Source organism: Pongo abelii, chromosome 11 (genome assembly GCF_028885655.2).
Source record: "Pongo abelii isolate AG06213 chromosome 11, NHGRI_mPonAbe1-v2.0_pri, whole genome shotgun sequence".
Classification (NCBI taxonomy): domain Eukaryota; kingdom Metazoa; phylum Chordata; class Mammalia; order Primates; family Hominidae; genus Pongo; species Pongo abelii.
The window spans coordinates 93,360,538-93,609,244 of record NC_071996.2 but is presented as its reverse complement, the minus strand read 5'-3'; the positions used below and the strand labels follow the sequence as shown (position 1 = coordinate 93,609,244).

The window sequence follows — 248,707 nt, the reverse complement described above, 5'->3', positions numbered from 1 at the left end:
ACTGTTGAAAAGGATAAAAGAAGCAGGTAAGATAAAAATGAATCCAAAGCAAAGGGGCTAGCAACCTTCTATTATGCTCAAGTGGGTATTATTTATGCTATGTTTAGAAAATTCCACAATGAAATATGCATAGACGGGTTGATTATACATTAGCATGATCTTAAACTGTTCAAAACATATTATAAAATGGTCACTTCCATCCAAAACACAGCTTTGCATTTAAAGGTAAATTTTACAAAGATTTCATTTCCAAAAATGTACATAAATAGCACTCACAAAAAACAGCTCCAGGCTTGTTATAATAGAATAAATGAACCCTAAGTCTTAGGCCAATGAAACCTGACAGAACTTCGGAGGCTAAGGCGGGATAATCCCTTGGCCCCGGGAGTTTGAGGCCAACCTGGGCAACATAGCGAGACCCCATGGCTATATTTTCTTTAGAAACTGACATACTTCTGTTTTCATCCAACCTGAACTTTAAATATTTAAAGTTCATTAACAAATTCATCAAAGATGTCCCCCACTTTATAATTTCTTCTTTCAAAGAAGCATCCACAGTGCAAACCCCCAAAATCTTTAATAAACCAATAGGTTCTTAGCTATACCGTGATGAAAATACCTAATGCTTTCAGTGTTTCTCTAACAAGGAGAATAAACATCTATTAACTTTCTCATACGACAGTGGATGTTATTTGCCACTTACAAAAAAGAGACTACTCAACTGAATTAATAATTTTCAAATAAGATGAGATAAAGTATTTTTTAGATAGATCAAGTTATTTACTAGACACATAAGCTTACTAAATGTCCTTGTAACAACCATAGTAATCCTAAGAATTTCTGTCATTTGAATTACATCCATAATTAGCAGGCAGAATAAAATAAAAATCTACAGTGCCTCAATGTTGTCATTATTACATTATTATTGATACCTTCACAAGTAACAAGAGACCATCAGAGCCAGGAAAAAAAAAACATTTTTAATATCGAAATGGCATATTAACTTTAGTGCAAAATGGTAAAAATAATAAAATTGAAACAAGAAAGCTTCTTCCAGAAGCTCCTTGAAATTTTCTTTCAAGACCCAATGTTCCAATATTTAATACCCAAATCAGGGATAAAAAAGCCTGACCTAGCCAGTCATCTACAAAGTCTCAAGAAAACCCTTATTTGTATGTTAATACCGATGACAAAATATAATCTTTTAAACTTAAAGAAAAGATAATATTATATGTCTTAAATGACACAAATATGGAGGAGAAAAAGCCTTTCATCTAAGAGCCACTTTTACTGGCACTCAGATTAGATCAGAAGCAGCTCTTTCATGTCTTCAGGAAAAGCTCAATCTCCACCCAAAACAGAAAAAGCAAATCCTATGCATCCTCTCTTCTCATACTTCTTATAACCCACACACAAATTATGAAATATCATAATTCAGTATGTTGTTCAGGGAAAAATTTTCAAAAAAGTGAAAACCTAAGAAGGTAAGTCATTGCGTGAACACTTTAACAGCTAAGCATTTCCTACGTGACTAATCTATTTTAAATTCGGTTCCTCTGTTCCTATGCAATCTCATATTATCTATTAAAACTGCCAAAATATTTTTAAACAAGATCTGAGAATTCCTCTTTCAGCTTCTGATCTTTGCACTCTTTGAGTTGGCAGACACGTCACTGGCAAACCAACTGGTAGTGACAAGTTACTCCAAATCGACTCTTTCAGATGAAATTTTAAATTAACAGCCATCCCAAAATTTTCCGTGCCTCCCGAATCTCAGGGAGCGAGGCGTAAGTACAGGCAAGTCTACGATTCCTCCCGATCACTTGCTGCAAAACTTGGTCTGCAGAATCTACAAATGCATATTCCATCTCAACTATCCCTTTCCCCGAGATCCTGCAACATTCAGGCTTATCAGAAGTGTCATTTCCTATCTCAAGCTTTGGAAACTCTGAACTTGCAGACCACAAAGATTGATAGTATTTTCAGTGTTTCTCCATGATAAGGTCACACACACACCTCTGCATCCAAGGCTTGTATGTCCCACATGTGTTTGCAAATTCCTCATCGGCCTTAGAGACACAAAGAGTTTCTGGCTTCCCTGCACCTCAGTGCCAAGTTTCTGTAAGCCACTTCCATGCAAAACTCTCCTTCCGCTTTTAAAAAGAAAACTACAATCGGAAAGGGAAGATACCCAAGAAGAAAATCGAGATGGTAAGTGCAGCACTTTCATAAAGTAAACAAACAAAAAGACTGCCCTGACGAAGGTGGCTGCAAAACTCTGGGGCCGGCACGCACAACCCACATCGCACACCCACACAGCGCCCCGCGGTTCCTCAGAGCGCCGTGTGACGCCCCCAGCCCCGTTAGCAGAACGGACTCGGCACCCCAACCTTTCTCGGAGGAAAAATGCACGAGTCAGGGCCGCGCTCCCCGGTCCCCGCGGCCCTGGCACACCGAATGTCTCCGGGAATCACCCACACGAGCCCGGGGCCGCCCTCTCCTTCCGGCGGCGGCCGCGCGGACCCCGCTCCCCCGGACACCGCCCCCAAAGTGCCCGCGCGGCCCCGCGACTCAGCCGCCCCAAGTTCGCCCGCAGCCGCTCCGCCGCGAAAGTGTCCCGCACTTGGCGGACCGGGAGTGGCTACCGTCCGCTCCGGTACGTACTCAGCCAGCGGCTGCAGCGGTCTTGGCGCGCTCTCCCCGAGGACTGCTCAGCCCCAACTCCGAAGCGACGGCCCCCGGCTCTCCCTCCTCTGGCGGCTGCGGGAGCCGGGACGCCCCCGCTCCCATCGAGGGGGGAAGGGAAGGTGGTGGGCGCGCTCTCTCTGCTCCCCCCCAGCTCTGGCCCGCCGCTTCTTCCCGCCCACCCGCCCCGACGGCGCTCGCTTGGCAGCGGCGGCGGCGGCTCCTCCGGGCTGCGGCGCGCGGGCGGCGGCGGCGGCGGCAGCGGCAGCGCCTCCCCCGCCGCGCCCTGCCCTCCCCTCCCCTGCCTTCCCCGCGCGCGCTGCACCCTCCTCCCCCTCCCCCGCCCGCCTCCACCGCCTCCACTCCCCCACCCCGCGCTATCACATCGGGAGATTCCGCTCTTGCTACATTCGCCGCTCCGGCTCCCGCCCACGCGCGGCCGAGTGACGCAGATCCCGGCGTGGGCCGCCGCCGGGCGGGGGCGGGGGCGGCCGCTGGGTCCGGGGCTCGGCCCCTTCGCGCCGCCCACTCCGCGGAATCCGGAGGACGGCCCATTCACACGGCAGCTGGGAGGAACCAAGTGGGCGCTGGGAGTGGGCGGCTCCCGCGAGTCCCGCTCCGGGCGCGGGGAGGGGACGACCAGGAGGGAGACCGGTGGAGGACGCCGCCCCGGGCCTGCTCTCCAGCTGCGGAGTGAACTGGGAAGGTTTGCAATTAAAAAAAAAAAAATTATGTGTGAGGTTCCCGATATAGTATTTCAAAGAGCACACCCGCCAAATCCAACATCCTCTAGGAGGCTGACTTAAAAAAAAAAACAAAAACAAACAAACAAAAAACGCGCGCCGGGCTCCCCTGGCCCCCGCAGGCTCGGGGCAGAGGCGGGGAAGCAGGTGGTCCAGGTGCGCCCCTGCCCGGGGGGCGAGGCGTCCGGCGGGAAGGCGGCAGCGACCGCATGGAGGAAGGGGCGGCAGGTGCGCGGAGCTGCAAGAACCGGCGGCTGGGAGAGCATCTCTGCCTTGCACATATTGCCCCCTCCCCACCTCCGCTCTGGCGTGGGGACGGGAGGAGGAGGGAGGAATGGAACCAGGGAGTCCGAAGTACAGCTTTGACAACTGTCGCGCTGGCCGGGTAATTTAATTCCAACCTTTTTAACCTCCTGAAAATCTGCCTTTTATTTTACTGTTTAATGTTTTCTGTGTCCATGGTGTAGAAAAACTACGGCGCTAGTATAGTGCTGGTGTGTGTTAAATTAGAGTTCCCAAGGCACAATATAGAATTTTTTGGTTTGCATAAACTTTGCTAACCAAAGTGTTAAAGCACCTTCAAAAATGTACTTAGGCTGGCCAGGGCTCACGCCTGTAATCCCAGCACTTTGGGAGGCCGAGGCGGGCGGATCACCTGAGGTCAGGAGTTGGACACCAGCCTGGCTAACGTGGTGAAATCCCGTCTCTACAAAAAATACAAAATTAGCCGGGCGTGGTGGCGCATGCCTGACATCCCAGCTGCTTGGGAGGCTGAGGCGGGAGAATAGCTTGAACCCGGGAGGCGGAGGTTGCAGTGAGCCAAGATCGTGCCATTGCACTCCAGCTTGGGCAACAAGAGCGAAACTCCGTCTCAAAAAAAAAAAAAAAAAAAAAAGTACTTAAGCTATTGCCAAAAAAATTTTGAAAGTCTGTTTTTTAAATCTATATTTCAATTCTTTGCAAAAAATGGAAAAATTAAAGAACTTTAGCATTGTGTTCTTGAAGATTAGAGAGCATTCATTAATATAAAACTACTGCAAAGACAGGTAGAATCCCATTTTAACATACACATAAAAATCCAGTTTTATAGGAGGCCATTCCCACACCCTGGCTGGCCTCCCAGAGTGTGCCTACTTCGCTGATGGGGATACAAGGCATTCTTTGAGATGGGAAATTCTTCAAACCACATCTTTATGTTGCAGCAATGGATAGGATGATGATGATGATATTGAAAGACAAAGACTTTAATAAAGTACAGAACCTTTTTTTTTTCTTTTTGCGAAATCATGTTATAGAAATGAGTAATGCCACAATGGAATACATATAATTAAAGTTAAATCTTTTTCTTCAGTATTAGTGACAGGTTTTGTCTGGAGTAGTTGAGTTGATATTTCAAATGAGTAAGTCTGCTTAATTCCTGAAATTCTTCAACTGCAGAAATCACTGCTGGAAGTTTTTCTTAGTCTCCCTAATTGTCACGGTTTTTGCAGCTGTGGATCCTATTCTACTAAAGAGAAAGTTAGATGGTTATGTTAAAGACGATTTAGGCAATTTCTTGGCTGGTGGGGAAGGTAATGTTCAGGCAACGAAATCTGCAAAATTCTCTTCTAATTCCTCTGTGGAAACTTGATGTTTTGCAAACACTCTTGGTTCTGAACAGCTAGAAAAAAAGAACTTTTTTCCGTAAAGATATATAATCACTGATTCATGAGTCACGAAATTAGTGGTCTTACCTGAACTATTGAGCCTTCAAGTGGAATTGTTTCTAGAGTTGGAAGAAACAACATTAAATCCTCTTCCCAAGCTTGTCTGTGTCTGGCTGAACATGATGCTGAAAAGGAAATGTGTTAGGACAGATACTTTTTCTTCTGAGTTGTATCTGGTTTCTACAGTTAAACAGTGGAATCTATCCTTGTTTGTTTTCTGGGCACATTTAGATAGTGTATTCTTCCCACATTAAGAATGGCATTTTTGGCCCACTTTACTTTGCCTTAAATGCCCTATGGTGCTGGGGGAAGTGGTGGGAGGAAGGAAAATGAAGGAAAGATAAAATTTTAAGCTTTTAAGCATCCAATTCTGTATGTCTGTATGACAACACTGTAGTCAATATGGTAGCTCAAAAAGAACTGAAGCATTCGCCTGTATCTGAGACAAGTCAGATGATGGATTCTTTTTTTCCACCTTACCAGGTTTTGTCACTCATGCCATCCCTAATACCTCCTCCTGACTCCAGCACACACGCAGTCTTCTCCCACTCCCACGCCCTGAGGATTTGTTAGAGGAAAGCAAAGAGATTCACATTCCATCCTGGAAGGTAACAATTATGGTGCCTGATTATCCTCTGAAGGCCCTCTGAAAGAGATCAAACAGTTTCAAGGCTTTAGAGTGTTCTTGGAGGCATCCCAGACAGGTGTAAGAATGTGGTAACACAAATAGTTCCCATTCAGACCACTTTGGATATCTTTTGTTAAACGTCCATGCAATAGTTTTGGTTTCTCCTGGTGTGATTTTATTATAAATACCTGTATATTGAAATTATTCATTTATTCAGTACAGCTTGTTGAGCACCAAGAATGTGCCAGGTTTAGGGCTGGATGCTTGGAACACAAAGACAAGTAAGTCATGGATGGTTCCCTGCCCCCAGGGCTTTGCTATAAAACAGTGAAAATAAGGAGAACAGAAGGAAGTCTGAAAGACAAAGGAAAATGTTTTGTTTCTGTTTATAGTTTTGATTGTCTTTTCATGCACTCTAAAAGATGAATATAAAAACTACTAAGGAATGAGACTATATTCTTTTTGTAATACTTCGTCAAATGCAAATAGTAAAATAAAAATAATTTTCTTATAAATGGAAAATCACATTTCATGTTACATTTCATTAAGAGCCTAAAGGACACGAATGTAATTTTCAGGAGGGCAGAATTTTTTATCCACTGCTGTATATTCAGTGGCTAGAACATTGGCTGATGCATACTAGTCACTTAATAAATATTTGCTGAATAAATGAAATGGAAAATATGACTAACAGAATTTTGTATTTTGTAGATGTTATTAGTATGAATTGTATTTCCTAATAGAAGTGTCTAAAATATGTGATGCCTACTTCTGATTAAATATATAACATTTTCAATAAAATATTAAGAGTTAGAATATGTTTTGAAGCAGTGTGTAAATTGTGAAGTAATTTTAGAATGTTGCTAAAGTAATTCATATTAGATTTTCAGGCACAATATTTATTTTTAAATAAATTACAAAGGGTTAATAAATACACCAGATTCTGAATTTTTAACACCATTTGGAAAGTGGTCTGAGAAATATATCAAATTCTGTTTTTTATCTATTATTCATGTGTTTATTCTTAACTCTGTCTCTTGCAAATATCATCCCAGGCTTATTCCTCATCTATAAAAGTAAGGGCAAGACAGAGCTACTTCTGATGTCTTAAATAAATATCACTTGTATGGTTTTAAATTTTGAAAACACTTTTTAAAAAATTTGAAAGCCTTCTTTCAGGTTGTTGACTTAGTTTTTGTTTTTACCTGTTAGGAGTAGATTTGGGAGAAGCTTATTTTACAGGCCTGTTCATAATTTTAATCCGTGTTGTAGAGTGTGTCACAGTATACAGCCAAATCACCAGGTGTATTTCCCCTCTCAGAAAACCAGATTTCCTCTCTCAAGTTGTGGTTTTGTTTTTTTTTTAACTTTTATTTTAGGTTCTGGGGCACATGTGGTTTGTTACATAGGTAAACTTGTGTCACTGGGGTTCATTGTACAGATTAATTCATAACCCAGGTATTAAGCCCACTACCCAATAGTTGTCTTTTCTGCCTTTCTCCCTCCTCCCACCCCTCACCCTCAAGTAGACACCCCGGTGTCTGTTGTTTCCTTCTTCATGTCCATGAGTTCTTATAATTTAGCTCCCACTTGTAAGTGAGAGCATGAGGTATTTGATTTTCTGTTCCTGTGTTAGTTTGCTAAGGATAACAGCCTCCAGCTCCATCCATGTTCCCACAAAAGACATGAACCTGTTCTTTTTTATGGCTGCTCTCAGATTTAAAAATTGGAGAAAGAGAATAATTTTTTCTGCTTCTTAACGGAAGTTGTAATTCATGGAAAATAGAATATAATGTATGCCACTGACAATATACAGTCAGTATATATGACACACCTTTGAACACAAGACCAGTCAATGGTAAACGAACACTGCTCCTTCACATTGTCTTCTGATGGCTGTGTCAAAGTACGGAAGCATGCTGAGATGATTCGAGATGGAAGATGCACGTTGGCATTAAATAGCAGTAAACCACATACTGAACAAGTTATTCCCTTTTCAATTCTTTCAGTCCTTCGAAGGAGGAAATTTAAATTGGTGCCAGTATGTCTGTAATCCTTCTAATACTTGCTGAATTCTGTTTTTTGTTTTTTGTTTTTTTTTACAATGAGGAAACAGGCTTCAGCTCAGAGCCTTGGCAGGCCTCAGTATATAGCTAGAATTTAATAGCACTGTTTTCCTTGTATTTGTTTTTATGGTTATCTTCTGTTGAGGCAAATGAGATTCATAATGCATTTAGAATAATGATCTCAAAATACCTTTTAAATAGATTTCCTTGAGCAAAACCCCTTGATTTTAAAATGAGAACTATTAAACTCTGGAGTACAGTGGCACAGGCTGGAGTACAGTGGCATAATCATGGCTTTCACTGCAGCCTCAACCTCCCAGGCTCCAGTGATCTTCCCACCTCAGTCTACTAAGTAGCTGAAACTGTAGGTGTGCCACCACGCCCGGCCAATTTTTCTATTTTTTGTAGAAACGGGATTTCACCATGTTGGCCAGACTGGTCTCGAACTCCTGGGCTGAAGCTCACCTCCCAAGGATAAATGCTATTTTAGTGGTGCAAGAAAATAATAACTAACATGTATCGAGTACCTAATAAGTGCTGTAGCAAACATGTATCGAGTACCTAATAAGTGCTGTAGCACTTTATCAGTATTAATTCATCTGATCCTCGCAACAGCGCTATAAAGTATGCACTATTATTCACTTCATTCTCTGGTAGAACTGAGGAAACTGAAATATGGGGTACTAAAATTACCTGTTTAGGTAACATGGGAGAGCCAGGCTTTGAGGCCAAGATCTCTGTCCCACAGCCCATGTCTGGACCATTAAGCAGATAGCTCTAAGCAGCCAAGTCAGTGCTGGAGGTTTCACAAATACTGACACAAGTGTTTCTCCCATCTTTGAAGGTCCAGTTTAACTTCCTTGAAGATCACCGTGAGCTCCATCTCCCTCTGTAGCTTCTGCTTTCCCTAACTCCCATTCCACTTCTGTTTGGTACCACATGGAAGGCTTATAGTTATTTATGCATCTTTAGTTACTTAATTATGTTCATCCTAAGTATACAGTAAGCCCCCTTGGAAGGAGCAACTATGTGTTATACTTCTCTTGAATTCAGTAAATATATGTTTAAAAGGGGTTTTAAGAAATTGTTGTTAAAACTGCTTCAATGATTAGTGCATTATTTTAGCATTTGCAAAAATAGGGGATTCTTTTGACAAAAAAAAAAAAAAAAACCCAAAACCATTTCCACTTTGTGAAACTAAAAAAAAGTTTTCAGTGAAAAAAAAATGTAGGAAGTTGGTAGTGATTTTGACATTTGAATGAAAATTTCACTGAAAGAGCATTAATTTATTATTTTCGGAAAGATTTCTTACTTTAAAATGCTTCAGTAATTCCAAACAAAAGAATAGATTTAAAATGTTCTTAGAGGAGAGGAAGAATAACATTATGGCTTATGACCTACAAGATCTAAGATACAATATAATTCTCGCCTATTATTGCCTCAGAACAATTCTATACTTAACAAATTTTCCACTCTGTGTGGTGGTAGCCCTACAATTAACTGAGTCATGTACAATATTCATATTACCAGAATATAATTAAAATTTCCCTTATTTTGCGATATGAAATGCAAAGCTTTGGAAGTGTATTGTAGACTAAAGAAACTTTTAAATGCATGGAAATTTGAATATTTTTAAATATATAGAGATTATAAACAAGTTTCTTAAAGACAAGTTAATAGGAATATATAATAACTCATAATTTCAAGAGCCACAACTTTAAAAATAGCTGCTCTTCTGAAAAATAAGCAGACCTTTATCCATTGTATTTTATTACAAGATACTATAGAATTTTAAGGTATAAAGGATTATAAAGTTTACCTAGTTCATCCTCTTTTGTATATTCAAAATATATTCAAATACCTTGCAGAAATTCATCATAAAACTAGTTTAGTTTCCAATTGCTTACTTCTTTATAAGTTGGTTATTTTGAACTTATAATGCAATCTCTGTTGTAAGAAAAAACAAACAACAACAACAAAAAAACCCGAGATGGTTAGATTCCCAGGATGGGCTACCAGTGCTTATAAAATACAAGTGAAAATACAAGTATTACAAACTTTGGGGGGATTAGGTGGGATCCTAGAAATTATCTAATCCAATTGACTTCTACAGATAAGCAAATTTATACTACACATTGCTTATAGAAAGAGCAGAAAAGTATAATATTAGGCAGTAAGTACAACCAAACATTTAATTGACTGAATAGTAATTGTGGTTAAAATTTGTGTTTAAGACAGAAGAAATGTAAATGGAAACTTTTGAAAAGACTTTCTTAAGAGAATTTCAGGAAATTTTTTAAAGATTAGAGCCTTGTTTTTCTTTCTCTTCTATCCCCTATCTTTGGCAACAGTGGTTAAAACTCCGCAACTCTTATCTTCTCTTCCCACTCCTTCCCTTTTCTCCCAGCATCCACCGTGCAGGACTTGTATAGTTAACTGATCTGTAACGCTGTTTTAGGTCTCAGCCACACTGGCTACTGTCAGCTCATTCCTGGCCATTAATAATTGTCTGTTAACAACACAAGCCAGGGTGGAGAGTAGGTTAAAGTGCTCTGTTTCCCATGTCTGGAATGTATTCAAACCGTCTTCCACTGCACACTGCATTCTTGGCCACCTTGTTCCTCACAGTCCCAGCTTTGGCTTTACCCTTCTCCACCCTGTTTGCTGAGATGAATGTCAAGTCTGTGCCCACTCTTCCAGCTCAGTCTCTGGGCTTCTCTCTTCCTCTAGGTCTACACTGCAGCCAAAGGACCCAGCAGCTGGAGTACCCCTGTGAAGCACTCCTCATGAGGGTGGATGGAGGATTTTGTTTGTTTCCTTGACAAAGGTGTGTGACTTGTCAGCCAAGATGTTGGCTTTTTCATGAAAAGAGCAAGGAAATAGGAAGAGAGCATGTTAAGGAAGAGAGCCCTTCTTGAAGAAATGGGCAAGAATTGGAAGGAAGTGGGGAAAGAGGATGGAGATTACAGAAGATGTGTCTGTACTTATGAGAAGTGACTAAAGTAGACATAACTATTTTGGGAGAAGTGAAAAGCCAAAGAAAAAGTACCAAGTACAGGGCTCCCCTGAAAAAAAATGGAAAGAAAAGGCAGAGGGGGCAAAGAAGAGATCATCCTCACATAAACTCCTCTAAACCAGCCTCTTGACGTGGGACAGATGGGAGTGTTGGGATGGAGTAGTTGGGACGGATCTGCAGGGAGAAGGGGCAGAGAAACAGCAGCCAGTCTTCTCTCTTCACTAGGATTGCAAGAGGTAAGTGTCAGGAAAAGGAAAGAAAAGCAGAGTGGGTTCAAAAAACTACCCCAGCACACCAAATACTTCACCATGCTGATTCAGATAGAATCCTGAGTTGCCATATCACCCATCTAGCTAAAAAAAAAAAAAAAGAAAAAAAATTGAATGTGTTAATATTGATGAGTTGGCAAATTGTCACAACAAATTACCACAACAAATTACTCAACACTGCCTTCTAGGAGCGGATACTTTGAAAGGACAATGCATATATCCTACAATGAGAGACTTTTAAACTACTGAAATACAGATAAACGTAGTTGTGTTTGCATATAACTGCAAAGTTACATCTTTACAGTTTGAATTATATTGTGTGTACCTGGACTTATACATCATGACTCAGCTTACCCAGGACTGGCAATAATATGTGGTAGTTAAAAACTTTAAAGTTTTCTATCTATTATTGTAGTTTTTCATTCCTTACTATAACAATTTCTCATAGTGGCAGAGTAAGGGTTTTTTCCAACTATAAATTATATTCCTTAAATAAACTGTTCCAAATAATCACAGTGTTGCAGAGGTTAGGGGCTCATCATTGCTGGTAAAAAAAAATAAACAACCTTTAGAACAGCAGTTTGGCAAGTCAAACCAAGAGTTTCAACATGTCCATATGATTTCAGCCAACAAATTCACTTCTAAGATATTATGCTAAGTTTATACACATTTAAGTTTATGCATTTTTATTACAACATTATTTGTGAAATGGAAAAAAAAGAAAAAATAATGTATTAGTTAAATAAGTTATATCTATATGATGGAATATATTCAATTAATATTTAATAATATTGGGAAATGCTCATAATGTTATGGGTAAAAATAGAACAGAGCAAAACAACCTGTAATCTACCTAAATAAACATGGAAGGAAATTTACTAAATGTTAGCAGTAATTATCTCTGGGTGATGGTATTATAGTTTTTATTTTCTTCTTTATGCTTTTCTTCAATTTTCAAAAATTTTAGCCAGGCACAGTGGCTCACGCCTGTAATCAATCCCAGCACTATGGGAGGCCGAGGTGGGCGGATCACGAGGTCAGGAGATTGAGACCATCCTGGCTAACATGGTGAAGCCATGTCTCTACTAAAAATACAAAAAATTAGATGGGCATGGTGGCATGCGCCTGTAGTCCCAGCTACTCAGGAGGCTGAAGCAGGAGAATCACTTAAACCCGGTAGGCAGAGGTTGCAGTGAGCTGAGATCGTGCCACTGCACTCCAGCCTGGGTGACAGAGTGAGACTCTGTCAAAAAAAAAAAAACAAAAAACAAAAACAAAAAAAACAACAACTCAGCAATAAACATGCATTACTTTGAAAATCAGGAAAAAAATAAATGTTACTTAACAAAGATCCTGCTTCAAAAGCAGTTTACAAATAAAAATGAAAACCAAATTGTATGTATTTATCCACTTGTTTGCAGAGGGCAACAAAAACCAGGAGGTCAACAAAAACTGCGAGCTAAAAAGTATGTGTCAAACACTTAATGTCATCTGTCCCAAAATTGTTTTTATCCACTTGTTTGCAGAGGGCAACAAAAACCAGGAGGTCAACAAAATCTGGGAGCTAAAAAGTATGTGTCAAGCACTTTAATGTCATCTGTCCTGTATAACTACATGTCTTGAGGGTCTGCCGTCTGACACATGGTAGACCCTCAAGGCATAGATACCCCACCACACCAAATTCTTTCACCATGCTGATTCAGACGCCATCCTGAGTTGCCTTATCACCCAACTAGCTACAAAAAAAATTGAATGTGTTAATATTGATTTTATATATATTTATAGATATAGAGCTGGCTTGAACTGCTTTAATCTGATGTCACAAATAGTCTCTTTTCCTTATTAATCGTTCAAGCATGTATCTCTTTATATCTTCTTAAGGATCCTCCTGTTTCAGGGACCTATGCAGTCCCAGAGCTTTTGCAGTTCAAAATGTGACATTCACTGGGCTTTCACACCCAGTGACAGAACTGTCATCTGGGCCACATCTGATGCCCTGTTTGTTTGTTCCCGTCCCTGTTTAGCTGCAGAAAACTGGCCCACTGGGTGCCGAACTGGTCCAGTGCTGCTTGAGACCCATCTGCTGCTGTGGTTCCTTAGGGGAGGATAACAGAGCCCACTTTCTCTGAGACTGCAGTTCTTTCTTCATTTTGCAGATGCAAGCATCTCCCAAGTGTGGGCTCCAGACCTGCCTTGATCATCTCCACTCAAAGCTGCCCTCACCCCTTCCCCAGGTATCAAACCACCAGTGATGGCTGTCTTTCAGACCCATACAGTAGAAGGGGCCTAAATTTATTAACTACTTTTTGATTTTAAATTTTGCTTTACAATATCTTTTCCAGCATCAGTAGATTTCAAGTGATGCTCATTCCTGTCCTTCCACCCTCTCAGTTTGCCCAACAGTCAAGGTTCGTTTTCGTCAGGACTATTGACATTGCTGTGAAGTTTCCTGTGGCAGGCTGCCCAGATGCTTCTGTCCAGATCCTCTGAGCACCAAGCAGTTACACAGGGCCCCTCTGTGTGGCTTATTGTCGCCTTCCTCTCCCACTCACATACTGTGGATGGATAGGAGTTTTGATGCTAAGGTCAAAAACAGGCAGGTTACTTACTTAAAAAGTGGCATTTTGCAAGCAGAATGGATACTCAGAGAAGAAGATGGACAATGTGAGGACAATCAGAGGCAGGAAAAGATGTAAGGAATTTGGAACAGTCCAGGCTCCCCATGCAGCACAGTGGTCTGACAACTGGGAGTCCTCTCTGAGAAAGAAGGGAAGGCTCAGTGCTGGCGGGAGCACTCTGATTGCTCCTTGCTCTGTAGGCTCTGGCAGCCCTTCAGACAACATCACTAGCTCCCCCGCTCCCGCTCCTGCAGTGCTGCATCCCTCTTTCTTCACTTACTTTCACCTCCCTCTCGGGCACCCAGAGTGTTTCTGATGTCTGCATTTGTTCCTGACAAGGAAGAACGTGATCTGATCCAAATATACCCAGAAGTATTAAGGTTGCAGTGTACTACTTTTCCAAAGATGTTTATACCTGGAGACTATTTGCTTGTTCAACAATTAAGCACTGACTGAGGGATACACACTAAGCCTATATGCACAAGAAAATTAAATCTCTGCCCTATTTCCTGGTCTAGAAAGCAGAATACACGTGTAAACAAGCACTTGCACACATTATAAGATGTTCTTAGTCACACAAAGAAAGAGTGATGGTTCTGGTTTGGGTAGGGCAGGGGGGTGAAAGTCAGTAGGCCTTGTAAGCAAGCAACAATTGGACAGGTCTGGAAGGATGAAATTAATAGGCTCAGGAAGTGCAGGCACTCCCCAGCAAGTACAGAAGCACAGAGGCAGTGAGGCAGCATGAACATGAGCAGTAACTTAGGGAAATTATTGTAAAATGAAGCATAACTGATTCCAAATAACTTGAGAATTACATGTGAAGAGGGCAGAGGCAGAAGATGAAATTGTAGAGACCAAATGGTGCAGGAGCCACCTCTGACACACTAAGCAGTGTGGACTTTATCTTGTAGTTGTAGTTCTCACCACCAGTGAGTGCAGGAATCAAGCTGGAGTGTCAGACATGAGAATAGTAGATACAACTAAGAGAAGAGAGAAATGATTGAAAGGGGAACAAAGGGGCTTCTGAAGTGCTGGCAAGCAAGGCCCTCTTTCTTGTTCTCGACCATGGTTATGTGGATGTTCACTTTGTAATCACTGAACTGCACATTTATGCTTTCCGTACTTACTGTACACTATACTTCTCAATTGTGAAAAAGTCTTTTTAAGAAAATGAAGCCGGATTATTTATTGAAAACAGATTCCAGGATCTCCCTGTCAGACATACTGATTAAGTAGGCCTGGGCTGGCACTTGGGAAATCTGTACTTTTTAAATGATTACCTTAGTGAAGGATCTGAAGCCAGAAGGGACCCCTAGACCACACTTGGAGAATACTGCTAGCTAGCCCTTTTGGGGAGCCATCCAAAAGATTTAAGCAAGATGCTAAGAACAGAGATTTGTCTGTCTGAATGTTCTGGATAAAGGGGGAGGAAGAAGTTGAGAGTGGCCTCCACCTTCTGCCTTATTAGCACTTGCAGGTTCTGTGTCCCATTCCTTTTGTGTTTTTAAGAGATGTGACAAATAAGGTGCTAATGACTTATAAGTACTAAATATGATTTTTGAGATGTGTTTTCTTTTGGAGTTTTCTTAAATATGAAAATTTTGGACTTCAGTACTTTAGTAGCTGAATTTGAGACATGGAACAAGCCCCTGGGGTAGATATTCTGGGGTAGGGAGCAACTTTGTAGAATTTCTTAAATGAGGGCATTCTCAGCCTGTGAGTCATAGTTGTTCCACTACTGACCTACCGTCATTACGACATATGCTTAGTGATGATTGATTTGCATGGATGCAGTTAAATTCATGTTCTTATGCCCCTGTATAATCAGAGGGATATTTTTGAGACTTAAAGCCTCCAATATGGTATTCTTCCAAACCTTAATCCTTCTGAAAAAAATATAACAAGTTTTGTTGCAAAGTTTTTCCTTTGGTGCTGACAGTGATGGAAATAGAAAGAGGAAACCTTACTTGGCCTTAAGCAGAGAATGAGAAAATCCAAAAATCTGACACAAAATTTGCACAGATTTTTTTTTCCTCATAATTAAAGTACTGAGGAAATGCCATAAGATGAGTCTTTGTGAGCAGAGCTCATCCATTCATCAGATCAGTAAAAATTTTAAAGTCTGACAGCACAAAGTGTTGGCTAGGATTAAGAACATAGGAACTGCCTTTCATTCCAATATTTTGGGAGGCCAAGGCAGGAGGATCACCTGAGTCCAGGAGTTAGCAACTAGCCTGAGCAATATAGTGAGATCCCGTCTCTACAAAAAATAAAAACCAGGCGTGATGACCCACGCCTGTGGTTCCACCTAGTGGGGAGGCTGAAGTAGGAGGATTGCTTAAGTCTGGAGTCCAAGGCTGCCGTGAGCTATAATCATGCCTCTGCACTCCAGCCTGGGCCACAGAGTGAGAGCCTGTCTCAAAAAACAAACAACATAGGAACTTACTTCTGTTAAGAGTATAAATTGGTACAAATCCTTTGGAGAGCAATTTGGCAGTATTTAGTCAAGTTAAAGGTGTGCATACTCTGTGACCCAGAAATTGCACTCCTAGGTATAGTCTCTGAGAAGCTCTCTTACCTGTGCCCAAGGAGATACATACAAGAATATTCACAGCAGCATAGAAAAAAAATTGGAAATGATGTATATTAGATCAACAGAAGAATTTATGGGTAAATTGTGAAATATTCAATGAATATAACTATGAAAATGAATGAAATAGATATGCGTATCTCCCATGGAAGAATCTCACAAACAAGATGTTGATCAAGTTGACCAAAAATCAGGTTGCAAGACCAGACACAGTGGCTCATGCCTGTAAATTGGGAGCACTTTGGGAGGCCAAGGCAGGAAGACTTCTTGAGGCCAAGAGTTTGAGACCAGCCTGGGCAACATAGCAAGGCCCTGCTCTACAAAAAATAAAATTAGCCAGGCTTGGTGGCACGTGCCCATGGTCCTAGCTACTCAGGAGGCTGAGGTGGGAGGATTCCTTGAGCTCAAGAGTTGTAGGCTGCAGTGAGCTATGACTGCACCAATGCACTCCATTCTGGGTGACAGAGCAAGACTCTTGTCTCTTAAAAAAAATTGCAGATGAATGTGTAGAATATATTTTTATCTAGGTTAAAAACTTGCAAATGCTATTGTTGTGTGGGAAACAACAACCATTATTGCTGCAATGGTAGCCTGTAAGTACACTAACAGGCAAGCTATTCAAGGGATCACAGAACAAGAAAGGCTCATGGAACAAAACAAAATCCTCAAATCACGTGGCTTATTAAATGAATTTAAAACATACCATAAGAAGCTAGGTGAAAGACATGGAGGGGGTTAACACATTTAAGATGTGTCACAGGAGGCAGGGTGGAAAGATGACAACACCTGAATCCTCAGTCCTGTCTCTCCCTGCCACATCAGCCTTCCTAACCAAGGGTTTGCTTGCAAAGATCAGAGTTGAGATTTAACCAAAGCAGCCTAACAGACAGGGGTGTTTGGGGTCAAAACACACACTTGTTCTAAAGTCTTGGGAGCAAAGTGGGTCTGGCTGATAGCAGTAGCTCATCAGTTAACTTCATGAACAGCTATGGATTTTATTTATATTTCTTTTGCGGAGGATATGAGGAGCCAATGGTTGGCCAAATTAAAACCTTTTGAATAGGAAATGCCTGATATGCCTTAAGTATCTTCAGTGCGTCATGAAAATTGGATGATTCAGGGTCTCACATGTATCATGACTATTAGGTGTTTCTTGTTCTTTCCATCTCTTTCTAATTATTTTCATTACGCAAATGCACTACTACATTTTGTAGGAATTTTGCTTGTTTCATAAGCTATTTGCTTCAATTCTTAGTTTCATTTTTTCTCCCTATGTGTTTATTTCTCTTATTTTGTATAGCAGAATTGAATATTCTTAAATAATTCAACAAACACACATTATAAATACATGTGTAATATGGTTAAAATAAAAATAAATGCTTAGAAAGATTAATCCCCAAGTTCAGGATTTGCCTAATTATGGTAGAAGCATAAAGGGGTGCATTAAGGATGGAATTTACAGGACTTCAGTTATATTGGTAATGTTTTGTTTCTCAATATGGATGCTGGGTATGTGGGTGTTTATTATATTATTATTTATAATTTTGTGCATCTGAACTTTTTAAAAATAAATTCAAGAAAAGTTTGAAATAGTAAATACCTGGAGTCTTACGTCTTACAACAGACATTTGATACTTCTCTTTTTTTTTTTTTTTTTTTTTTGAGACGGAGTCTCGCTCTGTTGCCCAGGCTGGAGTGCAGTGGTGCCATCTCGGCTCACTGCAAGCTCCGCCTCCCGGGTTCACGCCATTCTCCTGCCTCAGCCTCCTGAGTACCTCGGACTATAGGCACCCGCCACCGCACCCAGCTAATTTTCTTTTTTTGTATTTTTAGTAGAGACAGGGTTTCACTGTGGTCTCGATCTCCTGACCTCGTGATCCGCCCGCCTCGGCCTCCCAAAGTGCTGGGATTACAGGCGTGAGCCACCGCGCCCAGCCGATACCTTTTTTTAAGACACAGAATCTTGCTCTGTTGCCCAGGCTCTAGTGAAGTGGCACAATCATAGATCACTGTAACCTCAAACTCCTGGGTTCAAGCGATCTTCCTGCCTCAGCCTCCCAAATAGCTACAACTATAGGCATGTGACCACCATGCCTGGCTAATTCTTAAATTTGTTGTGGAGACAGGGTCTTGCTTTGTTGTTTAGGCTGGTCTTGAATTCCAGGCCTCAGGTGATCCTCCTGTATCAGTCTCCTGAGTCACTGGGATTACAGGTGTGAACCACAGTACCTGGCCCTATCATTTTTTATTTTAGTAAAGTTAAAGAATTTGACCAGGCCAACTTAATTGATATGTTATCTCTCTATTGCTAGGTACACACATGTATTTTTTAACAAACATTTGCTGAGTACATACTATTTGCAAGAAAGGCATTGTATCAGTTGACATGGAAGATGAAAAGTTGAATACAGGCTGGGCGCAGTGGCTCATGCCTGTAATCCCAGCACTTTGGGTGGCTGAGGCAGGTGGATCACCTGAGGTCAGCAGTTCGAGACCAGCCTGGCCAACATGGTGAAACCCCGTCTCTACTAAAAATACAAAAATTAGCTGGGCATGGTGGTGGGTGCCTGTAATCCCAGCTACTCAGGAGGCTGAGGCGAGAGAATCACTTGAATCCGAGACACAGAGGCTGCAGTGAGCCAAGATCGCACCATTGCACTCCAGCCTGGGCAACAAGAGCGAAACCCTGTCTCCAAAGAAAAGAAAAAAAAAAAAAAGGAAAAGTTGAATGTAACAAAATTCCAAAATTCTTACACTCAAGTTGGAATTACTCTCAAACCTTCAATTTAGTCATGGAGTTGACACTACTGCAAAAATTAGTACAGTTCAAAGGAATGATATATGTGCCTCAAGTAAAGTACAAATTGTGAGTGGTCCGAGTAGTTGGAGCTTAATTCAGAGGGTGTGATCAGAATGCATTTAAGAGGAAGGTGACATTCGATCTGGACCTTAAAAGAAGTAGATTTCAACAGGCAAAAATAGAAAGGAATGCGTTGCAGGACAAGGAAATACAATGCAGAAAGAAGTAAAGAATGGAGTGTTCAGAGCAGCAACGTGTCTATAAATTGTTGGATGGGTGGGAAGGCGAGTTAGGACAAGAGTCTTCTACAGCATTAGCAGGTTATCTGTGGATGGGATTATGAGGGATTTTTATTTTCTTCTTTGTAATATTCTGTATATTCTACGATGACCACATATTACTGCTTGGTCATGGATTTTTTTTTTTAATTGACATAAGAGGATTTCATTTGTAGCCTGCCAAGTCATTCCAGTTGCCCCCTTAGTTATGAAAATGTCGGGAGTAGAGTTTACCCATCCTTCTGGTATTATGCCATTCTCTGAAACCCAGGGTAAACAAAATTGGTCCCTGATGAAGTGGTTGGATAATATGAGAATGGAGCCCTGACCATCTGGAAAGGCAAGGACACATATTCTACCTTGCTCTTTTCAGGATTGATCAGGGTCACCTGGCCAAGGCCCATTATCAGAGAACAGTAATGAGGACATGAAATAAAATTATCATTAGGAATCAGCGAACCTAAGTTGACATCCTGGGATAAATTTAAGGGCCTAGGCATTCTTGGAGGAAGCACAGCTTGTGGCTAAGTTAGAAGCTTCTTGGGATCCAGCTACTCTGGTCCTATGCTGAGAATACAGGAAATCTGGTCCTATGCTGAGACTATCATTGACTGAGAGGGACTCCAAGAGAGCTATAATTGTAGGACCCCAGGTTGGGGCCCCACCATGGCTAGGCAGGGCCAGATGCAGCAAGGGCATTTGCCACAGCATGGACCCTGCAGGACCATACTTCCACAGAGCCCTGTGAGGCTGCAAGGAAGCAGAGCACTAGTGAAATGGTCAAGCTTCCCACTTCCCTCTAGACCTAGCAATGCAAACACAACTCACCCTTGTCACTCTTTGGATCCAGTAAGACCATAGTGTCTTTTTCTTTTTTTTTCTTTTTTTTTTTTTTTGGAGACAGGGTCTTACTCCAGTTGCCCAGGTGAGAGTGCAGTGGCGTTATCTCAGTTCACTGCAGCCTCTACCTCCTGAGCTCAGGTGATTCTCCCACCTCAGCCTCCAGAGTAGCTGGAACTACAGATGCGTGCCACCATACCCAGCTAATTTTTGTATTTTTAGTAGAGATGGGGTTTTGTCATGTTGCCCAGGCTGCTCTCGAACTCCTGGACTCAAGCAAGCTGCCTGCCTGGGCTTCCCAAAGTGTTGGGATTACAGGCGTGAGCCACCACGCCCAGCCCATAGTGTCTTTGGACAATTTGGGAAAAGTCTATATTGGACTTTCTCCTGATAGGGTAAGTGAGGATTTGAGAAATTAATTACAAAAATAAAAGTCATGACTGTAACAATAAAGTGGTTTTGTGGATTAGGTTATACAGTATTGATCTATATTATCCAAATATTCTGCAATCAACATGTGTTAATATATAATCTGAAAGAAGTTGCTTTTATAAGTCTTATTCTAAATTACGAAATTAGCTTTAAAATATAACGTATGCTCTTTGGTACATATTCAAAATAAAAGTAGTAAAATATTAATATAAAGTTTTTTTACATGAATCTTATAAAACCACTTGATCTTGTAACTGGTCTCTGACAATGTCTAAGGTTTGTTTCCTTGACCAAAAGGGCTTTGCTGTATTGTCAACACTGAGAGCCTAGTTAAAAATGCAACACGATTGTAGCAAAGTTGATGGTGTCCTGTAAGGCCCATTCCACACACCGGCAAAGTGAAGCTATGTTGTGCGATCGTTCTGCTGTTTTCTAATCTACTTCCTTTGGTTGGATATGTAAGCATCTTGGAAACAGTTTCTTCCCCATCTAGAACTCTGAAAGTCTCATACAACATCTTCAAATAATTTAAGTTTGTCATATCTTTAAAATTCTTGAGATTTTTGTAGCTGATACTCATGCTTGGCCTGTTGAAATATTAAACAGATAAAATCTGCAAAGTAGTATTATCATTTTTTATATATTTTTTCTGCTGTGTAACTCAGATCTTTTTTTTTTTTTTTTTTAATTAGAAACAGAGTCTCACTATGTTGGCCAGGCTGGTCTCAAACTCCTGGCCTCAAGCAATCCTCCTGCCTCAGCCTCCCAAAGCACTACGACTACAGACATGAGCCACTGTGCCTGGCCAATATTATGATTTCTTGAACAACACTGAGATTTAAACTTGAGTGAAGTTAAATTAGAAAATTCTCTTATTAGTTCAAAAGGTTCATGTAAAAACAGAATTAAAAGATAAAAAGAAAGTATATAAACTTCATTTCTCAACATAAGCTCCAACAGGTTCAAGACATTTTTATAAGTGGTAATAGCCATTTAGTCCATCCCTAAAGAACTGAGGGTTCTGGGAAATTAACCAGGTCAATGTAGTCTTTTTCACATTATTAACTGAAAAAAAAGATTGAAGGATTTTTTTAGGAAACAAAAAGTCAGAAGGAGCCATATCAGGACTGTAAGGTGGATGCCTAATCATTTCGCATCAAAACTCAAAGTATTGCCCTTGTCTGGCCGGGCACGGTGTAATCCCAGCACTTTGGGAGGCTGAGGCGAGCGGATCACAAGGTCAGGAGTTTGAGACTAGCCTGGCCAACATGGTGAAACCCGGTCTCTACTAAAAATACAAAAATTAGCTGGGCGTGGTGGTGCTGGCCTGTAATCCCAGCTACTCGGGAGGCTGAGGCAAGAGAATGACTTGAACCCAGGAGACAGAAGTTGCAGTGAGACGAGATTGCTCTGGGCAACAGAGCGAGACTCCGTCTTAAAAATAAAAACAAAAATTGCCGTTGTCTGATGAGAGGAATGAATGAGCAGGAGCATTGTTGTGGTGGAGGACTCTTTGGTGAAGCTTTCCTGGGCATTTTTCTGCTAAAGCTTTGGCTTTCTCAAAACATGCTCATAATAAGCAAATGTTACTGTTCTTTGGCCCTCCAGAAAGTCAACAAGCAAAGTGCCTTGAGCATCTGAAAAAATCCTTCACTGCGACCTTGGTTCTTGATGGTCTGCTTGTGCTTTGACTGAAGCACATCCCCCTCTTGGTAGCTATTGCTGTGATTGTGTTTTGTCTTTAGGATTGTACTGGCAAAGCCATGTTTTATTTCCTGTTACAGTTCTTTGAAGAAATGCTCTGAGATTGTTGATCCCACTTGTTTTAAAATTTCTGTCAAAAGCTTTCCTTTTGTCTGCAGCTGATCTGGGCACAACGGTTTTGACACCCATCAAGTGGAGAGTTTGCTCAACTTTAATTTTTCAGTCAGAATTGTGTAAGTGGAACCAACTGAGATGTCTATGGTGTTGGCTATTGTTTCTGCTGTTAATCATTGGTCCTGTTCAATTAGGGCTCAAACAAGATGAGTTTTAACTCACAAATTGATGTGAATGGTCTGCTGCTCTAGACTTCAGCTTTAACATTGTCTCATCCCTTCTTAAAATGAATTATTCTATTTATAAACTGCTTAGTTTTGGGGGGGCGTTGTCCCAATAAACTTTTCATTAGAAGTTAATGATTTCATCATTCTTCCAACCAAGCTTCACCAAAAATTTAATGTTTGTTCTTGCTTCAATTTTAGCAGAATTCACGTTGCTCTGATAAGGGACTCCTTACAAACTGATATCTTAGTGCCTCGAACTAGATCCTTTTCAGACATGTTATAACAAGTTAGTACAAGTTTATTTTGGTACAAAAAATTTTTGACATCTATGCATAGTTTTTTCATAATATGTATTTCAATGAACTTTTTAAAGACCCCTTGTGTAATGTGTTTTACTTGTCTAAGTTCCCTACTAAATCGAGAGCTCATGGGAATCGGGCTGTGTCATGATGGCTTCCAAAACTTCAGCATTTGACCTGGTGCAGAGCATATAGCAGCTGCAAGATAAATTTGATGAATTGTTTTTTGAGGAGGAGTTAGTGAGCAGGGCCAGGCGCAGCTAGGACTGACGCTCTGCACAATTCTGGACCAAAAACAGCTTTCACTATTTGGATATGTCATCTGTCTAATTCTGGGTTCTTAATTGAGTTTGAGATTCTTGAGATTTTGGATAATTAAACTCAATGAAAGAATTATGATTGTGCTTTGTGGTCAGAAGCCTTGTGGAGTCAACATCTTAGGAGAGGATTTTTGTTGCATGGAAGAGAAACTAACTTCAGGCCAGGCGAGGAAGTAGCCCAGTCTCCTGGGGGACTAGAACCAAGAGCCAGGAAGCTTCTGGGAAGCCGGGAAGCTGGCTTTTTCTCATGTCTATTTTTCTCACTGTAGATTTATTTTTCTTTCTCTCTCTCTTTCACTGCCTGCAGGATCAGCAGATCTGTTTTCACTACCTCAAGGTACATAGCCCCAAACACTGCCCATCCCCAGTTCCCCATGCACATCTTTCCTGTTGGAGAAACCAGGAGAGAGATGAGCATTTCTGTCCCAGTTCCAGACTCCCCAGAGAGATTCTGATGGGCCCAGCTTAGGTCAGGGGATAGTCTTCACTCAAGAGTTCCTGAGATAAGAGAGACTGGAGTAGCAGGCATTGCAGAACTGATTTTATAAAGGAAGAATGTGTACCATATATATATTGCTAGTTAAACGCATGTATACTGTTGAGTTCTACCTCCTCAGAAGTCTAGAAGGTTTCCTTCCTTTGAGGGTGAAGAAGCAGTAACAGGCATCCTCCATCTGTGGAGGTGCCCCTCGCTGTGGGCACCTAGAACACTTACCATTAACGTCTGCTTCAAGAGGAGGTCACTAAAAGTGCCCCACATGACGCAGCAGACACTTTGCTGGTCCCAGTGCCCTCTCCAAGACCTTCCAGATGGTGAAGTGTTAAGAGTCTAAAATGGAGTAAACGATCTGCACAAATTCAGTGGTGTCAGAGGAGCCAGTCCAAAGTCACTCGGCTCTAAAACGCTGCGATTCTATTATTTTAATGATGCCCAGGAACACAACGCGGCACGACGGACCCAGAGGCGAGTGTGCAACTGCCAGGGGAGCAGCTGGAGGGGCTGCGGGGGGCTGCTGGCCGGCCAGTTCCCAGTGGGAGGAGGGACGCGGTAGGCGCGGGAGGAGGAAGAGCGCAGTGCGAGGGCGGAGCCGCGGTGGCCTGCGCGGTGCAGTCTGTTGCGCTCTGCTTATTAGCTTGGCACACGGATAGAAAAATGTACGTTTGAATCTATTTCTGGCTTTCAAATGTGTGAAGAAAACACATAACTTTATTATTTTATTTTTGTAAAGTTAGAGACAGATGCCCCTAAAGCGTATGCATTCTATAAGAAATTCCTATTCTTTGGTAGCACATCTTTGGAAGCAAAAATCAAGGACAAATAGGTCATCTGTAAGTTTTCTGCAGGAATATTGCCAATAAAAAGAATAGAGTCAACACTGGTAACTAACGGAGATGAGGGAAATACAATCTGGGAAGATGTTAAGGTTTTTTTTTTTCTAAGAACTTTTAAAGGAAAAACAATGAAGTAAGTGTTGATGTAATATGAATATGTTATTACTTGTTAAGTGCCAAAAACACTGCAGATATAAATAACCTTTTAAAATGTAGTCAAGAAACATTTGAACACTTATAGAAATTCCCTTACCAGAGGTGTCTGGAAATCTTCAGATCTTAATATCCTTTTGTGAATGGTCAGAGTAAATCAGAAATGAAAGAAATCTGGAAAAATAAAAACACATTATCTGTGCAACAAAAGCATTGCTAGAAGGGGTTGTTATGATAAATAGAACTCCAACTGGAGTGTCATATAGTCAAACAAAAGTCTTATAAAGCAAAATACTGCAAGATTTATTTATTCAAAAACTGTTGTTGAGCACATGCTATGTGCCAGGCACAGTGCTAAGCTTGGGACGACACGGGAAAATAAAACGGACGTTGTCCCTGCATGCATGTCCCTCCCCAGGCTTTTGGCTGTGTAGAGAAAGTACCATAACTGTCAAATAAGTAAATAGTTGAATGGGGCCTAAGAGATCAGTGTGACAAAACAAGTGTAGATGTTAATCCATTTCAAAATACTCTTCACAGACTTTCAGTATTCCTATGATTTCCTGAAAATGAGACAGGAAATCAAATAATATTTTTTTGAAGAGCTGAGGTCCAATTTTCAATATGTAATCCAGTTCTTTTCAGGAAGTGTTAATCATGTGATTCCTATTACCATTAAAAACAGTCACCATCCTGTAATACTGACCATCTGTTTCAGATATGGCACGCACACTTGGGAAACCCAGAATAATGGGAACTCAAAACTGTTATTCATTCGAGAGCTTATCAGTCCAAGAAGATGCCACCTTGGTCAGATGTGGATGAGGCATGACTGGACCCACCCTATGGGCTTGGCACCCACCTGTGCTATAAACTGTTCATGTGAAAACTGTGTGTCCCTGGGTTGTCTGACCTGCAGCTGTACTGCACTTTTAGTACAATGCCTGCCACCCACAGGAGTGTTGTCACAATTGAAGTGAATGCTATAAAGCATTGTGAGCAACTCAGAAGAAGGATGCTGCTTAACTACCCAAAATTATTATACACCCACAGGTAAAGCTCTCTCTCTTTCTCTCGACACTCTTAATATGGTAATATAAAAGGGCATTCCTCAGGGTACATTTAAATGTCTGTGTGTGTTTCATTCCATTTGTTATTCATTTTAACTTTTAAATTAATTATTATTTTCAGGAGTTATCCTTGCACTAAAGGAAACCTATTAATTTAATGATTCTATGTCACTACTGTGGACTGAATATTTGTGTCCCCCCAAAATTCATATGTTGAAATCCTAACCCTCAATGTGCTGCATTGGGAGGTGTGGCTTTGGGGAGGTGATTAGGTCATGATGACAGAGCCCTCATGAATAAGATTAGTGCCCTTATAAAAGAGACCCAGAGAGCTCTCTCACCCCTTTCTGCCATGTAAGGACATAGTCAGAAGACCACAGTCTATAAACTGGTAAGCTGGTCCCTACCAGACACTGAATCTGCATCTTAATCTCGGACTTCCCAGCCTCCAGAACTGTGAGAAGTAAGTGTAGTTTAAGCCACCCAGTCTATAGTGTTTTTGTTACAGCTGCCTGAATGGAGTAAGACAGTCACCATGTTTGAAAAAGAGACATATTTGGGTCTCTAGAAGCCGCCTGTCTGTTAATTTATGACTAAAATTAATTTGGTCATGATTTCCTCTCTAAATCTAGATTATTTGGCCATGTGTCAGCAACACATGTTTGGGAATTTATTTGGCTAGATGGCTTGGATTGAAGCCTCAAATTTTAAAAAGAAAAGAAAAAAAGCACAACTAAACAGAAGCTAATCAATGTAAATACCTGACAGCATTGAAGCAGCCAGGGACGATGGTGGCCTAAAGCATCACTGATAGCTGTATAGCTATCTTTTTCTGTATAGCTCGCTTTTACTTTTCCTTTCTTTCTTTTATAAAATAACAGCTTTATTGAGATGTAATTCACATATCAAAAATGCATCCTTTCAACATGTGCAATTCAGTGTTCTTAGTACATTCACAAAGTTGTGCAACCATTGACACCAGTTCCAGAATATTTTCATTACCCGAAAAAGAAGCCGTATGCTTATTTGCAGTTACCCCATGCCCCCTTTCTGGAGCCCCTGGAAACCATTAATCTACTTTCTGTCTCTACAGACTTGCCTATTCTGGACAGTTTATATAAATGGAATCATACATTATGTGGATTCTTTCATTCAGCATAATACTTTCAAGGTTCATCTATCTTTATTCCTTTTTATGGCCAAATAATATTCCATTGTATGGCTATAACACACTCTGTCTATTCATCAGCTGATGGACATTTGGGTTGTTTCCACATTTTAGCTACTATTAATCATGTTCTATGAACATGAGTGTACAAGTTTTTGTGTAGACATGTTTTCAGTGCTCTTGGGTTTATACCTAGCGCTGGCATTGCTAGGCCATATGGCAACTCAATGGTTAACTTTTTGAGAAACTGCCAAGCTATTTTCCAAAGCGACTGCATTATTTACATTCTCACCAACGATAAATGAGGATTCAGATTTCCCTACATCCTTGTCAACACTTTTTATTGTCTATCTTTTTGATGATAGATGATTTAATGGATGTGAAGTGGTATCTTGTAGTTTGGGTTTGCATTACCCTAATAACTAATACTGTTGAGAATCTTCTCATGTGATTACTAACCAACCTTTCTTTGTCTCTCCTTCACCCCTACTATTCCCAGCCTCTGGTAACCATGAATCCACTCTCTACCTCCATGAGATCCACATTTAGCTCCCACATATGAATGACAGCATGTGGTATTTGTCTTTCTGTGCTCAGCTTATTTCACTCAACATAATGACCTCCAGGTCCATCCAATTTGCTGTAAATGAAAGCATTGTATTTTTTATGGCTGAATAATATTCCACCGTGTATGTGTACCACATTTTCTTTATCCATTTATCCATTGATGGACACATAGGTTGATTCCATATCTTGGCTATTGTGAATAGAGTAATAAATATGAAAATGTGGATACATCTTCCATATACTGATTTCCTTTCTTTTGGATAAAATGGATTAAAGACTTAAGTCTTTAGCAGTAGGATTGCTAGATTATATGGCAGCTCTATTTATAATTTTTTTGAGGAACTTCTATACTGTTTTATAGTGACTATACTAACATTCCCATCAACAATGTATGGGCATTCCCATTTCTCCACATCCTCACCACCATCTGTTGTTTTTTGTCTTTTTGATAAAAGCCATTTTAATTAGGGTAAGATGATATCTCATTGTGGTTTTGCTTTGCATTTCCCTGATGATTACTGATGTTGACCATTTTTTTTTTATACCTTTTGGTCATTTGTATGTCTTCTTTTGAGAAATATCTATTTGGGTCTTTTGCCCTCCACTCCTTTTTGGAGACAGGGTCTCACTATGTTGCTCAGGCTTGTCTCCAACTCCCTGGCTCAAGCAATCCTCCTGCTTCAGCCTCCTAAGTAGCTAGGATTACAGATGAGTATCATGTGCCTGGCTCTGCCCATTCTTTAATCAGATTGTTTTTTGCTATAGAGTTGAATCTTTATATATTCTGATTATTAATTCCTTGTGAGATGGATAGTTTGCAAATATTTTCTCCCATTCTGTAGGTTGTATCTTCACTTTGCTGATTGTTTCCTTTGCTCTGCAGAGGTTTTGTGTTTTTTTAAAACTTGATATAACCCCATTTGTCTATTTTTGCTTTGGCTGCCTGTGCTTTTGAGGTCTTTTCCAAAAAATCTTTGCCTAGACCAATGTCCTGAAGCATTTCCCCCAATGTTTTCTTCTAGTTGTTTCATAGTTTTAGGTCTTAGATTTGTCTTTAATCTACTTTGATTTGATTTTTGATATGATGAGACATAGAGGTTAGCTTCATTCTTCTGCATCTGGTTATTGTTTTCCCACCACCATTTATTGAAGAGACCGTCTTGTCTCTGATATATGTTCTTGGCACCTATGTTGAAAATGGGTTAGCTGTAAATGCATGGATTTATTTCTGAGTCTCTACTCTGTGCCATTGGTCAGTGTGTCTGTTTTTATGCCAGTAGCCTTTCTTTTGGCTACTATAACTTTGTAGTATATTTCAAAGTCAGGTAGTGTGATGCCTCCAGCTTTGTTCTTTTTGCTCAGGAATGGTTTGGCTATTTGGGGTCTTGAGTGGGTTCCATTAGAATTTTAGGGTTTTTTTTTCTATTTCTGTGATGAATGTCATTGGTATTTTGATAGAGATTGCATTGAATCTGTAGATTGCTTTGGGCAGTATGGTCATTTTAATGATATTAATTCTTCCAATCCATGAGCATGGAACATTTTTCCCTTTTTTTTGTCCTCTTCAATTTTTTCATAAGTACTTTATAATTTTCATTGCATAAATCTTTCACTTCTTTGGTTAAATTTATTCATAGGTATTTTGTGTAGTAAATAGGATTGCTTTCTTGATTTATTTTTTAGACTGTTCACTGTTGGCATATATAAATGCTACTGGTTTTTGTATGTTGATTTTATATCCTGAAACTTTATTGAATTGGTTTATCAGTTCTAGTTTTTTGGTGGACTCTTTAGATTTTTCTAAATCTAATATATTGTTTGCAAATATTATAATTTGACATCTTTATTTTTAATTTGGATATTCTTTATTTTTTTCTTGCATAATTGCTCTACTTAGGACTTCCAGTATTATGTTGAATAAAATTCTTTGGCCATTTAAATTTTTTTTTAAATTTTTGATCTTATTTTGATTTTAAAGAATTCTTTATATATTCTGATACAAATTGCTTATTAGATAAGGGTCCATGGTGTGTCTTTCCCTTTATTGAAGCACAAAAGTTTTTTATGGTGATGATGTCCGATTTTTGTTGTCGTGCTTTGGTGTCATATCTAAGAAACCACTGCCCAATCCCACGTCACAAAGGTTTACTCTAATGTTTTCTTCCAAGAGTTTTATAATTTTTACCCTTACATTTAGGTCTTTGATTTATTTTGAGCTAATTATTCTATAAGATGAAAGGTCAGAATCCAACTTCTTTCTTTTGCATGCAAATATCTAGATGTCTTAGCCTTTAATTTTTTTTTTTTTAAGAGACTGCACTCCAGCCTTGGTTTTTCTCTGTCACCCAGGGTGGAGTGCTGTGGCATGACTATAGCTCACTGCAACCTCGGCCTCCTGGGCTCAGGAGATCCTCCCACCTCAGCCTCCTGAGTAGCTGAGACTATGAGGTCACACCACCACACCCAGTTAATTTTTAAAATTTTTATTTTCTTGGAGACAGGATCTTGCTATGTTGCCCAGCTGGTCTTGAATTCCTGGCTTCAAGTGATCCCCCAACCTCAGCCTTCTGAGTAGCTGAGATTACATGTATGGGCCACCACACCCAGCTTCTCAGCACTTTATTTATTTATTTTTGAGACAGAGTCTCACTCCCCAGGCTGGAGTACAGTGGCATGCTCACTACAACCTCTGCCTCCCAGGCTCAAGTGATTCTCCTGCCTCAGCCTCCCAAGTAACTGGGACTACAGGTGAATGCTACCCCGCCCAGCTAATTTTTATTTTTAGTAGAGACGGGGTTTCACCCATGTTGGCCAGGGTGGTCTTGAACCCCTGACCTCAGGTGAGTCACCAGCCTCGGCCTCCCAAAGTGCTGGGATTACAGGCATGAGCCACCATGCCCAGCCCTCAGAATTATTTATTAAAAAGAATAGTCTTTCTCCTTGAATTGTCTTGACAGGTTCCCTTGTAGAAAATTAATTGACCATCATGTGAAGGTTTATTTCTAGACTCTCAATTCTATTTCATTGATATTTATGTCTATACTTATGCCACTACTGCACTGTCTTGATTATTGTAGCTTTGTAGTAAGTTTTTTTTTTTTTTTTTTTTTTTTAATTTTTTTTTTATAAGTTTTTTTTTTTTTTTCTTTTATTATTATTATTATTATACTTTAGGTTTTATGGTACATGTGCACAATGTGCAGGTAAGTTACATATGTATACATGTGCCATGCTGGTGCGCTGCACCCACCAACTCGTCATCTAGCATTAGGTATATCTCCCAGTGCTATCCCTCCCCCCTCCCCCCACCCCACAACAGTCCCCAGAGTGTGATGTTCCCCTTCCTGTGTCCATGTGTTCTCATTGTTTAATTCCCACCTATGAGTGAGAATATGCGGTGTTTGGTTTTTTGTTCTTGCGATAGTTTACTGAGAATGATGATTTCCAATTTCATCCATGTCCCTACAAAGGACGTGAACTCATCATTTTTTATGGCTGCATAGTATTCCATGGTGTATATGTGCCACATTTTCTTAATCCAGTCTATCATTGTTGGACATTTGGGTTGGTTCCAAGTCTTTGCTATTGTGAATAATGCGGCAATAAACATACGTGTGCATGTGTCTTTATAGCAGCATGATTTATAGTCCTTTGGGTATATACCCAGTAATGGGATGGCTGGGTCGAATGGAATTTCTAGTTCTAGATCCCTGAGGAATCGCCACACTGACTTCCACAAGGGTTGAACTAGTTTACAGTCCCACCAACAGTGTAAAAGTGTTCCTATTTCTCCACATCCTCTCCAGCACCTGTTGTTTCCTGACTTTTTAATGATTGCCATTCTAACTGGTGTGAGATGGTATCTCATTGTGGTTTTGATTTGCATTTCTCTGATGGCCAGTGATGGTGAGCATTTTTTCATGTGTTTTTTGGCTGCATAAATGTCTTCTTTTGAGAAGTGTCTGTTCATGTCCTTCGCCCACTTTTTGATGGGGTTGTTTGTTTTTTTCTTGTAAATTTGTTGGAGTTCATTGTAGATTCTGGATATTAGCCCTTTGTCAGATGAGTAGGTTGCGAAAATTTTCTCCCATTTTGTAGGTTGCCTGTTCACTCTGATGGTAGTTTCTTTTGCTGTGCAGAAGCTCTTTAGTTTAATTAGATCCCATTTGTCAATTTTGGCTTTTGTTGCCATTGCTTTTGGTGTTTTAGACATGAAGTCCTTGCCCATGCCTATGTCCTGAATGGTAATGCCTAGGTTTTCTTCTAGGGTTTTTATGGTTTTAGGTCTAACATTTAAGTCTTTAATCCATCTTGAATTGATTTTTGTATAAGGTGTAAGGAAGGGATCCAGTTTCAGCTTTCTACATATGGCTAGCCAGTTTTCCCAGCACCATTTATTAAATAGGGAATCCTTTCCCCATTTCTTGTTTTTGTCAGGTTTGTCAAAGATCAGATACTTGTAGATATGTGGCATTATTTCTGACGGCTCTGTTCTGTTCCATTGATCTATATCTCTGTTTTGGTACCAGTACCATGCTGTTTTGGTTACTGTAGCCTTGTAGTATAGTTTGAAGTCAGGTAGTGTGATGCCTCCAGCTTTGTTCTTTTGGCTTAGGATTGACTTGGCGATGCGGGCTCTTTTTTGGTTCCATATGAACTTTAAAGTAGTTTTTTCCAATTCTGTGAAGAAAGTCATTGGTAGCTTGATGGGGATGGCATTGAATCTGTAAATTACCTTGGGAAGGATGGCCATTTTCATGATATTGATTCTTCCTACCCATGAGCATGGAATGTTCTTCCATTTGTTTGTATCCTCTTTTATTTCCCTGAGCAGTGGTTTGTAGTTCTCCTTGAAGAGGTCTTTCACATCCCTTGTAAGTTGGATTCCTAGGTATTTGATTCTCTTTGAAGCAATTGTGAATGGGAGTTCACTCATGATTTGGCTCTCTGTTTGTCTATTATTGATGTATAAGAATGCTTGTGATTTTTGCACATTGATTTTGTATCCTGAGACTTTGCTGAAGTTGCTTATCAGCTTAAGGAGATTTTGGGCTGAGACAATGGGGTTTTCTAGATATACTATCATGTCATCTGCAAACAGGGACAATTTGACTTCCTCTTTTCCTAATTGAATACCCTTGATTTCCTTCTCCTGCCTAATTGCCCTGGCCAGAACTTCCAACACTATGTTGAATAGAAGTGGTGAGAGAGGGCATCCCTGTCTTGTGCCAGTTTTCAAAGGGAATGCTTCCAGTTTTTGCCCATTCAGTATGATATTGGCTGTGGGTTTGTCATAAATAGCTCTTATTATTTTGAGATACGTCCCATCAATTCCTAATTTATTGAGAGTTTTTAGCATGAAGGGTTGTTGAATTTTGTCAAAGGCCTTTTCTGCATCTATTGAGATAATCATGTGGTTTTTGTCTTTGGTTCTGTTTATATGCTGGATTACATTTATTGATTTGCGTATATTGAACCAGCCTTGCATCCCAGGGATGAAGCCCACTTGATCATGGTGGATAAGCTTTTTGATGTGCTGCTGGATTCTGTTTGCCAGTATTTTATTGAGGATTTTTGCATCAATGTTCATCAAGGATATTGGTCTAAAATTCTCTTTTTTTGTTGTGTCTCTGCCAGGCTTTGGTATCAGGATGATGCTGGCCTCATAAAATGAGTTAGGGAGGATTCCCTCTTTTTCTATTGATTGGAATAGTTTCAGAAGGAATGGTAGCAGCTCCTCCTTGTACCTCTGGTAGAATTCGGCTGTGAATCCATCTGGTCCTGGACTTTTTTTGGTTGGTAAGCTATTGATTATTGCCACAATTTCAGATCCTGTTATTGGTCTATTCAGAGATTCAACTTCTTCCTGGTTTAGTCTTGGGAGGGTGTATGTGTTGAGGAATTTATCCATTTCTTCTAGATTTTCTAGTTTATTTGCATAGAGGTGTTTGTAATATTCTCTGATGGTAGTTTGTATTTCTGTGGGATCGGTGGTGATATCCCCTTTATCATTTTTTATTGCATCTATTTGATTCTTCTCTCTTTTTTTCTTTATTAATCTTGCTAGCGGTCTATCAATTTTGTTGATCCTTTCAAAAAACCAGCTCCTGGATTCATTGATTTTTTGAAGGGTTTTTTGTGTCTCTATTTCCTTCAGTTCTGCTCTGATTTTAGTTATTTCTTGCCTTCTGCTAGCTTTTGAATGTGTTTGCTCTTGCTTTTCTAGTTCTTTTAATTGTGATGTTAGGGTGTCAATTTTGGATCTTTCCTGCTTTCTCTTGTGGGCATTTAGTGCTATAAATTTCCCTCTACACACTGCTTTGAATGCATCCCAGAGATTCTGGTATGTTGTGTCTTGGTTCTCGTTGGTTTCAAAGAACATCTTTATTTCTGCCTTCATTTCGTTATGTACCCAGTAGTCATTCAGGAGCAGGTTGTTCAGTTTCCACGTAGTTGAGCGGTTTTGAGTGAGATTCTTAATCCTGAGTTCTAGCTTGATTGCACTGTGATCTGAGAGACAGTGTGTTACAATTTCTGTTCTTTTACATTTATTGAGGAGAGCTTTACTTCCAAGTATATGGTCAATTTTGGAATAGGTGTGGTGTGGTGCTGAAAAAAATGTATATTCTGTTGATTTGGGGTGGAGAGTTCTGTAGAGGTCTATTAGGTCCGCTTGGTGCAGAGCTGAGTTCAATTCCTGGGTATCCTTGTTGACTTTCTGTCTCGTTGATCTGTCTAATGTTGATAGTGGGGTGTTAAAGTCTCCCATTATTAATGTGTGGGAGTCTAAGTCTCTTTGTAGGTCACTCAGGACTTGCTTTATGAATCTGGGTGCTCCTGTATTGGGTGCATATATATTTAGGATAGTTAGCTCTTCTTGTTGAATTAATCCCTTTACCATTATGTAATGGCCTTCTTTGTCTCTTTTGATCTTTGTTGGTTTAAAGTCTGTTTTATCAGAGACTAGGATTGCAACCCCTGCCTTTTTTTGTTTTCCATTTGCTTGGTAGATCTTCCTCCATCCTTTTATTTTGAGCCTATGTGTGTCTCTGCACGTGAGATGGGTTTCCTGAATACAGCACACTGATGGGTCTTGAGTCTTTATCCAGTTTGCCAGTCTGTGTCTTTTAATTGGAGCATTTAGTCCATTTACATTTAAAGTTAATATTGTTATGTGTGAATTTGATCCTGTCATTATGATGTTAGCTGGATATTTTGCTCGTTAGTTGATGCAGTCTCTTCCTAGTCTCGATGTTCTTTACATTTCGGTATGATTTTGCAGTGGCTGGTACCGGTTGTGCCTTTCCATGTTTAGCGCTTCCTTCAGGAGCTCTTTTAGGGCAGGCCTGGTGGTGACAAAATCTCTCAGCATTTGCTTGTCTGTAAAGTATTTTATTTCTCCTTCACTTATGAAGCTTAGTTTGGCAGGATATGAAATTCTGGGTTGAAAATTCTTTTCTTTAAGAATGTTGAATATTGGCCCCCACTCTCTTCTGGCTTGTAGGGTTTCTGCCGAGAGATCCGCTGTTAGTCTGATGGGCTTCCCTTTGATGGTAACCCGACCTTTCTCTCTGGCTGCCCTTAATATTTTTTCCTTCATTTCAACTTTGGTGAATCTGACAATTATGTGTCTTGGAGTTGCTCTTCTCGAGGAGTATCTTTGTGGCGTTCTCTGTATTTCCTGAATCTGAATGTTGGCCTGCCTTGCTAGATTGGGGAAGTTCTCCTGGATAATATCCTGCAGAGTGTTTTCCAACTTGTTTCCATTCTCCCCGTCACTTTCAGGTACACCAATCAGACGTAGATTTGGTCTTTTCACATAGTCCCACATTTCTTGGAGGCTTTGCTCGTTTCTTTTTATTCTTTTTTCTCTAAACTTCCCTTCTCGCTTCATTTCATTCATTTCACCTTCCAGGGCTGATACCCTTTCTTCCATTTGATCGCATCGGCTCCTGAGGCTTCTGCATTCTTCACGTAGTTCTCGAGCCTTGGTTTTCAGCTCCATCAGCTCCTTTAAGCACTTCTCTGTATTGGTTATTCTAGTTATACATTCTTCTAAATTTTTTTCAAAGTTTTCAACTTCTTTGCCTTTGGTTTGAATATCCTCCCGTAGCTCGGAGTAATTTGATCGTCTGAAGCCTTCTTCTCTCAGCTCGTCAAAGTCATTCTCCGTCCAGCTTTGTTCCGTTGCTGGTGAGGAACTGCGTTCCTTTGGAGGAGGAGAGGTACTCTGGTTTTTAGAGTTTCCAGTTTTTCTGCTCTGTTTTTTCCCCATCTTTGTGGTTTTATCTACTTTTGGTCTTTGATGATGGTGATGTACAGATGGGTTTTTGGTGTGGATGTCCTTTCTGTTAGTTTTCCTTCTAACAGACAGAACCCTCAGCTGCAGGTCTGTTGGAGTACCTGGCCGGCCGTGTGAGGTGTCAGTCTGCCCCTGCTGGGGGGTGCCTCCCAGTTAGGCTGCTCGGGGGTCAGGGGTCAGGGACCCACTTGAGGAGGCAGTCAGCCCGTTCTCAGATCTCCAGCTGCGTGCTGGGAGAACCACTGCTCTCCTCACAGCTGTCAGACAGGGACATTTAAGTCTGCAGAGGTTACTGCTGTCTTTTTGTTTGTCTGTGTCCTGCCCCCAGAGGTGGAGCCTACAGAGGCAGGCAGGCCTCCTTGAGCTGTGGTGGGCTCCACCCAGTTCAAGCTTCCAGGCTGCTTTGTTTACCTAAGCGAGCCTGGGCAATGGCGGGCGCCCCTCCCCCAGCCTCGCTGCCGACTTGCTGTTTGATCTCAGACTGCTGTGCTAGCAATCAGCGAGACTCCGTGGGCGTAGGACCCTCTGAGTCAGGTGCAGGCTATACTCTCCTGGGGCACCGTTTCCTAAGCCCGTCGGAAAAGCACAGTATTCGGGTGGGAGTGGCCCGATTTTCCAGGTGCTGTCTGTCACCCCTGGAAGGGGAACTCCCTGACCCCTTGTGCTTCCCGAGTGAGGCAATGCCTCGCCCCTGCTTCGGCTGGCGCACGGTGCGCTCACCCACTGACCTGCGCCCACTGTCTGGCACTCCCTAGTGAGATGAACACGGTACCTCAGATGGAAATGCAGAAATCACCCGTCTTCTGCGTCGCTCGCGCTGGGAGCTGTAGACCGGAGCTGTTCCTATTCGGCCATCTTGGCTCCTCCCCTCGCTTTGTAGTAAGTTTTGAAATAGGGACATATGAGCCAATTTCTGCAAAAAAAAAAAAAAACCCAAAGACAGATGGAGTTTTTTATATGTATTGCATTGAATATACAGGTCAATTTGGGGAGTACTATAATCTTAACAATATTAAGTCTTCCAACCCATCAACATAGGATGTCTTCCCATTTACAGTCATGTGCCACCATAATGGCATTTTGGTCAATGACAGACCACATATATAATGGTGATCCCATAAGATTATAATACCACATTTTTACTGTACCTTTTCTATGTTTTGATATGTTGAGATGCACAAATGTTTACCATTATGCTATGGTTGCCTACAGTATTCAATGCAGTAACATGCTGTACAAGTTTGTAGCCTAGGAGCAATAGGCTATGCCATATATCTGCAGAGTGTATAGTAGGCTATATACAATCTAGGTTTGTATAAGTACACTCTGTGATGTTCGCATGACAAAATCACCTACAGCTAACAACACATTTCTCAGAATATAATCCCATCATTAAACAACTTATGACTGTATGTAGATCTTCTTTAATTTCTTTCAATGGTATTTTGTATTTTTTGGTGTAGATCTTTTAGATCTTTTACTCATTTTGTTAAATTTATTATTTTATTGTTTTTGGTGCTACTATGAATGAATTTTTGAAATTTCATTTTCATATTGTTCATTGCTAGTATACAGAAGTATATTGATAGTTGCATTTTGATCTTATATCTTGCAACCTTTCTGAATTTAATACTTCTAATAGTTTTTTAATGGATTCCTTAGGATTTTCTGTATACAATATTATGCCATCTGTAAATAAGGATGATTTCATTTTTTACTCTCCAATATGGATGCTTTTTATTTCTTTTTCTTGCCTAAGTGCCTTGTCTAGAGCTTCTTGTACAGTGTTGAATAAAAGTAACAAGAGTGGGCCTTCTTGTCTTTTTCTGGACAAGGAAAATCATCTAGTCTTTCACTATTGTGTGTGATGCTAGTTGTGAGGTTTCTGTAGATGATCTTAATCAGTTCATTAAATTCCCTTCTATAACTCTCTTTAAATGCCATTGGTGGTCAGGGCTGAATTGTTAAAACAAATGAGATCTGAAAGTTCATTTGGGATTTTATGTCCTTTTCATTATTTGTAATAAGGTATGGAAACAATGCCCACTACAGACAGATTCTCTTTTTTTTTTGGTTTTGTTTTGTTTTGTTTTGTTTTGTTTTTTGTTTTTTGCTTTTCCTGGAAAAGGCTGGATGTTGCAGAAGAAACTTTTCGCTCTCTTTTCCTTTCCCCTGAGCATTCTTCCGTATCTCCCACCACATGAGAGCAAACAATTGATTGGGGTGGGTAAATATAAGAGCTTCTTTTCATTCTATCCTTATGCTTGTAGCATGCAATATGTTTGTGCATGAATTTTGATAGTGCATATGCCATGCCTGTTACATAAAATAGACAGCAGGAAGTCAGTAAAGGTGTCAACTCTAGAAAACTGTCTTGACAAACTTCTAAGAAGAAAAGACATTATCACATCCAACTGACAGCTTAGTTCTCCAGGGAAAATTAAGCAAATTAGGACATGGTCCGCATCCTGGAAAAGAATTGCTGATTTGATGACAATTATGATACAGTATCGATTTACAGAATAAGAACCACCAGGTGCTAAGTGGTACCTTTAAGAAGCTGAGACCCAAGAGCCAATGCAGGGCTGGCCACTGAGGTAAAAACAGTCTGAGCCAAGGAAAACACAGTATGGTAGGATTCATTGAATGGCTTTGGTGATTGTTCTCCAACTTTCTATTGCTTCATAGCTTGCCGTTTTCCTCAGTGGCCTATATTCATCTCCTACTCTCAATTTTTGGCACTTTGCCTTTAGTGCTATATAATGTCTAGGGGCCAATAAGTTCTGCCCCTGGCTGCCCCATTAGCCTCTCCCTTAGATAGCAGAATGAAAAATCATGTCTCCTGATTTTTGGAACTTACCATGCACATACCCCAGATTCGACTCTGCTCAGCCTTGCATTATTTGTATATAACAATCACAACTGGAAGAGCAAAGCATAACATTTTAAAAAAATCTTTTAACTTCATCTTGTGATTTCAGAGCCAAGTAACAAATGGGTTGGTACGAGGTTTTTTTTGTTTTGTTTTGTTTTGTTTTGTTTTGTTTTGAGACAGGGTCTTACTCTGTCACCCAGGCTGGGGCACATTGATGCAATCATAACCCACTGCAACCTCAAACTCCTGGACTCAAGGGATGCTCCCACCTCAGCCTCCCAGGTAGCTGGGACTACAGGCTCACACCACCACATCTGGCTTTTTTTTTTTTTTTTTTTTTTTTGTGGAGACAGGTGTCTCCCTATGTTGCCCAGGCTGGTCTCAAGTGATCCTTCTGCCTCAGCCCCCAAGCATCTGGGACTACAGGTGTGCACCACCACGCCCAGCTAATTTTTTATTTTTAGTAGACACAAAATCTCACTATGTTGTCCAGGCTAGTCTCAAATTCCTGGGCTCAAGCAATCCTTCCGCCTTGGCCTCCCAAGTATTGGGATTATAGGTGTGAGCCACCACATCTGTCCTACTATGAGTCTTAATAGCAAGTCCAATTCTGCTGTATGAATTGAGAAGTAGCTTTGCTCTCTCTGATAGAAGAGAGATTATTCTCTGCTTATTTCCATTTCACCAACTTCAGCATTTTGGGCAAGAACTACAAGTTTAAAAAAACAATTTTAAAAGAGCAAATAATCTTTCATTTCAGATGACACAATAATGCAATCACAGAGTATGTAAAAAGTTAGATAGGCTGGGTGCTGTGGCTCACACCTGTAATCCCAGCACTTTGGGAGGCCAAGGCAGGGAGATCGCTTGAGTCCAGGAGTTCAAGATCAGCCTGGGCAACATAGTGAGATCTTGTGCCTATTAAAAATCAAAAACTAGTTGGGCGTGGTGGCACGCGCCAGTAGTCCTAGCTACTTGAGGGGCTGAGGCAGAAGGAATGCTCAAGCCCGGGAGATCGAGGCTGCAGTAAGCTATAATCGTGCCACTGTACTCCAGCCTGAAGAACAGAGTGAGACTTGTCTCAATTAAAAATAAAAAAAGGTAGATAATTGGGAATTATCTCCTTGGTCCAAAGATAATATCATCTATCCTTAGCTAATAATTTATCTTTGGTCAAAGAGCGGGAAGGAGGGATGGGAGAAGCAGAAGGAATTGAGATACATGAAAAGTCACAATAGTGCTCTACCTTTTTTAAGTTTTGGTGGGAGAGTTTAGGTGTTTCCATAAAGTGTCATTGATCCTTGTGAGAGATATACTGTAGTGCTCCATGCTGACCTTGAGAGTCCAGGAACTGCTAGAAACTGACAGTGAGAGGCAAGAAACTGCTTAGAACCCCTGGCAAAGGGGAAGAACTGATTGACAAAGGAAGATAAGACTTGATTTGTAACTCGGTCTACACTAAACAAACAATGAGGCAAACAGCCAAAAGGCAGGATGATTTTGCTAAGGCCTTGATGAGTTACCACACTGACAAGCTGCAAGCAAAGTAGAGAACCTGCTCAGGTCCTGGGCTTCTGAGCCAGCTCTGTAATGAGATAGAATACGTTCAGAGGTCTCTCCTGCGCCCCTCTAAGAATCCTGGGAGACTGATTTTCCATTTAGCTACTTGATAATAAAATTCAAGTCCTCATTTTCAGGCAGTTTAAAGAATGGGCAGTAGCTAATGTCATAGTAAAAGCCTGAAAAATGGAAACAATTAAGGAAATAATCATGAAACTGTAAAAACCATTTCCAAGATTGAATCATAAAAATGTAGGCTAAATACTTAATAGCAGTAGTCGTGGTGATGAGGTTAAGAGTGACTACTGCAACCAAAGAAATTTCAATTCCTACACGGATACCCTAAGCGAAATGAGGCTTTAGCCCAAAGGGAATATCAAAACTTGTTTTTAAAATATATAATCTTGTGAAGTTATTTTCTAGAAAATTTGCATTTGTGGGTTTATTCTGAGTAAATTTCCCCAGAGAAACGTCTGAGGATTTAGAGAGTATAAATAGGATTGGAGCGAGAAATGAAAATGACACTCAGAAATTAAATAGGGGTCAAATGGAAACTCTCTGCAGGTGAAATGTTTTTCATTCCATTGGATATTCCTAGTTTCTCTGAAAGGAGTAATTTAATTTTGGGCAGGGATAATGTGGAAAGTGGAAGGGTAGGGGTGGGAGAAATCCTGGTATTCTTTAATGAGGAGACTAGAAAGGGAAAGGAAGAATATAAAATCCAACTTTTGTTCCTCCATTTTGATTGTCCTAAAGCATTTCCAAATAGATAAGACCTTTTCAAGAATACTTCTCAGAAAAAAAGTCACTCAGCCTCCAAATAGACCTTGACTTCAGATGACACAAAAGCTTTGGGAAGACTCTTGGGTAGTGGACTTTAATGAAAACTGAAGTGTAGTAAGTTACCTGTGGGGTAGGAATAGAAATGTTCATAAATTCAATGATGTAAGTATTTTTTAGGAAAATTAAAAATTCAATATTTCAAATATATATATATATATATATTTTTTTTTTGAGACAGAGTCCTGCTCTGTTGCTGAGGCTGGAGTGCGGTGGTGCCATCAGGGCTCACTCCAGCCTCGACCTCCCAGGCTCAGGAGATCCAACCCCGTCAGTCCTGCCAAGTAGCTGGGACTACAGGTACGAGCCACCACACCTGGCTTTTTTTTTCTTTTTAATTTTAGTAGAGATGCTATGTTGCTCTGTTACCCAGGCCAGTCTCAAACTCCTGGGCTCAAGTGATCCTCCTACCTCGGCCTCCCAAAGTACTGGGATTATAGACATCAGCCACCACACCTGACCTACATATTCTTTTTTTGGGGGGAAAAAAATAGGAAAAAATGTTATGAAACATTACTACAGTATAGCAAGAAGTCTATTAAAGAGAAATTTTTATGAGAAACAAGTCTTAGAGTTTAGGTTAGGAACTCAGCATGAGTCCTGTATCTGTGAGCCCCAAGGGAAGAGAGGGATCCAAAGGTATAGTTTCCTTCTATTCAAAAGAGGATACATTGTAGTGAGCATGCCCTCTTATGTTCTGGGGTGTGAGCACATCTCCATGCTGTGTAAGCCACTGTTTATAAAGCTTATTATTTGTTATGTCAGAGTTTACTGTTCTAACAACTTGAGAAAAATTTAGTTTTAATACATTTGTTTTATTAACACATTATATATAGAAATATACTGCATAATAATTAGACATAAATATTAACTCTATTAATTTTTCTATTCATTTTGTCATTTCTTCAACATCTGAAACCGAGGTCAATTTTTATGATGTCCCTAATTCCAGTACCATTTTACTGTCATCCTTTTTTTTTCTTAACTTTCTCATCATGTAGGTGCTTCTGGTTCAGGTTTTGCCCCTCAGTATTTGGGCCCATGCCCCTGGGCTGGGGTTTTTCTCTAAGTATTTTATTCCAGCATCCCTCCTCACTCCATCCACACATACTGGAGGATTTGAGCAGCTGCTTTCTCCCCTTGCTCCTGCTCATTGTCTCAGGTGGTGAAGTCTTGAAGTGGCAGGAACTCGGGCCTGAAATTAAACTGCAGACTTTAACAGAAGGGCAACAGTTAACATGACAAAGTTGTAGGTAAGGAAGAGAGCAGCTAGGGAGGCAGAAAGGAAGATGAGGAGGGAAGGAGGGAATGGGCCTGGTGAGAATAGGCTGGAGCTTCCTGGAGACCTTAGATTCTGCTCTAAATTATATTAAAGTGGCAGTGACAGCCCAGCACCAGGAGACCAAAGCAAGCAAGAGATGTGCCATAATAAGAAACAGATACATTTGGTCTCTCCTCCTGTTTCCTGGCTCGAGGCTTCTAAAATGCTTGGACTCTCCTACGTGACAGGTGTCTTTTTGTGTGCTAATGAGATCGCTGGGGGTCCTGGAAAGCTTCAGGATGCTAGCTGGTTGCCACAGGAACTAACCTAGTGATTACAGGTTTGGAACTTTCAACCTCATCCCCTCATCTCTCCGGAGGGGAGAGGATAGGGGCTGAAGGTTGACTCAGTCACTGATGGCCAGTGATTTATCAATCATGCCTGTGTAGTGAAGCCTCCATAAAACCTCCAAGGACAGGTTTGGAAGATTTCCAGGTTGCTGAACATGTGGAGGTGCAGGGAGGCCGGCACACCAGAGAAGGTGTGGAACCTCCGTGCCCTTCACACATGCCCTGCTCTGGGCATCTCTTCCATCTGGCTGTTCATCTGTATCCTTTGAAATATCCTTTATAATAGACCAGTAAATGCAAGTAAATATCTCCCTGGTAAACTGGTAAACATAAGTCAATTTTTCCCTGAATTCTGTGAGCCACTGTAGCAAATGATCAAACCTGAGGAAGGAGTCGTGTGAACCTCCGATCCGTAGCTGCTTGGTCAGGAGCACAGGTGCCAACCTGGAGCTTATGATTGGCATCTGAAGTTGGGGGAAGTCTTGTGGGACTGAGTCCTTAACCTGTAGGACCCAAACTAACTCCAGTTAATGTCAGAATTGAGTTAAATTGTAGGACACCTAATTGGTGTCAGACAATTGGTCAGTGTGGAGAAAACCCCACACACATTTTGGTGACTGAAAATGTCCCGTGTGTTGAGAGCATAGTAAGAGAAAACAGTTTGCTTTCCTATTGTACAAGAGACCTCTTTGGAACTGTAATGGATGATGTTATATGTCACCCAGATCTCCTTCACGGCTTAAACCCCATTCCCTCCAGATGCCAGGAGTGCCGCTGGCTGGCAGCCCTGAGCTGGCAGCCCTCTTCGGAAATGCCTTGCCCATGGTCACACTCCATTTTTGTAGCACCTTGTATACAATGACCTGTCAAATATAAAGACCATCACCTCACCCCAGGAAAGGACATCTCTGAAAGTTCATCTCAGCTTCAGAGTTTGCTGTGGGGTCAGCTGAGTCTTTCGTTGAGACTTCATCACAGCCCAACTTCTCCCTCTGCCCATCCTTTCTTTCTTTCCCTTCCACAGGTGGTGATGCTGTGACAGGCCAGGTCTCACTAATGCAGGCCTCCATTACAACTGTCCCAGCACTGACTGAGTAGCTAGATTAAACATTAAAAACTGTGCCAGTACCCTTATACAAAGGCTGAAATGTAACAAAGAGTGCATCAAGAGTTTTGCCTAGGCTTTTCCTGGGCCTTGAATTTGACAAGATAACGAAGGAATTCTTGACAGGACCCTTTTAGGATTAAACAAGTCTTACTGGGGGTCTGAAGAAACTCCCCAAGCCTCCACAAACAAGTTTATTGGGGTCTAAAAAGCTCCCCAAACCTCCATGATTTAGCAGGAGACAAGATAAGGGTAATCATCCCAGTACCTAGACCCATTTAGATTAAAACTACACTTACTGAGGCTCCAGAAAAAGGTCTTCAGGACTCAGACCTTAGTTATAGGTTAAAAGAAGTTAATCACTTATGTCTTGGATGAATGCACACTTAGACATATAGCTTAGAAGGTATATAAGCTCTGGAAAACTTTGTAATTTTGAGTTGGTCTGGTGATAATTTTGAAGCCTTCTCCCTATAACCAGTTACAGAAATAAAAACTCTCTTTCTCCCCAGTTCATCTGCATCTCATTATTGGGCCACAAGAAATAGCAGCCAGACCAGGACGGTGCTGTGTTGAGTGGCCAACGGCTTGTGATGAGACAGTCTTTAGGAGAATTCTAGCAGATGCTGGTGAGATTTTTCCCGTGGACCCTCCTGAAGGCTGTACCATGCACAAAAGTGCATATCCTTTTCACTATTGAGGAAGAATGGAGATCAGGAGCAGACTCACTCAAAGGGTGAGTTAACTGGGTTGTATGCCGTGAGCCTATTGTTTTCCTATCTGGCCTTGTTAAGCCATTTGTCTGGTACCGCTAAGGGAAGCCATAGGGCTTGCTCATACACTTGCTTTGCATTTTGGTTAAGATCATGTTTTGAGTTGGTTTTAAGTCTGTTTTGCCTAAATGCGCTCCCCCTTGTGTTGTTCAAAATTTTCCTCCACTTATTTGTGTATCTGTCTTATTCCCTTTCATATCACGTAAACTTGAAAATGGGAGGTATTGGGTCCATTCCTGTTGAGAGGCCTCTGGGAAGGGAAAATATTTTTTAGAAGCTCAATGATTGAGAGTCAGCTTAACTAAAAGCTAACATCCAAGATGTCTTTATGTATGTGTGCATGTGTGCATGTTTGTATTTAAAAGGCCTTCATGTTTTTGTTTTTGTTTTTATTTTTATTTCTCTCCTAGGATCTTGTCGTTTTGAGCAAAAGTTTTTATTTTTCTTTTCAGTTGACTGAATTGTGTTTTCTTCATTAATAGCTATTACAACAGAAGCTACTCTGGGGTTTTTAAGAAAAAGTGTAATTTAGACACTTAGAAATGTCTTTGGAAAAAAAGGTTTTTTTAAGTGCACTGTAAAGGCACCACATGGTCTAGCCCCATAATAATTCTCCCTTTTTGAAAACCCAGGATTCAGTGTTGGCTCTGCCCAGAGCTCAAGGATCCAGCTAAAGGACAGGGAAAAGGAGGTCTTATGAATCTATAAAATGTACTTCTATTGGCATGCCTAATATGTGTATGTATTTATATCTTGTGTACACCATGCTTCACTACTGAAAATATATAAAAGAGTTCTAATTAATTGGCTCAAAGAAAAATAAAAGTGCTTAAATACTTCAACAGAAAAAGGAAAGACTAGTCAAATGCTTTCTCAAGTTTATATGACTTAAGTAAAATCTTTAATAAATAAGCTAGCTTTAAAAATTATTGGTGAAATAATGGCTGGGCACGGTGGCTCACGTCTGTAATCCCAACACTTTAGGAGGCTGAGGTGGGCAGATCACCTGAAGTCAGGAGTTCAAGAGCAGCCTGGCCAACTTGGTGAAATCCTGTCTCTACTAAAAATATTTTAAAAATTAGCCAGGCATGGTGGTGGGCACCTGTAATCCCAGCTACTTTGGAGGCTGAGTAGGAGAATTGCTTGAACCCAGGAGGCAGAGGTTGCAGTGAGCCAAGATCTTGCCACTTGCACTCCAGCCTGGGCGACAGAGTGAGACTCCATCTCAGAAAAAATAAATTATTGGTGAAGTAATATTAGAAATGTCTTAAGAGTTGCCAGCATACATTTTTGTTTGCATTTATTGATCAAGCAACTTCGTACTTAGCTCTGTCAAATACTATAAGGTGTCAAAATTTGGTGTAGAGGATACAAAACTATAACTCAGCCCAAAACAGAATGATCTTTGCTTGTTTTTAATAAATAAAATGTTTTTTTAAATAAATAAAACACTATTTTATTTATTTATAGCTTGTTTTTAATAAATATAATGTTTTTAATAAATAAAACATTAATATTGGTTTAATGAAGATAGCTACATCTTGAATTATTTAGTAAAATACCCTAATCCTGTGGCCTTAGGCAGTCTATTCCACAGACATAAAGAAAGTTCATCCTGGGAAAGGACTGTTATCATCTCTGTTTCAAAACTAAACTATAACCTTAGTTAATGAATAAGAATAGCTTGGAGGTAAGAAGCAAGATGGAGTCAGTTAGGTCAGATCATTTTCACTCTCTCAGTTATAATTTTGCATTGGTGATTTCATAACTTTAAATGATGACTATCACAGTTTTCATAAATAACATAGGTAAATGATTAAAATAAATAATTAGATAAATGTAATGGGACAAATATTTGCAGAATCCAAAGTTATATTAAATTAAACAACAGATATTTCATTATTTAGGTATTTTCCAATAAAAATATATTGTAGGAAAACGTTCGTTCTAAAAATTGTGTCCTTTTTAAAGGGTAAATAATTTTTATCTAATTCAAAGCTTATTTAAAGGTTTTATATATATAAAACAAGGTAAAAGAAACCAGGAAATAAGAGAGATATAAAGTAAGTTGTAAAAATAAAGAGAGTTTTAAAGTCTATTGGTAAAATAAAAATATCTTAAAAAATGTAAACATTTGGTCTAAATTATGCAGGTCAAATATTAGGTTTCCTAAATGCTTTAGGTCATAAACTTTTTTTTTACTTAAAAAATTGTTCAATTTATTTTGGAGTGTTAAATTCTAGATAAGCCCTCAGGACACATGAAATTAGCCATGCCCCTAGCTATGCAAAAAGGTATTAAAGAAAATATATTTTATATAATGAAGGATCTCGTGTGGTAAATTCTTATCCTAAAGTAAAATAACTGGTTGTTTAAAAAGAGGGATGTGTCCGGGAGCAGTGGCTCACGCCTGTAATCCCAGCACTTTGGAAGGCTGAGGAGGGCGGATCACGAAGTCAGGAGTTTGAGACCAGCCTGGCCAATATGGTGAAACCCCATCTCTACTAAAAATACCAAAATTAGCTGGGCGTGGTGGCACGCACCTGTAGTCCCAGCTACTCAGGAAGCTGAGGCAGAAGAATCGCTTGAACCTGAGAGGCAGAGGTTACAGTGAGCCGAGATTGCGCCACTGCACTCCAGCCTGGGTGGCAGAGCGAGACTCCATCTCAAAAAAAAAAAAAAAAAAAAAAAAAAAAAGAGGGATGTTTAGGACAAGTCAGAAAGTCAAGTCAAGGCATGTCATAGCTTGTCTGTGTAGTCATGAAAGAATTTATTAAAGGGAATTTATGAAAGGAAAGAAATGTACAATTTAAAGGTGATTAGGCCTCCTGAATGTTTTATAAAAATGCCACTAAGACTCTTAGCTGTACAACTTGCCTGGTTTACAGCTAGGTAAGGCCTGGGACACATGGAGTTTGAAACTGGAATAAGTCAGACCTTAACTGCATTTCTGCCTAGGTCCACGGCTCCACACCCAGTACATAATTAAAATCCCAAACTTACCAAGGTTTTCACCAAAAGTAAAGGTTGCTAAAAGTTAACAGTGTAACATATATTTAAAACTATTGAAGAAACAGTTTACATGCAAGGTGTGTAAGGAAAGCAAAATATACTTCTAGTAAAAAGATTATAAGCAGTCATGAGAATGTGGATTTTTGCCTAGATTAAAAGGTTAAAGGACTGTTTTAAGTTGGATAAAATAAAGAGGAAGGTTTAAACAAGTTGTGGAAGGTTGATTATAAAGGAAATTTTGTGTGTAAACATATTGGCTAAAGTTAAAGGGGTATCATCCAGTTTTTCTGTAAATTGAACATTAAAATAAAAGCACAGTGGGTTTCTCTTAAGGCACTAACCTGCTCTTTAACAAAAATTGTAAAGGGTTATAAAAGGTCTATACAAAATCTTACCTTATGATCAAACATTAAAATTGGGTAAATCTGTCTATAAGGATTTGTTAAGAATTGGGTTTAACATTAATAGCACACTAACGTAAAGGTGAAATTTGGTTTATTTGGTATAAATATTATACAGAAAGCATTGTCAAATATGAAATGGTGTTTGGCTTTCTTTGGGCTATATTTGTATACGTATGTTATTTGTATGTGTTCCAAAGTTATGGGAGACTCCTATAATTCTGATACATCTTAGTGTATGTTATGAGTAATAATTATAATTGTTGTGTTAAATTATTTTGTGCCACAGAGGTAACAGATATCCTTGTCAATTGTGTCTTTAACTATGGCTACCCTAAAACTTTTTGTCATCCATAATCAATTGTTGTCTTGTTTTGGTCCTCTTTAGAAGGTGGTTTTATAATCAGCTATAAAGCTCTAACAGGTGCTCTTGAATGCAGGTTTCTGATAACTTTGGAGATGTGACATCAGAATAGAGGAAAAATGTTCAGGACTCTTGAAGAGTTAAAATGTTCATTAGTGTCAAGCAGGACAGGAACTAACTGCATGAACTGAACTAATAGGAGACTGAAGTGATCTTTTTGACCTTTTGCTTAAAATGTTGCTGATCATTTGTTTTGCTTTTCAGAGTCAAGGAGACTTTTGAGCTATTGACAGCTTTTAACAATTAAGTAAAGTATACTCCTATGAACAAAATTTGGAGCATATTTGTTTCTCTCTACCTGATTCCAAAATTTGGAAACTATTTGGGAGTATTTTTAATTTATGGCAACATAGTTATTTGCATAAGTGCAATAAGAATCTGTTTTCTTTTGTAAGAGGACACAGTTGGAAAAACGGGTTATTTTACCAAGGGCTTTGACTGGAATGGTATGCTCTCCTTTAAGGAATCAAACTTGACTTATGGAGCCAATAAAGCCCTTGGAAAACTGGCCTCATATTTTGCATACACAGTCCCTGTACAGGGTTTCTGATCTGTGGTAAGTAAACAATGTCACTTTCCAAGAGGCCAGGAACCCCAAGTTATCTTGGAACCTCAAGAGGAGAGGAATTCACCCAACTCATAGGTATTTGATGGTACAAATCCATGGCTTGGGCTTGGCTTTAAAAAGGTCTCATCTTAGATTCCTTCTATGGAACAAAGTTCCATCAAAGCCAATTTAAAAGACCTATGTGAAAGTAATTATTCTTGCTGCACTTTATACAAATAATCTGGCCAAATATAATAAAGCAAACCAGTCCTACCATGATTTGTCTTTTAATAAAAATGGGAAACTGAAGAGAGAAAAATTGTGTTTCAAAACTATAGTATACTTGTTAAATTCTAGTCTTGCCTGATGTTTTTCAGTTTTTATTGTTTTCTACAGTATGGATTAAATTCTAATTTTTTGGCTACAGGTCTCCAAAATAATGTTTTCAATTTTTCCCTTTTTCTTTTCCTTTTCCCCCATTCTTCCTAATTGGAAATCACTGAAACCTGAGCTGTGCTTTCTTAAAGCCCTGCAAACTGAAGACTAGACAACTTAAACTTCAGAAGAAAACAGCAGCAACCTCTTTATATGTGTTGCTGTTGCATACTATTCTAAGCCCCCAAAATAGAGCCAATAGAGGGAACAAATCAACCACCTCCACTGCAGCACTGCATTCAGTCCCTATAATGATGACCCTCTCTCAGCAGGAAGTAGCCAGAAAGATTATGATGCCCCATATCCCTATGATCTTGTGATAAATAAATATACAAGCATGATAGAAATCATGCACAAATTGACAGTGGTGATTGTGGCAGGCCAGGTCTCACTAATGCAGGCCTTCATTACAACAACTGTTCCAGCTCTGACTGAGTAGCTAGGTTAAACATTAAAAGCTGATTGAGCCAGTGCCCTTATACAAAGGCTGGAATGTAGCAAAGAGCCCACCAAGAGTTTTGCCTAGGCTTTTCATGGGCCTTGAAGTTTGACAAGATAATGAAGGAATTCTTAACAGGACCCTTTTAGGATTAAACAAGTTTTATTGGGGGTCTGAAGAAACTCCCCAGGCCTCCACAGACAAGTTTATTGAGGTCTAAAGGAACTCCCCAAACCTCCATGATTTAGCAGGAGACAAGATAAGGGTAATCACCCCAGCACCTAGACCCATTTAGATTAACTAAACTTACTAAGGCTCTAGAAGAAGGTCTTCAGGACTCAGACCTTAGTCACAGATTAAAAGAAGTTAATTACTTATGTCTTTAGATGAATTCACTCACTTACACATAGACATATAGCTCAGAAGGTATATAAGTTCCAGAAAACTTTGTAATTTTGAGTTGGTCTGGCAATAATTTCCAGGCCTTCTCCCTGTAACTGGTTACAGAAATACTCTCTTCGTCCCCAGTTCATCTGCATCTCATTATTGGGCCACGAGAAATAGCAGCCCGACCCCCACATTGGTTCAGGAACAATGCCAAGAGCATGCTGTAATCCCCTCTATGCAGTAGTCCCCGTTATCTTCATAGAATACATTCCAAGAACTTCAGTGGAGCCTAAAGCGGCAGATAGTACCAGACCCTATATATATTTTCTTTTTATACACATACATACTTCTGATAAAATTTTTTTAATAAGGTTCAGCTAACAGATTAACAATAATAACTAATAATAAAATAGAACAATTATAATAACATACTACAATAAAATCATATGCATGTGGTCTGTCTCGCTCTGTCTTTCAAAATATCCCATTGTTCTGTATTCCTGTGGCAACAGCTTCTTCATTAGCAGACACAGCCTCTCTAGTAATCTATATATTTTTCAGTCCAAACCTATTCCTGAATCTGTGTAACTATCCCTTACTTGCAATAAATGGCTTGGTGTCACTCGTTTCACGGGATCCCTTGCCGTAGGGATCAATGCTTGTCTTCATACAGGCTCAATGCTTTCTGGTGCAACATGTTGCCAATCAAAACACATTTCTTTTAGTGTCTCCCACCCGCAAACTGAATGCCTTTTTCATCTTAACTAAGCACTTATCAAACTCTGTGGCCATGACGTTTACAGTTTGAGGTGCAGTAGCAAAACCAGCACAAATGTATTTTTCTTTCTTTATAAATTCATGGGTAAAAGATTTGTTCTTATAAATTTTGTTAATTTCAGCAATTTTTTTTCTTTCCTTGTTAAGTCAAGAACTTTCACCTTTTCACTTAAGTGAAGCACTTTATAGCTTCTCTTTGGCATATGCAAATTGCCAGCATCACTACCCTTGCACATTGGGACCATTATTAAGTAAAATAAGGATTACTCGAACACAAGCACTGCGATACTGTAACAATCTGATAGCCAAGATGGCTACAAAGTGACTAACGGATGGGGAACGTGTACAGTGCGGGTACGTGGGACAAAGGGATGATTCATATCCTGGGTGGGACAGAGCAGGGCAGCTCGAAAGTTTATACCCTACTGAGAACGTCACACAATTTAAAACTTATTATTTATTTCTGGTGTTTTCTATTTAATATTTTTGGACTGCAGTTTACCATAGATAACTAAAACTGCAGAAAGCAAAAGTACCAATAAGGAGGGACTACTGTACACCAGTCTTCATCTCAGAGTTTGTTTCCAGGGAAGCCCACCCTGAGGGAATGAGTGTGCACATCTATAAAATACAGGGGTTATGCTATCAGAAGCATGAGCAACAAAATAAAAATAGGTTGTACTTCAAAATGAAAAGCCTTTGAAATTTTACCTGGAAATGGCTGGAGGTGATGATTGCACAGCAAGTCAGTGTACTTAATGCCGCTGAACTGTGCTCTTGAAAATGGATAAAATAGTAAATTTATGTTATGTGTAATTTTACCACAATAAAAATTAATTAATTTTAAAAATACAGGAGTAAGGTTGGATGTGCTTTTGGTTTCCTGCCCATGCTAAAGGTCCACGATTACTCTGAGTTACTTGGCAGCCAAATCTGGGTTGGTGTGATTTCAGGGGCTAGACTGTAGCATTTCTCAATCTTGGCTGTGTATTAGAATCACTTTGGATTTAAAAAAAAATGATGCTTCAGTTCTGCCCATAGTAGTTCCTGTGTAATAGCCTAGGGTCATGGCTTCGGTATTTTTAAAAGCTCCCAGTGATTCCAGTATGCAAACGCAGCTGAGCCTTACTGGGCTAGAAGAACCGCAGCCCACTCCTTCCCACCCACTTTCTGTTGCCCCTGAGATTTGGCCACCTGCTTATCTTTCCAGCCTCATCTTTCTGACTCCCTCCTACACATACCCAAGCTGCAGCTGAACCAAATGACTTGTCATTTATCCTCTCCTGTCAAACCCTGACTCCTATACCCTTGCTCATGTTTCCGCTGACAAGATTACCCTCCTCTGACTGATTCCAGCCCTCATGGACCCCTTCTTGGGAAATTTGCCTTCAACATCCGCCATGGGCTGTTCAGATGCCTCCACTCTGAACCCTGGAAGTACCTCACATGTCAGCGCCTATACCAAGGACTCTGGATCAGCACACTTACCAGAGCAGGGATCAAGTCTTCCTCCCTGCATTCCCGGTACAAGGTAGGAAGCCAGGCACCAAGGAAGCTGCCAGTAGGTCTTAGTTGAATAAGATTTCTTTAATAAGAGATCATTTGCTCCACAATTAAATAGAAATTCTTAAAGTAAATTCATTGGGAAAAATTAGCATATCAGTATAAATAAGGCATCTTTTAAAAAAACATTAATTGAGCTATTATTATATGCCTGGGATTGTGCTAATGCTTTACTTGGAGTTTCTTGTTGAATTTTCTTTTCCTTTTTATTTTGTTGAGTCAGAGTCTCACTGTGTCGCCAGGCTGGAGTGCAGTGGCACGATCTTGCTCACTGCAACCTCTGCCTCCCAGGTTCAAGCAATTCTCCTGCCTCAGCCTCCCAGGTAGCTGGGATTACAGTCCCGTGCCACCACACCCAGCTAATTTTTGTGTTTTTAGTAGAGACAGGGTTTCGCCATGTTGGCCAGGCTGGTGTTGAACTCCTGACCTCAGGTGATCTGCCTGCCTTGGCCTCCCAAAGTGCTGGGATTACAGGCATGAGCCACCATGCCTGGCCTCTTGTTGAATTTTCACAGCAACCTTAGGAGGCAGATACTATACTCTTCATGTTAGAAATGAGGAACTAATTTCAGACAAGTGAACTTGGCCAGGATCACAGCTAGTGTGCAGCAGAGCTGGGAGTTTCAGTTGGTACACAAGTGATGTTTCCAGAGCCTTCCTGATTTGGGGAAGAGGACAGGAAAAATTTAGGTCACTGGGAATCTAATAGGAGGAGAGGGGCTGTAACTAGTAGGAAAAAGGAAGTTAGAAAAAAAGGCCACCGATAGAAAAGACAAACTGTAATCTTCCCTATTTTGGTCCGGCCTCAGCTTAACTGTGAGTGAGTATTTAAATCACAAGCGCAAGACTGGAAGGTGGACACTGTGAAACTCTTGTTCCTCAGATACATTCCATTGAATTCAACCCAACAACATTTATTCAGGATCTATGGTGTGCCAGAAACAGTGTAAGATGTCTGAATTCCAAGTACAGATAATATAGATCTTTGCCCATAAGGAGTTCTCACTTTAGTGGGGCCAAGAGGTACACTGTCAACAGACACTCCAAGCACAACGGTATGTGTTCTATAATCTAGGTATGTGTTAAGAGCTGTGAAAGTGCAGAGAAGCTAAGTTTCCCAGAGAAATCTGAGAGGGTTTTACAGGAGAACTGACATTTGAATTTGGCTTTGGCACATAGAAGATGGCCATGTGGAACAAGAAATGAAAAGTTGAGCAGCTGCAAAAGCATAGACTCAAAAGACATGGTAGGGCTGGGTGCGATGGCTACACCTGTAATCCCAGCACTTTGGGAGGCCGAGGCGGGCAGATCACCTGAGGTCAGGAGTTCAAGACCAACCTGGCCAACATGGTGAAACCCCATCTCTACTAAAAATACAAGAAAATTAGCCAGGTGTGGTGGCGTGCGCCTGTAGTCCCAGCTACTCCAGAGGCTGAGGCAGGAGAATTGCTTGAACCCGGTGACCTGAGATCGCACCACTGCACTCCAGCCCAGGTGACAGAGCGAGCGAGACTCCGTCTCAAAAAAATAAAATAAAATAAAAAATAAAAATAAAAAAATTTAAAAAAGACGTGGTAGATTGGGAACAAGCAAAGGAGTTGGGGTCATGGCAGGGAATAGTGGGGTGGGTGGGGGGGGGCGGGGCGGGACAAGATTGTGAGGGGTTGGTCCTCTATACCATGCCAAGGAATTCTGGCCTTATTCTGTGAATTTATAAGAAAGAGAATGACATAATTAAATGTGTATTTTAGAAAAAATTACTTTAATGGCAACATGGGGGTTTCAGTGAGAGAAAAGTTAGGATTCTTACAAAATGAAAAATGAGAGTTCAGGGGTAGACGTGCACTGTATATGTATGTGTTTATGTTTATGGATATGTATGTGTGAGAAATAATCTGTAGGACTTGGTGACCAACTGAAACAGGAGAGCATGAAAAAGGGAAAAGTCAAGGGTCCCAGGCTTCTGGTTTAAGCAACTGGGTGACTTAATTGAATTAACAAAAACTGGGAACACAGTTTTACGTTCGGTTTTGGTCACAAGGCATGTGAAGTGCTAAAGGGACATTTTTGTGGAGGCAGAAATGATAAGAAATGATATAGGAGGCATGACAATGTGACCCAAGAAGTCAGGTTTGGGAGAGAGCTGAATAAGAATATTATCATTTTAAAAAAAATGAATGCTGGACTGCTGGACAACATTAAAACACATCTGGGAGGCAGAGTGGTGCAGTGGACATGAGCTTTGGAGCTGAAGAAACCCAAGCTTCTTGGCTTTGCTACTTAGTGCTGTGACCTTGAGAATGTGATCTACCCTCTCTGAATCTCACATGTGAAATGAAGGCAGTATTAATCTGTTTTCAAGGTTGTGTTCAGACTAGCAATAATGTATGCAAACTCCCAACGGCGCTGGGCTGAGTAGGCACATTGTGGTTTCTGTTGTTCAAGCACACAGATGGAAAGGGTTGGGTTAAAGGTGAGGAAGCCGACTCACCTGTGTTCAATAGAAAGAAGGGAAGAGACTATTTGCTAGAAGTGCCTGTAGTAAGGCAAGGTGCTGTTACTATCCCTAGAGAAAGGGATCTTCAGGTCCCAGAAGTAGGTGTTGGGGTAGGAAAAAGTCCATACCACCTTTTCCATTTGATCCCTCTAGTCACCCTCAAAGGAATGAAATCATTGTACTGTTCGGGTTGGTTTTCAGGGTAACCCTGTCTATGCCCTTTTCCCACTCACTCTCCAAGAAAGAATAAAGTGGGGGAGAGAAGGAAGGAGGCACCTATCGATGGACACATAGACCATCCCTAGCTGCTTATTCACAACTGGATTCCCTTCCAGGTGCGACACATTCTTTCATTTTATAATAGAGAAAGAAGTAAATGACATTCATTGATTTCAAATTATAATCAGTTCATTAAGTAAAAACGATTAAAATGAGGTCCTTTCCTACTTTGATTAAAAGAAAGAATGAAAATGGTAGGGGAGATTTGAATATGGAAAATGTATGGACAGTTGGGAGGGTTGTTTAAAAAAGGTGGGGAGTGTAAAGAGTAGGAACACAGAAAACGTACTCCAGAGTTTGCCCAGTGTTGGTTTCCAATATTTGACAGACATTAGCTGCATGTAAGATTTTTGTTGTACAAAGCTGCCAACAATGGCAACTGTGCATCTAGAAATTTGTGAAGCTGTTGTTATAATTGTTGTTGACTTTGTTCTAAAAGGCTTTCTTCTCTGAGAATCTACAGAACTATCATAGCGCTCTCTACTTTCCTAAATGCCAGAGCTCCCCGGGTTCCAACGTTCAGTGCAATTCAGCACACTCTGATGCATTGCATACTAGATGCCAGACACTGCCCCAGGAGTAGGATGGATAAAAGGGAGCCACTGTCTCAGGGAGCTTCCAGTGTGGAGAGAGTGGAAGCAGCTGTGGGGATAGGAGAAGATGAGGATGAGGGAGGCAGATGAACAATGGCTATGGAAACAAATATATTTATTATTTCCCACAAATGACCTGGGCCTTGACCCATTTGCAACCATTACGTAATCACTGAAACAAGTTCAGCTAAATTATTTAAAAATCTCTGAATGTCAATTCCATTTAATTTTAAATAACAAGCATCTCTGAGAGGGATGATTTTTGGAACAATGACTAAGGGAAAATATTTTTCCAGCAGGGTTTTTGCACAGGAAAAAATTCATTGCTTCCATCCCCACATCCCACACCCCACATTCCACACCCCTTGGTGTAAAAATATTTGTATTTAAATAATTTTAAATGTCATACATTTATAATTAAAAGCAATTCTGTGCTCAGAGGAACAGAAATTACTGACTTTAAATCAATGAGAAAAACTAAATTTTCCTCAAAGGAAAATTTCATGAGATTCAAAGTGGTTTAAATCAAGCTAATGGATATAAGCCCATCAGTTAACATATGTTCTCTGGTGACCACTGGTGTCACTGCCTACCTCCAGCAGCAGGAGTATATAAGGCATTCCAGCATGGACTGTTCATTTCTCCCAGTCTCTCCTTTCTCCCTCTTCCTTCCCACCTTTCAGTATCCCAGGGCTGGTTTTGCACAAAATGTTTTTGTTTCCTTCAAAACTATACTTGCCTACAGCTCCTGATTTTGCCTGCCTGACATCCCTTCTTCTAACACAACTGCCTCTCTCCCCACTCTCTGCCCCAGCCAGAAAACTGCACTCCCTTGGCCACAATGACTGGTTCAGGCATGGGCATGTACAGGAAGACAGGGCGGTCACAGCCTTCACCGAGGAAGAAGTAGAGTGGAAAGATGGGGAGGGGTAGATTCCTGGTGACTGAAGGGCACTCCATGGGTTCCACTCAACCTGTTGTGGTTAACTCTGAGTGTCAACTTGCATAGGCTGTGAAGCCCAGTTGTTTGGTCAAACACCAGTCTAGATGTTATTGTGAAGGTATTTTTAAAAGATGTGATTAACATTTAAATTAGTAGATGTTGGGTACCCGCCATAATGTGTGTGGGCGTCATCCAATCAGTTGAAGGCGTTAAGTACAAAGACTGATGTTTCCCAAAGAAGAAGGAATTCTCTTTCAGTCTGCAATACAGAAATGCTGGCTGCGTTTCCAGCCTGATGCCCTGCAGAATTTGGAGTCATGACTGTAACGTTAACTCTTACCTGAATTTCCAGCCTGCCAGCCTGCCCTACAAATTGCCCCCACAATCATATGAGCAAATTCCTTAAAATAAATCTTTCTTTCTGTCTCTCTCTCCTTCCTTCTCTGCCTCTCTCCCATCTCCCTATCTCAGTCTCTCCTTCCCTCACTGTCTCCTACTGGTTCTATTTCTCCAGAGAACCCTGACTAATACATTAATAAAATCATATTTTCATCCTCAAATTAGTCAGGGTTTTATCTGTGTGTTCATTTTAGCCAGCTTGAGTTGTATTTCCATCACCTGTAACTAAGAGTCTTCAACAGTCCTCGGTCTACGTGGATGGAATTCCCTATAGGCTAATAAGTGAAAGATTCTTCCAAAATTCTACCTTTCTTATTATTTACTATGCAGCAAGCTACTTAATGGCAGGGATTGTGTCTGATTTTTTTTATTTCTACTGCCATTGCTCAGAATTCTTAGCACTTGGTCAGGTTAGTAAACATTGGTTGAGCTGAGTTATAGAAGGAGATGGCCTGGAGTGCTTAGCTCCTGGGATTGCCCTGGTACCTGGAGGAACAGATTCTTTGGCATGTAAGAAGCCCAACAGTGACCACAGGTTTTTATCATTCACATTAAGTATCATAACAAGTAGTTTCAGCAATCATCATTTTCATGGAGTTGCTCGGAAATTGTATTTTTATTTCCTTATATGTATATGTCTATTATCAACTTACATAGGTTTCATTCTAGATGTTTGGATTTGGACAGTACACATTTCTTAGCACCATCAAACCAGCACCCTTCCAGGAGCTTTGAGTCAAGACCAACGTAGGCCTGCCATTGCCACATTGTTACATAGCATTAGTTTTCTAGGGTGGCCATAACAAGGCACCACAAAGCGAGCGGCTTAAACAACAGAAAGCTATTGTCTCACAGCTCTGGATGCCAGAAATCTGAGATCAGGGTGCAGACAGGGCATGCTTCCGAAGGCACTATGGAAGGATCGTTCTGGGCCTTTCTCTTAGCTTCTGGTGGTTCCTTGGCTTGTGGCAGCATAACTCCAATCTTCACACAGTGTTCTCTCTGTATATGTGACTGTCTCCAAATGTTGCTTTTTATAAGGACACCTGTCATATTGGATGACGGGCCCACCTGACTCCAGTATTACCTCATCTTAAACTAATTACACTTGCCATGACCCTATTTCCACATAGGGTCACATTTTGAGGTACTAGGGGTTAGGACTTCAACATGAATTTTAGGGAGATACAATTCAACCCACATCAATTGTTTGTACTTGCTCAGCTTTCTGAGCAGCCTTCTCAGGAAGGTACTAGCACTGTGTGACAAGTGGGCAGGGATGCTGGCCGCCAGGGCTGGGGAACACACCACTAAGACCCGACCACATGTTGGGCCATGGCTGCCACCGCACATTCCTGCACCGTCTGAGTCTGTTTTGTGTTGCTATAACATAATACCTGAGGCTAGGTAATTTATAAAGAAAAGAGGCTTATATGGCTCACAATTTTGATGGCTGGAAGGTTCAAGACTGGGCATCTGCGTCTGATGAGGGCCTCAGGCTGCTTCAACTCATGGCAAAAGGTGAAAAGGGGGCTGGCACGTGCAAAGAAATCATATGGCAAGAGAGGAAGCAAGAGAGAAACCAAGGAAGCCAGACTCTCTTTAACAACCCAGTCTCCCAGAAACTAATCCATTCTCCAGGAAAGCAAGGATTCACCCACCCCAAGGAGGGCATTCTTTCTGCATAAAGAATCCACACCCATGACCCAAACACCTCACACTATGCCACACCTCCCAACAGGGCCACACTGGGGGTTAAATTTCAACATGAGTTTTGGTGAAGACAAATGACATTCAAACAATAGCACACGCCAGACAAATAATTTCTAGTCTGGCAGCACTAGCCTCATTCTAAGACTAACACTGATAACCCTCCCCTTGTACTCTATTCTAGTGAGTCACCTTTCCTCCCCCAGTATCTTCTAGTTGGCTTTTAATCTATTTCTTCCTTCTCCTTGAAGAGCCAATCATCAAGCAATGAGAGTTAGAAACAACAGAAAAAGGAATGAGAGGAAGAGCAAGAGGGAATGTTTGTAAAATACCACTTTTAAGATGGCAAGTGTGTTGTGTACTGTGACATACAGAACTAAGATAAGAAACCTTCAAAAAGTAATTTTCTAAGGTTCTAGTTGCTCTGTACTGCTCAGACCAGTGAGAGATGTAGGAAGTGACACACACAGGGGCAGCTAGGATGGCGCTGTACAGCAGGAGAGTGTGTGTGAAGGCTGCTGTGCTCCCATAAACTCTTCACAGCAGTGCGGGAAGAGGCCATTGAATCTGACTCGTGCCAAGGATGGTCCTCCCAGGTGAGGGAGAGGGAACATGATTGGGATGGGGGGATGGGGCACTGCAAGGTTGGTGAGTTTGTGAAGATGACTTGCCTAAGGGACAGTGAAAATAGGCCCACGTGCCATCTTTGTCATCCCTGCTATAGGTAACAGACACCTACTCTTGGAAAGCTTCCAGTGTAGTCTCGATGCGTAGCGAGCTGTGAACACCTGGCTTATATCATTTGGAAATTTTTACGTAACTCCTACACAGCCAAGTAAACTGATTCCTGACTAGGGCCACAGCACCTAAAGTAAAAGACACAGAATCAAAAAGCAAGTAAAAATTATAGTTAAAATTAAAATTTTTAAATGCATTGGCAATATTAATACTATTCCTACTGACTGATACTTAATATATTACTAATCAGTAGCAAATATGGAAAAATACAGTGAACAAATTATAGACCAGAAAGTATATATTTTGTCCATAACTCATCTGAAGTTATAGACATTTCAAGAGTTTTACCTGTGATGCTCCTCGAGGCCTGCCATCTATCCAGATGAAAATAAAAGTTTAGCCCAAAAGCTTCAGCTTTTTTTTCATCTACTTGATGCCAAGTAGTAAAGTGACAGGAAACAGAATTCTCACCACATCTTTGAGTCATATAAGCTAGATGTTTAGTTTTGTACAAATCTAGCCTGCCTTTTATAGCTTCTCTCTTCTATTTCCTGATTTCTGTCCTCTGTTTATAGGTGGAGAAACTGATAACTTTTGCAGTAGGTAACCTTCACTAATATCAAAATAATGGAGAATAAATTACAGCATGATTTTAGAAGAAACACATCTGATTTTATGACTAAAATCTGCTTAAAGTTAGCACAAGTCCTGGCCCATATTCCTTGTTTGATAAATGTTGGTTGAAACAAATTGAGAAAAAGGGGCCTAGAGAGCCACTAAAAACAAAACAAAACACCATTTGCAGTGTTTTCCTATTATTTGGAGAAAAATATAAATCAAGATAAGATGTAAATGCTGAATAAGGGAGTACTCTTAAACTTCAGATTAAGGTATATTAACTTTAGTCACTCAAGATATGAGGTTTGGTCATAAGGTTATTTGGCAAGGTTAGTATTATATGCAAAGTACAATTTCGCTGGTAGTAAAATATTTTAAGTCTGTGCAGCAACATGGCAACATGGATCTAGGTAACTATTACATTCCAATTTAAAATGGTTGCTTTGCTAGCTAGTAGATAAAATGGGTTCTTAAATTTGAGAATTGCAGTAAAGCCTAACTTATTCCACTAAAATGTATTTTCAGCAATGCCTCAAAGTAGTTTGCAAAGTTTTGGGGATGAAAGCAAAACATGACTTGATGCCATTCCAAGTGGAAGGCTGGCAGCACCACAAGTTATGAAAACAATGAATGAATCAATAGCATTCTTTAAGACAAAGGCTTACATCCATTAAGACATGTAGAAAAGCAGTTATGAGTTACAGTTTAAAATAATATTTGTAATATTGGCTTGCCTTGGAATAAGATCAATTTCCTAAAAACACTTGTAAGCATCTTTGAGTAACTTCCGTAAGTAGAAGAATTTGGAGAATAAATATCTGAATTCTGGAGGAAGCCCTCATTTTCCTTATTCTCCCAAGAGTCTTCTCTTCCCTCTCACTAAAGGTCTTCATCTCGGCTTTAAACAGTGGTTTTCAACCAGGGGTGATTTTGCTCTCCCCTCCCCAGGAAACATTTGGCAATGTCTGGAAACGTTTTTGTTTGTCATATGGGGGTTGTGGGTAGGGAGAGAGGGAAGGTGCTACCGGCATCTAGTTGGTGGAGCCAGGGATGCTGCTGAACATCCTACAATGCACAGGACGGCCCCACAACGAAGAAGACAATGAAGAGGAATCTGTCCCCAAATATCAATAGTTCAGAGATTGAGAAACACTAGCCTAGAGGTATAAATTGGATGGGTGTATGTATGGTATTGGAACATAAACAAGTAGAATATTTTCATAACTGAACTCTTAAAGCCCTTTGAAACCCATGTAAACTGGTGGCCTTACAAATCAGCAGTTTCAGTAGAGAAATTCCACTTTCAAATTGGATGAGCAAAGAACGCTCAGAGTTGTTTTTTTTTTTTAATTCCTTGCTCACCCCATCTCCTCAAATAAAAGTTCTGAAGAAAGCATCGTGATAAATAATCAGAGGCACTGTTTCTTTTATTCCAAGGTTTTAGAACTGTGGCCGTGCCTTAGCCTGGGATTCGTGACTACTGTGTTGGGCACCTGCATCAGTTTGGTTTTTATTCTGTCCTGGAAGTTTTTACTGTACATTTTAACACTGATTGCTACATGGATATTCTTTCTACCACCCCTTTCAGTTAGATGCTCTTTTTGTCTTCTCATTCTCCAGGACCTCATCAACACAGCAGGTAATTTTCAGGTAACATTTTTTTTCCAAGAAAGTTATTTTGTGGATAGTAATGTAGTCTTTATTATTCACAAGCTCTAAGAGACTTCAGCCAAAAGTACAAAAACTATATTTACACTCAGACTTTTCCAATTCTTTTCCCAGGGCTTTTTTTTTCTCCCCTTTATCTCTTAGCCCAAATTCCTAACTCCTCACACAGTCTATTTTAGAAATTAGAAAGCTTTTTTTTTTTTTGGAGACAGAGTCTTGCTGTTTCCCAGGCTGACGTGCAGTGACATGATCATGGCTCACTGCAACCTCAACTCCCCAGGGCCCAAGTGATCCTCTTACTTCAGCCTGCTCAGTAGCTAGGACCACAGGAGCACATCACCACACCCAACTAATTAGAAAAATTTTTTTGTAGAGGTGGGGTCTCCCTATGTTGCCCGGGCTAGTCTTAGACTCCTGGGCTCAAGCTATCTCCCTGCCTCAGCTTCCCAAATTGCTGGGATACAGGCGTGAGCCACTGTGCCTGTCCAGAAAACTTTAAAGAAAATGCAAATAATCCCTTTTTAAAAAGTTGTAAACACCCACAACATTTTTATGCTTAGTGACTTGATGCCAAATATATATATTCATGGGTGAATGAGTGTGTTGGGATCTATAAATGTCATTTCTATATTTATATGCATTTGTATACCAGATTTCCAAATCTAGTTGTTTTCTCTTACTACCCAGAGACAGCAGCACCCCTGACATCACCATACAATTTCATCAGAAGGGTTGAATTATACACAAATTTATAGTAAAGGTAAAAATATGTATCTTGATAGTTTCCTTCCAATAATATTCACCAACCTTTGCTAGAAGAGATGAAAAGACAAGCAACCAATGTTTTTCTATGGGAAGGAAGAAGATTTAGATCTAAATAAAAATAGGTAGCATCACAGGCTTGATAAACTTTTCTAGAGAATTATTTTTCCCCCTGCTCTGCAGAGGGCCCCTGACATGGGGCACAGGTCCAGCTGCTGATAGATATGTCCATGCAAACCTTATTCTGTGCTTTCTATAATCACCACCTAAAATATGTAAGTGGTGGTGCAGACAACCTAATTTTTAAATTATTATTATACTTTAAGTTCTGGGATGCATGTGCAGAAGATGCAGATTTGTTACATAGGTATACACGTGCCATGGTGGTTTGCTGCACCCGTCAACCTGTCATCTACATTAGGTATTTCTCCTAATGCTATCCCTCCCCTAGCCCCCGACTCCCTGACAGGCCGCAATGTGTGATGTTCCCTTCCCTGTGTCCATGTGTTCTCACTGTTCAACTCCCACTTATGAGTGATAACATGCAGTGTTTGGTTTTCTTGTCCTGTGTTAGTTTGCTGAGAATGATGGTTTCCAGCTTCATTCATGTCCCTGCAAAAGACATGAACTCATCCTTTTTTATGGCTGCATAGTATTCCATGGTGTATATGTGCTACATTTTCTTTATCTAGTCTATCATTGATGGACATTTGGGTTGGTTCCAAGTATTTGCTATCGTGAACAGTGCTGCAGTAAACATATGTGTGCATGTGTCTTTATAGTAGAATGATTTATAATCCTTTGGGTTTATACCCAGTAATGGGATTGCTGGTTCAAATGGTATTTCTGGTTATAGATCCTTGAGGAATCACCACACTGTCTTCCACAGTGGTTGAACTAATTTACACTTCCACCAACAGTGTAAAAGCATTCCTATTTCTCCACATCCTCTCCAGCATCTGTTGTTTCCTGACTTTTTAATGATCACCATTCTAACTGGTGTGAGATGGTATCTCGTTGTGGTTTTGATTTGCATTTCTCTAATGACCAGTGATGATGAGCTTTTTTTCATGTTTGTTGGCCACATAAATGTCTTCTTTTGAGAAGTATCTGTTTATATCCTTCGCCCACTTTTTGATGGGGTTTTTTTTCTTGTAAATTTGTTTAAGTTCTTTTTAGATTCTGGATATTAGCCCTTTGTCAGATGGATAGATTAAAAAAAATTTTTCCCACTCTGTAGGTTGCCTGTTCACTCTGATGATAGTTTCTTTTGCTGTGCAGAAGCTCTTTAGTTTAATTAGATCCCATTTGTCAATTTTGGCTTCTGTTGCCATTGCTTTTAGTGTTTTAGTCATGAAGTCTTTGCCCACGCCTATGTCCTGAATGGTATTGCCTAGGTTTTCTTCTAGGGTTTTTATGGTTTTCGGTTTTACATTTAAGTCTTTAATCCATCTTGAGTTAATTTTTGTATAGGATATAAGGAAGGGGTCCATTTTCAGTTTTCTGCATATGGCTAGCCAGTGTTCCCAACACCATTTATTAAATAGGGAATCCTTTCCCCATTTCTTGTTTTTGTCAGGTTTGTCAAAGATCAGATGACAACCTAATTTATTTTAATGTACATCTCCATACTTTAAAATAAGCATTATTTCTTGGCGAGTGTACTCGGCAAGCTTTCTGTTTAAACTGCATATATGATATGATACCAATTTTTAAAAATTGTATGTGTGGATGCATATAGGAAATAAGTCTATATAAATACTTACCAAGATGTTAATACATGTGTATTTTTATTTAGAAGTGGAACTTTTCTTTATACCTCTCTGTATTTTTTACACAGCTTATTTACTTTAATATTCAGAAAAAGTAGTAATTAAGTGCCAAATGTTTATGTAAAGACTTCTCACATGGCACTCCTTGTCTCTCTGATTCACGGGATTTGCAGCTAGCTCTATTCATTCAATAAACGTTTATTAGCCGGATGTACTGGCACACGCCTATAGTCCTTCCTAGCTACTCAGGAGTCTGAGGCTGGAAGCTCTCCTGAGCCCAGGAGTTCAAGGAGCTGTGATCACACCACTGCCCTCCAGCCTGAGCAATAGAGAAAGATCCTATCTCTAAAAAGAAAAAAAACATAAAAATATAAATATTTTTTGAATACCTACCATGTGCAAGGCCCTGTGCTAATGGCTGTTAGATAAATAGTTTTGCCATTTTACAGAGATGAAACCTTTCCATTAACAGATATTCACCAAGTGCCTATAATGTGTTTAGAGTTGCTGGGAGCTCTAGATACAGGGTCAAACAAGACATGTTTCTATACTATAAACATGTAAACCAAATAATAAGTAATAATGATCATGATGTATGTTTTAAAGGAGATACTTTTGGGTAACATCATGGATGGTGATGGGGGTGGGTGTGTGGCTGCTTTAGTTATGGTAGCTATGAGAAGTCCTTGCTGAAGAGGTTACCTTTGGGTTGAGGCCTGAATATTAGAAGGAGGCAACTTTATGAAGATAGGACCTCGAGTAAAAGGAATAGCAAGAGAGAAAGACCCAAGATGAGATCAAGCTCACTATATTCAGGGAACAAAAGCAATGACAAACAAACAAAAGACAGTGGCAGAGAGCAGAGAAGGAAGAGAAGTAAGCAGAGCCAATAGGGCAGCCTTCAGGCCATGGCAACAAGTTTAGTTTGATTCTCATCACATGAGAAGTCACTGGTGAGTTATAGGTGGAGAAGTGATGTTGCCTAGTTTACATTTAATAAAGATCCCACTGGTTTCTGAGTTAACAGTAGATTTTGGGGAAACAAGAGTATAGGCAGGATGCCAGTTGGGATGCTGTTGAGGACACAGCTAGAAGCTACCATGTAAGAAGGATGACAGTGGGAGAGAAATATTAAAAACTTTAAAATTGGAAAAATACCTCCCAACTGGGAACAAAAAAGCAAGGGTGGGGGAAGTTCCAATCTTCCATTATATAGCAACAGTTCTGTTTCAACTTTTGTCTTAGAGGGAGTGGCTGAGATTACTATCTCTCAGTGTCCATTCTTTCCTGACTTTTGTACTAGAACTCTCTGAGTTCTAGCTAGACACATGGCCATTTGGTTATAAAGGAATGATCTTATGCCTAAGCACAGACCATTGGGAAATAAAGACAAGTAATGTATGCAGCTTCTTGGTCATCTCCTGAGGGACACAACCACAAGAGAGAAGACTTTTCACTCTTCCCTCAGGCTGGAACTCAGCCTGCCATCAACCCAACTTTGACCAGAAAAATACCTTGGGGCATGGTGAAGAAGACAGAGGCACCTGCTTTCCTGAATGACCACATGGGACAGAGCCCTCTGGCTGGCCTCCATTGCTCACCTTCAATCTATATCACATGATAAAATGAACTTTCTTTTTCAAGTCATGCTGTATTCTGGGATCTTTTGGTTAGAACCAATTCTTCTGTACACTAGTAATATGGGAAAGCCAACAGAAGCATCTAAGCAGAGAAGCTAGGGCATGGCAGATGCCTTTGTGGCTGATCAGGAGTTTTACAGAGATAAGCGAAAAAGTCTTCTTTTCAATGTCCTCTTGCCTGAGATAGCAGAAGACATAGCCAACTGAGAAAAACTATTTTGATACTAATTTTGTCAGGAGCCTTATGGCCATACTCAAGCCTTGGGAGGGTTGTGACCCTCAGCTAAGACTCAGGATGAGTAATAAAGGAACAGTCTGATCATGAACTCTGAATAACATTAAGTTTGTGAAAAAGAAACTAAAAGATAACAGATTTATTTTCTATACCAGTTATTTTTAAGAAATTTTACATTTTGAATTAATTACTCTTAATACAGAAGTATGTCTTCACTATACAAATATGGAAAATATACCAAGCTCTAAATCAATCAAGCACATTTATGCTAGGCTTTATTGCTCCATCTGTATTGGGTGGATACAGCCAACTATTCTCATCTGGTTGCAGTATACCGAAATTTGGGAGCCTTTCTAACAAAAAAGAGCCTGTCGCTAGGTTTTGGAGGGTAACATACACAACATAAAATGAATTAAGCCATACTAAATATTACAGTAGGTAAGGAAATTATCATCAAATATGGGGAAAACACTATCTCCCTTATGAAGTTTTTGTGAAGATAAAAAAAGAGAATATATGTAAAGCCCCCAGCAAAAAGTATTGTTGTTGATACTCTTAGTTTCTCTATTTCCTATACTCAGTCAATTATTTGGCTTTCACATTCCAAAATACTCGAGATCTGCCTTGAATCCCCTTAAAGAGCAATCAGGTGATTATTCCCAGTAAACAGATAACTTGACTTTTCTACATCACTCAATGTAGGGATGAGAGTGAAGCGTAGAGAAGGGAGAACAACATTTATGGAACTACTATACATACACTTTAGATTGGTTATCTCCTTTGATTTCCATAACTCAATGAGGTGATACCATTTCAATGGTGAAACTGGATTTCAACAGAGGTTAAACTTGGCAGTTACATAACCAAGTCATTGTTAATGGCAGAGCTGAAATTCAAGCCCAGAGCTATGTGTCTCCAAAGCTTACTTTTCCCCCCTGCACCTCTGGGGGAGGGGTCTGAGCCTCACAGTGCATAGAATACAGGGCTATATGCAACACTCTTAAACATAGTAGAGGACCCCAAAAGCATTTTGCATTCTCAATTTTCTTTTTTAATTGCAAGAAGAATTAATCATTTCCTCCTCCATATTCCCATTTAAGATTTTGTAGTTATTGGTTTATAGGCCTATTTATGGTTGCCCCCACTATCCTGCTAGCTTTTCATGGGCAAACATTTAGCATCTGTGTATCTCAGTGTCCAGTAAAATACCTGCAAATAGTAGACACTCAACAAATGCTTATTGAATCATCCACAAATTCCCTAACAACAATAATGTGTTATGTCCAGTAGCTGGGCTGCTGGCCATGGCAATTTTCAGGTCTGTCTGTGGGCTCTCTTTAGTCTCCAGGCCCTAATCCTCACAAGGTTTCCATGAGCAGTAGCTATCGCATGTGTGTGAAGACATGTGAAAAACTGTATATCAGAACTGTCACATATTGACTAGTATAAATAATCACTTTTGGAAGACATGCTAGTAACCACAGAAACCTTGTTAACAAATGAGAAAACAGCTCTTTTACTTTACCTGAGTTTGCATGAAAAGGTTCTGAAGGGCAGCGCACACACACACACACACACACACACACACACACACACATATGCAGAGCAAGCTAGCATTGTCCCTACAGTACTAGGAACCTTCTGAACTGTAATCTCACTGCATGGAGGTGGAATCACAATAGGAAACATGAGAGGCACTTTCACAACAAATTCTTTGAACCTATTCATAGCTATCAGCAATGATATTAGACTCAATTAGGCAACTCTGATTTGAGCTGCAGACAATCTTTACTGTAATTAGTTTCTTTGTTGTACACATTGTCACCACTGAGGAAGGGTCATTAAGTGGCACACTCTCCTATAAGTCATCACACTCTGGACCCTCTAAGTATGATGGCAACTGGCAAAGAAAACACAAAATTTCTCCCCCTGCATGACAATACAAGGGGGAACAAATAGTGCCTGAATCCTACTTATTTCCATTTTTTGTCAAAATGTTCTTAGTATGATCTTGCTGATAAGAGCATATGTCACAAAGTTATCACTGTCAGTTTGGGCAGCACTAGGCAGAAAGGTAAAATAAAAAGCAAACCTCCTTCTGTACAGCTCTGTGCTGTACATGTTTTATAATCCAGGCTGTTCTTCAATGTGGGAATATAGCCAAGAACTATGAAGATCTGATATTTTACCCTACTTGCAAGCTAACAAGTTAGCCCACCATAGTTTTATGAATTCTGGTAGAAGAAATAAGAAAATAAGAATAAGAATCTGGTTAAGACCAAAGGCTTTATTATTCACAACAGTTAGCAGATGAACCAACCAGACTGGCTTGGAGTTGCCATTAGAAGAAAAATAAAAACATCATGCCCAGGAATGATTTGGGCAGAGTCCTGAATTTTTAAAATAAGTCTATATAACTCTCTACCTCTTTGCTCCTAATTATTACCCAGGAAGCAACTGAGAGTAAATGATCCCTTCCCAGTAAGAGTGGCATTGAATGATCAATTGTCTTACTAAGGTGTGTGGATCAGGAGAAGGTGAGGGAAGAAGACTAGGATATGTTAATAAGGAGACCATTCCAATGTTCCACAATACCAGATGCCCACAGATGGCTCAATTGACGAGCATGGAAGGTTCATCAAATAACTTGAACATCAGCACACTGTTGAATGACTTTTGTGATAAAAGGCACACTAGTGTCAGACTTCAGATCATTTAGACAGCCCAAAACATGGCATGGATTAGTTTCAAAGGCCATAATGGTGTGGCCAGAATTGGATGATCAACTGGAACAAAAACACCATAATCTGGAAAAGAGCCCACAGCAGTGAGGTCCCATGGACAGCCCTGAGAGGGAATCAAAAGTCAAATGTCAATCTGCCATCGCAGGTGGGTCAATGCCCAATGTGATGTGTCCTCCCTTTGTTGCAACTTTTGGCAGAAGTTCCAAGTCTGGCATGCAGTCATAGCATCTGCATCAGGAACATAGAGACCTTTACTTTGTGCCCAGTCTGTGACTGTGGATGTGTTTCCTTGTCCATTATGGTGATGGACCCAGGCAGCAATGATGGCAATGTGGGCAGAACAGGCTTAATCAGCAACCTGAGTCCTGGCACTCTCATCAGAGACTGGATTCTTGTCATAGGCTTCATCCAGACAATTCCTTCAGCAGCCACAATTTAACTCCACAGTTTGCAGCCCTAAATAGGGGTATTTGAATCGGCCAGTCTTTAGTTTCTAAGTGGCAGACCAAACAGGTAGGCCATTGGCAATGGCTTGAATCAGTAAAAAATATAACAGGGTTCTTCAAGGATAGCATTGGCCAGAGCCATGAGAACAGCTTGAGTTCTGTCCATGGAGTGGAGCAACCTCCTTCATTTTTGGTTTTGTGTTGCTGACACTGAGGTTGAGCAGCCACAGCAGCCCAGTGAATACCACCGGGTTTCGGCTTAATTGAACCAACCAGGCCCAGGATTCTAGGGAAACTGCTGTGAATTGAAGACCTTATAGAACCAGTGACTTTGCTTCAGTTGGCAGTGTGGATAGAGTATTCCCCCAAAGCAATAGGTACCAATCTTACTGGTAAAGCCTAGATGCTACTGAAGTCATGCTGGTTGTGTTCTTGAATGTGACATTTTCATCACATTTGACTAGTGAAGCTTATTGGGTCCTTCCCCACTTGTCAGTCATTGAATCCAAAAGACTCACCCCAAAATAGGAATATCACCTCATAAAGGCACAAGGCTTCCAAGGGCCAGGCACTCAGTGTTGACAAGAGCACATGGCAAGCTAATAGCCACTTTTTCAAAAGGGGCGTTCCTGGTAGCTGCATCAGGGAGGTGATGAGTCTAAAATCTCAAGGGGGAATCTCTGGGTAGAAATGACTTCCTTTTGCTAGAGGCTCCAGTCAACAAAATAATCAGTCAGAGAGACTTGTAGTCCAGAAGGGTCATTAGGGTGATGGGGCCCCAAAGTAGAGAGTGTGTTATAACTTGCAGGATAGCTTCCAACGCAGCTTATTCATTTGTGTCCCAGTCAGAGGATGCTGATTTGGGAGTTAGCCCATATATTCAAATAGAATTCTCTAGTGAGGTACATACTGTCTCTAATACTTGGTAGTAGGGATAAAAGACAGCAGTTTTTCCTTGACTACGAAAGAAATTGAGTGATATGTATCCAACCACATAGTACTGAGAAACTTTTCTTGGTCAACAGGCCCGTGAATTTTGTCAGAGTTTATCAGCCACCTCTGATAAGGGTGACTAAACTGAGGCTTCTGACTTGCCAGTCAGCAAACTGTCATCTATATAATGAGGGCTTTGGACAGCTCTTCTCAATTAGGATAATCTCTTTTCTGGCAGTTATGGGACAGGCAAATACAAGCATCAATTCCTACTTACATTGTGATGTAGAAGCAGCAGCAACAGCACATTGAATTGGCCCAAAGGACCCCATCCACAAGGTCAGGCTAGCCTTCTTTCCCCACTGTGAACCCTGCCTAACCCCACTAACTGAATTTGCATGCCTTTTCCTCCCACAGGTCTAGGTAGGTTCTGTATCCAACAGTCATAAAAGTTTGATTCTCTCTCCAAGATTCCCCGCCATACTGGGACGAATGTGTATGGTCTTTCATTCCCCTTGAGGACAGGAAGACCTTGGCCCCATCTCTAATCATTTTTCCTTAACCTGGCTTAGGTCAGGGGAAGAAAGAGAAAGAGACAGAAAGATTGAGAGATTATTTTCTCATTATCATACACTAACATTATAAAACCAATCTAGGCCTTTAAAAGCCTGGATCCTAGTCAATGCCTCATCTATGGTTCCCCACAGGAGTTTTTCTTTTTCAGGAAAATCTTCCAAAGAAGGCCAAAGTTCCCTTTTAGCCACCAGGACCCACTGCAAAAATGTCTGAGACTTTCTCCTGCCATCTCCAACTGGATTTAAGATCTGCGTTAGAGATTACAGGAGGTTTTGAGCTATAAAAAAGCCCAACTTTTGCCATTTTTTTTTAATAAGCTTTACTTACCCAACGCCTCATTTGCTAAGCTAACCAGCCAAAGTTCCAATGATTTGTCTGGGTTTTGCCCACACTGGTAGGTAGATTTTCCTCCTTTCATGCTCAGTGTAGATGTGTGTCTCTAACTTGTCTGAAAGAGAGGAATCTTAGTGCTGGCTGTTACAGTGGGAGAGATTTGAGGTTGACCCCTCGGTTGGAGAGGAAGTTCCCTCACCCAGAGGAAAGTTAGCAACAAGCAGCGCACTATTTGAACAACTATTTCGGAGCCTACTTCCTGATACTCAACCTGCAGTTCCTACAATTACCTTCTCAATTCCTTCTCACTAGCAATAGCAGTAAAGTAGAGGACAATTTATTCCCCAGCTGGCCACACAATTTGGTCAATTCACTACTAAGTCCTATGACCTTCCCCAAATCCTATTAATAGGCTTGTGGACTACTCATCTTTCCTCTTCCAGAAAGCCATGTCTTTGTCAGCATCTCACCATCATTACCAAAACTGTGAAGAACTGTGAAGAGTCTGACCTTTGCCCTACTTGCAGACCAATAAATTAGCCTGCCATAGTTTCATGGAAAACCCAAGATTCCAAGATCAGCGATGAAGAATGGCTTATTATTCACATCAATAGCAATAGCCAGAGTATCCGTGTTTTTGCCTTTATTCCTCAAGTCCCAATTCCAACAGGTGGCACAGAGGGTCAGGTGACATCATCCCTTGCAGCAGCTCGGGTTACAGGAGGAGAACCTGAGCTTAGGGAAACTGAATCTTTTATAATGGTCAGTAAGTACACCTGCCCTTTGCTCCAGAGAGAGACACTAGCTCCAGCTTTCAAGGCTCTTCACTATACAAACATCCTTTTACAGGAAGAAAGAACAAGTTGGTGCTTTGCTCACAAGGTGTGCAGAAATGTGAGAGATCCACAGAAAAGTGTCTCGATCAGAACAGAGAACTATCTAGCAGCAATGTGGGAATAGCACTTGAACAGCCGGTGACTGGGAATTGAATTAGCATCTCATATCATTGTGTGTACGATGTACATGAAAGCGGTGGGAGCTTATGTGATTACATAAATAAATTTTCAACCTTCCACAAGAGATGAAAATGAAAATTCTCACAAGAGGAGAAAGAACCTGAAAATTTCCACCTCAGGAGGGACAATAGAAGTCAAGGCACATATTTTTTAAATAGATTAAATTCAAGTGCTATTGATAATTGTTGAATCAGGATGATAGGTATCTGTTAGTTCCTTTTACTATTTTAACTCTATTTTTATGTGTTTAAAATTTTTTGTAATAAAATTTTAAAACATTTTTAACTAAACAATTTGAAGTAGCAGAATACTTCATTGAAGAGAAGGTGCTTAGGATAAAAACCTCTTAGTTGGGGTTGGTATTGAATGTTTCTCTCCCCGAAAATCTCTACTATAGTAGAAGGAAGAAAAATATGTAAACATTTTATCTACTGATATAATCAAAACTGAAAGTTTTGTTTTAGAAATACTTGATATATTTTAAATATGGGGACAAAGATCTGAGATGAAAGAATGTTAGACAATCAAGTTCCAGTGATCACTGAGAGAACAAGGAGAATGCAGGTCTTGCAAATGTTTACAACAGACTGTTTATATATAAACAACAAACAAAACCAAAATGAAACTGACTTTGAGGGTACTTAGCCATTCATTCATCACTGAGTATCAATCATGTGTCAGATACTGTGCTAGGTGAGTGAATCTAAAAAGAATAGGGTTAGACTTTATTAAAAAAAAAGATCTTCAGTAATTTTTAAAAGTTGTATTGTCCTTATATTATTGCTAGTTATTGTATGATTTAGGCGTTGAATATGTTTTTGAAAGGGGAATACAGAACGAATTCTGATAGATGGCAGTTGGTACAGTTCTGAACTGATGGAAAGAAAATGAAGAAAAACCTCACCAAGCTTAGACAAGGGATAGAAAAGTTTCTGACAACTCTCTGTGTGGGCAATAAGCAAATGGTGTGTCTAGGGGACATTAACCTAAGCTATTATTTTAAGATGATCCTCTCTGGGTTATTTGTTTGAAGCTCTACAAATGGAATCCATTATTGACTGGTTCCTCTGGCCCCTGTTTTGTAACTGCCCTAGAGCCCAACAGCCTGGTGACGGCCCCTGGATCCAGAGGGTCCCAAGGAGAGTGCAGAGTGCCTGGACTGCCCCTCAGCCTGAGCCCCATATCTCGAGGAAGGCAGAGAAGGATCAATAGGATCGATATTAGGAATCAACAGAAAGACTATGATCCTTTAGGGAGATGACACCTGAGAGAGGATATGACCAAAATCTGTACTCTTTGTAGGACCTCTATGGTGAGGCCTGGCTGCTGTATATGGCTGTACCAGTTGTACTTTGCAAGGGCACCTAGCCAAGGGCATGACATGGGGGTGGGGGACTAGACTGGGGTTGAAATCTAGCCCATGCTCCACTCACTGAGCCATGCATCTGGCATAAGGCTGTATCTGTCCGAAAGAGGGAGCACCCATTCTAAATTAAGCACCCAGAGTGGGTGCTGTTTCTTATCTGCATAGAGGCCTGTATGGGCTAGAGGCAGCCCTAAAGTGAGAACATATTCAAATCCTGGAATGCTAAAATTCAGGGGCACCCATTGAAATTCTATGAAAGTAGTTTAAAGATAAATAAAAGATGGCATTACTTTATACAGTGGGTAGTAAACATATGGAACTCATTATCCTCAAGATGTTGCATAGTCCACAAATATAAATAGGATAAAGAAAGATTTAGATACATTCATCCTTGTTAGATTCATATGAGCTGCTAGAGCATTGTTAGAAACACACAGGGAACATTTCCAAATGCTTTCAGGGAAAATACCATGTTTGTCTTTAAAATGTCCTGCAGTGCCTGTGCCATGGACTGAACACAGCAAGTCTCTGGTTATCCAGGTTTCTCAGGGATATCAACATCTACAGTAACCAAGCTTTCCAACTGACTGGAAGTTAAGCTACTACATTATGTCTTTCTTCTTTCTTTCTTTCTTCCTTTTTTTTGTTGTTGTTTTTTGTTTGTTTGTTGGATTGAGTCTTACTCTGTCACTTAGGCTGGAGAGCAGTGGTGTAATCATAGCTCACTGTAACCTTGAACTACTGGGCTCAAGCTATTCTCCCACCTCAGCCTCCCAAGTAGCTGAGACCACAGGTGTGTGCCACCACGCTCAGCTAATTTTTAAAATTTTTTGCAAAGATAGGGCCTTGCTATGTTTCCCAGTCTGGTCTTAAATTCCTGGCCTCAAGTAATCCTCCTGCCTGGGCCTCCCAAAGTGCTGGTATTATAAGCATGAGCTACCATGCCTGGCCATATTTTCTTTATATTAACAAATTGTGTAAAAGTCTTTCTCAGTGGTGGCATGAATTTTTATGTGCTCTTACACAAGTTTGACAAACTTAACATTTTCTTGAGGACTTGGAGCTGTCATGATGAACACCCATAATTGTACTGAGTATGATTTCTTAGGAGAAAGTGATTTCTTAGGACCCAGGACATCAGCTGAGATTTGCAGCACTATTTGACCATGACCTGGTTCCAGGGAGCTATGGTGGATTTTTCCTTTCATTTCTTTCAGTGTTTATGCTTGCTTCAAAGAAAATTTTTGGTCTTCCAAGTTCTTCAGGCTTCCATATTCCCTATTGTGAATGTGATTGCAGAAAAAAACCTTTCACTCCTAATTTGCCACTCCTACCTCTTTTACCTCAGAGGAAAGCATTCTACTTTCCACTTTGTCATGTCATCTCAGTGTGAAACAGACCTTCGCTTACTTCATTCTAGCCCCCAGAGACAAAGTTGCACTTTTAACAAGTTTAACTGAAGGCTGGGGAATAACAGAGGAGAAGCACATTTTGGTACTACCACTGCTAGCTTACTCCTGAACCCAGAGAGGCTGGAACCCACTCTCAGTCCTCAAAAGGGATATGCCTGTTTAGTTCCCATCCCTATCAACCCAACCTTGGAGGCAGGCCAAAGATATCCATAACTCCAAGCACAGATCCATGGCCAGGCTCTAAAGAGGGAACGGCCTACTTCTTCACTTATCATTTATTGGCACCAGCATCTTAGTACTTTTCCTAAAATTACAAGACCAGTAAAATCATGAACATGTTCCATGGCACCCATTAGGACAATGCATGAAAACACAACAGTCCAACATCAATACACTGTAGATGATTCAACCTGATGTGGCTCTCAGACATTGACAGTCCAGGCCTGGTTGAGCTCTACCAAGTCCAGTTCTGCTCTTCTGTGTGGTCTGTCTGATAGCATGAGATGCAAATCTTGCCTGCACATCCTACATGAAATCGCCAGATTTTGCTTCTAAGTAAGAATATACACAAATCTCCAAATCAATATGTGATACTTTAAGTCCCAGTATAATCCAAATTTACACTTTGAAGACAATCAGTATTTATCTAAGGAAGATGCAACGTGCAGAGATACATTCCTGTAGATCACAAAACAGGCATTTAAAATCTGTTGAGTTAAAATACAGATATTAGCCACTCAGAGTCACCCTGGCTGAAAATCACCAATTCAGAACAAGGCTTTCACTTATGTTTGAATACCTAAATGACTCATTCTGATTGTTTTCTCAAAATGAAAGAACAATCTTCCCTAAAAGTGATTGCCAGCTGTCATCTCTAGGGATAAAAAAAAAAAGACCTGTGACTTTCAAATCACAGAGGTTGCCCTCTCTCTTTCTGCCCATCAAGTTTTTAAAAATCGTTAAGGCTGCATTTCAGTTCAAGCTCCTCTTAGGTAAGTATGACATTTAATGGATTCCAAAACACACTCTATTTATTTTTACATTTCAACATCTCTGACTTCAGGATAGGTCTTATAATCTATGACTTTTCACAATCACATTTAGCCAAGCAGCATTCATGAGATAGTTGCCTCTTAGTTATATGAGAACTTGGTCCATTAAATAACAAGCTTGCTGAAAACGTAGTGACTTGGCTGTTAGTGTCAGGGCCTGACCAGACAGCTGCAAAGCTCTCAACAATGGAACTTTTGAGGCCAATTGAAGAAAAAGTGAGGATCTGTTATTGTTAGAAAACCTCCATGAACATCTTCATAGGATCGATAAAGCTCCAGAATTAAAACTTGCATACTGTGTGACCATGGTTTAGACAAAAGTCTTAGAGACTATCACAGAGCACTCTTTTAAGAAATGCTTCCTCACCCCTACTCTTGCTCGTACAGAGTCTGATGCTCTGTAGAAAAGCACATACCAGTGACTCTGAATCAGAAGTCAACCTTCTTCAAATGTGCAGAAGTTTTAAAGAACACTTCAACCAATTTATTTTGATTGATTTACCTTCTTTGGTATGCAAAAAAGAGATAAATGATTTTTTTAAGGTCTATGTCCAAATATCTAATTCTAAGAAAGCCTTACGTCATAGTTTAATTGATAGTGGGTTTTTATTCCTTAGAGGCATATAAAATAATGGTGTATATGTAAAAGGAGTATCATTGGTCTCCCAATAGTCCATCTGTTCCCTTAGGTGTCCCAGCGCTCTTATAGGTATGCTGAGCTATGTGATGAGTTCTGGCCAGAGGGATATGGGTGGAAAATGAATTATGTTATTTGTGGGTCAAAGCATAGAAAAACTAGCTCTTGATTCCAGATGTCTTTGCTCACACCACAGTAAACCCTGAAGCCTCTTATAGAGATAATGGAGCCTCTATCAGCTTACGGTTCCCGAGTGACTAAGTAGAGCAGAGGCCTCAATTGACCCTCATTGCAGCATGAAATAAACTTTTGTTGTGTAAGCCACTGGTGTTTGGAGGTTGTTTTTATTATAACACAAGTCTAGCATATCCTTACTATGATACAGTCCATCCAGCAAACTGTGACCTCTTACGTTTGATAAAATAAAGTATAGGAACACTCAGGGGAATGCTGGTAAATGCCTTACTACCAGCTTTCATGGAGTTGGAGGGAATCCCCGATTTATAGCATTTGCCTATTTTTGTGGTGTAAATACTCCCATCGTGGTCAATTTCAAGTTACCAATATGACTTTTTAGGAATTGCAAAATTCCTAAAACTTTAACAGTCATCTCTTGGGAACCAATATAGATGGGCTCCAGCACGGCACTAGACATGTACTGCAAATATCTTCCTAGTTAACATTTTTCCCATAGAATATTTATTGGTTTTTAATACCCAACTTCATAGAGCATATATATCTCTCAATATATCATTTTTGGCTATGTTTTTATAGGAAAAAATGTATACTTGCATATTTATAACTCAACAGAACATTTTTAACAAAGCAATACATAAGAAAAGAAATATAATTAGTAGAATGTCAGAATCATGTGCACACACTTTAAAAAGTGTTCATTATCAACAAAGGTAAGTTTCTCTGTCACTGGTACTAACAGAGACATCACAGCATATAAAGGAGCTATTAACTGTATCAATCCTTAGATGATCAGCAAACATGGTTTGATCATTTTACATATTAATATGGTAGTTTGTTACTTACATATACACACTTTTCTGTGTTTTAGTTACTTTTTAAGAAATTTGTTGGTTTAAAGCTGATGTGTAACACATTATATTTTTTTCCATTCCAAATAATGGGAAATAGGTTTCTAGTCAGCTTTTAAAATGTAGAACATCTGATTTTCAGTAATGGATTACTGCCATTAAGTGGGAAATGTTGATTATATAAATACTAAAACCTTGAGCTCTTATGAGCTTTAGTGCATGAATTTAAAATGACATCTATTTTGCCTACTCAGGGAACTTTTTGCATAATTCCTGGTTTTTAGTTATGTTCCAGATGGACAACACTGCTGGTGAGCTAAGTTGTGGATGGTTGAAGCAAGTAATTCTTATATTCTTAGTATAGTTTAAAATATACGGTACAACATTAGTTACTATCTGTTCTGAGAAGAGAAACAGGGTGGAATCCAATTATTTCTGATTCATTGAAGTAAAATAAATAAGCGTTTGGAGAATGGTTAACAACCTTAGCTACTCCATGTCCTCAAATGTCTTTACTTTGCACCAATATTTTAATCCTGCAACCTTCTCAATTCTAATCAGTTAGAATGAGATGGAGACCCTTCTTACAATCCTTCCCAACACTGACACTTCTCCCCACTCCTGTTATCCTGGGTAATGTCAGTCTGTGGAGGAATCAGAAGGCTATTTAAGCAAACCCGCCCATCACAATATTTTTCTACTTGTCACAGTTTGGCATTTTGCTGATAGAGCTTTATCCTGTAGTGTCTTGAAAATTTGGAGTCTTAAAGACTTCCACGGGAAAGGCCACACCTTAAATTCCTTCCCATCTGATTCCGTAGAGGAAATTAAGGCAATTTGTTGAGGTCTGTCCTAAAGAAAAGATCACAGTTTTCTCTTAGGAAAAGTCATGTTTTAAGAAGTGTGAGACCAGCAGGGAAGACGGGACCAAAACAAACTTTATCTACTTGACTGCAGAACTTGGAATTTCCAAGAAGTCCCTGTACCCTAACAGACCATATTATCACCACCCTAAGGAGACTCCAATCCAGCCCACGCAGTGCTCTTATATTCGCCACTAAAGAGCCAAATGATGGTTTTTAGATGGCATCACAAGGCTTCTCTCCTTTTATACTCTTAATTTTGTGATTCTGTGGATGGGGTAGTATTGATCTCATTCCCCTGACGCATTGTCTGCCCTTGCCCAGGGTACCTAGAGTTTCCTATCTGCTTTCACCTACAGCCTTGCTTCTGTGAGTGGCCTGTGGACACGCATCATCAGCATCTCTTAGAAGTGCAGAATCTTAGGCCTCGCCCCAGGCGTACTGAATCAGAATCACTTTTTAATAGATCCTCACGTGATTTTAAGTACATTAGACTGAATGAGAACACTAAGACTCAACAAGACTGTTGAGAAGTCTTAACAGCTTTTGGAAAGCTAAGGAAGTTCTGAGGACTCCTCTACCATCTCTCAAACGGAGACCTGGGATATGTCTGAATTGGGTGGTCAACAAACATCTGAAAGTTTTTAATCACTGAAGAAAACACTTCTAGCATTCTTTCAGTACTCCACTAAGTTGGACTGGATCTCTCATAGAAACAGATAGAGGCTATTCAGGAACGACTGATAAGAGTTTCAGCCTGTTTTTATTGAATACTTCTCCCTGCTGCACAACATAGCCTTCTTTCTCTATATTTAGTTTGTTTTGGGGTTACTGTGGAAGACTTGGGCCCCAAGTTCTGTCTGCATTTATATGCCATACATCTTGGTTGCCCAATAAAGGTGCTAATCATGCAGTGGACATTTTGTTCCTTGGTCATTTTGTGTATTGATTATTTCATATTTATAACACTTAAATATTCAAGATAATTCTGTATTGCTTAAGCACACTATAGTCCTAGAATCATAACATCTCAAGAGTTTTTGCATAATTCTTCAGGCATCTTAAGTATACTGTTATTTGCTGCTGGAATTCCCCCTAAACACCCTACAACTGGTCATCTTCGCTCCACTTGAATATGTAGAATAATATGACACATATCACATTTTATGCTAACCTCTCCTAGTTTTGAACAATTCTAATTAGTAGAAGTTATTTCTCATATTAGATTAAAATCTGTCACCCATGTGTCTTTAAAATTATGTATTCATTGCAGTTATTAATTCTACACTATATTTCCTTATCTAGCTGATGTTTTCTTTCTTGTTACTAGAAAAATTGGGAACCAAGGCACAGAAGTACTATCGTAGGGTTTCAACGGCCATCAAAAAGGACACAAACACACACACACACACACACACACACACACAAACCAAGACTGGAAAGTATTTCTAACTTACAGTTCTATTCACTAGACTGTCTGCCAAACAATGCTGCCCTGTGACCAACACTATGATAATATATAAGCAAACACATCAGTCTCTGGGAAAGAGCATGGATCAGGGTGTGGTAAAAATCCAGAAACTGTGTCCCTCCCTTCAGGGGTCAAATATCTGGCAAACATCCTGGGGTCAGATCAGAGGCCAGAATCCACTGTGGGGAGCTGATCCGTTCCCACAAAGGAGATTTGACTTGCTGGCAGCTGGCAATTTTCCTTTGTGAAATGGGTGTTCCTGGCACTCCATAAAAGTCCTCCCTCCCTCTGCTTTTTTTTTCCCTCCACCCCTGCACTCCACACCCTGCAGTACACACCCTCCCACTCCTATACCAATAAAACCCCTCCCTAACATACATTCTGCACACACACATGCCCCCACAACTTCCTCTGCAAACACACCCACATATCTCTCAGATACACGCCCAGGCAGTACAGGGCTTTCTGTCTCATGCCCTCAGTCTTCTCCTAGCATCTTAACACTATATATACTACCCCACACTTCCTCTTCTTTTCATTATCACCCGTACTTATTTTATTTCATTTTAATTTTCCTTCACCTCATCCCGGCCCACCTGCCTTTGCTCCCTGGGCCTGGGAATGCTGGCACTGTAATCTTGTTCTGCACATTTGTAATCTGGAGCTGTCACAAGCAGGAAAGTCATCAGCCTGCATGTGCCTGCCTGTTCTTCTCCTGCAGCTAGGCTAAGAGGGAGGATGGAAGGAAGCTGGCAGGCAGTTCTATTTCTGGAAACTACAGAAACTCTTGTTTTCCCTCCTTAAATTCCCAAGGGAACCATTCCAGGCTTTGCAATAGTCACCATCATTTCTTCTTTCCTCTAATTCTGTTTTAAGTTTTCCTCTGTCCATTCTTCAGATTTACAATATGGTGTCTGTCTGTCGTAGCATCCCTCACATCCTGTCCATTATGACAAGTTACACAAGCCCAGGAGACCCCACAGAAGATATAAAGGACAATGAAAGAGAAGGATAAGATTGTTTATGTCCAACTGGAAAGTTAGGTAATTTAAATATATGTTAATCCCCTGGGATCTGTCTGTAGACAAAACATTGAAAAAATGCTGAATCAATAAAATATGGAATGTATTGGTTTATAGCATTTCCATGCTCTCCAATACCTGATAGCTTCACTAAGTTTTTTTTTTTTTTTTTTTTTTTTTTTTTTTTTAAGATGGAGTCTCACTCTGTCACCCAGGCTGGAGTGCAGTGGTGCAATCTCGGGTTACTGCAACCTCCACTTCCTAGGCTCAAGCGATTCTCCCGCCTCAGCCTCCCGAGTAGCTGGGACTAAAGGCGTGCGCCACCACGCCTGGCTTTTTGTATTTTAGTAGAGGTGGGGTTTCACTATGTTGGCCAGGCTAGTCTTGAACTCCTGACCTCAGGTGATCTGCCCACCTCAGCCTCCCAAAGTGCTGGGATTACAGGCGTGAGCCACTGCTCCCAGCTTCACTAGGGTTTAAAAGTGATCCTCTTGGGCAAATAATTTGCCACAGTTGCCTAGGTTTCTTGTTATTCCTTGGTGAGGAGGATGATAGTTTAGCTAAATAAATATTAAGAAAAATGAGGGTCCTTTATTCATTCCATAATAAGAACGTGAATTTTTAAGAACAGCCATTATTTACGTGAACCTAAATATTACATATAATCTATGACATTACACTGGACATTAAGCAAAATAGATACTATTTTTGTTCACTGAAAATTTACCAACTAAAAAAAGATACCAATGGGACCAAAAAAATGTGAATAGCCAGAAACAGATTTGATTATTTTCTTTTAATGTTAAAAAAAATTTGAGTAAGTCCCCACTTTCCAAATAATAGCATCCTAACATATAAATTTTGCATTCAAAAACCTAACAATCTGGGTCCAATACACCTTTCAACTCTGTATTCCATTTTTCCCCACTAACGCTGTCATCTACACACTGGACTTACTGATTCCCGAACACAATCTTGTGCTTTTCAATGGCATCTTAAGACCAGGGGCCCTGTCATTTCTATATTGTATCCCTCACAGTTCTCAGCCCAGTGTATTATGCATAATATTGTACCTGGTGAATAAACAGTTGCTGACAGTGAACTTCATGAGAACAAGGCAGTTATAAGTAGGGTGGAGTTAGAATTTGCAAAGCTCGTTGCATACAGAAAAGGCATGTCTTCTTTGCCCATAAAGTGCCTACTTACTCCCTATATTAACACTGTTTTTCCGTTGCCATAACTGCCCCACAATGTTAATGTATTTTGTGGCTCTAGGACATCCTTATTCTGCCTCACATGTCCAGGCTTCACCTATCTTTGGACTGGGTTTTACCAGAGACTAACAGGTTGCTATCACCACATGTATCCAAAACACATACGAAACAAGTGAGCACAGCACAAGTGGAGAAAAGAACCAGACACCCCCCACCCCCATAAACTAGTAAATTCACCCTCAATTCAGTATGTTGCAGAAATACCATCTTCAGGGATACATTAAGATACACATTTCATTAATTTCTTCTCTCCTAGGGAACTTTTTCTCTCTTTCATTTTCTTAATGCTTAGCTGCATTTTGATGTTTCCCGTTTCATTTAACAAGTTATATTTATTAGCTTAAGTACTCTCTTCCATCAACAAACCTTGAAAGCTGGTGCTAGTTCTAGAAATCATTGTTTCCAACCATATGGTTCAGATAATTTAAGAGTCTCATAGTAACAAATACAACCTGATTCAAGTTGTCAGTAATTTTCCACGGCAATAAACATTACAAAAAGTAATGCAGGCAGGGCATGCTGGCTCACTTTTGCAATCCCAGCACTTTGGGAGGCTAAGGCAGAAGGATTGCTTGAGACCAGAAATTCAAGACCAGCCTGGCCAACATGGCGAACTGACCTCATGAACTCCTGACCTCAAGTGATCTGCCTGCCTCGGCCTCCTGCCTTTCCTGCAAGCAATATTCTTTAAAACCCAGAGTTGTATGTGAGAGCAAATTTAATTTAATCTCATCTATTTGACTACTTTATATTATCAGAAGTACTAACAAGCTGTGAAATGGCTCAAAAGAGAAAATGAAAGAGAGGAAAAGATTTTTTTAAAATGCCACAAACTGGCTAATCAGATCATGAACAGATGAGAGCTTTAAAAAGAAGACACTTTTTTTTTAACCTTTAGTATTATACTACAAGGAATTTCTAAGTTTAGCAAAGTAAAAAAAAAAAAAAAAAAAGAAAAAAATAGTCTATTATATCAGATACTTTAGAATTTGAGCTTTGAATTAAAAATAATTGAGCAAAGCTTTGCAGAGTTAGGAGTGGGACTGCAGTGGGAGGGAGGAAGAACCACTTGTTGGGGATGGTGGGAAACTGGCATTCTGGGAGCTCCTGTAAAAAGAAACAGAGTCGGCTGGGCACGGTGGCTCACACCTGTAATCCCAGCACTTTGGGAGGGCGAGGCGGGCAGATCACAAGGTCAGGAGTTCGAGACCAGCCTGGCCAACACAGTGAAACCCCATCTCCACTAAAAATACAAAAAAAGTAGCTGGGCATGGTGGTGGGCACCTGTAATCCCAGCTACTCGGGAGGCTGAGGCAGGAGAATCGCTTGAACCCAGGAGGTGGAGATTGTAGTGAGCCGAGATCGCACCACTGTACTCCAGCCTGGGCGACAGTGTGAGACTCTGTGAAAGCAAAGCAAAGCAAAGCAAAGCAAAGTAAAGCAAAGAAAAGAAAAGAAAAGAAAAAGAAGGAAGGAAAGAAAGGGGGAAGGGAGGGAAGGGAGGGAAGGGGGGAAGGGAGGGAAGGAAGGAAGGAAATAGAAAGAAAAGAAAGGAAGAGAAAGAAAGAAAGAAAAGAGAGAAAGAAAGGAAAGAAAGAAAGAAAGAAAAAGAAAGAAAGAAAGAAAGTAATTAGCTACCTAGGGTTGGGGGACGGGTCAGGTGATGAGAAGGTTTGGAAGTGTTGGCTGAGGGATATAGGCTTTTTTTTGAGATAATGAAAATATTCTATAATCAATTGTGATGGTGGATACACAACTCTGTGAATATATTAAAAGTCATTAAATTACATACTTTAAATGGGTGACATATGGTATATGAATTATATCTCAATAAATCCATTAAAAAGAAAGAATATGTAAATGTTAGGGTTTGAGAATTTATGGAATCTAGCTCATTCTGACCTGACTCACTCCACTCCAATTGTGAAACACTTTTTTTTTTTCTGTTCATAAGCACATATCTCTTAACTGCTTTCAGGCATATTCAAGCCAAGAAAAATGAAAAAGGTGCTTGAGTTCATGAGCTTTCTGGAGCAAGGGATTGAATTGTAAGCTACTGTACCTTTGACTCAATTTATTTCTGTTCATCTTGCAATAAATTTAAGAAAATAGAGGTTTTGTTGCAAGAATAAGTGTGAATTTCATAAACAAATGTTTCAAAGGAATTCACACAATGATGTAAATAGCAATAAAATAAAATAATGACATAAACTTCCAAAGACAAGGAAAAAAGAGAAAGAGGGGAGAAATGCATGAGGTTTGAAAGCCAGCTCTGCAGCTTCCTAGCTGGATGACATTTGGCAGAATGCTAACCATTCCAAGCTTTGTTTTTTCTCCCTTATAAAATGGGGTTTTTATAATATTTCAAATTTATTCTGAAGATTAGCGATAATGTACACAAATGCCTGGCATATGGAAGGCATTGAATGAATAAATGGTATTAATAATAACTCTGAAACTAATGGCAAAAACCACAATTACTTTTGCACCAACCTAATATTATTGCAAAAGGACCCATATAAATGTTCTACCATTAGTCCAATATCTTATGCATATTATCTCATTAATCTTGAGAAAACCTGCAGCAGTCAGGGTAGGCTAGGTTATGTTGCAATAACAGACAACCTCAAAGTCTCAGGTGCTTCAAAACACCCAAAGATTTATTTCTTGGTCTATTTACATATCTGTCACACGTTGTCTTGGGGCTCCACTCTGCCATCTTTACTCTAGGACTCAGGTTTAAAGAGCTGGTACTATCTGGAACATTTCCAGTCTATCAAAAGGAAGAAGTGGGAGAAGGGGAGGGAAAAGACACAAACCAGGCATACGGCAAAGGGAGAAAAGTAGCAAATTACACACAGACTTTTAAAACATATACCTGGAAATTACAGGTTACTTCTGCTTCCATTCCACTGGCTAAAGCAAGTCCCAAGGTCATATCTGTCTTCAAAGAGACAGGAGATTACATTTCTAACATGTGCATAGAAGATGGGAAAACAGAGTATTTGTCAACAGCCTTAATGATTAACACACAACTTTATGAGGGAATTACTTGTTTCCTCAACTTTAAAATAAGAAATCAGAGGCATAGTGAGAGTAAGTACTTGCCTGCAGCTATATAGCTAGGAAGTGACAGAGCAAGGGATTCAGACTCAAGTCCTGTGCTGCCTTGTGCTGTTTCTAGCCAGATCCTGAAAACTGAAAACAACCTACCTATAAGGATGTGTGAATGTGTCTTCCACCCACATTTATAAGAAAATGTCCACATTTTCTTTTGGGAACAAATTGGTAACTGCCTTCTCAGAAACCAATTTGGAACAAAAACATTAAGACTCATAAAATGTTTACACACCCTTTGACCTAGTAATCCCAGTTCTGGGAATTCATCCTAAGGGAATTATTCCCAAAACATAAAATACATACATATATATATATAAACTCATGAAAAGATCTATTGTGACATTGTTTGTAATAGTGAAGAACTGGAAAGAATCTATACTTTTGACAACAGGAAGAATTAAATAATTATTGATTACACACTCAACACATCATTACAAAGCCACTACTTTATAATTCTGAAGACCATGTAGTAACATGGGAAAAAAGCTCTTGATATAATGTTAAGTAAAAAGCAAAATAAAATTATCTTACTATATTGCAACTGTGTGATACATTTGTGTGGCAAAAACTGCTAACATGCTCCATATTTGCTCTCCCTTCCTCCTCTTAGTAATAGAGTTCCTACCTCCCAGGGATGCCCAGCTATGGACTACATTTTCCAGCCTCCCTTGAATCTAGTTATTGCCATATGACTAAGTTCTTGTCAATAGAATATGAGCAGAAGGAATGTGTGTAACTTCCCAGTTTTGCCCAGAAAAAAACATGTTGAGGCACATGTACTATAGGCCTTATTTACCCCTACCTCCTAGAAAGGAAAGAGCAATAACTGAAGCAGTTGCCTTAGGTCCAAAGATGAAAGTCACAAGTTAATGGAAAGATACATTTTTTCCTTTTTTTCCTGAGATTTCTTTATTCTAACTTTTATTATGTAAAAAAGCTGAGAAAGTATATTAGCTATAGTTTAAATGCAACTAATCATCAAAATTTATCTTAAATATTGCTTTTCTGGAAGGAAAACAGACCTTCTCTATTTCTGGGAACATTTGAGGAAACTTAAAAAAAACCCTAGAAAATAATAAAGCAGCACATAGAAATGGCTTTTTGAATGGCCTCAATTTGGGCAATTTCATCATTTTGAACAGCCAGAAATGATTAGGGAGCAAAACTGAGAAGGGCTCCAGGCAAGGCACGCTGTAGTGCAGAGGATGGGTAGGGGAGAGGTGGAGAGGGTAGAGAGACCAAGAATCTATGCAGCCCTGGGGCAACAGGAAACTTAGACTGTGTGTGTGGAGGGCAGGGAGGTGATCTCATTAGTACAGTCTATTAAAAAGAAGTGGGAGAAGGGGAGGGAAAAGAGACAAACCAGTTATTGTTCAATTTTGCCAATGCCAACTCCTTTCCCTTTCATAATGCTACTATGGGATACAACATTTATTAGCTCAAGTAAAACCCTGTGGTTTGACTCTAGGGATCAGCATATCTATAAATGCAAAGCCAAGAAAATACTGCATACCTGGAAATTCTTAAGAGAGTGAATCTGATTGTCACAGCTACTTATGAGTCTAAAGGAAAAGGTTTATTATTATTATTATTATTTTATTTTTTGAGACAGAGTCTCACTCTTTCGCCCAGGCTGAAGTGCAGTGGCGGGATCATGGCTCACTGCAACCTCCATCTCCTGAGTTCGAGCGATTCTCCTGCCTCGGCCTCCAGAGTAGCTGGGATGACAGGCGCCCACCACCACGCCCGGCTAATTTTTGTATTTTTAGTAGAGACAGTGTTTCACCATGTTGGCCAGGCTCATCTCAAACTCCTGACCTCAGGTGATCCACCTGCCTCAGCCTCCCAAAGTGCTGGGATTACAGGCGTGAGCCACCGTGCCTGGCCAAGGAAAAGGTTTTAATTCAAGAGAAAGATGTATTAGTAGCTAAGTCTATTTTAAGTACTTTACATGTATTGTATTAACTTATGTAATCCTCCAAAATTCTATTAGATGGGTACAATTACTATTATCTCCATCTCACAGAAAATAAAACTAAGGCACAGAGCATTCAAGCAACTTTCCCAAGGTCACACAGCTAATTAATGGAAGCTAGGCAATCAGCTTCAGAATCTGACTTTTTACCCTCTATCCACAGTGCCTAAATCATTAATAAATCCAACAAAAATATGTAATTGGGACTCCAAACAATAAATTTGCTAACTGGTCTTCCTTAATGCTTATGTTAACCTTTCTAGCAGTATATATAAAATGACTAATGGACAGATTGTTTTTGTTTGAAGTGAATTACATGGCAGTTACTAAAACATGTAAAGACATGGGTGCCTACTAAATATCCCTTTTCCCTCTTCTCTCTCAAACTAATAGTACTGCTATTTTAAGCTGGACATAGCACTACCCCGCTAAAAGAACACATTTTGCATCCATGCTTACAGCTTTGTGTGGTCATGTGACTAGGGAGACCCAAATGGAAATAGAATGGTGATTTCTGGGAACTCCCCCCTGGAAAAGGGTGCACTGTTCTTCTCCTCCTCCATCCTGTTGCTCCATCCTGCTGCTCCATCCTGTTTTTGGGGTGTGGACATACTGGCTCCCAGCTCCCTGAGGAGGAGGCTTAGCTTCCTGCTAAGAAGATTACCTTGGCCATGTAAGAGCAAAAGCTGAAAGGAACCAGGATCCCTGAAGACAATGAGGCCACCACGCTACCCTTGGGCTGGCTTTCTCCAGAGTTCTTTTTACAGGAAGGAATAATGATATAAATTGTTTCAGCTACTATATTGGGGTCTCTATTAAGTTACTTGTAGTTGAACTTTATTCAAACTCATTCATAAACCTAATGTTACATGTTTCCACTCAGATTTAGAAACATCAAAAACTCATTTAAAGATATGCAAATTTTCTTATACATTTTGTAAGTAAACAAATGAACAAGACTTTACCTAAATGACTATCAGACTATCAGTCCTTATAAGGGATTTTTATGGCAACTGTTCAAGGCAGTGCTTCTCAACCTTTTTTGTGATATGGCAACCAAAGACAATCATAATTGTACAACACTGGGTAAAACAATTTGGTTGCTCTTGTCCAGAGGCTACTGATCCAGGAGGGCTGCCTACCCCAAGAGCTGTGGGGATCAATTTCTCAACTCCCTACTCCTAACCCATTCACCACAGCCCAGCTCTGATGGCATTCCACAATGAGTGGATTGGTTCTAATTACTGTTAAATAAAAATGGAATCTGCTGTAAATAAAAATGGAATCTGGGACTCATTCAAAAATCATTAAAGCTTGAGAAAAGTCATGTGAGTAAATTATTTATTGCACTTTATTGTTGGAGAAAGGGTCTCATTGCAAGACTAGTTGAATTACACAGAGGTCATTTCTTATTTCACATAGGGCATTTAAAAAAATGACTTAATTATTCACATGTACACTAAGTATTCCTTTTATATCCAAGATGTCATGGAAGCACCCTTGTGAGTCTAGGGAAAGAGGTGGGTTTTTCAAAGATTGAGTTTATACTATTGAAAACCAAGTTTTATCTGTAAGAGGAAAGAAGGGAACCTCCCTTAGTTATTTTCAGTCTACCAAGAGCTTTCAAATGTGTTCTCATTTACTGCTTATCTCCTGGTATGGAAGATGTTAAAGATTTTTAAAATTGGGAAAATACAAGCAACAAAGCTAAAATTCAAAGTTCTTAAATGTCCTCATGCCTGAATTCCTTCCTGGACTTTCCTTTTTTTATTTTTTATTTAAAATTTGTCTCCAGGTAATGTCCTCACAACTCTATAAAATCAATGGCTTAGTAATAATTACAGAGAAAATCAACTCCTGTCCTGCTCCCCAAAAGAAACCACTCTCAAGCTTTTCTCTTTTTAGCGTTTAGAATGTGTGCCTCCATATCTCAAAAATACATATATTGTCATTTTTCTTTCTAAAATTGTTTATATTTTCCATCTAAGTTATAAATGCACAGAGCTTTAAAAGCCAAATAGCTCCTCAAAGTCTAAAAGACAAAGAGCAGCCCTTTTCCCTGTACAACCTGCACGTTCTAATTCCATTTCCATTCCCAAAAGCAAACATGCTCAAGTCTTTCAGTGTGAGCCACCACACCTGGCCTCAGCTGTTTCTTTTGGTGTTTACCTCCACATTTTAAACTGCTGTTTCTTGATTTTTTTTTTCAGTTCCAGGTATTATTATCTATGACTCCCTTCTGTGGGAGATACGGATTTAGTCTCTTACATTCTCTTCTTATTCTTTCAATATAGTTATATTACAGTGTTTTTCTCTGATAATTATTGAGTTTTTTGTTGTTTTGTTTTGTTTTGTTTTGAGATGGAGTTTTGCTCTTGTTGCTCAGGTTGGAGTGCAATGGTGCGATCTTGGCTCACAGCAACCTCCACCTTCTGGGTTCAAGCGATTCTCCTGCCCCAGCCTCCAGAGTAGCTGGGATTACAGGCATGCGCCACCACGCCCAGCTAATTTTGTATTTTTAGTACAGACGGGGTTTCTCCATGCTGGTCAGGCTGGTCTCGAACTCCTAACCTCAGGTGATCCACCTGCCTCGGCCTCCCAAAGTGCTGGGATTACAAGCGTGAGCCACTGTGCCCGGCCGATAATTATTCAGTTTTTACATAATTAAAATGACAAATATTATTCAAAACTGAGGCATATATATATGATTATATTGATACTTTTGGTACAAATTCCTATTTTCCCAGGAGTTGATTATTATTTTATTTGTTTGCACAATTTTCTACATGCCTATCACAAATTCATTCCCTATTCTTCACCAGAAGTGTAAACCTCCTCTTACTGCATTCAGATTCATAAAGTATTCTACAACAAATGATTTTAATTTCCTTGGTGACATCCTTACTAGAGCTGTGTGTCCTGTATTAATCTCGCTTGTTGCTCTCCAGGTTTCCTGCAGAGTTGCTATGCTCAAATCACCTTCACAAAGATCATGTAGATTCCCTTTTCATCTGTAAGGTGATAGATCCCCCATTTCTTGGATCCAATGTCTTCCTCTTTCTTGTTTTCTTCCCCTTATTTTCTTAGATCATATCCTGCAGTAGCTTCCTATAAAAGGATACATGAGACATAAGTTTTCTGAATTCCTCTGAAATTATTCTGCTCTCATACTTCATTGATAGCTTAGCTGGGTATTGCATTCTAGGTTTAAAAGAAATTATCCTGGCTGGGTGCAGTGGCTCACACCTGTAATCCCAGCACTTTGGGGAACCAAGGCGGGTGAATCAAAAGGTCAAGAGATTGAGACTATCCTGGCCAACATGGTGAAACCCTGTCTCTACTAAAAATACAAAAATTAGCTGGGCATGGTGGTGCATGCCTGTAGTCCCAGCTACTTGGAAGGCTGAGGCAGGAGAATAACTTGAACCCAGGAGGCAGAGGTTGCAGTGAGTCGAGATCACGCCACCGCACTGTAGCCTGGCGACAGAGCGAGACTCCATCTCAATAAATAAATAAATAAATAAATGAAATTATCCCTCATAATTCTTAAGGCATTGTTCATTGCTTTCCCTAGTCCAATATTGTAGTTGAGCAAGCAGTCTGATGCATTCTGATACCTACTCTTAGCATAAGACTAATTATTTTTTCTTCTTCTGAAAGCTTTTGGGATTCTCTCATTATTCCCAATGGTCTGACACATCTCAGTGATGTACCTTGGTGTGGGCCGTTTTTTATTTATTGTGTTGAGTACTTTGATTTTTAGACATAGCCTTCAGTTCTGGGAACTTTTCTTGTACACTTTTTCCTCCAGTTCTTCTCTTTCTTGAGCTCCTTGTAGTCAGATATTGTTCCTACTGGATGGATAGTCTTAAGTCTCATACCTTTCCTTTCTTATTGTTAATCTACTCATCTTTTGGTTCTATTTTCAGCAGCCTTCCTCAACTTTATCTCCTACTCCTTCTACTGAAGTTTTTAAAATTATATTTTTAGTTTCCAAGAGCTCCTTCCTTTTTTATCTAATTGTTCTTTTATCATCGCATTCTGCTTTTATTTTATAGATACAAATCTCATAATTTTTGAGGCTATAAATTAGCATTTAAACAGTATTTTTCTATTTTCTATAGTTTCCCTTTGTATTCCATTTTCTGTTTTTCATGTTTCCTCCTCTCTTTTAGGTTAGAGGTATGATTTACATGCCTCATGGTATTTTTTTGCCAACTTCCATTTAAGAATAGAGCACTCAAAAGCTGATGAAGAGCTCTGTGTGGGTAGATGGCGTTTGTAGAGTGATGGGTTTCACTTTTGTATGGTATAGAAAACATGTTATCTGTTGTATATTTAACTTTTTTGGGAAAAAAACCCCCTCTAATTTATTTCCTAGGTGAGTGACTTCTGAACCTTTCTTTCCTTCCTTCCTTTCCCTTTCTTTCTTTCCTTCTCTTTATTTTCTTCCCTTCTTCCTCTCCTTCCTTCCTTCTTCCTCCCCTTCCCTTCCCTTCCCCTCCCCTCCGCTCCCCTCCCCTCCCTTCCCTTCCCTTCCCTTTCCTTTCTTTTTTATTTTCTTTCTTTTTCTTTCCCGTTTTAAGACAGAGTCTTAATCCTGTAGCCCAGGCTGGAGTCAGTGTTGCAATCACAGCTCACTGCAGTCTCGACCTCCTGTGTTCAGGTGATCTCACACCTCAGCCAACACACCCAGCTAACTTTTTGTACTTCTAGTACAGACAGGGTTTTGCCATGCTGCCCAGGCTGGTCTCAAACTCCTGGGCTCAAGTGATCCTCCCGCCTCAGCCTCCCAAATTGCTGGGATTACAGGCATGATCCACTGTGCCCAGCAAACCTATCTGACAGTAAGAAATTCTTTTTCATCAAGTCCCTGTCAACACACTCACATATATTTATAAAGACAAAAATGTTTTGTGAAACAATATTTACTTTCTCTTCATAGAATGCTCTCTGACATTCTCTACTAGTCTACTGAATTTTATTTTCTTTCATGTTTGTGATGGACCATTATATATCCATTAGATACACTGCAATGAAGGGACTAGTTGCTCCAGACTGTGAGACCGCTGCTGGTGGGAACTCTTCAGTTGTTGGCCTTTTCAGGGATTGCTTCAGTGCAGAGCTGCCTTGCCCAAGGTCATACTTCCTGTGGCCACATCCAGTAAGGGTTGGGGGGCGGAGGGGGATATTAGTTTTCTAGGGCTGCCATAACAAAATGCCACAGATTTAGTGGCTTAAACAACAGAAATTAATTTTCTCACAGTTCCGGTGGCTGGAAGTCTCACTGTTCTTTGTACATGTGGGGTGTCCCTGTGTGTCTTTCTCTTCTTATAAGGACACAAATACTCCTGGATTACTGCCATATCCTAATGGCTTTGTTTTAACTTAATCATCCTTTCAAAGAGCGTATTTCCAAATAAGGCTACATTCTGAGGTTCTCTGTGTTGGGACTTCAACATATGAATCTTGGGGAGATGCAATTCAGCCTATGACAGAGAATAAAGTCCTGGACATCTTGGCCTGGTGTGGGACAACTCTGAAAAGCCATTCTAGCTTCAGTGCTCCTTGTGGGGTTGGGTGAAATAGTCATTGGGTCTTGCATCACAGCTCACATTCTCTTTTTGTCCAATTCTATATCCTTCCACAGATATTGGTCCCAAGGACAAACCCTAATAAATGTTCTGAACTCTCACCTCCACCTCAAAGTCTGCTTCTCAAGGAACCCAACCCAAGAAAATGTTGGTTATGACCCATTAAACAGATTTTATACTCCACTAATCATAACTGAGTTCATAACCCACAATTTAGAAACATTGGCCTAGGGGTTAGTTGCCTGATTAATAGTGCTTTCATTGTGTAGCAGGGGAGAGAGCACAGATAATCCAACCATTCCCAGTGCAGACTTGCAATTCATTTGACTGTTTAGGTCCTCATGCCTTCTTTCTTCTATCAGGCTTGGTTTTTCTGATGCTCAGGCCATTCCTACTGGGTGTCTCTTGATTAAAAAAAAAAAATTCTTATTTCCTCCTGGAGCAGGAGGGAGTAGCTTGGCTGCTGATATTCTGTATCTGGGGCGCAAGAGTAGTTGACTGTTCCATACATAAGCTTTGAACTTATCTCAAACTTTGCACTCCATACCTCACCCCCACTCTCTGCCAAGACTGATGACTCCAAGTCTTGAGCTTCCTTCAGGTCTTCAAGGTGAAATGCCTTATTTATCTTCAGTACACCCCACTGCACACACTTCAGACTATGGCTTTCTCTCCTTTTACATCAGTTAACCTTCCTCCATTCTCTTTCCAACAAATATTTATGAAATGTCTCATCTACTCATCACCCCTCTCCTGTTCTCTATTGAGAGAAGAGATATAAGAGATATGCCTGTGTTCATTCTGCCATCTTTAGCGAGAATCCAGCAACTAGAAACTTAGTGGCAGTTCTATCACCATGTGGCAGTTGAATGAGCCAAGAGGTACTTACTTGTCTCTTGCTTTTGCACCCAGCTTGCACCTTTTTATATGTGGAGATTTTTACGTGAGAAGCTTTGCTTTAGGTGGGGATACAAAGTTAAATCATATAGATCTGCCTTAAAAGTCCTTATGAGCCATTAAGAGCTTTAGGATTAAATATGATTCAAGAGAGAAAGTGATAAAGTACATAAGAGGGCATAGCAAATTTTTGTGGAAATTTAAAGTAAAGAGTAGTTGTATTCAAAATCAAGAGTAAAAGACTGGTACATATAAAGTTGAATAAAATTGGCCCTAAAGCTTAGTGCTGACAAGATAAAATGCCAGGGATCTGAAGCAAGTTTCCAGCCACAGATTGAGTGCTACTACATGTCAGGCACTGTGCTACACCTTGGAGAGATAAAAGAGGAGGACAAATGGTTCCTGGAGTTCACATTAGCTATGATATTTAAAAAGCCAAAAATAAATAAATAAACACAAATTCAGTAGTCCACTTCTTAAAATCCACTATTATACACATATTTCCTCTTCAAGACTGGATTCATAATATTGCAGAATAGATTCTGTTCACACCATGTGGCATATGATCTGAGCTCCTTGAAAGGATAAAAATAGTTGCCATGAATGGGAAGAAACTGCAGCAATATCTTTCTAATTCTTCTTACTCTAAATACTCAGAAGACTCAGGAGTGACTTTAATTCTGGAACATTAGGATAGCAACATTAGGGTGATTCAGGGAAGCCTTTCTAGTAGCCTTAAAAACACAAACAAGTAGCAGAGGTTGGCCTCCCCACCTACCCTGGGGCGAGCCCCACAGAGTAGGGAGGCCTTGGCAGGGCTTTGATGAGTGGGCTGGCCCTTGTTTCTGGTATTGGCTCTGGAATTGCTCCAGCATAATTCACAGCCAATTAATCTTGTCAGGCAGCCTATTGATTCCAGCTATAGCTCAGACACCATCATTACAAATAACCATCCCAATAAGCCATTATCTCATTGGTGCACCCGTTCACGTCAAAATGTGAGTGAAATATTTCAATTTAGACAAAAGATGGGGCGTGTGTTTTCACTGAAACAAGTTGCAATGCTCAAAGTGTATACATATACATTGTGGTTGAGTTTTCAAAAATAGAGAATCCAATTACTGAGTAGAGGAAGTATTGAAAAAATAATCTAAGCATAAAAATGAGTGTTTATCAACTACTCATTTGTGGATAAGCTTGTTGATCAAGGAAAAAAACATAATGGTCATTAGAAAAAAATTATTCTCCCTTGCCCCGCCACTACTGCCCAAAGCACATTCTTGAGCTTTGTCTGCTGAGCAGTGGGAGTGTGAAAACGTCTACCTGTGTGAAGGAGAGAAGATGAGTGGGTGTGTTTGTGGGAGAACAAACAAGAAGGTGGTTGAGTGGGTGCCGGGTCACTGGGCCTGTGTGGGAGGAGGCTGGGCCGCTGAGTCAGTGGGGAGCAGGAGGGCAGGTGCGTGTGGGTGATGAGTGGGTGGGAGGAGAACACAGCACAAAGCCACCTTGCATATGTGAATGTCTCAAGGAAATATTCCACAGGGCTGTACAAAAGAGCATTAGAAAACAATTAATTAGCAATTCTAGTTAGAAGAGGAAGAGCGAAGCTTTGCTGATAATGCTATCATATAGATAGTCATTTTGCATTTATACAATTTTGCTTTTCAGAATTATATTTGTGTTTTATAGCCCGATCACTGGAGGAGAACCTGCCACTGACATTGATAATGAATATTTCAGCTTATACATAGTTTTAGGGTGATCTTAGATTTACCTCTATAAACAAGAGTGGCCCAAAAGAGAGCAGGGGAATGAGTTGAAAACTCAAAGTTGAGGTAAACTCAAATTTCCCATCTAAAATAAGCCTTAAGACCCTAGGAAGAAAAGGGTACTTTTCTTTCCCTATGTGTTAGTCGATGGCATTTATAGTTCCTTTTGTAGCTATACATGATATTTAAAAAAATATGCCTTAAAATCTGAAATTGTAGCATAGATTTATATAAAGTTAGGGCAAAAAAGAGTCATAGAGACCATCTTCCCATATTTTACATATTTTCCCATATTTTGCAGAATGAATTAACTGATACTTAGCTTAAAAGGACTTGTCCAAAGGGTGGGATAGGAAATCTGTAAAGTCTGATCAATCAATTGATTCATCAATAAGCAAACATGGATGGAATGCAAAGGTGCCAGCCCCAACCCGTGACAGCCTCCAGGGAGAGATGTAATGTGGGAAACTTGGAGGAAGAAGCTAGGGAGTGGTTAATGCTCCATGGAGAAGTGAAGCACTCTATGGGCTGGCACAGTTGGTTGCAGAATAGAAAGAGCCCCACTGTGGTGCTGCTGTACATATCTAAGGGCAGATGGGAGGGACTGGGAACACTTAGCTCACTGTGTAACAGTGTGAGCTTCCTGGCTGGGAAGTCACTTTATCAGACCAGAGCTTAGCTATGGAGTTCACACCCCATTTCTACTGGTCTGTTTTCCCTTTGAGCTAATTCAGATGCTGAGCTTGCTTCTTGGTCGACTACCCAGAGGGAAAAAACTATTTGGATTTTCTCTTTTCAGTCATCCAAGTCATCCTAAATCAAATATTTCTTGTCGCTCTCTTCCTTTTTACCAAAGTCCTTTAATTACCCTTTGAAAACTAGCTTTTCATTTACATTTCTATGTATTAAGAATATCCAGTCAAGGGCAAGATGAAACAGATGGGCAACAGTAACTATATAGTAAAATAAAAATTAAGATCCTCTTATTTAAAAAAATTTTAAAAGTTGGTAGCCTCTGAGACTCTTCTAGGGGCCATTAAAATAGAAAATCCACCTTTCCACCATGCAATTAAGCAACTGAGCTCATTATGTTATGAGAATAACTGTGACATTAATTGCAGTACTGGTATTTTGGCATTTATTTTGCAGAATACATAAATGCCTGTATTTGATTTTTAAAAAGATAGACATATATGGTGTTACGGACTGAACTCTTCCTACCTCTCCCGCCAACCCCCCTCTCCCATCCCCTCTGCTAAAAAGTGTATGTTGAAATCCAAACCCTAGGACTTCTGAATGGGACTATATTTGGAGTCGGCTTTTATAGAGGTAAAATGAGGTCATTAGGGGTGGGCCCTAGTCCAAACTGACTGGTTTCCTTATAATTAGGACATAGACTTGCATAGAAAAAGACCACGTGAAGACAGAAGGGGAAGACAAGTCAAGGAGAGAGGTCTCAGAAGAAAAACCTGCTGACACCCTGATCTTGGACTTCTAGGCTCTGGAAGTGTGAGAAAATAAATTTCCTGTTGTTTAAGCCACCCTTGCTTGAGCAGGCCAATACATATAGTTTTCATTATTTGCTACACATTGTCCCCAGGTGTTCCCTATCTGAGACAGGGTTAAGGTCCAAGACAGGGGTTTCTCTCTCCCACTTCCTGACTCTTCTCAAGTAGGATGATTGGAGAAGAAGGACCTGTTTGAAATAAATTACTCTAGGAGAGGAGGGCAGGTCAGAGAGAATGAGTGGTCCTGATGGGAGCAGACAGCATCAAGCCCCAGCATGGGAAGGTAGTAATGGGGCCTAGGAACCTCCTTCCCACTGCTCCATATCTCTCCTAGTCCTCGAGGAAGAAGCACTGGGCACACCTCTGCTCCACGTGAAATATTAACATAGTGTATAAATTCTCTGAGTATTTCTCAAAACATAAATGGTTTTTATTTCTGTTATGTTAGATATACTAATCTAATGATATTGTACCAACAAATACAGTATTTTGGTATTTAAAAGTAACCTGAGATATAAAAACTGGTATTTGTATTTCTAATTCTACCCAGAGCTCAGCTCATTAAAGCTTACAGTTTACAGGATTGAGTCAAAGTGGCTAATCTTCCTACACACCTTGAGGATTAGTTATATGAATGAACCAAATGCACAATAAGTCGATGGCACTTCAAACAACAGACTAATTAAAATTTTTTGGTTAGAAGTTAATAAATTCCTTATCCAGAGTAGGCTCTCAATAAATATTTGTTGAGGTAAAAAGAAGATATCACCTAAGATCAAGTGGCATATTGGTTCAGATGTTCAAAAGTTTAATCCAGATGCTCAGTTTGTTTTTAAAAGGTGATCCAAAATAATTAGGACAAATGTCATATTTTCTTTAATTTTACATTATGTATGCTGTTAGAGTATAATTTTAAAAAAGATAAAATGACTAACATGCAAGTAGAAATGAGTAGATATAAAAATTGTATTTAACACACTGAGATGAGAGAACAATGAGATGTTAAAACCGATGAGCATTTGAGAAGCTAGTCATATAGGCAGTTGAATAAAGAAAAAAAGAAGTGTGATCCAGTGGTGAACACCAGCCTGGAGACCACTGCATTCGTGATTTGCCTCTGCCTACTGCTTTCAACCCTCTGAAGCATTCCTATCCCAGTAGCAAAACTGCTTGACTCCCACCCGCGGGCCCCCACCTTAAATCAGTCCTCTTTCCAGGCTGAAGAAATGGAAGTAGTTTTTATCTCTAACACAGCAACTAACTCACCTGGCTTCTCATTTTTGCCCTGAACTTCTGCATCAGTACTTACAAGTGGTCTTCTGCTTTATGTCCTGAGTCTGGCCCACACATTGCACACCAGAGCTGATACCAGCCTAAATCCCTGTGCATCAACTGCAGGCTTGGAGACCTGACCAGAACTGCTACCCTTTCAGGACTGAGCTTCTGCCTCACTCACATCCTCTTTTTAGATACTGACTATCTGCATCTGAATCCCAGAGCAAGGCTTGCAACTCTGCAATGGCTGACAGATGTCCCGGGTGCCAGCTACCTCCCTGGAGCAGCCAAACCTCACCTACTTCTGGACCTGCTGCCAGGGGCCAGGATACTCCTCTCCACTCACCTCCCAGGACATACCTGTTATGTTTACCACCCTTCTCCTCACAACTGCATGCCTAAACCACCACCTCTTTTTGTTGCTAACTCTGAGAATATAATAGCTTCCTAATTGCTAAACCTTGTCTTACCAGACCTTCCTCCAGCATTGGACACTGCTGACTGTTCCCTCCTTGAAACGTCCTCTTCTTTGGCTTATGTGCCACTCTACTCTCCTGGTTTGCTTCCCCATTTCTGTTGCAGGCTCTTCTTCTTCATCCTCTGAAGTGAAGGTGTTCTTCAGGATTCTCTCTGTTCTCTCCTTGGCCGTCTCATTTGACTCTCTACACTCACCCTGACAACCTCATCTCTATTCCCTTGGCTTCCATCAGAACTCATACTCTCAAGGGTCCTGAATCTTTCATCTTTCTCTCCCACTCACATCTTCTTCCTGAGCTGCAACTCTCCTATCCAGTCACCTATTAGAAGTTTTCCATATACTTCAAAATCACTTCCAAATGGAAGTCAATTATCTTTCTTTCCAAACTTACATTTTCTGCTTTCCTAGTATCAGTAAATAGAATGGCCATTCAATCAAGCCAGAAACCCAACATTATCTTCATGGATAATTGGTAACCAATTCCGGTGGATTTTAGCTCCATCCCACTGCCACTGTCTTGCTTTATATTCTATTATTCTGGCCTATCTTCACTTTGAATGTTCTTGCTATTTCCCTTCTACCATCCTTCTTACATACTGCCACCAAAGTAAGAAAACATTGTGAGGTGCAACCAATTTAGTGAATCACATTAACTTTTCTAGATGAAATAGATTAAAATGGAAAATACGAGGGTAAAAAAAGTTTCATCATATTTTCTTTACATATAATATTCATATATACACATATATATATGCTATCCATAATCTGTGTATGAATTAGCATGCAAAGTGTCTTCCTTATTAATAGATGATGGTGATCAAAGAAGTTCAAAAGCCATTCATCTAAAACACAAATCCTATCAGTTTACTTTATTTTTTAAAATACTTCATCGGCTCCTCTTTTTCCACATAATAAAGCCCAAATGTTTAGCAGAATCTTCAAACTCCCATGATGAGTCTGCAGCCTACTTCTCTTCACTCCTCTTGCTTTCAAACTTAGCAACACTTTAGGGTTACGTGGTGGTATGCCAGAAGGAACTAAGAGCCACTGGATAAACCTTCTGTATTTTATCTTCTGTATTATTACCAGCTATAACAATTTTACCTGCTGGCAAGTAGTGCAAAATATTCTTTTAGTATCTAAATAGCACAGATATATTACAAAATAGAATTTAAAGTTGGCATGAATTTTTTTTATTATCCTTTAAGTTCTGGGGTACATGTGAACAACGTGCAGGTTTGTTACATAGGTATACATGTGCCATGGTGGTTTGCTGCACCCATCAACCCGTCATCTACATTAGGTATTTCTCCTAATGCTATCCCTCCCCTAGCCCCCGACCCCGAACAGGTCCCGGTGTGTGATGTTCCCCTCCCTGTGTCCATGTGTTCTCATTGTTCAACTTCCACTTATGAGTGAGAACATGCAGTGTTTGGTTTTCTGTTCTTGTGTTAGTTTGCTGAGAATGATGGTTTCCAGTGTCATCCATATCCCTGCAAAGGACATAAACTCATCCTTTTTATGGCGTTATAGTATTCCATGGTGTATATGTGCCACATTTTCTTTATCCAGTCTATCATTGATGGGCATTTGTGTTGGTTCCAAGTCTTTGCTATTGTGAACAGTGCTGCAATAAACATATGTGTGCATGTATCTTTATAGTAGAATGATTTATAATCCTTTGGGTATATACCCAGGAATGGGATTGTTAGGTCACATGGTATTTCTAGTTCTAGGTCCTTCAGGAATCACCACACTGTCTTCCGCAATGGTTGAACTAATTTACACTCCCACCAACAGTGTAAAAGCATTCCTATTTCTCCACAACCTCTCCAGCATCTGTTGTTTCCTGACTTTTTAATGATCACCATTCTAACTGGTGTGAGATGGTATTTCATTGTGGTTTTGATTTGCATTTCTCTAATGACCAGTGATGATGAGCATTTTTTCATATGTTTGTTGGCCACATAGATGTCTTCTTTTGAGAAGCGTCCGTTCATATCCTTTGCCCACTTTTTGATGGGGTTGTTTTTTCCTTGTAAATTTGTTTAAGTTCTTTTTAGATTCTGGATATTAGCCCTTTGTCAGATGGATACATTGCAAAAATTGTCTCCCATTTTGTAGGTTGCCTGTTCACTCTGATGATAGTTTCTTTTGCTGTGCAGAAGCTCTTTAGTTTAATTAATCCCATTTGTCAATTTTGGCTTTTGTTGCCGTTGCTTTTGGTGTTTTAGTCATGAAGTCTTTGCCCATGCCTATGTCCTGAATGGTATTGGCTAGGTTTTCTTCTAGGGTTTTTATAGCTTTAGGTCTTACGTTTAAGCCTTTAATTCATCTTGTATTAATTTTTTTATAAGGTGTAAGGAAGGGATCCAGTTTCAGCTTTCTGCATATGGCTAGCCAGTTTTCCCAACACCATTTATTAAATAGGGAATCGTTTCCCCACTGCTTGTTTTTTGTCAGGTTTGTCAAACATCAGATGGTTGTAGATGTGTGGCATTATTTCTGGGGCCTCTGTTCTGTTCCATTGGTTTATGTATCTGTTTTGGTACCAGTACCATGCTGTTTTTATTGCTATAGCCTTGTGGTATAGTCTGAAGACAGGTAGCATTATGCCTCCAGCTTTGTTCTTTTTGCTTAGGATTGTCTTGACTGTGGGCTCTTTTTTGGTTCCATATGAAATTTAAAGTAGTTTTTTCTAGATCTGTGAAGAAAGTCAATGGTAGCTTGATGGGGATAGCATTGAATCTATAAATTACTTTGGGCAGTATGGCCATTTTCATGATATTGATTTTTCCTATCCATGATCCTGGAATGTTTTTCCATTTGTTTGTGTCCTCTCTTATTTCCCTGAGGAGTGGTTTGTAGTTCTCCTTGCAGAGGTCCTTCACATCCCTTGTAAGTTGTATTCCTAGGTATTTTATTATCTTTGTAGCAATTGTGAACGGGAGTTCACTCATGATTTGGCTGTTTGTCTGCTATTGGTGTATAGGAATCCTTGTGATTTTTGCACATTCATTCTGTATCCTGAGACTTTGCTGAAGTTGCTTATCAGCCTAAGGAGATTTTGGGCTGAGACAATGGGGTTTTCTAAAGATACAATCATGTCATCAGCAAACAGAGACAATTTGACTTCCTCTCTTCCTAATCAAATATGCTTTATTTCTTTCTCTTGTCTGATTGCCCTGGCCAGAACTTCCAATACTGTGTTGAATAGGAGTGTTGAGAGAGGGCATCCATGTCTTGTGCCGGTTTTCAAAGGGAATGCTTCCAGTTTTTGCCCATTCAGTATGATGTTGGCTGTGGGTTTGTCATAAACGGCTCTTATTATTTTGAGATACATTCCATCAATGCCTAGTTTATTGAGACTTTTCAGCATGAAGAGCTGTTGAATTTTGTCAAAGGCCTTTTCTGAGTCTATTGAGATAATCATGTGGTTTTTGTCATTGGTTCTGTTTATGTGATGGATCACAATTATTGATTTGTGTTTGTTGAACCAGCCTTGCATCCCAGGGATGAAGCCAACTTGATCATGGTGGATAAGCTTCTTGATGTGCTACTGGATTTGGGTTGACAGTATTTTATGGAGGATTTTCGCATCAATGTTCATCAGGGATATTGGCCTGAAATTTTCTTTTTTTGTTGTGTCTCTGCCAGGTTTTGGTATCAGGGCGATGCTGGCCTCATAAAATGAGTTAGGGAGGATTCCCTCTTTTTCTATTGTTTAGAATAGTTTCAGAAGGAATGGTACCAGTTCCTCTTTGTACCTCTGGTAGAATTCAGCTGTGAATCCGTCTGGTCCTGGACTTTTTTTGGTTGGTGGGCTATTAATTGCTGCCTCAATTTCTCTGTATTTCCTGAATTTGAATGTTGGCCTGCCTTGCTAGGTTGGGGAAGTTCTCCTGGATAATATCCTGAAGAGTGTTTTCCAACTTGGTTCCAATCTCCCTGTCACTGTCAGGTACAATAATCTAATGTAGAGTTGATCTTTCACATAGTCCCATATTTCTTGGAGGCTTTGTTTGTTCCTTTTCATTCTTTTTTTTAGCATGTCTTCTCGCTTTATTTCATTAAGTTGATCTTCAATCTCTGATATCCTTTCTTCTGCTTGATCAATTTGGCTATTGATACTTATGTATGCTTCATGAAGTTCTTGTGCTGTGTTTTTCAGCTCCATCAGGTCATTTATGTTCTTCTCTAAACTGGTTATTTTAGTTAGCAATTCTTCTAACATTTTTTCAAGGTTATTAGCTTCCTTGCATTGGGTTAGAACATGCTCCTTTAGCTCAAAGGAGTTTGTTATTACCCACCTTCTGAAGCCTCCTTCTGTCAATTCGTCAAACTCATTCTCTGTCCAGTTTTGTTCTCTTGCTGGCAAGGAGTTGCGATCCTTTGGAGGAGAAGAGGCATTCTGGTTTTTTGGAATCTTCAGCTTTTTTGCGCTGGCTTTTCCCCATCTTTGTGGATTTATCTACCCTTGGTCTTTGAAGTCGGGGACCTTCAAATGGGGTCTCTGAGTGGATGTCCTTTTTGTTGATGTTGATACTATTTCTTTCTGTTTGTTAGTTTTCCTTCTGTCAGGCCCCTCTGCTGCAGGTCTGCTGGAGCTTGCTGGAGCTTGCTGGAGGTCCACTCCAGACCCTGTTTGCCTGGGTATCACCAGCAGAGGCTGCAGAACAGCAAAGATTGCTGCCTGTTCCTTCCTCTGGAAGCTTCGTCCCAGAGGAGCACCCACGAGTTGCCAGCCAGAGCTCTCCTGTATGAGGTGTCTGTCGGCCCCTGTTGGGAGGTGTCTCCCAGTCAGGATACACGGGTATCAGGGACCCACTTGAGGAGGCACACTGTCCCTTATCAGAGCCTGAACACTGTGCTGTGAGATCCACTGCTCTCTTCAGTGCTGCCAGGCAGGGACGTTTAAGTCTGCTGAAGCTGCCTCCACAACCGCCCCTTCCCCCAGGTGCTCTGTCCCAGGGAAGTGGGGGTTTTATATGTAAGTCCCTGACTGGGACTGTTGCCTTTTTTTCAGAGATGCCCTGCCCAGGGAGGAGGGAACCTAGAGAGGCAATCTGGCTGCAGAGGCCTTGCTGAGCTGCAGTGGGCTCCGCCCAGTTTGAAATTCCTGGTGGCTTTGTTTACACTGTGAGGGTAAAACTGCCTACTCAAGCCTCAGCAATGGTGGACACCCTTCCCTCCACCAAGCTCGAAGAGTCCCAGGTCGAGCTCAGACTGCTGTGCTGGCAGCGAGAATTTTAAGCCAGTGGATCTTAGCTTGCTAGGCTCTGTGTGGGTGGGACCTGCAGAGCCAGACCACTTGGCTCCCTGGCTTCAGTCCCCTTTCCAGGGGAGTCAATAGTTCTGTCTCCCTGGTGTTCCAGGCGCACTGAGGTATGAAAAAAAAAACTGCAGCTAGCTCAGTGTCTGCCCAAACAGCCGCCCAGTTTTTTGCTGGAAACCCAGGGCCCTGGTGACGTAGGCACTGGAGGGAATCTCCTGGTCTGTGGGTTGTGAGGACTGGGAAAAGTGCAGTATCTGGGCCGGAGTGCATGGTACAGTCCCTAATGACTTTCCTCGGCTAGGAGAGGGAGTTCCCCCAATCCCTTGTGCTTCCTGGATGAGGCGATGCCCCACCCTGCTTCAGCATGCCCTCCTTGGGCTGCACCCACTGTCCAACCAGTCCCAGTGAGATGAACTGGGTACCTCAGTTGGAAATGCAGATATCACCCGCCTTCTGCATTGATCTCGCTGGAAGATGTAGACCAGAGCTGTTGCTATTCAGCCATCTTGCCAGCAATCTCTCTCAGCATGAATTTTAAGGTAAAAATATTAGAATGTAATAAAAGAGTCCATGGAGATATAGGACAGGATCCTCCTCTCTGCCTCTCGGAGCACTCAGGAGTAAACGTTTGAGAAATGCTGCCACAATCACCAGAAATGTTCTGACATGGTCCTCTCATACCTACCATGAATCAAAGGTACTCATGTTCAGCAACACGCAGATTTTGTGATGCCACCTGGAGCTGCTCAAGCTACAGGCTCCACAGAGCTCTCTGCTGAAGTGGATGTTAGCTAGCAAGAAAAAACAAACCAGAGGATTTATAGTCAGAAAACCTCAATTCAAATGCCACTCCTGTCACTTACAGGCTTTAAGGTGCTAGACAAAGCTTTTAGCCAGACCATAAGAGGGATCTGCCTGCAGCACCTGTCACCCTGTGGGTCCTCTGGGAGTATATGACTGATAGAGCTGACTAGGCACGTTTCTACTTCTTTCCACATGCTACACAGGGATCTCACCAAAGCTGAGCCCTTGGTGGAAAAGTGAACACTTTGCAGGTAGAGGTGGTAAGAGTCCTTCTTGCTACAATCTTAAATCAAGTCATTTGAGTTCTCTAAGTTCAATTTTTTTTTCTGACGAAGAATGGAACGCATAATAACAATATCTCCCTAAGAGGACTATTTTGAGGATTAAATGAGGTAGTGTATGCGAAAACACTGTGTAAATAGACCTCTTCCTCTACGATAATAAGAATTGTTGTTTTTTAGTGTTAACAGCTCTTTTAGAATTTGTCTAGCAGCTTTTCCAGGAAAACCCCTCACAAAAAAAAAAAGAAATTGTTATTTTTGTAATATTCTGCTTACGAACTGCTTTGTACCAAAGTTTTGTGTAAATTTGGTTTCCATTAATACTTGGAACACTTAATTTTTTTAACTGGTTCTAGGACACAGATATTTTCTCTCTTTAATCATACCAGAAGTAGACTGAAAAAAAATACACTGCTATACAATTCTTAGAGGATTTTATAACATTGAGAACACATTCCCTAAACTGTTGAAGTTACAATTACATTATCAAAGCTTAGAAAGTTAATACCAATTTACCATTTCTGATTCTTGTGAAAATGGGGATTCTATGTAGCAAAGAGAATTTTTTTTTTTTGAGTTAGGTTCTCACTCTATTGCCCAAGCTGGAGTGCAGTGGTGGGATCATAGCTCACTGCAGCCTCGAACTCCTGGAATCAAGCAATCTTTCTGCCTCAGCCTCCCAAGTAGCTGGGATTATAGGTGTGTGCCACCACTCCTGGCTATTTTTTTTTTTACTGGTAGAGATGGGATCTTGGTATGTTACCCAGGCTCATCTTGAACTCCTGGCCGCCTGCCTCAGCCTCCCAAAGCACTGGGATTACAGCAGGAGCCACCTTGACCGGCCAAAGAAGAGAATATTTTTAATCTATTCAGTGGGTTCTGGGAAGATGACAGTGGCAGCAGTATATTTTAACATCCAAATCTCAATATAAAAACAGAGTAACTACTTAACAAAATAAAAAACTCAGAGACAATATTTATAATGACTAGTTACCAGGCATCCACACTGACGAATGAAGACAAACCACCAAACAGCCACAAGACCTGAATTATATCAGCATCTGAGCAGGAGGAAGCAAGGGGGGAAGCAATGAAACTTGACAGACTTTGACAGACTTGAGAATGAGGGAAGCCCAAAACAGCAACGGCTATTTACTGGGAAGCACGTGGGTAGGTCTTGCCCAACCCACAAGTTGTGAGTGCAAAAGGTCTGCTACAAAGACTGAGAGTGCTTAAGCAATCTAGACCTTATGATTTCTCTCTAGAAACATGACCTGCCCGGGCTCCCTTCCAGGATTCCCTTCCAGGACCCTCTTCCAGGACCACGTCACACTAAAGAGAAATGCCAAGTGGAATCAAAATTGAGCTGGACAGAGACATGGATAGTAGAACAACTGATAAAGGAAGCCCAAATAAAGGGAGAGGAGGGAACAGAACCAGGAAATCTTATAAGGCAAGCTGACTCTTTTTAATACATAAAAACAACAGAAGAGGGAGTTTGTGTGAAGTTAGAGAAGTTACCCAAAAATCACGAATCAGTCCTACTAACAGTTATGGAAAGCCACTTTCACGTAAAAATTTAAAACAGAAAAGTATTGAGGCAAAATCTCTTGCAGTTATTCCTAAGGGGAAAAAATGAGCAGAATAATCCCTACACAAGAAAGACATGCTCACAGAACAAATCCAAACTATAACTTTCTATTTCAAAAGAGGCTAAAATACATTAAGAAAATGATACAAGAAATGAAATGCAAACATTAATCCAAATTTTAAAAACTCAGAATTGAGGTGGCAGAACTCAGGGGACAATTAGAAATAAAATAAAAATTATTTCAGAAATGAAACTATACTAGGAGAAACAGAAGAGCAAAGAAAACAAAACAAACTTTGCCCTAGAAGAAATAGAAGATTGAAAAAAGAAGAAAAAAATTTAAATGAAAAAGAAATAAAGAAAAAGATTAAAACCATTAGAGAGAAATTGACAAATATTGAAGATGGATGAGAAGATTCAACCACAAATAACCAAAATCTATGAGGAAGAAAAGTAAAACAAGGGGACAAAACAAATATTTAAAACTATAGTTGGAGAAAATTTTCCCTAAACAATAATATGAAACTATATGTTGAAAAAGCACACTATGTAGCTGAGAATATTGACCTAGAACAACTAACCAAGATGTATTTCTAGTAAGATGGATGAACTTAAAAAAAAAAAAAAAAAAGAAAATATTCCATTGGCTATGAAGTCAAAACCAGCAAGTGATTTGTAAGGGTAAGAAGATTAGATTTCCATCATATTTTTTACAACAATACTTTATGCCAAAAGAAAACAGAATAACATACTAAAGAGACTCAAGGAATACAATATGAACCAGCATTAAAATGCTCAACTATAAAAGCCACTGAACAATATTTACAATGACTAGGTTACCAGGCATTCACACAAACGAGTGAGGACAAAAACTTTGAGAATACTGTTTTTTAGTTCTTCCTAAAGACTCTATAGTGAATGAGTTTCAGATCATTAAAAGATGTATCAACATGAGGACTGGTGGTATACATTAAAGACAGTTACCTGAAACTAATAATAAGTGTGAGTTAAGAGAGAGCATAACATGTAAAGGCTACATTTGTACATAATGCAGATATAGCACTGCTATTAAAAAACAGAGAAGGGAGAGCATATGAAAAAAGTATTTTAAGCTGTTTTTTGTTCTTATGCTGTTGGTAGTAGTATGTGTATTATTATTCTGATCCTGTTGTGTGTGTAACGTGGAATAAAGTTAATGAGTAATTATGAGATATTCTAATTTCATCTGCTATGGTTTGAATGTTTGTGTCCCCTCAAAATTTATATGTTGAAATCTTAACCCCCAAGGTGATAGTATTAGGAGGTAGGGCCTTGTGGGGGGTGATTAGGTCGCGAGAGCAGAGCCCTCATGAATGGGATTAGTGCCCTTACAAAAGATGCACCAGGTAGCTTGTTCACCCCTTCCACCAGGTGGGGACGTAGTAAGAAGGAGCCACCTATAAACTGGGAAACAGGCCCTCACCAGACATGAAATCTACTGGTATCTTGATCTTGGACTTCCCAACCTTCAGATTTGTCAAAAATAAATATCTGTTCTTTGTAAGCTATCCAGTTTATGGTATTTTGTTATAGCACCCCAAACAGACTAAGACACTGTCATCTACTGTATACTTGGGAACTAGGAATCTTGATGTGGGGAAAAGAGATGCAATGTAGTATAAATAAAGCTAAGTAAAAAACCCCATAGTCCTGAACTTTCATTAGAAATATCAGTGTAATCATTAGATATTTTATTTGTAGAGTTATATTAATATGTATACTTATCAGTAGACAGGTTTTCTAGTTCTGCTACTGAAAAGTTGCAGAAACAATAACCAACAAGGTAGAACCAAGCATTAATGCCTGGACTGTAGTCTTGAAATTTTATTTCCCAAAGGTTTTGCTTTGAAATCTAATTTCAAAGATATCAGGACTTTTTGGAGACATGACGGATTCCATGTCTAGGGAAGGAACCATAAAAATGAGCCTGGAACATCTGATATCAGATATCAAAGAAACTGGCAAAAATTTACTAGGATATGTCAAAAGGGCTCAGGAGCCAACTTGAAGAGAATCCTATTGGCTGAAGATAGGACAATTTGAGCTTCAGGAAAAAAAAATTGCTATTCATTGAAATCTTATTAAATATATAGAAATCCATGAGTTCATGATAATATTACTCAAACAAAGAATTGTTCAGCTTCAGAGGATGAAAAGGAACCAATTAATTACGTTGAAAACTGGTAAATTAGGGGAAAAGAACCAATCACTTATCCTGCCTTTTCTACATGAACTGTACCATTGGGTAGCCAAATAGTAGATGAGGAGATCCATTTCCTTATAAAAGTATTCCAACTAATACATGAAAAAGAAATGGAATTTGAGTGTCAACATTTTACAACCTCCAATGAATTAGTGGATCTAGATATCAATAGTTCCTAATGTCACAAAAAGAGAGTCAGTCAGACATTTTATGAAAGAACACACACAAAACCTATAGCCTCACTGAAAGGGATAAAACCCAAGTCTGCGGAAGCCTTTGAATGCAGTTGCCAGTTTTCAGGAACAGAGAACAGAGGCACATGCCAAACTGCACTGTAAGTATGAAAACAGTGATACTCAGCTGTGGGAAACTACATATCAAACAGCTCTAGTTTTTCAATAGATATATCATAAGGAAAAGAGAAAGTGGAGGGGTGAACAGGTAGATATGAGAGACTTAAGGGACAACCAAAACAATTATTAATGGGCAAAAATATAGTGTCTATGGATGTACACTTGGTTCATACAACTATAAACAAACACATGAAAGTGATTATTATGAAAATCAGGATGGTGGATATTTTTGCAGGAGGAAGAGGTTTGAAATTGGGACAAGGCACATGGAGAGCTGGAGTAGCTAGAAAATTCTACTTCTTGATTTGGGTGATGGCTACCAGAATGTCTGCTGTATAATAACCCACTAGAGCACACATTTATTTTTGTATAGCTTTCTAAATCTGTTTTACTTCATAACAGATATAAAGATTAAGAGTAACAAAAATCTGTTTAACATAAAAGATCGCTATCACAACAAAGAGAATTTTAACAAGATTCTCTCATTGGTATTACTCAAGATTGAAAAATAATGAAAAGTACCTATCATCTTTCAGTGCTTATTATATACAGCAAAAAGTAGAAAGAGGGAAAACTTGGAAAAGGCAAGAATCAGGTGAAACAGTGAAATGGAGGGGAAGGAGTAACCTCTAAATCTTAAAACAAATCCGAGAAAATTAGTATGTTTAGATGAGCTGTTTGCCCTAAAGTGGGCTTAGATTTTACACAGAGGAATACATATTTATGAAGCCCTCATTACTTAGGTCTGGCTCTTTGAAACTCAGGGTATAAGATTTTCCTTGGCCTATTCTAACCTTGCTTTAATTATTGCTGAAATAAGTTAAGAGGCATAAATTTTAAATGGATTGTTTCAAACATTAGTGTTAGGCAAATTATCTTTAAGTGAAAAGAAAAAAAAAAAGGAGTGCCATCAGAATCCTAATGCCAAGATATATGAACATGCAGTTCCAGGGACACACCCACAATGTGGTTAGGAGAGACAAATTCTAACCTGCAGAATGCATGCCTGAAAAAGGAGTCTACATCCTCCCTCTTTCCTTTTATTTGTTCCCCTGTCTTAATGGCTTATCCTGCCTGTCATTCCAAGCGGCAAGTGACCTAGTTAACCCAGCTTTCTCACACTGGACCATCTGGATTAGTCACTGCTCTTTCCACCTCACCTCTCCTTTTTTATCTCCTCTTTCTTTTTCTGCCATTCCTATTATCTATTGCTTACTTCCCTCATGATAACCCATCCTCCTTTGTCGAATTTTTCTTATTATAAGAATAAAAAGTATTTGTGGATGGGCACGGTGGCTCACACCTGTAATCCCAGCACTTTGGGAGGCCAAGGTGGGCGGATCACCTGAGGTCAGGAGTTTCAGACTAGCCTGGCCAACATGGTGAAACCCCATCACTACTAAAAAAATACAAAAAGAAAAAAAATTAACTGGGCGTGGTGGAGTGCACCTGTAGTCCCAGCTACTCAGGAGGCTGAAGCACGAGAATCGCTTGAACCCAGGAGGCGGAGGTTGCAATGAGCCAAGATGGCACCACTGCACTCCAGCCTGGGCGACAGAGCAAAACTCCATCTCAAAAACAAAAGAATAAAAAGTATTTGCAATTTTGCTATTTAGGAAATTGAATGATTTAAAATAAAGATGTTATCTCAATCTACTCAACAGGATTAATAGGGGAAAAATACATAATTGGTATAGAAGCAACTCCCATTTTGAGTCAGTGTGTATATTTCAAAATAGAAAACACATTTGTCAAAGTTTAGAATAATGAATAAAACTCATTTATTAAGTCACCATAAAGTTTCAGATTACCATTTTCACACATTTATGAAGGCTCTGGGGAGCTGTCAAAAATATCACCATAGTGATTTTCTCCACTGCCTATTACTATTCCAGTTTTTGTCTTCTATGAAACCACTTCCCACTATAAAGACTAAAAATACCAGACACTCGCTCCACCGCTTTTAGCAAGGGTATAGGCTACCAAAATACATGGGACCAGAAAGTCTGAGGAGTCTGATTAGAAGGTGAAGGTGAGAGCTTCCAAGAAAGTCTTTTCTTCCCTATTCAAGAGATGAAAAGGGAGATAGTCCTCCCTATATTTGGTTGTGATTGTGTGAGAACCCAGTGTCAGCAGCAAGGACAGCCTTTTTCAATTATGAAGGCAAAAGCTTAAGGACAAAGTCCAACAAGTAGAGAGTGGTGGAACAGAATGCTGAAAACAGCCTGGGTCCTTGGGAGCATGCTTAAGCTACTGAATCAACTGGCTTTGGGACTTCCGTGCACACAACATAATAAATGTTTTGTTTAAGACACTTTTAGTTATACATTTTGTTACTTGTAGTTGGAAATATCCTAGCTAATATATACCTCGACAATACAGGTAGATTTCTGGACTCTATTGCTGAGGACAGGACCTATAAATCACAGCAAACAGATGTAATAGAATGGGGGTGGGGGTAGGGGAAGTAACTGAAACGTACCAAATAATAATAATTATTCATTTCCATCTAACTTTAGAGACTTTGCATAGTGCAAGCAAAAATATATCTAATTTCAGGTAGATGGACTTTATTGGCAAAATATGATTAACGACATTAGCAAAACTTAGAAGTATAGTCGTCCCTCAGTATCTGTGGGAGACTTATTCCAGGACCTCCCATGATACAAAAATCCAGAGACAGTCAAATCTCTGATATAAAATGTTGCAGTAAGTACTTGTATATAGCCTACATTCATCTTCCCATACACTTTAAATTAGCTCTAGTTTACTTATAATATCTAATACAATGTAAATCCCAAGCAAATTGTTGTTATACTGTATTGTTTAGGGACTAACAAGGGAAAAAAGTCTGTATGTGTTCAGTATAGATGCAGCCATCTTTTCTTTTTTTTAAAAAAAAATATATTTTCTGTCTGTGGTTGAGTAAGGCCATGGATGCGGAACGCACAGATATGGAGGGGCTGACTGTATATTTGTTGAATTATTTATACATTCCACTTTCCACGGTCTCTTTTGAAATATGACTAATCTAGAAATTGTGATTTTGTTATAGAAACAGTGTAGAACAAATAGATTCTATTATGTCAGTTTTCTTTGTAAAATAAAATACTAGGAGTATCTAGATTATAAATTTCTTTCCCACACTGGGTTGCGTTTTCTTTGACATTCCACTCCTATGACCAGCAATAATGTGCTAGAAAAATAGGGAGTGAAAGATCTGTATAAAAACTCCATAACATACTTGAATGTAGCCAGATACGGAGTACAAAGAGACAGCAAAAATGAAAACAGAGGCTCTGGAGAACTGACTTTAAAAAAGAAAGACAGGGAGAGGGAAAGAGAGAGAGAGAGAGAACATACAAGCAGAACAAAATCTAAGACACTGTTATATTTATCTCTGTTCCCCAACCTCCACCCACCCCTTTTTAAAAATATTTGAGTTCTTTCCAAAAACACATGAAAGAAAATAGATTAAAGAGTTTTCTGCATAGATTGTGACTGCTGGGGATATTCTGAAGTGCATGATCAAGAACTGAAAGCTAGAAGAGACAATCCCGATGTCTTAACTGAATTGAAAGGCTCCTGAATCATACATAAATCTCTTTCATTATCAAAAAACGACTAAGAAAGGCAGTTAAGTAACTTAAACTAAAAGGATATCTGCTGTTTGTAGGTTTCCCTGAAAGAAAATAACCTTTGAAATATAATTCATCTTCTCTCACTGTAAATCATCTTAAAAGAAATTACCCCAGTGGGGGGGAAAAAAGAGAACGCTAGATTGTAGATAATGGCTGATCGAAAAAAATGTTTCCTAATGGTGTGTTAGTTGCAAAGAAAACTTTGGCAGAGGCTCCTTAGGAATCAAGTGAAGTGGAGTGGTGGGATCGGATGCTGTCAAAGAGACAAACTAGAGTCCCAATGCTGCGAAATTTTATTTATAGTATAATCCTAAACTTACTAACTGAAAAATAAATCTTTTTTTTTTTTTTACTTTTTTGTTTTATTTATTTACTTACTTTTGAGACAGGGTCTTGATCTGTTGCCCAGATTGGAATGCAGTGGCATAATCATAGCTCACTGTGACTTGAACTCCTGGCTCAAGTGATCCTCCCACATCAGCCTCCTGAGTAGCTGGGACTACTCAGTGGGTGTGTGTGCCACTACACCCAGCTATTTTTTTTTTTTTTTTTTTTTTTTTTTTTTTGCGGGGGTAGAGACAGTGTCTCACTATGGTGCCTAGGCTGGTCTCGAATTCCTGAGCTCAAGTGATCCTCCTGCCATGGCCTCCCAAAGTGCTGGTATTATAGGCATAAACCACCACACCTGGCTACTTTTTTAAAAAATAACAAATAACTGGTGACCAGTTTCCTGTATCTTAGTTACCTTCAGTGCACTCTTAGATGCACTGTATTTGTTCAACTTTGCTTTTTTCAGACTAACTGATTATACTATTTTTCCCATTAATACTATTTTCCAGCCATGATTCAGTAATCACCAATCACTTTTGAGTATTTTTCTCACCACTAATACAGTATAGTCAAAAGAATATTTGCTTCAGAATCATAAATGTAAATCCCCAAGCTATATATCAGATCTACTGAATAAGAATCTTTAGAGATGGGACTCTCATTCATACCAAAATTTGAGAACCATGACTTAAAAAAATTTCACATCTCTCAACTTACAGGAATTTAACCAATTTTTTTTTACCAAGAGCTTTGGCAATTTATTATAGAGGACATATTACCTTTTTCTTAATAAATTATATTTATTCTAATCCTATACAATATCATTTATTTTTATTGAAATAACCTATTTATTAGTTTTGACATGACTTATTAAAATTACTGAACTAGTATATGGCAAGTCAATTTCAAAATATTTTCTAAATGAAATATGCTAAGAAAAACGTGATACAACAAATCAACTTCTATTTTTATTCTTTTATGGAGAAGTCTCAGATACTCTGTCTTTTAATGAGTAAAATTCTAAAACTGGGGATTTTTGAAAGAAAGAAATGATGACACATAGCCTCTGTAATCTTTATGGCATTGGCTGGTATTACTGCAGTAACAGACTAAATTTTTCTTTATCAAAGAACCTAAAGTAGTAGAACTTTGCCTATTTTCTTTTAACTTAATTAAATGTTCTACCTAAAAGCTAAGTGAAAGCTCCTAAATAATTTCTCACCTGAGCTGAATTTTACTTCTGATTCATAGTGACTGATTATAGCCCATGACAGTTACTGAAAATTAATTAGTTATAAAGAGCAAGAACCATAGAAATAAAAAGGCAGAGGCTGAAAATTGAATTGTCATCTTGTTCATATCACATGGAAACAGTCTAATGGAATTAAAGAATTTATGAGACTTCTGGTTCCAAAATGGTGGGTTACAAGCAAGCTGGCTTCACTTTTTTGCTACAGAAACCCAAAAACAAATATACAGCCCTTAAGATTATCACCAGCAAAATTCCTGAACTCCAATAGGAGGATGAGACAGTTCCTAAAGCCACAGAGAAGTGAAAAAATTACAAGCAGGTGGTAAGAGAAGTGAACTTACATATTTACAATGCACCTCTCCTCAATCTGCCTGTCACCAAGTGTGTGGTATTTCAGACACTGCTGATGCTTCCCAAGGGTTGAGGCAGGAACAGGACTCCTGCCAGGGAACCCAAGATGGTGAGAAAGCTGATTGTCCACCTTAATCTCGCTTTTCCAGTATAAAAACTGTGAACCAGGGAGAAATGTCCTTGAGAACAGCCAGAGACAGGGGCAAAATGAGAGGACAACCATCCCAGCTAAAAACTCTGCTCAGTGACTTGGCCAAAAGAGATATCAGATGAGAGTGACTGTTCATCAGCACTGTGCTGTAGGAGGCTTGTTCCACAGGTCCCCTGGGCACAAACTCCTAGCCAGCCTTTTCACAGTAGCAAGCTACCCACTTTGGGACCTCCCTCATTTGGGACAGGTGGCACTCTGGTTATTTACTAGTGCCAGGCAAACTGGGCTTAAGGCACCATCCAGGGCTGAAAAGAAGATAGCAGCCTAGTCGGGGGCGGAGGGAAGACTATCAATAAATAAATTACAAAGTATCTGAGCAAACATGTACAGTAAAAACCCAAACAAGCCAGATACAGAAGACTGGAATAAGTAATTAATTCTTCAATACAAAGATATAGATATAGATTCACAAGAAACTATAGTAAACAGGGAACCATGATCTCTCCAGACACACAAAGCAAAGAACCAGTGACTAAACCTACAAAAACAGTGCTATGTGAACTTTCTGACCGAGAATTCAAAATAGCAGATTTAGGGAAACTTAGTGATCTCTAAGATAACACAGAATAGCAATTCAGAAATTTATCAGAGAAATTTAACAGAGATTAAAATAATTTTAAAAATCAAATAGAAATCTTAGAACTGAGAAACACATTTGCTAAACTGAAAAATTCATTAGTGGTTCTCAATAGCAGAATGGATTCAGCAGAGGAAAGAATCAGTGAGCCTGAAGACAGGCTATTTAAAAAGACACAGCCAGAAGAAAAAAAAATTAAAAAAACAATGAAAAGGAAGATCACCTACAAGATATAGAAAGTTACCTCAAAAATCAAATCGCAGGGCCGGGCACAGTGGCTCACACCTGTAATCCCAGCACTTTGGGAGGCCAAGGCGGGCAGATCACTTGAGGTCGGGAGTTCAAGACTAGCTGGGCCAACATGGCGAAATTTTGTCTCTACCAAAAATACAAAACTCAGCTGGGTGTGGTGGTGCACTCCTGTAGTCCCAGCTACTAGGGAGGCTGAGGCAAAAGAATCACTTGAACCCGGGAGGCAGAGGTTGCAGTGAGCCAAGATTGCACCACTGCACTCAAGCCTGGGCAACAGAGCAAGACTCCACCTCAAAAACACAAAACAAATCTAAGAATTACACGTGTTCAAGAGGGAGATGGGCAAGAGCAAGAGGTAGAAAGCTTATTCAGAGAAATAATAACAGAAAAATTTCCAAAACAGAAAGAGATAAATATCCAGGTACAGGAAGGTCAGAGAACACCAAACAGATTTGACCTTAGTAAGACTACCCCAAGGCATATAATAATCAAACTCTCAAAGGGCAAAGACAAAAAGAGGATCCCAAAAGCAGCAAAAAGAAACAAATAACATACGAAGGAGCTCCAATTTTTCTGGCAACAGACTTCTCAACAAAAACCATACAGGCCAGGAGGAAATGGGACATTTTCAAAGTCCTGTTAGAAAAAGAAAAAAAAAAAACTGCTATCCAAGAATACTGTATTCTGCAAAGCTATCTTTAAAATATAAAGAAGAGATAAAATCCTTCCCAGAAAAATGTTCACAGAATTCAGCACCAGCCCCATCTTACAAGAAATGCTAAAGGGAGTTCTTCAATCTGAGAGGTAAAAACACTAAGTTGCAATTAGAAAATATTTGAAAGTTTAAAACCCAGTGGTAAAATTAAGTATGTGGGCAAACCCGGAATACTCTAATACTTTAACTGTGGTGTGCAATCTACTAACAGCTTTAATATGAAGCCCAAAAGACATATCTATGAAAAACAATAATAGTTACATCAACCTGTTAAAATTAAACAACTTGCTTCCAAATGACCAATTAAGAAATTAAGAAATGAAGAAATTAATGAAAGAAGACATTAAGAAAGAAATGTAAGAATTTCTTGAAACAAATGAAAGTATAAATACAACATACCAAAATCTATAGGATACAGCAATAACAGTAGTAAGAGGGAAGTTTATAGCAATAAACACCTATATCAAAAAGTAGAAAGACTTCAAATAAACAACCTAACAATGCCCCTGAAGGAACTAGAAAAACAAGAACAAACCAAACCAAACTCCAAATTAGTAGAAGAAAAGAAGTAGTAAATATCAGAGCAGAACTAAATAAAATGGAGACCAAATATATACATATTATATAATGAAATTGTTTTTTTGAAAAGATAAAATCGACAAACTTTTTAGTCAGACAAATTCAGAAAAGAGAGAAGACCCAAATAAATAAAATCAGAAATGAAAAGGAGACATAACAACTGAGACCACAGAAATACACGGAATCATTAGAGACTATTGTGAACGAGTATTCACCAACAAATCAGAAAACCTAGAAGAAATGGAAAAATTCCTAGACACATAAAACATGCCAAGATTGAAGAAATTAAAAACCTCACCAAACCAATGATGAATAATGAGAGTGAAGCCATTATAAAAAATCTCCCATCAAAGAAAAGCCCAGGATCTAATGGATTCACTGCTGAATTCTACCAAACATTTAAAGAATAACATACCAATTCTACTCCAACTCTTTTTAAAAATTGAGGAGGGAATACTTCCAAACTCATTCTAAGAGGCCACCATTACCTTGACACCAAAACCAGATAAAGACCCACACAACAAAAAAGAAAACTACAGGCCAATATCCCTAATAAACCTCAAACCCAAAAATGCTCAACAAAATACTATCAAACTGAATTCAACAACATATAAAGATCATGCATGCTGGGTATGTATGCTGGCTCACGCCTGTAATCCCAGCATGTTGGGAGGCCAAGGCAGGAGGATTGCTTGAGCACAGGAGTTTAAGACCAGCCTGGGTAACATAGTGAGACCCTATCTCTACTAAACATAAAATAAAATATATTATCTGGGCTTGGTGGCATGTGCCTGTAGTCCCAGCTACTCAGGAGGCTGAGGCAGGAGGATCATTTGAGCCCGGGGGGTTGAGGCTGCAGTGACCCATGATCGTGCCACTGTACTCCAGTATGGGTGATAAAGTGAGGTTCTGCCTCAAAAAAAAAAAAATCATTCACTATGATCAAGTGGAATTAATCCCAGGGATGCAAGGATGGTTCAACATATGCAAATCAATGAATGTGATACATCACATTAACAGAACCCAGAACAAAAACCATATGATCATTCCAATACATGCTGGAAAAACATTCAATAAAATATTCATCCCTTTATGATAAAAACCTTCAACGAACTGAGTATAGAAAAAACATCTCAAAATAATAAGGGCCATAGATGAGAAACCCATAGTTAACATTATACTGAATAAGGAAAAACTGAAACCCTTTCCTCTAAGATCTGGAACAAGACAAGGATGCCCACTTTCACTACTTTTAGTCAACATAATACTGGAAGTCCTAGCAAGAGCAATTAGGCAAGAGAAAGAAATAAAGGGCTTCCGAATTGGAAAGGAAGAAGTCAAATTAGCCTTATTTGCAGATAACATGATCTTTTACTTAGAAAAACCTAAAGATTCCACAAAAAAACCAGTTAGAAGTAGTAAATGAATTCAGTAAAGTTGTAGGATACAAAATCAACATACAAAAATCAGTTGTGTTTATATATGCTAAAAGCAAACAATCTGAAAAAGAAATCAAGAAACCAATCCCATTTATAAGAGCTACAAAGAGTATAAAATACCTAGGAATCAGTTTAACCAATGAAGTGAAAAATCTATGTAAGTAAACTATAAAACACTGATGAAAGAAATTTAAGATTTCATGGATTGGAATAATTAATATTATTAAAATGTCCATACTGCCCAAAGTGATCTACAGATTCAATACAACCCCTATCAAAATACCAATGACATTCTTTACAGAAATTTTAAAAACCCCTAAAATTTGTATGAAGCCATTCAAGATTCAAAATAGCCAGAGCAATCCTGAGCAAAAAGAACAAAGCTGGAGACATCATATTACTTGATTTCAAAATATATTACAAAGCTATAGTAACCAAAACAGAAGGGTACTGGCATAACAAGAGACACATAGACCAATGGCACAGAATACAGAACCCAGAAATAAATCCACATGTTTAGAGCCAACTCATTTTCAACAAAAGTACCAAGGACATACAATGGGGAGAGGAGAGTCTCTTCAATAAAATGTGCTGGGAAAAATGGATAACCATATGCAGAAGGATGAAGCTAACCTCTATATCTTACCATATATAAACATCAACTCAAGATGAATTAAAGGCTTAAATCTAAGACCTGAAACTATGAAACTACTAGAAGAAAACGTTTCAGGACATTGATTTGGGCAAAGATTTTTTGGTAAGACCACAAAAGTACAGGCAACCAAAGAAAAAATAGGCAAACAGAATTACATCAAGCTAACAAGCTTCTACATAGCAAAGGAAACACTCAACAAATGGAAGAGACAACCCATAGAATGAGAGAAAATATTTGCAAACTACTTGTCTGACACGGGATTAATAACCAGAATATACCAGGAGCTCAAACAATTGAATAGCAAAAAAACCCAAATAATCCAATTTTAAAATGAGCAAAAGATCTGAATAGACATTTCTCAAAAGAAGACATACACATAGCTAACAGGTAGATGAAAAAATGTTCAACATCCAAAATCATCAGGAAAATACAAATCAAAATCACAATGAGGTATCTCACTTCAGTTAATTTTTTTTTAACCAAAAAGACAGGGAATAACATATGCTGGTAAGAATGTGGAGAAAGGGGAACACTTGTGCACTGTTGGTGGAAATGGAAATTAGCACAGCCTCTATGGGAACTATATGGAAGTTTCTCAAAACTAGACCTACCATATGATCCAGAAATTCCACTACTGGGTATATATCCAAAAGAAAGGAAATTAGTATATCAAAGAGATATTTGTATTCTCATGTTTATTGAAGCACTATTCACAATAGACAAAACATGGAATCAACCCAAGTGTCCATCAATGAGATGAATGGATTAAAAAATGTGGTATATATACACAATGGAATATTATTCAGCCATAAAAAAATGAAATCCTATCATTTGCAGCAACATGGATGGAACTGGAAGTCACTATGTTAAGTGAAATAAGCCAAGCACAGAAAAACAAATAACATGTTCTCATTTATATGTGGGAGCTTAAAAAAAAAAAGTGGATCTCATGAAGATAAAAAGTAGATTGGTGGTTACCAGAGGTAAGGGGAAGGTGGGAGAGGATGAAGAGAGATTCCCTTTTTTTCCCTTTCTGTTTTAGTTTGGAATGCTAGGTGGATTAGTCACTTTAGACCATCGTGAGACAGGTTAGCTTTACCCTACTGTTGATGTGTTGTTGCCATGGTAATCCTGCTCAGTATAAAAGGAACCACAGTTTCAGACATTTGTTGTATGTGCTTGGCTGAGGAGCCAATGGGGTGAAGTGCCCTAGGTGCAGCCCATGATACTATTTTTCCCTCCTAGGCCTCTGAGCCTGTGATGGGAGGGGCTGCCAAGCAGGTCTCCGACATGCCCTGGAGACATTTTCCCCATTGTTTTGTTGATTAACATTCAGCTCCTGGTGACTTCCGCAAATTTCTGCAGCTGCGTTGAATTTCTCTTCAGAAAATGGGTTTTTCTTTTCTATTGCATCATCAGGCTGCAAATTTTCCAAACTTTTATGCTCTGCTTCCTCTTAAATGCTTTGCTGCTTAGAAATTTCTTCCACCAGATACCCTAAATCATCTCTCTCAAGTTCAAAGTTCCACAGATCTCATAATTTATAAAGGAAAGAGGTTTAATTGACTTACAGTTCTGCATGGCTGCGGAGGCCTCAGGAAACTTAGAATCATGGTGGAAGGGGAAGCAAACATGTCCTTCTTCACAAGGTGGCAGGAGAGAAGTGCTGAGCGAAGGGGAAAAGCCCCTTATAAAACCATCAGATTTCATGAGAACTCACTCACTAGCATGAGAATAACAACCCCCATGATTCAGTTACCTCCCACTGGGTCCCTCACACAATGTGTGGGGATTATGGGAACTACAATTCAAATGAGATTTGGGTGGGGACACAGCCAAACCATATCGACCTATATTCAAATTCACTGGTTCTTTCCTCAGCTATGTCGTCTGCTGATAAGCCCATTGAAAGAATTCCTCATTTCTGATAAGGTGCTTTTAATTTCTAGTCTTTCCATTTCACTTTTTAAGTAATTTTCCTCTTTCTGCTGAGATTTTCTCTATATATTCATGCATGTTGTTCACCTTTTCCACTAGCTTTTTAAGCATATTAATTCTAGCCCAATATATGGGTCATTTCTGAATCTGGTTCTGTTTTACCTCTTGATTTTTTCTCCTGCTTTTTTGGGTGTCTTTTAATTTTTGATCAAATGATGGATATCACATGTAGAATAATAACGACTGAGGTAAATAGTATTAATGTCCAGAAATAAACATGCCTCTTCTGTCTGGTCAATAATGTGGGCAGTTGAGTCAATCTAGTCAGGAGTTGTGCTGAATTTGGGTTTTATTGTTGTTATCTTTGCCTTTACTCTGTACCACAGGCTTCATTCAGATTCCTCTAGCAGGGGGTTACTATTGCATTGTTTTAGTGTGGAACCCAGAGTGCTGGGGAGTTTTTCTCAGTGTCCCTCACTCAGCTTTTAGCAGTGTTTGCATGCCTGTGTTACAGAGAGGTCTCTCCCCACACTCTTTTTCCTCCTCACTAGTTGACTGGTGTTGTCACTGGTGCTTGGCTTGTGGTGGGGAAAAGGGGTTTTTCACACTCCTGGTCCTGCCTTGGTTTTAGGCAGGCCCTGTGCACCTGAACCTTAAATGTGGGGCTTTCCCAGTAGTCCTGACACTTTCCCATTGCAGCCAAATCCTTCCTCTGTGGTGAGTCTTGAGTGAGAGAGGGTTTCCCAGCAGTAGCCAACTTCTATTTTCTATCGGTTCAGGACACAGAGCCCTAGTGTTTCCTGCTCCTGCTGCTCCCCAAAGGGCAGAAGGTTTGTGCTTCTATCTCTTCTCCAGAAGCATGGGGTCTTTGCCAGGATCCTGTTGGTGGTAATGCTTCCTGCCCTTCCCCCAGTGGATAAGGTTTTCATACAGAAGAAAAGTTTGGAGAGGTTAAGTGGAATTTCATGATTGTCCCCCAGTGACAGAACTATCACCTCCTAACATTCTTGTTATCTCTGGAAAAATATTTATTGCTTATAGAGAGAAATGTAGTGTTTCATTGTAGCTTATTTACAGATATTTACTAAGGATCTGTGATATAAATAGCACTCTAAATGTTTAGTACATTGCTGCCTGCCCTTTTGTTTCTCCACCAGATATATCTGCAGGAAAATACATTCATCATTCAACAATCCACCTGTTTATTTTAGCTACTTTCCATAGTGCCATCCAAAATTAAACTAAATCAAAATGAATGTGGTTAGGTACAAAAGCTGTCCTGCAAGAACCAAGTGCACACCTCACCTGGGAATACAGGAAAGAATTGGATCAGGGCTCTGCTGTTTCTCTGAAGACAGGCTTCACTCAAGTAATGATGGTTTATTTTTAAAAACCATCCCTTTGAAGAGTCCCTTACAAGGAAATTTCTTAACTTTTTAAAAGCCATACATGGTGTACACATGGTGCCAAGTGCTTAAGGGCAGTTGGTTAAACCTTCCTTTGAGGGCAAGGAAAGCCTAGTACATCCTACTCAGACTTTTAGGAAAAATGAGGCTTATCTATTTTTAACAGGATAATTTCTGTTACTTTGGGTTCTCCAAGATATCTCACCAAAAGACCAGAATTAGAGAAGACTGTCCTAGTTAAGTATGGAATATTGAGTCAAATTAATGGGTCCCACGGCCTGTGGAGGGAATGTTCTTTAAAATATATATATATCTCCTAATTATCAGTATTAAGATCATTCGAGTTATATGTTAATTTAAAAATATATCTATTACATTAAGAAACTTTTTTTTTAACATAAGGTAATTTTAAGAGAACCCTGTCATATTGGTGAAAGAACATTTTACAAGGCCCTCTGCACTCTGAAATGTGGTGTCCGAGATTAGACATACAAGTCAGTGTTATTTAAGCGGCCAAATTTCCAATTTGTTATTGCTTGTTACCAAATGAAAGTAAAAAGGAAAACAGAAAGGTAAAATAAAGAAACTGGCTTTTATGTATTTTATTCACAAAAAGGGCGTTTGCCGAAGGACCTTCCCATTCACGGGCTGTCACTCACAGGTGCTCGGAGAATTCAGCCTCCAAATCCCGCAGGTCACAGGTCAGCCAAGTTTTAAGAAACAATCCGGGTTAGCGACTCTTCCTCTCTGCAACTCCCACCCCTGCGCCGGGGGCAGCGGGACTCTGCCGGGCGGTCCCCAGGGGAAGATGAGGCCCCTGGACGCCCCGCGTGCGCTGGAGGCCCGGAGGCCAAGGCCGAGGCCGGGAGCATGCCAGCGGGCTCACGCCACCGAAAGCCTCCGGCCTGGGCCAGCCGTGCCCCGAGGCCGCGGGCGGAAGCTGGAGCAACAGGCCCAACTCTCCCTCCGCCCCGGGGAGGCGGGGTCTCCGCCTTTCCCGCGTTCGGGCCTCACCGCCCCCTCCGCCTGCTCCGAGCCCCCGCGCCACTTCCGCTCCTCGCGGCGGAGCCAGTCCCCTAGGGCACGGGTCACACGGAGCTGACCCCTAACGAAATGTGGCCGCGCCAGGGGCGGTGGTGGCTGCTGCTCTGGCTGCCGCCCCTGGCCACACTGCCCGTGCGCGGGGAGGCGGCGGCGGCGGCGGCGGCGGCGTTGTCAGGTAACCCGCGCCCGGCGGCGGCGGCGGCGGTGGCGGCGGCGGCGCGCGCGTGCGTGCTCGCTCCCCGGCTTCGCGTCTGCCCCGAGGGCGCGCTCTTTGGCCCGGGCTGCACCGCGAGGCCGAGCCGGGCGGGCGCTCCCTTTTCTCGCTTTGGGGTCTCCCGGGCAGGGCCCGCCCGTCCTTCCTGTCTTCTTGGGCTTCCTTAGTCTCTCTCCTGGCAGTTGGACATTTTGTCATTTTAGAACTAGAAGCAACCGCGCGATCCAGTCGCCCAATTCCCTCGTTTTACAAAAGCAACCGAAACTCAGAGAGGTTTTGATTTGCCCAGGGTCACACAGCTTGTCACTGGCACAGCTGACCCTAGTCTCCAGACTTTCAGCACACGGCCTTTTGTACAGTACATCAATGCGTGTTGAAATCCTTGTTATTTCACTATCTCGCATTCCTTTGGTCTCAAGACTAGAGAAGGTAACAGCTTCAGCTTCAGAATCGGAGCGAAAATTCTCCTGCCCCTGACTGGCTGTTGTGACCTTGAGCGAGTAAACATAACGGTCCCACGTGAGCGGCAGGTAATGAGGCCTCACAAGGTTCTTGTGGTGTTCGTGTGCACAATGTCTGGCACACAGGAAGCAAGAACTGGTAGCGGCTGCTAGCTTTAGGGGCTCGCCACGGAGTGGGCTTAAGATGCTGGCACACTGGAGAAGGATCTGGGAAGGACACCTGGGGAAGTCAGAAACCTAGAGTTCCAACTCCAGACCTGCCGCTAACTTACCATGAGCTTCACATTTCTGTTTCTTTTTTTTTCCCTCATAAAATCTTTTAAAAGATTTCCTGGGTGCACTGTCTACCAACTTCCCTTCCTTGCTTTGGCTACCCTGGTTTCAAGGGAGGCTGCCAAGTGTATTCTTTTAGCTGGGCATGGCCTTCCCTCCAGTTATACCGCGGTTTTTTATTTAAGGATGAATGAGAGACTGGATGTTGATGAGGTCATTATCAGATTCTGCCACAGCTCCCAACTGAGGGAATGTTGCAGTGAGTTATATGTTGGGGAAGTGTTGGATTCCAGTTTTCATTGAACAGAAATTTTTTGAGTGTTCAATATGTGCTAGGCAGTGTTATAAGTGCTTTAACTGCAGTATCTATCATATTTAATACCCATAGAAGCCCTATGCGGGAAAGCACCATTTTATACCCATTTTACAGATGAGAAAACAAAGGCTTGGTAGTAAGAAATACAACAATTTTATGCTGGTGAAAAAATAAAACACAAATCTGTCTAAGCAGGAAGGTTTCTGGGCATGGCAACAGTGAGAAAATTAGAAGCAGCCTTAGACCAGCACCCAGCACCGTGGGTTCTAGACCACTCATTACCTTCAGCCACAACTTGTGGTATAACCTTGGTCCAGGCACAGAGTCTTTATGGACCGTAGTTTTCTCTTGAGTAAAATGAAGATGTTTTTACTGAAGAGTTTCTAATATTTTCCTCACCTCAGTGAACCTGGTGTTTTTAAAGTTTTTATGTTACCGCATTTAGTATAATAGTAACAGCCTGCTTCTCTGCTTTGTTAATCAAAGACACACATAAATACTTACTGGAGCTTCTGTTCTGCCTGAGACATGCAGGATGCCCACTGACTTGATAAAACTAGTCCACAGCTAAGAAGAATGGCAACTTTTGTAGCCTTAGAGGGATGCCTGCCATTCCAGTGGGCTTTCCAATACGGACTGTGAAGCGCCCAGCATCTGGTAGTGTGCCAGTGACACTGTGTTGGCAGCCCTGGATTAGACTAGGCTTGAGAACCATTGCTGCTCTTTAGAAGTCTATGGTTTCATGAGGACCCTGAGAGGAAACAGCTGGTACTTCCTTTAAGCGAGGGGCTTGGATTAGTGATACTTAAGGTGCCTTCCTGTTCTAAAATTTTGTCTTGAATAACACACACTTCAATGGAATGGAGAATATTCAGACCAACCCCAGCTTTCTGTCACTCTATTTGGAGGAAAGTCAGAGACAGTTGACACAGGAGGAGCAGGTAGTTGTCTGACTGAGAGGAGAAACTTCAAGAGTTTCCCATAATTTTCACCTAGTTATTGAGGTCCCTAGAAACCATGTGTTGTCCTGAGGTGAAGTTCAGGCCCTGTCAGTGGCTTTCCAGGCTTAAACAATGATAACAGTCCATTTGACACCACAGCTTTCAGATTCATCTGTGAAGATTTGGTCTTGAAGTTAAAGACCTGAGTGTGCATTAGTATATACTAATTCCAGTTTCATTCTCATATTCTTGGAGAAATAAAAAGATGAATATTCAGGTTAAAAAAAACTTGAGGTTAAGAGAATAGTTACCTTTATCACTTTGGTGCCTCATGTTAACGCCTTTGAAAATGTGTATTTACAAAAAACAAATAGTAAGAAAAATCCTGAGTCCATTTGACTTCTCACAAGTTAAGACTTGTTGGTTTTTTGCTTTTCGTGTTTCCTACTCTTCTCCCTCCCCTTCCTTGTCCCCAAAGAAAAACAGTTATAGGGAAAATGGGGAAATTTGTCATATAATTTAATAAGTGTTTATATTATGATTCCATTCTAGTTTCATCTGAAGATATTTTTTTTCCCCCATATGAGGGCCATGTCAGTTTTCAGGAGGAACATTGGTGAGATATTTTTGTGTTGGGAGTTAGGTTCTGCTAAGATTTGAGGTGTTTGTGCTTTTTATTTTTAGCATATTCTGTAAGTAGGTTTAAGTACTACCTGCTCTTTTCTGATGTTTTGACTGAGTTTTTTTTTTCTGTATATATGACTCAACTCTTTAACTTAAACATATACTTACATTTAGGAAAACTAATAAATGACAAAAGTACTACAAAGGAGATAATTGAGCTTATAATTAAAGTAAGTGATATGTAGCTGTCCTTTTTTTATACTAGATATGTAATTCTAAAATTAGATTAATTGAATATTTATAAATTGAGTAGTATTTAAAATGAACTAAGGAATCTATCTCATTGGTTAAGTGAACCCTGACTTTGTGAATCCTTTGGTAATGTAAATAATTAATGCCTCCTGTAGCGTCTTAGCAGTTTGGGCACAACTATCCAGAAATATACTGTTCTCTAGAAGTCAGGTTAATTGAAAGGATCAAAGAGCCTGCTGAGGATTGCAAGAAGTTAAGGAAAATGATGCCCTTCCAGGCTTAGAAACCTGTCTTTCCATAGTAAGGATGGCATTCAGGGTTGATCCCACAGATACTCCTCAGTCCTTGAGAGTTGAGGCAAACCTGGGATAGCCTACAATTCCAGATCTTTCTCCCGATCTGATTCAGGCTTGAGGAAGTGATTACCTAGGTTATGGAGCACCTTCCAGGGTACGGACATATTAAATACCTCAGCCTCAAGTAGAAGCAGTAGCTTTCCCTAGGCAGGTATTGTTCCCTTTTGACCAAATGAATGATTATTGTTAGATTTTTTAAAATTCCTAGAAATTCTGTTTCATTTCCTGGATTGCATTGTAAAGGGATTGTTGTTTTTGTTCTAATTTTTAAGTGTTTATTTATTTTTGAGACTGAATTATGATACTGGCCAATTTTTTATTTTTGGTAAAGACAGGGTTTCATCATGTTGCCCAGGCTGGTCTCAAATTCCTGGCCTTAAGTGATCTACCTGCCTTGGCCTCCGAAAGTGCTGGGATTACAGGCATGAGCCTCAGCACCCGGCCTGTTGTTGTTTTGATACGTTTGAGTTTGCCTACATCTGCTACCAGGAGGTTCTGTCCTAGTAGAATTAACCAGCAATAACTGGGGCCTCATGAATAAATGAAACCCGCAGACGTGCAGGCAGCTTCATAGCCTTCAGTGTCAGGGCGTAATCAGCCATAGAGTTCAAATAAGCAGTCAAACTGGCTGTTTCCTATTTCCATTGGACATGATTGAAACTGAGCAGTGAAATGGCTCTAGAAGAAGATTGCTAAAGGGAGGAGAGACCTAAGAAAGATACAGCCTTTATAATCAATCTAAGATTGGAAGATCTGTTCTCTCTAGGAAGGCAGTGGGCCAGCTGTGATAACAGTCTTGTGACAATCACTGTCTTTTGCCTAGTCCGAATAGCCCATGGCTTAATGAACTGACTTGAAGCTAGGCTTGTGGCTTCTTATGGCTGAATTTCTGGTCCCTTAGATATTTAGGAATTCCTGTGTGAGTTGTTTGAGACTCATTCACCTCGGAAGAGAGGTGATAAGAAAGAAGGGCAGCCAAAGGACACCATGAAGCACTGACGCTTTGTGGAATCTCATGGATTGTGTAAATTCCACATCAGCTTCACCTTAAAAGCCAGAGGCCACTCTGGAGAATTCGAGGGAAAACACTGTTTGCAACATGCTTTTACTAGCGTGTCTATAGGTATGAACAGTCAGGACAACTTCCTTCCTTCTATGCTGTCCTTAATCTGGTTGAAGACTGAGGGGAAATGCAGAACAAGTTCTTTTCCTCTAACTGGCAGATCCCTTACACAGAATACACTGATGTATCATATATGAGTCAAACAAAAGAAGCATAATGCCACCTGTTCTTTCTGACCTCCTCTATCCAGTGAGGGGCAAGAAGATGGTCCCCAGCCGAGAGGATGTTAAGGGTTACAGTACTCAACCCTCTAGCTATGGATGTATTGGCCATGGGGCAGGGCAAGGGGGACGTGCAGCCTGTGGCTTCCAGACTGGCCCTCATGCTTTGTCAGTTCTGTTAATGGGATGGCAGTGGCACAGGCTGGCAAGGGCATCCTACTACGTCAGGTGGTCTCAAGGGAGGGCCAGAGTGCACCTTCTTTTATGATGCTGACTATTCCTGGCCAGGCTCTTACAAAGATTGGCTGGACTTCCATCGGTAGGCCACACAGGCCCAAATAACCCACTAGTCCTCTCGAACCACAAGCTACACACAAAAGATAAATATTTAAGTTCTGGGGGTTACAGTAATAAACATGCAATGTCCCTGACTTCATGGAGAGACAGAGTATAAGCTAATAAATATATATGTAATATGAAGAAAGAATAAAGCAGGTGGAAGTGGTTGGGGTGTGTTTGTTTAGATAGTGGGGTCAAAGAAGGCCTTTCTGAGAAGGGAGTATTTGATAGAGTACATCAGTGATTGGAAGGGATGAGCTCTGCCAAGATCTGGGAGAAGAAGCTTGCAGACTGAGAAAACTTTATGTGGGGGCTGGCTGGCTGGCATCTTGAAGACAGGAGGGCCAGGTGTGGCTGGAGCAGTGGGCTGGGAGGGAAGGTGGAGGAGGGAAGGTCATAGAGGCACTCAGGTCCCTGGAAGGGAGGGGGATTTTATTAATGGTGTAAAGGGAAGCCATTGGAGGGTTTTAAGCAGGTGAATGATGGGTTCCCATTCATGTTTTTGTTTGTTTGTTTTTGTTTTTGTTTTTGCTTTTTTTTTTTGAGACAGAGTCTCACTCTGTCGCCCAGGCTGGAGTGCAGTGATGTGATCTCAGCTCACTGCAACCTCGCCTCCCAGGTTCAAGCGAAATTACAGGCATGAGCCATTGTACCCGGGCCTGATTCATGTTTTTAAAAAGATCTATTTGCTAATTGAAGAGTAGGTTGTAGGGGAAAACGTGGTGGTTGGGGGGGCAATTCTGGAAGCAGGGAGACCAGCTAGATAGAAGGCTGTTACAATCATCCTAGTGCAAGAGGAAGGCTTGGGTAAGAGAGAAGCATTTATTCCTATGTTGAAACTGCAGTATAGACTATACTTAAATTGCATCATCTTGCTCTTAAGAGCTCCAGGTTTGGAATGATTTAGGAGACAGTCTTAGCATCAAGTGGAAAGAACCTTATTTGAAGAGAGCATTTGATTGCAAAACTCAGGCCCCACCAAAAGGCTGTTTCCTCAGACCATTAACAAAAGGGAACTGTTCTATGGGAGTTGATTTAGCCCTTGAAGTAGCAGCACTCACTAGAAGAATTGCAGTGAGGGGCCTTTGGAGGCACCTACAAGAAAAGCCCCTCTAGCATTGAGCACATGGGTGGTGAAGAAAGACCTGTCTGGAAGTAAACATTCTTATCATAGTTTGGGCTGCTGGGTCTGTGTACCTGAGACTTCATGCTCTTCATCTGCCCTGCTGGAATGCACTCCCTTTCCAACAATGGGTAGGAATCACTTTTGCTTGAGGACTCCCAGTATAAAGTTATTAACTCTAGCCATGCTTAGAGACCCCCCCAGGAGGCTGTGCAAAGGCAGAACATGGCAAGGTGAATCCAGAGACCTGATCCCCACACCTCTGCTGCTTACTAACTGAGAGCATTTAATGTGTTCTCATGTCTTCTCATTGCAGTTGCTCAGGATCTTCCAGGTTATATACTACATTCCTTGACATTCATCTTTTCTATAGGTAGCTGCCAGCCCTTTGATATCCCTGGGACTGCACTTCCCCCTATGCTGCCCTTGGCCAGAAGTCATTTGCATCTCAGATATATCCAAAAATGTGCCTCAGCATTGGTTGCTTTGTGTGTTCATAGCCTTGGTTGTGAATTCTTCTTTTGGTTCTCGTGCATGGACACACCATGCAGAAGCAGGTTTTTCATTTTTAGTGTCCTGTAATTTAACAGAGAGCCTGTAGAACAGCGGTCTTCAACCTTTTAGCAACAGGGACTGGTTTCATGGAAGACAGTTTTTCCACAGGATAGGAATGGGGTTGGGGGTGGTTTTGGGATGAAACTGTTCCACCTTAGATCATCAGGCATTAGTTAGATTATCATAACAAGCATGCAACCTAGATCCCTAGGTTGCTCAGTTCACAGTAGGGCTCACGCTCCTACGATAATCTAATGCCACTGCTGATCTGACAGGAGGTGGAGCTCAGGTGGTAATGATCACTCGCCTCGCGCACCGCTCACCTGCTGCAGCCCTGTTCCTAACAGACCATGGACTGGTATTGGTCCTTGGCCCCAGGGTTGGGGACCTTTGCTCTAGAGGTTCCTTCTTGTGGTTTTTCCTGGCTTTTCACCTGGATTCTTGTATTTGCATCTTGGACTCTCAAACTCTGCAAATTTCTTGGTATATTTAGAAACATATGCATTTTGTCATAATGTGAAGAGTAAAGATGACTAATTTGACTGTCACAGTTGAATACATTGGGTCCTTGTGTAATTTTGCTGCTTCATGTGGCCACCGGAGAACCCTCCCTTTTATGGAGTTGTGTTTTGGGAGATGGCGAGCATTCCCAGGATCCTTTCCCTAAGTCTATCTTCACTTTTCTCCAACTTAATGCTAAGGATATTTCAGGCCAGGACCAGGGACTTGTGTGAGCATATTCAGTATTATTCCCTACATGGATGTGATTGTTTACTAGTAGTTACTGGTTACTCAGTCCTTCCCCAACTTTGGTGTAGCAAGTTGTTCTAGCTTCATTTCAGGTTTTTCAGGAGGAACAACTGACCACACTTCCCTTAAAGGAGTCAGGGGTTGGACGTAAAGCCCATTTCTTTGTGTACCCGTAAGTGTTCCTTGTTCCTGTTTCCTAAAGAACAGATGTGGAGGTGACACTCTATCTTGAGTCCAGAAGAACTTACGACTTTCATTCCACTTCATTTCAAATCCAAATACAGCAACGACCACAGAAGAAAATGAACATCATTACTTTCTAGTTTTCTTGTGGCATTTTACATTAACCCTCTGTAACACAGAGGGTTAATATATATCTCTCTTTCTCTCAGTTATGTTGAGTTGTATTATATATTATATATAACATACATATATATTTAGGTATCTACATCTGTCTCCAGCCAAATTTCTCCTTGCTGGAGATGTGAAGATTTGTCCATCTTCACAGAATCCCACCAATGAAAACTCAGTATATCCAAAATTGAACTCACCCCCACTTCCCTGTACAAACTTGCTTTTTTTCTAGTATTTCTTATCTGAGTAAAGGGCCTCACTGTCTCTCCGCTTACCAGAAACCTTTACATCATCTTCTTGTTTTCCTTGATAAAATGAATCTATAAAGCCTGTTGATTTAGTTTCCTAATCTGTTATTTCTCCTGCCTCTCTTAGTCCATTTCTTGTTTAGATTGCTTCAGTGGCCTCCTTAGTGATTCTTCTGCTTTCAGTTTTGTTCTTTAATATTGCACACTACTTACAGAATATTCTTTCTAAAATACAAATGTGTTTCTGTCACTTCCTTATTGAGCTGGTATTCCCTGTTTGTTGCTGTAGATCTATTCTCAGCCCTTCTCTTCCCCGCTTAGTGCCTAGAAGCTAACCTCTATGGGCTGCATTATATGGGCTTCATTGCCCTCTGTCTTCCTGTTGGGTTTGGCTGATTCAAGGCACTGAGGGGACAGCAGGAGAGACAGGGTGAGGTACCCATACCTTCACCCTGCATTCCACGGGAGTCCTGGCAGTGACTGCATTCCTTTAGACTACTGTCTTCCCAGTTCCAATGACTCCAGTAACATGGGATCCTCCTTGCCATTTTGGGACTTGGGCTGCTAAAAGCTTCCTGCTGTTGTTGGTGCCTAGGAACTTCTTAGTGCCTTATTGTTAGTGCCTTAACCCTGTCCATATCTTTACTGAACTATTTTCAGTTAAATCCTTTTGAGTGTCAATAGTTTCTTGCTGAGACTGATACTTACCTAAATCCTCCAATGCTCTGCTTTCAAGATGGAGTCCACATGGTATAGTAGTAGCCATGGTTTACCACTCCAGTTACAGGTGTTCAAATGTCTTCTTGTATCCCTATACCTTCCATCCATGCTCCCTTACCAATATAAGAATCCAATATCTCTAAACTGAATTAATTCCATAATTTATCTCATCTTCATGATTCTGTACATACTTGCTGGTTCTGCCCACCCCCACTCCCACCTCCTAATTTCTGTCTTATTGCCTCTACCTCACCCTTCAGCCCTTTACTCATATTTGTCTTTTCTGGGAAGGTGCCCATAATTCTGCCTTCTGCTTCAGAATTGAAGAAGTACTTGTTCTCTGTGCTCTTATAGTGCCCTCCAATGTCATAAATATTGACACTTGGGCTATAGTATTTTCTATCTGTCTCCTCCTTGGTTGGAAACACTGAAGGACTATAATTATCATATAGGAGAATTTATTGGCCATAGAACGTTAAAACTGCTACTGTTACCTCCCTGCAAACTTTTTTTAAAAAAGATTCTTGGCAATTAAACAGTTAGAAAATGTATTCCCTTTTCCATCTCTCAGCTCGTAGGTGTAAAGCTTTGAAGGAAAAAGATTTAATTAGAACGTCTGAGTCAGACTGTTACTGCTACAATCAAAATTCCCAAGTGGAGTGGAAATACATATGGTCAACTATGCAGGTAAGGGCCTACTTTTAAATTATGTCTTAGGGACAGATAATTACCATATCCTGGGGACAGGAAATGTACCATTTCAGGAAGAGAAAGTATTTTTGGTATGATACAGATCTGTGTATCACTATGAAAGCTGACTTGAGGATCACACACAGTGGTTCAATGGGTGAGCAGTGTGAGAAGAGGACACGAACTCCTTCATACTCTCCCTCAGCCCCTCCCAAGCCACTCCCAATGAATATACTATCTAAATGTATACAGCATGCCTGCTGTTCAGGCAGTCTTAAGACAACATGTTCCTCCTACTTTCCACAATTGCTAGCCAAAGCCCCTCCAAATAGAAATTCTGGAATAACCACTTATCCCAAATATGGCCAAGATAGCAGTTGCTCTTAATTGCCTAGTACTTTCCTTCATTCAGCGTTTAACAAATATTTATTGAGTACCTATCTTATAAGTGCCAGGAACTATTTCTAGGCGCCTAGGATACATCAGTGAACAAAATAGATCCCTGCCATTGTGGATATTTACATTATCTAGGGTGGGGAATAGTAAACAATAAATAAAATAGAGATGAAAATGGTAAAAGTAGTAAGTACTATGAAAAAAGAAAATGTAGAGTAATATCAGTGGGATGAGAGAAGTGGGAGCAAGTTGGCCAGGGCAGTTCTCGTTGAGAAGGTAACATTTGAGAAAGATTTCAGTGGAGTGAGTTAACCAAGAAAGTATTGGGGGGAAGGGTTTTTTAGGCTGAGAGAATAGCTGGAACATTGTATCAGCAAGCATTTGATGTCAATTGATACCATTGCTGATAATATGCACCACTTTGATCACATGGTTAAGGTAGTATTTGTCAGGTTCTTTCACTAAAATTACTATTTTCTTCCCTTTAATGAATATTTTGAGGTGATGATTTGAGACTGTGTAGATAACCTCTTCCTCATCAAACTTTCTTCCCTTAGTTTATCATTCATTGATGATGCTTTACTGAATCAATAATCATGATAATATTTATGAAATGTTGATTTTCTATATCCATTCTGTTTTTTTTTGAGACTGGGACTCACTCCAGTTGCCCAAGCTGAAGTGCACTGGTGTGATTTTGGTTCACTGCAGCCTCAACCTCCCGGGCTCAGGTGATTCTCCCACCTCAGCCTTTCAAGTAGCTGGGACTAATTGAAAGGTGTGCACCGTCACACCTGGCTATTTTTTTTTTTTTTTTTTTTAGTATTTTTAGTAGAGATGGGGTTTTGCCATGTTGCCCATGAGTCTACTGAACTCCTGGACTCAAGCAATCTGCCTGCCTCAGCCTCCCAGAATGCTGGGATTACAGGTGCAAGCCACTGCGCCTGGCACCATTATTCCATTTACATTTATTGGCATTCTACTATAAGGAAGAGATTTTCCTCCTCCCATGTATTTATTTATATCCATATAGTCTCACAAATTGCCAGTTATTTCAGGAAACTACAATCCATTACTCTCATTATTTATTTTGATACCCAAATTGTCCTAGATTTAACCAGTCAGAGCCCCTTCAAGCCAGCTCCTGTGTCCTTCTGCCATGTGCCTAGCATTTTTGAGCACTACTTTACTTTCTAACAAACAAGATGTTCTAGGCTTGTGTAATTTCATAGACTCAGCTCTGGAATCATACATTTTTTTTCCAAGGAACAGTCAACATTAGGTGTGTTCATTGCTACTGGCATATCGTCATGTGTGTACACACACATACACACCCATAGGCCTGCACATACATCTATAGCTACCTATTAGAAACCGTGAGTTCTGAGATCTCCAGTACCACAGGGTTCATGCTACTTTTCCAGTTTTCGTATTTGTAATTCCCTTCTCTGATAATGAGAAACTTGGTTCCCATTATCCTCAAATATATTTATTTATTTGCCTAATCTCCCAGAATACACTAAAAGTAGTTACAGAATTGGTAAGTCATACCATTACAAAAAACAAACCTAGTAATAGGCGTTCAATATTTATTTATAGTGTTTTTTTTAAATCTTTTTCGGAGGTTGCGTATTTTAGGTTAATTCATCCCAATCCACTCCCCCTTCAGTCTGGTTATATTATTCATTCAAAATATAGTTTGTTTTTAGTTGTTTCAATTTCAGGGTTTTCCCCCATCCTAGTCAAGTTTATTATCATTTTTATTTATTTTTTTTAGTTTGTTGACAAAAAGTCACTCTATAAAATATTTGAAGAGATTTATTCTGAGCCAAATATGAGTGACCAATGGCCTGTGACACATCCCTCAGATTCTGAGAACATGTGCCCAAGGTGGTCAGGGCACAGCTTGGTTTTACATATTTTAGGGAGACATGAGACATTAATCAAATACATTTAAGGTGTACATTAGTTAGGTCCAGAAAGGTGGGACAACTTGAAGCAGAGAGGGGTGCAGTGTTCCAGGTTGTAGGTAGATTTTTAAATTTCTTATTGGCAATTGGTTGAAAGAGTTATTATCAATAGAAAGGAATGTCTGGGTTATCATAAGTAATTGTGGAGACCAAAGTTTTATCATGGAGATGAAGCCTCCAGGTAGCAGGCTTTAGAGAGAATAGATTATAAATGCTTCTTATCAGACTTAAGGTCTGTATTGATATTAAATGCTGGTTGGTTTTTCCTGAATTCCAAAATGGAGGAGGGCATAATGAGGCATGTCCAACCCCTGCTTCCTGGCATAGCCTGAGCCAATTTTTCAGGTTAACTTTGGAGTGCCCTGGCCAAGAAGAGGGTTTCATTCAGATGGTTGGTAGGGTCGGGGGTGTTAGAATTTTATTTTTGGTTTACAAGTTTTGTTTACCTTTTTATTCTCAGAAAAGATCATAGTGGGTTTTTTAAATGAGATTTTGTTTTTTTAAAAAAATCTTTTTAATTTTTAATTTTTTAGATTTGGGGGTACGTGTGCAGGTTTGTCACATGGATATATTGTGTAATGCTGGGTTTGGGCTCTACTGAACCCATCCCCCAAATAGTGACCATAGTACCCAATCAGTAGATTTTCAACCCTTGCCCCTCTCCCTCCCAACCACCTTTTGAAGTCCCCAGTTGTCTGTTGTTTCCATCTTTATGTTTGTGTTATTATCATTATTTATGAGTATCTACAACATTAATATGGCTTAAAAGTTAAAACTCTATACAAAGGTATTTTCAGATAAGTGTCACTTTCCCTCCTCCCTCTATTAATTCCTATCCAACCCTTGTAGACAATCAGTTTAAGTAGTTTCTGGTATATCTTTCCTGTGTCTTTTTTTTAAAGTAATTAGCGATGCATATTTATATAGATGGTGCCTAAAGCCATGAAACTGAGTGAGTTTAGATGGAGAAGAGAAGAGGACCAATGGCTGTGCCTGGGTCAGTCTTATATTAAGAGTTCAGGGAGAAGGAAGGAGCGAGCAGAGGAGAAATAAAAGGAGCGACAATGAAGAAGATGTCCTGGAAGCCCTAGGGAGAAGTATAATAAGGAGAAGGGAATAATCAGCAGTGCCAAGTGCTGTTGACAGGTCAAATAAGATGACTGAGAATTAATTGGGCATTTGAGTTAGCAACAAGGAAGCACCAGTGACCTTGTCAGGGTGGCCTTTTAGGAATGAAATCCTGATTGAAATGGATTAAAAGGAGAATGGAAGGAGAGGAACTAGAGACTGCAGGCACAGGCAGCTTTTTAAAGGAATTTTATTGCAACAAGAAGCAAAGAAATGGGTGGTAGCTGGAGGGAAAAGTGGAGTCCACAGAAGGTTGTTTCTTCTTTTTTAAATGTTGTATGCTGAGAGAAATGATCTCGTAGAGAGGGAAGAAGTGCTGCTGGGATGTCCTTGAGTAGGCAAACATGGATAGGATCCCGTGCCCAAGTCGGGACTTACCTTTATGGAGCCTGTAAATTTCCTCTGTGGAAGAAATTTCCTCCCCACAGGCAGGAAGCAGAGAGCATGTGCCTGCAGGTGCTGACAGGTAGGTGCCTTTGCAGATAGGAGCTGGTGGACATTCACTTCTGATTTCTTCCATTTTCAGTGAAGTAGGAAGGATCAACAGCAGAGAAGAGGATGGGGAGGAGGTGTTGAGTATTGAGGAAGAAGTTGTGAAATCCTTTGTTGCAGAGGGTAGAAGAATGAATGAATACTAATATGTGGTATGAATGACTGCAACTTTCATGTCCCTCTCTTAAGTTCACAGTCATGGATTTGAAGTGAGACCAGTGTGCGTTTCTCTAGCACACTGGTGATGCAAATGCAGGAGTAGAATGATGGAGAGTTGGATTTTGCAAGTGAGCATGACAAAGCAAGAGGAGTGCAAAGGAGTCAAGGGTACGTGCCAGGGAATGGTGTATAATAATTGATCATGGGGTTTAGGTGGCTAAAAAGAGACTGAGGATATTAGGAGGGTAAGGAGCAGGAGAAGGATGTTCAGATCCTTGGTGGAATTGGGGCACTAGATGGGTACACTGGAAAGATAGGAGATGGTGGTCACACAGTGAGATGAATAAAACACAGCATATGGAGGGGCTGCAGTCTGGTACTGACAAGGTCCAGAGTATGGCCATGGAGTGATGAGCTGAGGTAAGGAGGACAAGAGCATAAGAGGAAAGGAGTCCCAGGAACTGAGAGGCCAGGATACTGGAAGGATTGGTGTATATATTGTATATACTGAAATACCTAAGAAGAATGACAGGAAGTGGTATTGAAGAGAGAGCCACAGTGAGCCAGAAGCCAAAGTCAAAGAGAAATGCGGGGGTTGGTAGATAGATAGTGAGTGATATTACCTGATGCCTGAGATTCAAAGCTGGTGCTCTTACTCCCCTTTTCAGGGTTGCCCTACTCTTAGAAAAAGAAGAGGAATAGAGAGAAGGACAGACAAAGGCAGCAGCGAAATTGTCATTTAATGACCACTGGGTTGTCACCATCGGCTTGTAGCTAGTGCTTTGTTGTATGATGTGAATAGGACCTGAGGTTGGGATCTGGTCCTTCAGCAGGCATGGTGAGAGAAGACTGAATTACAGATGTTCAGCTGATCCAGAGAAAGGAAGTGCTTTTTCTTAATCATAGTAGAAAATAGTGTAGATATAAACCCTATTTTCAAACTATGCCTACTCATATAGTTTGCCACTGATTACAGGCATACTTCAGAGATAATGTGACTGTGGGTTTGGTTCCAGAACACTGCAATAAAGCAAATACCCCATAATGCAAGTCACACCAATTTTTTGGTTTCCTAGTACCTATAAAAGTTATGTTTCTACTATACTGTTAGTCTATTAAGGGTGCAATAGCATTATATCTTTAAAAAAACCCTACATACCTTAATTTAAGAAATACTTTATTGCTAAAACATGCTGACACAAAGACATGAAGTGAGCACATGCTGTTGAAAAAATGGTGCCAGTAGACTTGCCTGACACAGAGTTGCCACAAACCTTCCATTTGTAAGAAATGCACTATCTGCAAAGCACAGTGAAGTAAAACAATAAAATGAGTTTACCTGTACATTCTTCTTATCCTTTTTAATGTCTCTTGGCCACAATAACTTGCTAGAAGAGGGACTTAAATTAGCCACAGCTCACTTTCAATAATGTCTGTGGTTCAGTGTGTGTTTGGACTAAATACAGATCTGTTGAGTCCACCTCTGGGATCAGAACATAGAACTCTACCCTGCGCATTTGAGTATTCTTTTTTCAGCTGACTTTGAGTTATCTTTACTCCTCTGCTCATGTTTTTAAGAAGCTTTTAAGAAGTTTTGGCTGGACGCAGTGGCTCATGCCTGTAATCCCAGCACTTTGGGAGGCCGAAGCAGGCAAACAGCTTGAGCCCAGGAGTTCGAGACCAGCCTGGGAAACATGGTGAAACCTCATCTCTACAAAAAATACAAAAATTAGCTGGGCAGGTGGCATGTGCCTGTGGTCCCAGCTACTTGGGAGGCTGAGGTGGGAGGGTCACCTGAGCCCTGGAGGCACAGGTTGCAGTGAGCGGAGATCCTGCCACTGCACTCCATTCTGGGCAACAGAGAGAGACCCTGTCTCCAAAACAACAGACAGAAGTTATTCTGTTTATGGATTTGCTTGTTCTTGTTTTACAGGTGAAAATTACCAGTCCAGGCCTGTTCAGAATTGTATATATCACAGAAAGACATAATTGCCAATATCCAGAAACCATTCTATCTTTTATCAAATGTGTGATTCATAACTTTTGGATACCAAAGGAATCTAACGAAATAACCATAATCATCAATCCATACAGGGAGACTGTGTGCTTCTCTGTGGAGCCTGTCAAGAAGATATTTAAATATATGATACATGTGAATCAAAACAGTAAGTCCGATTTTATTATACTTGACTTTCTGGATTCAGTTTTTCTGGAGTAACTTTTCAATAAATTGACTTTTTTCTTCTTTTACCAACATTACATTGATAAAAAATCTTTGTTGTGTGTTTGTGTGTCTTTTTTACTCCAGTCATAGATTTCAAACTCTTCCTTGTGTTTGTGGCAGGAGTTTTTCTTTTCTTTTATGCAAGGACCCTGAGTCAGTAAGTATTCCTTTTTTTATTTTTAACTTTGTGAATGAAAAGGGGTTTAGATCATTTTTGACCACATGCTAAGTATTTTCACACTATTGTGCATTTGTAGTTCTTACTTTAGGTTTTGCAAACAATAGGCCTGAAGATGGTATTGGAAAGGCCTTTGAAAACAGTAACAGTTACTTGTATAGTGTGATATGTATATGTTACAAAGTGCTTTCACATATTTTATGTATTAACATATTTTATTAGCTCTTGATAACTACGCAAGCTCTGTATTATTGTTCTCATTTTATAGATGAGAAAAGCAACATCCTTCATCACACTACTAGTTCTTATCAGGGCTGGAGATTTGTTCCCTGGTTTTCTGGTCCACACACCTTGCTCTATTACATTAGAGCCACCTACTAGATTTATGACCGTGATACAGAAGGCTGAATATAGCAAATATCTGACTCTCAGAGAAACATTATCATTTTCTTTTTTATTACTGACATGTTTTCATCTGAGAAACATATTATTCTGATGTTTTGCTTCTTGGAATTCTCTCATGAGAAAGAAATCTTTTTTTCAATATTTTACTTCTTAGCTTGTGGATTCTAGGTTAGTACCCAACACTCGTCAGCTATTCTTAACATTGTTCATTTTGAAGCTTTTCCTTATAGTATTACCAAGTGTGTTTAATGTCATCCATGAACTTTATAAACCAGATGATGCATACATAGCATGAAGAATAAAGCCTGGACTTTGAGGAGCTGGGCTGTAATCCCTAATCCTCCAGTGAGCAGATACTGACTTAGGGAAGATTTTTTAACTTTTTGGTGCCTTAATTTTCTCCTTTCTAAAACCTGGACAAGTGCCTGCTACATGATAGGTGTTCAGTAATTATTGTCTGATTAGATCCTGAATATGAAAAATAACTCAGACATTCTGTTTTGAGTTAGTGGCAAGAAACTTACCATAAATTTCAAGTACTCATTTTGGTTGTTAAGAGTATAGGATGTAATGAGAGCTGCCATCTGAGTTTTTTGTTCTTAGTATTATTTATGACTGATGTTGCCAGGTTAAACATGTTTTGCATACTCAAAGTGCTGTTTGGCATTTAAATGGCTTTTATCTGCTTATCTTGACAGAAGCCCTACTTTCTATTACTCCTCGGGAACTGTGCTAGGTGTTCTAATGACATTAGTCTTTGTCTTGCTGTTGGTGAAAAGATTCATTCCGAAGGTAGGCATACTATGTGAAAATGAGTAAAAAATGGAAATCATGATCTTACAGACATGAAAAATAAATCAAAATTAATTCACATTATGATAGGTTCTAATTTAAACTGTGTTTCTTCATTATGTAAACTGGCTCTAAAATGTATCTTTTTCTGGAGTTCCTGATTTTATTTATTACTATATGTAGGCTTAGCTGAGTATTAAGTTTTTGTGATACTTTTTTTGAGACCCCTTTGCTTTCTCGGTAATGTGTTTTTCTTGAGTGATAGGAAGCTATTTCTATATTGAGTGAAAATTTCTATTATCTTTATAGAGCTGAGAATCTCATGATGCTGAACCATTGGGGCCTTGAATAACAGCACTGCTACATCTGGGAATTTCTTTATTATTATTAGTTCCCTAACCCACCTTCTTTTTTTTTTTTTTCAGACACAGTCTTGCTCTGTTGCCCAGGCTGGAATTTAGTGGCATGATCTTGGCTCACTGCAACCTCTGCCTCCTGGGTTCAAGTGATCCTCCCGCCTCAGCCTGCCCAGTAGCTGGGACTACAGGCACACACCACCATGCTCAGCGAATTTTTGTATTTTTTGTAGAGACAGGATTTTACCATGTTGCCCAGGCTGGTCTTGAACTCCTGAGCTCCAGCCATCTGCCTGCCTTGGCCTCCCAAAGTGCTGCAAATACAGGCGTGAGCCACCGTGCCCAGCCACACCTTCAAGAAAATAACACACTGAACTTAGTTGAGGATAAATAAATAATTCATGATGGTGGTGTTGCAGTTACATTGATTAAAGTTGGCAACAGCAGCATTATTTTAAGATAAATTTATTCTTTATAACAGTGCTTATAACTCCAACTTCAGTGTACATGCAAGCCACATGGGAATCTTGTTGAAATGCAGGTTCTGATTTAGCAGTCTGCAGTGGGGCCTAGGACTCTGCCATCCCAGCAAGCTCCGTGTGATGTCCGTGTTGCTGATTTGTGGACCACACCTAAGACCCTAGGGAGTTTCTTAAATTGACTTCAGATCAGTTTGATGTAGGAGTTTCTAATACAAAAGCTTTATTTGTTTGCTTTTATTTTTATGAGAGTGAATGAACCAAAAAATGTGTCATTTATTTTCTTCCACACACAGTATAGCACCTTTTGGGCTCTAATGGTTGGTTGTTGGTTTGCCTCAGTTTATATTGTATGCCAGTTGATGGAAGATCTGAAGTGGCTGTGGTATGAAAACAGGATATATGTATTAGGTAGGTAAACAGAAAAACAATACACTCTGTGATTGGTAAAACTGAGATGTACAACTAGAGGCCTTCTTTTGATAGATGTTTCTCTCCAACATCTAAATTTTCATTTTGAACTAAGGAAAAGTGCTACTAAAAATAATATTTTGTTTATCTTATTCCCATTGTTGTTGATTTCAGTTCATTTAGATTTCATTTTAGATGATTTCCCTATGACATGTTTCTTAGTTTTCTGTAGTAATGATCAAAAGAGGAAAAAAAAGTGTTTGTCCCTTTTGAATGCACATGCTTCTCAATTGTGGTTAAGCTCTAACCACATCTAACTGGTAATGTAAAAGCTTCTCTGAAAAGTGGCTGCTTCTTTCTTTCCCTTAAGTATTCATTAGGAAAGGTGAGAAATCCTAACTATAAATTACTAATGAAAACTTGACTTTTCAGAAATACAGAGGCTAAGAAACCATTTATTTTCCTTGTTTTATGTTACAAAATAAATATTTTTATTGTTTATTTTAACTAGAAAATAATGGACAATGAGAGAATCAATTTTCTCCTAACCTTTAGCACCAAATTTCTCACATAAGTTCACTTCCCTCAAAACAAAAGCAATTAAGTTTTTTGTTTTACTTGAAAATTATATATTTTTAGCTCGTTCTTCTTTTTGTGCTACTTTTAAATTACAGATATCATGGTATGCTCCCCTGAATACTGCACTATTCATCTCTAAAAAACAAGAGCCTTTTCCTATATAATCAGTTAATTATTATCTGAAAAATAATTACATAAAATCATCTATTACCCAGGCCATGATAAAATTTCCCATTCTTGATGGCTTATATAAACTAGAATATGGTCCAGAACCACATTTAGTATCTGTTTTGTCCTGTAAATTGCTTTTAATCCGTAGCAGTTCTTTTTTCATCATAGTGATATGCTAAAGAAACCAAGCTTGTCCTATAGAATGTCCACCTTCTAGATTTATCTGATTACCCCTTTATGGTAGAATTTAACATATTCTTCTCTTCTGCGTATTTTCTGTAAACTGGAAATTAGACCTCAAGGCTTGGTTAGATATAAATTAAACACTCAAGATAGAATACCTAAGAGGTGATGGGCACTTCATCTTGGATCATACCCAGAGACACAGAATAGGTTATAGTCTCACCATTGTAATGATGAGACTGAACATTAGATTCAGAGGGTGACTCCTTCCACTGTAAAATTACCTTTTCCTTTTATGACAAGAAGGTAAAAATAAAAAATAGGGTTTGTAGCCGATGGTGACATACAACTATGACTTCTTCCTGACCAAAGTAACCATGATAACATTTTAGTGCAGCGAGGGTGCTGGACTAAAACACAGACATACTTATGTATCATCATAATAATGAGTGTACATCCCAAATTATTGCGAAAGTCAGCCTAGTATCTCATATGGAAGGGATAACACCCTACGTGCATTTTTCAACCTTACTTAATGGGGTAAAAAACACAAAAATTAAGGTTCTCTAATAGTTTTTACCTTTAAGTCAAGGCTCTGCCAGGTTTTTCACATAATGTCTCAAATTCAAATTTATATTATTTTACCTCTTCCACTTTTCCAGGCTATGTCTTGATAGTTGGATTTTTCAGCTTTGTTGTTTGTTACAAGCATGGGCCCCTTGCAGACGACAGGAGCAGAAGTCTTCTGATGTGGATGCTACGACTCCTCTCCCTGGTTCTGGTCTATGCTGGTGTGGCCGTGCCTCAGTTTGCCTATGCAGCCATAATCCTCCTCATGTCCTCCTGGAGTCTGCACTACCCACTGAGAGCACTCAGTTATATGAGGTGGTATGTATCATTTTTTCCCCCAGCAAATTTGACATTTTGAGCTCTAGTTTTATTATTTGGGAGAGTTTTTGCACACATCATGTTAATCTCATAATTACATTTGATCTGGAGATTTCATTCTGAGCAAGATTGGGGGTGTAGGGGAAGAGAGCTCCAAGCATCTGATCCCATCTTCATGGCTAGTCTTCATTAATCGTTCAGAGCTGTACTACCAATTACCAGGTAATTAGAGCTCACTCAGAATTCACTAGAGTCAGTGGCAGAAGTACTTGGACTCTGGGTTAACTAAAATATCTTCTTTTATTCAACACTTTCTTTAATTAGAGTCAAAGACTGCTTTAGTGGTATCAGCTGTGCTTATGAGATACGAATTAGGAAACAGAAATGAATCATAAATGATTGAAAGGTATTATTTGTATTTAGGACTTTCTTTTCTCTTAGATTTTAAGTTAAGGCTTACGGCCTTTGAAGTATAAAAAGAAAAATGAAGTAACCTCTATTGTGACAGCTTTGTTATGTTTCTCCTCAGTCATTGAGTCTGAGCAGCTGTTTTCACATCAGGTGCACAGATGGAAATGGTTCTTGCCCTTGAGGTATACTTGCTAGGCATAGGCATACATTTCTATCTCTTGTAAGTATTAAAATGGAGACTTGCCCAGGAACCAAGGGTATACAGAGAAAGCCAAGAGAGCTTTCCTGGAGGAGATATTACTACGCTGAATCTTAAAGAATGAATAAAAATAACCAGATGAATAAATGGAGAGGGCTTTCCTGATGGAGAGAAAGCCCAGTTTGGTACCATCAGGAGGTAGGCAGTGCTGTCAGTGCAGCAAGCATGGTGGGCATGGGCCAGATGCATGGCAGCCATGCTAAGCAACCTAGTCCAGTCCTGTACACAGTGGGGTTTAACCACGAGACATTTTAGTTGGTCCACTCTGACTTGTGCCTCTACAGCAGTTATCAAACCAGTTGCTTAGGACCCAGGCAGATACTATGGTGAGTGATGCTGAGCAGGGGTAAGGCAGCAGTAACCAGGAGGACTGTGGGAAACTCTGCAAAGCAACCTCATTGAAAATGGGGCTGTTACCACTCAGCTTGAGCTGATTGCTCTTGTGTGGGAATATGAGTCCTGTATTGCCAGATCTGCTGGTTTTCTAGAAAAATTGGAAATGGGAATTAGGATTAGAATGTGAAATCTCAGGATTTTTAAGTGTTGGCATTTAAAAATAAAAATAATTAAAAATAAAAATACATTGAACAAACAAAAAATCACACCAGAGACCATAAATACTCATTGGCCGGTGGGATGTGGCTCATCTGTCTTCTGGCACAGCAGATGGATATAAAGGGAAGGCCCCTGTGGCAGGAGAACAGTTATCAGACATCACAGTGGTCCAGGTGAGAGATGATAAGGGCCTAGGGTAGGACCATGAGACCAAGGCTAGAAGAGGGAGTGAATCAATGTTCAAGAGGTAAAATTGGCTGTGAGGAAGGATACTATGGTGACTGGTAGTTTATGGAACTGGTGACTGTGTGTGTGGGGGGCAATATCACAGGGTTAAAATTGCACCATTGACAGGACAGGGAGCCCACACAGAAGATGCTGGCGGGGCTGAAAGGCAGCAGGGCAGGGTTGGAGGGTTGATGCTGACTGGGTCTCTCTTTGCCCCATCTGCCCGAGGCAAACAGTGACTTGGAACACCAGAGGTCTTTTGTCAGTGAGGCTGGTCCCCCAACATCTTCCAGGTCCCTGGCCCTTTGCCAGGCTTGTGGCCTGAGGAACTCAGGATAGAGTTCCTTCTTCCTTCCCTTTAACCATCCAGCTCCCTGTCAAGAGCAAAGTGTGTTCTGCACAATGGTTCTTTTGTGCACTAGCTGTGTTCTATAATAATCAAAATGTACTCTAACTTCCTCAACTTAAAATTTTGCTAGTGAATAATTATATAAAGAACTAGGGAATGAAACAGGAACTTATAGGTTAAATAACACACCAGAGAAATAATACCTTGATTTTGTATCGTACTTTCTAGTTGCAAAGAGCTGTTTACTTATATTTTAATAGTATATGGTAACTACTCTTTTGATTATCCTTATTGAACACCTACTATAGGGCACTTACAGTGCTAAGAACCCTACACAAAATATCTCATTTAACCTGTACAGTGACCTATGAAGTAGATGAGGGAGATATTATTGCTTTCATTTTTATTTTTTTCATAGAGCAAAGTGAGGCTCTGAACTGTTAAGGAATTCCCCAAGTTCATATAGTGAATAAACCTTAAAGCCAGGACTGTGTCCAGGTCTTCTGACTCAGCATCCAGGGTTTTTCCTTCAGGGAAACCATGCACAGGTATTCAGAAAAGCAGAAGGAAATTATATCACTGTTTCCTTGATCTAGCTCATCAACTGTAAGATCTTTAAAAGATAATAGATTTATTCAGTCCCAACCCTCAAGAAAAAAAAATATATATATTTAAATATATATTATATAAATATAATATCATAATAATTCTGATGCTCATTTATATTTGGAAATCTCTGGTTAAATTTAAAACCACTGCAAAATATTTTTAAAAACTCATTATAAATAAAACAAATGTTTTATGCCGGGCGCAGTGGTTCATGCCTGTAATCCCAGCAGTTTGGGAGGCTGAGGTGGATGGATCATGAGGTCAAGAGTTTGAGACCAGCCTGACCAACATGGTGAAACCCCATCTCTACTAAAAAATACAAAAATTAGCCGGGCATGGTGGCGTGCATCTGTAATCCCAGCTACTCAGGAGGGTGAGGCAGGAGAATTGCTTGAATCCCAGAGGCAGAGGTTGCAGCGAGCTGAGATTGTGCCACGGCACTCCAGCCTGGGCAACAGAGCAAGACTCTGGCTCAAAAAAAAAAAAAAAAAAAATTAAATTAAAAAAATAAAATAAAACAAATGTTTTAAAAACCTTATTATTGTTACTATTTTTATGAGATTCTTAGATTCCTAAATTTTTAGATTCCTACATTTTATGAGATTTAGGATTTTCTTGGCTGGAAAAAGAAAGTTCTAATCATGATCCACTCATCATGTAATAAAGGAAAAATTACTATAAATTTTGTACAATATTTGCTCTTTCTCTCTAGGATTAGTCAGAATCACCACCACTAGGTGGAAGTGATACCCCACAAATCCTCCCAGGTTCTTGGTGTGGAGAGTAAATGGTCAATGTTCTAGAGGGTCTGCATAAAAGGACATCTCAAAAGCTTGCTTCTATTAGTGCCCAAGAAAATCAACAGGCCAAGCATAAAAAATAAAAAGCTTTTAATTGCCTCTGTGATTAGAAATCACCGAGAAAGAAAAATACAATTAACATCTGTATCAGAAATTGATTCTCAAATGCCTTAGGACATTATTTATGATAGTCCAGGAAATGGGGAAATACACTATTAGGCCCAAACTACATGTTCTCTATACCTCAGTCATGATAACAGCAATAAAAAAGTATAGATATGATATAGAGGAAGTTAAGAAGTATTATTACCTTTACCATCTAAGAAATGTATTTTTGTAAAACTTTTTTTTTTTTTTGAGACGGAGTCTCCCTCTGTCGCCCAGGCTGGAGTGCAGTGGCGCAATCTTGGCTTACTGCAACCTCTGCCTCCTGGGTTCACGCCATTCTCCTGCCTCAGCCTCCCAAGTACCTGGGACTACAGGTGCCCACCACCATGCTTGGCTAATTTTTTATATTTTTAGTAGAGACAGGGTTTCACCGTGTTAGCCAGGATCGTCTCAGTCTCCTGACCTCGTGATCTGCCTGCCTAGGCCTCCCAAAGTGCTTGGATTACAGGCGTGAGCCACCGAGCCCGGCCTATTTTTGTAAATCTTAAGGGTTGAATTAGACAGTAATCCTGCAACCACATGCCATGTTTTAGGAAAATGAAGCAGTGGTTTACATCAAAAGAGCTGGTGGTGAAGTATCTTACAGAAGACGAGTACAGGGAGCAAGCTGATGCTGAAACGAACAGCGCTCTGGAGGAGCTGCGCCGGGCCTGCAGAAAACCCGACTTCCCCTCATGGCTGGTCGTCTCCAGACTCCACACTCCTAGCAAGTAAGTCCCACTCTGCTGCTCGGACCATAGTTTAGTTCAGAATGATTTTAAAAATAATATGATGGTTTGGTACAGGCACTTCAGGGTAGAAATAGACTATTTCCCTGGATAACAGATGATGTGGAAGTTGTCAGAGGTCCCTTTTCTCAGTACTGACTTTGCACAGTAGAACTGCTGATGTCAGAATAAATATTTATCTGATGTTTTATAGGGAAGGCTATAAAGATAACTTCCCTATGTGAAGGGAAGGCGGAATAGGATGTGTGACCTTCTTCTCATCCTATTGGTGGGGAAAATCTTTTTTGTTTTGTTTTGTTTTAGACGGAGTCCTGCTCTGTCGCCCAGGCTGGTGTGCAATGGTGCAATCTCAGCTCACTGCAACCTCCGCCTCCCAGGTTCAAGCGATTCTCCTGCCTCAGCCATCTGAGTAGCTGGGATTACAAGGTGTGGGCGCCACCATGCCCAGCTAATTTTTGTATTTTCAGTAGAGATGGGGTTTCACCATGTTGGTCAGGCTGGTCTCTAACTCCTGACTTTGTGATCCACCTGCCTTGGCCTCCCAAAGTGCTGGGATTACAGGCATGAGCCACCGCACCCAGCTGGAAAATCATTTTTAAAGTTCACTAAAAAAGACGTCTGTCCCAACATTTTTCCTTATTGCTTTCTCTTCCTCATAACTTTATCCAAATAACAGTGCCCTCAAATTAAAGATGGAAGGGGGAAAGTATTTGACACAAAATAATGAATAATAATAAATTCAAACTAATAAAAAATAGAGACAAGAAGGAATTAGAAAACAGGAGTACATTCGGCTTACTTAGTGCTTATACATCTGCCCTAATTCTCTGCCCTTTCCATGAATAGCTGTCTTTAGAGGGATCATATAAGCCATTCACATTTTTACACCCACTGTGTAAATGCCACCCTGTATTGATGCAAAGTCAAATTTAATTAAAGAGGATAAATAGCAAGGGAACTTGTTATCTTTCAAATAAACCTTCCTGAGATAACATTAACTTTATTTAAAACAAAAAACTTATTAGATTTGCAGACTTTGTTCTTGGAGGAAGCCACTTGTCACCTGAAGAAATCAGTCTGCATGAAGAGCAGTATGGCCTTGGGGGTGCCTTCTTGGAAGAGCAGCTCTTTAACCCGAGTACTGCCTGACATGCGACCTTCAAGTTGACTTCATTCTGGACAAGGAAGTGGGCAAAGGGCAGGGATTCTATTAGAGTTAGGCAGAACTGTTCTAGTGAACAGTGGCAAAAACATTTGCTGTGGAGAAAAACAAGTCATTCTGGAAAGGAAAACCAACCCATTTTGAAGATAACTTAGCATTCTTGGTGAGTTCTGCTACTTATTGTAGTGTAGGTGGATACCAAAATTCTGTGACAGCCACTACCACTTTCCTTGAATGAAGACTTTCATTAGGAACAGGGGAATGTCATTGTTCTTCAAGGGGCTAGTAAGCATGAACAGGTGCTTTGTCGACACTGGGGCACTAAATCTGCTCTTAATCCCCTGAACCTGTGTCAGAAGACGCTGCAATACTCTTCCTATATTTCATCAGTATAAGTCCTTAAGGAGACCTGAGACATGCTGGACCAGTGTTTTCCAAAGTACAGCTCACAGGCTACTACCAAGTGTTGGTCAATAAAGGTATTCTGAGGTCAACTAAGATTGATATAAAGTTAAACTAATGTATTTCAGTACCTCTCGGAGGCATTCATAATGCTCATGTGCACTGTGAATTTCCCAAAGGGGAGAAATTGTGTGCTGCAGTTTCTCGCTTAATTTGACCACAGAACTCTTTTTCATGAGATTAATATTCCTTGGAACACATGTTTGGAAAATGCTAATGGTGGTGGAACTGAGCTCTGGAGAGGTTAAATAACTTGTGCAAGACCACATTGAGATGCAGCACTGGTAGAAATCCAGCCCTGATGTATCCTTTGACTCAGGTAGACAAGATCTTCAGGTGCAAGCTTAGGAGCCATCTCCCTACAGCCATGGGCCTCACAATGTTGGTGGCTTTACGTTTTATTTTTCAATAATGGCCAACTTGCTATTTAACTGTGATAAAGGGAAATGTTTCTTAAGACATTTTAAAAAGCTTTTTATACATAAGATTTTTATATACATATGTAAGGATTAGATACTATGATTACTTTTTTTTGTACTTTGAAATTGAAGGCACTTAAGCTCTTGTGACATTTTGAATTGACTGATCCATTTAAAAAATTGTTTAGCTATAGGTGTTTGTAACAATTTCTTACAAAACGATTTTTTTTCTTGATTCATGATATTAAACTCCAGAGTGAAATGAGGGGCTATGAGCTTTGACCCTGAGGAAAGAAGGCCAAAACACAGATCTGAGGAAAGATTTGAACATGGCAAGACAATCTCAGGGTTAAGATGTTGCTAAGTTGATTAAGAATCAAAATCAGGCTTTTTTTTCCTGTGATGGGATCATAAAAATAATCTTTTTATCAGGACAAGGGTTATGGGGGAAGGATAGACAGAATTTTGGCACTGCTGCTTTCCTGAGCCAAATTTAGTAGTTTTTCTAAATCATGAAAAAAGAGCATGACTATCCATCTGGAACTTTCTAGATTGATTTTCAAATGATAGTTCCTCTTTGAAGTATTTACAGGTCTGTTTTTGCCAGACATCTTTTCATACTGGGAACTTTTTTTTTTGTAATATCCACTAAAGTTAATCTGCCTTTATATAGACTTCGATTTTTAAAAACCAAAGGATATATTTCCCATTCAGATTTATGGTAACTATTTTACGAGTAAATAGAAGTTTGAACATTTTTCTTATGGTTTAATCTGTTTTTTTAAATTATATTTATTGGTGATATAAATGTATCAGATTTATCAGTGCCTGTGCTCACCAAGTTTGTCTCCTAAGAGGCAGTTTGTGTGCTACAACATATGCGTATGAGTAAATAACACATGAACAATCTGCTGGGGCTGCCAGGTATATCCCAGCCAGGACAGCCACTGGGCCAGGGGGAAGAGGTACTGCCGAGGGAAGGAAGCAGCTCTTCATGGGCAGCTAGCGAGGTGTAACCATCACAATAAAAACAGCCAAAGAGAGAAGAACAACAGCAGTCCTTGAGGATATTGTTTTCCATGTTTATTTTTAGAGGAAATCATAGGTTTATCAGTTTCTGCTTTGTGACTACTGTGAGAAGCTAAACAATTAGAAGCATTACTTGTGATATTTTTAGTGTATTTATGTTGTTTTCATTTGATTTGGGGGTGTATTATAGTACTGATCACAGTTCTAATCCCCATCAAGCAATGTACAGATAACTCTTGTAAGAAATGTTTCCTTCCTTTCTTTCCTCCCTTCCCTTCTCTTTCTCCCTCACCTCCTCTCTCCTCTCCTCCTCCCTTTTTAAAGGCCTTTGAACAGTTTAAACCACCACTCAATAAAATGGCTCTGCGCTTCACAGGTGGTTGGAAGTTGGCTTTGTGCTTCACACACCATAGGTGTATAATTATGGAGCCTAACAGATCCCTTTGTTATGTTATTGCTTATGCTTGGTGCCTACAGAAGCTTACTGTTGTTAGCAAGTTGGACTGTTTGACACCAGATGTGTGGGTGAGATATAGTGTAGGTGGCTATGCTTAAACAATCGTATCATTCAAGTGTTATTTTTACAAGGTTTTAAAACACATTTTACATATCACAAAAAATGCTTTGTGAATTACTTGTATGGTTTGCTAGTAATACCTAGGGCTGAATTACAGGGGAATGTCCATCTGACATGAAGGACAATATTTCAATTTATGACTTTTTAAAAAAATCTGGAAATTTCAGATATTTAGATTTTAAGAGGGTTTGGAATAGATGATGGATTACATAAAAATATCTAAATATGTGGAGGAATTAAGATCCTGAAATGATGTTAACTAAAGAAATGCTCTTTTACATTATTCTATGTGTGATTGTTTCCCAGACTGAGAGATGTACAGTTTTATAAATTAGCTTTTCTTGTCCAACTGACAGCAAGATAGACAACATAATGGATGTGGAAGTTTGAAGACACCTGCGGGAAGACAGAGAGGTACTTTTAGGTGACAACAGGAGCAAGCTGCCTTCTGAGAGAGCCTGCTGGGTGGCATGACATTGAAGAGTGAACTATTTGGGTGTGACTGTTAGCCTTATTGACTCAGAACCCTGCTTTTTGTTATTGCACCATAAGACCTGTCTCTTGTTAGTCAATTCATATAGTTGGTACAGGTAGTGATTCACAACCAAAAATATAACTAGCATAAGGATAAAAACACTTGAATTGATATGACCAGCAGATTCTCTCTCAGAAGACAGATTTACAAGGGGTCAAATTATAATAAGGTGGCCACTTGGTGAACTGAAACAAAACAAAGGGAGCTTGTTATGTAATTCACATGGTTAATGTCATGAGGCCAAAGAGTTTGATGCAGATGCCACCCCCCACCCCAATGGGGCTAGCTAGCCTTGTTAATGGGATGAGATACCAGGTCTGTTGACAAAGACCACCCCTTCCTTTATGCAGGTCCTGCCAACTTTTTCCTCTCTGTGACTGCTGTTTTTCTAATCTTCATTATTGACCAACATCCCACGCCCTCTGATGGGCATATTTTTACTCAGATATGTTAAAATCTTTAGTCTTTCTCTGGCCTAGGAGTTGGATTATCTTTTAAAGGTAACTATTTTTTTTTTGTTACGATCCCTCAATGTGAAACCTTAATAGGTCACCAGAGATTTGAAATGAATACTATACTTATCTAAGATAAATCTTGGAAGATGCAGTTAGTGGGTAGCTTCTCTTTATTATTTAAATAATTTGAGGCATCTGTTTTTTTAGATTTGGTCATTTTTCCAAAAAAGACTGATTGAAAAGAGAAAGGGAAAGAATACCAACATTGACTAGAGATCCATCAGGCACTATATGAGGCACCTTCGATACCTCTTAATTTGCACCTCATGACCACTCTGTGATGTTTTGGTATTTTCATTTTACAGATGAGGAAAGACCCAGAGAAGGTAGGAGAAAGTTGCTGAAGGACACATATAGCTAAAGTGGTAGAATCAGAATTCAAGCCCCCATATGTCTGCTTCCAGGGCTCATATTCTACTTCCTTTATTACCATCTTTTTAAGAAAGTTAAGGAAATGACACCATGGATAATGCATTCAAGAACTGACTACATCTGCTGATGTTATACACATACCAGTCATTTGTGCCCCGCAGCGATGGACACTGTAGTCTGTGGCTCTTGTCAGTGCTTCTCAGACTGTCTGAGGTGATGGACCAATTTCCCTCTAGTTCATCACAAGTAATACTTTTGTTAAGATACACTAAATTATTAGAAAAATGAAATAATCTTTAAAAGAAAAGACATACAGAATATAAGCACGATGATCATGTCATGACAATGTCAACTTGCCATACATATTTTGAAATGTCTAATTTCTATGTTGTCACATACCAGCAGTAGTTTGACAGCACCAGTCGTTGAGCACACTTTGAGTAGCACTGGTCTACATGTTATTTTTCTAAGATGCCAGTGATCTTTTCAGGAAACAAAAGAAATCCTGACCTTTTTCAAATGTAAGTTTACAATTTAAAAGAATAGCATCCTACACTGACTATTGGAGACAGTATGGTATATAATTTGTTAAATGATTATAAAATTGTTTACTTTTGTTGACACCTCTAAGAAGAAAAAGAAAAATGAAAATTATGGAATTTATAACCTCTCTCAGCAGACTTTTGCACTTTATGGAATTCTCATCGTCATCATTTTTTTCCATCCTCTTCAACTTACGTTTCGCTTAATTTTATCTCTTAACTAACTCATATCCCCAACCACTTAATGTTTACAATGCATGTTGGAATTGAATGCCTTACTGTACAGCTTACTAGATATAGGTAAATATGTATAGTATGGCACTGTAGATTGAGAGAATGGAATATGATTATAGATTTAAATGGCAATAAAATAATAGAACTAGACCCTGGTTGGGGAAATGAGACAGCGCTCCTCCTGCCCCGGGCTCTTTGCTACACAACAATGGCAGTATTTATGGAGCACACACTGTGTGTCAGATAACTCATTTTAAACATCAATCACTTCCGTTTTACAGAGGTGGGTCCTGAGGCCCAGAGATGTTATATATGTGTGTGTAAGTTCTCACTGGCAGAGCTGGGACTCAAATGCAAACAGTGTGACTCCAGGGCGCATACTCCTAACCCCAATATTGTAAGGTCCTTGGGTTGCCATCTAAAAACTGGGACTTTCCTGGAGCCACAGTGGGGGACAAGTGGTCTTATATTAGCTGCTTGAAGCAGATGGCAGCTGGTTGAGAGTTAGGTACACAGCTGGACTGGCACTTAGCTGGACTGGCTCACTTTCCCCCCATGTTAGACATCAGCAAGTTTCCAGTTACTCCCTTATAAGAAGCCACAGTTTGTCCTGGCATAATGTAAATTACTTTCTGAGATCTGACAAACCACTCCCCCTTTCACCCCTTTTCTGTCCCCACCTAGGCACCAGCCTCTCTCCCAACTGCCCCATGGTTTGGAATTCTTAAGCCAGATATTCTCAAGGCTTTGCTAAACAAGCCCAGGAGTGGTTTGGGGCTTCAGAAGTAGCCTTTGTCTTGTCTCCATGCTCCAAAGGGCTGAAGAACTTCCAAATGGAAAATCACCTCTTTCTTCCCTACAGTCACTGTCAAAGCATACCCTCATTTTCAAAGAATTAACATAACCTTAAGCTCTAACCTCTCACACTGAAGCTGAGGAAACAGGCCCAGAGATCTCCCGAAGGGATCTCTTCCTGTATACCCGTGCTGTCCAATATGGTAGCCTTGAGCCACGTGTGGCTATTTAAAATTAGAAACCTAATTCCCCAGAAAATTAGCCACATGTCAGTTGTTTAATAACCACATATGGCTTATGGTTACCATACTGGACAGTGTAAATAAAGAACTTCCCATCTTCCCAGTAAGTCCTACCGGACAGTGCTATCCTACGATGCCATTGCCTTGGATACAGAGCTGTGGGTGTGTCTGCTTTCCCCTCCTGATTCCCATGGCCCTGGCCAGAGTCCCTACCAACCTCTGGGTTTCCTGTGCAGAGTTATCAGTCCAGCCAACTCACCTGCAGAGTGTAAAGGGTCTGGTGTACCTACATTTCACAAAGCATCAGGAATTTGAAGGATTTCTAGGAATCTAGGAATATCTAGAAATCCTAAATGGAAATACAACCACACACATACACATATCAGGTATGTATGGTAATGGTTCAGGCTGGGCTGCTTTATGGCTTCCTCTGCCACAACAGATGCAGGGAATGGCCTCCCTGCCTCCTGGGGTGGGGGAAGGTGCTAAGCGGACCAGGGCTTTGACATTAGGAAGATTTGAGTTTGAATCCTGGCTTTATGACCTTGATCTCATAACTTAAACTGTTAGCTTCAGAATTCTGTTTAAAATGGGGATAGTGACAGGAACACCTCCAGTTTTTGTTAAGGGCAAAATGATAATCTCATCAGCACACTACAAGCACCCAATATCCACGAATGTAGTTCCCTTTTTCTAGATTCCCTGCTGAACTCCAAATTGGCCGAGAGGAATATTGCCTAAGTAATGGTCTCAGTACCTCAGCAGTACTGGAAGGAACTGCCAATTAGAGGGAAGCTATTAGCCAACTATCCACTTCATATGACCCATGGCAGGATTAATAAGCCAGTAAAGCAGGGTTGCTCTTCCTGTGAATTCCTTAACACTTTTCATGAGGTTTACTGCCTGCTGGACAATGTATGTATTATAATCTATTCCTAAGACTTGAGGAATAGTTTAATAATTAGCAATTAACCGCTTTGGATCCACACAAGCTCAGCACTCGATAATTTACTGTTTCTACAACCATAGGAGAAAGAGTAGGAAGTAAGTCATTAAGGCAGTGATTACCAGCCTGGGCTCTGTGACACCCCTGCGTGTGTTGAGGGATCTCAAGAGGGGTTACAAAATCTCAAATCAAAATTTAATTTGAATTCACTTTAATATTTTTTAAGGTAGCATATGGCACTTTGGGGACAGGAAGAAAAAGTCACAAAGTCCACAAACCCATGAAGGTGTCAGCTCACAAGGCTGGAAATGACTGCATTATTGATTCTGCTGTCACAGTAAATGTTCCATAACAAAGGCATGTTGAATTTGGTCTCATTCATTACAGAGTATAGGACTTTTGTTTGGTCACATCTTTATCATTTAAGAAACATTTAAAAATGGTATTTATTTTTATTTCAACATGTCAACTGTGCATTTCCAAAACAGCAGGCTTTTCAAAGGAATAAATCAGAACTGTAAACACAAGATACAGTATAAGTTTTTGACTTCCTACAGTCAGTTTCACAAATCCACATACTGTACATTCATAGGTGAGGTTAAGCCTGTCACCCATTTCTTTATTTCTATAATTACACAAGCATAATAAATACATCTGATTTTAAAGGTCACTTAAAATGAGTCATAATTTACAGTACAGTACGTTTCAGTTCAAGTGCAAAAAATAACTATTTACTGAATTCTATTTCTTTCAGTTATTTTATTTTTAAGCTGTGTTTTGTGGTGAAGCTAGACATCCAAGTGTAGAATTTCTTATCCCAAATGCAGTATTGGGCAGAACTATGGTGTCATGGAGAAGCCCTCACTTTACAATTGATCCTGTCTAATCAGGGTCAGAGGGTAAGGTGAGTTGCTCATTTCTAACTGTTCTTTTCTTTCCTCTCTCTCCTGTGCTCATCCACAGCTATTATAAATTATATAATTCACCTTTATTCAGCTAAAACAGTGTTCCCTTTTCCATACTCCCCCCCAGGTTTCCTGTTAACCTCTGCTTTGATTTTTAGTGGCAAGCTTTACGTGTGATCCACCCAGCCACTGTTCTGGCTGCAGTTGTAATGTTTGCAGTTGCATACATTACATTGTCCAGTGTCTGACTGTGTCTTCATGAGAACGAATATACTGAGATTTTCTTTCTTTAGTCATTGGAAAGTATAGTTGCTACTTATTGCCATCCTTCCCATTCATGGTTTCCTATTTACCACCTTTTCCTCACCAAAAACAAAACAAAACTGACCCAATATGTAATTTCTAAAAATTGTATCCCTCCCCCAGGCACTTAAATCTTATACTGTGATTTGTAAATAGTACTGCTTATTTAAAGGAACTCTTAGGAATTCAGTGATTTTTGTGTGTTTCATTCCCTCAGCTAATTAGAGCCTGAATCACTATACGATAGTAAATAGTGAGAGAGGCTATTTACAGTATCAATATATTTAGTAAACTCTTGTCTATCAAGCCACAGGATACTGAGTTGGTTGGTTGATTTGAAATAATCCCTTGTTTCTGTTTTTTTTGTCAAAGCCCATTTAAAACAAAAGGCATTTTTAAGCTCAGCTTAGCTTGCAGTAGTTAATAATAGCTTCTGTTGCTCAAACAATTATTTCCATTATATACCATACACATATAAAAATATATTTGCTAAAGATATGTAAAGTTTCTGATAAAACTTTTAACTTCATTTTTTAACTTTAACTTTTAACTTTATTTTTAACAAAAGCACATGTGCTGCTAACTTTTATCTGGTTACTTTTTAAATAAATCTTGTAATTTTTTAAATGGTTCTCTTCAAGAAAAAAGAAAGTATAGATTAATTCTATCTCTTCCCAGTTTGTATTAGGAACCAAATAAGAATAAATAATCAGAAGAGGGAAATTATATCCACATTCACCTCGAAACACTTTCATTCCCTCCACTTACTTAGTATAACTGCCGGTTTCAACTCTTACTGCACTGGCAGAGAAATTCTATCATCCTTAACCTAACCAAGCGAAGAACTGAAAGTCCTCATTGAACTCCATTTCCCTGTTGTAATTCCAATGAGATTACGAAAGTTTACCTTTTCCTGCCAATATGTACTGTAGCTCCTGTGTGTGTGTTTCCATGTTAATGAGTTTAGATATTTAGAAGCATATGCAGTGCTGTGCTCCTCCAGGGGAGGCGTATCCTGGCTGGGGGGCCTCACCCTGTGTCCTGGCTGAGGAGCCTGATTCCATGCAGGGTGTGAGATGAGCAGGATGCCCTCAGTGTCCTCCCGCGGCCAGCTGAGCCTGCTGCTCTTCACTCTCCTCTGTGTGCGGGTCCACACTGGGGTGAGCGGGGCTGGTCTGCGTCTGAGATGCTGCTGCGTCAGGGGATGGCTGGTTTCTAGATGGGTCAGAGTGAGTCTCACATGGGACAGGCTGGGCTCTACCAGCAGGAGAATTTTCCCTATTCTCATTGGTCCCCTGGAAGTAAAAAACAGGAGATGCCCCATGATCAGTGATAGCAAATAAATCCAACTTTTTATATATGCTTTCAAGTAAGATAGGAAACATGGGGAGATCATCTGGAAATGCCCATTTCAGGGACCAAGTAATAGAGGAATAAGGATAGAATGTCTTACCTTTCATCTCCTTTCCTATGTGCAACTGCCAGAGCCGCATGAAAAACACAAACACTATAAGCAGACGTGTCTTGTGGAAAAAGTAACATTACTACCAAAATGTCTGTTAGTACTTGGTAAACAGTTTACATCAGCAAATATCTACTGAGCCCCCCAGCCATGTGGCAAGTTGCTGGGCAAGCACTATGGAATAACTGAAACTCAGGCCGCTTGCTAAGACCACAGAATCCAAGAGCCAGAAGACACTTTGTCTAACAGGAAATAAGTAAGGGGTTCTTATCCTTGGAGGCAGAGCTGGGAAAGAATGTCCTGTAATTAAGAGTCCTGATATATATTTGGTATTTCAAAATGTGCACCAAAAGTTAGATAAGACAGAACATCCACATAAAAAAGTGAATGTAAACAAGCACTTGTGTAACCAACTGTAAATAACCATGAGTAGAACATCACCAGCAGCAATTTCCATAAATGCCATATTGGTTGTAGAAATAAGAAAAAAATTTTAATGGATTATCCCCCAAATTAGTACCCATCACTTTTTGCCTGAACACCCAAATAAAAATGTTCATTTCTGTGATTCTACAATGAAAGAAAAAGAAACTTAGTATAATGACTTCTAAGAATAACTACAGCATACCTGCCAGTTTTTATTAATCCTAACATACCAGAAAAATTGTATTTATTTATTTATTTATTATTGGCTGTGTCGCCTAGGCTGGAGTGCAGTGGCGTGACCTTGGCTCACTGCAACCTCCACCTGCCGGGTTCAAGCAATTCTCTGCCTCAGCCTTCCATAGTAGCTGGGATTACAGGCACCCACCACCATGCCCAGCTAATTTTTATATTTTTAGTAGAGACGGGGTTTCACCATCTTGGCCGGGCTGGCCTTGAACTCCTGACCTCGTGATCCACCCACCTCGGCCTCCCAAAGTGCTGGGATTACAGGCGTAAGCCACCATGCCCAGCCCAGAAAAAAATTTATTAATCCTAACATACCAGAAAAAAAAAGCCACATTAAAAATTTTATGTGGCTTCTGTGAAAATGAGGATGAGTACACAAAGTAATGAAAATATTGCTACTCAAGCAGCAATTAAAATCATCCTTTCTCATGTTTCGTCTTCTTGCTTTAAGGTATTAAAATCCTGTACACGCATTTCCCACCACAATGTCTGGTTCTTGACTGAGCAGAGTAATGATGTGAGTTTATTATCTTGATAAATTAATAAATAGGATCATGCATGGACTGGCATGCATATGGTTATCAGTAAAGAACCAGATTTGGTTAAAATTTCACAAAGATTTTATGTTAGCTTACAAAGTAAGATTAATTAACAGTTCAACAAATTTTCTGAAAGGGGAATTACTCAAATGACCCTTATTTTTAAATCTTTCCCCTTTGTTTTTATGTGTCCTCTGAAGCTACTCCAGACAAAGCTGACGTGACTTATCAAATAAAAGGGAGTGATTATTATGAAATGGGGGAACTGAGTCTATTTCTTTGGCTAAATGGTTTATAGAAGTTACACTCATTTTCCAAAGTCGGGATACACCTGTACAATTATCCACACTTTTATCAACATGATTTAACTTTACTCAGGAAAGATCACTCCTCTGGGGACAAGAAAAATCACACTTTTAGACTTATTTTTCAGGTGAGGCCACCTGCATAACCATAATTCCACTGAGTTTGGTGTCCTATCAGACCCATACAGTGGCTCAGATTAATTAATTCAACAAATATTTATTGTGGTCCTATAATATAATGCCCCCACTAGAATTTTGGAATTACAGAGATTAATGAATATGGTTGCTGAAGGCATGAACCCTATATTCTTTCAACTGGCAACCATCAATACTGAAATTTAAAACAAATATACAATGAAAGAATGGATTTATTTATTTTATTTCTTTCAAGAAGTGAAAGAATCATATCCTCTGAAGTTTTCCTGAACTTCATAAGGCAGAATATTCTCTCTATGGGACCTTGTATACACCGTCTTTAACTCAGTGCTCACAGAGTACTGAAATTGTTTGCATGTCTATTTCCCCCACCAGACTTTCAGTAAATCTTGTTGAATGAAAAGTGAGTAATTAAAACAACTGAGCCCAGTTAAGGTATCTTGAGTGACAGGTAATATTGCTAGCCCAGCAAAGGAACTGTACCTGTAAAGGCTGTATCTCAGAAGCACGGTTGTCTCTTGTGAGTTGTATCATCTCTTTAATTTGGTAGAGTGCATAGACAAAGGTCACCCAGGGAGAAGAGCTGACTCCCCAGGCTGGTTTGTTCACATCTTCCTGTTCTTCCTGGTGCTTAGTTTTCTTGGGTGGAAGTCTGGGCTCAATGCGTGGCATGACATCTTCTGTCTGTTGCTGTACCAAGTCGATGGTTGCTATAGGAACGGGACTGGAGGGAACAGGAATTCTTTCTGCCAACATTGTCTTGTCTGGAGAGAAAAGAATGTTTAAACTATTTTTTCAGCATTTTCTACATATTTGAACAAAGGTAAAAATAAATAAATAAACCAAGAATCCCATATACCCATTCCAGAGTGCTTGGTAATATTAATAAATTGCTGGTTACCAATGACGTCATTACTTGGTGTAAGTACTGAATCAATGAACGTGATGTTTATCTTTGGGTCTCTTTATAGGGCTTAATAGACATTAGCATATATACTTAAGAAATATATTTTTCATTTAACTTAGAACATCAGTGGGGCATAGGTTATAATGAGTCTTGCCTTAGGCCCATTTACAGGATTATGATTAAGAAGACGTCAAAACAGGAAAAGCCACGTGATAGTTACTTTTTAAAAAATGTTTTATTCCCACAGGTTTTTGGGGAACAGGTGGTATTTGGTTATATAAGTTCTCTAATGGTGATTTGTGAGATTTTGGTGCAACCATCACCCAAGCAGTATACAATGAACCCAATTTGTAGTCTTGTATCCCTCACCCCCTTCCCACCCTTTCCCCTGAGTCCCCAAAGTCCATCATATCATTCTTATGCCTTTGCATCCTCATAGCCTAGCTCCCACTTATGAGTGAGAATATACGATGTTTGGTTTTCCATTCCTGAGTTGCTTCACTTAGAATATGGTCTCCAATTCCATCCAGGTTGCTGTGAATGCCATTAATTCATTCCTTTTTATGGCTGAGTAGTATTCCATTGTGTATGTATGTATATGTGTGTGTGTGTGTACACACACACACACATATATATACACACACATATACATACATACATACACTACAGTTTCTTTATCCACTCATTGATTGATGGGCATTTGGGCTGGTTCTGCATTTTTGCAACTGTGATGCTATAAACATGCATGTGCCAAGTATCTTTTTCATATAATGACTTCTTTTCCTCTGGGTAGATACCCAGTAGTGGGATTGCTAGATCAAATGGTAGTTCTACTTTTAGTTCTTAAGGAATCTCCACACTGTTTTCCATAGTGTTTGTACAGTTTACATTCCTACCAGCAGTGTAGAAGTGTTTCTTTTTCACCACATCCACACCAACATTGATTATTTTTTGATTAGTTGATAATGGCCATTCTTGTGGGAGTAAGGTGATATCACATTGTGGTTTTGATTTGCATTTCCCTGATCACTAGTGATGTTGACCATTGTTTCATGTTTGTTGGCCATTTGTGTATCTTTGCTTGAGAATTGTTTATGCATGTCCTTAGTCCACTTTTTGGTGTTTTTTTTTCTTGCTAATTTGTTTGAGTTCCTCGTAGATTCTGGATATTAGTCCTTTGTTGGATATATAGACTGAAGATTTTCTCCCACTCTGTGGGTTGTCTGTTTACTCTGCTGACTTTTCCTTTTGCTGTGAAAAAGCTCTTTAGTTTAATTAAGTCCCATCTATTTATCTTTGTTTTTGTTGCATTTGCTTTTGGGTTCTTGGTCATGAAATCTCTGCCTAAGCCAATGTCTAGAAGGGTTTTTCTGATGTTATCGTCTAGAATTTTAAGTTTCAGGTCTTAGATTTAAGTCCTTGATCCATCTTGAGTTGATTTTTTTATAAGGTGAGAAATGAGGATCCAGTTTCATTCTCCTACATGTGGCTTGCCAATTATCCCAGCACCATTTGTTGAATAGAGTATCCTTTCCCCCTTTATGTTTTTGTTTGCTTTGTCAAATATCAATTGGCTGTATTTGGCTTTATTTATGGGTTCTCTATTCTGTTTCATTGGTCCATGGGCCAATTTTTATACCAGTACCATGCTGTTTTGGTGACTATGGCCTTATAGTATAGTTTGAAATCAGGTAGTGTGATGCCTCCAGATTTGTTCTTTTTGCTTAGTCTCACTTTGGCTGTGCAGGCTCTTTTTTGGCTCCATATGAAATTTAGGATTGTTTTTCTAGTTCTGTGAAGAATGATGGTGGTATTTGATGGGAATCGCATTGAATTTGTAGATTGCTTTTAGCAGTATGGTCATTTTCACAATATTGATTCTACCCATCCATGAGCATGGGATGTATTTCCATTTGTGTATGTCATGTATGATTTCTTTCAGCAGTGTTTTGTAGTTTTCCTTGTAGAGGTCTTTCACCTCCTTGGTTAGGTATATTCCTAAGTACTTTATTTTTTGCAGCTATTATAAAAGGGGTTGGGTTCTTGATTTGATTCTCATCTTGGTCACTGTTGGTGTATAGCAGAGCTACTGATTTGTGTACATTAATTTTGTATCCTGAAACTTTGCTGAATTCATTTATCAGTTCTAAGAGCTTTTAGGAGGAGTCTTTAGGGTTTTCTAGGTATACAATCTTATCATCAGCAAACAACGACAGTTTGACTTCCTCTTTACCTATTTGGATGCCCTTTATTTCCTTCTCTTGTCTGACTGCTCTGGCTAGGACTTCCAGTACTATGTTGAATAGAAGTGGAGACAGTGGGCATCCTTGTCTTGTTCCAATTTTCAGAGGGAATGCTTCCAACTTCTCCCTGTTCAGTATTATGTTGGCTGTGGGTTTATCACAAATGGCTTTTATTTCACTGTGTTATGTCTCTTGTATGCTGATTTTGCTAAGGGTTTTAATCATATAGGGATGCTGGATTTAATCAAATGCTTTTTCTGCGTCTACTGAGATGATCGTGTGATTTTGTTTTTAATTCTGTTTCTGTGGTGAAAGACATTTATTGGCTTGCATATGTTAAACCATTCCTGCATCCCTGGTATGAAACCCACTTGATCATGGTGGATTATCTTTTTGACATGCTGTTGGATTCGATCAGCTAGTATTTTGTTAAGGATTTTTGCATTGATGTTCATCAGGGATATTGGTCTGTAGTTTTCTTTTTTGTTATGTCCTTTCCTAGTTTTGTTATTAGGGTGATACTGGCTTCATAGAATGTTTTAGGGAGGATTCCCTCTTTCTCTATCTTGTGGAATAGTGTCAATAGGATTGGTACCAATTCTTCTTTGAATGCCTGATAGAATTCAGCTGTGACTCCATCTGGTCCTGGACTTTTTTTTGTTGGCAATTTTTTTTATTACTGTTTCAGTCTCACTACTTAGTTGTCTGTTCAGGGTTTCTAATTCTTCCTGATTTAAGCTAGGAGGGTTGTGTCTTTCAAGGAATTTATCTCCTCTACGTTTTCCAGTTTATGCATGTAAAGGTGTTAATAGTAGCCTTGAATGATCTTTTGTATTTCTGTGGTGTCAGCTGTAATATTTCCTGTTTTGTTTCTAATTAAGCTTATTTGGATTTTCTCTTTTCTTTTCTTGGTTAATCTTGTTAATGATATATTAATTTTATTTATCTTTTCAAACAACCAGCTTTTTGTTTCATTTATTTTTTGTATTTTTTTTTTCTTTCAATTTCATTTAGTTCTTCTCTCATCTTGGTTATTTCCTTTCTTCTGCTGGGTTTGGTTTGTTCTTGCTTCTCTAGTTCCTTGAGGTATGACCTTAGATTGTCTATTTGTGTTCTTTCATACTTTTTGATGTAGGCATTTAGGCTATAGACCTTTCCCCTTAGCATTGCCTTTGCTGTATCCCAGAGGTTTTGATAGGTTGTGTCACTATTATTGTTCGGTTCAATTTTAAATTTCCATCTTGATTTTGCTGTTGACCCAATGATAATTCAGGAGGTTATTTAATTTCCATTTATTTGCATGGTTTTGAAGGTTCCTTTTGGAGCTGATTTCCAGTTTTATTCCACTGTGGTCTGAGATAGTACTTGATATAATTTCAATTTTCTTAAATTTATTGAGACTTGTTTTGTGGCCTATCATATAGTCTAACTTGGAGAAAGTTCCATGCACTGATGAATAGAATGTATATTCTGCAGTTGTTGGGTAGAATGTTCTGTAAATATCTGTTAAGTTCATTTTTTCCAGGGTATAGTTTAAATCCATTGTTTCTTTGTTGACTTTGTCTTGATGACCTATCTAGTGCTGTCAGTGGAGTACTGACGTCTCCCACTATTATTGTGTTGCTGTATATCTCATTACTTAGGTCTGGTAGTAATTGTTTTATAAATTTGGGAGCTCCAGTGTTAGGTGTATATATATTGAAGACTGTGAAATTTTCCTGTTGGGCAAGGCCTTTTTCATTATATAATGTCACCCTTTGTCTTTTTTAACTGCTGTTGCTTTAATGTTTGCTTTATCTGATGTAAGAATAGCTACTCCTGCTTGCTTTTGGTGTCCATTTGCATGGAATGTCTTTTTCCACCCCTTTACCTCAAATTTATGTGAGTCCCTATGTGTTAGGCGAGTCTCTTGAAGGCAGCAGATGGTTGGTGAATTCTTATCCATTCTGCAATTCTGTATCTTTTAAGTGGAGCATTTAGGCCATTTACATTCAACGTTAGTATTGAAATGTGACATGTTAGTATTGAAAACGTTACTATTCCAATCATTGTGTTATTTGTTGCCTGTATACCTTTTTTTTTTTAATTGTATTTTGTTTTATAGGTCCTGTGGGATTTATGCTTTAAAGAGGTTCTGTTTGGATGTGTTTCCAGGATTTGTTTCAAGATTTAGAGCTCCTTTTAGCTCTTGTAGTGCTGGCTTGGTGCTTGGTGGTGGGTGGCAAATTCTTGTAGTTCTGGCTTGGTAGTTCTTGGAGTGCTGGCTTGGTAGTGGCAAATTCTCTCAGCATTTGTTTGTCTGAAAAAGACTGTATCTTTCCTTTATTTATGAAGCTTAGTTTCACTGGATACAAAATTCTTGGCTGGTAATTGTTTTGTTTAAAGAGGCTGAACATAGGGCCTCAATCCCTTCTAGCTTGTAGGGTTTCTGCTGAGAAATCTGCTGTTAATCTGAGAGGTTTTCCTTTATAGGTTATCTGGTGCTTTTGCCTCACAGCTCTTAAGATTCTTTCCTTCCTCTTGACTTTAGATAGCCTGATGACAATGTGCCTAGGTGATGATCTCTTTGCAATGAATTTCCCAGGTGTTCTTTGGGATTCTTGTATTTGGATGTCTAGGTCTCTAGCAAGTTTTCCTTGATTATTCCATCAAATGTGTTTTCCATACTTTTAGATTTATCTTCTTCCTCAGGAACTCCAATTATTCTTAGGTTTGTTTATTTAACATAATCCTAAACTTCTTGGAGGCTTTGTTCATTTTTTAAAATTCTTTTTTCTTTGTCTTTGTTGGATTAATTCAAAAACCTTGTCTTTGAGCTCTGAAGTTCTTTCTTCTGCTTCTTCGATTCTGTTGCTGAGACTTTCCAGAACATTTTGCATTTCTCTAAGTGTGTCCTTTATTTCCTGAAGTTGTAATTGTTTTTTATTTATGCTATCTATCTCATTGAAGATTTCTCCCCTCACTTCTTGTATCATTTTTTTTTTTTATTTCCTTAAATTGGACTTCACCTTTCTCTGGTGCCTCCTTGATTAACTTAATAATGGACCTTCTGAATTCTTTTTCAGGGAAGTCAGGGATTTCTTCTTGGTTTGGATCTATTGCTGGTGCTAGTGTGATTTTGGTGGGGCAAGTTAAAGAACCTTGTTTTGTCATATTACCAGAATTGTTTTTCTGGTTCCTTCTCATTTGGGTAGGCTATGGCAGAGGGAACGGCTGGCACTCAAGGCTGCTGTTCAGTTCTTTTGTCCCACAGGGTGTTCCCTTGATGTAGTACTCTCCCTGTTTTCTGAGGGATGTGGCTTCCTGACAGCCAAGCTGTAGTGATTGTCATTTCTCTTCTGGATCTAGCCACCCAGCAGGGCTACCAGGCTCCAGGCTGGTACTGGGGTTGTCTGCATAGAGTCCTGTGATGTGAACATCTTTAGGTCTCTCAGCTGGATACCAGCCCAATATTTGGCCTGTCTCCCAGGTCCTCCAGGAGCAATATGCTTCCTTCAGAGGGTCTGTGTATTCTTTCAGCTTTCCTGGTATATTCCTACAGTAGTTCTGGAGCAAAAGCATGATGCAAGTCTCCACATGCTACTCGGTCCACTTGAGTGGGAGCTGCAACCTAATCCTGCCTCCTATCCGCCATTTTTGCAATAACACTCTCTCCAGAACACAAGTATTTTAAAAACTAACCCAGTACCATATATCACTAATCAAAGATGAGTTAAAATTTGATTGCTTATTTTTATGTTTCTTACATTGAATGTTTAATTAATGATTTTAAATTTTTTTGTCATTAATAGCAAAGATATTCAAGTCCATACATTTTTCTCAAAATACAACTTTAACTACATCTTACAACTTTGGGAGAGCCATGATAGCTATTTTTGATGGTCTTTTAGATGAGGTATGGACTGAGGCTGTGTTAAGAGAGAGAATCCATTTAGGATTATAAAAGAACAAAAGTAAGAAAAAACAGTATTCGTCTTTCTGAGTAACTCTTTGAGATTAAAATCTGTCTCTGAGGCTTCTGTAACAAGCAAGTTTTTCTCTTCACAGAAGCATTTCAGGGGCCTGAGGCTAATGCTCCCCAAAGGATAGGACACCCAAAGAAGATGAGCTCTGTTCTGGGACCAAAAAAACTGAGCAAAAATATTTTCATCCTCCTGGTTGACCTTTTTCATAAAAAGTTGAGTCAGCTCGTTCTCATCTACACATTAATATTTGATATAACCTCCTTTTTGTAGAACAATCCTAATAAAGGCATCCCTGGTTCAGAGAAAACTTCAGATTTCAGGTCTTGACGTTTTTGTTTTTGTTTTTGTTTTTGAGATGGAGTCTCGCTCGTTCCCCCAGGCCGGACTGCAGTGGCGCTATCTCGGCTCACTGCAAGCTCTGCCTCCTGGGTTCACGCCATTCTCCTGCCTCAGTCTCCTGAGTAGCTGGGATTACAGGCGCCCGCTACTGTGCCCGGCTAATTTTTTGTATTTTTAGTAGAGATGGGGTTTCACCGTGTTAGCCAAGATGGTCTTGATCTCCTAACCTCGTGATCCGCCTGCCTCGGTCTCCCAAAGTGCTGGGATTACAGGCGTGAGCCACTGTGCCTGGCCATTGTTTTTTTTTTTTTTTTTTTTTTTTTAACAAATGAAGGTAAGTCATAGAGAAGGTTACCACTCACTCCCATCCCTAGTAGCAAAATGACTGTATAGCCTTATATGTATTTGATTTAAATTTGAAAAACCTTTAGAATACCAGAGAAATTGAAAATACTTCCCTAGTACCTTGTATTATAAAAGAAAACAAACAAACAAACAAAAAACAAGAAAACCCCAAGCTATTTAAAACAATATTTTTTCTGCATAGTAGGTGGATCTCTTTAACAATGGTCCACATGAATTCATCGATACGCCACTCAGAAAATTGAGCCAAACAGGCCTGTTGTATACTCTGTACCACTTCTAGGCTTCTCAGGGGGCATGTGTTGACTTCCCATGGCCTGAACTGTTAGGAATATTAAGAAAGAATGGAAATAATTACCTTCTTCCTCATCTGGCACTGCCAGCCACTGAATCAGGGCAAAGAGCAGTAGGATCACCAAGCAGGCCATGCCAATTCCTCGGAAGGTTGCTGCAGCCCCTATAAAAACAAACAGCACTCTCTATAGAGTAATTCCAAGAAATGCAGATAGCGCTCATTTAAAACCATCAATTTTCTAAAGATCAAAGCAAAGGAAGCACAGTTTGGGACAAACCAGAGAAAAGTGGTTGGGTATTAGCTCCACATAATGGAAAAACACAGGGCTGGGTACGTGTCAAGAGACCCAGGGCTGATATTGGATCTGTCATTGATCGATTATAAAACTGCATTTATATAGGATTATCTCTCAGTGCCTTTCACCATGACTCATACAATTCAATGGTGCTCTCCTCTTCATATGAAAAGACCATTTACCCAATTATTAACTAACAGCACTATTAATCTGTAGTTGGAACAGCAGTGCTCAAATAGTGCTATAAATGCACGCATTTCCTGGGGCCCACCTTATATATTAATAGATGACTGAGCAGTTAAGATTCCTGGAGCAGAATAATCTCATTCCTATTTCAGCTCCTATGTTTCTAATAAGGAAGATATGACAAGACAGACAGATTTTGTTACCATAAATGTAGTAGCATTACCAAAGCCAGCGTATGGTTAGATTCTTCTGGTTCAAAATCTCCTAATGGAATAACAATGATGAATTTTATTTCCTTTAGGGTTATTATCAGCAGGTTTAAGGTACCTTATTTTAGACCAAGAGCACTCATGCTAATTCATTTGTTTGGCTCCTTTGAGGGATCTCTGTAGCATCTCATTAAGCTGATTGTCAGAGGAGTGTGCAAAGTTACAGGCTGGCTCAAATCAGCTTAACAATGTTAAGCACACTGCTTTACAATTATGACTACCATGAAATCTAGAAAGAGATTATGAATACTGGAATTTAGCTTTGGGCAATCTTCAGTAATAATTGGATTGTTTATTCAGGTATTGCTGGAAAAAATCATGTTTTAATTATAGAAAAGAAAAAAGAGGATAAAGCCATTCTTACCAAAATAATTGACTAACACGCCTCCAATCATGGCACCACATCCTCTTCCCAAACCCAGGTGAAGGCCCTGCAGGATGCCCTGAGCAGATGTCCTCAGCTCAGGGGGAACGGCTGCACTGAGGTAAGAAATGCATGCTGCCCAGATGGCCGCATGTGTCACTCCTGGAGAGGAAGAAGAGCAGGAGGGATTAGTTGATTAGCATTTCTTAGGCTACTCTGTTTCGAAATGTGAATTATTTAACTAGGCACCTATTTTTAAGATTTGTTGTGGGAAAACATATATTAAAAATTTACCATTTTCACATTTTTAAATGTACGGTTTAGTGGCACTGAGTACACTCACAATGTTGTGCAGCTGTCACCACCATCCATCTCCAGAACTTTTTCCCCACCACAAACAAAAATTCTGTACCCATTAAACCATAACTTACACTCACCCCTTGTCCCATCCCCTGACAACCACCATTCTACTTTCTGTCTCTTGAATGTGACTCCCATTCATTTTGTTCATCTTTTCATCTGTGAATAGACATTTGGGTTGTTTCCTTCTGCTACTTTGATTAATGCTGCTATCAGCCTGGTATGCAAGTATCTTGAGTCCTTGATTTAAATTCTTTTGAGTGGCTGGGCGTGGTGGCTCACGCCTGAAATCCCAGCACTTTGGGAGGCCGAGGCGGGTGGATCACGAGGTCAGGAGATCGAGACCATCCTGGCCAACATGGTGAAACCCTGTCTCTACTAAAATACAAAAAATTAGCCTGGCGTGGTGGTGCACACCTGTAGTCCCAGCTACTCGGGAGGCTGAGGCAGTGGAATCGCTTGAACCCAGGAGGCAGAGGTTGCAGTGAGCCAAGATCACGCCACTGCCCTCCAGCCTGGCGACAGAGCAAGATTCTGTCTCAAAAAAAAAAAAAAAAAATTCTTTTGACTATGTAACTAGAAATGCAATTGTTGGATGATATGGTCACTATATGTTTAACACTTTGAGGAACTACCTTTTTTCCAAAGTAGCTGTACCATTTTACATTCCCACCTGAAATGTATGAGAAATCCAATTTCTCCACCTCCTTGCCAGAACTTATATATATCTTTTTAAAACAGCAATCATAATGAATGTGAAGCAATTTCTCATGTTGTCGATTTGCTTTCCCCAATAGCTAGTGATGTCGAGCACCTTTTAGGTGTTTATTGGCCATCTATATCTTCTTTGAAGAAATGTTTATTCAATTCATTTGCCCATTTTTTAATTGGGTTGGTTTGTTATTGAGTTGTAGGAGCTCTTTATATATTCTGGGCATTCATCCCTTCTAGGGCACCTACTTTGACAGTAAGATTATTTCTACTTTTCCCCATTATAATTAGCATCATGATTAACATTTCTTTTTACATACCTTAGATTATTTACATTGGCTATAATTCCACAAGTGGGGTTAATGATTCAAAGGATATAACAATTTTTATGTTTTGTTTTGTTTTGTTTGAGATGGAGTATTGCTCTGTCGCCAGGCTGGAGTGCAGTGGCACGACCTCAGCTCACTGCAACGTCTGCTTCCTGGGTTCAAGAAATCCTCCTGCTTCAGCCTCCCAAGTAGCTGGGACTACAAGCACCCACCACCACCCCCAGCTAATTTTTGTATTTTTAGTAGAGACAGGGTTTCACCACGTTGGCCAGGATGGTCTCGATCTCTTGACCTCGTGATCCGCCTGCCTCAGCCTCTCAAAGTGCTGGGATTAGTGAGCCACTGCACCCAGCCATGCTTTTTAATGTATAGTTCAGTTAAAAAAAATGAGTGCAGAAACAATTTACCATGTCTCATTACCAGTTTTATATCTTCACCATTTATGGGAATGAGAGGAAGATAGAGATAACAGGTGGAAAAATGGTCATTATTTTATTATGTAGTAACTGCATTGTCTGAATTAAAACCTTCATTAAGACACTGCTTTAAATGTAAAAACCAGATATTGTCACAACAGGTTTTACGGCTAGACGAGACTAAGAAATCATCTGGTTCCATCTAGATTATTCCCTGAGAAATAGTCTCATTTGAAGATAATATCATCAGAGACTCTTAACTCATATTTTGGAAAATTAAACTAAAAGATCAAAATTCTTTTAAAATTTGATCTGACAGTAGTCTGCCTCTGGCCAGAATGGAATAACAGGGACTAAATTTATTCTCCTTCCTCAAGTAACTAAAAAACCGGACAAAATATATGAGACAATGGTTCCTGAGGGACATCAGCAACGAGGACAGTGATCCCTGAGAGATGGGAAGCAAATGAAAAGCTTTAGTTTACTGACTGATGAGAGTCTGAAATCTGCAGGGCAAAAAAGAGAACTGCCAAGTTGAAGACTCTAGCCAAGAGTCTAGGGAGCCAAGGTGGCTAGAGTTCCAGGGCAGAATGCCAGAGAGGAGATAGCATCATAGGGAGAAAACTCCAGAGATCTACAGAGGGCTCCCCTAACGTATTCAGCAGACTACTGATCAGCAAAACATGTGCAGACACTATTCAGAGTGAGGGAAAGAACTACCCAAAACCATTTCAGAGAACAATACCCAGAACCCACACAAGGCGGGGAACACTTCTTCCCACCAGCCAAACTGGAACAACTCATGATTCCTAGGATTGGTAGAGTACTCAACAAGGTCTTTTGTTAGTATTATGAAATAATTAGCCCTAGACTAAACACTGCTCTGGTCTCATCTATGTAATCTTAAAAGCAAGACCCAAAGGATCACACTATTTCCAAGTAACTTAGCTGTGTCCCAGAACAAAGCTCAAGAATAATTATAGGAAGACAGAAATAGCCAGCACCCAACCAGGTACCATTCTCAATATCTGGCATAATAAAAAAATCATCAGGGATGATATTATTTAAGTCAGTCCATAACGGAATAAACACTGTTTTTACTGGGTACATTAGACTGTATGCCTCACAGTTGACTAAGAAACATTAAAATAACTTTCTTAGGTTTTTCATATGTTTCAGTCATCAATTTAACTAGGTTTTTTTTTTAACTAGTAAGATGGACTAGATGATTAGCAGTAGCATACACAATTAATTTCCTAAGAAGTCAAATAACGTGTTTGCTTTATCTGGCAAAACAATTGCAATATCCTAGATAATGCCAGCTTTCTCAGAATTGAATAATGCCTGGATAGTCTTAATTATGAGTGTTGACACCATAGTACATAATGGGAATAATTGTAAGTATTTTCATTTCTATTATTAAAGATGATGCTAAGTCCATTTCTTTTCACATATGCAGATTTTTTTTCATTAACCACACTGGGGGAAAAACTCAAAAATATTCCAAGAAATAAATTAATTTATTCAAAATTAATTAGATTCAATAGCAAAATCCAACACAGATTTGGAAATCATTTCTTAAAGATGAATTACTGAAGACCTGAAACCACATCAAATGGTAGTAGGTTAACTTTAATGCTGACACCAAACCTCTTGTTATGTGTATGTCTAAGCAATCAATTGCAGGATTTACAAGCAACCAAAACATTAACATATATTTATTATAATTCTAGATAAAAAACAATTCTAGCAGTTATTCTTCTAAGTGTGAAGGCTTGGACACACACAAACTCTTCCAACAATAGGGTTTGTCTCTTTTTTCCCCCTCTCAGAAATTCTAATCATTTTCTAAAACTTTGAGTGTTCTAAGATAATTAAAGCATTTTCCAGTGGGATGACTTAAGTCAGGATGCTTTTAAACTATTCTTAGAATTTACTGACTAGTATTAAGTGGAAGTTGTAAAAGATTCTCCATAGTTAGACTTCTAGTTTCTATATTGCTTTTGAGACTGATTAGATAATTGGGAATTACATTCTTTAAATTAACTCAGGGCATTAAGTGAAGGAAAAAATAGTAAAGCACAAAAACAAAATTTCTGATACTAAAAGCAGAAGAATGAAAGCCACTCTGCTTGTATGCTCTGACATTTTCCAGGGAAGATATAGGATTAAAATTGATTTCCCTAAAATAACTTATATTAAGATATCATATAAGTGGAAGAACCAATTAAATTCATCTCATTTCTTAGATAGGAAACCAGCAAAACGTAGCAATCCTTAAGAAGGGACTGAATTAGAACATCATCTGTGTATACAAAAGACAGTTGTGGAGCTGCAGTTTTCGTTCATAAACTGGAACATGCAACTTTCTAGTAATCTTAATAATCTGAAACTCTTGCCAATGTTTTTACTACATTTGTGTTCTGATTCTCTAGTTTTAAAATAACAAAAAAAGCAACCTAGAAACTTGAAAACCCTCCGCCATTTCCCATATTTGTAAGACAAGATTTAGGAAGTCTTAGGAATTGTGCTACCGAAAACGACATTCCTGTAAAGTAGAGGGGACAAAAGATATTATAAACTAGGAAAAGAAAATGCTTCTACTCTGTTATTAGAGAACTGTGAAAAAGCAGTAGATGATTATTCTTTATGTGATGAAATAAGCACATTTACTCAGTGGCATGGGTAAATGTGTTTACACTAGAATTACACATTTTTAAACCTTTTTAAGTATGAGATAACTAAGTTGGTAGATCAAACAGTCAAAATAAAAGCTATTACTCCCTGACTGACAACAGTAACAAGGGCACAGGAACTGACTCTCCTTGCAATATGTGTTAACCCTTCCATAAAACCACTGAGCCTTCAGTGACAATTCAATACCAACTCACATAACAGGTGCTTAAATATATTGATTGAGAATGAATGACTCTCAGAGACCAAGTAGTCCACACAAACTTAGTTTCTCAGTCCTTCCTTACCTTTACTGGGATCCCCCAGGATTGGCTTTGAGGCACAGTAAAAATCAAGAGATATATCCACACTACCTACTGCCAAGACTTTACTTGGGATACATTACATTTGAATAACCTAGAATCATTAAAAATAATTATGAGTAACATTAATTGTTTTCATTAACTCTTTTTTTTTTTTTTGAAAATGAGTTTCACTCTTGTTGCCCAGGCTGGAGTGCAATGGCATGATCTCGGCTTACCGCATCCTCTGCCTCCTGGGTTCAAGCAATTCTCCTGCCTCAGCCTTCCGAGTAGCTGGGACTACAGGTGTGCGCCACCACGCCCAGCTAATTTTTGTACCCTTAGTAGAGACAGGGTTTCACCGTGTTGGCCAGGATGGTCTTGATCTCTTGACCTCGTGATCTGCCTGCCTTGGCCTCCTAAAGTGCTGGGATTACAGGCGTGAGCCACTGTGCCCAACCCTGTTTTCGTTAATATTATCACATCAGCTTACTCTACAAGGAATTGTGCTAAGTGTTTTACACAGATTATTGAATCTATTCCTCCAATAGGTACAGCACTATTTTTTCTTCATTTTCCAAAAAGGAAACCAAGGCACAGAGATATTAGATGCCTTGTCCAGAGTCACACAGACAAGAGAGTTGTTGAATAGGATTTGAACCCAAGGTGTCTAAGTTCAGAGCCTGGGTGCTTAAATATTACACTATATGTTCTCATAACAATTGTCAGAAGTATTCTATAGTGAATGTAACTATCTACTTTGAGAGATTTTGTTGTTAATATCAAACATGCCCCACAAGCTACCAGTTTAAAAGATGATATTCTTAATAACTCTTCTCCACCCTTTCTGAAGAGCTGACATGTCATCTATATTGTTTTTTTAAATGCCCCAAATACCTTATAACACTCAACACTGGTATCTGATTGTATAACATGCATTTCAAAATTGTTCAGTCTTGGCCCACAAGAATGCTCCACTGAAATAAATGGCATGTATGAGCAGCAAAAAAAGTCCTTTCTTCTTAAGGAGACAGCTGCTCTTTGTAAAATGTTGCTTGGCTTGGGGAAATCACATTATAATGGCTGGGAGGAGTGAGAACTGACACAGTAATAGGAAACTAGGATTGTTTTGTTTTTCTTCCTTCTGCCACTGACTTAAGCTTACTGAACAAAACATAACTATCCCTTTAGCATTGGCACACAGATCAGCTGTGACAAACCTTTTCCATGAATAGACCAAAGCATACATTTCAATTAGTTCTGGGATTAAAAAAAAAAAGCTTCCGAAAGATCAACTTGGTGAAAATCAGTAAGAGACTATTCTTCTTAAGGAAAGGCCTCCATTCTCCATTGGGCAGGCAATAAAAGAAAAAGTCTATATTGGAAATCTTAGTGGTTTCACACATTAAATGTTTCTTTTCTTGCTCACACAAAGTCCAATGAACAGGAGACAGGAGTAGTAGCAGCTCTGCTCCATAGTCATTCAGGGATCCAGGTTACAGAGAATCTGTCATCTGCAGTGCCTGGTTACCCTAGATATCAATATCCAGCTGACAGAGGAGGAAGTAACACACCTCTACACCTGACCCATACAATTTCCCATGTGCTATCCTTTCCTCCTGTCATTTCTGCTTTTATTCCACTGGCCAGAATTAACCACATGGTCATACCTAACTGCAAGGGAGGCTGGGAAATAGAATCTAGCTGCATGTCCACAAAGAAAAGGAAACAGAGATGGTGAGAAGCAAGCCAGTCTCTCTGTCAGAGTTGGGGCTACTAACAGCAATGGACATTCCACAAATGGCAGAGGATCCTACAAAGAGCAATGGACTTAGCAGCAGCAGCAGCATGGATCTTCTGTGTGCTGCACGAAAGAGAGTTTATATAAGACGTGTAACAATTTGTGTTAAAAGCCAACATTCCCACACCTATTGATGTATAGGACTGCAAGAATCCCCTTCATGCATTCAACAGTATTTACTGAGCATCTATATTATGTGCCAGATACCCTGCTAGGCTTTGAAAATATGACAATATGCAAAATAATGTCCCCAGCCACCAAGGAGCTTACAGTCTGGCAGGTGAAAGGGGGCAGGATTTATCTAAAGGGGAAGCAGACTGAGCTCCTTGAGAACAGACATATCCAGCACCCAGCAGAGGGCTGACATGTAACAGCGGCTGAACAAAAGGACATTGAACTGAAACAGGGTAGGCAGTGGTCTACATGTTGGGATATGACAAAGAAAGCATTTATGGATAAAAGGTACCCTGGGTAAGGTTGGAGAAAACTTCCAAATCCCATATATAAGTAAAAGTGGACAGAGGAAATAAAATAGTAGATCTCTTCTATAAGCTCTAGCTTGCAAACTTAAAAAAATATATGAGTTGCTTAAAAAAAGTCTATAACTGATGCAACAATGTTCTGGGGGGCCCTCGTGAATTTTACATGCTGGCATTATGCCTTTGGCATACCTTTAAGCAGGTTTTAGGAGACTATCACCCAAAACCCAGGGAGTTTAATGTTAAGACTTGGCAACATTATACTACACGCCCAGTGTTTTCCCACCTGAAGCCACACATGAGAACTGCTTTTCTATCAGCCAATAAAGATTTCACTTATCTTCCTCAAAGATAACTTTATTAATAGTGTGCACTGACTAGTCACATTTCCCTTACACTTTGGTCATTAGGCTTCAGCTTAATTCACAGCCAGGCTTTAATGCATAACTGAAGTTTAACTCCTTAGAATAGAATCTTTTAAATTATATTTTCTCTGATCCTGATTTATATTTATTTATAATTTATTTTACTTTTTTGTACTGTATGTTTTCTAACATTTATTAGAAGCTAACTGTGGGTCAGGTACTGTGCTAAATACTTTGCATGGATTAGTGTATTTAATACTCATGTCAACCTCTCCTATAACTCAAGAGTCTGTGGCTTAGAGTGATTAAGCATTTCGTCCAAAGACACAGAGCTTATAGGTAGGGGAGTTAGAATTCAAACCCAGATAGTCTAATTCAAGCCTTAGCACTTTATGGTTTCCAGATTATTGCATATTTTGGTAATCTGCCTCAGCTAACTTATAGAGTGAGGTGAGGGTGTAAGTACCAATTAAAATACATGGGTGATTTTACAGATGTGTTATGGATGGCAAGATGTCATCCTAGGAAGAGCTATCATAATGAAGGTTCAGCTTTAAATGTAATTTTCAAATTTTCTTCAGATAAGTTTTTGAGATAGAATTTCTTATATCATTCAAAAGATTTAAAAATTATAAACTACTAACTATAGTACATGATACAGGGGGCTGAAAAATGAATTAAACAACAAGCATTAATAGTGTATCTTCCTATATGTACATCTCTTTGGAGAACTGAAAAAGTACAAGCATGGCCTTTATGTTCAAGGGTTTAAACTAAGTTAGAAAATAAAACTCGTATTTCTTCCCCATGCTCTTCCAGAGCATAAGAGGAGAAAATGTGCTTTGTTTGTTTGTTGTTTTGAGACAGGGTCTCACTGTGTCGCCCAGGCTGGAATGCAGTGCTGCAATCACAGGTCACTGCAGCTTCAACCTTTTGGGGTCAAGCAATCCTTCCACCTGAGCCTCCCCAGCAGCTGGGATCACAGGCACACGCCACCATGCCTAGCTGATTTTTAAATATTTTGTAGAGACAGGGTCTCCCTAGGTTGCCCAGGCTGAAAACATGGTTCTTACTTGGCTGAATAAGCATGCTAAATAAGACAAACAGAATAACGCTTTATAAATGTCAGCTCAAGTTCCCCTAACTGATGACATTAAAAAAAATCTTTCATCAAAATCTTAACCCGGCTCCCACTGATAGAGCATCCTACAGAGAGAGAGCTGACCCAGACCTCGTTTTCACTCCTCAGTGCTGGAGTCATTAATTCAAGTAACTCAAAAGTACTTCTTTAGTTATAGGAGCCCCTAGGTGAGTTTTACTCTCATCAGATACATTTTAATAGCAAGGATAATTCTGATTCTTGCTCAGAACTAACACTAACACTCATCTCTGAGTTTTGCAAGGATTTGCAACCAACACCCACACAGGAAGGAGAATAACAAGTTTGGGCTTTATTTTAATCAAATATTTATATTCTTGATCAAAATCATGAATGTTTAATTGTTCTTTGTACAGAACAAAAGGAGAAAATTCCTATGGGTTTTTAAAATGAGGTCTTGAGAAATAAATATAAACTACTCACCACCACCACCATCCAGCAATGCTTTTGGGCACTTAGACTCCCTGTCTCTTTTTTAAATACACTGCAGATTTCTTATAGGGAGGAAATATGCTTTCTGCTTCTTTATATGGTATTACCAGTTGCCTACTGAATAACATGTTTGCTGCAAATGGTAGCTGAATTGCTAAAAATATATAGCTGCAAGAGAATATTTACCGAACATGAGAAGATCATGGGAAAGAAATACCCTCACAATTCCAAACAGCATCCAGTGGTCTCACCTTGATCCCCCAATGAGGGCCTGAATAGCGTCCTTCCTATAGGCCTGGGGAAGAGGAAATTTGTTTCTTCACAAACCCATCTGCTAATTATTACGAACATGGCCTGAGAGGACAATCAAGAAACTCCAAGACTGAAGATAACAAGGAATCCTCCACCAACAGTTACATGCAACCCCAAAGAGGAAGGGCTGGGTAGCGGGGGCTACAGAATGAGGCACATCTTTTGTCTCCTCCCTTTCAGCTACCCATTAGATAGTACTAGTTCTCGTGGTGTTTTGGGGATAAAGCAAGGGTGGTAGGATAAAGAGACAGACTTTGCTTATTTATTTATTTATTTTTAAGAAGACCCTCTTGTATGGTTCTGGCTAGGAACCAAAAAACAGAAGTGCTGATTTTTCAGAGTCAAGATGCCCAATTATGACAGACAACATCCCATTCCCCAGCCTTCCCCTTCCCCAGACTAGGTCTTTGGCAATCAACAAGTAACATTTCCAGTCAAGGAATTAAGGGCTATATATTGTGAGAGTGCGCTTGTCCTCTAATGAAATCATTCAGTGATTTGTTTTAATCATGTCCTGCCTTACTGCATCCTAAATAGAGTCTCCTTTAAGCACAGGGACTTTAAAGCCATTTGGACGAGCCTTGTAAAGGCAGACGAATCCAAACTAGCAAAACAAACCTCTTCAGTCAGAAATGTATTTCTGTGATGCAGGATTTATTCCACATGAATAATCTACTGTTTTCCATGGGGTGGGCATGGGTCAAACAAAGGCAAGGGATTTTGATTTTGTTGTACAGTCAAAATACTCAGCACTCACTTCTGCCAGGGAATGAAACCATCTCCTCCAGCATTAGAAACAAAGAGCTCTGTGGAAACTGGCCACAGAGCCCTCTGTTGGACTAGGAGGCTGTATTTACAGATCCTCTTCCCTGGCTTCAGACCAGTAACTAGGTTTCTACTGGCATAGAGGAGAATAAAATGAAACACAGAAGTATGTATTATAGCCTGCCCTAGGAAGCAGAATTCCTGTTTAGATTCAGAACATGGCCAGCTCCCTAAATCCTAGGATAATACCCCTGAGGTGCATACAAGTATTATAAAAATATGTCCTGGGTTGGCAGCTTGAGATGATAAATGCTTCAAGCCCTAGCCCCGGCACACCACTTAGGCTCCCTGAAGAGGCCATTCTGTTCTCTTCTGTGCCTTCGCACACAGCTCTTCCCCCATGCTGGAATGCCTACTCTCTTTAGGCCACCTGATAGATTCCTATTCGCCCTTCACAACCTGGCTTATGTGATTTTTGTAGGGAATTTTTCAATACAGTCTTCATCCTCCCACTCCCTGCTTCACAAAGTTAATTATTCTCCTTAGGGTAAGCTCCTTATCTGTTACCTAGCACATTTTTCTATGATTCCATCTAACATGCTGTATAGTTATTATGTGTTTACACATCTGGCTTCCAGAACAGATGGTGAGGCCTTGGGGCCTGAGTTAATACATGTATATATTTTATTACATTCTCAGCACCCAGCATGCTGCCTGGCTCTTAGTCACCATTTAATACATCTTTAATAAATTAACAGGAAAAATGCGTTTTTAAATTCACACAGCATTTGTTTTTTCCTCTTACAAAATTATTCTGTTGTTCTTTAACCGTTTCATGGATGTTCTCTTTTCTTGAGTCGCTTATGGAAACTGTCCTTTTCCACCTAATTCATTTTAAACTAAAAGGATAAAAAAGCCATATGCATGTATTATTATAATATATAGTCGTTTCTTTTCTGTAGGTATACAAATCTTTATTCATAGAGTCTGCACACTGTAGCGTACCAATAAATAAAGCGATTAAGCCAGGTCAGGATAGAACAGGAACCAGAGGTGGGAAATCCTAAGATAACTGTGTTGCATATTACCTTGTTATTGAATCATTCTTACCTGCATTTCCTGTTTAATGCATTGTTATTCTTTTATTATTATTATTATTATTATATTTAAGTTTTAGGGTACATGTGCACAATGTGCAGGTTTGTTACATATGTATACTTGTGCCATGTTGGTGTGCTGCACGTATTAACTCGTCATTTAACATTAGGTATATCTCCTAATGCCATCCTTCCCCCCTACCCCCACCCCACAACAGTCCCCAGTGTGTGATGTTCCCCTTCCTGTGTCCATGTGTTCTCATTGTTCAATTCCCACCTATGAGTGAGAACATGCGGTGTTTGGTTTTTTGTCCTTGTGGTAGTTTGCTGAGAATGATGGTTTTCAGCTTCATCCATGTCCCTACAAAGGACATGAACTCATCATTTTTTATGGCTGCATAATATTCCATGGTGTATGTGTGCCACATTTTCTTAATCCAGTCTATCATTGTTGGATATTTGGGTTGGTTCCAAGTCTTTGCTATTGTGAATAGTGCCACAATAAACATACGTGTGCATGTGTCTTTATAGCAGCATGATTTATAATCCTTTGGGTATATACCCACTAATGAGATTGCTGGGTCAAATGGTATTTCTAGTTCTAGATCCCTGAGGAATCGCCACACTGACTTCCACAATGGTTGAACTAGTTTACAGTCCCACCAACAGTGTAAAAGTGTTCCTATTTCTCCACATCCTCTCCAGCACCTGTTGTTTCCTGACTTTTTAATGATCGCCATTCTAATTGGTATGAGATGGTATCTCATTGTGGTTTTGATTTGCATTTCTCTGATGGCCAGTGATGATGAGCATTTTTTCATGTGTCTGTTGGCTGCATAAATGTCTTCTTTTGAGAAGAGTCTGTTAATATCCTTTGCCCACTTGTTGATGGGGTTGTTTTTTTCTTGTAAATTTGTTTGAGTTCTTTGTAGATTCTGGATATTAGCCCTTTGTCAGATGAGTAGATTGCAAAAATTTTCTCCCATTCTGTAAGTTGTCTGTTCACTCTGATGGTAGTTTCTTTTGCTGTGCAGAAGCTCTTTAATTAGATCCCATTTGTCAATTTTGGCTTTTGTTGCCATTGCTTTTGGTGTTTTAGACATGAAGTCCTTGCCCATGCCTATGTCCTGAATGGTATTGCCCAGGTTTTCTTCTAGGGTTTTTATGGTTTTAGGTCTAACATGTAAGTCTTTAATCCATCTTGAATTAATTTTTGTATAAGGTGTAACGAAGGGATCCAGTTTCAGCTTTCTACATATGGCTAGCCAGTTTTCCCAGCACCATTTATTAAATAGGGAATCCTTTCCCCATTTCTTCTTTTTGTCAGGTTTGTCAAAGATCAGATAGTTGTGATATGTGGCATTATTTCTGAGGCTCTGTTCTGTTCCATTGGTCTATATCTCTGTTTTGGTACCAGTACCATGCTGTTTTAGTTACTGTAGGCTTGTAGTATAGTTTGAAGTCAGGTAGTGTGATGCATCCAGCTTTGTTCTTTTGGCTTAGGATTGACTTTGCAATGCAGGCTCTTTTTTGGTTCCATATGAACTTTAAAGTAGTTTTTTCCAATTCTGTGAAGAAAGTCATTGGTAGCTTGATGTGGATGGCATTGAATCTATAAATTACCTTGGGCAGTATGGCCATTTTCACGATATTGATTCTTCCTATCCATGAGCATGGAATGTTCTTCCATTTGTTTGTATCCTCTTTTATTTCATTGAGCAGTGGTTTGTAGTTGTCCTTGAAAAGGTCCTTCACATCCCTTTTAAGTTGGATTCCTAGGTATTTTATTCTCTTTGAAGCAATTGTGAATGGGAGTTCACTCATGATTTGGCTCTCTGTCTGTTACTGGTGTATAAAAATGCTTGTGATTTTTGCACATTGATTTTGTATCCTGAGACTTTGCTGAAGTTGCCTATCAGCTTAAGGAGATTTTGGGCTGAGATGATGGGGTTTTCTAGATATACAATCACGTCATCTGCAAACAGGGACAATTTGACTTCCTCTTTTCCTAATTGAATACCCTTTATTTCTTTCTCCTGCCTGATTGCCCTGGCCAGAACTTCCAACACTATGTTGAATAGGAGTGGTGAGAGAGGGCATCCCTGTCTTGTGCCAGTTTTCAAAGGGAATGCTTCCAGTTTTTGCCCATTCAGTATGATATTGGCTGTGGGTTTGTCATAGATAGCTCTTATTATTTTGAGATACGTCCCATCAATACCTAATTTATTGAGAGTTTTTAGCATGAAGGGTTGTTAAATTTTGCAAAGGCTTTTCTGCATCTGTTGAGATAATAATGTGGTTTTTGTCTTTGGTTCTGTTTATATGCTGGATTACGTTTATTGATTTGCATATGATGAACCAGCCTTGCATCCCAGGGATGAAGCCCACTTGATCATGGTGGATAAGCTTTTTGATGTGCTGCTGGATTCTGTTTGCCAGTATTTAATTAAGGATTTTTGCATTGATGTTCATCAAGGATATTGGTCTAAAATTCTCTTTTTTGGTTGTGTCTCTGCCAGGCTTTGGTATCAGGATGATGCTGGCCTCATAAAATGAGTTAGGGAGGATTCCCTCTTTTTCTATTGATTGGAATAGTTTCAGAAGGAATGGTACCATCTCCTCCCTGTACTTCTGGTAGAATTCGGCTGTGAATCCATCTGGTCCTGGACTTTTTTTGGTTGGTAAGCTATTAATTATTGCCTCAATTTGAGAATGTGTTATTGGTCTATTCAGAGATTCAACTTCTTCCTGGTTTAGTCTTGGGAGGTTGTTTGTGTCGAGGAATTTATCCATTTCTTCTAGATTTTCTAGTTTATTTGCATAGAGGTGTTTATAGTATTCTCTGATGATAGTTTGTATTTCTGTGGGATCGGTGGTGATATCCCCTTTATCATTTTTTATCGTGTCTATTTGATTCTTCTCTCTTTTCTTCTTTATTAGTCTTGCTAGAAGTCTATCAATTTTGTTGATCTTTTCAGAAAACCAGCTCCTGGATTCATTGATTTTTTGAAGGGTTTTTTGTGTCTCTATTTCCTTCAGTTCTGCTCTGATCTTAGTTATTTCTTGCCTTCTGCTACCTTTTGAATGTGTTTGCTCTTGCTTCTCTAGTTCTTTTAATTGTGATGTTAGGGTGTCAATTTTAGATCTTTCCTGCTTTCTCTTGTAGGCATTATAAGTGTCCCTCTACACACTGCTTTGAATGTGTCCCAGAGATTCTGGTACGTTGTGTCTTTGTTCTCGTTGATTTCAAAGAGCATCTTTATTTCTGCCTTCATTTCGTTATGTACCCAGTAGTCATTCAGGAGCAAGTTGTTCAGTTTCCATGTACTTGAGCAGTTTTGAGTGAGTTTCTTAATCCTGAGTTCTAGTTTGATTGGACTGTGGTCTGAGAGACAGTTTGTTACAATTTCTGTTCTTTTACATTTGCTGAGGAGTGCTTTACTTCCAACTATGTGGTCAATTTTGGAATAGGTGTGGTGCTGAAAAGAATGTATATTCTGTTGATTTGGGGTGGAGAGTTCTGTAGATATCTATTAGGGCCGCTTGGTGCAGAGCTGAGTTCAATTCCTGGATATCCTTATTGACTTTCTGTCTCGTTGATTTGTCTAATGTTGACAGTGGGGTGTTAAAGTCTCCAATTATTATTGTGTGGGAGTCTAAGTCTCTTTGTAGGTCTTAACTAAGGACTTGCTTTATGAATCTGGGTGCTCCTGTATTGGGTGCATATATATTTAGGATAGTTAGCTCTTCTTGTTGAATTGATCCCTTTACCATTATGTAATGGCCTTCTTTGTCTCTTTTGATCTTTGTTGGTTTAAAGTCTGTTTTATCAGAGACCAGGATTGCAACCCTTGCCTTTTTTTGTTTTCCATTTGCTTGGTAGGTCTTCCTCCATCCCTTTATTTTGAGCCTATGTGTGTCTCTGCACGTGAGATGGGTTTCCTGAATACAGCACACTGATGGGTCTTGACTCTTTATCCAATTTGCCAGTCTGTGTCTTTTAATTGGAGCATTTAGCCCATTTATATTTAAGGTTAATATTGTTATGTGTGAATTTGATCCTGTCATTATGATGTCAGCTGGTTATTTTGCTTGTTAGTTGATGCAGTTTCTTCCTAGCCTCAATGGTCTTTACAATTTGGCATGTTTTTGCAGTGGCTGGTACTGGTTGTTCCTTTCCATGTTTAGTGCTTCCTTCAGGAGCTCTTGTAGGGCAGGCCTGGTGGTAACAAAATCTCTCAGCATTTGCTTGTCTGTATTTTATTTCTCCTTCACTTCTGAAGCTTAGTTTGGCTGGATATGAAATTCTGGGTTGAAAATTATTTTCTTTAAGAATGTTGAATATTGGCCCCCACTCTCTTCTGGCTTGTAGAGTTTCTGCCGAGAGATCAGCTGTTAATCTGATGGGCTTCCCTGTGTGGGTAACCCGACCTTTCTCTCTGGCTGCCCTTAACATTTTTTCCTTCATTTCAACTTTGGTGAATCTGACAATTATGTGTCTTGGAGTTGCTCTTCTCGAGGAGTATCTTTGTGGCGTTCTCTGTATTTCCTGAATTTGAATGTTGGCCTGCCTTGCTAGATTGGGGAAGTTCTCCTGGATAATATCCTGCAGAGTGTTTTCCAACTTGGTTCCATTCTCCCCATCACTTTCAGGTACACCAGTCAGACGTAGATTTGGTCTTTTCACATAGTCCCATATTTCTTGGAGACTTTGTTCGTTTATTTTTATTCTTTTTTCTCTAAACTTCTCTTCTCGCTTCATTTCATTCATTTGATCTTCCATCACTGATACCCTTTCTTCCAGTTGATCGAATCGGCTACTAAGGCTTGTGCATTTGTCACCTAGTTTTCGTGCCGTGGTTTTCAGCTCCACTAGGTCCTTTAAGGACTTCTCTGCATTGGTTATTCTAGTTAGCCGTTCGTCTAATCTTTTTTCGAGGTTTTTAACTTCTTTGCCATGGGTTCGAACTTCCTTTAGCTCGGAGTAGTTTGATCATCGGAAGCCTTCTTCTCTCAACTCGTCAAAGTCATTCTCTGTCCAGCTTTGTTCCATTGCTGGTGAGGAGCTGTGTTCCTTTGGAGGAGGAGAGGTGCTCTGATTTTTAGAATTTTCAGTTTTTTCTGCTCTGTTTTTTCCCCATCTTTGTGGTTTTAACTACCTTTGGTCTTTGATGATGGTGACATACAGATGGGGTTTTGGTGTGGATGTCCTTTCTGTTTGTTAGTTTTCCTTCTAACCGTCAGGACCCTCAGCTGCAGGTCTGTTGGAGTTTGCTGGAGGTCCACTCCAGACCCTGTTTGCCTGGGTATAAGCAGCGGAGGCTGCAGAACAGCAGATATTGGTGAACAGCAAATATTGCTGCCTGATCTTTCCTCTGGAAGTTTTGTCTCAGAGGGGTACCCTGCCGTGTGAGTTATCAGTCTGCCCCTATTGGGGGATGCCTCCCAGTTAGGCTACTTGGGGGTCAGGGACCCTCTTGAGGAGGCAGTCTGTCCGTTCTCAGATCTCAAGCTGCATGCTGGGAGAACCACTACTCTATTCAAAGCTGTCAGACAGGGACATTTAAGTCTGCAGAGGTTTCTGCTGCCTTTTGTTTGGCTATGCTCTGCCCCCAGAGGTGGAGTCTACTGAGGCAGGCAGGCCTCCTTGAGCTGTGGTGGGCTCCACCCAGTTCAAGCTTCCCAGCCGCTGCTTTGTTTACCTACTCAAGCCTCGGCAATGGCGGGTGCCCCTCCCCCAGCCTCACTGCCGCCTTGGAGTTTGATCTCAGACTGCTGTGCTAGCAATGAGTGAGGCTCCATGGGCGTAGGACCCTCTGAGCCAGGTGCAGGATATAATCTCCTGGTGTGCCGTTTGCTAAGACTGTTGGAAAAGCACAGTATTAGGGTGGGAGTGACCCGATTTTCCAGGTGCCGTCTCTCACCCCTTTCCTTGGCTAGGAAAGGGAATTCCCTGATCCCTTGTGCTGCTTTGGCTCACCCTGCTTTGGCTCATGCTCGCTGCGCTGCACCCACTGTCCTGCACCCACTGCCTGACAATCCCCAGTGAGATGAACTCGGTACCTCAGTTGGAAATGCAGAAATCAGTCGTCTTCTGTGTCGCTTATGCTGAGTGCTGCAGACTGGAGCTGTTCCTATTCGACCATCTTGGCTGCACCCTCCTGTTATTCTTAAATGACACAAAACTGAGATGTGTGCCTCCCCTCAAGACCCTTCCAGAGTTCTGATTATTAGAAACAGTAATTTCTTATTATAAGACCAAGTTTCCATTTTCTATATATTTGTAAACAAAATCTCCTTTCACTAGCTACACCATTGCATCAAATCTGAGAAAAGCATCTTAAAGTATATATATATACACTTGAATTTTATAATTATAATGTGAATATAAATTATATCTCCTTTCAATTAGGATAAGTTCTTTTTTCATTGCTATGATGGAATTTGATGAATGAGCTGGCATTTTGTACATTCTGTTTAGATGTATAATTAGGACTCTTTCATCTTAAAAGACTGAAATTCTCAATCTTTCATCATGACAATTAATCACATTGATTATACCACATTTGTCTCCTTAGGGTAAGGGAAAATGATAATGGCAATCTATAAAGCTAATGAAATCATATATAATCACAGACTGTTTAGTGCAATTAATGATTTAGTAGCCTGGGCCGTCACTCAACTCCAGCGATCTTGTCCTGAACCTTTATTTTAATCATGATGCCAATCAGGACTTTTCAGGATGTGGTCAGTACTATATGAGCTAACATGGCAATGAGCTTTGAATAGTAATCCATTTTTTCAGCACTCTTCAACTACATGACAAGAGCCTTCTGGAAACTTTTTCAATTGTGTCTTGATGGGAAACAGTACACTGAAGCAAAAAGAAGAACTCAGGGCAGGACATTTGAGCAGAGATTTTTTAAAGTTCATGGGAAAACAACAGTGTGGCTATAAAGCTTTAGTTATAAGTCACCAGATGTGATAAAAATAACTGAAGAGATAAAATAATTATGACAACAATCTTTTTTCAGTAACTATAGTTAACCTACAAAACTAAAAACACCAAAAACTTTAAAAGATAAATATTTTTATATCTTAAAACCACCCTTGGATGTCCATGTCTAATAGTTGTGCACAGGAGTTTATTCTAGAGTTCCTCTTCCTTTGTTTAATCACAAGGGTGTGGGTCAAGTCCAGCTTTGTTTGGCTCAACACAGAGCAGCACTCAGGTAACCGAGGAACCATCCCTCCTGATGTCATCTCTTCCTTAACAACCACTTCAAAATCACATGAAACAGTAGGCCTGCCCTTCCTTTATAGAATCAGATGCTGAAGGCCACTGGGCTTTTAGCCACAGCTCAGGGAAGGCAGAGAAATAATTTCAATCCCAGCTGTTAACTTACCTTGAAGAACTTCCATGGGGAGAACAGTCCAGGCATTCTCCAGGTAGGAAATATAAATATAGCGAGCCGTATTACAGGCCAGGCCGATGTACAGAACCCTAAAAAAAAAAAAAAAAAAGCAAAGGAAAATAAACTGAGGCCCTAATATACAATCTAATATGCGTACAAAACGTGCAAATATTACCTACCTTTTCCTTCCCCAAACCACCCATCATCCAGCAGACTCCAAACTCAGGAGCGGGAAAACTGAAGGACAATTACATTTAAGCATGAATTTAGGAATAAGAAGATGGCTTCTAACATATCTGCCCTCAGCCTTTTCAAAATGCTTGTTAATATAAAAGTGAACATCACCCTTCCTGAAACTTAATTTGTAACAGAGATGATGCTTTTTTAAGATAGTCTGGGCACGCTGCCATCAGTAATGACATTACTGGCTTCCTTCCAGGTGGCTGTAGGAGAACTATGCCTGGGATTGTAGCCACTTCACTACAATGGGGGAAGGAAGGATAAAAATGAGAATATGTAAACATGAATGTGGCCTTGCTCATAATACCCAAGATACCAAGCAGTTTCACAAGGAGACTCTCAAAGTCATTGAAAACTATCATTCACTAACTACTATAAACTATTTGGAAATCAAATAGTTTCTCCTATCAGTTCAATGGATACATGTTCATCTTTTAAAAAATCCATGGTATCATATGTTTACAAAACTAATAAATATACACCAACCTCTTGCATTCTCTCACCCCCACCATTACCGCTGCCAAAAGTATAAGTAGAAATAAAATAAGCAAAGGCCTAAAGTTTAGGTTTAGGCATAAGGTTTCAATCTCTCGTTCTGAATTGGATGGGCTGGTTTGGAAGCAAAGAGTGGCTACTTCTCTGCACAAAATACACCCTAATGGTAGGGATTTATCTTTCTCCTTTGTTTTCTATTTTCTGTTAATTTTCCTAACCTTAATGCTCTGTTTTCTGAATCCAATTTGACGAAAAGTAAAAGGTAAAAGAAATAAACCAACATGACAATCAGTGGTATTTTCCTAATCTTGCTTTTTATGTTAAAATCATTCCTGACTGAGTGTACTGACTCATGCCTGTAATCTGAGCACTCTGGGAGGCTGAGGCAGGAGGATCATTTGTGCCCAAGAGTTCAAGACCAGCCTGGGCAACATAGTGAGAACCTGTCTCTACTAAAAAAAAAAAAAAAAAAAAAAAAAAAATTAGCCAGGCTTGGTGGCACACACCTATAGTCCCAGCTACTTGGGAGGCTGAGGTAGGAGGACCGCTTGAGCCTGGGAGGTCTAGGCTGCCCTGAGCCATAATCCCACCACTACACTCCAGCCTGGCAAACAGAGCAAGACCCTGTCTCAAAAAAAAAAAAAAATCGTTCCTATAAACACTGCTCCCTTTTTCCCAACACTGAATCAACAAAGGGAAATGCTCTCAGACACCCAGCTATCACTAATCTGACATATGGAAAAGAAAGATGAAGAAAAGACAAAAAAGAAAAGAAAAGGTTGAGGGGGGAGGATGAAATAGGCAATAGATATTAGAGGGATTTAGCAGATTCTCAGTGAAGTATTACAAAAAGTCTGGGTCATCTTGTTCTATGGACATTATGTTCTTTGTACTTGTGTGTTTTGAGGAGAAAAGTATGTTTCAATCTGCCTTAATGAAAATTTTATTGAACAAACTTGCTATAGATTCATCAATTTCCCTCTGCTACGGAAAAAAAAAAGCCACAGGAAATTAAAATGCAAAATATACTACATGAACACACAAGTTACACAAACCTGTGCCTCCTTTTACAAATTCTAAGCCAGCCCTGTGGGTGGCCTCTCTTTACCCTAACTCAGGGGTCAGCAAACATTTTTCTATAAAGGACCACACATTAAACAGTTTAGGCTTCACGAACTACATGGACTCTGTTGCAGCTCCTCAGCTCTGCTGCTGTAGCATGAAAGCAGCCACAGGCAATATGTAAATGAATGAGCATGGCCATGTTCCAACAAGAGCTGAATTATGAACAGTGAAATGCAAACTTCATAAAATAATTTTCATGTGTCACAAAATCTTATTCTTCTTGTGATTTTTTTTCAACGATTTAAACATGTAGAAACTATTATTCTTAGTTCACAGGCCATATAAAAACAGGCAGCAGGCCAGATTTGGTCAGTGGGCCACAGCTTGCCACTGACCTGGCCTCGCTCCTTAATTCTTTTTCTTTTTTTGAGACAGAGTCTCGCTCTGTTGCCGAGGCTAGGGTGCAGTGGCACGATCTCGGCTCACTGAAACCTCCACCTCCCAGGTTCAAGCAATTCTCCCACCTCAGCCTCCTGACTAGCTGGGACTACAGGCATGCGCCACCACGCCTGGCTAATTTTTGTATTTTTAGTAGAGACGGGGTTTTGCCATGTTGGCCAGGCTGGTCTCAAACTCCTGACCTCAGGTAAGTCCGCCCACCTCGGCCTCCCAAAATGCTGGAATTACAGGCATGAGCCAGCTCCTTAATTCTTAACCTTGGCTGGACATCAGATTTACCGTGGTAACTGTTTACAACTACAGATGCCAAGGCCCACACCTATCTCAAAGATCTCTAGGATTGAAACCTAGGCATTTTGAAAGTTCCCCAGGTTGTTCTCTTACTGAGCCAGGGTGGAGAACCAGTGGTCTAACTCATTCCAAGCTGTCCCCAGTAATACTGTCATATAATCCCATCATAAAACAATTTTGGCAATCCACTTTCCTAGTGTTCACAAATTGTCTATCCTGAAGCTGTCTTTTGAGCCCACCTCTGAATCAGGGTTGCCATGACAACCGTAATTCAATCCAGGCCATAGTCCAAAACTCCTGGCTTAAAATAACCCAGTGTCAATTGATCCAGTTTAGGAGGTAGATTGTGCTTTGCCTTCAAACCTCTTCCCAGATGGAATTCAGTCACTAGAGTGACCGGTTCACAACTTCTGGGACCCTTAGGTCTCAGATTGCCACCAACAAGCTGAGTGGCTATGAATTCGATATAGCCTTCCCTTCTTTCCTACATATCTACTTTCACAATTGATAGTCCTTTAGGAGCAAACAGGTACCCTAAAAAAGAAAACACAAAATAAGAAGTATCCAGGTCAAGGTTACTTCATCTCTCTGAGCCTCAGTTTCCTCATATATCAAGTGGGGATAAAAACATGTATTCTGTAGGTTTGTTGTGAAAATGATGACACAATGACTTGCCCAAAATAAGCACTCAATAAATGATTCATCATAATCATCATCATCATCATCTTAAAGAAAAGTATCCAAGTAAATACTCTTTGGTTTCTGACAAAACTTTTATCCCAGAATTCCAAAAGACAAGAGCATTCGCATTCCTTCCTCACCAACCATTTTGAGGAAGCCAGTGGCTTCAAGAAATCAGCAAGGGTAAAATTGTGAGCAGAAAGAAAGACAGCATTTGGATCTATGAAAAGGCAAAGAAGTACACATATATTTACTGAATAGTCACTGAAAAGTACTTCAGTATCAGAATGGGATATTTAAACTGCCATAGTACACACTGTTATGACTGAACCATGTGTTCCCCCAGTTCATGTGCTGAAGTCTTAAGTTCTAACCCCTAGTATCTCAAAATGTGACTGTATTTGGAAATACAGCTTTAGAAGAGGTAATTAGGTAAAATGATGTCATATGGATAGGTCCTAATCCAATATAACTGGTGTTTTTACAAGAAGAGATTAGGACACAAACAGGCACAAGGAAAGAAGTAAAAACTCTGGAAGAAAACCTAAGCCAAAGAGAGAGGCCCTTGGAAGTAACCAACCCTACTGACAATGGATCTTGGACTTTTTGCCTCCAGAACTGTGAAGAAATAAACTTCCGGGTTTTTTTGTTTGTTTGTTTGTTGCAATGGCATGATCTTGGCTCGCTGTAACATCCGCCTCCCGGATTCAAGCGATTCTCCTGCCTCAGCCTCCCAAGTAGCTGAGATTACAGGTGCATGCTACCACGCCCGGCTAATTTTTGTATTTTTAGTAGAGACGGGGTTTCACTATGTTGGCCAGGCTGGTGTTGAACTCCAAACCTAAAGTGATCCACCTGCCTCAGCCTCCCAAAGTGCTGGGATTATAGGCGTGAGCCACCACACCCGGCCATAAACGTTTTTTAAGCCACCCAGACTGTGGTACTTTGTTATGGTAACCCAAGCAAATGAACACATTCACTCTGATAAAGTTAGGGATTTGCTAATATAAAGGAATTTAAAGCATATTTTACTGGATCATTTTCTAGACAATCAAATTCTTTTTTATGCTGAATATGAGCATATGTTCAGGGTCCTAGAATTTTTTTACATAAGATTACTGATGTATAATCAGTAATCTTATGGGCACTGATGTCTAGAAATACAAGACACTGAAAAAAAAAGTCTCTCCACGAGATACAGATACCTACTGAACACCTATAATGATAAAACTCAAAAACAACATGACCTATTTCAGAACAGGAAGTCAGTAGTAATAAAAATAGACAAGAAACAAAGGCAATTTTAGAACAGGTGGCTGGTAAACTGAAGTTATCTATAAAGAGGAACACAATTGATAAGAAGCAAATGATGCAGCAGAAAACACTACACTGTGGAAAACCCAAATCACCTGCCACTCATTTTTATCCTGTATTTGAGCAAACTACAAGAGTAGGAGAAAAAAATTGTTACAGATTCTAATTTCTTATATAAGCACAATTCACAGTATTAGCAGTTTAAGCTGATTTGTGATTATTTTATAATAAAACTGGTATTTTTTTCAAGAGTGTTCAAGATATAGATACAATGAATTATGAGTCATTCTGTAATTCCTAACAGTGTAGTTAGTTGTGAGACCCTACTTTTCTAAATTTAACCAACTATAATATGGCTAAATCCACCCTCCCCCACCCCCACCAAAAGCCACTAAAAACCACAATGAACATAAATTTTGCTCAATAAACATCTATTAAGATGCCACTATCTACCATATACTGTGAGGGGAGTAAAAATGAAGAGGAAATCTACCTTGTCTTCAAGGGACTTACAGCCTAGTTGGGGAGACAAAAACATAAATAAGTTAAATATAATACACTAAGAGATATCCAAAGAGTGCAATGGGACCACACAGGAGAGACCCTTAGCCAACCCTGGGGGTTGAGGCCACCTGAGTTAGAAGTGGTTGGCCAAAGAGGGCAGAAAGAGCATCACAGGCAGAGGAAACAAAGCGAACAAGGGTTCACCATAGAATCTCAAGCATCTGTGGCCAGACAGGGTGACTGAAAGACACAAGAAGGATTACAGTCTAAGGATTTTTGAAGAAAGAAGTGAACTTTTCCAGTCCAGATACAGTCTGGATATTATTCCAGAAACAACACAGGGTGTAAGCAGCAAAGAAAGACCTAAGTGGAGTTATCCTACAATGCCCAGATCTGAGACGCAAAAGAGCAGCACCACCAGAGAACCCATATTCACCTAATAACTGATGGCAACAAGCATTTTGCAAAGCCCCTGGCAGAGAAACAAAACTTCCCAAAATAATTATAATAATACACTGGATACAAATGAAAGACCCCAGATGAAGATTGTTTTTTATTACTTGGAAGTTCAGTATTTGCAGTCAGACTGACAATTGTCTACAATTTGTGTTGCAAGCCCTCACGCAAAGATGCACCCACACCAATGCATACAAGGTTGCTCGAGGCCAGGGTGGGAGATGAAGACAGACCAGCAACAAACCAAGATTCAAAAAGCAATGTTTCAGACAGGTCACAGACCACTTGGGAAATTTCCTCAGCTATACCAGGCTGGAGTTTTTACTAGATTTCCTAATGAAAACAGCTGGTTGCTGACACCAGATCCCTGGAGCACAGTCTACAGTCTGCCTCATATATGAACTGGATTAAGTTTTCTGTATGGTAGACAGTATATAGTGTGCCCTTAGATTGGGCTCCATCATTCTCAGCTTTTTTATTTTTATTTTATTTATTTATTTTTGAGACAGGGTCTTGCTCTGTTACCCAGGCTGGAGCACAGTAGCGTCATCACAGCTCAATGCAGCCTTGACCACCAGAGCCTAGGTGATCCTCCCACCTCAGCCCCCCAAGTAGCTGGGACTACAGGTGTGCACCATCACGCCAAGCTAACTTTTGATTTTTAGTAGTCACAAAGTCTCACTATGTTGTGCAAGCTGGTCATGAACTCCTGGGCTCAAGCAATCCTCCTATCTCAGCCTCCCAAAGTTGCTGGGATTACAGGCATGAGCCATCCACCTGGCCCAAGATTATCCTTTTATGGTCTATATAAACTTGTCCCTAAAAAAAAAATTTTTTTTCAGAATTGTTATAGATGTCTATTCCTAGAGTAGGCAGAGTGGGCAGACATCAGCTGCTGATTAGAGTGGAGACTCCTGTGCTCAGCACAAGCACTTGATGTGCCCTCCTCCCCAGGAATGAAGCTTATTTCTACATAATCACTGATTCACACTGTTGACTTGAGTAACATGACATTCTCTATTGTCAGTTTAAGAGAGTAAGAAAATATATATCCAAACTCTTTAGAAAATAATTAAAATATAAAGGATAGGCCTTGAAAGAATTAAATCTTAGTCTAGAAAATTTGTTTTCTCATAACTGTCCCCCTCCTCCCAGCTATCTTCCATGGTATGTTACTGTGGATATCTTGCCAGGATTTCTGTGTCCCTGACTAGCAGAATAGGGTTTTGTTGTAACTGTCTGGAATCTCTTGTCTTCTCTCCCCTTTTTTTGTCCTCTCCATGGCATCTCCTGCATCCTGTGTCCCACTCCAGGACTGGCTGGTTTGAAAGAATCACAGCTGGCATTCCTTGGGATTCCCATCCCAAGAAGGTGGCCTGAGTTACATCATGGTACCCTCCTCTAATGCTAGAATGGTGGCAACAGTGGCCAGAGAGGAGAGAAGACAAGGCCACAGAATCAGTGACCTGAGCAACAGGCAGGAGCTGCCACAGCTCATGTTCAGACCAAGTGCTTACCTAGAAGTAGCAGGGCTGACAGCATCTCTCTCCCTTTTTCCAAGATATGACTTGGGGCACTGGTACCTCTGATTTTGAGAGTCCCACTGTTGAAAGGGATCATCCCTTCCAAGAAGCCTCCCAAGATGTCTCCAGGTATAATTAGTCCTCCTATCCCCCACTGTTCCTCTGCTACACTCTTTGTTTCCATTAGAGGACTCATCACAGTCTGTTGCACACCGAAGACTGAGACCCTGGAAGACAACGGCTTATGTCTTCTTCCTCTTTGTACTCAAAAAGAGCCTGCCTTGCTCAGGCACTCCATGAATCCATAACATCATTCAATATAATCTTATGTAAACTGATAAAATATGAGGGCAAAAGGAAGCATTATTCTCATGAAAACAGTATTTCTCAACAAGCTACTATCATTTTGGATGATGCAATTCTTTATTGTGTGGGATCCACCATTCACCGTGGGATGTTTAAAATCCCTGACCCTTGTGTGCTAAATGTCAGTGTCTGAAACACTAAAATTTGTCCTATGCACATTTTTAAATGGCTCCTGTTGAGAACCATGAGGTAAATCTCTTAAAACAATGGTTATTCTGTTCCCATTTCTCCATAAAATGTCTGTAAGTGTATTCAATATGGAATCAATTAATATCCATATTCACATTATATTAATACAAAAACAAACCAAGAAGGAGACAGAAAGCAAATCATGAACAATGATTATCCTGGAAATCTGCGATGACAGGGCCCTTCATTGCCTAAGGAGTATATTTCTGTAGATTTTGAGTTTGTATAGTGAGTTATGTACTTTTTAATAATCACATAATAATAAAGACTTAAATGGTGGGGAAAAAACTACTGTCAAATTAAGCATGGGAAAGGCAACCTTTAAGTTTTTAAATTAAAAGACTTCTGCTCTCAGACTGTTCTGAAAGTATATTAAGGTTCATGTTCCACACTAAAAAAAAATTAAAACTGGTAGAAATCATAGATTGTAGATACTACAGTTTAAATGTCTGTATACCCTCCAAAATTCATATATTGAAACTTATTCACCAATGTGATGATAGTATGAAGGAGGTGATTAAGTCATGAGAGTGGAGCCCTCATGAGTGGGTAAAAGAGGTGTGAGGGAGCTGTTTCCTCCTTTTGCCCTTCTGCCTTCTGCCATGAGAGAACACAGCATTCAAGGCGCTATCTGGGAGGCAGAGAACGAGGCCTTTACCAGTCACCGAACCTGCCAACACTTTGATCTTGCACTTCCCAGCCTCCAGAACTGTTTGGCATTTAAAGCAAGGTAAAAGACATTGCAGAATATTAAGTATAGTATTGTAATATTTATGTCACAAAAAGGAAGTGACACATACAGCTACATACTTACACATGAACAGAATATCTCTAAAAGGATACAACACTAGAACCTCATATAATGGATGGTCTCTAAGGAGAGGAATTGGGGGACTGCCCAAGGGGTGGGAGAGAGACTTTACTAAATACCTTTTGAATGTTTTTCCAAGTGTATGTCTACTTTCTCAAAGAATGAACAGACATCAAGTCACTGTGTTTCATGCAGTTTAAACAGACACATTAAATGATGTGTGATGTTTGACCCATGGTTCTCAACCTGAAGGGATCACTGTCTGGGTTTCTATTTTGGATTCAAAACCATACAACATTCTAGCTAAGTTCATATTTAAATTATTCCTTTCTTTTGAAACTCTTGGGAGATTGGGTTGGGTAAACCATATAGTTGTCTAAACAGTTAAGAAAGACATAGGAAATAGTGTTGCCATAATCATTTTCTTCCTGGACAAAGAAATGGTGTTCTGTGTCAGACTTAACAAGAGTGCTTGTTTGCTTCAAGAGCTGCATGGATCATCAGAAAGTCTATGTAACACAGTAGGAACATCTGCATCAAAACTGCTGATATAAAGAAGATTGTATTATAAAACATCTTTCCTTGTCACCTTGTCTGGCACAACACCGCCTAGCTCTCAGTCCTCCCACTCACAGGGATGACAAATGAACTCACTTGGCCACCATCCCCACCTGTCTCTGTGTCTTGATATTCTTCAGCTCTCACCCAGCTCCATCTCATGCCTGGTCCATTCCCTTTAATACGTGATTGCAGCATCACTTGCCTCTCCTCACAACACTTATCTTGGTTTTAACAGTGCACCTACAACCTGACTGCATTCTCCATGCAGGGTGAGGACTTTCATATTATGCTGGCTCAGTTTTATCCCCAATGCTTGACACATACCAGGCACTCAGCAAATAGTCCCAAACTGAAGAGAAAATATGAATACTTCAAATAGAATATCAATTAACAAATACTTATTGAACATACCCTATGCTAAGGATATACACTATGCACATATTATACGTGTGCATAGTATAAGGATATACTTATTGAACATACCCTATGCTAGGGATATACACTATGCACATATTATACGTGTGTGCATACGCGAGTGTGTGTATGCTTAAGATATCTGATTATGGTATAGGAATAAGTGATGGGTATGTGAAAGAATGAATGGACTTAAAAAAGAGGCCTAGAAATATGTTTAAAAAATAGATGTCTATATTCTGCAACATTTTTGACTAACATTAATAGGCTATGGTTGAAAATATTTTCATTTATGTGGACAAACAATAAATAGCTCAATGAGTAGCTGATTACAGTTTGTTTATTTGGAGCATCCTGAAGCACTGTGCAATGGAACTTCAGCACATGCGCTGAGCAGATAACAGGGTTCTGCTCACCACAAGACTATCTCACCAGAAGAGTAAGAGCTAGGATACAAGCCACAAAGCTCAGAGTCAGTGATAGTCCCACAGCACAGCTGAAGGGACCACCAAGGAGATCCTGGGAGCCACTAAGCTTCTATCAGCCAGCAGGTATGGCTGGCCACTGACCCATCCTTGTAGAAGAGAGCATAAGAATCACACTGTATGTCAGAGAGTGAATTAGAAATAATATTTAGCTGTGTATGTTTTCTGCAGCTACTAATACTTCCTTCTATTGTTTCTGCTAGAAAGAGAAAAGGTAAAAGTAGTTTGGGTCTGAGTCTCTACTAGCCGGAAATCATTTTGTTGTGTTCAGATTCTTCCCTCTAAAACAACTGATAAGCTAAGAGTGTAACTATGGTCACCATCAGTAGGATCACTGTGCTGGTCACTGTGCTGTGACCATGTTAACATCTCTCCATTGTTATTTTAGTTTATCTGTTTTTTTTTCTTAAGTTGTGTGTATGTCCAGGTAGAAAACTGGAGATGTTTAAAACAAAATAGAACCTTGGTTAATGGAACCTAACCACTTAGAAGACACAATATGCTGTTTTGTTGTTATATTTTCCTATTTAGTCAAACGACTGAACAGATAAACACACATACCCCCCACAATTTTGTTTAAAAATTTCCTAGGATATTGCTTAAGGTATACATATGACACAAACACTATAATTTCCTGAGAAGAATCACTGACATTTGGCACAGCAGTTAATTTTAAAAAGGCCTCAAGAGTTTTACTTGACCCTAAGCTAAATTTGACGAAGCTGAACAAGTTCATCAAAACTCAGGTTGAAGGAATGTCATGACCAAATCAAAAGCAGATACTAATACTGCTATTCCTGACTGTGGCCAGACACAGCAGGAATGGGTACAGTTAAGGGCATCACATCTTAAGAGATCACTGACGAAAACAAAAGAGAAAGGAGCCAGAATACAGAGGGAGGAAAAAAGGAGAATTGGATAGGATGTTCTGGGAGAAACCCCTAGGGAGTTGGAGAAGCAAAGCTGCAGGTGAGACTCAAGGATGGGAAGGGCTTTTCTACTGAAGAGGGGATGGACCCACTCTCTACGTCAGACTTGGAAGTAGTCGCTACAACAGATGTTGTTGTTTTACTTTCTGCTAAGCAGAAACTAGGGGAGAGCATGATTCTGTGTTCTCAGCTGAACTTGATCCTAGAGCTGCCTGGGACCTCTGGTGCAGGCCTGATGAGTAAGCCTGCCCAAAAGGAGACAGAGCTAATAGAGGGAGGGATGCAGGTTCTGATCACGTCATCTGAGACCTGGTTAAAGCTACACCTCTGGTCATTTGCTGGACTTCTCACTTGGACAATACAGTCCCCATTTTACTTAAGCTGCTCTGGGTAAGGTTTTTTGCCACTTCCACTGAAAGAGTCTCAAGTGACCTCCACTGCCTTTGGAGATAGCAAGTTCCATATCTCTAGAAATGGTCAAGCAAAGGCTAATAACCATCTGTTGAGCACTCGGGGGAAGGGAATCTAAAACTGGGGTGAAGCTAGGCCTACAGGACTGTATTAGTTTGCTAAGGCTGCTGTAACAAATACCACAGACTGGGTGGCTTCAACAACAGAAATTTATTTTCTCACAGATCTGGGAGCCAAAGTCCAAAATCAAGGTGTTGGCAATGTTGGTTTCTCCAGGGCTCCTCTCGTTGGCTTGCAGACGAGTCATCCTCTCCCTGTGTCATCTCCTATCTTCCCTTGTGCCTATCTGTGGCCCCAATCTCCTCTCACGACGACACTGCTCATAACAGATGAGGGCTGACCCTAATGACCTGATTTTAATTTCATGACCTCCTTAAAGACCCTAACTTTAAATATGGTCACACTCTGAGGTGCTGTGGGTTAGGACCTCAACGTATGAATCTTCAGGGGTCACAATTCAGCCCATTAAAATGCCCTTTGAGGTCACTTACAACTCCAACATCAAGCAAACTTGAGTAAAGAATGCCAGTATTTTTTTCCAGAGCCATTTCCTCCCTAGACCGGCAACACAGTGTGTGACACCGCTGGCAGCTTCCCCGGGCCTCGACAGTCAGAGTGAGGCTGTACCCTTAGAGGAGGACTCTTCGCAGTTTGTACAACCTAATCTGACCATATTTACTCATTTACTTTATTTCATGAATCGCTATTTGCTTTTCCAGTGGTTGAGGTCAAATGGAAACCTTTTACAAACAGTGCTAATTAATCTGGTTTTAAAATGGGCAGCATGGCAGGGCATATGCTGCACGCTGGCCAAGGTGGTGGCATCCAGGGCACATGCATAGTTGAGGGGGACTTTCTCAGGAGTGGTTATAACTGCTTTGGTTATACTACAGAGTTTTGAAAAGATTAAACAAGCATGTAAAGAAAAACTGCAAAACACTGTGCAAATATGTAAGCTACCATTAAATTAAATGCAAATATTTCAGCGATAACAGCCACATCTTTTACAAATTCTGCCTGAGCCAGTACATGCAGAAGTGTCTGAGATTTGAGGTCCTAACTTCCATTCAGGTCAATTGGCTTCAAGGAAATGAAATTCTCTATGTAGATCCCAGCAACTGCTATCATAAAACACATCCCCTATCACTGGCTAGATGGTCTGTTTGAATGGCTTTGTGCACATTTTTGACTTGTCAGCAAAAACCACTCAAAGTCTGAGTCCTGGGGGTAGGGGGCCAACAGGAAGAAGTGGGGTCTGCTAGGTGGTTTTTCTCACATACTAAAACCAGCCAAAGAAGAAAGTTAGATCATTAGAGTCAGAACTGAAAGGAGCCATAGACTCTAGCTCGCTCTTTTCACAGAGACAAGGAAGGAGAGGGCCACAGGGGTGCACCGGGGCCACTAAGGTGGTTGGCCAGTGGAAGGTCAAGGTCCCCATCCCCCTGCCAGACCGTGCTCTTTCAGTAGGTAATAGCAATGTGCTATTTTCCACACTCCAAGTTCCCTACGTGAAATCAAACCTAGACAAGTGCTTGAGGAAATACCTCTGGACTGGACCATAAGAAACGGACTAGCAGTGTTAGTGTAGCTAGACTTCTGAACTCAGCCGTGCGCTCGGATTAAGGAAGCTGGATGAATGTTTACGTTAGCATCAGAAGACGGTTGGCATTTTAAACTTTGACGAGTCATTGGGAAGACTGGGGTAAGAGGAAAGTAGAAAAGCAAATGTCACTCAACAGCTGTCCAATATCCTGGATCACAGGAGAAAAGCTTACCCAGAAGCGAAATTCTGTGTTATGAGAAGAAATGCGCTGAAAGATCATTTCTGCTGAGGTAGCCACAGAAACTGCAGGTATCGATGCTGAGGCAGGACGAGGGGTGAGTCAAGGTTTCCACCTCTTACCTGCAGCTGGACATGAGCTGCATCAAGCAGGCAGACTTTGAAACTAAATAATCAGAAGTGGATGTTTGCCTTGTGGGGGGTGGGGCACCATACACAGGATTGTGAAAGGAGAGGGGTGTGAACAGGCCACAGAGAGAATGGCAGGGACACGGCTGTCCAGAGTCTCCCTCTTGGGCTTAGGCCATGCCATCAGCCCTGCAGGTTCCTAGAGCAGCCAGGGAGTTCCCGGAGTGGGGCTCATATCACCATCGGGTTGAAAGGAGCCCCGATCTTTTCCATTCCTCAATTCCTGATGCGGCTCCACAGATCTCACAACGAAGAGTCTGAGCCAGGCCAGAGGCATCACTGTGCTTTAGGGTCATCTCCCTCTCTGTCATTCCTGAACATTCACTAGCACTCAGACTGAAGTCAATGCAGTTCCCACTCACAATGCTAAACACCGTCTCTGTCTGAAGTGAAATTTAAGTCATGGATTTTTCAAGTAAGGAAAAAAGTAGAGCAGGCCGGGCATGGTGGCTCACACCTGTAATCCTAGCACTTTGGGAGGCTGAGGTGGGTAGATCACCTGAGGTCAGGAGTTCGAGACCAGCCTGACCAACATGGTGAAACCCCATCTCTACTAAAAATATAAAAATTAGCTGGGCATGGTGATGCATGCCTGTAATCCCAGCTACAAGGGAGGCTGACACAGGAGAACTGCTTGAACCCGGGAGGCAGAGGTTGCAGTCAGACGAGATCATGCCGCTGCACTTCAGCCTGGGTGACAGAGTGAGACTCAGTCTCAAAAAAAACAAACAAACAAACAAAAACAGCAGAGTAAATACAATTGCAATAAACTCCTTCCTACCTCAAACCTGTCAACTTGAACTTTTATGGCTAGAAATTTTGCTCTATTCTGTTTTTAAATGAGGAACTGTAACCGATATAGTTTTTTCCAACCACTCGTGTTCTTTCTTTTGTGACATGAGTCACAAAAAAAAAAAGGAAGAAAGGGCATCAGTTCCAGCAATCTCTGAGACCTCCGCACGATGCCGCTGCACCGTGCCCACCCTCCATACTAACAATTCTATAATGTTCTCCAATTTTTAAGCATTTTTTTCCACTTCATATCTCATGTATTTCTGCCAATAATCTTCTGAAACAGGAAAGATAAGCGTTGTTATTAATCCTCTTTTACAGCTGATGAAACCAAGGCCCTGAAAGGTTCACCAAGTTGCCAGGGTCGTGCAGATCAACAAACTGCAGAAGCAAGACTCAACCAGGTCTTCTGCTGTCAAATCCTGTGCCCTTCCCATGGCCAGCAGAGCCTCCCCCAGCCGGATCAGAAACCTTTCAGGGAAATTTAGAAGGTGCTTTCTTTCATACACACAAAAAGTAATGATCACTTAACCTTAAAATCTTGTTTCACAAAGATGTTGTAATATTATACCTATATTTGAAACATGTTAGATTTCTAATAAAATTTAATTAATAGAGCTATGAATAACTTAATAGTAATAGTAATGAAAGTCATAGTAATTAATAGTAACTTAATAAATAGTAATAAAATAGCAATAAAATAGCAATGATACTAGTCTCTATTTTGATGATACCAATATTAGTGTCTAATATATACAAAAGGGCATGGGGTTATAAACTAGACAATCTGGGCTAAAGTCTCCAACTCCACCACTCAGAAGGGACTTTGGGCAAAAAGCAAATCTGTTCCTTTCCAGGTTTGCATGGTGGATCTGCTTACCAACACACATGCTACCAGGAACGCATATACATACAGAAAAATACAAGTCTGCCATTGCCAGACTCACTCCTACCATCATCCCACTATGTTAGGCCATAGGTCCCTATTCTAGTGTCTTCTGACTCTTAGAATCTTCAGGGATCCCATCCCTCTATACCTGCCTCAGGCTCTCCTTGCTCTATTTAGACACATGTATTAATTTGCTCGGGCTGCCATGACAATATGCCATAAACTGGTGGGTTAAGCAATAGACATTTATTTCTTATAGTTTTGGAGCTGGAAATCTGAGAATAGGATACCAGCATGTCTGGGTTCTGGTGAGGGGTCTCTCTCTTCCTGGCTTGTAGATGACCACATTCTTACAGCGTCCTCATATGGTAGAGTGAGGGCAGCAGAGGGGAAGGGGGAAGGGTAAAGAAAGAGAAAAAGAGTCACACAAAGCAAGCTCTCTAGCATGTATTCTTATAAGGGCACTAACCCCATTATGAGGGCCCCACTCTCATGACCTCTAAACTTCATTACCTCCCAAAGATCCCATCTCTAAACAGCATCACACTGGGTGGTCAGGACTTGAATATATAAAGGAGGTGGGGGACACCATTCAGTCCATAGAAAAATGCTTCTCATCTCTATCTTTAATACCTTCACTCTCTAACACAATTGGAAACCTCCCCAGGGGCTCCATGAACCGTGGCTGCAGGCTCTCAGGTACTCTATCCCAGGACCACAAGGAGTTAGTTTGATATTTCCACCAATGGAGGGTATCAGGCTCTCATTAAGCCATTGTAAAATGGATGTAATAAAACGACTGTTTTCTAAGATTATTGTAACAATAAAAATATTTGTTAAAACTATAAATTGTGAGGCCTACAATAATTTTACTGGTGGTCTGGAAACTAAAACAAGGACTGATTTAGTCTAATTAGGAAATTGAACATAAACATTTTCCCTATAAAAGATACAACAGTCTTCTCTGTGAAATATATTCCAGTTACCAGTAGAATTTCTGAGGTAAGGCAATATAGAACAATGCCACTTTCTGACATGTATGATAATAATTGATTTGTTTGCTGGTCAACTCTTGTTTTCTTTCTCAGTTTACATTGCACTTACCAGATAAGCCCAAGGCACAGACAGTGACACCTAAGTCATTAGGATATTTGGGGCAACATACTCTCTTCCGTTCTGTGCTTCTCCAGTCCCACAGAAATGCCCAAAGGGAAAATGGAGGGTCTAGGATAAAAGCCCTTGAGTTTTCAGTGAGTAACATTAAAAGAATATCAGTGATATCTTCATCCAACACTTCAGGTTCTGACATTAGGATGTAATTTTTATGCCCACATTAGAAGCACTGAATTTGTCTCTTCCCAACAGTCCTGCTATATGGCACTGCTTCCAGAAGTAACACTGATAATGGCATGTTCCTTCTTTGACGAAGAGTTCCCAAAATGGATTGACCAGGTGAAAATAAGAAAGGGGAATAGAGAGGAGGAAGATGGAGCTGTTCTCTACATGCCAGTGTTTCTGAAAGACATCTCCAACTTCATCCTTTCTCTAAGATCTGGGCTTATCAATGCAACTTTCCAATGGGCATCTTCTCCATCTCATAGGAATTCCAGAAGTTCCAAACTCCAGGATCCTCTTCCCCTACCCAGAGCCCACACCTCTCTTCCTGGGTTCTTCTCCTTGGTGAATGGCACCAGTACTCATCTGGTAACTAATCCATAATATAACACCTCTCCTTCATTCCAGCTATGCAAGGTCCTGCTCAGAAGAACTCTGGCTTTTATTCATTTTATATCCACTCCCAATGTCATAGGCACCTAACCTAACATTTCTGTAGCATCTGACATTTTCTTTTCTGTTTTACTGTCTTCCACCTCCAACAGAACATGAGCTCCATGACAGAGGGATATGTCTGTCATATTCAACACTGCAACCCTAGAACAGTCACTGATCATTTAATAAAGTCTTCTTTAAAGAAATATTGAATGAACACAATATTTAATTGTTAATTAATTCTTCCTAAATGATATGTGGTCATCATTAGAAACATTAGTTTTTGCCACTTATATTCAGTACAAGTTAGTTTAATCACATTGATCTCATCCTAACACTGCTAAAGAGAAGCTAACTCTGAAGGAATTAGAGTTTCACTCGGGGTAAAAGGAATAATTTGGGGACGTGGGGGCACTTTAGACGGATGGAGATCTCACCAGGAAGAGACCAGGAGGGTGGTTGAAACCATTGAAAAAGTGATACCAGGCATTAGTCATTCAAAGCAGAAATGAGGAAGACTAAGAGGTGAGACTGGGTTGCATAAAGGAACAAAATAGTTGCTAATCTAACCCTGTGCCTATGAAGCTATAAGGTAGCAGCTGAGAACATGACTTTGGGGTTTAAATCCTATGTTCATTATTTACTGGCTGTGTCATCATGGGAAACTTAATCACTCTACAATTCTCATCTCTAAAATGGACATAACAATGCCTAACTCACAAGACTGTTAAAAAGATTAAATAGGGCTTATAGGAGAAGCATTTAGCACGATGCTTTTGTAACTTTTATATGTAATAAGCAATCAAATGGTAGTATAATTACTATTTTTTAAACATTATCCCATAATTATAATTTTTGTTAAGATTAGAGTTTTGTTATTGTTGTTGTTGTTGTGTTGTTGTTGTTTTTGAGATGGAGTCTGGTTCTGTCTTTCATGCTGGAGTGCAGTGGCGCAATCTCGGCTCACTGCAACGTCCACTTCCCAGGTTCAAGCGATTGGAGATTTTTAAACTTATTTTTGTTTTCTACTTTTCTTCTAGATTATTTACCTATTCTGATATTTTTGAAGTTGCTGAAAAAAAAAAACAAAAAACTTTCATCTGGATTGGTAGAAATCACTAAATCAACAAAGATAGTACATGAATCATCAGCTGATGACTCAAAAAAACAGCACAGCTTGTAATTCCTCTAAAACTCAGAGAATGAAGAAAAATGGACCTTTGCAAACTAGGGTGAGATAAATAATAAGAAATCCCCTGCCCAAGCAATTGCCTTCAAAAAACATAAAAGCAGAAATCAGTTATATCACCTCCTGCTAAAACTCAGCTTCCCTTAGAAAAACATACCAATTCTTAGTATGATGCTCAAGCCTCCCAGGATTCTTGCCCAGTGCACTGGTGTCCTTTTATTACCCTCTCTCTGGCCATTCACATGTGTGATTTTCTCTGTCCCCAAGATCTTCACTGGGAGCTTCCATTCAGGACTCTGCTCAAATGCCACTTCCTCAGGGAAAGTCTCCCAGCCTAACCGAGCTGAAACAGTTGCTTCTCCTCAGTCACTCTAGGACCCTTCACTCTGTTTTACTTCTGCCCTAAATCACCCATCATTATCAGAAGTAAAATCATCCACTTAATGTTCATTGTCTACCCCAGTAGAATGTTAGTCCCACGAGGACTGACCTTTGTTTTTCTTATTACAGATTCCATATATCCCTAGATTATAGCACAGTGCCTGTCACCCAGTGTGTGCTTAATAAATACTTGTTGGAGGAATGCATTAGTAACAATACTACCTACTGTTCATAGTTGAGGACTTAGTATGTGCTTGCTAGCATTATCTCGTTTAATCTTAAGGACAATGCTATGAAGTTAGGTATAATTATTGCCCCGTTTTACAAATGAGGAACCTGAGGCTTAAAGCTAAAATTACTGACTTATCCAATGTTAGACAGGACTAAGTTTGGGATTTGAATCTAGATCAAATGCACACATGTATATATACACACACATACACTTCATACACTTTTTACAGGCAAATTGGCAAAAAGAAGGAAAAAAGAAAACAGGATAACTACTACACTACTCAACGATCCTACCAGGGCTTAGGATGATGACTGCAGTCAAGCCTAGACCAACTTGCTCTCTTGTCATTCTCCTCAATGGAATGAAATGCTTGGCCAATGGTTATAACCAAGGACCACTGGCCAACACTGCATCACTGAAGATTCCTCACTGTACTCAGCAACCACAATGCACAGGAGATGGTCCAAAGACATAGTACACCTGGACAAATGTAACTGAAAGTTTATTCTTCTTTTCGATAATGTTAGAGCTTCAATCTATATGTTAACTTTTTAAAGGAAAGAAAAAATCAGTGGCTGGGCACAATGGCTCATTGCCTATAAACCCAGCACTTTCAGAGGCTGAGGTGGGCAGATCACTTGAACTTAGGAGTTTAAGACCAGCCTGGCCAACATGACAAAACCTCATCTCTACAAAAAATACAAAACTTAGCTGGGTATGGTGGCACACGCCTGTAGTCCACGCTACTTGGGAGGCTGGGGTAGGGGTATCATCTGAGCCCAAGGTGTCAAGGCTGCAGTGAGCTGAGATTGCGTCACTGCCCTCCTGCCTGGGAGACAGTGAGACTCTTGTCTCAAAAAAAAAAAAAAGGAAAAAGAAAAAGAAAAAGTTAGCAAGTTACTGTTTGTCTATAGACTACTATTTAAAGATGTTTTCAGCAGGAAAAAAGGTAAGAATTGCTCAGTATTTCAGAAATAAGAATGGAATTGTTACTTCTTCAAGTTGGAAAGGCTTTGGAGAGGTATGCTATGAAGTAAGCTTCTGAGAAAATTTATTTTCTTATCCACTCTTCCAACGTATCCTTCAAAATTATATAATTGCAGTCTTCCAAATATTTCCATGTATATGTAGAAATATAATTAGCCAAATTAGTTAAGACTTTTGACTTGTACAATAAAAAGGCAGTAAACTGACACTCTATTACTCAAGATAATTAAACAGCTGGTACAAACACTCATACTTGCACTTACTGCCAGTAATAAACTTTATGAGCTTAGGGACATCACTTGGCTTTTTGGTATCTTGATTTCTTTTTCTATAAAGAAATGTTATAATTACTATTCAAATCAAAGTTGTTGGACACAGTTTGATATTAATTTTTTTTTTTGAGACGAAGTCTTGCTCTGTCACCTAGGCGGGTGTGCAGTGGTGCCATCTCCGCTCACTGCAACCTCCATCTCCCGGGTTCAAGTGATTCTCCTGCCTCAGCCTCCCAAGTAGCTGGGACTACAAGTGCCCGCCACCATGCCCAGCTAATTTTTGTATTTTTAGTAGAGACGGGGTTTCACCATGTTGACCAGGCTGGTCTTGAACTCCTGACCTCAGGTGATCCACCTGCCTCAGCCTGCCAAAGTGCTGGGATTACAGGCATGAGCCACTATGCCTGGCTAATTCTCAACAACATACTATGCATTTGCACCTGATCTCATTTTAAAGAGAAGAAAATAAGACCTGAAGCCATGGTTGTTATACAAAGTAGACTTGTAATCATTTATGCCATTTAGGGAAAAATATAGACAGACAATATGCATATTAGGGACACAAAATCTCAATGTTTACCTGAGATATTTGGATAAATGTTTCTTTAAAACATATACAGCTATAACTATGCACACACATGCATATGCATATACACATACACACATTTGGCTCTTCTACAGGAGGATGATTATATTGATCCACTGTAAGGAGACATGGGCTTCAAACCATTTCCCAGTAGAAAATGCCAAAAACAGGTAGAGACTGTTTAGCACCAAGAATGGAAAATTATGAATATTTTGCCATTATTTCCTTAACGAAAAAAATATTACAGATAATGTAGAGGTCCCCTTTGTTCCCCATCCAAGTCCCTTTCTCTTTTTGTTCTGTCCAGAAAGCTAGGGCAACTGTGAATTTAGAGTGTATTAATCCTCTCTAAATTTAAATGTCTTTATATATATATAAATCCATAAAAATATGCTAAACTTTTAAAATTTATTGTTAACATTTGTATAAGTGTACTGAATTGTGTATTATTTTGAAACCTGCTTTTTTCCCCAGTCAACATCATAGTGTTGACAGCTTTCCATGTTGGCATATTGATCTAGTCTATTTCTTTTAACCCCTACATTAACATTTCACCTTATGACTATACCACATTGAATGTATCCATTCCTCAACTGATGGCCATTTAGACTGTTTCTCTTTTTCACTGTAAGAAAGCCACAAGTAAGCAACTAAGCATCCTTGTACACATCTTTCTGCATGTGTATGAGTTTCTCCAGGGAGGTATTTACCTAAAAAATGTAATTTTTAGGCCATAGGGAGTATCTAGCTTGAGGCTGAGCATAGACAGCTAAATTGGTCTCCACGGTGGTTGTCTAGGTAATGGAATTCGCAGGAACCATCTTTACTCTTGTCTGCCACACACTTTGACCATCACCTCAGCCTGTTAGATGGTGGCAGTCTAAGGGCAGTCTGCAATCACAAAAGGTACAGTACATATGGTGTTTGTCCTGCTCTCTTTAACTCAGCAAGTACCTCAATCAACCCAGCCACTGAAGGTGGAAGAGAAAGAAAACCATGTGATGCCAGTAAAAGCCCTGGATCCATTTATACTGCCTTGCAACAATGGCCTTTTCTTCTTAACTATGAATAGCTCAATTATAAGTAATGCTGTTATTAATAAGTCAGCCTGGTAGCTATATTACATGGTGAGATATTTCTTTGCAAAGATGTTCTTTTCAAGGGACAATAAAAACCAAATGATTATCTTTCAATTCCTGATCATAAATTCTTCAATTTTTGAGACTCCATAGCTTACAATGTGATAATGAGAACCTATAGTTGAAATAGCTCCAAGGGGCTTTTCCTCCAAAAATGGGTATCAATGTCTTTGGAGGTAAAATGTGAAAAGAATAGGAAAATAGAAATCTACCCACATATAAATAATAGCTGCAATTATAATTTTCATATGCCAGCTATTATAAAGATAGTAGCTTATAATGCCTAAAACGTGGCACTAAGAAGTATATAAGCAATTTATTTTTTAATGTGGCTTCTTTATATCACTAGGTAGGTCATTTTTTCATATGTGCTATGACACAGACTATATGTATAAGACAGGGCCTATGTGTCCTCCATATATTAGCAGAGGACTTAGCAGTACAGGAATAATCCGTAAATGCTCATATTTTAACAAATCCAAAGCTCTCTAGTTGGCACAAAATGAAAAATGAAATCCACTGGTGGTGGACTCGCACTGACCTATCCTCACAGTCTCGCTCAATCGCTCATGTCTAACAGAACACTGCCAACTGTCCTTTTGGCTAAAAGCAAAACAAAACAAAACAAAATTGAAATCACTAACTTTGTGTTCTCTGATTAGAAAAGCTCTAATTAGCTCCATTCTCTAATACTCATGTGTTAAAATAATTCCATGTCAGACACCTTGAGTGGGCTAATATTTTTATATTTTGTGTGTCAAGACATCCTTTCAAGTTATTTTTTTATTGAGCCTATGAATCAGAGAGAGACTGCATATGTAGAGTTTTCTCTGAAACATTTAGGATTGTGCTAAACATGAACTCTCTGGATAAATGTTTGTGGTGATGGCTTGTGACCTGTCCCAGCAGCTGGCCCAGGCCTACCATATTTTCAGAGCAGTGCACTGGGAGAGATCCCCAGAATCCCTAAGTCCCTCACCCCTGAAATTTGGCCTGTTCTAAAACAGAATCAGTACAGTCTTAGATGGCTCTGAAGTTGGTTGACATTTAAGCCCAGCTTTAAAGCCAGGGTATAAATGCCAAGGAGACCAGAACCGAGTATTCATCTCTTGTATTCCCACCAGTATGTAGTTTTGGGTTGAGCAGACCCAGAACGAACATCCATAAATGTCTAGCTACTGTAGATTCCCTATCTCTGGCCAACTTGGCATTTCTAGTTCATAGTCCATGTTTCATTAGCTTCTTTATAAATGAATATGCCTTCCTAGTTCCTCCCTCTCCCTGATTCCCCAAATTTTAAAAACTTCATGACACTGCCAGATAATTTTTTTCCAACTCAGATCCCAGTGAGTTATTAGGCAGATTTCACTGCTAACACATAGCTCTCCCAGTTTAAACTACTTTTCAGTTGGGTTTTTCAAAAAGCTAGGGAGCTGTAGCAGTTGGAACTGTAGGATTTAGCAGAGTAAAGTGTCTGTGCCTTTCTGTCGGACAGAACACTCTGGCAGGCAGTCAAGAGATCTGGGGGAACTTCCCAAACTGTGCAGCCTTGGATACACCCTGCGTCCATCCACCTGGCTTTTACGTTGCTAAAACAGTATACTCTTATAATCTCAAACTCTTTCAGAGTTCGTAATAATTCTATGATTATTAAAACTCAGATAAAGTTCAGCAAGGCTTGATCTCATTTTGGTCTTAAGAAACTAAACCTCATCACAAGACGGGAGAATCCTGAAGATCATTTGATGGTGGCAAAATCATTCACTTTTGGAGAGTGCTATTGTTTGGGTAGGATTTTTTAAGCTTAATTCATAAAGACATTTTTTAAATATTAAAATTCATGCCCTTTGATTGATCAAGGAGGAGGCAGGATAATGTATTTTTTTTCCCTCATACCAGAGTTTAATACAGGCTATATTTCCTTTGGCAAATCACCTATCCCGATAAAAAACAAAACTGTTTTTAAATCTCAGCTCTGTAATCCTTACAGCTTAAAGATAAAGGAAAAAAAACGACCTTCTTTTTGTCCATTAGTCAATTACAGGAAGCATTATTCTTTCCATATTACCACGTTATGAATCTGATTTCAAAGTAAGTATTCTAATGAAAAGAGAAGCATTTAACTTTTTAAAAAATTCCAACTGACTCTGCAAATGAAATTTTTAAACCAAGGTACCAGGAGAGGAATAAGACCTTATGTTCTAAAGCCCCCATCATATGAAATAAATTATTCTGTCTTTTATGTATCCAAATGGTAGTTATATGCCATCCTTGGGAGAACGGAAGAAATGGTCACTCAAGTCATTCTGTATGTTTTGTGTTTCTGAGGAGCCCTCGCTGAGAAAGGCTGGCAGAGTCAGAAAAAAAAAAATTCGTGTTCTTTAAACAGGGTATAGTCGGGTTTTTTGTTTTTTGTTTTTTGTTTTTTGTTTTTGTGATTGGGGCTTTTTAAAAAGAGAGGTACTCTGGAAAAGGAGACAGAACATATTTAAGTCCTACTTTTAGCATGTGAAGGAGCTAGATTCTACATTTTCTTAAATACTCTGATGAGTTAAATGGAACTAACACTCAAATGCCGCCAAATCCCCCCACCACTGATAGTTAACAATGACAGCATCTCCGACTGCTTCTTGCATCTTTGCTATCTGCCTGACTCCATTCTAAGTGCTTTGCATCAGTTCTCCTGTAATTATCTTTAATATGAGATAAGTATCCCCAGATTTACAGATGAATAAAACCGAGACTCAGCTCACACAGCAGGCCCAAGATTGTCCAGTTAAATCAGGAGCACAAGCAGGATGGAAGCCAGGCCAGTTCAACTCAAAGGGCCTCACTTAACACCAAGGCCTACTCTGAAGGGTGCAAGACTTCAGGCTTGTATCCTCAGGCGGGCTGTAAAATAAGGGGCCTGGACTACACTAGCTCTAAATTTGTTACCCAGTAACTAGAGTTAATTTACCAAGATACATAGTGCAAAAACAAGGAAAAAGATTAACGTCACTTTTTACTATGATTTTGTATAAAATAATTGGAATTTAAAATAGGGCACAAAACATTATCTTTATGAAACACTTGTTTTTGAATGAAATGGAGGATAGTTTTAGCACCCTAATACTCACTTTCAAAATTGTAACAATAAAGTTACACAAGATGATATAAATTCTAACCCCTGTAGAAATGTTGGACTGATTATCCAATTTCAGGAGTTACAGTGTGGCTTTATGTTTGTTTTCTTTTGTGCTTTGCCATGGTTTTTATATAATAAATGAAAAACACAAACAAAAAACACAAAACTGAGTTGTGGAGAACGATGACTTCAATAGAACCATAAAATCTCCCCTACACTAAAAAGAAAAGAACACACACACAGCCACTTTACATCTGCAATCCACTTTCCTCAGACCTTGTGAGTAAACTCCTATTCCACTGCTACAGAGCACTCATTTATTTCACATTTTAAAAACTGACACTGATATTACAATAGAACTGATGTTGTGGCTAAACTATATTCTACAATACCTATAAGTTGGCTGGCAGGCTTCCACATGGAATCTTGCTACCTCTGTGAAAAACTGGGCCATGACCAAGAATACTCATACACTGGGCTTAAAGCCACAGTCAATTACTTGTAACTGCTCTGGCAGAGAAAACACAGGCCAAACAGGTCTCATTTCACCAGTGCTAAGAAAAGTTATTACCTTTTATTTCATTAACTAGTCAGATGACATCAAATCAACAGTTTTTTTAACACATATCCTACAAAATTGAAAGTATAAAAGTACTTCATTTGCTAGTACTGATTAACTTAATTAGACTACTCATTTTTTCTCCTTTTCTTTTTTGAAACAGGGTCTTGCTCTGTCACCCAGGCTGGAGTGCCGTGGTGTGATCACAGCTCACTGCAGCCTTGACTTCCTTTTGGGCTCAACAGATCCTCCCACCTCAGCCTCCCAAGTAGCTGGGACTACAGTTGTGTGCCACCATGCCCAGCTAATGTTATTTTTTGTAGAGGCAAGGTCGCACCATGTTGCCCAGGCTGATCTCGAACTCCTGGGCTCAAGACATCCTCCTGCCTCAGCCTCCCAAAGTGCTGGGATTATAGGTGTGAGCCACACCCAGACCAGACTAATCTTTAAGAAGACAACCTTTGTTTATAAGAACAAAAGATTCTATTACATAAAGGCTCTATCAGGAGTACACTTCCAATTTGATATAACTCCATTTCATTTGAAAATCTATGGTCATCACAAATTTGGGGAGAAAAATTTCAGTTTGACTAAGATATGTTTAAGGGGGAATGTTAGTTATTTTGAAAATCACAAACATCTTGACTTTGCAGGTTTAATCATCTGTACACTTCTGATATTATACTGTCAACTTGTATTTTTAACAGATTCAATGGATCTTGTAGTTATAAACAGCATAATATATCAGATTGACAGAAAAAAAGTAAAATAAGCTGAGCTCCTAATATATGCTGGTCATTGTTGAAGCAATTGCCATGTTTTATCTCATCTAGTCTTCATAAAAAACCCTAAGAAGCAGGTATAAATAATATCCCTATTTATAGATAAAAATACAGAGATGCAAAAAGTTCTGTAACTTGTCCAAGGCCATATAGTTCCAAGCTGCAGAGCCAGGCAATCTGACTCAGCCTCTGCTCCTAACAACCGTGCAATCCTTAAAGTCCTGTTCCTTTTATTTTTTTTCTCCCTTGCTTATGTCTTAGGCCCACCTAGGAATACCCACAGAGGGTGCCTGGCTCAGGTGATGATATTGGGGGGTGCTCAGAAAGTCCATTGCCGCTAAAGCAATATATAGAAACAGGTTACAGTAATACCGTAATGACAGTTCCATATAACACAAAATATTCTCAAGCATAAGGATATTTACTTTAAGCAATAAAGCACAGACCAACATTTCAATAAATCAGAAACTTGAAATACTATCTTGGAGACAATTATAACTGATTTTCCTCAGCCCATTTCTCTTCTTAGACCACAAGATTTCCTTGTTGATCTTATCCACATTCCTGATTTTCACTGCTGCAAATCTGCATCCCCTGTCCTAACCTCTCCCATAAGCTTCAGACTTACAATAGTCAACTGCCTGCTAGACATCCCCATCTAGATGTTTTCAATTTCAAACCAAATAATCACACCCCCACCCCATTCTACATCTCCTTTCTGAATTTCCTATTAGATTTTTGGAATTACCATACCAAGCTGGAAATGTGGGGGTCTCTACCTCACTTCCACATCCAAATAATTCTGTCAATTTTACCTCCCAGATCTATCCCTTCCCTTAATTTCTGTTGCTACTGCTGCAGTTCAGGCCTGTACCGTCTCTTACTTGGACTATTTTAAGAACTTTCTCAGTGGGCTCCTGGCTTCAAAGTTACCCTCCATAGCAAGGTTCAAAGCAGGGAGGAACATATGAAAATCTCTGGCCCTCCCTGCTTTGAACCTTGCTATGGCTCCCTACTGCCTCCAGATGAAATTCAGGTTATTGATCCCAGCACCCATCTGGCCTCAATCTCTCCTGTTTTTTCCAACACACTTCCCTTTAGTATTCAGCCCCTGCATCTTACTAATCTAAGGTTCTTCAGGCCTAAATAACTGTTCAACTAAATTGAACAAATGTCTAGGATTTTGATTTTTAAGTAATATAGAGTAATACTTGGTCCTCTAGAGCATGTAGAATTCATAATTCCAAATTTACTATGAGAATTAAGTCATCTTTTAAAACATTTTTATTGTGGTAAAAACCATTTTTAAAGAAGAATTAATCCTCCCTTAAGGAATCAGAATGGGGAAAAAGTTATTTAAGGTCTACCATCTTTTTGCTCTTTAATCAATAATTGAGTTATTCTATTCTTATTCTGTTTCTTCACAGTACCAATTGCCATCAGGAGTCTTCGTAAGCAGTGAAGAGTGGTGTATGAGTCAGGATCTCATCAGAGGCAGGCACCAATCTGACTTAATTTAGGGACTTCGTTAGGTAGGTGACAGAAGAGCTGGGAAGCCAGACCACTGTGAGAACCACAGGCAGCCTCTCCACAGCCTTGGGCAGAAGAATAAAGAGAGGAGAGAATGTTGTTGGAGCTCAGGGCCACCCACATTGGGTGGGGCATAGGTGAGACGCAGCAGCTCACAGAGGTCTCTAGAGCTGAGGAGACAAGGCTGAGAGTCTGGGAAGCAGGACAGAGTACCCAAGTGGAGAAAGCTACAGAGAGAGAGGGCTGTAGAGATCTGTAGCTTCCCCTAGAGTCTTCAGCTGCGTACTGACCAGCACATGTACATAGGTAAACTACAAGAGGCCAGAGAGAGGACTAGAGGGAACCATTTCCAAATCTTACACAAACACGCTGCATGAGCTGGAAAGAGAGAAATAAATGCCCTGCTTTCCCCCACCGCCTCCTTTCCTGTAATCCTCCCCTTACCTATGCCTCTCATTAGCCTGGTGATTCTCAACCTTGGCTGCACGAACTAGAATCAACTAGGAAGCTGTAAAAACGTTGAATGCCTCGGTACACCCCTAGAAAGACTGATGTAATTGGTCTGGGTGCAACCTGGGCATTAGGAGCTTTAAAAGCTCTGTTGGTGAGCTTTGAATACATTAGCTGAACCCAGGTAGAAGACACAAGAACAGACCCTGGAACACACAGCCTACAGAAATCAGCACCCTTTCATATGGGGCAAGGAGAGGATCTGAGAGTCTGTGGGCCTAAGATCAGCAAAGATGGCACAAAGAGATGGGTAGAAATAACATAATGAGAAGAAGAAGAAAAGAAAGTAGGCATGATCTTCCTTAAACCCTTCAGCGGCCAGCTCACACTGAACACCTGGCTGCAGTTTCTTCCCTCTTATAATACTTACTGCTATTCCTCCAGTGACCAGACTATCATGTGCTACCTCCCATGTGTCCTTGGCTGTGCTGAAGCCCAGCATCTTGCTATCTGTTCTGGTTCATCCTGCAGCGTCCCATCAGGAAACCCTGGTGTTCCTCCTCTTGCTAGCTGTATCAGGTTTTTTCTTCTTTCCCAAACTGACTGGCTAGTTCATTTGTATATTTAGCTAATATTAAGTAGTAATTGATGGCTAATAATAGGTAATGTAACCCCCTCGGATAATATTTGCATGGCAAAACAGACCTTGAGTATAAGAATTTCAGGGCAAAGTCACAAATTGATTGAATAGATTTTTCTGTGTCCCTTAAAATGTAAATAAATTTAAATCAAATAACATAGGGGATGGCCTAACATTGGAAAGTAATGATTTACAAATTTACAAATGATTTACTGCAATGTATTTTGATTATAATCCTACTCATGGCTGCTAAAATGTTAAGCAATGTGAAGATACCTTAAGGTACATTTATATCCTGTTAATCATCTATAGCCTAAAAATATACTTGCTGTAAATTCCAAAGTCTTATGATTTTGAATCAAAAGAAATTTATTTTTAAAGGTGGAAATATTTAGCATTATTATCCTATTTGCCTGAGAAAGTTGCCTTCCAGAGAAGGACAAAATCCAAGGTCAAAATCAGAAATCAGATACTCTATGCGTGTGTGTTTAGACTGACAGGTCAGTCCCTGAAAAACTGGTTGTATATTGTGAAACTGTTAAAATACTGAGTTCAAAACTGGACATGCTATTTTTAAAAAACTATTTTCTGGTATGAATCTTTCTTATTATTACTCTAGATGAAGAATTTGTGAATATCCACAAATATATGGTAGTGCCAACTCCTAAAAACAAACTTCCAATAGGACAACTACAAAGTACTGAAATAATATACATGCATGCATAAAGGCCATGGGCAGATCTACTTCTGTGATCCTACAAGCAACACATCAAGGCTCATAATTCAGAGATCACTTCTCTTCACCAACTACTTAATGAATGGTATTCTTCCAGTGGAAAGTTTAAATCCCCAAATCACAACCAATACCACCTGACTAAGCTCCCAAAATTATCACCAAAAGGAACAGATCCATTCTACCTAAGTATGTGGACATAGTCTCATTTTAGCTATCAGACTCTTTTAAAAGCACTTGAAACAATTAATACATTTTAATGGACAGAATTAAAATTCAAAAGAGGTAAATGACCACATACTGATGGAATTCTCGCAGACTCTTGGGAGCAATATGACCATAACAGCCATCTTCTTCCATCACATTATTAAACAAGAAATGGAAGATGCTTTTTGTCCGTAAAAACCAGAAAATTAAGGTTAAGTGAACTGTAGCTTTTGAAATAATGAGTAACTAATACTACACAGGAAAGAAACACACAAGTCTAAGCTTACTAAAGGAGTAGTAAACCCACTAGGATTTTATCATGAAAATGCTGCATATGTCTCAGACAAAAGGCAAAGGTAGAAGAGAACCATCTTTTCTTAGCATGTGGAAAGAACCTAACAATTCCTTTGAAAATAGAACCTATACACATGTGACAAATCTGCACGTTGTGCACATGTACCCTAAAACTTAAAGTATAATAAAAAAACAAATAAAATGTGAAAAAAAAAAGAAAATAGAACCTAAACATACTCTGTACTGAGTCAGTGTTCAACTCATGCTACCGACTTATTAAATAATGATGTCTAAGAACTCCACTCATTGGTAAGACCTAACTGGGTACTTTTCTGCGAATGAATAACAGTGATTTTAAAGACATTATTAACTGCAGTGAGATTTGCTCATCTGCCCAAGCTGAAGGGAGGCATCTGATTCATCTCGGTCAATTCAAACAGCTCAGATAATCTAAACATGGTGCGGACAAAATTAAAGGGCATTCCGAGTCCTTAATATTATATGGGCTCTCTTTTGGAATGGTCTTACAAAATGTGCCTCAGGGGTTCTGTGAGTCCAGGAAATATCCACACAGTTCCTGACTTTGTTAGTGACAACAAAGGGATCGAATATCTGAGAAAGAGAAGGAACAGAACACCACCTCCCCAAGCAAAACCAAACCAACAAGAAAAAATACTCACAATTGCTTAAAGAAATGGTTGATTCTAGGTTGAAACTTTAAATTAGAAAATATTTTCTTCAGTTAATAGAAAGGAAATAAAGGATTGTCAAATCTTGTCATTGTCTATTTCTCCTCTTTAATTTCTTATAGAAGTAGCAGATTTAAATACACACAAACACATATGGTTGCTTTTAGTTATAGCAACTTCACATTTTAGGAACAGACATGTCGTACTTTTCTGTAAGGCAAGAATGCTTACATGGAGCTGGCTCCACATTTAGAGTCAACAGAGCAGAAAGATCTCTAAAGAGCAAGGTGCACATTAATGGTGAGAAGAAATAGTACACAACAAGAAACACTAGGCACTTATAGGGTGTTTTCTTTTTTTAGATAGAGTCTCACTCTGTTGCCCAGGCTGGTGTGCAGTGGTGCAATCTTGACTCACTGCAACCTCTGCCTCCTGGGTTCAAGTGATTCTTATGCCTCAGCCTCCCGAGTAGCTGGGACTACGGGTGCGTGCCACCATGCCCGGCTAACTTTTGTATTTTTAGTAGAGATGGGTTTTCACCGTGTTGGCCAGGCTGGTCTCGAACTCCTGACCTCAAGTGATCCACCTGCCTCGGCCTCCCAAAGTGCTGGGATTAACAGGTGTGAGCCACTGTGCCCAGCCTATAGATTTTTTTTTTGTAACTAAAAGAATTACATGGGAAATTTTGGATGGAAGAAAGGTTTTCAAATATGCTATGTCTTCATGGTGGACAGAAATGCAGGGAGTCACGTAATAACCCAAAAAAAAATACTTAAGAACCTCATCCATGTAATATCATGGAATTAGGGATTACGGTGGGTTACATCATAGTCTTATTAGATATAATGGACATCTTTAGATGCCATATATTCAGGCTCTATCTATGTCAGCAAGTGGCTGAGAATAAGGGCTTAAAAAAAGTCCACCTTATCTACTTAAGCTCTGCTTCATAAATGCCTAGGACAGGTGGACCCTCCATGGAATAATATGTTCACTAAGCTGGTGTTCCTATACCTGAAAACATGTACTGTGAGAGTCTCTTAGCACACAGCTAGGTAGCCTATAGGTCTTTTCCGTGGGGTGGGAGAGCAGAGGAAGCCACTCTTTGTTTATTTGAGATAATCCAACCAGGTTCATGACTTACTTTCCTTTGTTTCTATTTTAAGGAGGAAGAGAAACAGAAATTCCCATTTCCACTCCAACCTTATCCTCAACACAAATTATAATACCTTAAAAATTGTAGTAGAAGGAGCTATAAACCATAAAAAGATAAAGTTCAATTGCTGAGGGGCAGCAATCGTAAGCATGTTCTTACCTGATGTGGCCAATCAATTCAATAAGCTTGTGACTAAAAAAATATGCTGTCAGCTCAGACACATGACTCAGGACTGAACAGACCCCAAAGAGGGTTGTAGTTCCATTGAGGTCTTCCAAATGCCAGTAGAGAAAGGTGAACACGAAACCGTATCCAAAACCCATGAACCAAGCCACAAACAGCACTGAGCCATACTGCACGCTGCAGAGCAGCTTGATTAAGTCCCAAAAGTTGAAGGCCTGCGAGTGGCTTGTGGTGGTTGGTGTCTCCTCAGAGGACTCTGTGGAATTGTTCCTCTCCACCTGCGGGATCTCCACCTCTTTCCCTTTAGAATCATCGTTTTTGAAATGGTTGTAGCGGAACCGGAACTGAGTGGCAACGATCAAGGCCATGGTCATGAGAACGCCGAAGACGATGAAGACGATCTGGTAATTCCTGTACTCGGGGGGCTTACACCCCTTTCCATTGATGAGCACTTCGATGTGGGTGTAGTCGATCCCGATGCCCACAGACAGCATCGCCAGGCCCCAGCCCAGGGAGCCCCACATGCGCTGCAACCCATAGCGATCTCTGTGTTTTCCCAGATACTGGAGTGTGACTGTGTCTACGATTGTGACAGAAGAGGCACTGAAAAATTCTCCTATTATGACAACTACCAAGATCACCAAGAATATAGCTTCAACTTCTTGTTGATCATAAACAAGCATGACTTGGTCAGAAGGTAAAGATTTGGTGGTGGTAACAATAACAGTGGTTGTCTCCTTGGTTACACTTCCTGGAGAGACAGGGGTTGCTGTGCTTGAGTTCAACGTCAAGTCCATCATACGGTTAGTAATTTCATCTGTCTGGGGCTGCAGAGTGGGTTCGCTGTTCATGTTTGGAGCTGTTGGCAAAGTAACAGGGTCTGAGACATTGAGCCCTGTTTCCAAAAGCAGGTTTCTTTTCTCACCCATTTTTGGTGATATGGTGAGGAAAGAGGTAAAGGAAGAATTTGTTGGCAGGATAGTTAACTGGTGACTTGCATTGGTGGGGTGAGCTGTTGGGGGAATCTTTGGTACACATCTCAAGGTAGCAGGTTTGACAAATCCAATGCCCAGGTTGAATAAAACCCAACACAAAAGAGAAAAGAGGAGGACAATTTTGCCTTTTTTAAAGCGGTCTGCAACTACACCCCAAAAGGGGGCACTGCAGAATTCAATGAAGTAACGAATACCTACTAGTAGTCCACTCTGACTTGGAGACATTCCCAGCTGTTTGTAATACACAGGCAAAAGGGGATAGAGAGAGCCATAGGCAGAGTAAAAGAAAAAATAAAAGACCTTGGAAATTAGAAGATCGTTGTTTATCTTCACACAATGTTTCTCTATCCAGTCTATTTCCTCCTCAGGAATAGCAGATGTTTCTGTGGAGGAAGGTGTTTCATTCGAAGGTGGTTCTGGTTCCCTGGAAATACCATTAAAGGGATCTGCAAGCACATACTTTCTCTTCTGTTCCTCTTCATCATCCGTTAAGATAGCAACTTTATCATCTGCCATGGCTTACCACCACCATCAGCAAGTTTACAACCTTTGGAATTTGTACTGTTGATCTGTAAAGTAAAATTTAAAAGATGGCTTAGTAATGAAAATCATAACATGTAAACACAGAACTTCATCTTGCAGGAAATTAAGTAGTTACAAACTAAAATAATAATTGCAAGAGAGAATTCTCATCATTTATCACTTGCAGCCACACAATACCGGTAAGGAAAAATAGCTTTTAAAAAAATTGAATATTCTTTGTGGCCACTGACTGACTAATTACATCTTCCAATGGCAGGTTTACAGCTCAGATTCATTCCCAGTCTTTTCATTGATTCCCAGGGAAAATGTACAAATAATAGGGATTATGTCTAAACCAAATACGGAGAGTTGAAAATAAACACTGTTTATAGTTTCTTGATTTTACTGTTCAAACAAATCCACTACATTATGAAGTCTAGGATTCTTTAGAAAATAAAGGTAGCAAAACCATTCTGTTTCTAAGGAAAAATAGGTTGCACTTAACCACAGCCACAAATGTAATGAGAAAGAGGAAACCAATGGCACTGTTGCAACTATAGTGCTCACTGAAGCCATGACAAAGATACCCTGGTAATGAAGTAGTCTTCACATTGCATATATTAGGTACAGTTCTCCAGATGTGCTTTATAGATAGCAGTTTAAGAAAATGGCAAGAAAAAAGAGCAGATAATACTTATTTAGCACTCTGTACCAGATAACATTAAAAGATCTTTACATGCATTCATTCATATTAATCACAATAGCCCTATTATCTTGTCCATTTTACAGATGAGAATAATGAGGCATGGCAGGTTTAACTAATAAGAGGCAGTGCCAGGATTTGAACCCTGATATTATGGCTTCAGAACACATGCTCTCTATGATGGTAGTCCCCAACCATTCTGGCACCAGGGACTGGTTTCATGGAAGACAATTTTTCCTCAGACGGGGAGAGGGGGTTGGTTTTGGGATGAACTGCTCCACTTCAGATCATCAGGGTGATTCTTAGGTTCTCATAAGGAGCACACAACCTCCATCCCTCGCATGCACAGTTCACAATAGTGTTCATGCTCTTATGCAAATCTAACGCCTCTGCTGATCTGACAGGAGGCAGAGCTCATGTGATAATGCTTGCTGGCCTGCTCTTGCTGTGCGGCCCAATTCCTAACAGGCCACGGAGTGGTAGCGGTCCATGGCCCGGGGGTTGGGGAACCCTGCTCTAAGACACACTAAACTGAAAAATAACACATTTTAGATAAGATGCCAGTAAACCTTTTTGAAAAACAGTGTTTTGGCCGGGCGCGGTGGCTCACACCTGTAATCCCAGCACTTTGGGAGGCTGAGTGGGGCGGATCACGAGTTCAGGAGATTGAGACCATCCTGGCCAACATGGTGAAACCTCGTTTCTACTAAAAGTACAAAAATTAGCTGGGCCTGGTGGCACTCCTGTAGTCCCAGCTACTTGGGAGGCTGAGGCAGGAGAATTGCTCAAACCCGGGAGGCGGACGTTGCAGTGAGCCAAGATTGTGCCACTGCACTCCAGCCTGGAGACAGAGCGAGACTCCATCTCAAAAAAAAAAAAAAATGTTTCTCATATATGATATTAGCAATATACATTTATATAAATTTATAGGAACTGGGCCACCATCCCATCAGAATTTCCCTTTCATCTATTGAAGACTGAATGATTAAAGTGTCAAAAGGTCTTGTGTGCATCAAGAATTATGTTGTTCCAATGAACAGATTCTGATGGTAGGAGGTATATACATTAATTATGTGTTAATTCCTTTCACCTTCTTTTCTTTTTTTTTTTTTTCTTTTTTTGAGAGACAGGGTCTTACTCTGTCACCCAGGCTGGAGTGCAGTGGTGTAATTATGGCACTGCAGCCTCAACCTCTGGGTCTCAAGCAATCCTCCCACCTCAGCCTCCTGAGTAGCTAGGACTACAGACGTGTGCCACCATGCCCAGCTAATTTTTGTAGAGATGAGGTTTTTGCCATGTTGCCCAGGCTGTTCTCCAACTCCTGGGCTCAAGTGACCCTCTTGCCTCAGCCTCCCAAAGTGCTGGAATTACAGGCGTTAACCACTGCACCCAGCCTCCTTTCACTTTCTTTACTAGAGAAAAATATCAGTTTCACTTGCCACTCCTTGGAATAGATCTTGCTCTTTGTTTTCCCAAAATGAATAACATTCTGAAAAACCTTCTAAAATTATGCTTGTAAGCATTTTTTAATCTCTACAAAGCTCCTAGGTAGACAATGGAACACAACTTAAGGAGACCTATGTAAGGAGTCAATTTATCTGTTATCCCCAAAAGCCAGATGTCAATGGAGCTGTAAGCTTTGAAAATGTTCATGTTGGTTTTTTAGGTTAAAAAAAAATTTAACTGAAGTGAAATTCACATAACACAAAATTAACCATTTTGAAAGTGAACAATTCAGTGGTATTTACTATATTCACAATGCATATGGCCACCACCTCTATCTAGTTTCCAAATCAGGTTTTTCTTAATAGTGAAAGGAAAACATTTTTTTTCCTCCTAGAAAACGTGAAGGAAAAGCAAAATCCAATCTTTTGCTGCTTAGCTATAAACGACTTTCTTTAATGTTCTATACCTATTTTTCATTCATCATTAGTGCCTTCACCTATCCAACTCAGCGGCTCCAATTCCATTTTATCATCTGAAAAGAACAAATAATTTGCCCTCAAATCTATTTTCTAAATTAATTCCTGAGCTCAAAATTGAAAGAAACATTTATTGTGTTTCAAATGTATAAAATTATGTGATACTTCTGGGTAAAGAGAGCAGATTAAACACATGTAGTTTAAATCCTTCCCTGAACCCACTAAAATGACAACAAACACACACACACAAACATACACACACTGTAAAAGTCGTAATTCAAGCTAGAAAGATTAAAGGGCACATAATAGCAATAAAATAAAATTCTGGAAAGCAGAAAGTAAACAATTGGTAAAAGACTTGGTAGATCTGAGAAAACTAAAACCTTGGCTGATTATAGGGAAAGCCAAGAACTAATAAAATTTACTACTCAGAATCCCTGAAAGGCTCACGAGTTAGCTATGTTAGATTTATCTGTAAGTAAGAGAAAGAGTGTATGTGTGAGTAAGTGAGTGAGAGAGAGAGAGTGTGTGTGTGTGTGTGTGTGTGTGTGTGTGTGTGTGTGTGTGTGTGTGTGGTGGGGGGGGGGCGGGGTGGCGGGGGTTGGGGAGGTGCTCAAATAGAGCTGACTGGAAGTCTAAACCCCAAACAAATGCAGGTTATTTTCCTCTGGAAAGTAAAACACAGAGGTTTTGGCCAGGTGCAGTGGCTCAAGACTGTAATTCAAGCACTTTGGGAGGTTGAGGTGGGTGGATCATTTGAGGTCAGGAGTTCGAGAGCAGCCTGGCCAACTTGGCAAAATCCTGTCTCTACTAAAAATACAAAAATTAGGCAGGCATGGTGGCAGGTGTCTGCAATCCCAGCTACTTTAGAGGCTGAGGCAAGAGAATCACTTGAACCCAGGAGCCGGAGGTTGCAGTGAGCCGAGATCACACCACCACATTCTCCAGCCTGGGTGACAGAGCAAGACTCTGTCTCAAAACACAAAAACAAACAAGAAACACAGAGGTTTTCTGGCCATAGAGCACCAAGCAGAGTTGTAAACAGTGCCATGCTGAAAGCAGGGCATCAAGTGAACATACACATCCTGGATTCTGAGTTTTGGCCCCTTTCTCCATCCCACTTTCCTCAGGAGGTTCCCAGAGGCTGGCAAGACTTCCATCCTCTAGGCAGGAAAGTTAAAGCCTCTTCTCTAGAAAATCTGGTTAGCCTAAGAGGAATGACTTCTAGATGCTTATATTGAAGCCTCTCCAACTAAACAACACAACCCAATGACCCTACACAGGAGCTCAGAGTTATCAAGACCTTCCACTAAATATGAGTAATTACCAAGGATTCTAAGACATTTGAGGAAAGTCTGTTACATGAAAAACAGAACCAAAACAGGAAACACTATCAGTCCAGAGAAATCAGAAGCCAATAAAAAGGAAAATACTTTTGAATATATTATTAATAGCTTCAGAAATAAGAGAAAATCATGCAACTATGAAACAATACCAGAATAATATATATTTTTAAAGAAGAAGAAGGATGGGCAGATAAAAGGAATGCTTGAATAAAAAGCTCTGGAATTTATAAGTATTATAGCATAAATGAAAAATTAAGAGATGATATGAAAGAAAAATGTGAGGCAATTTCTTAAGAAAATAAAGAACAAGAGCAACAATACACAGATATATGTATCTCATATCATATACAGAAATCAATTCCAGATAGATTATAGATTTAAAAGTCAAAGATTAAATAACACAGCTTTTAGAAGAAAACATAGAAAAATATCTTAAAGATTTATAGATAGGAAAATATTTACTAAATAAGACATAGAGTATATTAAACATTAAAGAAGAAAAAATAATTGAACTACATTAAAATTAAGAATTTCTGGCTAGGTGCAGTAGCTCACACCTGTAATCCCAGCACTTTGGGAGGATCACCTGAGATCAAGAGTTCGAAACCAGGCTGGCCAACATGATGAAATCCCGCCTTTACTAAAAAATACAAAAATTAGCTGGGCATGGTGGTGGGTGCCTGTAATCCCAGCTGCTTGGGAGGCTGAAGCAGGAGAATCGCTTGAACCCAGGAGGCGGAGGTTGCAGTGAGCCGAGATTGCACCACTGTACTCCAGCCTGGGTGACAGAGTGAGACTCCATCTCAAATAAAAAAAAAAAAAAGAATTTCTGTTCATAAGCTACCATTAAAGATTGAAATGGCAAGTCAAAGAGTGAGAGAAGATATTTTGGTGATACACACACACACACACACACACACACACACACACATATATATGTAACAAAAGAATTATCCAGATATACAAAAATGTATTCTTTAAAATCAATAGAAAAAAATCAGTAGGAAAATATCAGGTAACCCAATAGGAAAAATAAGCAAAAAGTCTAAATAGGCACCTCACAAAAGAGCCTATACAAATGGCCAATAAATATGTGAAAAGATGATCAACTTGATTAATTGCCAGTGAAAGCATTAACACCAGAATACAATAATGTAACATACTCTAAAAATGGCTGAAATAAAAAAGATTGAGGCCGGGCATGGAGGGAGGTGGATCACTTGAGGCCAGGAGTTCGAGACCAGCCTGGCCAACATGGCAAAACCCCATCTCTATTAAAACTAAAAAAATTAGCCAGGCATGGTGGCAGATGCCTGTAATCCCAGCTACTCGGGGGGCTGAGGCAGGAGAATCACTTGAACCCAGGAAGCAGAGGTTGCAGTGAGCTGAGATAGCGCCACTGCCCTCCAGCATGGGTGAAAGAGCGCAACTCTGTCTCAATAAGTAAATAAATAAATAAATAAATAAACAAATAAGCATCTCTAAATGTTTGAGTGCCAACATGATACTCAAAGGAAATGTACATTGTAGCATTTTTGATTTTTGGATTTAGAAGGCTGAACAGGTAAGTATAAAACAAATATTCTAAAATTTGAAAAAATTCTAAATCCAAAATACTCCTGGTCCCAAGCATTTTAAATAAGGGATGCTCAACCTGTAATATCAAATGTTGATGAGGATGTGGAGGAACCAGAACTCTCATAGATTGCTAGTGGGACTGTAAATTGATACACTACTTTAAAAACTGGGAATAGCTACTAATCTTGAGTGTAACACCCTATGACAACCAAAAGATATGTATATTCACCAAAGACATGTATAAACATGTTCACTGCAGAATAATTTTAATGGCTCAAAACTGGGAGCAACCTGTCTACAGCAGATATATAAACTGTAGTATTTCCATCCAAAGAAATACTGTGCAACAGTAAAAATGAACAAACTACAACTACATGCAGTGACAAGGATGAATCTCACAAACATAATATGGACTAAGAGAAGCAGGAAACAAAAGATCACTGAACACATGATTCCACTTATAGAAAAATAATAAGCAGGCAAAACTAAGTTATGGTATTAAAAGTGGTAGACATGGCAGGGCACAGTGGCTCACGCCTGTAATCCCAGCACTTTGGGAGGCTGAGGCGAGTGGATCACCTGAGGTCAGGAGTTCAAGACCAGTCTGATCAACATGGTGAAACCCCATCTCTACTAAAAATACAAAAATTAGCTGGGCATGGTGGTGGGCACCTGTAATCCCAGCTACTCAGGAGGCTGAGACAAGAGAATCGCTTGAACCCAGGAGGTGGGGGTTGCAGTGAGCCAAGATTGCACCATTGCAATCTAGCCTGCGTGACAAGAGTGAAACTCTGTCTCAAAAAAAAAAAAAGAAAAAAAGAAAAAAAAAGTGGTAGACTTCTCTTCCAAGAAGATGGAGTAGACACAATTTTCTCTATCACTTCTGCTAAGTACAACTAAAAACCCTAGACAATAATATTTAAAGTAAACATAGAAGACTCTGAAAGATAGACAAAAAAAGGCGGACCAGCTATGGACCTTGGTACCCAAGGAACAACACAGGTATGAGTGGAGCTGAAGAACCAAGAAATACTGATGGGTGAAGATGAGTGCAAACAAAAAGCCCTAACAAGTGCCTGCTTGCTCTATCTAATGAACCAGGAAAGGGGCAGTCTAGAAAGACAGAGAACTTTAGATAATAACTTCAACTGCAGCCAAATACCACAGAAAAAATGACCATAACCCTATTCCCACTTCCGCCCACACCATCAAAGGCTGAGCGGGGAGCCTACAATTCTGCCCTCACCAGGCTATAATGGGGAACCCCCAACCCCTCAACTAAGGTGGGATCAGAGAAGATAAAGGAGCAAGGACTTTCATCCCTGCTAGGCAGTAATGAGGCCACAGTATCAGTGGAGATTACATGGGGAGCCTGGACTGCCAACCCACCTGTTGGTAACAAGGCACCCTTACCTTTCCTCACTGGGGTGATGTCAGGAGTTACAGTAGAGAATCAGGACTTTTACCACTGGCCAGCAGTAAGGAGGTCCACCCCTCACTCTCAATGGGTGTCACTGAAGGCCATGTGAGGAGGCCTACTGGGGAGCTGAAATGCCCATCTCCATTTCACAGTAATGAAAAGTCTTTCACCTTCAGGTATCCAGAGAGACTGAGTGAGGAACTTGGACTTCTACCTCCAGCTGGCAGTAATAAAGCAGCATCCTCCCTTCTCTTGCCAGAGCAGTTTCAGAAAAAGTCAGCTAAAGCAGAAGGTCTAAATAAGATCCACAGTCTCATAAAATAATACCCAAAACTTCTTGCTTTCAATAAAAAATCATGCATCACACCAAGAACCAGGAAGATCTCAAACTGAATGGAGAAAGACAACCAATGGATGCCAACATTGAGATGACAGGAATGACAACCATTTTAAAAACAACCATCATTTGGAAATAATAGACACTGGGGACTCCAAAAGTGGGGAGAATAGGAAGGGGATGAGGACTGAAAAATTGCCTGTTGTGTACAATGTTCAATATTTGGGTGATGGGTACACCAGAAGCCCAATCCCCACAACTACACAATATACCCATGTAACAAACATGCATTGTACCCCCTGAATTTAAAATATTTTTTAAAAGCCATCCTAAAAATTCTTAAATAGGCAATTATAAACATGCTTGAAACAAAACAAAAAAAACAGAAAGTCTCAGCAAAGAAATATAAGAAAAAATGGAAAACTTAGAACTGGAAAATACAACCACCAAAATAAATCTTAATGGATACACTTAATAGAATAAAGGGGACAGAGGGATTAATGAGTGAATTGGGATACAGAACAATAGGAATTAAACAATCTGAACAGAGAGAAAATAAAGTGAAAGAGCCTTAAGGATCTATGGGACTGTAACTAAAGATCTAATGTTCATGTCATCATAGTCCTGGAAGGTGAGGAGAAAAAAAGGGAGTGAAAAAGTTGTCAAAGAAGTAAAGGCTGAAAACTTCTCAAATTCGCAAAAGACATAAACCTACAGATTCCAGAAGCTGAGCAATCCCAACAGGATAAACCTAAAACAAAATGCCCATACCAAAACACATCAGTCAAACTTCTAAAAACTAAAGGCAAGGAAAAAAAATTTTGAAAGCAGAGAGAAACAACTTACCAATGGGAGAAAAACAATTGAAATGATAGCAGATTTCTGAGAAACCATGGACACTGGAAGTGGCACAATATGTTTTTAAGTGCTAAAAGAAAAGAATTATCAATGCAGAATACTATATCCAGAAAAAAGACTGTCCAAAAAAACAGGAAACTACTAATATCCCTGGTAAATCTAGATACAAGAACCCTTAAGAAAATATTAGAAAAGAGAATTTAGCAACATATAAAAAGAATTATACACCATGACAAAGTGTGGTTGATTCCAAAAATACAAGGCTGATACAATATTTGAAAGTCAGTCAATTCAATCTACCATGTTAATAAGCTAAAGAAGAAAAATTACTTGAGCTTACCAATCAATGCAGAAAAACATTTGATAAAATAAACATTTGAAAAAGTCTCAGAAAATAGGTTCTGAGGTAAAAAGTCTCAGAAAAATAGGAACAGAGGGGAATGTTCTCAATTTGATAAAGATCACCTACGGAAACCCATGGGTAACACTGCACTTAATGGTGAAAGACTGAATGCTTTTTCTCTAAAATAAGGAACAAGGCAAGACTGTCTGTTCTCATCGTTCTTATGCAACACAATGCTGGAAGTTCTCACCAGTGCAATAGGAAATAAAAGAAAACAAAAGACATACAGATCAAGAACAAAGAAACTGTCCCTATTTGCAGTTAACATGACTAGGTAGAAAATCCCAAGAAACCTATAAATAAACTTCTAGAACTAATAAGTGTGTTCAGCAAGTTCACAGGATACAAGATAAGCATACAATAATTAATTGTATTTCTATATGCTAGCAATGAACACATGGACACCAAAATTATAATACCATTTACAACTGCTTAAAAAAGAAACACTTGGGTATAAATTTAAAAAATGTGTACCAGGCCTTATGCTGAAAACCATAAAATGCTGATGAAAGAAATCAAAGAGCTAAATAAATGGATCCATGTTTATGAATTTCAATTCTCCTCAAATTGATATACAGGTTTAACACAACTCCTATCAAAATCTCAGCAACATATTTTTGTAGATATAGACAAGATTTTAAAATTTATACAGAAAAGGAAAGAAATGAATAGCTAAAGCAGTTTTGAAAAAGATCATATAGCTGTGCATTAATTAAGACTGTGTGGTATTAGCAGAAGGACAGACACATAGATCAATGTAACAGAATACAGAACCCAGAACAAATCCACCCAAATATGCCCAACTGTTTTTTAACAAAGATGCAAAAACAATTCAATGGTGGAAAGGTAACCTTTCAACAAATGGTGCTGAGGTAATTAGACATCCATGGGCAAAAAAATGAACCTCGGCCAGGCGCGGTGGCTCACGCCTGTAATCCCAGCACTTTGGTGGCCGAGGCGGACGGATCACCTGAGGTCAGGAGTTCGAGACCAGCCTGACCAACATGGAAAAACCCCGTCTCTACTAAAAATACAAAATTAGCTGGGCATGGTGTCATGTGCCTGTAATCCCAGCTACTCGGGAGGCTGAGGCAGGAGAATCACTTGAACTTGGGAGACAGAGGTTGCAGTGAGCCGAGACAGAGCCACTGCACTCCAGCCTGGACAATAAGAGTGAAACTCTGTCTGAAAAAAAAAAAAATTAACCTCAAACTAAGTCTTATACCTTATACAAATATTAACTCAAAATGGATCATTAACTTAACTATACAATTTGAAACTATAAAACATTTAGAAAACAAAAAAAGAAGAAGAAAATCTTTAGCCTCTAGTGCTAGGCAGAGTTTTTAGACTTGACACCAATAACATGATCCATAAAAGGAAAAACTAATGTTAGACTTCATTAAAATTTAAAACTTTTGCTCTACAAAAGACCCTGCGAAGAGGATGAAAACACAAGCTACAGACTGTGAGAAAATACTTGGAAACCACAAATCCAGCAAAGGATTAGTTTCTAGAATATGTAAAGAATTCTCTGAACTCAACAAACAATCCAATTAGAAAATGGACAAAAGACATGAAGGGACATTTCACTGAAGAGGATAGATAGGATATATAGATGCATAGATACAAATGAAAAGATGTTCAACATCATTAATGATTAGGGAAATGTAAATTAAAACCATGATGCTACATCACTACACGTCTATAAGAATGGTTAAAATAAAAATAGAGATAACACTGAATTCTGATAAGGAGGCACAACTACCAAATTACTCATACACTGTGGGTGGGGATGTAAAATGGTACACCACTCTAGAAAGCAGTTTAGCAGTTTCTAATAAAACTAAATACATGATTACCATAAAACCCAGTAATTACACTTCTGGGAATTTATTCCAGATAAATGAAAACTTATTTTCACACAGAAACCCATGCATAAATGTTTATAGCAGCTTTCTTCATAATAGCCAAAAAGTGGAGACAACCCAAAAGCCCTTCAAAGGATGGAAGGACTAATTAAACAAATTGTGCTACAGCTTTACTATGGGATATTATGCAGCAATAAAAAGGAGCAAACGATTGATACATGCAGTAACCTGGATAAATTTCCAGATAATTATAGAATGAAAAAATCCTACCTCAAAACATTACATACTGTATGATTCTATTCATATAGCATTCTTGAAATGACAAAATCATTGAAATAGAGACAGACAGGTGATTGCCAGGAACTCACTAGAGAGTGGGGACAGGAGGGAAGTAGAGGTGGCTATACAAGGGCAACATGAGGGACCTTGGTGGCGACAGAGAGAAATGTTCTGGATCTTGACTGCCTCAATGTCAATGGTGCTATTATGCTATAGTTTTGCAAGATGTTATCACTGGGGAAAAGTCAGGGGGTACAGGATACACGGGACATTGCTCTATTATTTCTAACAACTACATGTGAATCCAAGATGATCTCAAAATAAAGTTTAATTAAAAGAAGTTAGGATAGGGGTTACCCTTAAGGGAGATAGTGACTAGAAGGAATTTTGGGGTGCTGATAATGTATTTTCTCATCTAGGGCTTTATTTCATGACGTGTTCACTTTGTAAAAACTCACTGAACTACAGTATTCTACAACAAAAGAACTTAATATGAAGAAAAAAAAAGACAAAAGTAGGAGAGAAAAAATAAGACAGATACAGCATCTCCCAGGAAGTCAAACATCTAGAAAATAGTAACTCCAAGAAGGAAGAAAAAAAAATTAAGGGAAGAAAACTTTAAAATTTCAAGAAAATTCCTCAAAACTGAAAGATAAGAGCTGTCTGAGTGAAATGACCCACCTAGTACCTAACACAATGAATAAAAATAGACACAAGCCAAAGCACATCATCAACATTTCAGAACACTGGGACAAACGAATTACCTTACAAACTTTCAGAGTATAAAATATTTCACATAATAAGCATCAGAAATGAGAATGGCTTCAGATATCTCAACAACATCATCACAATCTATATGTAGCCAAATTATTAGTTGAGTTTATAGGTGAAATAAAGACATTTTACACATGCAATTTCTCACACAATTTATCTCTTACGTACCCTTTCTCAGGTTGTGTTCCACCAGAACAAAAGGATAAATCAAGCGAAAGACAGACATGGGATACAGGAAATAAGAGATCTAACATGGGAGAGAAGCAACAGGAATACAGGGATGATAGAACTGGAGATCTCAGGATGACAGCTTTGCACCAGACACAAGGGCCACCAGTCTAGTGGGAATAGGACTGAAGGTTTCAGGAGAGACCGTCAGAAAAATGACACTGGTAGAACACCAATACACCTGAATGTCCTAAGAGGAAATTTAGATGGCTGGTGAAACATTCAGGGATGAATAACTGATAAATACAGAGAAAGTTAAATAAACAGAACACTACAAGAAAACAAAGAGTTGTATAGAAAAAGAAAAAATGCAGTTTACTACATGTCTCTGTTATGATTACACACTCATACAAATGCAATACTGAACTAACCAAAATTGCCTTATAGCTACATTGGGAAGTCAGAGAAATGAGAAAGTTAGGCTTTCTCATTAGACAGTCAGGAGCAGAAGAGAGAGTTAACTCGGTTTCTTCCATAGTGGGAAGACACTAGACATTATCTAGTGTCTTTAAATAAAATTAAAGTCAAGAAATACAGATACAAGAATTTTATTTAAAGACATACAGGTGATAATCCTACTATTTTGGGAGGCCAAGGCAAGAGGATCAATTGAGGTCAGGAGTTCAAAATCAGTCTGGGCAACATAGCGAGATCCCATCTTTAAAAAAAAAATTTTTTTAAGTTAGCCAGGTATGGTGGTACATGCTCACAGTCCTAGCTACTTGGGAGACTGAGGTGCCCAGAACGGTGAGCTATGATCATACCACTGCACTCAGCCTGGGTGACAGGGCGAGACCTGTCTCAAATAAATAAATAGGTGAATTATCAAAATAATTGCAGAAAAAGTAGTTGCCTCTGGGAGGAGAAATAAAAAGAGCACAGAAGTCTGTTTTTTTTGTTCTGGTTGGTAACAAACCTTGTAAACATGTTCATTTTTTTAACTTCATACATCTATAACTCTCATTTTAAAAATAAAAACTAAGAAAGAAATATGCAGTCATGTGGGTTTTGTCTTTACAAACGACATTAAAGCCAACTACTAACACCCTTCTATCACTGACTAAACATTTTTCAGAGTTGTACAGAATGTCTGACTGCATCAATTCTAATCAGGGGCCTTAGAATGAACTTTAATTAATTATTCTACCTAAATCATTGGCTGAATCTTCACCAGGTAGATCAGAGGACACAAAGTCCTCTTTAACAGGCATAATTTCCTGAATTGTCCAAGTGATTATGAAGAACTGATGCCCATATGCTAATTCAAAAATGGAAATATCTTACATTAAGATATTGATGTAAACCTTGATGAGTGACTTTCTCCCAAAATATTCTCTCCTCTCCACCTTATGCAAATGATTTTTGAGTATCATAAGGTTACACAAGGTTTCTCTGGTTACATAAGTCCAGATGTTAAGTAGTTCTCACAGTATCAACAAATACAAAGTCGTTATGGAAATGTTTCTGTAATATGACATTCAGTATCCCATATATAAATGTCATACTCAGTAACTTTTATATGAATTTCAAATCTCAAAAGACAAACAAAACTGTTAAACTCAGGTCTTTTTTTTTTACTCAATATTTTCAGGTCATATTTAGATTTTGGTGAAAAGGAACCAAAACATGGAGAAATCACATTATAAACACAGTTATGAAATAAAGCATAATAAATAAAGTGTCATCACAGGATCAGGGACAAAAAGAAACCAAAAACAAGTATATCCCAATGTAGGGCATCTTTGGCTGAAGTGGATTATATTTAATTTGTCATAAGGAATGATAGAACAAGTACAAAGAGTAGTAAAAATATTTATATGCTGGATGAGACAATCTGTTTATAAAGTGAAAGGAGATTTTGTTTATTGAGAGGTTGATATGGGCTAAATGTCTACAGCCCCTCCAAAATTAATAAGTTAGAGCCCTAAACCCCAATATGATGGTATTTGGAGGTAGCCCTGTTTGGAGGTAATTAGGTTGAGAAGAGGTCATGAGATAGGACCTTTTTGATGTGATTAATGCCCTTATAAGAGGAGGCAACTCTCTCTGTACCCACATAGCAAGAAGGTGGCTATCTGGTAGCCAGGAAGAGGGCCCTCAACAGGAACAGAGTCTACTTGCACCTTGATGTTGGACTTCTCGGTCTCCAGAACTGTGAGAAATAAACCGTGGTTCAAGTAACCCTGTCTATATATGGTATTTTGTTATAGCAGCCTGAGCAAACTAAGACAGTGGGCAATGAACATGAATCAATTCAGATAATATTTTGTTTTTAATGTCTGAGTCTTAATGCTTTTTAAAAAAAAGAAACTTGAAAACATAGAGTTAAGAAGACATTTCAAATTATATACAGAATTAACTTTATGATCTTTTCTGGGAAATATTCTCTAGTGCAGGTTTGCAGTTAATCCTAATCAGATAAGGAAGGCTTTGTTTACTTTTTAGGAAAGCAGAAGTCTTCTCACCTGGCACAGTCTAATGATAGTAATCAATACGACTATTGTGAAAATATAACACAGACTTCTAAAACCTGGAAAGCTATGCTACCAGTACCTACACTGAGTCATTCAAATAGCAGGTATTTCTGAATTATTGATGAGAGGCAATGAAATCACTCTTGTTAAAACTGATAGCTTTCTTCATTATGTATTTGAATTAAAACTGCTCAAACATATATTGAGTTATCCGCAAATATATGAGAGTATGAAAATGGATTCAACTTTTGAAGAAAGAAACCCTGAGATCGAATACAATATTTGGAATAATTGCCAAAGGTTAGATTTACAAACATGATGAGAATGTGTGCTATAACATAGCAGTGACATAATTATCAGTGATGGAGAGGAAACAATCCCTGGATACCACAGAAGGGATACTCTTCCTTGTGCCATGGCCATCATAACTCAGTGTTGCCTGGTGATGAGGGCTGAAGCTGCAAAGCAGGGAAATCGACTTTTCAAACCCTTGCAGCTAGCTCTGTCTTGTCAACTGTTATTGGCCAACATTCTCAATGGCTTTGGGAAACGTGAGTCCCAGAGCTGGACTCTAACATACTGCTGCAATTATGACCAGTATAGACACAGGGAAGCTACTGTAAAAGAGCGTTAGAATCTAGGTATTCACACACTGCACTCGAACATTCAGTTCAACCCCCAGCTTCTTCCAGGATAGAGCTTTTTCCAGAGACACAGTGTGCAAGGTCAATTCCCATAGATTTTTTTTTTTCCATCAGGATTGCTTTAGCATCTGCTAGACATTTAGCCAATGTCACGAAAAAAATATATAAGGTTAGTTTTATAACAGTTACACAGGCTACAAGGGCACTGATCTGTGCAAAGATGAATGACTACTTTGGAATCTTCCTCTTCTTTTCAGGGTATTTTGACATGGTTCCTTTATGGCAAAGCCAAATGATGAAAGAAACAAAACTGGTCTGAGTCCTGTCAGCCCAGTTTCCAGCTTGAGCCCTCCAGGCATTCAACACTGCCCATGGGCTCCCCAGAGCTGCTACTAGCAGCATTCCACTGGGATAGAAACTCCTCCCAGAAACTAGAACCTGGCACCCTTGTTATTCGTTTTGTTTTGTTTTGTTTTTTGTTTTTCTTAGACAGGGGTTCCTTCTGTCCCCCAGGCTGGAGCGCAGTGGCACAATCACAGCTCACCACAGCCTTGACCTCCTGGGCTCAAGTGATCCTCCCACCTCAGCCTCCCAAGTAGCTGGGACTACAGGCACACACCACCACTCTTGGCTATTCTTTTTAGTTGTTTGTAGAGACAGGGTCTCACTATGTTGCCCAGGCTGGTCTTGAACTCCTGGGCTCAAGTGATCCATTTGCCTCAGCCTCCTAAAGTGCTAGAATTACAGGTGTGGGCCACTGCACCCAACCACTCTGGTCATTCTTGGTGGGCCTTTCCAAGGCTCCTAGTAAAACCTGACTGCTAGATCACAAGCAAGCTGATCCACAACCTTGGTTGCCCCATCTTGATAACATATTTGCACTTTAACAGGGCAGTGGATTATACTATCATATTATTACCAACTACAATACAATAACACTTGAGTAACACTTGCTATGAACCTAGCGTGTATTAACTCATTTAATACTCACAACAGTCCTCTGGGGTGGAAACGATTCCTTTCCCAGTTTTACCGATGAGGAAACTGTGGCACAGAGAAGGCAAATAACCAGCCCAAAATCACATAGGGAATGAGTAGCAGTGCCGCTCTTAGCAGGTACTGACTCTCAATGCACTGTACAGCTATGAGACAGGGATGCCAAAAGTTAGGTCTTAGGCCTCAAAGACTTGCTGTATCATTGACAAGATAAGCCTAAAACACATCTCTCTCTCTCTTGCTCTCTCTCTCTCTCTCTCTCTCACACACACACACACACACCACTAAAGGGTTAAATGAAAAGTCAGAATAATAATGGAAGAAAAGCCACATAGCCCTACATAATTTATTAACTAAAAGATATTAGGACAATAGGTGCATGCTTCTGGAGTTCCAAGTAGGGTGTCCATACTTCAGACAGGGGTTGTCAAGAAAACGAGGGGCTTAAACTGAACTCTGAAAGATGGGCAGGATTCACTTAGGCAAAGATGAGTGGGAAAACTATTCCAGGGAAGAGGAAAGAAAAGGCAGCAGAGGATCCGTAAAAGATTTATCCCAGGACTAAAGGGCATATGAGGCCACCCAGACAGCAACAGATGGCACAGGGCCTTGAATACCAGGCTGAGGGACGACAGAACACAAAATACAATGGAATTATACTGAAAAAAAGACATACATTTGAACAACCAAAAAAACCCTACAGCTATAGATCGAGCACCCACTAGTAGGTAGGACACATGCTGGAGGCCACACAGTCCCTGTCATGACACCCAGAGGTGAGAAGAAGACGGGGGCACACACAATCACAACACCCTATGCTAAATGTTCAAACAGGAGCAAGCACAGGTGATGTACACAGAGGGTCTGTGGGATGGGGCCTCGAGCCAGTCTTAAAGGATGAATAGATTGGCAGGGTTTTGCTACTGCAACCTTGCTAAGGATTTCCCAACATTTGAACTTTTATTTTGGTGTACTGATCTTATCGCTAATGATCCAGTACTGAAGTCTTGTGATGGTATCATTTCAGAACAAACAGTACTTTATGAATTCACTATATCTAATGGGACCTTTCATAACATCTAGAAATAGAATACACTTGAAACATTTTCCTGACTCCTTCCTCTACTTCTAGAGATTGTTCTCACATCTACTATAGGATTTATAGGTAATTTTATTGCTATCTTTTTACAGATATCTCATCTGCCCAACAAGACTGTATACCCCTTGAGGGAGGAATCTAGAACATAACATAATGCCCTTTACCCCTCCCTGTAAGCTCTCAATACTGTTTATTTTGACAAGCACCCGATGACAATAAACATATAAATTTTTATTAAAGTTTAATGTGATCAAAAATTAATTTTAGGAAGTAGAGTCAAAAGAAGTCCCAGTTGCATCCCCCTGGCTTTGATAAATCAGTGCCTCTTTAAGCCTCCTTTTCCATACAAACTTAAGTCAATTAACTCCCAGAAGGGTTCTAGAGCTTAAATGAAATAAAGCATGAGAAAGCATTCTATTAATCTAAAAGCAACATACGAACATTTGGTGTTGGTGGTAGTTGTAGTTTTATTCCAGATATTTCATTAAAACTCTGGGTCTTATTTTGCAATTATGCCAAAAGCACTTTTCCCAGAATTATTTGGCACCACCCTTGAACTAGGCTAGCATTTTATCCATCTGTGCTCATGAATTTATGTTCATGTCTGTTTTCATGTCTACAGCCTGATGAGGGACTGTGAGGCACTGGTTCACTGGAGAACACACTATTGTAATATGGACTGGAATGATAATTCATTATCTCCAGGAAAGAAATAACTATTCACTTAAAATATTCTGTAGAAACATTTTACTCATATTTGTAACATCATAAATCTGAAAGAAAGGACCTGAAATCCTCTCTAACATTTCCTTTCAACCTGCTAACAGGGTGAAAAAGGAACAAATTATTTTGATCTCTTAAGGGTTGGAGGAAATAGCTTATAACCATAAAGATGGCTTTAGTAATAAAGACCAACTAGATTTTCACTTTCACTTTGTGGAAGAAAATAATCAAATGTCAATTAAAAATTTATAATTTAGGTTCCTCAGACCTTATCAGCCATCATGAAGCAGATTCCTATTTATTAGTTTTAGACTCCTGATTAAATATTGTGCCAATATAGCATAATTTATAATATAAATTTGAAGCAGGCCCCAGAACTTCATTTCCTTCTACCTTTCAAATAAGCTTCCTGTCTTAGAACAAGCCCAGCGGGAGGAACAAGTAACAGTTCACATTACAGAGCTATCCAACACTATTAGACACTGAGGAAGTTAAGAGGGTTAAATAAAGCACAATCTACACACAAGACAAGGCAGTTTAAACAGAAATGTGTGGGTGCTTCTTTCTCAGACCTTTTATGAGTTTACAACTGAGACCAGAATATAGATCTCAAGGTTTATACTACATTTTCCTATAGTCCTGGACTATGATAGTTATTTTTACTTACATCCCCTAAATGTGCTATAGTCTAAAAGAATAATTTATATCCTTAGTACGTTCCCATATATGTAATCTAAAATTGTTTTATTTTGCGGTTAGGGTTCTGATAACTTGAGAATTACCATAAGCTATCAATTCTAATGATATAATTACTTTCAGAAAAAGGTTTACTACTTAGCCCATAGAAGGAAAAAGTGGCTGAGCACAGTGGCTCACATCTGTAATCCCAGCACTTTGGGAGACAGAGGCGGGAGGATCGCTTGAAGCCAGGAGTTCAAGACCAGCATGGGCAACAAAGCAAGATCCCATGTCTACAATTTTTTTTTAATGAGTCAGGCATGGTGGTTCACACCTGTAGTTTTAGCTACCCAGGAGGCCAAGGCAGGAGAATCACTTGAGCCCAGGAGTTCAAGGCTGCAGTGAGCTAGGATCACACCACTGCACTCCGGCCTGGGTAACTGAGAGAGACCCCGTCTGTAAACAAATAAAAATAAAAAAGATAGATACTTTAACATACATACCATACCAATAATTTTTAAAATGGAAATATTCAATGCTGGTGAGTATGAGAATTGACAGGCACTGTCTCATTCACCGAGAGTAAAAACATAAAACTTTCTGAAAAGCAAAGACTTAAATGTAAAGATTTTTATTGCAAGAGTTTTCACAATAATCACAACTGAAACAAAGTAAGTGATCAATAATAAGGACAGTTAAATAAGTTATGGTGAAAATAGGTAGATAAGCTATAGAGAAAAATAAAATCTTATATCCATATCATGGGAAAATAGAACTTAACTACATGGGAAAATGCATCATGTTAAATGAAAGAGCAGGACACAAACCTCTAGATATAGTACAGTTTATATTTGTAAATCTATGTAGCTCAAATAAAATGTATTCTAGAAAAAGACTCGATGAAAATGACACCAAAATGTTATCAGGGATTATCTCTAAGTAGTAAAATTAGGACTTATTTAATTTTTTTCTTATACTTGGCTGGATTTTTAAAAAATTATTATTTATCACTTTAAAAATACATATTTAAAAAGGAATTATTTTAAATATAAAACATTTGAGTGACAATTGGGATGTCCTTGTTCCCAGAGTTCTTGAAAAATTAGAGTTACTAAACTGAGGTCTGATCATTCATCTAATGCCTTGTGCTTCCCAGTATACGGAATTGAAAGGGACTGTCACAAGGACTCTGAGACACTTAAAAGATATGCACACCTTTTACAGGGAGCCTCATTACACAGAAAATAAAACTGAAACGTGTCATGTTTACTCATTCAAAAGAATGATAATAAAGTCTTTTATTTAAACTCCCTTATAAATGTGAATTGGGGCATATTTGTTCATTAGTTAAACACAACTGCACACAGGCATGATTTTGAAATAGAATTAAGAAAGGCACTCCATAATAGCTAAAGAAGCTTGCCTTTGCTGGATTGGAGCATGTTAATCAAGAACACAGCACTTCTTTATTTTATGTTCCAGGACACATGTGCAGGACATGCGGGTTTGTTACATAGGCAAACGTGTGCCATGGTGTTTTGCAGCACCTACCAACCCATCACCTAGGTATTAAGCCCCACATGTATTAGTTATTTATCCTGATGCTCTCCCTCCCCCTGCCACCCCACCCCCCAGACAGGCCCCAGGAACACAGTACTTCTTAAAAGTCATAGGCAGCAGCATGCATGTCACTTTGTATGATTCTGCTTTATGTGTTTGGTGTGGTGGCTTCTTCCTTTGCTCTACATGACAGAAACCTTGTGTACTTTGAGGCCAAGTATGTTCTACCTTAACTTTGTCCCTAAAAGTGCCCTGAACAGTTAAGAATTCCCAGCATGACTCACAGGGACCCACTCCTGCCACTGCTCCAGTGCTCAGTTTCTCCTGGAATCCTGGGCCCTGCCTGCCATGTCTCTCCTCTTCACCCCACAGTATAGCAGGGCTCACGGTACATTGGTTTATTGGAGCTCAGAGAGAGCAGGCCCCATGTAGAGTGGAGTGTACCTGCCTGTGGAGGAAGGTCTCTCTATATAACCAACACAGACTGCTAACTACCAGTCCAGGCTCATCACTCACTTTCCTTTGGCGCGGTTAACCCACACATCGGGCTTGTTCAGGCAGCACCAGTTCCTCCTTTTTATCCTCCTCAAAGCCACACACCAGAGCTCACTCTGCCCACTGCTGATTCATAGTGTCCCTGTCTTTCCCCCATCCCACTCTTGGTCTCAGATCAAAATGCTTCCAAACATTTCCTCAGAGTCATTCAGAGTCGGCCTTTCCTGTTTTGTACTTGCCAAATGTTTCCTGAATTGGTCTCCCATTCTAAAACATGCCCCACAACAAATGTCAAAGAAAGATGTCTCTGCCCCCCTTAATTCAATTTTTTTCCACATCTCTTGAACATGGTTTTTTAAGGGTCTGAATTTCTTCCCATCTTTGGCCTATTCTCTCCCATTCTACCCCACCCCTCCATCCTAAAATGCAGCAGAACCACCAGGTCACAAGGTAATACAGAACTCTCACTCACATCTCTTCAACATAATCATCAACACGTGGCTCAGCTAGATTTACATCATAATGGATCAAGGCAGGGAGAGGCTACTTTGAATACATACAACATTGGGATGTAGTTTTTGTTGGTGCTGAAGTAGACGTGGGGGTTTGGGAGGGTGTGCTCTTTTTAAAGCCATAACATAGCAACCAGTAACTATAGCAGACACATACTAACATATAGGCTCAAGGTTTAGGTGTTCCACGTTTGTAATTATTTATTATTTGGTTGGCTTTTCTGTTTTGGCCCCTGCACCAACAAATCAAACATCACTTGTCTGAACAAATGACTCTGGTAGTTTCCAAAAGTTGCCTAGCCAACTTGAGACAATGCCATTTTGCAAAAACAGTAAATAAATATCATCCAAATGTGGGCAATCAAAAACAGCTACAAAGCAAATGTTACTGAATCCAGAAGTGGGGCTAAGTACTGGATAACGTATCATTCAGAATTTAGGAAAACAAATCAGGCTGACACAAGCCCCTCTCACCCCCAAAATGCCAGTAGAGTAAATGGGAACAGACAGCTAATGTTGGATAACTAAACATGGAGGAATTATAAACTCAAAGGAAATGTTCTTGGTGGAGGCATTAAGGTGTTTTCATTGCCCCACACAGAATTTACATCAGATGTGTTTGTTTGCTTTTCCCAGGAATCAAAAATGCTATGCCCAGGGAAATGCCATGTTAGTTGAGTTTGAGGAAGAAATTTTACCCAAACTGGCCTTGTAGTAGGTAGGGTAGGACTTTGCACTTGATTTCTGCCTTTAAAGATAACCTATTGAACAAAGTTTCCTAAATTAAAAGATGGAGATTTCCTTCTGCCTAAAACATAATTAGAACCTAAAATGAAATGTTGGATAATACCTAAAATTGTGAGAATATCTCTTCTGTAAAATACTTTTACAATTCCCTTTTTCTCAAGATTACCTACTACCACAATGATAATTAACCAAGTTTAAGCATGTGTTTTCTTGATTCTGAAAAGTCTGAATGAATTATGGCTCTGGATTTCTAAGTCTGGGCAGGGAAATGTATTAATTTTTAAGGATTCTAAGCAGTGGTTTTAGTTAATTTTACATAGAATTGGATAGAACTATAGGAGTGTATTTAACAAGTACATATGCATCAGATTAGTTTAACTTTATGATAACTTGCTGCTCCTAAATTGTTACTAAAAATAATTATACCTAAAGTCATCCAGAATGCCATAATTTCATGAGATGACACAGCAGGTAAACTGGTTTCTCCAACTCCTACCTTCTACCAGATTGTTCTGTACAGAACAGTCATGCTTCCAAAGACAGCCACCACTAGCAAGACCAGGAAGAAAGAAATTCTTATCACCCCTAATCAAGCAGATAAATTGTATATGCTCCAAAGCATTCTTATTGAGGAGGAAAACTGAGGAGTTGTAGAATATGCTACAGTTACTATTAGAAAAAGTAAAAGCCAGTCACCTGAGACTCTTTACCCTTTGCCCCCCGGTTCTCAGTATGCCACCTTTCACTTTGATCTCCTGAGTCTCATTTCACTTCCCTAACATTAGAGTTTAGGCACATTCAATTTTATCTTACTTTGGATTGTTATAAAATCAATTAATTCTAGTCTTCTTTTGTTTTCCTTTTTAGTTTACATAATAAGAGAACACACGCTTGTTCCAAAAACAAAATTTTAAGCCCAAACATAACTTTATAAGGTAAAAAGCAAAAACATCCTCTTTTCTCCATCTTGTCTCACTTCCTGAAGATAGCCACTGTCGGCTGGGCGCAGTGGCTCATGCCTGTAATCCCAGCACTTTGGGAGGCCTAGGCAAGGGAATCACAAGGTCAGGAGATGGAGACCATCCTGGCCAACATGATGAAACCCCGTCTCTACTAAAAAAATAAAAATTAGCTGAGCCTGGTGGCATGTGCCTGTAATCCCAGCTACTCGGGAGGCTGAGGCAGGAGAATAGTTTGAACCCGGGAGGCGGAGGTTGCAGTGGGCCAAGATCGAGCCACTGCACTCCAGCCTGGCGACAGAGCAAGACTCTGTCTGCAAAAAAAAAACAAACAAAAAAAAAACTACTGTCAACTGTTTGGGGACAAAAAGGCATATGTGTGCCTGTATGCAGGTTTAAACAAATGTATATAAATTTCTTCTGAAGCTAGTTTTTTTTTTTTTTCTTTTTTTTGAGATAGAATCTCGCTCTGTTGCCCAGGCTGGAGTGCAGTGGCGCGATCTCAGCTCACTGCAACCTCCGCCTCCCGGGTTCAAGCAATTCTCTGCCTCAGCCTCCTGAGTAGCTGGGATTCCAGGCGCCCACCACCACACTCAGCTAATTTTTGTATTTTTATTACAGATGGGGTTTCACCATCTTGGCCAGGCTGGTCTTGAACTCCTGACTTCATGATCCACCTGCCTCGGCCTCCCAAAGTGCTGGGATTACAGGCATGAGCCACCTTGCCCGGCCATTTTTTTCATTTAATATACAGCATCTTGATTTTTCAGCCAATGTACAAAATAGCTAGCAGACACACATTTATCGTATTTCTTCCTTTCCCTACAATGAGATTGCCAAATTAAGATTTGCTGTCAAAGGAAGTAAAACAAAGAAAACTGTCAGCCTCATACTGCCTTCAATCTATAACTGGTGAGGACAAAAGGGTAAACATACACACATTAATATACATACGTAATAAATATATAAATTATCCTACATGGCTAAATGTTAACATAAGTAATACATGTACATTGAAATCAAGTTAATTTTCAAAGGCACGAAGCTAAGGAAGGCATCTGCGTAGGTGGAGAGACTTAATGGGTTCTGATTAGGGAGGAACACCATGTGGAAATTTCCTGGGCTTTGGAGCCAGAAACATGAGGTCAAATTTAACTCTACCTCTTACTGATTATGTGGTTTGTGTAAGTTGCTTAACCCTTCTGAGCTTCCTTTTTGTCATGCACAGAACTAGGGGAAAGATTTATCTTACAGAGATTGAGATATTAAATGTTTAAGATGGTGTCTTGAACATAATAAGTACCCAAAAAAATGCCTTAATACTGTTAATAGTCCAGACACTATATATGACGGAATTGGTGATCCAATACCCACACCACCAAATACCTATGAACTCTGCTTTTTGTCTTTGTGTTTTATTTGCCTTCACGCTTTTATATTTATTTGTATAGACATGGAAAGTCCCTTAGAAATAAGCTGCTGTAAACATGAAGGATACACAACTACTTAGTAGCTTTAATGCATTATTGAAGTGATGCTCTCTCCTCCTATTTCCCCAGAGCATCCTGCACTGGGCTCATTAACAATGTCCCATCCTTCCCCTAAGCAATCCTAAATTTTACTTACACCTTGTGATAAATAAAAGCCATGTGACTATCACTAAACAACTGACAATATCCTCCACCTGTGCTAGCAGCTTGACGTGTCAAAAGCCAAGCTTCCCAAAGAGGAGGATCCTATCCTCTTTTACTTAACAAGGCTAAAACAGATGCATACACTTTTAGCTGGCTAGTGCCCACGTCTTGGGGAAAGGACCTACCAAGTACACATCTCCTTTTATTACATATTTTAGTCAACTGTATGTCCACCCACCCTTCACATTCATCTATACTTAAGAGGTTAGATTTCTAGAAAATCATGGACTTCTAGAAGGATTAGTGGAAATTTTGGCCACTATAATATCCAACCATCCTCTTTTCCATGTGAGAAAACTGGGGTTCAGGAAGATGTGACATGCCCAAGGACACACAGCTATTTAAATACCAGTTGGGATTAGAACCCCAACTCTTTAAGTCTTTTGCACACTAATAAGCAAGGTATTATATGTTCCAGTAGTTCTGTGAGGTGCTTATTCAATCTTTTTGGGATGAAAAGAAACGTCGGTGGTTGCGAATGCATAAGGGTAATTAACCCACCTGTCTGTCCATGTGGGGATGGGATTAACGACGGGGAAAGTTGCGTTTGTAATTTTCCACCATCTTACCTAAATTTGCAGGAAAATTGCTCTATGGGCAATAAATATGACCCAGGAAGACTAGCAACCCCCAGTAGTATCTCAAAAGGGCTCCAGAGACATGTCAGACCAAGTGGAAGTAAAGCACGAGGTGGGGGATGTCTGCTAGGATGGTGGCAGGCAGAGCAGAGGTATTTTTTTTCCGTATTTATTAACCTGGGAGGGCAGACGTTGTCAATTTCCTCCTCCTGCCACACAAGTGGCCACGTCCTTGTCACTGGGGCTGTGTGGAGGTTCTCACCTCCTCCTTTTTCCCAGGGATGTTTACGGCGAGGGCGCGGGTCGGCCTGGGCGGAGGAGGATCCGGGCATCGGCGCCCACCCCCCGTCCCCACCCGCGGCAGCAGCTGTGGGCGCCCGACGAGGGCTCCCTGGGCAGCGCCTTTGTTTTCCCGACTCCAATTACGTTTGCGGAAGTGCTGCCAGCACCGGGCGCACTGGGGGCGCAGGCGGCAGCCTCCCCCAGCACCCCACAAAGATGACACCCGACACGGGAGCCGGGGGAGGGAAGGAGGGAGGGAGGGAGCGGCGGGCGAGCGAGGCCCGAGCGGAGACAGCGGCGCACGCTCGGCTCCGAGCCCCGGCCCCGAAGCCCCTTTCCCGGCAGCAGGTGTGCGCGGCTGAGGTGCCTACCCGCCCTCCGGCTGGGCCCGTCCGGGGCGGGGGAGGCCAGGGCGGGTCTGCGAGCCCCTTCTCCGCAAGCCAGGCCCGACTCACCTGCTGCGGCGGCGGCAGCGCTCAGCTGCGCGGGGCGCGGGGAACCCTGTCCCCGGAGCGCGGGGCGGCGGCTCGGGGCCCCGGGGCGGCGGCTGTCGGGGCAGCGCGCACCATCCCGGGCTGCTCGCGCGCTCCTCGGGGGCTGCGGCGGGCTGGGCGGGGCGCGGCGAGGCGAGGGATGCGGACCGGGTGGGGCCACGGAGGACGGAGGCGGAGGGCCCAGCGCTCCCGCCGGCGCGACCTTCTCTCCCGCTGCGGCTCCTCCTCCTCCCCGGCCCGGGCCTCCCAGTCGCCGCCGCCGCCGCTCACTACCGGCTGGACCCGTTTCAGGGCCGGGCGCTGAGGACCAGCCGCCAGGTGCAGCGCTCCGCCTCCTGCGGCGGCGGCGGATGCGTCGACTGCCCGCTCCCGGCCTCCAGCCCGCCCCGGCGGCCCGGAGGGACCCCTGAACCCAGCCGGGCCGGGGGAGCGCGCTGAAGAGGCGAAAGCACTGGGCGAGGCTCCATCCCTACCGCACCCCCCACCCCCCGCCCCCACGCGGCTCCCGCTGAGCCCCCAGGCAATGAGTGCGGGCCAGGAAAGGTGGGGGAAAATGTACTAACATCCCTTATTCCTTGAGCGCCTTTTAAGTGGCACACACAATGCTAACGCGGTCAGTGCGTTATCTCCGCGTCTGTCCCGGGTTGACCCGGAAAGGAGGAGCCGGCGGGGTGCGGGAGACAAACAATCTGTGAGTTTCGGGGCTCACCAAGAAGGGGGAACACTGAGACGAATGCACCCTTTTTCAGGAAGCTGCTACTGGCATCTTGCTGAAAAGTGAAACCGTGTGTGTCGCACTAAGAATATAATTAAAGTTGTATTTCTAGTTAAACACGCAGAGTAGGGGGGAAAGTGGAGTATTCACTTGGCAAGTATGTCTGTGTGCCTGTGATGGGCTTTGGGGGATGCCACATCCTGTTCTTAAGGAGTTTATTGTCTTGTTCTGGCAACAACGACAAGAGTGACAATCGTAGCTAACGCTTATAAACATCGATTATGTATGGGGCACTGTGTAGGTACT

At 39.9% G+C, this 248,707-nt stretch overlaps 3 protein-coding genes and 1 pseudogene across 17 annotated transcripts; 3 read left to right on the top strand and 1 right to left on the bottom strand.

The window, feature by feature from the left end:
• The first annotated feature begins 2,400 nt into the window (after window positions 1–2,400).
• On the top strand, window positions 2,401–10,708 carry LOC134759553 (uncharacterized). Its single transcript, XM_063712630.1, has 3 exons — window positions 2,401–2,656; window positions 5,618–5,742; window positions 10,559–10,708. The coding sequence occupies exons 1-2, from the start codon at window positions 2,407–2,409 to the stop codon at window positions 5,653–5,655; spliced, it is 288 nt and encodes a 95-aa protein (XP_063568700.1). The 5' UTR covers window positions 2,401–2,406; the 3' UTR covers window positions 5,656–5,742; window positions 10,559–10,708.
• Window positions 10,709–105,874: 95,166 nt separating this feature from the next.
• LOC112132457 (U7 small nuclear RNA) lies at window positions 105,875–105,928 on the top strand (annotated as a pseudogene).
• A 17,885-nt stretch (window positions 105,929–123,813) lies between these two features.
• Window positions 123,814–219,259, top strand: NEMP2 (nuclear envelope integral membrane protein 2). 12 transcript variants are annotated; one of them, XR_008522630.2, is made up of 12 exons: window positions 123,814–124,448; window positions 133,655–133,770; window positions 139,852–140,083; window positions 140,227–140,299; window positions 141,424–141,517; window positions 142,649–142,763; window positions 144,359–144,584; window positions 148,497–148,673; window positions 203,042–203,211; window positions 206,420–206,611; window positions 207,411–207,671; window positions 216,061–219,259. XR_008522630.2 is itself a non-coding variant. In XM_024243414.3 (9 exons), exons 1-9 carry the CDS (start codon window positions 124,343–124,345, stop codon window positions 203,043–203,045), a joined length of 1,143 nt encoding a protein of 380 aa, XP_024099182.2. In that variant the 5' UTR covers window positions 123,814–124,342; the 3' UTR covers window positions 203,046–204,458. The 12 variants fall into 12 exon arrangements, 4 of the variants coding, with proteins under 4 accessions (XP_024099182.2, XP_009236194.3, XP_054404978.1 ...); XR_008522631.2 differs by lacking the exons at window positions 206,420–206,611; window positions 207,411–207,671; window positions 216,061–219,259 and adding exons at window positions 204,975–205,061; window positions 205,211–205,313; window positions 205,490–205,508; XR_008522632.2 differs by lacking the exon at window positions 207,411–207,671.
• On the bottom strand, window positions 151,812–248,001 carry MFSD6 (major facilitator superfamily domain containing 6). 4 transcript variants are annotated; one of them, XR_010135889.1, is made up of 9 exons: window positions 247,648–247,893; window positions 220,492–222,079; window positions 188,697–188,794; window positions 170,090–170,251; window positions 169,039–169,137; window positions 161,347–161,627; window positions 158,637–159,024; window positions 153,904–153,994; window positions 151,812–152,736 (listed from the first exon to the last, which is right to left on the bottom strand). XR_010135889.1 is itself a non-coding variant. In XM_054549001.2 (8 exons), the coding sequence occupies exons 2-8, from the start codon at window positions 222,024–222,026 to the stop codon at window positions 159,014–159,016; spliced, it is 2,211 nt and encodes a 736-aa protein (XP_054404976.1). In that variant the 5' UTR covers window positions 222,027–222,079; window positions 247,648–247,800; the 3' UTR covers window positions 156,716–159,013. The 4 variants fall into 4 exon arrangements, 3 of the variants coding, with proteins under 3 accessions (XP_054404976.1, XP_009236192.3, XP_054404975.1); XM_054549001.2 differs by lacking the exons at window positions 151,812–152,736; window positions 153,904–153,994 and adding an exon at window positions 159,183–159,207 and having other exon boundaries at window positions 156,716–159,024; window positions 247,648–247,800; XM_009237917.4 differs by lacking the exons at window positions 151,812–152,736; window positions 153,904–153,994 and having other exon boundaries at window positions 156,716–159,024; window positions 247,648–248,001.
• Between the last annotated feature and the right edge of the window lie 706 nt (window positions 248,002–248,707).

Excerpts from the sequence above, each read along its gene's own strand:
- LOC134759553 (XM_063712630.1), top strand. The coding sequence starts at position 2,407 with ATGCACGAGTCAGGGCCGCGCTCCCCGGTCCCCGCGGCCCTGGCACAC. Across the intron at positions 2,657-5,617 it reads AGTGGCTACCGTCCGCTCCG|GTTTTGTCACTCATGCCATC; the intron begins GTACGTACTCAG and ends CCACCTTACCAG.
- NEMP2 (XM_009237919.4), top strand. The coding sequence starts at position 124,343 with ATGTGGCCGCGCCAGGGGCGGTGGTGGCTGCTGCTCTGGCTGCCGCCC. Across the intron at positions 124,449-133,654 it reads GGCGGCGGCGGCGTTGTCAG|CTCGTAGGTGTAAAGCTTTG; the intron begins GTAACCCGCGCC and ends TCCATCTCTCAG. Across the intron at positions 142,764-144,358 it reads AAACAGGATATATGTATTAG|GCTATGTCTTGATAGTTGGA; the intron begins GTAGGTAAACAG and ends CCACTTTTCCAG.
- MFSD6 (XM_009237917.4), bottom strand. The coding sequence starts at position 222,026 with ATGGCAGATGATAAAGTTGCTATCTTAACGGATGATGAAGAGGAACAG. Across the intron at positions 170,252-188,696 it reads CCCCATGGAAGTTCTTCAAG|GAGTGACACATGCGGCCATC; the intron begins GTAAGTTAACAG and ends CTTCCTCTCCAG. Across the intron at positions 159,025-161,346 it reads CTGAGATACAGCCTTTACAG|GGGACCAATGAGAATAGGGA; the intron begins GTACAGTTCCTT and ends TTTTACTTCCAG.